Below are 288,358 nucleotides of genomic sequence, written 5' to 3'. Positions count from 1 at the left end.
GAAATTATCTACTACATTGAGATGCATAATATAAACTAATTACCATATTAACCTTCGCTGGTCCTATAACCCGTTCAGAGCATACAAACAAAATAGGCAATTAATGGTGTTGCATTTTAGTATATCTCTATGCTTATTTCCATAAATTGCCATAATTCGTAAATAACAATGACGTAGTGAATCATAATGACAAGAAAGAATGTATTAGATTAAAAAGACAATCGCACCTGTCTCATTTACTAACAGTGTTCGTAGCTTCCAGTAAACCGTAGCTTGAGTAACATATATTGAGGGTGGGTGGAAGTAACTGAAGCAAAGCTATCACTTTAAAACCAATACTTATGTTTTTTTAATTTAAATTCTTAAAATCAAACGTCTTACAACAATCAAAAATGTACAGTGTGGTTGGAAACAATACATCCCAGAGAATTTTAAAGCACGTCTTGGATAAATCAATCATATTTTATTGTTTATAAATTATTCATTGGTGTCATAGTGTTAGTATGTTAATTGCAGTATATATTTCCACTAAAAAGATAGAAACATACATTTCACTACTAAGAAAGACGATCTAGAGTAGGAAGTAAATCAACAGACATACAGATATATATTTCCTGTTCCAGATCTCCTTTTTTGCAGTACGCTTTCAGACAGATGAGTCTCACCACATTCTTACTCTCCACAGGATGTAACGTTAGATTTTATTCAATTTCAATACACGCAAAGTGTTAGATAGAATGTGAGGCCTTTTCTCTTATGCTACATTCTTATCTTCGGCCTCGTAAAAGACGATTACACAGTGTAGAATTGGATATATTATTATAATTATTTGTTCAAGTCAAAGGCTGACCAGCACTGCTGATTGTCTATTCTACCTGAAGTTCTATTTTACCGTTGCATTCTCACCCTAACGGGCACGCATATCATTTCCGATCCACCCGCACACCACTATAGAGGTTTGTGTATCAATGAGTTGACTACACTTTATTCATTGCTCAGAAAAGTGAAAGAATTGAGTTCTGGAATTGTAAATCACAGCAATTACCATCAATCATCACCCAAGAGATTAAAAACGTGCTTGAAGTTTAGGCATATTTGTTTCGTAAAAATTTGTCTTATTAGTTCATTAGGTTTTCCAACGCTTGGACAGTATTTTACACCGATCTTAAACATCGCGATTAAAAAATTATGAAGATGTCCTACTACTGTCAAAAAATAAATAGTAGACAAAACTTTCTCGTGCTCACAATGTCCTTCACTCTCACACAGAAAACCCGTTAAATATAATACTAACAATCAAGTAGGTATGTTTCACTACACTGAATACATTCATACGCTGAATGTCTTTTTTACCATCAATATTATTGTTTGTTTTACTGCTAAGGTAGCTTTTACAAGATTATATTTATTTCCGTACGGATAAATTATTCAATTGTAGCACGCAACTTATTTGTCCAAAATCTCAAAAATACTGATGTGGTTGAGTGATTTTCCAATCATATGGGTTACTAGCTGCTGCTGTGACATCAGAGTATAACATTATTATAACAAGACTGTACAGGCAACCTCTTTTTTAAATGGCTAAGAATTACTGTGATAAGTGAAGGTTATTAGAACATGCCACTATGTTCGTAATTAATTTGTGTACTTCATTGAATAATGTTATAAGTAAATACAGTATCTTGCATTACATTTTTCCCTGGCGTTATATTTTAATACCAAGTGTAAGCTCTTTTTCTTAAAATTGTAAACTGAAATGGTAATAATTTAGTGGAAAGTGTTATATACAACACTACAATAACATAAACAGTTCTCAAAATAGTATTTATAAGGAAAGTTTTTCATTATGATTGTAGAAGTCATGAATAACAAACGCGGCAAATAGTTATAATTCATCAAGATGTGCACTATCGGTAGTAATTTCATTTTGTGTATGTTCTTTTTCTTATTAAATAGAGGTCTGAAAATATTTTGCGTGGGTATAAAACCTTTAACGCCTCTGATAATACTTCAGTACCTAATCTTTAAATCAAAGCACCATGTGCCAGTATATTTTCATAAAACGATGAGTGTGTATCGATATTGAAGCAATATCTAGTCTCAAGTAATTTATATCAAGGGCTTGAACACCAAGTTATTGACGGAAACGAATTACTGGAAGCAATACTTAGTTAATATGTAGTTTACCACTCTAGATTATCATAATGTACATAATATGTATTAACACAACTGTGATATTATTTTTAAACATAAATAATTTAATATTATTGGTAAATTTGATTGAAAACAACGCAAATCCAACTATAATTGTTAACAGAAACACAAATTGATTAATTGATTATTGTAAAAAAATATTTTAGTGCTCAAATTATTATGAATTTTAAAGCACTAAAACGATTTAAATACTCGTATATTAGCCTCTATATATTTTTTGCCTTAAATTTGTATAAATTTTGCTTATAGTATAAATATATATTATATATATATATATATATATATATATATATATATATATTATTTATTATTTAACACAATCTTTGGGTATTCTGTGTATGTACTGTTTAGAATACACCAACATATGTACACAAATTACATATATTTTAATTTTACTGGATACAATAGCATATAGTATCGGTACAATATGGAATTAGTATTGAGCAATATTAAACTAGAGACCTTGAATTGAATTAATACGATTTCTTTTTATAATTAATGTTATAATAAACATTTAAAGAGAATACTCATAAATTCTTAAAACTTAAAGGAACTGTATAAAAAGAAAGGGTTGGCAGTTTATTTTCGTGTTACTGGCTGCACTGTTCTGAAAAAATGGAACAATTTATGTGGGACAAAATTTATGACGGCAGGGAAACTTGACGTTGGAAAAACGCGCCAAACATGTTTTTATATCACACTAATAAATTGCATTCCTTCTCGAACCAACTTAACCAAATATAAAGTTGAATTTCAAAAATAAATGTAATTAATTCAAAATGCCATTCGATGGTGTGATATCGGTGTAATTATTGATGGTGACTATATATATATATATATATATATATATATATATATATATATATATATACCACTATAAATTTTCTGCCAAAATTTAAACTGCCAACTGGCGGGGAGGGGGGGGATGACCGCGAGTTCCTGGGTAACAGAATTGTGACTTATATTTCGCCACATTGGAACGAAGTTTTGGAGCAAGCTAGCTTGGTCAAGATTCTTATAAGGTTAATGTTTTTAACCTTAACAAGTTTGACCTTGATTCTTTAGGGATTTGTATAAAATTTATATCTCGAAAACCAGTGTATATACGAAACAAACTGCTTATTACAAAAAGTTAGGACATTTTATATGGATTATTAAACACAATGCACTTTATCCAAGTCCATGAATAACGGAGTTGTGACCGTTCAATTTTAACGGTCACCGTATTGGAACTTTAACTTATCCTAAATATTTATTATATATATTTTTGTACCGATTTGTGGGACATTTATTGTTTTCACAAACCACGTTTTACGGGAAAATGTTGAGAAATTGTGACTACATTTAAAAGTACAAAATTTATATGTTTCACTTCTATTGAAAAGAAGGTGAAGTCCCCACTTAAACATTTTTTTTAAATACAATTGTGGCACAGTTAAAATGTACTCCTTGTATACCACTCCCATTTTTTAAATATAACATTTATGTTTTTAACTGAGAGTGGTTTTGGGCTCTGAGGCGTTCGGTGAAGTTAAGCAGAAATATTCCGAAAGTGCTACCAAGAGGAAAAATTGCAATAGGCCGAATTTTTTATACCAAGTCTATTTAATATTTAAATATGGTACTTGTGTATCAGAGTAAATTTGAATAGAGGTAGTCAACGTTTTCATATACACATTTATCATATATAAACCAAAATGAAAATAATATACACACGTAGGCGTTTAATAATAGTAAATTAATAACATTTATTTATTCATTTACAGCTTAGCCTCAAGGATCAAAATTTATCAACAATTGTACGGCTTACCTAAACATCCCAACATCTTAAATATAACCACTTTCTTGGTTAAAAATAAAAAACCCATGATTTTGTACGTCTTGTGGTTACAATAAACAAATCTATTTTCGTCCAGGTTTCATACTTATTAAATATATTCAAATGGTTTTAACATTTATGCTGTTTTTAAATCATGCAGGCATGAAAGTCATAACACCACGTTTATTAAACACTTATGTAATATTGCTCAGTGAACTCCAATAGTGTAACAACATACCGCGTCACGTGACTCACGTCGCGATCCTCGCAACGTGCGCACCGCCATCTTGAAACGTCGCGCACGTAGCCTCCAAAAGTCTATTCTACGCACGTACCGTGCTGCCGCAGATGTAATGTTATTTATACCTTCGGTTAACAACCATTTTGTGTGGTTTTACATTATCCTATTATGTTCTCAATATACTATAAGTATTAGAAAGCGTAAACTTTTTTAGAATAATGTTTTCCACTATACTTAATAGACAATACTAACATACGAAATAGTATAATAATATCTATCGATACACTATTGCATCTTTAGCCACCATTTATATATCTATTGCAATCCGATACTATTTTTACATTATTTTAAATTGTAAGCAATATTTATTCCTGAGTTGACAATCTTATTTGATATTGCAACATATCCCTCTTCTATTCATTTGTCCCTTTGCTCACCTACTGATTAGTTAAAAATTCTGTTAAATCAAGGAATACTAATTTAACTTTTTACCATTAACAAATTAAAATTTTACACAAATATATTGAAAACTGCGTATGCAAAATGTGGTATATAATATTTGAAAATAATGAATAAATGCCATACAATAATATAATACATAATATAATAATATAATACTTCTATGAACTTTGTTGTGTTTGTTAAACACCATATTAATTTGTAGCCCACTTGTGCATAATTTAATATTCATCCTGAGTTGATTATTTAAATTAAATTAAAACTGTTTTTGGTTGGATGCAGTTTGGCGGGTAAAACAGTTTTATTGCATTTGGTACGGAGCTGATTGAGTTATCAAAGTTCAGAGCAATATGACCAAAAATCAAATACTACATGGTATACCAAAAAATAGAGAGAATTTCGTTTATTAAATGTGAGGTATAAAAAATTGAGTTCAGGCATTAATATGAAAAATAATAAACAATTAACTGTACAATATATAAAAGCATTTTCTGCAAGTGGTAACTAATTTGAACATTTTCAGATATCACGTTGGTGGTTGTTATCATCATATTATAAACTTTTTTTAAATCAAAGTAAACGTTGAAGTAGTCTGAGGTAAAATACAAAGCTAAAATCATATACTAAAATATCATATCATATACGTACTCTCTGTAATCACGCAATAGGATATAAAATAACACAAAACCACAAAATTATATTTTAAATTTATTTTGATCAAATTTACCAATAATAATAACTATATGAAACATCTCATCTTTGCAACAATTTAGTGTTAGTAGATCCATAGAGCTTGTTACAGCATTATATGATTGGGGTTATAAACGCCGATCACGAATCGTAACAATAACATATAGATAATAAAGTGCTGAGGGCATCATAATTTTAAAATATCACCTCCAAGTACGTAAACAGTTAAAGAAAATAAGTTCTAAACGGACAAATTTCCTTTCTCCATTTAAAAGGTAAGAACATATTGTTCGGGTAGTTTATACAGAGACAATTCAGAAGATAAAAAACTCGAATATTCTTGGTGTAAGATGGTCATTTACGCCAGTATTAATTAGCTTAGCATTATATGCACTGGGTATGTCTTTCTGAAGAGTTATAATTCTGGTCTCAGAGATGATTATGCATTAAGGTTATCATTATAATTATAGCTTTTAGAGAAATTACAAAAATAAATCATTTTCAATTATTTATTTACAGTTGGCGTCAGTACATCAATATAACTATGTAGTTGCGCCTTTTTTCCTATTTCATTGGTCCAATTTAATTTATGTTTTATTTTTAAGTTTTGTTCTGTTTTGACCCGGCTGTCACGTTATATTCACTTTTTTTTGTTTTTTTTTTATTGTGTTCGATAGGATGTGATCCCTACGTGAATTTGATAAAAATAAAATTCATATCCAAGGAACCAAAAATCTTTCTCAGTTTTAAAAAGAATCAGGGACCGAGAACGCATGCCGCTCAAAAGAAAGAGCGAAAACGGCATTATTTCTTTTTTAAATGTGCTGAAAAACATATATAAATATTCAACTTTACGTATATTGTTAAACGTATTATAATTATGGTTTGGTTATCCAACATGCAACAAACCAGAAGGCAAGGTTTTGACATGTAATTCAATAAATTTAGTAAATTCAAAAATAACTAAACAGAAAGATCCCTTACTTAGGTTTAATACTAAGTTTGGTAAAAAATTTTGTTTGGTACTGAATTGCAAAGTTAAATTAATTACATTTTTTATGGTGTAGCTAATGCACAGTTAATTGACACAGTTAATTGTCTAAACTGTATTTCCTATTTTCAGTACAATGAGAATTTTCTTACATATCCTTGAATGTCCGTATACTTTCTTAGCACATTTTAGTAAGGATGCAACGTAAACTTGATAAAGCTTACTATCACTGTTTTATTACTAGCTCACAAATGTAACTAATGGTGCGACCTAAACAACACATGACTGAGATATAGTGGTCTATACTACAATGGCTGTCTTCTTTACTTGGTTGTTAAACATTAATGGTTTACGACAAGTCAGCCTCGCAATACAGTAACAGTATATTTAGTTTTAATCACAATAGTACAGAGTAAACTTTAAGCTAAACACTATAACCTAGTAAGGAATAAGAATTGTGTGTAATTAATTTTATTTAATAAATACATTTTATAGACATATTTTAAACTGAATCACCTGATAACTTTGGGATGATTGCAAACATAGAACGTGAGATTGGGGATTATTGTTTATTTTACAGACAATGCTGTGTCATGCTGCTAAAACCCCCTCTCACTACCCCTTAAAGAGACATGTCTATTCAAAAATGTTTAAATGGTTAATCATATATAACATACAAGATGAAAATTGTATTCGGTGTAAACAAATAGTGTAACTGGAATTTAAATATTTAAATAAGTCACTAAAAACCACTAAATACAACTAACCACCACTAAAAACTTTTAACCAGCAAATAAAATAAAGAGTTAATATTTATTTATTTATTTGTGTTACATTTCCATTACACAACACTCCACTTTAATCCACTTTAATTCTAAATCTATAAGAAGTAAATAGAGATTATTGTCTCAAATTTCTGTCAAAGTTCATAGTTTTTTTTTTTCATTTTTCAATTATATATCACTAAAAGAGTTGGCATTCTAAACTTTGTTAGATGGAAATCTTCCTTCAAAGGCATCAGTATTATATTCTTTAGATTTAATCAATAACATAAGATAATATTGATTAATATAAATAATTATATCCTCAAAATTATATATATATATATACATATATAAAATATAATATTTATAATAAAATTTGCTCTGTTACTTTCTGTCTTGTTGAGTGTTGAAAATGTTGATGTTGATATCATGTAAAGTTGCAAAATACCCCAATCAAAAGTGTGTATTTGCAGTACGGATATCAATTTGTATAGTATGCTTTAGCATAATTATGCAAGGCTTTTAATATACATTAAAAAAGCTATAAAATACAATAAAACAGATAAAGAACCATGGACCCGTAGTAAAACGGCTCGCACTGCTACATTATTCATGCCTGGGCTCATGTGAGAGTTTAAAGCCTGGGACAGCGTATTTAATTTTAAATCCGTGTCTCTACACACGGTTCTGTTAATTTTACATCCGGTTTAGCTTCACACAAGCATATTTAAAAATGTATAGTCGTTGTGGACTTTCTAAAACACAAAGGCCTACCAAGAATATTTTGTTAATACTGTACTTTTAGATTCAAAAAGATGGAGCCAGAGTTACAACCTGTTTCTGAACAGCATTCCTAGACGTCCCACCGCTTCATTGATGTTAAAAAAGTCGTTAACCAAAATGGAGCTGAAATAGACGTAAAATTATAAATATTATTAGATGTTGGATGCCAGAAATATCATTACGTTGGAAAATTCCAAAGGCTACATCCTTTTAATTGTCCGCTAATTGTTAAAAAAAAAGAAAGATGCTAACAATCTGCCGTCAAGTGGATATTTTTCATGACACTGAAAAAATTAAAAAATAAAATGAATTGTTCATCGTATCCAGCCTAATGCTTCTATTGCTTAACTGTTTTTTCCTCATTTATGACCTGATCGTTGGCTTTTGATGGTGATAAAATATATTACTCTTTGTTACTAGTCAATTATTATTAACTCTTTTTACTGTTGTTAATACAAGTATTATTGTTATTGTACTTTATGGTTGGTATTTCTATAATATCCATCCTGTTTTATCTAATATGTTATCAATCTATCTTTTTTTTTTTTTTTTTTTACAATCTGTTCAGACATTCTTAGAACAATAAGTAAATTAGATAAAATTATAAATTAACACGAGTTAGGCTCTATCCAGCGATAGAGCTAACACAAATAAACAAGAAAGTTTTAAATTAGAACCTAAGAGGTAAGTCCAGGATTGAGTGCCTCTTCAGACGTGTAACTGACGCACTATTATCCAACAGGTTCATCGCAAGATAGTTCGGATGAGAATACAGCTTGTCTTGGTACTTCTTGCTGTAGCGAGTTATTTCCTCTTTTACTGTGGGAATTTTGGTGTCTTGATGTATTAATTGATTAGTTATATACCACGGAGCTTCCAGGATGTTCCGAAGGACTTTAGACTGAAAACGTTGGAGAATTTCGATGTTGGAGTTACTGGCTGTACCCCAAAGCTGTATACCATAAGTCCAAACAGGTTTCAAAATCACCTTGTATACTAACAACTTATTTCTTAATGATAATTTCGACCTCTTGTTTAAAAGCCAGGATATTTTTTTGAATTTTGAGTTTAAAAATAATCTTTTGTGCCAGATATGAGAACGCCAAGTTAGTCTTCGGTCTAGATGCATACCCAGATATTTCACTTCTTCAGATTGGGGGAGGAGGACATTATTAAGAGAGACAGGTGGGCAGTTAGCAGGCCTTGTTGTGAAAGTTACATGAGTGGACTTGGTTTCATTAACCTTCACCCTCCATCTCACAAGCCACTCCGACAAGTCATCCAGCTCAGATTGTAGTCGTTGGGATGCAATTCCTGGGACTTCATGAGAGGCTAGTATAGCGGTATCATCAGCAAACGTGGCCATGGTGACATCGGCTCGTACAGGTATGTCAGATGTGAAAAGGGTGTAGAAGATGGGACCCAATACACTGCCTTGTGGAACGCCCGCCTCAATTTTGTGGAGGTCGGAGTATTCGTCTTGAAATTTGACTCGAAAAAACCTGTTTGACAAATAGGAATTGATGACATTAAAGAAAGAATGAGGAACTAGTAGTTTTAATTTATAGAGGAGACCCTCATGCCAAACTTTATCAAAAGCCTGACTGATATCATGAAAAACAGCCGAGCAGTATCTTTTTGCTTCCAGATCTTCCTTCACTACATTGACCACACGATGAATCTGCTCAATGGTAGAGTGCTTCTGGCGGAAACCAAACTGATGGTTGGGGATAAGGTTGCCGCTATCAATAACTTGCTGAAATCGTTTTAGAAAAAGCTTCTCAAAAACTTTTGAAGTCACAGGCAATAGACTTATGGGCCTATAAGAACTAACCTGATGTGGAGGCTTCCCAGGTTTAGCTACCATGACAATTTCCGATAATTTCCACTGTGCTGGAAAATGCTCAATTCTCAATATTGCGTTGAAGACAAAAGTCAAAAACATAATAGCTTTCCTCGGCAGTTCTTTTAAAATCCTTCCTGTAATGAGGTCATACCCAGGAGCTTTGTACGGCTTCAATTGTTTCACAATTATTTCAGTTACTTCAGAGGGAATAAAGGGCTGAACAGGAAGTGATAGTTGGGTAGGTGATTCTAATAAGTATTCAATTTCTGGGTCAGGAGCTTGAGCTGAGTCACTGGGCTTGAACACATCGCGTAAGTGCGTAGCGAATACTTCAGCTTTCTCCTTGTTGTTCTTGGCCCAGCCACCACCTGGCAAGATAATCGGAGGAATCGGCACTCTTGGACTAGTCTGTGTTTAGTAGTTTTCCACATTGAATATTTCGTGTCTTCTGTAGGAGTTAGACTTGCAGTAACAACCTTTCATTATTGAAGTTAGATAACAAACGTTTCAAATCCCGCGCCGCTCTATTGAAGTTGTTTTTATCACGAGGATTCCTTGAATTTTGCCAAATCCTACGAAGTCTTCTTTTTTGAGCAATCTTTTTCTTGATGCTAAGAGGGTAGTTCAGGCCATTAGTGGTTCCATTTCGTTGATGCGGCGTTGATTGCCAAGCACACTTCTGGACTGTCCTGTTAAACAATTCAACAGCTTCATCTATTTCACCATTTGTCTTCAAGGAAACGTGTAAATGCAAGTTTTCATCAAGAAGAGATCGAAATTGGTCCCAGTCAGTATATTTAGAACTTAACCGCAGTGGACCCTCTGTAGTAATGACAGATGAACTTAAAGTGAAGATCAATGGAGAATGGTCTGAGGATAAATCAAGACAAGATTCTCCACGTGTGTACGTTTGGGAAATACCTTTAGTCACGAAGAAATCAAGCAAATTAAGGAATTTTCAAGGGATCAGTAGGCCAATAAGTCTGTTCTCCCGTAGAAAAATATTGATAGTTATTGTCGTTGATAGTCTTAAGGAGATTACGGCCTCTGGGATTGCACAGCCGAGAGCCCCACATGGTGTGTTTCGCATTAAAGTCACCCCCCGCAATAAATCTACAACCCAAGGTATTGAAGAAGTCGCTGTATTGCTGGTATGAAACGTTATGACGAGGAGGGGTATACACAGAAGATACCGTGAGTGGACCTGACCAGTCTTCAATCACAACACTGGAAGCTTGAATATAATTATACTTAAAAGGAGGTACGGCATTGTGTTTTATACTATTTTTAACTAATACCGCACTACCACCATGAGCAGTATTATCTGGATGATTACAGTGATACAGAGAGTAAAAAGGAATTTTGAAATGTGTCATATCCGTGAAGTGAGTTTCGGAGATAAGCATAATATCAACTTTATGAAGACCAAGAAATATTTTAACCTCTTGAGTATGGTTACTCAAGCCGTTGGCGTTCCAAAGTGCTATTCTATAAAAATTATTCATTTTAGCTTCGAAATGACGGAAGACAATAGGTTTATTAAAGTACCTATCTGTTCAGCCTGTTGTATCATTATTTTTTCAAATTTGCTGAAAAAGTCGTTAAGTGTTTTACTTAAAGCGTTTTGAGTACTGTTATCTTCAGACATCGAGTTGGATGCCACCTGTGCATATGATCGTCCCGGCAGGATTCGAACAGTGGATGGACTGGGAGGTCTTACCACTTCTTGGGCTCCCCGAGGTGATTGATCATGAGTTTTACTTTCAGGTACCTTGGGTCTGATCGGGGGGAAACGATTTTTGTTTAAGTTCGCGGTACACAGAACAACCTTTGTAGTTCGCCGGATGGTTCCCCTCACATAGAGCGCAGGTGGGTGGGGTATCACTGGATTTCAAACATGCCCGTGTGTCATGGTTCTGGCCACATTTAACGCACCTGTAAGGGTGCCAGCAATACGTTTTGGTGTGTGTCCATAACTTTGACATCGCTTACACTGAACGATCTCGGATTTCCTGAGCTGTGGTTCAAAGGTAATTTTTGCATTAAGGAGGTACTCGATATTAAATATATCTTTGTTACACGGATTTGGTTCCAGATCAACAAAGAACATTGTAAGAGGTGCTTTGGTTTTATGCTGTCTCATATTCATTACGTTGCGAACCTGGAACCCACAGGATTCAATAGCAATCTTAATGTCCGCAACATCAGTGGAAAAGTGCATATTTTTTAAAACCACGCGATATGCTTTCTCTTGTTTTATTTGATAGGTATGAAAGGTGACCCGCAGCTCTTTTAGTTTGTGCACCAGCTTCCGATAACCGTCAATAGTTGTTGTATTAACTTTGAATTTGTTTTGGCTGAGGCATTTAAATGTGTAGTTGTCATTTGGTATAAACAGTTTCAATAGCGGTTATCATGCTCTTAACGTTTACAACGTTGGGTACGAAGATCGGAGGTGGTTTATCCTCGCCAACATGAGACGGCGGCGTCGATTGTGGTGCTCTCATCCATCGTATTTGACCCTCCAATAGCATCGAAACGATTATTTGTAGATAATGAGAAGCTACTTGGGTTTGAACACAATTTTTTCGATATGTCGGGACCGTTCGAAACCAATTTCCTAGGTCTTTTCAATGAACCAGTCACTGTTTGCCAGTGGATGCCGTCATTACTTTCTTTCTCCTCAGAGTTTCGGGAGTTTGGAATACCTGTAGATATTACCTCTGTCTGATTATAACTGTGATCATGTAGAACATGAGCACTATCATCAGTGAAAGCATTTTCACAACTGGAACCTGTTTGCATCATGAGAGTCTACAAAAACGTAAACAATCAAAACATAACCACAAACAAGACAAGGTTATGTAACAGGAAGAACAAAAAACATTACATTACGAACAGTAAACTACATCAAAACTATTATCAAAATAAACGAAATCAATTAATAACAGTCCTTATTATCAGTTTGTGAACTATTTCATGAGAAAAAAGCAAGTTTATAACAAATTTCACAGAACCAAATACAATACATGTTCACCAAATAACAAAGTCAGCTGATCCCTATCTATTGTTGTTTCATTATTTGATCACTTATTATTTCTTGTTACTTTACTACAGCTGTTTATTTTTTAATAGTTCGTATCAGCCGTATATTTTTATTGCATATTTCTTTTTTTGTTTGTCCTCTGCTTTGTTTAATCCCTGTAAAATGAAGATGCTTGTCCACTGAAATATGGGGGGGGGGGTGGGGGGGGGGGGGGGTGGGGGGGGGGGGGGGTGGGGGGGGGGGGGGGTGGGGGGGGGGGGGGGTGGGGGGGGGGGGGGGTGGGGGGGATATGTTTTGTGGGACACCGAGCAGCAACGTGTGGATCTCTCCAAATGTAACTTTTTTTACCATAGCTAATTTGTAAATTGATTTGCCATTAAAAGCTTGTCTCCTTGTAGATTGCTCAGGTAAGCGTGATTCAATCATCCGATTACGTTCTATTAACAGCTCAACAGAGCGATCTGTTATAGCAATAATTTCCCGAACACTCTTAAACTCAAAATACACATTCGGTAAGGTGCCCATGATCCTTGGCAATTAACACAAGTTCAGGTAAAGCAGTTGACCCGTGCTTTGACAATTACTCATTTACTTGACGATATTTAAGTCGAAATCTTGGTATATATTCTCTATATCTTTACTCGCATCCATGCTTTACTCGAATCCTCCTTTTCATGAGCCTTTACAGCTTCATGAGCCATCTCATTGTATACACAGACAAATAATGAGATAGCCTGACTAACTGACTGATTAATCAACATCCAGCACAAATCATGACAGATAGATGAGACGCACTAACAAAGGGGTTTTCTTTCCGATCTCTGGACTCTGCCCCACTGGCCTCTAAAGATGTGGAAATCCCCACAAGAAATACATTGCTGCAAACACATGAATCGTAACAGTCTGTTATATGTTAAACAGCACAAACATAAGGTTAATTAATTTAACTTACATTTTTAATTTTTTTTTTAATTTATAGCCTTTTAAGCATAGAGTAAATTTTTTAACAGACGTAGACTTCTCACACCTGTATGTATATTTACATATATACTCCTGGCTTATACATTTGCCTATATAAAAAGAAGCTTCAGGCACAATTTCAAGTCAATAGGTTAGTTGATTCTGGAGAAGTACGCACAGATAAATATACAGGAATACCAATTTCCCCAGTCCTTCGTGTGATAAGCTTCGCTAACGTTCAGTACTAATTTCATGTATTTGAACTTGAGTGTTATGATTTGTTGATATAAGTACTATCTCAAATAATAATGGTTAATTTGTCCAAAAAGAACGCAGCTATGAAAAATATTCGTTGTGACGTTTGTATGATGACTTTGAAAATAAAATGTTTGAACAAGTTACCTTTGATGACCAAAAAGATCCTTCCTTAAATTTCTTTATATTTTAGAATGAACTCCCTTACCTGGACATATGCGAGTGACATTATTGCCTTAAAAAGGAAAGTATTACAATGTGTTTGTAGAGTAAATAAGAAACAAATTAGTAGTACTGTTATGAAAGAACTGTTTTTAGTGAATACTATGATAAAAGTTGACGCTGCAACAGTAAGGTGCACTTGAAATATAGATTTAGCCACGTGTAATTGGAAACAACAGTTTGATAGGCCCATAAAAAAATGGAGTTGTAAAAGGTCGGAATCGTTCATTTTACTTCCTGCCTGTCTGGTATTACTACAAACAAATTATCGGGTTGGAGTTTAGCCCGAATATCTGTCGAATGAAAAATGCCGGTTAATTATATATATATCATAATTATATATAATATGAGGTAATTATATGTATATATATATATATATATTATATATATTCAATATATCATGAATAAATTAGAATAGTATATTTTAATCTAGTCTCATCCATAATAAAGATCATTAGAATTAACAATTTTACATTGATTCTTACGCGCACAGTGTTTGAGAAAGGATAATGGTGGTGTAAAGTGGATCTAAACGATTTATCAATGTTCCAAAATGGCTCTTATGTTTTCGGTACAGTATATGAGCATCCTTTATGAGTATATGTGCATGCTCGTGATTTGTTGAGGATCAGGAATTCGATAAAGTCAAAACCTTGTGATTTGGAGTTAAATAAATATGATTTGGAAATTTAACCAAATTTTATTTTCCTTCAAAAAGTTATATAGTTAATATTCATTAGAAGTACAACACTAGTTTCCTTTATTACTAGGAATGTCTACATTCAATATTATTCAATTTACATGTAAATAATCCAGTATATTTATGGATTAAAACTAGTTAATACCATAGTACGAAGGAGTGTAGCTCAACTCATTGCTTGTCCTTCGTGTAACGGCCTGTTGCTAAAGCAGTGTGACGTACGTCATTTCTACCAATAAGCACCAGTACTAGTGATTATAAACCTCCTGATTATGCTGATCTTAAGTGGCGAGACAGGTTAGGTTTGCAAAAGGATAATTTTCCTTCCAGTATTTTTCATTTATGGGTGTTTTATTCTGTCCCATCCACGTGTGGATAATCATAATTGACGAGGAGCATTGCCCGCAATATCACAAAAACCATGGTCACGTGTCCATATTGACCTTGCGGGACCTTTCGATGAACACTATAGGTTAGTGGTAGTTGATTCGACGACCATGTGTTTGGAAATTTATCTTTTGAAAACACATACTGCTGAAACAACCATCGCGATATTGGATTACATATTTTATCAATTTCAATTACCAGAGGGTTTAGTGAGTGGCAATGCCTCGCAGTTTACTTCTTTCATTTTCAAGCAGTTCTGTAATTACAATATTCGTCATGTTAAAACAGCACCATATCACCAGAAATCAAATGGGCCTTGCTGAGAGATGTATGCAGACTTTCACAAAACAGTACGGTGGTTCAGTAGCTGATAGGCACTCTCTGCATAAGAGACTTTATACATTTTTGTTCAAATACCAGATTACTACTCATCAGACAACAGGCAGGATACCAGCTGAAATGCTCTGCGGTCGACATATAAGCTAAAACCCAGTCTTCCAAAAACTGACATAAAGGCATTAATGAGGTTAATAATGAGGCATTGTTTAAGCAGAAGAAAAATTTCCAAAAAAAGACAATTATGGCTAGAGTTTCATCCTTTAGAGACAGTGCAGGTGAGACCAATAGATGGATCCTACTGTGAGGGCACTGTTGTTAAGGGGGAACTGCATCATACTTGGATCAGAACGACGGGGCAGAGTTGAGACGGCTTGACTATCACATGAAACCACAGAAAAACAAACCCATCGTAAAAAAGATGGACTGGAATAAATCTCTCGGTATCAAGGAGGAGGAGCGTCATGTCATCTATGCAGGTTAAGCAAACCATTTGGTTTGTATTATTAAACACTCACTAATATATTGTTTTACGTCATTGTTTGATTAGCACATTGTTGGTTATGTTGATGTTGTTGTATTGTGTTCATGGCTTGTATTAAACATGTAAAAGTATATTTAGTAAAAATACAGTTCATACTAAAATCCTAAATTATGGGAGTATATTTTGTTTAGCACTTCCAAGGTTTCTTTTATGCTAACCTAAACTTATATACACTGTTCTCCAGGTTTTAAAACTTAAAGGAAATAGAATACTACATTCCCAAATAGGAATTCTCCCAAGGTTTTTATTAGATAAACTTGTAACGTTTATAGATTATTTACTTAATGTTTTAAAACAAATCTTGTTATCAAATATATAATGTCTTGAAGAAAAAGAATAATTTAAAGTCAAGCAGACGAACACATTGTCTAATGTAATATTTCAATTATGTTTGTTTAGCGTTATAATTATCCGCAGTGTGATTTTGTAAGCAGTCTAAGCGTGGTAGAAATGTCTAAGTATGATAGAGAATTATATTTTGTACAATAGGTACAATAGCTTTGAAAATGAGGAAACAAAAGCTAAGTTGTGTTTGCGCATGGAAAAGGATAACAAGAAGTGAAATCATCTTAAAACGAGCTAAGACAAAGACTGCCGCTAAGTTTTAGATGAATGATAACAATTGTGAAAATATAATGGACTCTTATCTTATGAAAGGACTTTGTTTATGAAGATTTGTGCCTCAAGAGATGATTGATTGGCAATTAACGGTATTCTTTTGTATTTCAGATATAATATAAAACAGCTGGAAATTTTATCCAAAGCAGGAATCTATTTAATTTAGTTCTAATACATATGTTTTATTGAACTAGCAAGATTTTATTTTATATTCCAATGTATTAAACAATTGTATTAGTATTTAACTATTATAAATACAATTACAATTTACATTGAACACAAATTTTGATACTGAATTTTTTCATATATTTTTATGAGCGCCATAAAAATTATGCGTTATGTACGCATTGTTATTGAACATTGCTAGTGTACAAATATTTTGAGTAGACACATTTTTGCGTTCATGTCTTCCTATTTATATTATTCATCATTTACTATCCTGTAGGTTTTGCACTTAGTTGTCTAAAAACTTGTGTTATTTAAACAGAATAGGAATTGTGTCAAAGAAATAGAAACATACATAAGAATATAAAGAAGAAAGTACTAAATTTCTAACAATACTGAATTTTTTTGGAATAATTTATGCAGCCAATTTTTTAGTTAATTAATAAAATTTTAAACGATTGGATTAGATGGGAGTAGGAAGGTGGTAACTGCAGTATTTGTTTGTTTGTGTACTTTCAAAGTCATTAGGCAATTCAGCAAAAGCACGCAATTGGGCATTGGAAAAAGTGAAATTATTGTAAGGCAATAACACCTCTTCTTTTCTACTAGTGGAGACCTTAATCGAGTTCGCTATACTTTTATGTTATCTCGCCATTCACATTGCAACGTTTATTACAAATAAAATAGTTATGAGCATATTTGCCCACCAACTGCCCTACCTATGTTTTTGAGACAAAGAAATTAGAGGAATACATATCATGACTAAATTCTAAGCTAAACGAAAAAATTTCTAAAATCCTTGGCCAAGAGTATTATGGACAATTGCAGGAAAAAGTAATCACTACTTAATAAGTTTTCATGATTCAGAATGGAAGTCTAATTTTCGACTACTTCTGCCCTCATTCATGAATATTTGGTATGTTTTATTTTCCAGTTTCTTTAAATCCAATAAATTAGGAATTTCTTCAGAAACAAATTTTCGGGCTATGAATTCACAGGTTTCACGGACGTGAAAAATAATACAGTCTTAAGTTAACAAATTAAGACATTCCTGCGATTCCAAGAGGGGTCACCTGGTACTTTAAGATACCGAGGTATGCTTAGAGACATCGTACTTCAACCACATAATCCAAGAAACACAGACAAGTCCTTTTAAAGGACAGAATGAACACGTGCTTTGAGTACTTTGTTGACTTCATATTAGTTTTTCAAGGATTATTGACAATACATTCAAGGTTTCAAAATAAAATAACAAGTATCTATATTTTGTTTGTTGATCTCTTTAACACATTTTTAAGACAAGTATATTAAAGAAAGTTATATTTAATGAAGATACAGAACAAAATTCTTATTCCCAACTTTAAATCTGTGTTACAGGTCAACTAATTTTAAAAACTTTCGCCAACTTATCTTACACTCGTTATCGTCTCTTTTCCTAGCCGTAGGTAACACTCATGTTTTACTTTATAGTTTGTTTAGGTTAGGTAACAGTATGTGTCATAGAAAACAATTTATCTACATACACGTCATTCCGAGTTTTTCTAAAAATAAGTTTACATGACAGGTATTTAACATCTTTCGCCAACTGTATTTAAACCTGGGATTGCTAAGTTCGTGACGCATTTGATTAATGCGCAGCTTGGATATTAAAATACGCAGCTTGGATATTAAGATCCGCAGCTTGGATATTAAGATCAGCAGCTTGGATCTTCCCCCAAGGGCGTGGTTTGTTCAAGATTCTGTATATAAACACATTAATAAAACTTTGGTAGTTAATGAAACTATTGAATTCTCCAAACAGCCATTCATATAATATCGGAATACAATATTTATTTTTGACATCTACTCGACGGGTAGCCTGCTGGTTTACTGTTGTGTATCTTGAACCTTAGAGTAAAAAGGTCATTAAAAAACCTTCAATTATGCAAAGGTTCAATTTTCCCTCAAACTCCAAAAAAACACGATTTGCCCATACTATCAAATGTTGAAGCAAATACTCCCGTCCCGACAAGCAGGATGGCTCTTTAACTTCGTCGTAGAATATCAATGTAGGAAACAGAGTTGAGTTTTGCTTTTGGAAGAAGCTCACCACAACGCAACAGCTGCTGAGGTCATAATAGATTGGACCGAGGGAAAGCACAAAGGAAGAAAAAAGGAAGTGGGGAAGGTTTGAAGGTACAGCAAATGGCAATACTAGTTGACTCCCGGTATCTATAACATTTTTGCTATTCATGCAAAGAAGATATTAAACTCGATCACTTACTTCAATTCACTACTTGTTGAAATAATGAAAGTATTTTTGAATCTCTAATGTAATGAAATTAATTTGGTCTTGCTCCAGCATCAGAATTTTAATATTCTTCCTTACTACGAAATTAAGTGTAAATGCGCAAAACAAGAAAGCAAAACAATTTCCCAAACTAAAACGTAAGTAGCTCACTAAATTCACAATGGCTTATTTAGTCTTAATATAAAAGATTCAGTATTAGATTTTTAATACCACTACGTGTATAGTATGTGTACTCCAAGTGAACCTTTTATAATACACTTTGATCTGAAAAGCATTCTTCAGTCAAAAAGTGTCTACTTCCAGTCATTGTAATCTACTCCCGGTGCGGCAAGCATCGTTTGCATTGTTGCTTCTATTAAGAAAATATATAATACGTTTGTCTGAAAAGTCTACTCTGGTTTAAAAGCGACTAATTCCGGTCAATGTAATTTATTTCAAATTTAATTTGAAGACGTATTAGCGTTTACATTGCGGTCCCGATCAAGAAAATTATACATAAAGGGATCTTAAAAATATTCTTCGATTAAAAAAACATATATTAATATTAAACATCTTCCGATCTAAGATATTTCCGGCGGCGTATAGTAGCTTTAACAGACAAGTTAGTTGGTCTGAAAAGTTTATTTTGGTTAAAAAGTTACTACTTTCGATACCTGGAATCTACGTCCGGTACGGGATGCAGGATGCATTGCTGGCCCGATTAAGAGAATATATATCAATTTTATCTGAAAATATACTTCTTTCATAAAGCAAACACTTTCGGCGGCCATTATATTCTGCTTCCGGTTTAATGCATTTTGAATACATTTAGTCTGTTAAGTGTATAACACAAATGTATGTCATTTATGGTCCTTTTTTTTAGGAAAGATGATGTAGAAAAACAAAAAGTAGTCTTTAGGAGTTTCAACCCCATTCAACCCCTATGAGTGATTTATCTTTACGAAAATAATTGTTATTTTTCATTTAGATGGTAAGTACGTCTGCCAAATTTGATCTTTATCTTTCCACTGGAAAGCTGGAAAAAGCAATAGTTCTTGTGTGGGTTGCACTCCATTTCAATGTCTATGGTTTGTTGATTTCCATAACAAATCTTTTATTTGTCTGTTGACAGCACAAGACACAATCGTTTACGTGATATTTCATTGTTGCAACAACATCAGGAAGTCGAAAAATGGAGTATTAAATATGCTTCTAGGGGTTACAACTCCATTTCAACCCCTGTTCATATTTGATCATAAGGAGATTCATTTAAATTTTTATGTTAGTCATGAGACACATGTATGTCTGAGTTTATCTCTCTATGACATTTGGAAGTTGGAAAAACAAAAAATATAGTTGTATTATTTATTTATATTTTTAAACGTCATATTTTACAGTAAAAAATATGAAACAGTGGGAAGTTTAAAATAATAATACATACTCAATACGTTTGTCTCATTATTGTTTTTGTGTGTTCGATTCGATCCTGTCTCGATGTTTTCCGATACTTTGACGGCATTACACTAAGTGTTGGGGACCATTCTACTCGATCAACAAGAACATTCAGGGGATAGGCTGTTAAAGCTGGATTATTGGCAAAGTGGCGCTGCCGCGTATATGGATCTTTCTCAAATGGATACTAAACCTTCCGCTGAAAACGAGCGAAAGCGAGAAACGTGTTCTAATAGTTTCTGCAGAGTTATAAAAAATATTTATTGTTTTACTGTTATAACATCTTTATATGTAACTTGATGATTAGTTATTACAACAGAATACTAAGGCATGGCTATATCACTAGCTAGTAATTTCCAAATTTAAGTACGATCAGCTGACCAATTAACCTGCTTTTTAAACTATATTATTATACAGGGTGATTCATGAAGTTTCCCCCCCACTTCTACAGCACATTGTACTAGTAAAAATAATGAAAAAATGTTATATATACATAGGTCCGAAAACGCTTTGTTAGCGAGTTACAGCTAGCGAAAGATTTCGCCTGAATTCCTGGGTAAAGAGTAAAATAAAGCCATACTGAACTTTTGGAAAGGTTAATTTAAATAAGAAATATCGTGGATTCTTATGTATTTTTACCTGATAAAGCTAATAAAATAGGTTTCAGAAACTGTACCTGTAGTAGTTTTTGAGGGATTCAGGGGTTAAATGCAAAAAATTGGGACACGAAACAATGTTTTGTTAAGTTTGATGTACAATAACTTTGTTAAATTGGTAATAAATACATAAAATAAACAAACATTAATTGTAGAGAATTTAATTCTGAGAAAATTGATATAATCAAAGTCTAAAATAAAACAGAAAATAAGTACTAAAAAATCGATTTATTCAGTATAATATATTACTAGTTTTAAGCAAAATTAATCAGGTTGGGCCAACCGTACGCACCTTTTTATAATAGATGTTCGAAAATAAGGCCATCATTATCAATACATTTTGCAGCACGTTTGTGTATTGCTTTTGTTGCGTTTCTTAATTTTTTCAGGAACTTCCCTGTATCTGCACAGCCGAATCCATAATACGGGCAATTAATTCATCACGAGAATTCACTTTTGTCTTGTATACAATGTCTTTCATCCATCCCCAGATGCAATAATCCAATGGAGATAGATCTGGTGATCTTGGTGGCCAAGGGTGAGGCCCTCCACGACTAATCCAGTGTCCAGGAAATTGATGATTTAAGTAAGCAGAAAACGGCACGTGAAAAGTGGGGAGGTGCTCCGTCATGCTGGACGTACAAATTTTGTCTGAGATGTAAAGGAAACATTCTCTAACAGCTGCGGCAACTCTTCTTGAAGAAAATGCAAATAGAACTCAGCATTTTAGGCGTCCAGGTAATATGAAAGGTCCAATCAGCCGATTGTGCAAAAGGCCACACCAGACATTGACGCTAAATCGGTGTTGAAAGTTTCTGTTCCACTACATCATGTGGATTTTCTTCTGCCCATGATGAGTGTTCATTGTGCAAGTTATTGACACCATCCCGAGTGAATTGTGCCTCATCCGTAAACAAAATACGCTTGTAGAGTTGATTATTAATATTCAAAAAAGTTGCAAAACTCCAAGCGAAGCGGACCATCCCCTAGCTGTAGATGTTGAACCTTTTGTTTATGAAACGGATAAAATTTGTTTCGATTAAGTGACCTCCACACCGTTGACTGCGAAACTCCTATCCGCCTAGAAATACGTCGTGTACTTACACCTGGACTGCGATGAACAGCATTAATAACAATATCATCATCAAGTTGGACAGCTCGTTCATAATTGGTTCTAGTACTTGGTAGTGATCCTGTTTCCCGAAGAGTACGAAAAGTTCCTGAAATTGTTTTGGTATCTGGAATCCTCCTATTAGGGTAACGTAGTTCATATCCTTCTACAGCAGCTCTAGCATTACCCATTACAGTAACCCAAAATAAAAACCATATCAGCGTATTCCTCTGATGTAAATAAGTAAGGCATTTTTTCGCTGAATAAACAATCGAATTATAACTCACAGAAAAATTGCATTTAATAACACGATTCACAGAACCCGATCTCCTGCTGTAGCTTGCAAAACCCCACTAATACACAGTTCTAACGTAACAGTACAGAATACCATTGTTGATCAGCTGTTATTCGTGCGTTACCAACTTAGAAATTAATAAAACAAAAAACTGCATTTCGATGATTAGTAAACAATAATGGGAAAATGTTTGCTTCATTTATTTTCGAACATTTGATGTAAATTTTTATTAAAAAAAAAAATACAACGTAATAAAACATGATATTTTTATTTACAAACAAATTTATTTAACAGTTAATCTTGTTTTCTCAATTTATCTCATCATTAAGGAACAAACATTTTTGTTTTTGTTTTATTTTAACTAAATACCGTACGGTATTTCTTTACAGCTAGTAATGTATTATACTGAATAAAATCGATTTTTTGGTACTTATTTCTGTTTTATTTTAGACTTTGATATATCAATTTTCTCAGAATTAAATTCTCTACAATTAATGTTTGTTGATTTTATGTATTTATTACCAATTTAACAAAGTTATTGTACAACAAACTTAAAAAAACATTGTTTCGTGCCCCAATGTTTTGCATTTAACCCTGAATCCCTCAAAAACTACTACAGGTACAGTTCTGAAACCTATTTTATTAGCTTTATCAGGTAAAAATACATAAGAATCCACGATATTTCTTACTTAATTAACCTTTCCAAAAGTTCAGTATGGCTTTATTTTACTCTTTACCCAGGAATTCAGGCGAAATCTTTCGCTAGCTGTAACTCGCTAACGAAGCGTTTTCGGACCTATGTTTATATAACATTTTTTCATTATTTTTTACTAGTACAATGTGCTGTAGAAGTGGGGGGGAGAACTTCATGAATCACCCTGTATAAAAATATCTGATATTGTATGCGTGTGTTGTGTGTGCGCGCGCTCGTGTATTTTACTTAATCACGTAAAAACACTACTGAACCTATATTGTAATCGAAATTTTACAACGGACATTCTTAGGGTCCCTGGTTAACATATCGGACTATTTCTATTTCGAAAATCTCTCGAATACGCTCTCCGGGATACGCTAAACTGGTCTTGAAAACACCTTAATACTCCATTATCCATTATATTTATGACAGTAAATGTGTTTTAATCACCTGTCAAAGTCAAAAATAATAATTATAATAATTATTTTATAATTTTTTAATTTTATAATTTATTTTTATTTTTTATAATTTATAATTTTTGTACATTTAAACAGTTGATAGTAAATGTTTGTTATTATACCTCTGTCAAAGTTAGGTATAATTTACAAATATCATATTATGTGAAGAAACTTATCTTTGTCTGGGTTTGTTTTTGTTGGGATTTTAATCAACTACAGAGTAAAATGCCATAATTTATTCATAAGTGTGTTAACTGAAAAGCTAAAGACATCTATCTTAGTCTCCTTTTAGGCTTAGGGGTTCTCTATAATTGTCTAAATGATTCAATATTGTTGCTGATACCATTGAAGTTATTTAATAAAGTATCATGGAATATTATAGAGAAAATTTTGGAATTATCAGAGGTACAAATAAAAAAACAGTTTCACACTCTGTCTTCATGGTCTTATTTAAACTTACATCTAAAATGGGTCGAGATATTGTAAAATCCTTCAGTGAGTATTGATTATCTCAGGAATATTTGGAATTTCATTTAAAAAGAATATGCTCGTGATTTCTCTGTTTTTTCAAAAAGAATTACGTGCGAAGCTGCGGGTAACTGGCAGTATTCAAATATAAGAGTAAATCAGTGGATATTCCCCCAGCAGTTGTTCACTTCTGGCTGGATTATGCCTTCCAGTTGAACCTATATTGGGTAAAGCAAAAACCAGTTTCATATATCCAGGAGCTGGAACTTGACCAACCCCAAATTTCGAGGCATAGGGGTAGCAGGTTGGATCAATAGGTCTAGTGTACTGTGAAGAACTTATGATTGTTGGAGTGGGGTCTCTTAATGTTAAAGTCTGTTGATCACCTAAATATGAAGCAGTACCTTCCCTTGCCTGCTCTAACTGGATAAGTCCGGAACAGGGCTAGCCTCCAAATCTTCCAAGCTATCACTCCTTATGGGATCTCGACAGGTGACGATCCCTACCATCAACCTTACCCATTCTGAAAATCCTATCACTCTGGAATCAAGCGCCCAAGTCCTAATGTATTATATATTATAACATAAACCCACCAAACAAATGTATTATATACTATTATACTAGTATTTATTAGTAGTATTATATCAAGCCAAAAGCACGTCACATCACATGTCGCGTAACAGGCTTTGCTGAGGTTGCATGCAAAATTTAAAATCTTTATAGCTGCCTTCCCATTTCAGATTATACTTCCGAATAAAGTGGACTTGATATAGAATAGCACATTCGTTCTTAGCAAACATTATAACATTAAATTCAAAATGTCGTGGTATTTAGTTTTGTATATTTTGGAATTTTAGTAGTTTGTATAGAAAATGTATAGGTCAGTGAAGTGGAGTTCTGAATTCAAATTTGAAATCAGCACGAGCACCTAAAGTATAAGATAAAAAGGTAAAGTAAGGTATACGAAAAGTTCATGTGGCGTCCTTAGGTAAATCTTGAAAACCTTCTCATCATATGATATTTTCCTCCTGTAGTGTAAGTGTAGTGTAGTGTCTGGTATTTCTCTCATGATAAATGTCATTGTCCAAACTTTATTTTTCCAATTTTCATATTTAATAAAATGTGTTTTATCTATTGTTTATGTGATGTACACAGATTATTGATCGTGGTATGAACTTTGTACCTTTTCGTGGCTCAGTTAACTATCACCTGTGATTTTAAAGTACCTTTACTTGACATATGCACGATTGTTCAGCTGTGTTGTCTAGTATTTATATAGATAAAAAAATTTGTTTAGTAACTTGAACTGAGAAATCCTTTTTATTTATTATATAATCAATATGTCCACTAAATATGTAAAATATGATAAATATTAATAGTAACATGAAATTACCGGCTAATGTTTAATATAAATCTATAAAATAAAAGTGATTTTTCTTATGCACAGATGCGAATTTGGCGACCATTTTGAATCCCACCATCTTGACCTTGACTTTATATTTTATTATTGTACAGGGTTACGTGATATGTAATATTTGTAACTGTTTTTATTCTACGTTAACAATGCTGACCATTATTTAACATTTTATTCCGTTAAAAGATTATTAAGAAAAATAGAATTGTCACTATAGTTTAGTTATTACTCACATGGCTCCTTGATACTGAAACAGTTATTAACCATGTTTTATGCACTACAGTACTTTAATGAAGTAGGAGAGCCCTCTACCTTGCAAAGAAACGATGTCACGATCTTTCTAGGAGATCCATCGAGGTTTTAGGTGGAGACCGTGTGATAGTTACAAACAGCTCATTGAGAACACTTTGAAAACTTTTAATATTATAAGATCTAAACTGTACAATGTGAGAGTAAAGTTAATTATTAGTTTTTTAATTAGAGTTATTAACTTAAGTAACTTGAATTTAGTAATTACAATAGACACTTAGCCTTTAGTTTTTAAGCAGTTAACAATTCAGTACGTGCTGAAGCAAGTAAATCAACTCAGAATAATGGAACTAAAGATAAAAAAATACATTTTATTTACAGATTTTTAACGGATGAGGTATAATTAAACACAAAAAGGTTAGCATCATTGAACTCATATTAAAACATCAACTAAAATTTATTTTATGTCAAATGTGTTATTGTATTTATAATGATCAATTTATATTCAATATGGCGTATTTAAGATGTTCGCTAAAATTCAAAACTATCTCAAGTTTAAGCGTTTAATACTTTATGAACACATAATAAAAATTAATTTATATCACATTACTATCATAAAACTTATTATATATTCCATACTTATGACACAATGTATACAGTTTTACAATGCATTTTTGTTTGGAATAGGTGCGTGCAAAAATATCAAATAGGAATTTATTGCGATTAATTTTTGACTGAGTGTTAGCGGCTAGTAAAATTTCTCTTCTGTCTGTATCCATACGATATCCCGAGATGAAATTGATCTGGATTGAAATTTTGCATGACGCTTTATACAGAAACCATCGGGGTTGATGATAGTGTCTGTATATTTATGGGGGGTGGCTCAGCTTTATAACTCAAAGAGATAACAGGAGAATACATTGAGTTATAGACTCGAAATCTTTATTTTGATATCACTCAGGAGGTTGGAATAATTCCTTTTATATTTATATTTATCTGCATATCTGTCTATGCTTGTGTATGTTTCAGCTGATATCTAGAGAATGAACTGAGGTATGGACTTGAAATTATGCACACATAACTTCATTTCTAGAAAGGAAACATCGTGTTTGATGGTGGTGCATGTTCCTCTATGTATTTTGCTGAGCGTCAGCGTTCCGATGGATATTTTGGAAACGATTTAATCTGTACAATTATATGTTTGCATACAACTTTATTTTCTAGATAGACCTGTCATACTCAAATTAAAACTTTTTATTCATTATAAACAGCTCACATTGGACATAAATTTAACAAATTATATGATCATTTTGCCAGCATAGATTTTAAAATCTGAAAGTGGGGAAATCAATCACTGGACTGACAAAGTTTCTCTTCTGTCTATCCAGGCGTTGTAAGAATTCTTTTCTCTGTCTTTTTTCCCAGAGTATATAGAGAATGAAATAACTTTAAATGTGACATACGATACGAGTAAAGCCTGTTACATGTCGCATGGTCTAGTGGACTCATAACTTGGTTATTTAATAAAGTATATTATGAAACAAGGCAGACGCACATCGAGAGGGTGTACATGGGAGACTTACCATATATCTAACGCTCATACTGATACCATTCTTTGTTCAAATTACCCATTCCCTGTCGTAGCTTATTAAGAAATCACAAAAGTAATACTTCGTTTTTAACAGTCCCATTGACCCGATGACATTGTGGATATACAAGTTTCTGGAGGTTCATCGTTAACGTACTTGATGACACACTTTTTCTACATGCAAGTGTTGTATGAAACTTGCAATTACACATATATCAATTTCTTTTTCGTGGCTCTAAGATTACCACACAGTTACTCAACCCTATCAAACCATTCATCGTTAATAACAAATTAATTATAAACAAGAATGTCATATATCGAAGATATATTATTTAAATAATTAATTTATATGTTGAAGATGGAGCTTATATTGGCTACTGTTAACTTAATTACATTTAAACACATAAACCAACACTTAACACTTTTATTCGTGTGAGGCCTTTCGATAGCAAGGCTATATTCTTCAGACATGACGAAGATAGTCTTGCTATCGAAAGGCCTCACAAAATAACAAGTTTTAAATATTGGTTTATGTGTTTAAATGCAATTAAATTAATTTATAGTATACAACAAAGTTTGAACATTATTCGGAAAGATACTTAATATTTATTATGATCATTTTTGTTTCCTTAATATGTAATATAAGTTTCAAATGATTTCTACTTAATGTAGTACACATCATAGTCTTCGAGTACTCACAGAAAATTTAAGTGAAAAAAATACAAAAAGGAAGCAATATAAAGGGACTGTTTGTCAATAACATATTGGAGCTGGTTCAGCTGAAGTATGCCCCGTACCTTACCATCAGAGTTAGCATTGGATGTGCGAGTATTATAGCAATATCGTCTCAGTATTTACTCGTACAAATTACTAGTATCAAAAAGGTGGCACCCAAACTTTTTTCTTTAGACACCAAATATTATATTTCGTAGTTTACAAACATTGGAACTCAAATTTTGGGTTGAATGTAGTTTTGGTTTTCTACGGTTTCTGTGGTATTTTTACTTGAAATAAAGATAACATCTTGTCAAAGACTATTATTACGCCAATACACTCTATGGTGTTTTATATTAGGATTTATTGGATTTAAAATTAAAAGTGAACAAAGCTTTTCTAGATTATGCAAGTTCACTGCGTGGTACTTTTGTTCTTGATGACACATTTAAAGGTGATCGTAACATTTTATGGAAATTCATTAAGAAAGAGAGAGTCTAGATTAGATTTATCACTAAAGAATCTAAATTTAAAATTTTAATAGTAATAAAGAAAAATTTTCAGTGGTTACTTAAGCATATAATGAGCTACAAATTATAAAAATGTTAATATAAAAACGGTTAAAGAAATTTGAGGAATTTTTATAAGAATCCTAAGGTTTTGGCAAATATGTAAAAGTATAACTTTAAAATGACGAATAAAATGTATCCAAATATGAATCAATAACAGTAAACTTTCAAATAAAACTCTCATTGTCAATTAAGGGAAATTAGATCAGACAAAACCTCAGCCCAATTGCTTCAATGTTTTTACGTAAATTCTTCATTGTTAATAATATGTAGATATCTTAACAACGCCAGCGTGTCCAAGTGTGTATGTTTATTCCCTGTAAACGCATCCTCCACGAAACCCGGTTATTTTCTAATGTACTATTACAAGTAAACTTGTTACAGGAAAACAAAAAATGGAGAATTATCCAAGGAATTTAGTTTCTTTGTCAGTTATAAAGCTAGTTCCATCTATTCTACTATACGTTCAATATCTCTAACTTTACTCGTCAAAGGACTTACCCATCAAACAGCAAGACACTCGATAATGTACGAGTATGGTGTTCCACCAAATAACCACATAGGTCTGTCAAAGACCATGCAATTCAACACTCATAGTTGTCCAGTAAACACTAACTACAACCGGGCTTTGCACAGTCACTTCATTCAGACAAGAAACAAAGCAAATGTTTAGATGAAAGCAAGCTTTTACGTGAAATGAGCTATTGAGTTTAGCAGACCCACCAATAATCTGCAAAAAATACAACAAAAATAAAGTACCAAAAAATTATAAAATACACTTTTTGTGTATTCAAATATGTATACATTATATGTTTTTATGATGTGATTTTTTTTTGTTTTCAGCGAATAAAAGTTGCTGAATTATGTAGTAATATTTTAGTATTATAAATTAGCCCTTTCATGTGAGACATCTATTTTAAATGTATTATAAAATAAACTTGTTTAAACAGAAAAGTAAATTGCCTGTGATATTGTTTGCTAGAGTGGAATGTATGTAAGTTGTGGTGATGTCCTTGACTGACCACGTTGGCGTTATTATAAGTTGTTACGATAAATGGCTAATCCCGTTGCGAATGTGTTTTAGGCGAGTTTAATTTCTTTCTACGATAGTTAGACTTCCTCCTTGATTCGAATAGATTGTATTCGTCTTCCATTCTACTTTTATTTCTTCTTCCGTTTTGCGACCACAATTGCAATGGTCGAACCAAGTGTGCTGACGCCGAAGTGTTAGAGTCGACGTAAACGTTTATGGGAAGTCCAATTTTAATTATTTATAAATAATTAAGTTTCGGAGCAATATTTCAAATAAACCACTAGGCAAGCCTCCAGATAAAATTTAAGTTCATTCATATTATATTTTGGCAGCAATGTGGTCATATGTTTGTTTAAGACCTATAAGTGGTGCTTATAAGTTTCCTTGCCACAATTAAACTTGCATGTAAACTTTTAATTTTGGGTATTTATTACAACGACCGCGGACATCTCCACCCCTTGTGTCTTATCCATTAAGTACACATATTTGGGGCTCGGCACCTCAGTACTTATCAAAAGTTGTCTTTATTATACAGAAGAGTAAAGTGTGTATTGTGGTTGGTGTATCTCAAAGAAGCTCTTGTAAACATGCCTTTATGGAGCTTAGCATTTTAGCGTAGCAGTGTGTTTTAACCTAAGCAATATTATGGTTTACCGATTTAACTTTCCCATTATTATAAATTGACAAGGGCATAATGTATGCTACATTCAATAGTAGGCGTGTTATGTATGGCGCTATTGTACACCACCACACATGCTTCTACTCAGTAGGGAAGTACTTGGCCTGATGTACCTTTTAATATGCTATGTTGAGATTATAGGAATGGTCTGAAGCAGATAAAACTCAATTGAAATAATTTGGAATTAAATCAAGTGTAGTTGTAATCTGTCTAACTATACGTAGTAGAGTACCCCAAAGATCACGACGATTAAGTTGTGATACATTTATGTAATTGTAATTTTATGGGTTATTCATACAATTAGGAATAACATTAGCACATAGTGAATGGAAAATCAAGTAGCGAGACTGTTGACCTAGTTCCCGACCCTTCTTATCTTTATTGTTTTCGTGACTGTGCATTCCTTACAAACTATTATTAACCTGTCTCTACATCGAGTAGGAACAGTGCATTTAGCTGTTGGTCTGCAATTGTTGTGAACATAGCGGCCCTGAAGCCTTAGGAATGCCTTATGTCCTACCATATTTTAATATTATAATTTTCTCTAAAATCTGATTCTATAATATTCGTCGATGGATGCCATCGTTTTTAAATTGACTTGAAGAAAATAGAATATCATATTTTAAAAACATTTTTCACATACACATTTTCATTTCAAACACACGCACATTGCAAATTTCATTTCATTAAAAAAAAAAAAGAATTGTGATATAATTTATATGTGAGACAGTATATAGCGGTAAAGCTATTTGTAATACTTGTATTTTAGAGAGAGAGGACAGTTTGGGACAATAAAGACTGCAGTTATCTCTGCAGTGCAATAGTTTGTTTCCTAATTCCTTAGAATGTCTCTACGAGCTCTAAGCATAGAATGATAATATTGCTTTTCCTACTGTGCTAAATGTATGGTTTTAGTTTGCTTATGTTTATATTTGTCTAATGCTTATTGTTTACTTATATATGATATGATGGCGAGAATAATGTAAGAACCTCTTATATTCTTAATATAGCATGAATGCAATACAAATTGTTGTAAATGTAAACTTGCATAAGGATGTACAAAAGTGATTTACACTAATATATTTTAACTTAACATCTATAGCTGTGAATAATCATTATTATCATATGCCTATTGTATACTATGGAGACGAAAATTGCAAAACACTATTCATCCGATAGCTGGTTTTGTAGTTTGTGTAAAATGATTATATATTATTACAGTTAACTCAGATGACTTAATTACTTTTGATTATTGACAAATTAATATATTTTGTGTTAAGAAATAGAAATTCATAAAAATATAACTTAGTATTTAGTAGTGAATTTATAATTTGTAGGATCAATTGATAAAATCTCAACAGTTTCTTTTAAAGAAAGAACTTTGTTTTCAACCGATTTATGGCATACACAATTTTAAGGTAATTTTAAATTCGCCATTCTTTATGGTTGGATAAAACATATCAGAGGAGTTGAACTCCATTTTTTTGAGTTTTTAATTTGATGAGTCACACAATTTCAGTTGCTATTTACGAAGTTTAAAAATTAGTGTCACTTTTACTGATAAAATCTACAATAAACATTGCTTTGATCTGTCCAGTTTAAAATGTCGTAGTTTCCTGAAATATTATATGGTATGAAATAATTGTACTTTTTAAGATTTTGTACATTTTTTATATTTTTTAAGAATAAGTTAGATTGTGGTAAGATATTGGAAACACAGAACTATAACATACCCCCAACATAGACATACCCCAAAATCAACTGCTAGATGGGCACCACATATAATATGGTGGCAACCTTGGACTACAATAAATCCATAATTATCTATAATTCTTCTTGACGTAGAGGGCTCAAGAAGTACCAAAAGTTGGCTATAGGACTATAGATAGGAGCGAATGTTGTGCTTTAATTACACATTGTTTTACACATTTATAACCAATTGATTGTCTAATATAAAGTTGAATACGGCTGAGTTTCAAGGTGCACGTTGTTAAGGGCCTACTGTAATTGGTACAACTTTACGCCTACATCGTAGAGAGGGGTTACAGAAAAAAGAAGCCTCGATGCTTTGAGAAATTAGCAAAAGTAGTGGTTTGGCAATACGCAATGAGAAAAACGCCACGAGTGTATTGCAGACCACGAATCGCGTAACTAGCTAATTTTGTTTCCCAAATAGCATGCAGAAAAATAATTTTGAAAAATACGGAAAATTTCAAGTCCGTTCTATACCCTTGCCCAATCAATACTCTTTTATGTTTGTTGGTTTCGCTAACGCTCAGCCAAATCCCATGGAGGGATATGCATTGTTATCGAACCAGATCTTGTCTACATAGAAATGACGCTTCATGCAAAATTTAAGCCATTAAATCAATTAGTTTCCAAGGTACTATGTGATAGACATACATCTTGCCAGCCTCTTGAATACTGGGCTTAGCTCAGCCAATACACGTTTGTCAGAAATGCACTACTTTAACCATTTCTATGAAACATATAAGAGACATTTTATATAAGAGCTCAAATACCGTAAATAAGTTTAACCGAAACCTTTTTTTAGAACATATTATATTTAAAATATTTCAATCTTACAATTAACTGAATATTTCCTATTTATATTTGTGTAAAAAGTTACGGTTCAGTTCTTTAATAAAGAAATAGTATTACAATTTCTTCTACTGTGTCACCGTGATGCCCCATGAGTGTCGTGCGAGATCATGTAAGAAACTCACATAGCAGTTAAAGTATAAATAAAACACTTCGTGGATAAACTCGTTCGTTTTTATCAGCTTATATTAACAACGCATAAGCTATAGTAGGCTGATATAAATAATTCAGGACACGAGAGCCAATTTGCACTTTATAAGCACTCATTTTCTTATAATTGTAGAAAAATGTAAAATTGATCGTCAGCCGCATTCTTGTTTAGATTAGCTTGACACACTTAAAACTAAAAACTAGTCAGACATGGAAATACATGTTGAACCAGTGTAAGCTAACCATATTGTACAAATCCTTGGTGACGCTGTCTCTGTCTATTTCTCTGACAATTGTATAACTATTATCCAAGTGTCTGACGATCGGTGTTACGTGTACCAATTGAGGGAAAATATAATCTGAGGAAGGATTTTCGATTCATATTTTAATTCTTTTGACAATGTCCTATTTCGTCCCTCCCCCTCAAAATTATCGTGGATGATACATTTCTCTATTAGGAAACATTTCTCTATCGATTTCAAAAAAAGCCCAGTTGTGTGCTAAAAAAGTGCAAATTACCTCTTGCTTGCTAAATTAAAAGGGAGATGTAATATCTAGACGGACATAACTGACTTTGCCAATTGTTCATCAAAATCACTTCTCCAATCAGGTCACAATTATTCACATCTAATTCTCCCTCTCACCATTTCCTTGTCTTTGTCTTTTAGGGCACGGTATTGCCTTGGAACAAAATATGTCACTTAATAACTGAAAAAGAGTAATTGTGCCCAAAGACGAAGTAAGGTACAAGGTATTTGAACTAATCGAGAATACTCTACATAAAAGACTTTTATTCACCAAAACACAACCATGTAAAATATGGTTATATATACTCGTAAAATACACAATAAAATATGTTACCTAAAAAGTAGCTTTCTTACGAATTCACAGTAATAATTACATGCAGTTAGTTATATATGGTTTGTATAGCTTGGCTATGTTATAAAAATACATTAAGTCACAAGTTTGATTTTTATGTGGCTTTACAACCGCATGATGTAAACTAACTGCTATATGTACTTAAAAATGCATTCACTGTTTAAACTATTATGTTTTTACTAATTATAACCGGTTAACGAACAGTCTAAAAACGTGTCTTATAATTCAGAAATGCCTATGCACGCAAAACGGATGAAAGATTTTAAAATATTCGACAAGTCACATTTATAAGGAAAGAAATGGGAGGGTTCCATGTTACCCTTTTTGAAAATTTTTGGGGGTTATTTTACCTGTTTTCCCTATTGATGAATAAATAAACTTGTGACAAAATGAAATATAATTTGACTGTAAAACATCCAAATATTCTACAATTTAGTTCTTCTAGGGTATTTCTTGATGATACTGGACATATCCTATTGATTTATACTGTGCATGTTAAATTAAATAAAATAACATTATTTAAGAAAATGTTCTGTTAGTTTTCCAACTTGAATTTTATTGAAAAGACCATTTTATAAAAATTGCATATCAAATATGTTAATTCGTTTATAGATCGAACGAGCTTATATATGTAGTGTCAAAAAATCTGGTATTACGGATTCTGTCTTGGAATAGTTTAAAATAAGAACACAATAAAAGATTTTTAAGGCAAATGAGGTCCCAAAAACCGAGTGTATTCATTTGTGTTCTAAGCAGAACTTAACAAAATGGCTGAAAATTTAGAAAATATCTGGAGGGAATTATATCACAACTTTTCAATTTCATGTACAAACATTCAGTGGATGAGAAACACTGAAGCAATATGCCCCAGACCATAAAAAGGACTATAAAATGAAGGGATAATATTTGCTGGGGCTATAAACCACCGAGTCAAGCTGATATATAATGTTTGGACAACATTAATAAAACGTGAAGTTTGAAAATTCGTGAAAACTATATCAGCTTTTTTATTTATATTAAAAATCCCATTATTTAATTTGAGTTAAGCAAAGCACAACTTTTCTAGGAGAATCAGATTAGGTTGAACATTAAACCCTTATTCCCGTTTGGACACTAACTTCCTATTCCGGAGAACCCTAAATGTGTGGGTTTTATCAATTAATTAATATAATAATACATAAAACGAATGTATAAATGCCCTAATATATCTAAACCTACAACAAATATATCAATTTTATTTTAACTGGACAAGAACTTTATTGTATATAAATAAGATGACATTTTAAATAGTAACACTACAAAGAGTATCCACATTCCTTCATCATATGATCATAATAATCTCCTTTGAAGATATTCTAACTGTTGAATCTCCAATTGATTAAAATAATACTGTTCACATTAATAATAATTTGTATGCACGAGTAAGTTTAATGCCTTCAGTTGATTTTAAGAAGATACGGTTTTTCAGAGAAAGATTTAAGGAATTATAAATGTTACGTAGATACATTCGGCGGCAAACAAACGCTGAAACAATATCCTGCAAAACGGACAATAAACTATTGATGGTAGGTATAATATTGGAGCTATAAACCATCCAGTCAAGCTGCTACATAATATTAAAGTCCCTTCGGGAACTATGATAAACTTAGGGATATTATCTCGGTGAAAAATATATCAACTTTCATCTAGAAAGTATTGTCTTATTTGTTATTTTAAGTACAGCGCAACTTAATTAACAGAGTACATCATGTTACATGTACAAGATCTAGATGATTGTAACCTGAACACATTTTGTATAATTTTGGGCGTTTTTGAAAAAACACAGTATTACTCACCAAAATATCTCCAACATTTTACCGTGAAGGAAAGAATTTTGTAAAAAGCAAAGTAATTTAACTTAACACCTATTGTGTTTACATATTCTGTTGAATACGGCAAGTGAGAGATCCGGGTTCGAGTCCCGGCGGAGCAAGTACTTTTTGTGATTCAATGTTTATTGAAATTATAAAGTTTTTCACATTGGACACACATTTGAATAAAACCAATGTGTCTCTTTTGTTGTAAACATTTTGCCTTTTTGACATAACCTGCAACATAAATAGAAACAAACGGGAAAAAGAATAAAAATACAAGAAATTAAAAATTGCGCCGAGCCATTATGCACAACCCTGACTGCTGTTACTGATACATGGGATGAGGAGAGGAGCAATTAAACCCGTGCAGCCCCCGCATCTCTGGTGTTACTCTTGTTTTACCAATAAAATTCACATGTCTGCCTGCGAGAACTGTAATGGTAATTCTTCTGGACAGCCGACATATTACACAAAGCTTATTTGCTTAAAATAATAAATTAATAAGTGTATTAAGAAACTAAATTATAACCAATAATAATAATTTTATTACTGTTGGAAAACTTCAGGAATTTATAATAGGCACAACTGCCTTTCGTATACATTTATCTTGAAGGGTAACGTCTGAAAAGCAAACACGTCAGCATTGTAGTTAAATATTTGAATATTACTCATAATTTTTATTTTTTAAGTAGAATCTTGGTGAGAGATTTGATTTAAGGATATGAACACGTTTTAGATCACATCTCGCCAGAGAGGTAACAACAGTAAAGGTGTAATGTGAATGGAAATCACCACTTAAATTCATTAAACACTATTCAATTATTCAATGTTCAATTACTGGCGTTGTATATTTTAAAATATTAAATAGTGATAGTAAAATTAAATGTTGAAAAGTTTTGTAATACTATCTTTTACACTATCTATATAATTTCCACCTGATTTCGTCACAGATATAACCTATTCCTAACAATTTAATATTTATTGTAATATGTTTAGTATTTATAAACAGAGTTAGTCGTAAATATTTAAAATTTTGGTGAAACGAAAACTTATGATACTATTTCTATACTTTAAATACTTAACCACTTACACCTTTAAAATATTCCACGATAAAGTAGATATTTTGCCCGTATTTTAATTGAATATTGAGTGAGCAACAAATATGTTATGAACAATTATCATCTAAGAAAGCAATAAAGAGTATACATTAAATGTGTAATGTCAATCGGAATGCTTCTTCAGATATGGATATGTTTAACATATGAGAATACTAAGTGAACTACTATAAATCAAATAAAACAAAGTAACACAGAGTTTAAGGGATAATGTAAAGTCATTATGTTTAAGGTTTCACTACTTTAAAACACGAAGAAAATAACACTGACAGATTACAATTTACACTGACATTTACTTTACTCTAACTGTAAATCACGATTACTTTATAATTGAACAGGTTGTACCACAGTAGCAAACGTAGTAATTGCAGTTAACGCAAAATTCGCGAATTTGCTAGTTTTAACGAAGTTGTTAATGAGGGCACAGCATATTTCTATATCAAGATCAAATTAGCAACCCTTCAAGATTCCCTTGACCTACGTATAAAAGCAGATGCTAATAATCTAGAACTATTTATGTAGAGAACAAATAATCCCAATAAACATTAACAATTTATCTATATTATTTGATTAAATTTGTGATAGTTTAGTAAATTAAATCCTATAATGTAGTATGCGTCGTATCTTTAGATTCCACGCATCGTAACCGTGCATAACCACAAACTTACTTTTAGCAGAAAGCCTCAATCGCACTTCATAGAAAGAGCCAATCTCACTTATTGGTTAATTCTATATGTGGTCAATTACACTGGGTCACCGCTTCTGTTGCAGACAGTATCAGGCATTGGCGGTCCAGTATCAATAAACTAATCTGTGCCATACTCGACCAGGACAGAGTGAAGTTGTAGTCAATACGACGCCTAGTAGTCCAGGAGCCGAGAGCCAATCTCAATTATTGGTTAATTCTATACGATTGTCAATTACACTGGGTCACCGCTTCTGTTGTAGACAGTATCAGGCATTGGCGGTCCAGTATCAATAAACTAATCTGTACCATACTCGACCAGGGCAGAGTGAAGTTGCAGTCAATGTGACTCCACTGCAAACAGGGCTCTCGGCCCTATACTATAATGTCACCAGCTCGACCTAGTGTGAGGGGAATAGTAACAACACAGAGTTATTTGGCAACTTTGTACTATTGTACACGTTCAGCGTTTTCAAAATATGGCAAAATCCTCGAGAATTACTATAATTAATAATTGTCATACTTCTTTCTTCGTTTGAATCTTGTTGGCAGTCGGTTGATTATCCGACTAACAAATAATCTCTAATCTTAATATAAGCAGAGTGTGTACATGCCGTTTTAATTGTGACGCTTGGATCTTCTTCGAACTCTAAGTAGTCCACAGAGTTGACGACACTCTTCTCTCGCAGATATGTGTTTCTCTATGTCCTGATTTCATTAAATTATTCCCACAAAGAAACCGCATTCAGCCTATATTACTTATAAACTTTGTAATCGCGCAAGCATAAAAACATCGGTGATACAGAGTTATATGATATCTTACCATATTAGATGATATAGGTTCTTAGCTCATCGTTAAACCTAAACGCAATAAAATTAATCTCGGTTAAAAGTTAGTAAATAAGAGTAGATTATACCATTTACACAATTTGTTTTTAAAGCATTGCAATACAAACTATATATGATATTGTAACATACACATAGATCCACAAAATACAATATTACAAATCCTTCCAATTTAACTTTGCATTAAAATCAAAACACACAGAAATGCACAAATGGGGAAAACTGTGGTTGTGTAACAGTGACAAATGGTCCCACTATTCTTGCTTTTGGTAAGCATTACAAGTAGTAAATATCAGACCTCATTTCCTCTTGCTTGCTTTCCTAGTGATGCTGTTTGTTATTACTCTAAAATTATTACATATTGTAACATAAGCTTTGGCAACTCATCATTAGTTACTATAGACATAGATTGTTTATAAATTAATTCTAGTTCGTATCTTCTATTTACACTAAGAAAATCTATCTAAATTTTAAATATATAACTTTTTTCTCAATTTTGTCTTAATTACATTATTAACTACATTGTGCTGTTTGCTTTTTAAAAAGTAGTGTCACGAACCAAACTGGGTTGATATACAACATTTTTTCGAATGCGTCTCAAAATAAATGTTTTTGTGTACGTACTCTCGTCCTGATATACGAATGCAAAAATTACGAGACGTAATCTGATATTTTCCTAAATATTTCATAGCGTAGGCACCTTACACTACAAAATTTTTAGTTTTTTAGCTGGCGAATTAACAATTATCTAAAATATATGAGTTTTGAGCCTTACTAGCTATAATGTACGAATACTACTATATTCTTTACATTTTAACGTTAAAAAGTACTACTAATGAAGGTGGTATAAATAATATTTTGTGTAGTAAAGATGGAGCTTTTAAAAATGTACTAACCGAGTGACATGACATTACTGTTTTGATTATTTAAATAAAGACAAGATTATGTTATGCATTTGGAGTCACTTTGGAGGTGGTATGCATTGTTTCCAGCATGTGTACATTGTTTGATCTGTGAATTGACAACTCATAGCTCGTACTGGTAGGCACGTCTCTAAGTTCTTTTGTGATTTTTAATGCTAAATAGTTAATCACATAAATTTACATAATTTTAAATATGTATAAATGTGCATGTACATGTTTTGGATCTTAGTTACTTTGTGAGTAATTTATTTTTTAATACCCATAAAAAGTGTTTTGGTCTCCAAAGACTTCAACATCGAAAATCATAATGACGTTGTGAGTGATGTTTGAATTAAAATCAATACATGAAAAACTATTTAAATTATTCATTTATATTAATATGCAATGTTAACGTGCTTGATCAGAACTTTGTAATAAATCGTTGCTTATATATACTCGTAGTCTGTATTGTCCCTGGGATAGTGAACATTTTTAAAAATTACATAGACATTTATGTTGAGATATCATTTGCTTTTATCTCTCGTTAAATAAAAAGGACAATATAGGGACTTAGCTCACTTAAACCGTAAACAAATCTATAATCTAAACATTTCTCATTCAAAAACGGTTATTAAAAAGTTCGCAAATGAAAAAGTGATATCAACATTACTTATTAGTAAAATAGCACATTACATGAACACAATATAAACATCACATCACATACAAACAATGAAAGCTTTGAACTCGTACTTGTAATTTGTTAAGAATATATAGGATAATGTAACAGTCCGTCAGTAAATCAAATGGCTTTCAACCGAGGTTGTAAATAATACTACACTTGCAGCTGCAGGGGTCTTGAGTATAGACGTTTAGAGGATACTTGCGTGACGTTTCAAGATGGCGCTGCGCACGTTGCGGTGGTCGCACCGTGGGTCACTTGACGCAATTTGTTGTTACATTATTGAGATACTGTGAGCAAAATTAGATGGGGCTTTAGTAATTTTATTTAAATAAAACACACAGGCCTGCATGTCTTGTAGGAATACAACAAAACGACACTCTAGAATATACATGAAACATCAGTGAAACCAATTTCATGGTATTTAAAAATATGAAACTCACCTTATCAATAACTCAATGTTACACATAATATTGAGATGTTGTATACATATTCACAAAAACATTAACTGACTTCACATTCTAGTTTGGATCCAAGTTGTAAATATAGGTACGTGCACGTGTTTGTGTTCAAATTGAACAATTTTATACAATGCGTGTACTATTTATTAAAACGCAGACTGATACTATTCAGATTTACACTAAACTCGTGTTTTTTACGTTCCTTATGTTCTACCCGTATTTAAATTTACTAAACTAAGTGATATAAACAGGTATTTTCTTTCTAGATTCATATTCTATTGCACAACATTAATTACGTTATGAGTATTAACTTAAAAATGTTGAAACTAACTTTTAATTCAACACATTTATTAATATGAATTAAGGAATTCGCGTCAGTTAGTTCAGGAAGAAACACATTTTCCTGGTCTTGTAAAACGTGTACGGGATAGTGCCTAAATGTCAAGCTCCTGCACTCTCATACATTGTCCCGTTTTCCAGAACAGTGGAGCCAGTAAACGAAAATAAACTGTCAACCCTTGCTTTTACACAGTCTTCCTACGTGCAATGAATTCACGAATGTTCTCGATAACTGTTTACAGAATGTTAATTACTAAAATTGTTATTTTATTTTACACTATCTCTACAAGGTCTATTGACTACAAACAAATTCCAATTGTTTATGCAGGAATTTCTATGAGTATATTTCTGTAAATATAATTTATATATATATAGTCGAACCCGGATCTCTCACTTGCCGGTCTGACTCCCGGCGGAGCAAGTACTTTTTGTGATTCAATGTTTATTGAAATTAAATAAGGCTATTGCCATTTATACAATTTAATGTAAATAAAATTCGTTTGACAGGTATTTGGTCTTCCGATCATATGTTAGTTTGCTTATTTAAATGCATATGTGACAGATACGGCTAAATACAAAATAATTTAATCGTAAAAAGTGAGGGCTCTGTGGTGTAATAGTAGCACATTCACCCGGCAAGTGAAAGATCCGGGTTCAACTCCCAGCGGAGCAAGTACTTTTTGTGATTCAATGTTTATTGAAATTAAATAAGGCTATTGCCATTTAAAAAAATTTAACGTAAATATATATATATATATACACCATATTTTCTTTCAAGAATAATGTTACTTAAACGAAGATATACGTTTAATCAGAAGGTACAAAGATAGATGTACTAGTTCTGTAGTGGTAATATTTAAATATACAATTAAAGTCACGGTAACATCCTTACGTCTTTTATATACTGTAACGTTGATTCTATGATGACTCTTTCATGTATGAGAGTTTTTTATTTAAAAAAATCAGAACCTCACTTTATGAAAATCCTGTGAAATTTATTCATTACTTGCAGTTTTTAAAGACTGTTTATTATGTATAAATTAATAGCTAGTTATCAAAAACTCATGGATATCTATGTAATATATCGCTGTTCAGCGTCTAGCTCTATCATGAACGTCATAATATATTAGGATAATCTTAAGTGGTATCAAACTATATATTAGATTAGTATTGCATCACTAATCTCCGAGCAATAATTTAGCTATGTATGTAACAACGTAGCTCCACCTCTTGCTATAATTACATAATAATATATATTAAAACACTTATCGTCTTCAGAAAATATACTGATCGTGTCTACTATCTTTCTTTCTGTAAAAGTGGGACGCTAAAACTGAACTTTTAAGTACCCTTATAATAAATAACTTGTTGAGGTACTGTCTGTCCTGACCAGGATGGTTAATAAAACGTATTTCAATAGTTATAGAAAGTTACAAAATGGAGGAATGCTAAGGATGATTTATTTTGATCGACTCTTTTATGAAGTTGTGAGCTTGTAACGACTCAAACATATTCAGTATTTGTCACTGGACCGGATTGGAGTCATCTACATAAAACGTTAACTTTTTGGGAAGAGCTGTCGGGTGTTTTGTAAATATAAAAGTGTTGAGGGCATTCACCATCGATACGCGTTACAAGGAACTCAGGCACTACATTTCAATTATTAAATCCTAAAACTGTTATTTAAAAAGGATATAATTTATAGAGGAAAATATTGTGTCGAACCGAACAAAAATTACACAAAGAGAACATAGAGCGCTATACGCTCACCATCCCGGAGTAGAAATGACAACGAATCAATGTTAAAGCCAATGCTTACTATTGTTATATTGTTAAAATTGGCTTTGTCACGCTCATCGTCATTTTTGCACATTATCTTTTATAGATGCTTACTCTTATTCTTTAGTATTTGACTCCTATCAGTCTACCTAAATCTACATTTATAACAAAACACATACCTTCCCCAAAAATGTCATATCTTAGTTATCATCTACCTATTAAAAGAAAAGATTAGAAGACACAATGGGTCATTATTTTAAAACCATCGATCGTTAATAATGAATATATATAATTTATATTAATAAAACGGAAGGAAATCAGTAATTGTTTGTTGCATCCAAGTTAATAGCTTCGTTAATGTTTAGCAAATAACTTTTTAGATATCGAGGGTAAAAATATTGCATTTCCGCAGAAAACAAATATTTGTGCTGTTAGTCAAACAAAATATTTCGATTCAATGACAGTTTGAAATTAATTTCAATGCAGATTATTGAAACTGTGGGCAAAGCTTTTGAAGTGTTCTTTGTGTACATCATTCTCCAGGTTAATATTAATTTAGTTGCTATAATGAATGGTTTGGTTACTTCTATCAAAAATTACAGTTTATATTTATATGTCTGCATATAATTAAATGCAACGTCATGATGTTAGAGCGATGTATAATTATTCCGGATTAAGTGGTTAAAAGAAACGGATGCTCTAAAATGTTTAATAGTAAAATTATTTCTTATCCAACTTGTAAGATTTGGTTTAGGCTTGTAAGGTTACCCCCATGTAAGGGCTGACTGTTAGATTATGTAAATTAGTGGTTAAATTTTACTATGCGAAGTCTAATTTGGGGAATCATCAAATAAGGCTTGGATGTGAATTTGTAGGTTTGGCTATCATGAGAGAATGTATTAGTAGTTCGATTGACAATACAACACACTCACATGAACTACTGTAACACACATTTTATTTATTTCAAAATTAAATTACTTTTTTCCATATTAAATAACACCAGAGATCCGAAATATACATTTAGCACCAACAATTTAAATACTAAGCATGAGTAATAGTTTATACGAGTTTACTATATTACAAGTTATATTTCACCGATTCTAATAACAAATTGTATTTTTAAACGTGATATTCCAAATTATTTTATTTAAGATATATTCCATCAACTAAGGAAGGGAAAATCTTTCTCTTAAAATGTTTAAACATTTACATAACTTTATGTAATAAAAATTAATGTATTACTTTTACAAATCAAGAAAATTGACACGTATTATTTGAAATTTATAAACAAATTTTTCAAAAACAAACTACTAATTTTATCTCTACACATGATAATGTAATTAATTACTTTTAAGTACAGGTACCTTGAAAATTGAAAATTAACATGCTAAAATAATTTATAAAAATCCTGATATTACCTAATGATGCGTTCCTATAAATACATAAACAAATTCTTAACTTACATATTTTTACTGGATGCTGACACAAACCACTATAACGTGTAAAGTATTTTATGTGCACATCCGATTTTTCGTTATCGTCTTGAATTTCCTGAGGACCGCCCCGATGTCGCCGTGAAGCCCGTTTTTAGTTCTCCCGCCATGTCCATTGGACCACGCCTCTCACGAATCCCCACGTAGTGATGAGTGAGTACCAATATTTTTTGTATCAGTATGTTTGGTGTGAAACTGTTGAAAACGATGTGCTATCATTTCCTGTTGTTTAGCAGCGATGTCTGAGCGGAAGGATGATATCAGCTTACATCCGGGGGATGTTTGTTTCGATTTGTATTACGATACTTCCTTACCTACAGTGGTATATTCTTTAGTCATGTAATTTTATTTACTAATAATTACATATCCCTTACAAACTTCATGGATACACTAGCTTATCATCAGTATTATCTCTCAATTATCAAAATATTTAATAATATTGCTCCTAATAATCAACAATTATTATTATGGTGTACCTTCCAAGCTTTTTACTAGTTTGATAATATTATTATGATTGTAACAATTTTATACTTACAATCTGTTATATATTTCAAGCCCAATTTTTAATCATGAATTGAAATTAGTTGTAATATTATGAGTAGTTTCGTTACATTATAATGTTTAGTGTTACAAAACTTAAAAACAACTGTAATTAACGACTTGTTGATGAAATGTGAAAGCTTATTTACGAAATATTTGTTTGTTATTTACTTTACCTTGAAATAAGCATTACGTTATTAAAACGTGCTACAATAATTTCAAATATATACAATTAACTAATAACGATTAAGCTCAAAATCACAGCATATAAAATACTACCAAGTAAATTAAAGCGAAAATTCAGCATTAGTGCCTTTTATTCTTTGAGTTACCGACGTGTTGCTCGAATGGATGGTTTTAAATATATTTTGAAAGTATCCACCAGTTGTTCGATATTATAATTATGTGCTATCTCACAAATTTTCCTCAATGGAATTTTGAACTACTTGATTATAATCATATCTTCATAGAAACTACTGAAGTTTTGAGATTACTCTACGAAATGTCGACGAATTCCACATGATCGTTCGTGTTACATTATAGGTGCTGACTAAAAAGCGCTTCGCTCTCCAACTTAGGGACCATTTGGTATATGTTATATATTAATGGGGGTTACAAAACCAGATAAAAAAATTCGAATCGCCATCACTTATCTCAGTAATGCTTGACTACCGTTTAAAAAGTGGTTTTATACACGTCCTTGCTATACTGCGAGGAAATATTTACGAGAGTAACGGCTAGGATTTTCCATATAGTTGGAAAATTACTCCAATCACAACAGCTCTTAACCAAATCATTTGTCAAATATTAAAATGATTAGTTCACAAAATGTAACAGTAACGATAAAACGATACTATTAGTGATTAACAGGAAGGACAAAGAGATAAAATTACTTTCTGAAACATATGATGTATTGCAAAGTATCAACTGGTTTGTTAATATTGATGTTAAATGAGAGGGTTGGAACATTAGTATGAGGGAGGAGATTGAGAGAACTCTGAACGTTCTGTATGATGTTATTATCAGCGAGCACCAAAGCTATCGTAATAGCTATCGCGTAATAACTAATAAACAAGTGATTAAGAACGCGAAGATACACACTCTTCAATCAGTTCCTAACCACTTAGGTATTGGGACTGGTTGAGACTGACAGTGTTGTCACTTAACTATCTAGCTTTCTGAGTACTGAATGAAGTCCTGTATGTCGTCCTCACACATACTTCTAGTTGTATACATGTAGGGTAGAAATAGTATGTGGACACCCAGCCAAGGTGATAACTTAATATTTGGATCTTTTGCTCAACTCCCTCAAACTCCTTCAAGTTGTAATGTAAGTGCGGTATTGTCAGACAGAATTGATGTGAACGTGTGGTGATAGTATATCCCGTGTCACTTTATTAACTTTATAAGGCCCAAGTTGTCAATGTAATCAAGAAGAGAAGCCCTCAAATTCTATCTTAATGAATACTGTACTTGTATGGAATCTATAGTGTTATCCTACCGTAAATAAGAATTTTGTGAGACTTATCGATCTAAATTCAGTTTAAAAAGAAAAGATATCTAGAATAGGAAATATAATATCTGCACAGCTGCTGATATATTTTCTACTCTAGATTGTCTTTCTTCTCCGTTGTGAAATTTATGTTCTCTCTTTTAGTGAAATTTTATACAGCTAAAACTGTTACATCTATGATGTATTCAGGAAATTAACAATATAATTGTTTCAGCCAGCGGCGTGTTCTGAGGGTATACCCCACCCCTAAACCTTCTAAGAGAAATAATGTAATTAACACTGATTTGCAGTTGCTTAGTTACTTCCCCTAGCCCTAAATAAAGATCAAGATCAAGATGAACCCATTCTCTTCGGCGGATGAGGCACGGCAAACAGGCTTGGATGGATTGAACACTAAAGCTTTGATAGTTCGGTTCTTACATGAGTGGTATTAATTTATTGGAATGGCAACTCTGTATTATATCCATGGCGAAATCCGTCCCTTATTGTCATTAATATTTTCATATAATTACAATATATTATAATGGGGGTAGGAAAAAATGAAAAATAATACCAACTTCGCGAATACAATCAATAATTTTTTATTTATTAATGAACGTTTAGATGAATAATGATGAATTGATGAATAACCATAAGAAAAAGGTTAAATTACCTACCAATCAGTAAAAACTGTAGATATAGGTACGACCGCAGGTTCTTCGTTATAGTATCGTTGTCAAACACATACATCGTCATAAGAAGTGATGTTAAGATAATTAAAATAACAGATTACAAAAAAATATTAAAAGGGGGTGAAATAAGATATTGAGAACTAAACAGTCACAAGAAAAACATACAAGCTGGCAGATGTAATGACACAACACATGTGTCTTCTTCAATTTATTTCTTTACGCCACTCACCACAAAGATCTGATCAATCAATCAATCAGAGTCGTGTCATCAAACACACAGAAAACAAATAATTCGTTTTCAACTCACAAAAAGGCTTTGCTAATCTATATATGTGGGATTGGGGATTTTCAGCATAATCTGACGAGATTCATGTTTCTGAAAGTATATAAGTATGGAAACATTAATAAATCACTAAAGTTAGATTATCTGGAGGTCCTACATTTTCTACATAATGAGCAAATATGGGCACAAAGCAGGGCTTTTCGTCTGCAACAACACTATAGATATTTTTACATCTATATGTAAACATCGTGTGAATATCTTTTGGGGGATTCCAGCAAAAACTGGTTCTTGGAAACAAAAAAATCTTCCGCATTTCATTAACGGTTCATGTTTTAATTTCAATTTATTGTGTAAGTTCCACAAAATAGTTTTCTAGCTTCATATGAAAGAAATATTCAGTAGGCCCTGGCAATGGATATGAAAGATCTCTAAACAGTGAGGTAGCACTTAATATTTAAAAACTGAATATAAGGATACGAGATTTCTACAGTGTGTGTATAAGCATCACTGAAGAGAATGACATATTTTTTAATTATAAATAACTTTATTTTAAGAAGAATATTTAGTTACAAAATAAAAAGTATGGCAGTTGCGGGACTGACCGACAGAAGCGACTACTTCTTATAACGGGCTGTGAATAATTATTTTGAAAAAGTAAATTTGCTAATTATTAAGTTGCCATTTTTATATAATATGAGATACTAAATTTATTTACGTAAAAAGTTTTCTATCATTTTATACATATAATTTTAATACTTTTTACATTTCATACACAGGATGTAACAATAATGTTGGCTGGCTGGCTATGCATTTTAAAATTTTATGTGTAATTCCAATCCAATTTCCACTTACTTTAGCCGCTAGCCGCCATTTTGTATTTTTTAACAAATTATGTCTATAACTAGTAAACCTAAATAATCCAAATTTGGCACATAGGTTTGAATAGGCAAAAGAACAAAATTGTGTTATTTTATTTAATATTAAATAATGGAGTCCGTTGACAATCTTTAATGTCAAATAAAAAAACCAGTATAGTTATAAAAACTGTAATACACACCACCTATTTGGAGAATTTTATTGCAATTCCAATGGTACTATTTTTAACAAAATATGTTAAGGCATAAGTGAGCACGACCACTTTAAAGATACTCTTGTAGAAGCCAGGAGCAACAAGCAACTGATAACTTAACTGTGACATGTTTGGCGGCTATTAAATGTTTATTCCTATAACAATTATAATGTTATTTTACAAAATTGTATTAATAAATTTACACATCTGAGAACTTTACCATTGATTTAATCGCTAAAATTAATTATTGTGTTTGTTTTGTCTCAATAACAATACAGTGTTGACTTGAGAACGTCTTCAGTTCTCCACGATTATATGCTAAATTTGTATTATACATCTTGTCCTATTTTACATCTAGAACAGACATATAATATTGGTAGGCTACATGAAAAAGGGATACCAGGACTAAAGAGGCTGTGGGAAGTCTATCTACCTCTATAGTGAGAGTTAGATGAACAAAAATTCCAATTGTGTTTCTTAAAATGAACAAAAACAATGAATTTTATTTTTGATACCTATTGCTAAGTCACTTGTATTTATTAAAGTTATTTTACACCGTTTGTACCTCTATATTAATATGTTCTCCTCCTATTACAACCTAGCACTGGGTTAGATGATTTAATGTCTGTGGTTTTGGTTACCCGGTGTCGTTAACGTGAGTAATATATAGAACATTATATGTTGATAAACATCCTCTTTTATTAAGAAATATACGTTCGTATCTATTTCATTAAATTATTTGTAAATATATTAATGTTTACTTTAAAATGTATATATTTTATGGACGTGTATAAATGTTTCTTTAACAGTTTCAAGAGAATCAAATTACAAAATCAGTTCCAATATATTAGCTTTCTCTCATCGCAATTCACGTGTTCATTCAAAGAAATCTATTTACATCTTTGAAGGTAAATCTTGCAGAGTTGTAAAAGCAAAGCGAAAAGGACAGCTGAAGTTGTTGTGACAGTAAATAAATGAAGAAAGACTGCAGGGAAAGACGTGCGCTCGTCTTAACAAATAGGCTTGAGTGCTGTTCACAGGAATCTCCTATTCGTAAGCTCTCAATACAATCTCGTATGGTTCTCAATATTACACAACATTGTTCATGATTTCTTCTATCTGCCTACCAATACTTCAAGTTATGTATGAATTGGAAAATTATCACTTTTCTTTAATGTTTTTTTTTTGGGGGGGGGGGATTTGATTTTGCGATCAAATATGCAGATTTAATTATTACACAAAAATAAAAAGTACGGTACTCAATAGTTATATTTTTTCCGTTTTGGATAGTTTTCCATACACATTCTTCCATAAGTAGTGTACTTTATTCCTTTACATAGAGTAGTACTTTGGTAGTGGTTTACTTATTTTGAATTTCTGTCTCTATATTAAAACTGTCTTTCCTACGAAAAGTTTATACAAGAAGAGTACATTTTACAAATTAATATTTATAAACAACTAAATATAATTTATTTTGGCTCTGCATGAATTTATTCAGATGCATACAGACAGTAAAGCTACATCACGATTGGCTTGTTAAATGCTAAAGAATTGAAATGGACAGTTATACCATTTTAGTCGCATGAAAGGTGAGGTTTATTGTTTGGTTTAAGAATATTTTTAGCTGTAATTTGGATTTGTGAAAGTAACTTTTATGATTGTGGAACGGAACTCTAAGGTCAAATTACAAAACCGCTTCCTGGAGTTTATAACTAATGTTACATTTAAGTGCACTAAATATTTATAGGCTGAGGGTTAGAGCTGGGCTGACAAAAGTTTCCAGCACTTTTGGGACAGTTTCCTTACCTGTTTATTCACTTATGTATTTCTTGTAAAATATATATTTGCCTGTCTAATTTTCTGTCTGTCTTTCTATCTATCTGTCTGTCCTATATCTAGAATACGAACTGACATATAGACATATTTAGCCCTAATTTCGCATATAAAATAAGACATCTTTACTTTACTTTACATACAAGCATAGTTTTATGGTGACTTTGGGATAGACTTTTATTATTATAAACACTGATATGAAAACCAATTTAATTGAAAAGAGATTAATGTATCGTGTGGCAAGATATCTCGAGAAATATTTCATCTAAATACCTGAAATTTTGCATGAAAGTTCATTTATAGAATTGGTTATGAAACCATGCAAAAATATCTCATCTAGAACGTATTGTCCCGAGTTAGCGAAAATATACAGGAGGTCTCGGAAGCGCGCCCCTCCAAAACTCGGAGCAAAGCAAAAAAAAAAAAAAAAAAAAAAAACAAACACATGCCACTAGTGGGGAAGAGAGACAAAGAGAGACAAGATTTCGAGTACAAAATATAATTAGTAGGTGGCAAACATTTCCATGCAAAGTACAATTACTGCAGCACCACGGTGCACCGCGTAACTTAAAACTAAATAACAACAATAAAATTCCAATATAGACAATAACATAATAAATAGAAATAATAACATAATAAATAAATAATATATATAATATAGAAATTTGATATATAAATAACCAATTTCAGGTACGGCTGTAGTAAATATAAAAATTTTAACAGGTAATTTTTTTTATGAACTGAGGGGAGGGAAAAGGTTGTAGAATTTCTAGGCCCACTAATTTTAAAAAGTAATTTGGTTTCAAGTTTGTAGCCGAAAATTAAAAAAAATATTTAAAGCCAATTTTCGAAGGAGGCGGGGGCATAGTTGCCTCCACGAATCCGAATTAAAGATGAAATCCTCCCCTTCAGTTCACGTAACTAAACTAAATAAATACTGGCTAATATACTGGCCTCCTCCAGATTCTAACATCTGGCAGCGCTCCATACAAGCCAATTCGTCTCAAGTGGTATAAAGAAGAAGAAAAAAAAAACATTTTGGATCCAACCTTGTCAAGATGGAATACGGACGCTCCGGTTGGATGCCGGTACGGTAGCGCTGGCAGGGCGAGGGCATTCAATTTTGTTTCAGTTGTTCGGGCAGACTCGCCGTACCAGTCCCGCTGACGGTACTCACGGGGACCCTATAGAATCCCAACATAACCAGTAGATATTTAGAAAAATGTTATTGCAACCTGAGAAATAATAAAACTTAATTATGTTTGCCACAAAGTATATATAAAAATATTTAAATTTAACAACTAAAAATAAACAATCTGTAACTAACAGTACCTTTTAAGTATCAAAGACTATTTCCTAAAAATAACTCAAGACACCAAGTATTATAAAATACACTACTTGGTGACAATATTAAATATTATGTACAAAACAAATTTTCAAATATATAAACATTTACTTATAGGCTAGAACAGCCATACTAAATGATTAAGCGTGATAACATTTACTTGTAACTATAGTTCGCTGGATTTTTAATCATTCTATTATAATATTATAATAATTTACATTCTATTATTAAATATTAATTGTAAGGTAGGCCTAATAATAATTATATAATTTACAAATAATAAACAGAACATTATTTCCCAAATAACAATAATTAAATTATAATCCGTTCACTATTAAACTATAAGGCAAATAATTAATTAAGCAAGAAAATGAAAATCATTAATGTTGCCACCCAATTTTGCACGCAACACCAAAACACGAGGTCACAAAATTTGTAAAGTCTGTACCGTCTCGCTTACACTAAATAAATACAAGGTGATTACTAAATAAATAATTTCCGTTCGCCCGAACGGATCAATTAGAAAGCACGGCGCAAAAATATAATAAAACTTAACCGGCATAGTTAATAAATTAAACAATTTAGAAACGTACGAAAGACAGGAAAGAACACTTAGCGACACGAACAACGTACACGAGGAACACAAGTTACAAAATAACAAATAAACTACTATTAACTAAGCTACGAAAATATATGTCTGGGGTGGGAGAGAAAAGCCCGCCAACAAAATAAAGTTAAGAGGGTTGTGAGAGAGACAATTACCTGCCGAAAGTAGTGGAGTTAGCCAGCCATGGGGAATCAGGACGAGCAGAGAACAGCCAGAAACGCAGTAGCTTCTCCGAACGTTGTCTGACCGCTCCGAACAGTAGCCGGTGCCGGTGAACAGCTGGTCGGTAAACTAGTCAAGGTCAACCAGCTGACCTCAACCAGTCAGTCCAACCAGCAGAAAATCAATACTCTGACGGAGTGGACTCCCCCACCGACTGACAAGAGTGGCCGAGGTGGGAAAAATAAAAGACACAAAAACGTTCAAACTGAGCCCCGGCTCAGTATTCACACGACTCATGTGGGACTTTGATAGCAAATTAAATGATTTAACAATTGTGAATATGATACAAATTTTCCATACAAGTATCGCGATTTTTCGGGTATTTCCAAGTCGAAATATCCATTCAAAATAAATAATAATAATAAAATAAAAAAGTTTCTTAGCGATCACCTAATAGGTAATTCACACATGTATACACATTTCCATATAATCAATGCTGTAGTTTCTGGTTTCATGATGTCAAAAAATTCTATTAACAGTGTCGCGGTTTCTCGCGGATTTCTTCGCTAAAGGAAGAAGAATCTTCAGGAGGGTTTATTTCTGACTAGTTAATACCTCCCAGACAAACCTACATTGGATATATTAAAATCCGACGTTTAACCCCGTTGGGGAAACCCAATGAGCGGCACACACTGACCACAACTACTGTTCAGATATTGGAGACGTGCTATCTTGATCGATAGGTTAGTATCCTACGGGGGACTATTTAAGGAGTGGATGATGCTACTTTAGTGTTAACAGTTTTTGTAAGCCTAAAAGTGAGGGAGAGCACATCCCTGCCCGCTTTAATAGTAAGAGGCTGAAACAGCAAAATCCTTCCCTACTTCCAGAGTGGAAAGACTAAGATAGTGTCACCCTCATCTTATGTTGGCATGGAATCCCAGTACAGGGCGGCCCTTATCTCTTTCTCTTATAAATCCTGAATATCCTGTCATTATGGAAGCTGCGTAGAGCACCTATAAGTTTTAAGTACAGTGAGAGGCTTCCTCAACTTTTTGTCCATGGGAGTTGGATGAGCGTTATTGATGTCTGTACAGTTTCTCTTTTGTCTGCTGTGGGGATGTAAATATTTCTTTTCTGTATTTTCTTTCTCTCCAAAGGATATTCCAAGAATGAAATCAGTTATATACTTGAAATTTTGAATCCAATGAAGACTGATACGTTTATTTAGTTAAACTGATCATGATTATAAACATCATAAATGTTTCAACGATGACTGTTATGTAAGTTAACTCTGATGGCAAATATAGTACATTGTTTATTCTCGTGCATAATCCCTTGGAGGTGGATTTGACCGTCTCAAAGCGAACAGTTCTTTGATAAGTTAAAATTGCATGCCCCCCTGTTTAGTGGAGTTACCACAGGATTTCTCCTCGGGACCAGAATGTGGAACATATGATCAATTGATCTGCGAGACTTTGTGATATTCGAGCCATGTCTGCGAGTTGAAAATAGTCAATGTTATGGTTACTATCGCTCTTCCTTTCTACTTTCCCTACAGTACTATTGTTCTTTGTCGTTTTTTCTGGTTGTAGGAACAGCTTATAAAAACAATAGTAATAATAAAAAACTACTAAAATTCAGAAGTAGCTAAATAAAAAGGTTTTATACACTTATTCTAGTCCACGTCTACGTGTGCCGGTAACAATGTCACGCTGTATGTGACGTACCAAAGTAATCAGATCTTCTGCAACTCTATTGCCTCTCAAAGGTTTTTGGCTGCATTTAAATTGACCCCATAGTCCGTTTTGTGGTTCACAATACTACAGATTAAACGATGTTACACTGTACCAACAAACCTTTGTCGACGAAATTCTGTAAATTTCATAATAACGAAAAAATAAAAAAATATTAATGATTCCTATAAAAAATATTAGCAATTATTTTAGTAACCTTCACAGTCAAATCCAATCCTTAAAGTCTGAATTATTATGGTACCACCCTTTTTTACTGTGTTTTTTATCCTTTACAGGCCGTATATTTCAACAATGTTCATAACATTTTGCAATAGTCTTCGCTTTAAGTTTTTCTTTAATGTGTTCATTAACTGTTAAAATTTGAATGATGAATATTGATTGGATTTTTATCCTCAAAAATTGTGGTTTATGAGGATTTGTCTCTGATCAAATATTTTGTATTGAATTTAAAAGAATGAAAAAATAAAGATACAATTTTAGAGTCTTTATATAGTTCTGTAGTCGAATTGTGATTAAATACTTGCTGGAAACAATGTATTACATTTTGTTTAGTGCTTTGGCTCTAAACCATAACAATACCACTGCTATTGACATAAGTTAGAATTTAAGCTAAATAAATAATTACAACTTATCGTCTGTAACCCTTGTACCCTTGTTGAAAATCAAGTCCACAAAACATGCGAAAAATTCCACTATCCTTTTAAACTACTTCCTGAGATTGATATGGAGAGTATAAAAACGTACATCTCCACCCAATATAATAATGGAATTATAATGAGAATAACTACAAGAAACATTTACATATTTTGCGTATTGGTAGGGCTCACACTGACTTTTAACTCCATGTTACGATGGCTAAGAGTAAATGAGTTTTTTAAGAAAATGAAATATAACGGATACTATATTCCTAATTTAATTGTTTAATAGAGGATGTACTGTCTGTTTTCTTTATAACATGTAGGCCTATATCTACTTTAAATGTCTTAATCTGTTTTATCTTTCTTAACTCTAAAACTAGTTGTAACGTTCTCTTTAAAAGCTTTACCCATTCTACTGAATACAAAGAATAATATTCTTTCCAGCAAGTATTGACCACACCCGGGCTTTGTACAGTCACTCTTCTCAAACGATAGACAGAACAATACCCCAACATTTACGAGAATGCAAGGTCTTTCGTCAAATGTACATTTAACTGTTGGATCTTACTGTTTCATTGTCTGACTTTTCCAATTCCTATTTTGAGAGTACGCGAATTTGTTTTCAACTTTTCTTTCAACATCCTAATACATTTGTTTATAACTCGTATTTCTGTTGGTTGAACATACTATTGTTTATAATAGTGTTTATATATATACATATAATTTATATATATAAATTAAATGTGTATATTTATGTATAAATGAAGCTTCATGCATAATTTTAAGACATACAGATAGACAGAAATGTAATTTTTTCAGACTTACGAGTGATAGGCTTCGCTAAAGCTCAGCAAATAACTTATGACTAATTATTTAAAAAATAGAACTGCAATCGAGTTTATGTATTAGGTAACAATGGTCTCTGGTGTGTATGTAACTGATAACTCTCATAACTAATGATTTCAATATTATAAGTAATAATAATAGTTAATAGTAGGTATTCATTTAATAATTTAAGACTTCTTAATTCTGATCAGGTCATACACACTTGAGTGTAATGAAAGAAGTTTATCATGGATGTTTGAGATTTAGCTTACTTCAGCAAAATTTAACACCTGAGGGTCTCGTAAATTCAAATTTAGTTCCACTTTGCGACGAAACCCCGTTATATTATATCATCCCAGGTGTTTTGCAAAGTAGCTTTATTTTACTTACGGATTAAGTAGCTTGACTCCATTACAAATTGTGCTGATGTTTTGGTGGTCCACTAATACGTTTAATTGTTGTTCATTTGGCGCGAGAATATTTCCTTAAGCTCTCAAATTATCTATTGTCAAACATGTTTATGAAAAAATGGCAGAAAACTTGACTTAATTAATTTTCGTCCCATATAAATGTTATATACTTTTTGAAAAATATTTTAAAAGCTTTTTCATGGATATCTTCCTTCCCCCCTTTGAATCATATAATAATATACATATATAAACAATTCCGATTTATAGAGGGATATGTGCAACGAATGCTCAATGTTCTTCTTTAAACGACACAAAGGCTGTGGACGACAAGGAACATATTTATGAGTTCTTTGTATATCTGTTTAGGGCCTTTGACGAAGTTGAACATATTGTTAGACTCGTTGTTATTGGAGAGACTGGAACATTATCTATTTGAAGAAGTACCGATTTGGGATCATGAAAATATCAAGATTTGATGCATTTTACATTAGAGAAAATAACAGTTCCAATTGTTTTTCATCAGGCCAAGTAAACAATCATAAACCTCAAGTAAGTGGTGTGTGTAGATGCTGACTATATAACCGTGACTTGGCGTGTAGAAGTTTATTATTTAAACACTGATATGAAACCCCAACTTAATGAAAAAAATCCTAAATGTCTCATGTGACAAGATAAGTCGAGAAAGATTTCTTACGTAGACTCTAAATTTTGGATACAACTTTATTTTTACAAGAGTGTGCTCTATGATGCGTCACTTCTGTGTCAACTTCTTTTTTGTATGATTGTATTTCTATCACTCCGCAAGACATCTCGAGGATGAAATGAGCTATAAATTGAAACTTTGCATGCAGCCTCAATGAAAGCCGTCACGACACTTGATGTGGCGTGCTCACCTTGTAAACTAATACTCATATAATATGTCCTTAAATAAAAAAAGTTTCCATCTTAAAACAGATGGCACAGAAATGCATCACTAATACGATTGTCCAAGAAGTTGATGAGGATGTAATTTCAGGACCAATAATCTAACAACGACTACTCCATCGTGCAATATCTTACCTTTTCTCCTCATTACCCATGGTCATCGCAGCCGGTAGCGTTCCTTCCTCAGTTATATAATTTTGTATTTCAATGAGCTGAAAGTTAGATACTTAGGAGATTTAAGATGGAGATAGTTCGACTATGGTACTCTCTCTACAGTACCACCTTATATCCAAAATATTGTTTTTGTGTAAATATATACCACGGTCACAAGCACGACGCGCGCGCGCGCACACACACACACACACACACACACACACACACACACACACACACACACACACACACACACACACACACACACACCACGCACAACCCCAATCTGCTACGATCATCAACACTATGTTCAAATATTTTGAGAGGAAAAAATTACACATTGTTATAGTTGATAAAATTATATTATTTTTTACACATATTGAAAATAATATTTTTAGTTCACCAAACAATTAGTTATAAACAATATCTTAATTGAACACAGTTATTAGTATACATCAACTTGGTTTTACATAAAAGTATTAGTTCTAGAAATTCTTTTAGAGTCGACAAATTGTGAAGCAGACAGAGGTACCAGTTCCAGCTGCTGTTTGCGAGTGCAGGCGATACGGTTCGAGGCCATCGACTCCATGGAGGTGATCGTCGTCAGAACGGATCCACGGTGGTTGGGGTGGACAGACCCCGAGGAGAAGGGGACCGAAGGGCCTCGGAACCCCATCCTAGCCGCCTCTTGGGTGCCCTTGTATCTAGCGGCCATGTCAGAGCAGAACCCGCACCGACTGAGGAGAACGAACAGGTCACGCCTGTACTGCTGGGTGAGCAGAGCGTACAGGTAGGGGTTAGCACAAGAGTTGAGCGGGTAGAAGAACACCAGCAAGATCTTGGTTTTGGAGACATCTATGAGGGGGTAGCCGGCAAGCGCGGTGATCCCGAAGAACGCGATGGGCGCCCAGCACGCGAAGTCGGTGAAGACCAGTAGCGCCATCCGCTTAGCCACTGTCATGTCAGAGCGGGTGAGAGCGGCCACAGCGTCCTGTCCGCCCCGGATAGAACAGTACATCCGCCCGTAGCAAGCACACACTATCCAGAAGGCAGCGCCGTTGAAGGTCAGGAGCACTATGAGATAAGCCAGGTCCGACGGCTTCAAATTCTCCAAGGGCAAACAAATGCTGTTAACAAAAAATCAGTTACTTTCGACCATTTCTTCCTCTATACCTCATTACATTTAATATCGTACAAATTGGCAAGTGAGATAATGATACTCGTATATAACTTCCTTGCGGTCTACACCAAACATGCTTAACACTTAAATTACACAATTAAAGATGCGCATACTTTTACTTTTTATATTTTAATTATTGCTTACTCTTTCAAAAAAACGCTATACCTACATATAACATTTAAAATTTATCGTGTAGCCATATGTAATATACACGGATAAAATAGTAAAATATGTACAATTTACATTTGATCAACAAAGCCATAAATCTGTGACTATTAGCTAATTTGCTGGGAGTCAATGACCTGGTTTTAGAGTAGCCACTGATGCCCAGTAAAGGGCAGGCAGCCATACACAGTGAGTACAGCCAGCCACACACCATGATCCTGCCGGCAGACGTCAGGGTAAGTCGCTTGTCCAGGTGCATGGCGTAGGTGATGGTGTACCAGCGCTCTATCGTGATCACGGTCAGGGTGAAGATGGACAGCTCTCGAGCAAACACTGTCAGCGAACCAGCCACCTTGCATCCAATACCTGTATCAACCATCACAGTTGTGGTTTTGGTGATATAGGGTTTGCAACAATGAAAAATATAACCTTTCAGGACATAAAAACAACGTAACGTTACAATAGTTTGGACGAAAGCAAAAACTACTAGGAAATAATGGAAAACAGTGTGATTTTAGACAAAAATATAAGATTGTAAGGGTTTGTGGCATCAACATTCTTTGATTCTAAGCATATACTCGTATGTTACAAGGGAATGTGGATTCTAATAATTTTAAATAATATATACTCTAAAGATTACTGCTATAAGAATTGCAAATGCTCGGGATTCTCTCTTAGCATTTAATATGATCATTTTGGATTTAAATATTGAGTAATACTAGTAAAGGACTACCATGTTCTATTCAGTTTAGAATAGTAAGTTACGAGATGACAAATTACGAATATTCTTAACTCAAATCAAACCTCAACTGATCATTATTCCTCGTAAACATAAGAAAACTTCAGCCTTCCAGCGATATCGGATTAGCTCAAACTCTCCAGCCTTGAAATAATTGAATCATTAGTCGAGAATTAACTGTACAGAGAATTATTAATTAACAAATTCTTTGAAGCATCTAAAAGACAGAACTTCTAAACTTTCAATCTTAAATCTAAGCCAAATCTTAATCATAATGCCAAAACCACCTATGTTTGCATTTTTAAATATCGATATATTATATTCTTGGAAGTTTCAGTGAATTTAGGTGTAGAGAATACCTTGTGAAGTGACAGAGTCTAAGTTTAAATGGTGTGAATTCTAATACTTTTAGATTCTGGAACAAACACGTACCATTCTGCCAGTCGATGGCGTGATTAAAATAGTCACCGATAGAGCGAGAATCGACAGCGGCGATGATAAGGAGGTAGAGGCCCATACAGAGGTCGGCCACGGCCAGGTGACACATTAGAAACTTAGGAACGGTCATGCGGAAGCGACTACTCCCTAACACCAGGAGAACGGTGACGTTGCCCAGTAGAGCTGCTACAGCTACCAGCCAGACGGCCACGCGCAGCGCCCAGTTGCCCATCAGGTCTTCGCAGGGGTTGAAGGCGTCTGGGTTCGGCTGACAACGCACGTCCCGATAGTTCTTGGATAGGTTGCCACACAGAGCGTGCATCCGGCCTGGCTGCACCGTCACACCTGGAAGTCATAATATTGACGTGAAACAGTTCATTCAAAGATTCAAACGATGATAGATTACCCTTGAGCATTTATAAACATGTAATAAGGGTTGATGTAGCTGGTTAAAAGGAGCTTTTTAATAGGAAAAGTTGTAATGTTTTACAAATAACGTTAATCAATCATCTCTTAAAGATTACCTTCATCTCGTGAGAGATTGTATTATTGTTGTGATTGAATTTCCTAGAAGTCTTACTGCTTCTTTTCAATATTAATATAAAATACAGTAGAATTTCGGGAAACTGAATTAATTAGTATACATTTTTATAATTTCACCTGGAAGTCTTTTAGATCTCTGGCGCGAAATAGGGGTTTGTTCCCCTTTGTGCTTACCATCAAACAAAAGTTATACTAGACTTGTTATGTTAACATTAGCACATATTTTGCTTTAGCTTTGTTTGGTTTAGGTTTGCAAATTACTTTTTACATTCTAAAGTACACACAATTGTGATCGAAAAATTTATGCACATTTCAATGTAGAATGCTTGTAGAATTTTACTACGTGCTTTTTTAAAACTTTCATGTAACAATGAGATATGTATTACAAAATAATACAAGAATTAATAACGAAATGGATTATACTTCACCGTTATGGTAAAATAAAACAATTAAATATTTACGTATGGAAAACATTATAATCAAATGAGCATTTTTTATTTCGTATATGATAAATCAATACAAATCTGTTTAAATCAGTTCTTGTCAAAATTTGTACTCAAAATCAATTGTGAATAATTGTGATTTATAATTACAGCAAAACTATGAAGAATCTTACCACGAAGTAAATCTTACTTTTGTACTGGGAGTCGTTCAAAATAAGAGCTTTATAGAGTTGCGCATAGTCAAAACTTTTGTCACCAATGTAAGTACCAGTAAGGGAGCATGCCGAAGTATCGCGGAAAGGATGCACACAATCAGGAAGACGGTGGGAGAATAGATTAAAAACAAAATGGATGGCTGAGCTGTTTTGCATACATTTTTGCATTGTGCTAATGTCTTAAACCGAGATTCTGTTCCCATAGTCCAAATAGCAGTAACAGAATGGAAACAGGACAAGTGGCTACATGAGATGAAGCTTGACAGATACCGGCAGTAGTGCTCTAACCCTGTACATGCCACTCTGTCTGCCAAGTGTACGGTACGAGGAGTATTATTACAAAATATAAATAAGTGCACTATTACCATCATGGAACATGCCCATAGGATCAGCAGGAGCGTGCACCAAGAAACCTAGGGAACTGTGTCCGTCCGTTGCCGAAGTTCTACGATCTCGGTCCCTCTCAAGACTGCAGTTCTTAGTAAGCTCCTGAAGAAATCCCTGAAACCCAACAGTTAAAGAGTTTAAGCTAATAGTCACATTATTTAAATATTTATGAATAATAAATTAATTTGAAGACACCAAAGGTAGATATACAGTTGCTGGTATTCGAAATTGGTGTCAACCTGTAATGAAAATGCAACTTAGAACTCATTCGGTGCCATCTCCATTCATGTCAGACAGAAACAGATGTTACACTTTAAATTATATTAAATCAATGATATAATACGATAATGTATAAAAATTATATTTATACAGATTGTCCAGATTTCCGGGGGGGGGGGGGGGAATGAAAGATCGTTATAATAATAAATCGCTCTTATCTATCAAAAAAGGCCTGGGTGGTTCGGATCCTACGTAAAACATTAAGTACTGTTACATTATATGGTAAATAGCAAAATTCCCGCGGCCTAGTACGCAATTTTGTAGGCTTTAGCTTTATGAGCAATTCTGTTTCGAGTGAATGATATTTCCGACACCAATATTTAGTTTGTATTCTTGCCACGATCAAGAAAATACGTCGAAAAGTGTATATTTATAGCCACTGTAATTTATTTAGTTCTTAGCTCTTTTTTGTTCCATAGTTGATTTTGTCTTTTTTCCCAACCAAGAAAATCATAGATTAGAGAATCTTACATCTGTCAAAAGACAGGTAAGTTGGGTTTTACGAGTATAACGGTCTAGAAATGTATAGTAAAAGTTACATAAAACTTTGTCTTTTGTATACCGGGTGTTCCAAAAGTCATACCCTCCATTCTAACTTTTGAACGGGATTAAGATGAGATACGAAGACGAAACTCAAGATCAGCAGCAGATTATGTGTATCTTTACGTTGAAATGCATTTGATTGCCGATTTTCCCTCTCTTCTTCATGTTCAATTATACGTTGCAAAAACATTCATTTTTCATTTTTGTACTTCTACCCATACTCGTACTACGCCTTCTTTGAGACATAAGTAGTCCACTTTTTATACAGAAAGACAATAAAAATAAACAATTATTATCTAACTACACATGGTTCAATTAGATACCTGAAGGTGCAACACTTTTACCGTTGACTATAGATTTCTTCTGATATAGATATAGTTATGCTTCTATATAAATATCTATAGTCTGTGCTATTACGTACTCGACGGTTGACTCTGAAAAAACTTATGGTTATATTTACTCAATCAAAGCATCTGTAGAACAATAAGCATACATTCATTAAGTTTAAATCATTTTATTTCTTTTTGGGCTTGGTATGTATACCATGAAGCTACTCATATTTTGTCTCCCAAATTAATGAATTAATTCCAGTTAGATGCCATATTTTTTCCTTAATTTTTATTCCATAACTTTAAATAAATGGTTTGTCTTTTCAGTAGGTAGGTAGTTATTCTTTGAAAAACCTAACTGTTTTTATTTATTTGGCAGAAAAACACTTTCAATCAAACCAAAACACCTACTACATTCAAATTTTTCAAACGAGAACTTAATACCTACAATAAAATAATTAGGGTTATGTTACCTTTTTTCAAAATTATGTTATTTATAATTACCACAGAAATTACTATAACTACTAAAAAAAAAACTCTAGTCGATAATTAAATTGTTGAAAAATAAAATGTTTCTTTTACTATGTATTCTATTGTTATTATAACAATAACTGCTAAATTTGAGAATATAAAAGTTACTATGGTTAAAGAATACTAAAAGTATAAGGTAGTAACTTACTACTAATCGCTTTTACTTAACTTCAGTTAAAGAAGTTTGATATGATGCCCGCTCGATCACTCATAGCACAGGCGCCGTTCTTAGGTCATAAGTAGCGCAACCAAAACACACAAGCTTTAAAAAAATAACTATTTACCAAAATATTGATCGAAATTATTTGCAAGAAGAGTAATTTGACCTAATATTTACGTATTTTAAAGCATTGATATGGATACTTTATTGATAGACTATGAATAGCTTCGAAAATTCTAATAAAAATGTAAGCTTTGAAAGAAATGTTTATTTTGAGTTATTCTTTGGAGATGGATACTGGAGATGTTCTTTATGAAATATATAATTCCGTAGCATATAATTTTGTTATAAGTCGTAACGTTTAGTTATTAATAATGAAATCCCTAAAAATATAACTGTTCTCTACTGTATATGATTAAATTATTGATATATCATACCTAGGAACCTGCCCTAGCTCTTAATGAAGCCAACAGTGAAAACCGTGTCCCGTTGAACAGTTTAGAAATTATCGATGCAAAAAACAAACACAAAAAGTGACTTTAATTTATTATATATATTTATTGTACATGAGCAAAGGACATCTACATTAATCTTGCACACACGCGTTTCAAACACATGATTTTTAGACCATTCTATTTAGCTACTTAAAAAAAAATTAGTATACATTTGTTTGTAAACTACTTTTACCCCACAGCATATTTTGTATTAAACTTAAAAAACTTCCGCCATTAATTTTGGTAGTACAATCATGGAGTGCATCTAATTTGAAATATATGTTTAACGCGAATTCAATTAAAAAAAATATTTATCCGTTAAAGGAAAAAAGTGTAAATGTTTTAACCAATTACAAAATATATAAGATTACAAAGTGTTTTGATGTGAATGTTTGGAGACATTAATATTATGGTGTAAAAATAAAGGTCGATTCAGTACTGCCAGCTTTTAAATAACTTTTATACATAAAACATTTAACTAACCAAAATTTGGTTCTCAAAACTCCTGACAATCGGTACGTGTTTTCACCTGGAATGTTGTAACTACAAGACGGATACAATTTTGTTTGGCTGGATAAACTTCATTTTCTGCTTTTTATTCTTGGTGGAAGTGAGTAGGTTTTAAAGGAAAAGACGTTTTTTATACTTCCACATTAAATTTATTTAAAAAGCGCTTTCACCGGTTAAGGCATCATCAGTTTGATATTGTTGTAAAACATACGTGTAAAATAGAATAAACATATGATAAAATAGAATAACATTTAAAATTTTAAAAACTAACTGTAAAGACCAAAAACTAATAAATAATAAAAGAATTATGTAGAAAAATGTGGTTTGTAATTCGTAATTTTGGAATGGATTTCTTTTTTCACTAATGGTATAAAAATATCACTGAAATTTACGGAAGGTTGGAAAATACAATTATCTTTTAAAACTGTCATACACGCACTTTCAATTTTATTTCTTTTAGTCCAGGAAGATTCTTTAAACACTACAATAGACGATTCAAAATTTATATGATGATTTTCCTTTACTGCATATTCAACCAATTTTTATATTTTCAATGTTTTCTTTTTTATAATTATAAATATGTTCTTTTACCCTAATTTCCACAGGTCTTGATGTTTGGCCGATATACGTCTTGTTGCAACCACAGTCAATTTTATATGACACATTCTTGGTTTCCTGTTGTTTGTTTTTCGGTTTTAATTTTGTTAAGTAGCTTCTTATATTATTTTGGGACTTAAAAACAGTGCGGATGTTAAATTTATAATTTATCCTACGAATTTTTCTGATGTTCCTTTTACATAAGGAATAGTTACGGAAGTGAGATAATTAGGATTGTCTTTTGGTAATTTGCTTGCAACTTTTGTTTTCAGCCTTAGTTCGTTCAATAATTGACGGAGGGTAGTTGTTTTTAATCAAAAGTTCTGTAGTATAATTTTCCTTTAAAATTTTATCTTTGTTATCAGTTACCAAATTATTAATCTTCTGGAACAAACTTTGTAATAATCCAATTTTTACATGTTGAGGATGATTTGAATTATAATTAAGGTACTGTCCACTGAAAGTCTTCATTTGCCTAAATAGTGTTCTTCATTTGCCTAATTAGTGTTCTGGATTTAATATATGATACAAAGAGTTGATGGATTGCATAATAGGGTTATGCATATGAGGGCGCTCATTAATTGGTCACTAATTCGAAATGTAGGGTCATAATTAAGTATTCACATTTCATATCATACGGTCACATGATCGGCATTATATTTAATCTTTGTCAACAATTCTTTTTTGTTAGAAAATTATTAACTAAATTTAGGGGAGATATTAAAATAGCTCATATTATATTAAAGGTAAAGGAAACATAAACAAACTAAGCGTAGACCATATTATGACATTTACTCTGAAATTCTTAGTACAATCAATAACATGAAAGCAAACACGAATAATGTTCAGAAAAACTCATGTACGAGTACGTATAATGTATTTCCAAAGATTTGATATATCTTTAACATTCAACTCATATATTAATAATGCATTTCTCGGCAATTTTACATCACGAGGATGGAAGTTTGTCTATGAATGAACAACTTCAAACAACTTCCCGATAAATGTTTATTTTACAGATAACACCAATTATTTTAGGGAAACCAAAATGAAATTAGTAGCTTCATGATTTTATTCTGTAACTTATTGAAGTTACAGAAAAAAAACGTAACTTGATACGTTAGGCGTATTGCAAGTAATTAGTTGTATACAATATTAAAAATCTTATAATGGCAAATAGCGATAAAGTACTTCAATTCCAAATATTCTCATCTCAATCAGACGGGAACGGAAAACTATCATAACAAACAGAGAAGAAGACGCAATCACCAAACACCACATCAGTGATGACGTAAGCCTAAGAGAAGGCCGCGACAACTAGTGCACCGTCACGCACTGAAGCGTGGCTAAACCCAACAGCCACCCCACCCACATATATGTGGAGCTACAGCCATCACCGGATCGCGGTGCGAATGGAGCAATCAAACGATCTCAACCCTCACAAATGTAGAGAGCTAACTTTAAAAGCGCTACAAGAGTATTAAAATAACCCTAGTAGGTTGTCATCAGCGATAAAACTCCATTCCCCAGAAGCAAAGTAACGCATCTTATGGTAGAACGAATGTAGAAATTACAATAATAATTTTAATTATTGCACAAAAAATATAAAATACAATCATAGATTTAAATATTTTCGTTACACTATGATTCTACTAGGTATATTACACATTAAAAACAAAAACTCATGATAGGGGTACTTTGAGAAAAACGTAAAATAAGAAATAAATCGCATTACATATGTTCTTTCTTTATTCTGTATAACGGTTTAACACGCATTATCTAACGGGTACCTATATAGGACACCCTGGTATCGTGAATCAATTGTCTTCAGTCATCAAATTGCACAGCATAGTGGTGTGTTCAGTTCTTATTGACCAGCCGATGCATTCATATCGTTTATCAAGTCTCCGATCTAAGGCTAAGTAATTTGTTTTAGCCTGCAGCCTGCCTGTCCTTGTCGGTTTGCAAGTTACTCTTTTGAGTTTATGTGGTGATATTTAAATCAGTTATAGCTGTGTATATTTAACTTGTTTTATTCGTCACTATATTTAGACCTGCGTTTACTCCTGCTTCCTTATTTCTGCGTGAACATGGCCGAAAAGTGCATGAAGTGCAGTGCAGATGTCAGTGCAACTTTTAAGGACGATATAAGGTATTTAGACTGTACTACTGTATGTTATCTCAAGTGGGTAGAAGTAGTGATACGCAACAAGAAATGAAAGTGTGAAATCTGTGCGGTTGAGTGTGCATCTAAAAGCAGCGAGATAATTGAGTCCGGGACTGCCAGTTCAACTATACTGGACGCTATAGTGGCTTTCGGGAAGGAAAATAACGACAGGTGGAACAGTAACAATATTAAGTTAGACGAAGTGCAAGCATAGGTTAAAAGTGTTAAACCAGACATTAGCTCTTTAAAGGTTGCATGTTTAGAAATCCAGTGAAGGGAAGCTGGTGATAATGTTGACGCTCTAAGAAGTGAGAACAATAAACTAACGGAAGAGCTCGCTACCGTGAAGCAACACATGCTTGATAAAGCAACATACAAGGAAGAATAATCTTTTGATCTCTGGTGTGCCAGTGACACCTAGGAAATACTTTGTACGCCGTGCTAGGAAGTATCGCACACTTACTTAACGTGAACTGAAGGGACATTGACATCTCCACTGCACACCGACTCCAGGGCAGAAAAGTGGACCCAAGACCACCGTCCATTGTAGTGTACTTTGTCTCACGAGTTGTGAAAACGTCCTGGCTAGCGGCGAGGAGGAAGAAGGGTTCTATGACGGTACAAGAGCTAGGAAGTTCCTTCCCCAACACCCCAATCTACATCAATGAACATCTGACGCCTCAGTCAAGAGCCATCTTCAATGGAGCCAGAGCTCTCGTCAAGCAAGGGAAACTGTCTACTGTCTGGAATTCCGACAGCACGGTGATGGCAAAGCTGAAACCTGATCAACCTTCCGTGTCAGAGACCTCCAGCATATCTTCCAGCAAGAGGAGATAACAGCAGCCCAACATCTAGTACCAAATGTCTCACCACCTTTCACTACCACTTTGACACAGCCTCTTGCCTAGATCTTCTTCATGAGCCTTTTACATCAATGAAATAAATAGTTAATCTTTTATCGTTATATTTCTTTTTCTTCATATTATTTATTGTTCAAACCATTTGAACATTTTGTAGGTATTTTGGTTAGTTAGGTCTACGTAAGTTTTTAGTCAATACGATAGTTAGTTGTAGGCCAATTACTAACTGTATATTCCACTTAAAGTTGCATAAAACATATACTAAAATTTTAATCTAAGCCTACATTAAATATTATTGTAAGTAACCACTAAGTGTTAAAAAAACCTTATTAAACTATTGGTTTTTTTAGTTATTTCAAATTAATTTATAATTATTAGTTAATAGCTTAATTTTTACATACAACTTGGAAGCTATCAAGTTAAAAATGTAGTAAAGGTAATTGATTTCTAAACATGGGCCTGCTTTTGTTTGTCAGACAAGTTTCTTTTGTATTAGTTGTAATCCGTACTTTTCAATGTTCCTAGTATTTAAAGTTAAACATTTAAAGAAGTATTATTTTTACTATGGCATATATTAATGTAGCTTTTATGTAACGGTATGTAAATCTAAGTAAGACCTCTTCCCAGCACTCTTACTTATAGTCTTGCTGGGAATTTTCCATACAAATAAACTTTGATGTTTACTTGTATATACTGATTATCTATTATGTGGAACAAAGGGATTTGATTTCGTGGACCAATTTACTTTAATCACCATGGTCGCATTGATCTCAGGGAAATGAGAGATATAATAGTGTATGACAACAGTTTAATCCACATTATTCTATTGGTACCTATATAGGACATACTGGTGTATCGTTCATCAAATCTCTTTAGTTATCACAATAGTATCAATCTCTGGCATATGAGAGTTATAATAGTGTATGACAACAGTTTAATCCACATTATTCTATTGGTACCTATATAGGACAACCTTGCATCTTGCAAAATCCTCACCATACTTATTAAAATAATGTTGGACATTTTGGAGAGTAAAAATAATCCCCCCGTTTCTCAAAAGTGGTAGAGGGTGGGGGTCACTTTAAATTTTCAAATTGTAACCCCTATCTTGTGACATGTTATTTGAAAGGTTTTCAACAGAAACACAATGACACAAACAAAACATCTCCTAGCAAAATTTATGGGCAAACAACCCCTTAAATCTAAGGGTATAAATAAGTCCTGATATGCTGGGATGTACTCCAAACGGATTGAGATATCAATTTAAAATCTTCACCATACTTATTAAATTACATTTTTGGATTTTTTTAGGGTAAAATAATTCACCCTCTTTTCAAAGGGGGTAGAAGGGGTTAATTTTAAATTTTAAAACTGCAATCCCTACCTTGTGACATTTTGCTATGACTATCTTGACAGGGTTGCAATTTAAAATTTAAAGTTACCCCCTTCAACCTCCTTTGAAACGGGGGGTAACATTTTGTTACCCTGAACAAAATCCAAAAAGGTAATTTAATAAGTCTGGTGAAGGATGCACATTAATATATTAATGCGTTTGGAATATATTCAGGCGCATCAGGACTTAATTTACACCCCTAGATTTAAGGGGTTGTTTGCCCGTAACTTTTACTAGAATCTTCGTAGAGATGTTTTGTTCATGTCTCTTCTGTTACATTTTTCACCTTTCAAATGACATTTCACAAGATAGGGGTTGCAATTTGAAATATTAAAGTGGCCCCCTCTACCCCCTTTGAAAAGAAGGAATATTTTTACTCCAAAATATTATTTTAATAAGTATGGGTGGATATTGCACATCTCAATCTGTTTGGAAAATATCCAGGCGTATCAGGACTTAATTTACACCCTGTATATGACAACCTGGCATCGTGCATCAACTGTATTTAGTCATTATGGTCGTCGCATTATTACCAGGCAGGTGAGTGAGTTTTGTAAATTACCCCGTCTCCTTTCATGATGCTATGTTATGTCTATCACCTCTCTTATATCGAGCACTATCTCAGCCAAATCACCCAGGAAGATAGGTTGGCTAGCTCTGTTCTAGCCTCTTCCAGTCAAAACGGGCAGTACTCTCCCATGTTGTACTTGGAAAACCCTAAGGGGATCTGCTACACTCTGTTACACAATGATGAGACGTTTTGGAAATTTATCACATGAAATAAATGTCTTTTAAACGAAATATTTGTTGAATATGGTTCAACGTTTCAGAAATCTGTAGCATTATTAACGCTACACTCCAAAAGAGATCAAAGAAACTGCATATTGTAATTTTGCTCATTGTACAAACAATTGTATTTTATTTGCAAGGAATTTACAACTGTTTTATAAAAATTTCAAGTACAAATTGTTGCACAAATGTATGTGGGTGTGTATGTGGGCGCGCCTACAAAGTCCCTACAAAGCTGTAGATAAAAATAATACTACAAATATAATCACTATCCAATCCTATAAAACACTTCTAAATTGACCAATATCACACAAAAGCAATACATTGATGCCTCAATTAATGTTGTTTACAGCTACTCGTTTGAAAGTTATAGAGACAAATGCAGGAGATTATTTATCTCACAACTTAGAAACACTGACTTCGTTGGACCAAATCTCAAAAATATAGCTCAATAAATTACACTACTTCTGCTGATTCATTTTAAAACTGCAACAACCAGAAATCTTACCAATCTAAAGAAGTTATTTTCGTTTCAATGATAAGATAGTGATAATAACAAAGAACCCACCAAACAGTTTACCACCATGGAACCATAACCTGTAACGTTTAGCCAATATGAAATTTAATTAAAAATTCCTAAGTAGTCCAAGTTATAAATCCACCCATGTAATTTCAAATTATGAATTAATTTACCTCTAAGGAAAACATAACATTTACTCAAACCAATAGAATTTATGAAAAACTCCCAATAATTTTACAGCCCTCTATACATTTTTATCCAATACAGTTGGTCAGAAGTCAAACTTGTCCACGGTAATTTTGTGCCAAAGTTTCAACTGTTTTAAAAGTCTGAGAAAAAAGGATATCTCTGGTTTGATGTTATTATGAATTCCTGTTAGGCAATTTATCATACTGTTTTAAGTGCACCTTTTACAGAGTTGAAAGATCCAGCAGCATTTGTAAAGTTTTCAGAGGAATAAGCACGCCTAAATATCACAATAAATGCTATTAAAATAAGAATGACAGTGTCTCGATACAGGCATATTTATATTGTTTTAATTTTAAAAATTGAAAGGCAGTCGCGGGATTGACCGACAGAAGAGGCTTCTTCTTATAATTCGATTGGCTGTGAATTATAACTTTAAAATTTACGTTTCCTAGTTTTTAAATTGCTATTTTTTATATTTTAAAATATGGGGACTTAATTCTTAAAAAAAAAGTTTTCTATTTTCTATTAATTTTATACATATTTTTGTAATATTCTTTACATTTCATATACTGAAATGATCACCGACTTCTAAATATTACAATAATAAATATTTACACATTTTCATTATTATCGTTTTTATTAATTTCTACAAATTTGTCAGCATCATTTCCACTACAATTTTGTATTTCTGAAATAATTACTTCAATTTTCATTATTGTTATATTCTAAAAATTAAATTATGGATTTATAATAACTTAAACAAGAAATAACACTCTCTTCAACCTTTTAAACACGGCAACTATTGTTGTTCCATATCTCGATGTATTTATGTTCTTATTGTTTGACATTCTTAAATTGAATTTATATTTAAAAAAATCAACTAATATTTTTAACGATTCTGTAGCAAAAGTTGTGGCAAAAATAGTTCTTACATAATTTAAGTTTTAAGTAAATGTAAGGTAAAGCCAAGTTTAAATGAGTAAAGGTTATAATTATAATCAACAGAAAGATTAATTTCTATTCCAGGTTTAAAAGACACTATGGCTTCGTTAGCTATATAAGATATAATTCATTTATTTTTAATCTTTTTTTTAATCTCATCAGGATGAAACTAGTAGTGAATTGAAATAGGAATTAATATTAACCGTTCTTTAATTCCGTTTTGAATGCTATGAGCTTTCAATACTACTATTAAATACTGCTGTAAGTTAATCAATTTTTCGTTAGATTCATTATTAAATAAATTAGTAGTTCTTAAAAAATGTATTCTAACCAGCATTTTACCACATACTTTTTCTCCATGCAACAGTTGTTTGGCTCCAACGCTTTAGTTTGTTAAAGTCAATATTACAATAGTCAATAATTACAATATTATGTTTTTATCGCTTGAAATTGTGTAATTTAATTTATCTTTTACAAATTCAGTTAATGGTTTTGACATTTAATCAGCAAAATTTGTGTTAAAATCTGTTTTTACGTAATTAATCTTTTATTTTAATGTAAGGTAAGTCTTAATTTAGTTGAGTCAATGTTACAATTATAATAAACAGAAAAACTAATTGTCAGGATTAAATTACACTACGGCTTTGTAAGCTACACAATATCTAATGAATTTATTTTTAATTCTTTGTAGTATTTTACCATATATTTGTGTCTTTTTGCAACAATGTTTTAGCGTTGGAATTGTGTTAAAGTCAACATAGCAACTAACATATATTTTGTTAACATCAAAATTTGTTATTTCTGATGTAAAGGTTTGTTCACGTTTCGGTAAAGCTGTCATTCTACTTTGAAAATATAAACATGCGTAAGGAGAAACGAAAGTTTTTCTCCCTTACAAAACATAAATCAACAGCCCACCAAAAGAAGTAGTCACTTCAACAAATCAGTGCTTGCTTGGCCAATATTGTAGGTAGCCTACTGTTATTTAAATGAGTGAACGTTTGTTGTTACATTTTTAATTATACTTCTGACTTAGCGGGCCATTCCCATAAAGAGAAGATTGCCATGTTTTCTCGGCTACGACATTGGGTTAAATGGTATTTAAGGACGGATTCTTTTTATTTTCAATCTGTCATAAGTATTTAAATTAATTACGTTAAGTATAAACTACTAATCGTATTTTTATATTTGGAGATTGTTTTCTTTAATTAATAAAAATAGTAACAATCAGGTAAATTCTGTGACACCTTCAATGATAAAATAAATTTAGCGATGCTCCTTAAGGTTCATGTAGACTTGATTTTACACTGTACTAACTGATGATTTAAGTGATTAAGAAAATAATCCAATGTCATAAGAGGCGTTCACAAGTTGGTTACTGAGATATGCACTGAATCCTTTTATTAAAATGGCAGACATAACATGAAACACCAACAGACCTTTGATTTAAAAAAACCTCTTATCACGATTTTTATTTCTTGAAAAAATGAATAGCGACTCATCATCAGATCTTTGACCAGAGAATCAACTTGCGTATGTGTGTAATAAAGGCCTGTTTCCAACGCCAGTAAAATTATATTCAGTGCTTGTGCCACAGCTACCTGGAGGTACAAATTCACCACTTATATAAAGCCCCTTTCTTTCTTTTGGCGTATTGCATATTTTTAGGTCTTAAATTATGTTGTTTTAAGTTTTATCACTTGATGCAAAGTCTCTAGTGCTTTTGTACATTTGAGAATTTTTTTATTAAGTTCTTAACGGTTTTGTTCAGGCTAAGTGTATTATAGAATTTTTATTTTAGCCAGTTTTTATGCTTTGATAGTACTATCTTATTTGATTGAAGAATTTGTAGGAATTTCTTATTCAATCATTCATAATATAACGATAATCCCAGGATTAATTTTTTAATAATAGCTCCAAGATAGATCTGTATTTCTCATAGGAAATTCTATTTATTATAAAAGCAGGCATAGCTAATGATAATAAAAAAAACACATGACAGATTGAGCGTGGCGGCTTGATAGGCTTGAAACTATCTTTGTCTGTATATTATAGTTTTCTAAAAATATATGGTCTATAAGAATTTGTAATAGGTTGCACTCTCTTGTATATACTATTATCAAATCACGTACACCAAAGTTATAATCATATAATATTGGAGGCATTGAATAGCTGTGTGGCACGTCTAAATCACTATTAAAGTCTCCCATCACAACTGTTACAGATTTAGCTGTTATAGTCTTACTCAGACAATTTGATAACATCTAAAAGACAGGTCATAACGGTTTATTGGAGGTGTATGACCACCAATTACTACGAACAGACTTACCATTTCTCCCTATTTTGCAGTTTTAGTTGTCAGTATCTTTCGACACAGGAATCATCAAGGTCACTATCCACCTTACTGTATCTCAAACGTTTTGTTAACTTCAAACACTTGTATATAAAATGAAGGGTTGTAGTACTTATTACAATATTGCCTAAATGTCCTACTTAAAATGCATGTAACTTCACGTGGAGTTACCAAAACATTGCTTTCTACAAACAACACCCTTTTGTATTCAGGGTAGTTATCTTAAAGAGCTATTTGTTTAACATAAAAATATTTAAAAATAAAAAATCAATTGCAAGAAATAGGCAGTAACTTGAATATGATGACATGGATATAGAGATAAAAAAATTCAATTTTGTAACAGGCTAACAATGTACGCTATCTCTTAAAAACATAAAGCTCGACTCTTCAAAACAATTTGGCAACCGGCTCTCCTCTGCATAAAACTGAAAGTGACGTATTAGAATTCTATCGGTGTGAGTAATTCTGTAAAACTGTTAAAAACCATATCAATTATAATAGTCTTCCTATGTTGAGTATTATCGATATACCAGTACAAGGACATGACAGAACTACCATTATCACATCAGCAAGCAACCTTAATATCGGCAACACTCCAGCTGCCTCGCCTGGTATCAATCATGGTGTGACGTCACCAGGTAGCTATTTATATACATTTTACTAGTCTTCCAATGTTGAGTATTATCAATATACGAGTACAGTGACATGCCAGAACCGCCAGAGTCACATCAGCAAGCAACCTTAATATCGGCAACACTCCAGCTGCCTCGCCTGGTATCAATCATGGTGTGACGTCACCAGGTAGCTATTTATATACATTTTACTAGTCTTCCAATGTTGAGTATTATCAATATACGAGTACAGTGACATGCCAGAACCGCCAGAGTCACATCAGCAAGCAACCTTAATATCGGCAACACTCCAGTTGCCTCGCCTGGTATCAATCATGGTGTGACGTCACCAGGTAGCTATTTATATACATTTTACTAGTCTTCCAATGTTGAGTATTATCAATATACGAGTACAGTGACATGCCAGAACCGCCAGAGTCACATCAGCAAGCAACCTTAATATCGGCAACACTCCAGCGGCCTCGCCTGGTATCAATCACGCTGTGACATCAACAGACAGGTATATGGAAGTTTGATGCTCGCTATATTGATTCTCAATACTCCATTGCTTCTTGGGCTGTGAGGCACCTACATAGGCTTACTCTCTTTGATGCCATTTAATCTACCGTTTCATATTAATAACAAAGATCTTTGGAAAGACAGACCATGTCTTAAACGTTTATATTGTATAATAGTTATTTAATAATAATGAGATCATCTAATAAGATATACAATATTGATTTCAAAATTTTAAAAGGAAATGCACCCCACATGGTTCATTAAGAGTGTATATTTTATTATTTCTGCCTAATAAAAATTAAAATTCAGTGAAGTGTCATATTTTTATAACAACTCCATCGTAATTTAATCGTAAGAAACATTACAAATATAGGTTAACGAGATCGAAGTCATTATAGAATAAAAGAAAGAATACTGAACTTGTATATATTTTGTTGTTGGTAAAATAAACAATGAAATCTGAATTTCTCTGTAAAATCATGTTCACTAATATCTGAGTGAAACGTTTTCAGTTCAAACTTAGTTCGTATCAAACTAAAATTGCTTACAACTGTGTTTGTCATGTTCACTTGGTACCTACTTTAATACAAATTTAATAATTATTATGATAATATAATAATATATGTATAAATACAATTCAAAATCAAATGTCTTTTAAGAAATTATACATTGATGTAACCTAATAAAAAATGAATTATTAGAAGTACCTGGTGTTTGGCATACTCCTGGGGGTGGTGGGTGGCCGGGAAGTGGAAAGCGCAGCAGTGATAAGGGTAAGTGAGATGTACTTCACGAATATGCTGAAAACATTTACCTATAATAGGCTTGAGTTTTAAGAAACCCAAATAAAGATAAATTCTACATTTAAATCAAATGCAGGTATATCTGGATTAACGTTGTGTACTAAGACTAGAGTAGTATTGGGATTGGTCGATAATACTCCACGGAAGGTTTCAAAGGTTTACTAGGATTGTTATGGCAATTGTTTGACATTGCTTCCATAACTGTCAACAGCCCTTGTTAACGATGACAAGTTCACATAACAATTTTGAATAATCAAATGCTAGTGTGATGTTTGTGTTTATGCTTATTTATTGCTAAATTTTTTTTTAAAGTTGCATTTCTATTATAAATATCGGAACTGATAAAATGTTGACTTACCTTAAAATTGTACACTGAAGGGAATGTCTTAAGGGTACGGGTGTTCTCCAGCCGTAATAGCTCCAGCTCCTGGAGACCTCTTGTGGGCAAATCGGTTATAGACGTCTCTGATAGATCCCTGTAACAGTCATTGTAACTTTTATTCTTAATCCTTTCCCATTATATATAGATTTCTAGTTGAAATATTTGCTTAATACTTTCGTGTAATCCTTAGAACAAATATTCATTTGCTCTCAATTTATCATCGTAGGTTTATAAATTTAAAATGTCCATCACACATTTATATTTAAAAAAGGTGTATTCAAACAGTAAAATAAGTATGTTACGGATAAAGAGATTATAGGGCAGCAGACAACCGTATAATTTATAAGGCAGTTAACTCGATTATATATCACAGTCTTTTTTATCTACAGTAATAACTGTTTTATTCCATACGTTATACAATATCATTACAAAACTGAAAGTGTCCACAGAACAACAGTGTGCTAATAACTATGTTCATAATTTGTAAGTTAAAATATTATGAATAAAATAGTATTTACTATTAATGGGCACGCAAACATATGTAATGTAACTAGAGCATCTCGTAGCTGTAGAATATACTTGAAAACTAAGACGTTTGGAATGTCTAATATCAATATATATATAGTATATCCCATTCCATAAATTGAGACAAATCGTTTATTTATAACTTTCCTTATCTTTCCTTATTGGCAAACTATGATATTATGTATTATTATTTAGTTGAAAATTTAACAATGCTAATCCATGTGTGACATTTTGGTTTAACTTATGAATTTATATGCATAAAAAGCTTTCAAGTGTAACTGAAAACATTTTACATAGCTAACTACAAGTCAATAATTAGAAAAATTTATATAACTCTGTTATATATAATATATGCATTTCAAAACAATCAAAATAAATTATATTACATACATTTTTAGTTCTATGTAAGAAACTTACAAATATTCTACAAACAGCTGATTAGAATCTTGTTGTTTATGGTTTTTATTTGTGAAAATTATTTTAGGTAATCTTTTTAATTCTTGGTTTTGTTTGTTTCATAACCAGTGTCTTTTTGATGAACCCGAATATTAAAACATGAATACGGTGTTTTTAATTAAATTCGACCTACTTGTAAGAGAGTGTAATTATATATATATATATATATATATATATATATATATATATATATACACACACACACATATATGTATATATAAACACACACAATGTATAATATATCGTTATGATATATTATACAAGTATGATATCACTATTTCGATAAGATTTTTAAAGGTTGTAGTGGAGTGAAACCATTAAATGAGAAATGCAGAATTGTACAGGTAGCAGTTTGAGCTGCTAACAGAGACTGAAAACGGCATTGGTAGATTTTTATGATGGGTTAACGGAGGTGAGAAAGAGTGTCAAAGGGCACAGTGCAAGGTCGCAACAGAGAGAAGAAACATACTAACCCCCACCCTTATGAAACTGAAGCGGAAGACTATTGGGAGCAGTATGAGACTGCTAAACAAGGAAAGTCAAACTGTGTGTGAGCGTCAAAGACAGAAAGTTGTGTGAGACCACTAGACAGATAAGTAAAGCGCTAGTATTTTAAGGTTGCTAGAGAAGGAGTGTTAAAGAGTATTGGAAGCTGAGTGAGATCGTAAGACATGAAAATAAAAAACTAATGTCAACCGGTTGAAGTCGGTAAAGTGAAGAAGAGAAGAAAGAATATCGGTACAACTATGGGACTGATTGTAGCGGTATCACTTGGCTGTCAGTAAACTTTTACTTCCTCTCTAGCACTTTGCACGTCTGCCAATACATTCATTCTAGTAGGCTATTACTATTTTCAAGAGAGTATAGGAGAGTATTAACTGCCACATGAAGACACAAGGCAAGTCAGTGCAAGACTATTGGTAGTCGTGTGAGGCAGATAACGGGTTGATGAAAGGGTAAAATGATGGCAGTGTTCAAGTGGGGTGCCATTTGTGACGTCACGTCGTTCTCTGTTGACTAACGACCTTAACAAGTCTCGTAATTAACAGCTTTTCGTTAGTTATGTTCTTTAAGTTCCTTCTTGTGAATTTTACACTTACAAATTTGCTCTTCATGTAATAAATAACTATAATGATATGAAATTAATTTGAAACCACTTATAAACAACATATTTAGTTTTATAAGGTCAATTGTATTTCCTACAAGTTTTCAAAATACTAAATAACCATATAATATCAAAAGTCTTACTAGCTGAATTTACTTTGATCTTATAATGTTTACAATATTTCACTTAACCACAAATCACGATTCAGGTCATTTAAAATAATACGATTGGTTTGTATTACTTAATCTATTTATAATTATTTATAGTTTTACTTCACACTTGATTTGTAAAATTCGTTATTTGTTCAGTTGATTTTAATTCGATTATGATTCGACATTGTTTGAAGCTATTCTCAACACATAATTCCATTATGGCGAAAATAGCTTTTGATCTCTTACTTATAATTGTCATTTTAAATTATATTATAATACAAATAGGCGAAACAATATCAAACTTTCTAGTACAGGTATTACCATAATACATAATGGTCATTCTAATTGAAAGATATAACATGTTAGTCATAAACAGAATTATATTAGACTTAATTTATATGTAGGTAATGATTACAAATATTAATTCTGCAGTATCATTCTTAAATAGTTCTGCAATTACATTTTTTCTGTCAAGATAAGAGGTAGTGGGAGATGACATTCTCTCACAATAAAGCAAATTTGTTAGGGAAATCGTGCGCCTTTCATGTCGTCTTTCTTTGTTTGTTTGCTGTCACTACAGCTTAAGGTATTCGTTTACTTTTCTTCTACACGCAATACATTCTCAATGCCTTGATATTAAGGCAATAGAGTTATAGTATACAGAACTTCACATATTTCTGCTCCCATCCATGATATTGAATGACCTTTAAAATTAACTTTTATAACAAACATTACTAAGGTTCCAGTTCTTGATCGATGAATGAGACTCGGGTTCAATTCCCAAAAAGGCAAAAGAAGAAACCTTTGCGTTCCTAAGTTACAAAAACTTCTCGGAGGCCGGGAACATAATTTGAATAAGTTTACAGCATCCCAGTAAATACAACAATTTAGACAGTATAATGGGTTATTGTTTTAAAAATGTAAGGAATTTAAGACTCAAACGTTCTACTTAATTATTATGCATGAACAGAAAGTGGTTGAACTGAATTGAAGCTATTATGGTATAAGTTTCATTTGCTGAAATATGTCTACATACATAATCCACAAATATGCTCTCATGCAATTTAAGGTAGAATTTCAATCCTTTTGATTCCAATGGAACTAGGTTGGGTTTATGTTCGTTTCATCCACGTTTGAATCATCTGTGCAAAAAGAAAATACAAAACGTGAAAGACACCATTTACATGTCCAGTCCCATGCAGGTTGCCTTGTATAAGAGGCCAGTTGTATTAGCTGCGCAAATAACACGAATCTGCCGTCATAATACGAAATGTTAGTGGCATTAAATATTGGTTCAACTGTGAACAAGAGAGGTTGTTCGTAAGTTTGGAGGATGCCGTAAACCTGATACAGTTAGCTTAGTAGGCGTTGAGTGGTTTACACGAAGCTGCCGTCACAATACGAGACGTTAGTGGCATTAAATATTGGTTCAACTGTGAACAAGAGAGGTTGTTCGTAAGTTTGGAGGAAGCCGTAAACCTGATACAGTTAGCTTAGTAGGCGTTGAGTGGTTTACACGAAGCTGCCGTCACAATACGAGACGTTAGTGGCATTAAATATTGGTTCAACTGTGAACAAAAGAGGTTGTTCGTAAGTTTGGAGGATGCCGTAAACCTGATACAGTTAGCTTAGTAGGCGTTGAGTGGTTTACACGAAGCTGCCGTCACAATACGAGACGTTAGTGGCATTAAATATTGGTTCAACTGTGAACAAGAGAGGTTGTTCGTAAGTTTGGAGGATGCCGTAAACCTGATACAGTTAGCTTAGTAGGCGTTGAGTGGTTTACACGAATCTGCCGTCATAATACGAAATGTTAGTGGCATTAAATATTGGTTCAACTGTGAACAAGAGAGGTTGTTCGTAAGTTTGGAGGATGCCGTAAACCTGATACAGTTAGCTTAGTAGGCGTTGAGTGGTTTACACGAATCTGCCGTCATAATACGAAATGTTAGTGGCATTAAATATTGGTTCAACTGTGAACAAGAGAGGTTGTTCGTAAGTTTGGAGGATGCCGTAAACCTGATACAGTTAGCTTAGTAGGCGTTGAGTGGTTTACACGAATCTGCCGTCATAATACGAAATGTTAGTGGCATTAAATATTGGTTCAACTGTGAACAAGAGAGGTTGTTCGTAAGTTTGGAGGATGCCGTAAACCTGATACAGTTAGCTTAGTAGGCGTTGAGTGGTTTACACGAAGCTGCCGTCACAATACGAGACGTTAGTGGCATTAAATATTGGTTCAACTGTGAACAAGAGAGGTTGTTCGTAAGTTTGGAGGATGCCGTAAACCTGATACAGTTAGCTTAGTAGGCGTTGAGTGGTTTACACGAAGCTGCCGTCACAATACGAGACGTTAGTGGCATTAAATATTGGTTCAACTGTGAACAAGAGAGGTTGTTCGTAAGTTTGGAGGATGCCGTAAACCTGATACAGTTAGCTTAGTAGGCGTTGAGTGGTTTACACGAAGCTGCCGTCACAATACGAGACGTTAGTGGCATTAAATATTGGTTCAACTGTGAACAAGAGAGGTTGTTCGTAAGTTTGGAGGATGCCGTAAACCTGATACAGTTAGCTTAGTAGGCGTTGAGTGGTTTACACGAAGGAGATCACGTACCAGAAGAATCAAAATTTAGGCTGGATTTCTTAAAAGTAAAATATTTACCCTTAAAGCGCTGACTTTTCGCTGTGCTTCAATAATGAGTCGGAATATGTAGTTTGAAAGGTCAGAGTTCTTACAAATATTTAATTTAATGTACCACGTGCTTAGATAAATCATCACTCGCATTATGCGAGGTGGCTCTACAGAGTTTGAACATAAACGTGACAATCTTCGGAGTTCTGGAAGCTGAACAGCGACAACAAGGCAGACCACCCATCTCCCTTTGGGACTATCTTATTGGCGGTTTCAGAGCCTTTCCTATCACATTACAAATTGTCGCGTAACACGCTTCACCGAGACTGAATGCCAAATTGCATGCCTTTAGCTACATGTATTACTATGCAATATTTTAAAATGTTATATAATTGTATTCAGCTCATTTACAATTTTATTTATTCTACTATTTTCGCCTTGCCACCGTGGTTATTCATAGAGCAATGTAATAATTTCACTAACGCTCTTCAAGATTGTAAAAATTCGCAATTCACCGTTTTCTTGCTAATTGTATTCTTTTAAGATTACGTTGAAACATTAATTAAAATCTTATCTCATTGATTTTAAAACAAAATATGAACAAACTTCTATTTTATAAAAAATGTATAACACTAAAAAAATGCTCCTCGTTTATTTAGCACACAAAAATTTAAAAGTAAATAGATTAACTCATCTATTTACTTTTAGATTTTAATCCAGTTGTTGCGAAAAAGTATTTTTTGAATTTTTTACCGGAAAGTAACAATTTGTTACACTTCACCCCAGTCATAGACTTCTCTCCACGGCAAATGCTTTCTTGTCAATTAGATTCCCTTTCGCTGCCTTCCGACCTCTAAGAACGGTTTCGTTCGTGTTCAAGGAATTGTCCTTTACTAGCATTATTTAAAAAAAGCGACTGTAGTTAAACTCAGAATCATCACAACATTCAACTAAATAGTGCTGAATCCACAGTGGTTTAAATTTTTAGATGTGCAACATTGTTAGCTTTTAAATTAATAGGCGAATAAAATTGTTTACTATGAAAAATTATTTTTAGTAAAATGGTGTATAATTTTAATAATAATAAATCTAATTTGTAAGAGATTCTTTCCGTTGCACTCTTTTTCTAAACGACTTATGTCACATTAAACAAGTATACCATAGATCTATAACAAAACTAAAATAAATACCTGAACAATAACGCATGTCAAATAGAAAGAGAAATTTAGATTATAACTATTAATATTACATCTCAATAAAATAGTCCAACCTTAGTTTGAATGTTTATGGAAGCTAAACTTAACCACCATATAAAACTTATTGAAGACTTTCATAAAGTCTGTTATATAATGATGAAATAAAATATAAAATTCGTTCCCCTCTAACGTAATATAGTGTAATTTCCAATCATGACAGGTGCTCCACTATACACACTCTTCCCAGTGTGTGAGATTGACCTTCCTTGAGTATTTCGATAGGCAGTATGATCGAAAAGCTCAGGAAAACGAAACGTTAGAGTTACAGAGTTTTTGTATTCAATCAATACCTCTGCTTTCGAAACACTGATACCATATGCAGATTAACAATAATAATAATAAACATTTCGGAACCAGTCACCGAATGATCTATTGTCTGTTTCTCTCTGGGAGTAAATTCTTGCACGCATACCCTATCAGCCTTGTCACAGATCACCCTACCAAATAAAAGACTTAATTTTCCCTATTTTGTTTGCAATGTTTTTCTACGAAAGCTAAAGCTTCAAAATAAGTAAATCCTACGATGGTCTAAAATAAAAATATACACTTAGACAAGTAATTTCAAACCGAATTTCACTTAAAGGTTGAATACGTTTATTAGAAAGTACTTACAAGTGCCTGAGACTTTGAAGACCTTGAAAGCAATCTTCGTGTAGCCTTGTGAGTTTCTGGTTTCCTTTCATCATCCTTAAGAACACCAATATTACATTTAATTATGGATAAAACATTAATAATTTCATTTTTTTCACTAAATACAATAGTAGCCTACCTCCTAACAACCGTTTGCTAATGACACAAATATTATAAACCAAATACAAGACTCCAGTCAGTAGTATATTATAAATACCTGGAAGAAACGAATAGTATTTTATTTAAAGTAATGGCGCATCTCAATATTGTTATTGTCGCTTTTGGTAGCATCAAAGAATTAAAAGGTAGATTCCAATTTTAATTCCTTCCCAGAACATTCATAATTTTTTTATAGTTTTAGAATATAGAATTTTTAAGTATAACATTTTTAAAAAGGTTGCAAAGGTTATGCGTCTCCTGCGTGTCATTCTTTTAGGACCTAACATAAGGATCTTTATAACTTTTGTCGACGAATTAGTAGCCCACCTTTGGCTTTCTATAATTATAAGTGTATTTAATTATAAGAATAATTATATGGGGAAAGAATTACAATACCTGCTGTTATGTATTAAATACCAATAAATTACATTACTGCATTTATTTCCCTCACATGTAAGAACGCAAACAGGATTATCTTATACATTATTTTGCCTTCGCGAGGATTTGAGTCAGCGAGTAGAAAGATAAGAGTTTCTGGAGGAAATATTAAGCTGAGTTGGGTTGTTGTTTCTCACATGTCGCTATGAAAATACAAAGGTAAGTTGTGCTACTGGATATTGTTTTCTTAGCTTTAGCTTGGTAAAGCTACCAACGTCTAAAGTTCGCACTAAATTGATATAATAAAGTTTGCAAACAAATTTTAGTTTTAAAGAATACAGAAATTATTTAACATTTAACTTGCGAGGTATGTGAGGAAATTCAAAACGTTTGCAACGTGAACGTTGGATAGTACCCCAGAGTGCATTGGGGGAGCGAGAAAAATTGCCATACCATGGGACCATGGGAAAACAGACCATGGGACGTAGTCACGAACATACTCTAGGAATTGAATGAACATTGCTTGGTTACAGTCAAGTGTGTTGGTTTCGTGTGAACTTAGACCGCGCCATTGTAGGGTATGTAAAAATCTCTTATTTTACCAGGCGAAATTAGGAATGAGAAGCCCTCTCTAACACTTAATACCGTTATATTCAATGTCATTATGTATATGGTGAGTAAGCAATTATGGGTAAGCGTTTAGGACAGATAATTAAGCGTTAGAGCGATAACTTGGTGGTTCTGATGTTTGAGTTGAAAGGAAGAATGAAGTATCCAAACTTTATGAACAAAATTATATCATAAAATACGTAAAAAACGTATTTTGAACATGTGGGAAAAATTTCCTTTTTTAAGAAGTCTGAACATAGTTGATTTAGGCTAATGATAAATCTTCTATACTCACAGTTTTGCTATCTGGGACTTGTCAAAGGCGTGGCTCTCTAGTTCCTCTAGGTCGTTGTAGTTTAGTAGCCTGAGAAAAAAAAAATTAAATGTGTATTCAAGAACTAAAGGAACATATAAAATGTAATCTATTACTCATTGTAATGAAAGCTATGATACCTGTGCGATGCAATAAGACAAATTTTAACTATTAATCTTTTATTGATTTCAAGCCTCTGAGCACAAAACCTAAGAGAAAAAGATTTGGAAAACGTATGAAGTTTTAGTTTCCATATCTTAGTATGTCTACTTTTTGCTGACTGCTTCGAATAAGTTTTAACACAAATTTATTAGTTATACTTACAGTTGTTCTGCTTTTAGCAAGACTTCTTTACTGCGAATCCTCTTGATATGATTATTGTCGAAGTCTCTAAAAAAATAAAATAAGTTAAAGGTCCTTTTCAAACAATATCTGTATTATATTTATATTAACCATCTACAAAATGAGTTCATAAATACAATAGAGATTTAAAACATAAGATTCACTACGTGGCTATATAATTTAAATTTTTCAAAGAAGAAAATGATTATATGTTTAGGTTTTATAACAAAATCTTTCCTAAAGGGTCTAATTGTTGTCGAAGAAACTTATGGAAGTACACATATATAATGGCGAATTTAAACCAGAATCTCTAATTCAATGAAGTGTGATTTCTACCACATTATATGAAATAGTGCATATTATAAGATTATTTTAAAATCAAATCTATATTATGCAACTTCTGATACAATGTTAGTGATGCAATTTTGGAAATAAGATAGATTTTGAAACTACACGCTTTACATGTGATTCTTTACTGTATGAAAGAAATATAGTGTTTCATGATCGGGTTTAAAGTATAATATGTTGTACAATATATGACCGTTACTAAAGCCTTTATCAGTAAATAATAAAAGTGGGTTTAAAATATGCCCTTTCAAATACGTATGTGATTTATAAAATCTCTTAAAACTCCATATTATATATTACATAGAAGAGTAAAAACCCACTTTTAGTGATTGTTGGTTTTTTACAATATCAAAAATATATACAAGTACAAACATTTCTAAAATAAATACATACATATATAAATATATGTTTTTTTAGAAATATTAGCATTGGTTTATTTTTTTATACATTTAAAGTCATTGATAGTTAAAGTGAGGTACTGATAATTATACAAAAATGGTGTGTCATATACAATTAGCGTTGAATATTGGATATAAAAGATTTTACACTATAACCCAAAAGAATACAAAGGTATAAAAATGAAAGATGGACTCACATCATATGTAAAGGTGCCAGTGTTTTTAGCTGACCGAGAGAAGGCACCACAGTTATACCAGTGTGAACGATACGTCTGAAAAAGAAAGTATGTAGTAAATATTTTTGAAAATAATATAAATCATTTAAATTTATGATTTCAACACCACAGCTTATTTCGTGGTTATAAGCAAAAGAATTCTGGCGTGACATTAATAAAAATACAAATATAATCATTCAAGCATATACATACATTAACCATACCTACAATGCTAAACGTCATCATTCAAATATTGTTTGATTCCGAAGTTACACTAGTATATCTTACAAAAACATTTTTCCCCATGCTAAACAAGACATATATTTTAAATTCGAAACATATTTAATTAAAAAATGGAAGAATAAATCCAAATATAGATAATTTCAATTTCAAGTTCAATTTTAAAAGTTTTAAAATACATAACAATATTTACATACAACATTGTGTATTGGGTATTTATGAATATATACATAATGAACCGATGAGTCACAAATCATATTCAAAAATATCTCATACGTTTGTTAACTGAACCTACGTTTCAATGTTGAGGGCTTTTTCAATAAAAGGTTTTACACATAATTTTTCTTGGCTGGATAAATAAATTTATTTTGTAATACTATGCTAATTGTACAAAATGGATTTTTTAAGCTATGCACAATTTTGAATATTTTGTACCTATAACAGTCATGTAATACACGTTAAAATGTTTTTAAGAAATTTGTATTGTGATAAATATTTTAAATTTCCTCTTGGAAATAACCATCATTCAGTTGTTATAAAGATTTGAATAAATTGCCATATTTCCGTGGAATTATATAGGTGTACGTGACCGGATTGGAAGTTAAGGGGGCAGCTGTGCTGAGTTTGCAGTTACGTATGCACGTCGTGTTGTTGCAGCGTTACACACTCCCTATAATTGGGCGTCACATTGTCGAACAGGGTATCTGTATTAACTAACAATGATCAATCAATATTTGAAGGGATGTGACTCCGGTCAAACCTAATTTTAAGAACTAACGATTAATTTGGACATCCAGATTGTATTCCTGTAAGTTCAGACGCATCATATATATTTTAGCGGCATGTTTAATTATAGTGTCGAATACATTTTTCTATTATGGGTAGACCTCTGTAGCTTATAATCTGGTATCGAGTTAAAGTTTCGCAATCGACACGTCCAGACAACCATTAGAATCAGTACTGGAGAGCTACTTTACAGGTTGACTTATGTCACCAGGTCAGGAGCTCGGCACGTGACAGGCTTACTTGTGTAATTGTACGAGAAAACGGCATTCCAGACACCTTCTGAGTGTAACAGGATTCGTAATGGCAGAAGTTATTTGCATTGAACACGTCCGTAGCGCACATGGATTGCCGAATGTAATTTTTAATTAAATTGAAGAAAAGACGTGGAGTCTAGAAGGAAAAATCAGTGTATTTATGTCCATATCAATATAATATTGGTCCTATGTAATGACCAAAAGTTTGGGATCTTTGCTAGAATACACTAACCACAAATGTATAATTTTAATTGCCTTACTGTCTGGTATTTAACTAAACTTAACCAATGAAAAGGTAATAGAAATGACTGAAAATTAGTATACTCTTTAAGTTATCATTTATTATTACATTAACTGTGTGTAAATTTCAATAGCCTTAATCAATTTCAATCCAGATTGAGGAAAATGAAGAACTCACTCCGCCGGGACTTGAATATGGATCTCTCACTTTATTGCTGTTTAATTATTGTTGTGTCCTGCTTAACTTATTGATACATAAAAACCTATTTACAATAAATGCATATTTTATATGAGTTTTATCTGTTAGATATCTGGGCATTACAATATTTATCTGTCTCAATTGAAAAATTGCTATAATGGTTCTTCAAATTTTCCATTGGGGTAATAAGTAATTTCAAGAGAGATTGACTTACTAAAAATACTTGCTCCTACCAGATATACGTAGTATGAACACGTCACATAAAGTATTGCGTAACATGCTTTGCTGAGATATCATGTAACATTTCAGATATATCATTCATTTTGTTCTCGCCATTCGAGTTTCGTAGCAGAATTCAAATAATGAAAGTTAAGGTAACCTACGGAGGGTACTACAACGCATGAGTGATCTGAAATTATATTTTTCAATGACTCGTAATATTTATTTTTCCTCTATTATTTTTTTCCCCTTTACTCTATGAATAAAACCGTCACATATGCTCATATCTCATTCAGTTGTATTCAGCTTGTTTACCCGTAAGGCAAATATAAAAATATTCGATAATGCTTAGCGAAATCCTATGAAGTGACATGCACTATCATCGAAATCAGTGTTGCTTATATAGAAATGAAGCTTCAGGGAACATGTCGTTTATATACATAATTTCATTTTCGAGATATCCTGCGGTCAGTTCGACAAACAGAATTGGAATATTTACATCCTGTCGAGGGATAGGCTTCGTTATAACTCAGCCAATAGTATAATCAGCCTGTTACAGGTGGGACTGGAAAATTTCATTTATGTTTTTATATCTACCGCGCGATGTCTTGAAACAGAAATTAAACTATCCAACAAAAATAGTTTGTGAAGTTAGTAAGAGTCATTTTACATCAAAAATAAAATCTTATTTATTACAAATTAACTGTTATTCAATAGAAGAGTTTTTTAATTTAACAATCAGGATAGTTTAACCAAATAAATTATGTATTTATCGGCGGAACCATGTTGGATGTGTAAATTATATATGATTATGTAAATAATGTAAATGACTGTACCTTATAATTATTCAATAGTAGGTTCTGTACCTATGTTTATTTTAGATTTTCACATTTTTGAAACAAGTTTGTCATTTATGAAATAAAAATGAAATATGCCTTTATTTAAGAGGCGGAGTTAGGGCTATTTAGCCCTCTCTACCACTCAACCTCAATAATTTAATATAATTTAATTAAAATTATAGGATTCAAATTAGTTATACACATAGTTTTAAGCAACAAAGTGTGACGCAATTCTGTACGTATATATACTTGTAAGAATAAAGAATATTTGAATCTTGAATTTATATACCTAAAATGTTGCAAGGAGTTATTAAAATGAGTAATGAGGAAGACTGAGTTTAATGATGTTCCCTGAGATTTAGCTGAGCGTTAGCGAATAACTACATTGGTCTCTTAGATAATCATGATGGAAACTACATAATAGCTGAATAAATAATTTTGTTAACAAATTGTCTACAATCACATGAGCTTTTAATAAGTGACACTTGGTGGAGTAGAAATAAATTATGATAGACTGGAGTCAATGTTAAAAGTCAGAGACAATATTTAACTTCCCCTCACTCTTACGTTGTATATCCTCGCTTGCTTACCGGAACTTGTATTTGAACACTAAAATAAAACCTGACTTACTTGGATAAAATGTGAATGTATCGCGTGACAAGATATCTAGATAAAGATTGTATCTGTACATTTTGAATTTGCATGAATAGAAAATAATTCTATGATGATGCATGTCCATCCATGCAATTTGGCTTAGAGCGTCATTGATTCTTATCACTCAATACGCTAACACATTTCTCTTTTGCCTTTAGGGCAAACATTTCATGTAAACATTTTTTTCTGTGTAAATGCTTGTCTGACTATCGTACGCAGGGCATCTAGAGAATGAAATGAGCTCTATGGATTTGAAATTTTGCATGCAACAGTAGCGAAGCCTGTTACGCAACACTTAGTGTTGTATACTCTTAAATTTTAACTTTGAGTTTATAAAAAACTCAACTTTGTAAAAAAACTTAATTTTTTATATAAATATGTTTGACAGAAACGGCAAAATACTATTGCATATCATTAAATTACAAATAGTAAGGGCTTGGTAGTGTAGACTTCTTGCGTCAAGTGAAAATTCCTGGTTCAAGTCCTCGAGGAGCAAATACAGCTAAGCGCACGACTGCATACAGCCAAAGTTTTACAGTTGTCAGTACAAAACATCGATCTGTATATAATTCAGACGATGGTTCAGTGGCCTTCAGTAAGTCAACTGGTGTATATTTGCAGAAACGCTTACAGCACTCCTCCACGCCATTTCTTGCCACCACCCACACTGACCCATGTTGCGGGTATAGCTACACGCCTCCTACTGTACTTTTTGTTAATACATCTTTCTTGCAAGTAAATTTATATATTTATTTATCTAACAAGCAGCTATTACCACTTATATACATAAATGTAATGAATATCAAAATCTTTTGAACTGGTATTTGGACTTCCAATCTCGTGTTTTGTTTAAACAAGTTGATTAACTCGTGAGACGTGGATGACACTGTATAAACTAAAATAATAATCCAAGAAATTCAGAGTTGTGTGGTGTAGTGGGCATGCTCGCTCAGCAAGTATATATCTGAATTCGAGTCTGAACATAGCAAGAAAATCCAACATATTTCTGAATTAGTCTTTTTTGAAACTAAATAAATCTATTAGAATCCGAACAAAATTTAATGATTTTAGTATATACAACATTAATAAAAAGGAAACTACCTCAAAACACGATTCATTACTTTTTGTTCAAGAAACACTAATATTTTGGGGTCCTACAGTTTCCTCTATTGGCCAATACCAATATTATTAACGAATCCGTTATAGCTGTCTTTGATAACCCCTGCAAAGTAGTAAACTTAAAATGACGAACTGTAGTTTTTCGGTTAGCCAGACAATTGTCAATTATTTCAAGAATTCCTGAAAATCTGCTATATTTTAACATGTAACATTTCTTTGTTACTTCAATTCATATGATTAAATAAATAACAATAATAGCTTAATAACATAAGCCGACATATCTTAGAGTTTATTACTTTTTGTTAAGAGTAGGCTATTATGAATGTATATTTCATATTGATTAACGTTTATACGAATTCGGAGAGCAAATGTGAGGACATCTTAGAGTTGCTTATAAAGAAAAATGTTACCTTTTCTGAGTTTACGAACTGGTTAAGCCATTGATTTAATATAAGGCAAAGTGATAGGAACAGTTTAAGAAAAAAAGTTCTAAGTTTATCCATGTAGAACAGTTAACCCAGAGCACTCAAGAGGTGATCTCGTATAAAACATGCAAAAAAATAAAGGGGATTGATTACAAAAATTATAACATAGCTACCATGGAAAAACTTTTTGACAAGCTAAAAATAATTGTGACAAAAACACTAAAAATGGACTATCATAGATTCAGGCGTCTGACCCATTGTTTAACCAACGGGACAAGGATATCAATACCTAACAAATTGTTTATAATTTAAGAAAAAGAAATTTATTAGACAGTATTTAATAAATTATTAATTACTTTCTTCGCAAAATTTTAAAAGTATATGCTAAGCAAAAATATTTATTAAATAATATTTTACTTTTTTCCTGCGGTCAAAAAAGTTTTTAACAATATTTATATATACAACAAAATTAAAAAATAAAAATGTAAAACCAAAACAAAGTTAAATTTCACCATTAATTTTATACAATAATGCTGCTTAAAATATGTACACTAATTCCTTATGAATAGGTGTTAAACATTTATTCAATATGAAAAATTGGATTTCATTTCTGTCGATAGTAGAAAGCGTATATCAGGTAATAGAAACCAAATTAATGGCATTGTACTGTATTATTATCAAGAAATGTTTAATATATTTAATTAGTATTTACTTATGCTTCATGGAATTTAAACAAAAACACTAAAAAAGCCAAAACACTCGGATACACATTCTAACGAAATTAAAACCGCCACAACGAGTGTTTTTGCCAGGCTTACAACAATATGCCGCCTCTCTTGGCTGGATCCCAACAGTCTTCTTTGCACCTCTCGAGTGTAGATATATCATCCCGACTTGTCTGAAATTGAATACAGTAAAATAAAGTGTATCACCTACATATATGAGCATCCCCAGATGTCCAGGAGAGGTCATAACTAACTGCAAATGTTGAGATGTGAAGGGAAAAGAGTTTATTGATGGACTGATGGGTATATTTTACAGCGGAGGATGGTTGTTTGTGTGGGTGCTCCTTATTGTTACAAGATTTTGCAAACCTGTATAAGGTGTATTGTTCCCTACCAGGCTTAATTGAAGGAGGGAAAAATAGAACTAGCATATTTTTCTTCTAAGTGTAAATGGCTGAGATATATTGCCTATATCTTCTCATGGTATTTTTTTTCTCTTACTGCCGTATTTATCTATCCTACATATCCTTTCACTCTGAAAGCAAGCCCAAAGGTACTTTTACTTCGTGCAATGGTGTTTTAATCAGAATCGGTACCTGTTGGGGGTAAAGATGTTGTATAAAGAGTCATCAAACATTTGATCATATTAAGAATGTGTGCTTCTGATGGAGAGTTTAATTAATACTTTACGTGATTTGATGTCACAATAACTTACTAGCGATGGTATTCCACAATGAGGCTGTCAAGTTCGAAATACAAGTATAATATAAAGTCATACTATAACTTATTCCTGTTTATTACTTATAAATTTGGAATTCCCCACAATGTTTTTGTTCCCCACCTGCCTACCTACTGGATTAACTACATATATGAGATAGTGTCATAATATCCGAACGATGGATATGGAACAGGTATGCGTTAATCCAAGAATATATCCTTGGCTCTAAGATCGCCGAATGTATTGGATGGACATTGGTAAAACATAATATTCTTGACAATTTGGATTAAAATATAAATGCAAAAGAAATTAAGACTGATAGCGTTGGATCCGAAGTACCATTACCACTAACCTGTAACAAGCTATATATGTATATGTAAACAAAAAATCTATGGCAAAAACTTTAATTCAGTGGAGTCTATTTAGTTTTATTCTAAAGACTTTAATAACTATTCTAACTTATATTTAAATATATTTTTCACTGTATTTATATTTATAAGTCGAAGTTACCTCTTCATAATCACTTACATTTAAAATTCATATTAATTTGGGCATTTAGTAATAATTGTATGACATTTGTATTTATTATAATATTGTCATTAGGTCTGAAAGAGAAAAAAATGTATTTGTTGTAGTTAAAAAAATAAGGCATTCATAAAATATGACAGATTATAGTTCTTGAAATAAGCAAGTTTACACATACAATATGGATAAGTTAATAAAACTCTTAGAGATATCAGATTATTTTAAAAATACATGCTTAAATAACAACAAAGTCACTAACTGAGTTGGGTCATGAATATTTTATTTATAAAAACGTTTATGATTACTCTAATTAAGACGTAATGTCTAGTATCAGAATTTTTGTATTTGCTATTCATTCATTTAAGAATTAAAGACAATTTTTTTCGTAGACGATGATAGATTTCCATTATTGCTGCAGGCATCTAGCTAAATTTAATTCTGAAAATGTGAAGTTTGATAGCGAGATGATGATTTCTATGAAAATGTAAATACGATGAGGAACAGATAATGAAAAGTCAAGCTTTCAACTGAATTGTTTGAAGTTACGGAAACTTCGTCCAAAATTAACTTTGTTATATCGATATGAATTCTGACTTTAATAAATGCCAGTTACAAATCTAATACCTAGTATTCAGATTTACTTTGTTATTTATGCAATTAAACCTTAATTTTAATGTCCTATTACCTTGATAAAAATCAAGAGAAAATACTAAGAGAAATTCAACATAAAATCATTTTTGCGTATATTGTATAGTAGTTTTTGTGTATAAATTTTACTCATAACTACTGTTTCTATACTGTTTTTCACACGATGGTCTTTTTTTGTTTTTGAAGATCAGAAATAAGTCCATAATATTACACAATATAAAAATATTGAAAAATATCTTACACTGATTAAAAGTATCGACGTTTCCCAGACTGGCAATAAAGTAATATAGTTTGATCTTATCTTACTTACTTTGTAAGGGTTCCCGGAAATTTAAACCCAAGATCTTTGAGTTAAAACGTAATTTACCTGTGGACTACACCTTAGTTAAGTAGAATGTTTTGTAAAAGTGATCCTCTATTTTTCTTCTTATCATACGCTATTAATTCTGTGAAAATCAACTATTTCCACTACATATTTTGGCATGGCCACCGTGAAATATTATTTTATCTTTTTAGGTTTTCTTCAAATGGCCCTTTCACCTGTATACAGTGACCCAAAAATAAAAGGTTAATTAAAACTATGTATGATTGTATGTATTTTAAATAAAAGTATAACTTTTGTGTACACATAATAAAATAATCATGCCATGATGTACCTGAATAAATAGTAATTGCCGAAATTATAAACTTTTGTGCAAACCTAACTATTCTAATAATTATGTTAATAAATATGCTATATGAGTATAAATAACATTTACAAATAAAGGAAACAATTACAAACTACAAATAAGAATAATACTTACTCATATGTTATTAATTTTTATAAACTATACTAGAAACTATAATTTAAGGATCTTGTTAAAAAAGGTATATATTTTGCGTATATATATACACACACACACACACACATATATGTATATATATATATATATATATATATATATATATATATATATATATACAGGGTGTATATTATGTCTGGAAACACCCAAATATATCCTTTAATAATTTAAATATAAATTTGAAACCTCTTACAATCGTGATAGAGATTGGGCATCTACTTTTTGGAACAATGTTTTGTTATATCACACCAACGGGGGACGTCCTGCCGAGGGTATCGTGAATATTCTTAATGGAAGCCTATACCTTGTGATAAATACCACAAAATGTGTTACACTAATTTTTTAGCATTTTTTTAAATGTTCAATTAAATAAAACAAAAATTTCATTTTAAGCTGGTTCTATTAGCACAAATTTGCCAGTTTTTATTACAGTACAATTATGGAAATACTTATGTTATTGATTTCTTATTACAAATAAAAAATAATGTATGCTGTTAGAAAAGTCTTACAACAAACGTTTTACCTGCATTTGGTGTCAAAGCAATTGTTCGAACTGTGTTCCTTCTACGGTTTGACAATGAGCCAATCTTGTGTAAAATGATTCGACAGAGTTGCCTAACATTTCTTCAGTTATCAAAGCAATCTCCTCTATAATCCTGTTTCTTAGGTCTTCCAAATTATGAGGCTTTCTTCTATAAACATTGGATTTTAAATGACCCCATAGGAAATAATCGATTGGTGACAAATCCGGAGATCTTGGAGGCCATTCGATTTCTCCTCTTCGGCCAATCCATTTATGAGGAAACCTTAAATCCAAATACTCTCTTACCTGTCTCCCATAATGGGGTGGAGCACCATCCTGCTGAAACCATACATTATCAAAGTATTCTCCTGATGCAATTTGAATAGCTGGGATTATTTCATTTTTGAGCATATTGTAGTAAAGTTCGGCATTTAAATTTCCATTGATGAAAAAGGGTCCAACAATTTTGTTACCTAAAATTTCACACCATACGTTCAGTTTTTGTGGTTGCTGTGAATGGGACTCAGTAATCCAATGTGGGTTTTCACTAGCCCAGTAACGGCAATTGTGCCTGTTAACATTGCCATTTAGGAAAAAAGTTGCCTCATCAGAAAATAGTATGTTGGTCAGAAAATCTCTATTGTCATCACATTTGCGCATCACAAGTTCACAAAACTCAACTCTTCTGTCGTAATCATCCTCACTTAACTGTTGGACTAAATGAACTTTAAATGGTTTGTATTTATTAATTTTCAAAATCTTACTCACAGACATAGGGTGCATATCATGTTGCTGTGCAGCTTTTCTGAGCGATGTATGTGGGTCTTCAATAAATGTTTGCAAAACATCTAGTGCATGTTCTTCATCTGTTGCAGATTGTATCTGTAGTGTATTTAGTGTGAGAAGTACTAAGTTGGTAGGTATCCATAGTGATATTTAATGTCTGCACCAGTGATGTTGGCAGTATGTATTGTCAGGCGATGTAACATACGATGTGGTCTAAAAGAATAAAGAATGCTCATAGGCTGCTCTCTCCTGTGACGTCACATCACGCCACTACCCTACAACCAACGGTCCAAAGCTGGCCAGCCAGCAGTCCACCCGGAGTCCACCACCAGACACCGTCATGTAACCTCCGCGTCCCGTCCGTTCCTTTACGAGCGGTCCTAGAGCAATGTTACTCTAAATGTGTAGTTTAATTATTCTTCCCGACCCATAGAGAGTACAGTGTCGACCCGCATACATTACAGTGGCGACGAGGGAAAACAACTGCAAACAGTGAATTACAGTGATTTAGTGCGGAAGGGCAACAAGCGTAATGAACAACGTGCAAATAACCGCGAATGTGCAAGGACATTCCGGACATTCCAACGGTCGGGAGTAGTAAGGTACGCCGATCGATATAAAACTATTCTTGGTGTAAGCAGCGCACAAGCTGATTTTAATCGTTGCAATTAATGCCGTTAGACGATTATTTTTACCGGGGACATTTTAAACAGTTATTACGGAGTGTACAAGAAAACAAAATGGCAACTATCGGGTCTATGGGTTATTTTGATAGTGCGGAAGAATCGTGGCAGTCTTATATAGAGAGATTTGAGTTTTTTATTGATTGTAATGATATCGATAATTCAAAGAAACTAAGCACTTTGTTGACAGTTATGGGTGTAAGGACCTATACGTTACTGAAAGACTTAATTACACCAGACAAAACCGTCTCTGACAAGTCGTACAAGGAAATTGTGGACACTATAGCGAATCATCTGCATCCCAAGCCTTCTTTTATCACGGAAAGATTTAAATTTAGTAGGCGGAATCAATTGGATCATGAAACGGTTAGCGATTATATTGTGCATTTAAAACAGTTATCTAAGTATTGTGAATTTGGTGATAAATTGCCAGACTACTTAAGGGGACAGATTAGTCGCGGGTCTGCGAGACCAACAGATACAGAAAAGACTTCTCGGGGAGGAGAACCTCACTTATGAAAAAGCCGTGCAACTAGCTACTGCAATGGAATTTGCTGAGAAGGGGGCGGCCCAGATGACAACTGCAGGAGGACGTATTCACCGGATGCAGAGCAGCGGGTCGATACCGAAAAGGACACAGGCGGCGAGCATCGCAGCGAGGACGGTCATCGGACGGCGGGAAGGCGCTGGGAGACATCACCTGCTATTGTTGCGGCAAGCGAGGATCACACACAGCATCGCAATGTCGGTTTCGTGAGTACACGTGTAATCATTGTAAAAAGAAGGGACACCTTGAAAGAGTTTGTAGATCGAAAAAATGATGTTAACAAACCTAATGAGAACAAACCAAATGTTTTTACAAATAGGTCTAAGGAGCTTTCAGCTAAAGGGAAACAGTTTTACAGCAATAAAAAGCAATATGTTTATAAAGGTAGGCAGCACTATGTAGAGGAAAGTAAAGAATCAGCAGAGTCCGGTTCAGATAATCACTGGAAAAATAAGACAATGACGATGTGTATGACATTTCCAATCTATTTACGGTTAAAGAAATAGAAACTAAGATTAATAAAATTGAGCCAATAACGGTACAGTTATTAGTGGAAAGTAAGGAAATTGTATTTGAAGTCGATAGTGGAGCTTGTGTTTCAGTTATGTCAGAAAAAGATTGTAAGACTAAGTTAGGAAATATAAACATGTATCCAACTAGCTTAGTATTAAGTTCATATACACATGAAAAGATCAGGCCTTTAGGTAAGGTTATGGTCAATGTACAACATAAAGGTAAAGAGAAACAATTAGCTTTATACATCGTAGCTAAGGGGGCTAATCCTTGTTAGGGCGTGATTGGATGCAAGCATTAGATTTACAGTTAGAGTGCTAGTAATGTAAACAATGTACAGTCAGCCGATCGCACGAGCATGGTGGGGGGTTGTGCCAACTGCAGGCGGCAGCGCGGCAGACGCATGCACGCCTGTCAGGTGGAAGCCACAACACACCTGTAGAGGTAAACAAACACAACATCTGTCAATCCGTCTGTTGTCAACAACAACAAACAAGTAGAATTACTGTACAATGAGTTTCCAAATGTATTTACGGATAAGTTGGGATGTTTCAAGGGTTGCACCAGTTAAATTAAAGTTAAAAGAAAATGTAGTACCAAAATACTTTAAACTAGGACGTTACCTTTTACACTTAAAGAAAAAGTAGAAGCCGAGCTGACTAGACTAGAACAAGAGAACGTTATTTCACCAGTAGATACCAGTGAATGGGGGACTCCCATTGTACCAATTATTAAGGCTAATGGGAAATATAAGAATTTGTGGGGATTATAAAATAACTGTAAATCCTTTCTTGGAGGTTAGACCGACACCCGTTACCGAAAATTGAAGAAATATTTGCCAGCCTACAAAACGGAGAAAAATTCTCTAAAATAGATTTATCTTCAGCTTATCAGCAGCTTAAACTAGATGTAGATAGTCAAACGTATTGTACAATTAGCAACACACAAAGGATTGTATGCTTACAATCGCCTATGTTTTGGTATCAGTTCAGCACCGGGAATATTCCAGAGAATAATAGAAACGAACATTACAAGGTATCCCGGGGGGTAACTGTATTTTTAGATGACATTCTAGTAACAGGTAAAAACAATGAGGAACACATGCATAGACTTAGACTAGTGTGTCAAAGACTTGAAGACAATGGGTTCACAGTGAGCAAGAACAAATGTAAATTTTTCTGTGACAGTTTAGAATATTTAGGTTTTGTTTCAGTAAACAAGGGTTGCATACCGCACCTAGTAAGGTTGAAGCAATTGTCAAGGCACCTGAACCTCAAAATGTGACACAGCTTAAAGCTTTCCTTGGTCTTGTTAATTACTATTCACGTTTCATTCCTAGGATATCCACTATTTTAACCCCAATGTATCAGTTGTTAAGAAAGGATACCGATTTTGTATTTAATTTAGCATGTAAAGAAGGCACTACAAGAGATTAAGCAAAAGTTAATCTCTGCTGAAGTTTTAGCGCATTATGATCCTGCATTACCACTAGTGGTAGCCAGTGATGCTAGTCCATATGGCATTGCAGCAGTTTTGAGTCAGATTCAATACGACGGTACAGAAAGACCTATATCATTCGCAAGTAGAGTGTTAAATAGCGCTGAGAAAAAACTATTCACAAATAGATAAGGAAGCATTAAGCATTGTATTTGGTGTTAAGAAATTTAGTCAATATTTATATGGTACACAGTTTTTGTTAAAGACTGATCATAAGCCTTTAGTGGCTATTTTTGGACCAAAGAAAGGGTTACCTGCTTTCGCAGGCCAGTAGGTTACAACGATACGATTTGTTAATTGTGTTCATTCAATGTGTTATTAATTGCTATATTTGATTTATTGGTTTTGATTGAAGTGTTTGTGATTTGTGTTAAATGATTATATTGAGTTTGTATTTTGTTCTCTATAATCTATACTTACAAAAATAAAAGAGTATAATGTCAATTTTCTTATTCATTGTAATTGATTTAAAAATTGGAGAATTGTAAAACAAATTGTAATTGATAAATTTCTAAAATTGTAGGGGACTTATGTATTTAAGGGGGAGGATTGTAGTGTATTTAGTGTGAGAAGTACTAAGTTGGTAGGTATCCATAGTGATATTTAATGTCTGCACCAGTGATGTTGGCAGTATGTATTGTCAGGCGATGTAACATACGATGTGGTCTAAAAGAATAAAGAATGCTCATAGGCTGCTCTCCTGTGACGTCACATCACGCCACTACCCTACAACCAACGGTCCAAGCTGGCCAGCCAGCAGTCCACCCGGAGTCCACCACCAGACACCGTCATGTAACCTCCGCGTCCCGTCCGTTCCTTTACGAGCGGTCCTAGAGCAATGTTACTCTAAATGTGTAGTTTAATTATTCTTCCCGACCCATAGAGAGTACAGTGTCGACCCGCATACATTACAGTATCCTACCCGACTATGGCCGATTACGTACACTCCCTGTCATTTCAAAACGCTCAATAGTTTTTGATATTGTTGAAACACTTATGGGATTCCTTTCTGGGAAAGTGTCATTAAACAAATTACAAACTTCCCGATAAGATCTTTGACGATCGCCATATCCTCGCATCATCAACAGAGTAATTCGTTCTCTTTCAGACAATTCCATTAAAATGCCAAAGAAAAACTGAACTACTGTAATTAGATAACTTGTTGACAGCAATGCTTCAGAGACACTGATTAACTCGACAGGAATGATATGACCTTTGTCCATTTGTAATTCCCAAGCTTAGACCTGTCTAGTGAAAGCTCCATGCTCAACAAACTGAAACCTGTAGACCAGATGATTAATAACACAATAATTTTTCTCATAGGCTAGTGACCTTTGTCTCTTTAAACCTTCCTGCTGACTGGAAAACACCAAGTACAGATTCATAAGTAATCAGAGAAAGTGACTCATAAGTTTTATTCATTGTAATAAAAACTGGTAAATTTGTACTAATGAAACCAGCTTAAAAATAAATTGTTTATTTTATTTTAATTGAACATTTAAAAAGGAGGTCAAATGATGATTTGCCGCGTGTTTATGAAGAAATATTTATAGGCGAATGCAACTTTTTCTAAAGGATTTTTAGATGAGAAATTGAATAAATTTCATCTCATAGCTGTATCTCATTTAGTTTTTTTGTTATACTACAAAAAACAGAAATAAAATAATGTTGAAAACACTTTTTTAAGGTTTAACGGACAATTATTTTGTTAAATAGGCATTGAAGACCCACATTTTTACAAAGAAACTTGTAGAAAATTTAATTCTGAATAAAATTATGTGCCACACGGCTATTAACAGCGAAGTATTAGTTTCTGGAATTTAATTTCACAACAAACATTCTACCAAGCAAGAAATTCCAAAGCAAAGGAAAACCGCATTTTAATGACATAGAGTAGCCTACACATAAGATTTATTAGGATGCAATTTAAATTAAGTTTTAAATAAATTATTATTTTTCATCTAAAGCTTATAATACTACGTACCACTTTCATAACAGGTGTTCAAAAATCAGTCCTTGTACTTCAATACACTTAGCAGCTCGCTTTCTGATTGATCGAGTTACCTTCCGCAACGCTGCACGATTGTTTTTGATTTGTGCGGCGGCATCTTCAATTCGATTTATTAACTCTTCACGTGTATTTACTTTTTCCTGGTACACCAGGTTCTTCATCCAACCCCATATACAGAAATCTAATGGAGTTAGATCTGGTGATCTTGGTGGCCAAGTGTGTGGTCCACCGCGACCAATCCATCGCCCGGGAAACTGCTCGTTTAAGTGCATTGTTACATTATGGGAAAAGTGGGCAGGGGCACCATCATGTTGATAAATAATATTGCACCTTGCTGCTAATGGAACATCTTCTAATAATAGTGGTAGTTGTTCTGTAAGGAATTCTAGGTACATGCGGGAATTTAGATGTCCTCGGAGAATGAATGGTCCTATTAATCGATCATGAATGAGTCCACACCATACATTTACACTAAATCTGTGTTGAAAGTTGCGCACGATTGTACTATGTGGATTTCCCTCTGCCCAAGTGTGTTCATTGTGAAGGTTGTTGACGCCATCTCGGGTAAATTGAGCTTCATCAGTGAATAAAATGGTTCTATGATGTTGACGGTTTCTAATTAACCCGTTGCAAAATTCCAATCTAAGAGGAGGATCTGTTGGTTGAATACTTTGAACTTGTTGTTTATGGTAAGGGAACATGCTATTTTAGCGCAAAGTTCTCCATACTTCAGACTGAGACACTGCGAATCGCCTAGAAAGACGCCGTGTACTGACACCAGGACTGCGTTCAGTAGCCATGATTATAGCCTCTTCCATATCTACATTATTCTGGGCAGGGCGATCCCGATAATTATTAATACTAGGAAGTTTACCTGTTACTCTTAGGGTACGAAATGATCCACTGATCGTTTTTGGGTTTGGAACTCTGCGATTAGGAAATCGTCTTCGGTATTCTGCAGTAGCAGCGGTTGCACTTCCGTCACAAACGCCTAAGACAAATACCATGTCGGCATATTCTTCCGTTGTAAATAACAAAGGCATTGCAATTGTGATAGTAAGTTACTTTAAAATATACTTCACTAACAAACGAGTAGTAAATTAATTGTATTAAATTGCACTCATTAAACTAGTACAGAATTGGTAACAAATAATTTGGATTCCTCAATAAATTGCAGTGTATTGTTGAACAGCTGATTTGTGATACCAACTTATAAAAACATAATTTACCTTCTGTAAAGCTAACGTGACAAAGATATGTAGGTACATGATGTAACCATTTGGATAGTCCTAAAAAGTAATAGTATTATTGTTTTTTAGTTGAGCATTAATCCATTAAAATCGTATTTACAATTGTATGCTAATCAATTATTTGTGTACCTTATATCATTACATTACGGTGTTTATTTACTAAATACGTATTTCTTGCTTGGTAGAATGTTTGTTGTAAAATTAAATTCCAGAAACTAATACTTCGCTGTTAATAGCCGTGTGGCACATAATTTAATTCAGAATTAAACTTTCTGCAAGTTTCTTTGTAAAAATGTGGGTCTTCAATGCCTATTTAACAAAATAATTGTCCGTTAAACCTTAAAAAAGTGTTTTCAAAATTATTTTATTTCTGTTTTTTGTAGTATAACAAAAAAACTAAATGAGATACAGCTATGAGATGAAATTTATTCAATTTCTCATCTAAAAATCCGTTAGAAAAAGTTGCATTCGCCTATAAATATTTCTTCATAAACACGCGGCAAATCATCATTTGACCTCCTGCACACAATTTTTGGTGAAATCTTCAATTGGCCATAACCCAGTAAGGAAGCATTTCCGGACCCATGTTTATATGAACTTTTTTCTTTATTTTTTATAGTACAATCAGCTCAGAAAGTGCCGGTAACACTAACCGAATCACCCTGTATATGTATATATCATGTACAGTATCAATATATGTTATGTATATACTGATTAATTCAATGCAAATCTCACAAACACTTCAATACACCTATGCATCCACTTCTAAAGCATTCAACATATTCGTGTTGGGCACTAAACAAAAAGGAGCTGAAGCCTGACCGAGGCTTGACATATTTATTTTTAATAATTAACTATATAAATATTGTGAATATTTATTTTAATAGTTATTGTTTATATTGAGTATAGTAAACGTGTTTTGAGACGTTGTTAAGAGATTCTTACTTCAATTATCTTATATAACACAATCAATATTGATATAGAATTTTCTGAAGCGAGAAAGAAAACAATGTATCGATTGCAGAGAAGTGTTTTTTAGATCAACGTCGGCAAAGGCATTAGTTATTAATAGTATCAATAAAGTAGTCATTGACTTGAAATTGGTTCCTCGAGAATAATGCCGGAAGCTAGGAGCTCCTGTATCCCGTGAGCTAGGGATACGTTTGGCAATCAATTACGAGGGTCAACTTCTACCTTGGACTATCCTCTATATGCTTTGTTTCGTAGCCTTTTCACAAAATTGAAGTTGTCGAAAAAACTATCAAGTGCTTAAAATATAAGAATATTATCATAAAACTTAATACCGCTGATATTTTCTTAAAATAACTCACACGAAGTAAATAAAAAATAAAAGTTTCCTACATGCATGTGGACACCAAAATCACTAATATCGATTCGACTGTTTCACCCACCTTTAGTGTTACCTGATCGGTTGCTACTTAATTGATTATAATACAAATTAATGATACCTTACATTTTTATGACACCTTTTTGATAAAAATACACAACGTACAGGAGACATTGCTCTCTACCTATTTGAGCACGTTATTTGGAGTGATTATCACTCCACAAAAATGTAGGTTAATAATTTCTATTACTAAGTTTGTTTTGAGAATAAACAAGATACGAGTGTTATTAAACAAACGTAAAAAGGCATTGTTTGACAATATATATGACCATGTGTTCATGGAAGGTGATATTCTACAATAAGGGCGAAATTTCTCATTTCTATAATTACGGTAGCATTGATTTGATCGTCTAGAAACAGAAAACTTATTTAATAATCATAATACTGGACAATTAAACTTGTTCAACTGAAATTGTGCTAATGTACCAAAATAGAGTTTTATGGATGTAAAGTTTAAACGTTACTTCATTAGTTTAATATAACCAAGAAAACATAATACTCATAAACATCTAATGTACTAGTTTTGCCACCAAAATTACCAACAGTTTCGTCCGTAATCGTTAAGTGAAAAATTTACTTTAACGAATTATTGACTTAAAGAAGTTTTGTTTAACATATTTTAATATTATTATAATATTAATTAATTATTATATTTTATTATAAGTTCCCATGCCTGTCTGAAGAAAGTGTTGCAAGAGTTATTTGCCAAACCTAGAACGTCAAAGAAAATGGGTGGCTATAAAGTCCCGGGAGCCTTGAGTTCGTGACAAATACAGTCATCATTACTTCCATTCCGCGACTTCAGTGGCTTAGGAAGTCTAAGTAATGGCCTAAGACTGTTCAGTAGTTCAAAGTTCACTAGTGGCAATTTATTCTGGTGTTTCAATACACCATCTTTTCAATTACGTCGCGCTTATATTTTATTGGATAAGGCAACACTATATTAAAAGTTATTAAAATGATTATCTGGAAGGCCGTAACAGTTTTTAAGATAGATATATTTTAATTTTATATTTTCACAATTATGTTTCATTACTATTATAGGAAATATTATAGCTTACATTCATACCTGGGAGAAACGCTGAAACATATAAAACAACTGATAAATACGGTTAAACTCGAACATTTACTGTATTTACAGAACGTAAACAGACTGGTTTTACTCCCCTCACGGTTGTCAGCCAGTAATCGGTAAAAAATCTCAACATTAAACACAGATTATAATTCAGGAGCCAAGAGCCTTGTATAAGCACACAACCTTGGCTTTATTTCCTCTAAGAAAGGAATCGATCATCAGCCGCGCTAGTTTTAATGAGGTTGAACGTTACGGGAGTTAAGATATGAAATAATAAATGGATCATATTTTTTAGCTAACCATGTACGGATACAGTGACGATTTCCAGTCACTTTATCTATTTGTCTGATGTATTGTCTGATGTATCTGACTTTCAGTTGTATATGTATTTAGATAGAACAAAAGTTGAGAAAAACGTTAGAGTTTCAGATTTTTAACCCTTTCAACACCCTGCTATTTTGACCTCCTCAAAAAGTACCATGGCTAACAATTTCTTTCTTAGAAAAATTTCTGTATTCATTTTAAGAAAACCCAGGTTGTATACCTATACAGTGAAAATTGCTCTGGGTCTCTGTCCTATTAATTTATAGTATTATGTTTATGATATACCAAGACTATTGAAATGAGAAATGAAATTTTGGCAACTCTTGTATTATTTCAAGTTATTGTTTTTGAATTTTGCAAGTTGGGTAGTGGCGTTTGTGATAGTAACTTACGAGAACTAACACTGATAAAAGAAATAATAAGGTACCAAAAATAAGATGTTACATGAAACATATTTCGTAAACATTTGTCTTTAAAGGAGATAACGGCCATTTATGACCCATATGGGTTTAGTTCTCACCTTACAGCTTTATTCATAGTTTTATTTTGTGTGCAATTTTATGCGAAATGTTCGATATTAATGACGTTTGATCTCGGCGTCACTTCCGCAAAAATGGAAATCGCTATTGGTATTTTTCTATACCTCTTTTTTGTTGGTTTTACAATTCCATTCAGTTTTACGTGATGTTACGTAGAACCAGTGCAGTGGGTTTTAGTTGGATTGAAAATTGTGAGTTTCGGTGTTATAGTTGTCTAAGATTATTTAACTTATCTGAAAATAAGAAAAATGCAAAGTACTAGCAAGGACCCCTGGTTTTCCACACAATTTCGTAGGATTTTCACGTGTATGAGCGCTTCTGGTTCGAGTGAATTATATTTCTAACGTCGAAATTGAGTGTGTCTTTAGCTACGATAAAAATTTGACAGAAAGTGTATATTATTGGCCATTTTAATTTACTTAGTGTTTTTGTATGTCATAGTTTATTTTGCCTTGCTACCACAATCAAGAAAATTACTTACACAGGTCTAAGAAGTCTGCCAAATAACAACTAAAATAGGTTTTGTAGCAATCTTTAAATTTATATTAAAATATAGATTAGTACATTTTCTTTAGGTATCTGTACTACAGTACTAATCAAGTATGGCATACTTAATATTTGGTAAAAAGTGCAGTTAAAAGTATATTTTATCAAAACCTTTAATGTTATTAACTGGATATTTTCATTTATGTATTTTTATATTATACAATATAAAACAATCATATTCTCACTTTTTAAGCTTAAATACGTATACAAATCGCCTAAAGTTTCTTCTGAAACGTAAAATAGTGTACTTTTCACTTTCTTAGAAAAGTTTCTTATAGAGATATAAAACAATTAAAAACCAAACAGGTTGTGCCAGTGTGCAGGCATTTCACTGAGAATACCCATGAATCAAGTACCCCAGGGTACTTAAATGTTGGGCCAAAAAGTATTTTTTATGTACTGAGGTGATGATACAAGTTTCATTGTCCCACTTTAAAATACATTAACGTTGATCTGTGCATTTAACGTTTATTAAATGCTATATACATTATTTTTTTTACTTTAACAAACTTGTATTGGAGATTGTCATTAGACATCGTGAAAATATGTGGCAACAGCAAAGATATTAAACAATAATTACGATAGATTTCCCCTCCATAGTTCAAATGCTGGACAAGAATGTAATAGGAGTTAACTGGCGTGGAGAAGATTTAAACGGAATGATAATAATTCTAAGCACTGATATCAACTACATTTTGTTACAGTAGACACTTCGACTTCCTATTATCCTTTGCAATGAATAAATGTGAATCTTACTATTATGTTTGCGATGAAACACAAAATTATTTTTCTGCGCGACAAATACATTTGCTAATGATTAACGTATTACTCTAATCACAACACCCAACGTAGTATTTATTGTTATTTATTTAACAATTTTATTAATGCTTTTTAAGTTTAAGCGCAATTACTGGTTTTATTCTTTATATGTTAATCCTAAAAATGTATATTTAAATAGCAATTTTATGAAAAAGGCTGATTTATATATCAATTAATATGAAAACAACATTTTAGAAGAGTATAAATTAGTATAAAAGTATAAAAAAGAGTATTAACAGTCTTGTATGTGATTAGACTGTCACATTAAACCGAAATACTGTTATATAGGTTTTAGTAATAACTAAATTAACATTAAAATTTAAATATAATTTGTCACAATCAGGCAAAAGTTTTTAATTAAATTTTCTTAAAAGAAATGACAAAAATTATGATTATTCTTTTATTACAATAAATAAACTTTAAATTAATATGCATTTAATAGGTGGAGATATTTAGGACATAATTTTAAATGAAAATTTTGGTAGTTATTTACCTGCGAATCATACAAGAGAAAAGTAAAACCTCTCAACGTGTTCCTGACGGACGTGCAATCTGCCTAAACCAAATATTGCAGCATTTCCAAGTCAAATCACGATATCCTAAAATTCAAATGAAATGGTTATGGGGAAAAATATGAACTACATTCATTTATTCAAAAATCTTTTAATTATAAGACGCAACACAACATTATTGTTTTTAACTTTCAGTAGCATTTGTTTTTGCAGTGTAGTATGTTGTTATATATATCACGGAACTATTAGTTTTTAGCTTTATGAAAATGTCTGACGAACATCAATATAAAGTGGAATATGATAACCAGATTTTCCATAGATACAATTATGGTATTAAAATGGTTAGAACAGTCACCAATGTAACAAACAAGGTTGCTGAAATGCATTACAACATTCGACTGCTGTAGTTCCAAACACAATTTTGTAATGGTACATGTAAAATCTGTGGAAGAAAAAATGGTGGCCAATGATAGAAAACAATAAATATCAATATATTAAATATATTGTTTAACAGTTTGTCAATTACAAATAATTTGGTATAATTTTCTTTCTATCTTCAGCGCGTTTTCCCCAATAACAAACAGTACCATTTTGATTTTTAATGTTTTTCATTCCAGTCTTGAAGATGGTTTACACATACCTAGTAATACCTTATCTGGTTTGTTTGCAGCCAGTGATCTAAGTAACGGTAAACTAACTGTTACCTTTAACAGTTAACTCATATTGTTAGTGAATACATTTACTATAATTTCAATGGAGTATGTTTTCCCTACACTGAATATGCTGATCGTTGTTTACTCAGCATATCGAACGTAGACAATATATAGTACAGACTAGTTAATAGTCAATAATTATAAAACAGTTCATGGTGTACACAATCATAAGTTATCTGGAATAACATGTAAAAGTTATAATTTATCACTCAATTCCCCAATAAAGCAATTTTCTGTTTCCTGGGAGTCTGCATGCGCAGGATTCCCCTCTGTTCCATTTTACGTTATTCCTTAACTAAGTTTTTGATTTGGAATTTTCAAGTAAGCTTTCAAGAGTTCATATCTTATTGGAACCTACTTAGACGCAATGTGATAGTTACATTTCCCTCACCAAGCCCTTATAAGCCACTCTGTTTGGATAAATGTTGCCTTTGGATCTGATCAGCCTTGGGTTCCCTTAAAAGGTTTTCCATCCTTACCTCTCTTAGAGTAACATCATTTTTTTATTCCTTTTATCCCAGTTTCCCAATTATCAACATTATTTTTTTCATTTAACCCCCTTATACATTATTCCAGCCACTGGTTTTGCTGGCATATTGCATTTTACTTGTTCCAAAATTTTAATCAACTCTCTTGCAACTATTATTTATTTCTATCGTTTTTAGAGATACTTCTAACCCATTCGACCTCTTGTGTTAATTTCTTAGGCCTTCTCCAATATGGACTTTCCATTTTCCCAGGCACTAAATTCCTACACCTTATTAGTACCTTCTTTATCTTACTGCATCTGTTATACATTTAGTCTTTTAGTAAACTTACATCGTTCCTCACAATTCTTAAATTTCATTTTTTTCGGAAAAGGAAATTATAATTTCTTTTTTATTATTCAATATTACTTCCAATAACGAATATAATTTATAAGAAAATAAGTGATACCAAGAATTGATTTACACAATTCTAAAATAACGAGTATTTAATGTAAAGCTATCACATAGGAGAATTTAAAAATCATAGATAGGTACCAAATTTGTAGCTTCTGACTAAAGGGACTTTCGTGGAGGTAACTAGCCACTAGGAGCCCCTAGCTTATCTATTTTGTCTGCCCCGAGACTGTCTGGCGTATGTAAACAGTCAAAATCTGTAGGAATAATAATATTTAGGAATCTTTCACTTATAAAATCTGTCATATCAAAAAATGTTGTCTCATGGACATTTTCTGTGAACAAACTATACCAAGTGTAATTGAAAAATTTGATTTTCGGGAGCCACCGTCTTGTTTGACCAGTGATTATATAGCTTTCTACACATAAATAAACCGATTATTTTCTGAGTTTGTTTCTTTTTACAAAAATAGGTTTGGGTATTCTTAACCGTCCCATAGAATAACATCGCTTATTATAATTTAATATTTGTGATATTCACCCTTGACAAGATACAGTTGCTGTATAGTACTCAAATTGACATGATAGCTATATAAAACAAGTTTAACTCATTAACACACGTTTGATGATGTTTTGTGGGTGGGATTTTGAACCTAGTCCAATTATTCTTTCTTAAAAATACATAAACAATATCTAAACAAAACATTTAAATAAAGAGAAAGAGAACTAAAACAGAAGTAAAGTGAAGAGACTGGAGGTATTTGCGGAGATACTTACAGGATCTTCAAGCTTCTCAGTTCTACAGCGAACAGGGTCGGGGCGATGTGTCGGAGCTGTGGGGCTCTGTGGATATATCTGTGAAAACAGAAGCTTTTGTTACAGTTTCGCCGTAAAATCTTTAGGATAACTATTTTGTTTTTATCGTGCAAGAAACTGATGAGAATATTAGTTATTACTTTTTTAACTCTTCTGAACGTTAGTTGATCATTTAAATGTTAACTTTCCACAGCTGAGATATTTTGTTTATATAATTGTGTGTGTGTGTGTGTGTGTGTGTGTGTGTGTGTGTGTGTGTGTGTGTGTGTGTGTGTGTGTGTGTGCGTATGTGTGTGTGTGTGTGTGTGTGTGTGTGTGTGTGTGTGTGTGTGTGTGTGTGTGTGTGTGTGTGTGTGTGTGTGTGTGTGTGTGTGTGTGTGTGTGTGTGTGTGTGTGTGTGTGTGTGTGTGTGTGTGTGTGTGTGTGTGTGTAAAGGATAATAAACGTTTTTTGCCCAAGTATATATTTTAAGAATTTGAAGCTGTAACACCAATAAACGATCAATCTATTTATCTAAAGATTTATTACTCTACGACCAGAATAACTTATTTATATTTTGTTCTTAATAAATAAAGCCGATTAAGGACTTATTATAAACTTTTTGTGTAGTTAAACACTTACAAATCTCATCCACTTAGCCGATAAGCTCTTGGTATACTTATACCCGTTTAATGTATTTACTGGTTCATTCCAAAATTACATAATGTTATGATAAATTTCAACTCTTCAATACAATTACAAAAAGATATTTACTGGTTACCATAATTTAGTTCTGTTAGCTTAACGAATTAAGCCCATCAAATTATTTGAGTCCCTTTGAATTCGAAGTCTCGATCACGAATATATATACGAAAGTTGACCACAAACTAAGTGATAGAGCCACAATAAAATAGTTATATTAAAATTTATCTTGTTTATTTATGCGTGTTTACATATAAAACTGGTAAATTAACAATAAATTTCAGTTTCTATATTGATGACAACGATAAACATATCGGTTTTGGCGCTTTCCAACCAAACTGTAACTTTGAAAATTCATAACCGGAAAACTCGTTAAATACTAATGCTTATACAAGATATATAAAAATGTACTGTAACTGAGTATGTAATTTTTTAGAATAGTAAAGAAATAAAGTTTGTTAAAATACCATCTTAATTTTTATTCTTGACAGTGGGTTTCAAAATTCGGCATAGGTCACATCATGGAGCTTTTAGTCATTATCCTAACAGTGTAATTTTGTAAACCACTATTAAAAGTGTTTAAATTTTTTACACAGAATAAACTAAACAGGTATTGTAAATTTACCGTAACCTGCAGTGCTCATTTTAACGCGCAAAAAACTGCGTATGTGGTGTTCCTCGTAGTGACGACGAATTACTGTAGACTAACACACTTCAGAACTGCTCAGAGCTTGGCAACATACGCACTATTGTAACTGATCATATCGGGACTATTAAAAAAAATACTTTGTACCGGGTACTTGTCATCCTGAGAGTAAAAGTTACCGCAAACCGAAAGTACTGTTACTCTTACGATACAGATATTTTACACGTTTACCGCCGCGCCAATCCTTGTACAAAGTACTTAGACTCGTTCAGAAGTAACAGTAACTGTAAAATTTTAGAGGTACTCTGTAACATATGATTATAAATCAGTACGAGTACATTTTGCACTCGGTTACTGAAAGTAGCGGGTACTGGTAGAAGCCATAAGATATACGAGTAAGAACTAACCTCACTTTCGTTGCTGAGCCACAGTGAAATATTTAGAGTTTGAAACTATATTGAATTACATACAAATACAATACAATACAAATGTGCAGTTTGTGTATCTCATAAATTGAAATATTTATAAAGTTTGAATTTATGTATTTGATTATAATTTATTTCAAAGTTCCAACATAAATGTTATTTTTAGTCGAAAATAGACTATTAGACGACCGATTATTTTGAAATAAAATGCTCTTTGGGAGGGACAGGTCCCGTTCGTCTCCCCCCCCCCCTTATGTGCGCCCCTGTTCACCGATCCTGATAATCCGTCAGAATATACACCTTGTCTACCAGAAGTTAGTCCCAAAGCGGCCAATATTGTCTGTTGGTCTTATAAGTTCAGGTATTTAATTTCGCAAAGGGCAAGCAGTAATAGTGAAAGATTTGTTACAAATAGTAATAAATTCCTTGGTTCTGTTCCGAGGGATATGGTCGTATTATGCCGAGTATTGTGGTCTTATTGATTAATGGCAAATTAGAAACGACCTGTTATACTTTTTTGGTTTCATTTTCAGCACAATATTCAAAATTTTTTGTTAAAATAAAACAACAGTGCATGAAAAATATATTTATATCTGTATTTTTTAATATCTTATACCTGTCTTTTTAATATGAGTTATGTCAATAACGAAAACTGCGAAGTAGTTAAGTAAGTGCTTGGCTAGTAACAACTTAACATTTGGAAGTAAATACGGTTTACATTTTTTAGGGGTTAACCTTCCACTCAAAATTTTATAATTATAGAAATTTTGGTGCTAATTTAAAAACAGTACTCTTCGTGAATGTAGATCTTTCAATAATAACAAGATGAGATTTTCATTTTATAACCCAGGAATATATGTGCAGGTATAGTGCACAAAATGTGTGAATCTCAGAAACCAATTAATGCATGCAGCTTGCCTCTCGCTCTGATTTACCCATATCCCACCACAAATTCTGAGTTAATGAGAGAATACCAAATTAACGTTTGATATCAAACTCGTTATTGGTTGGAATTTAATTATTATTCCCGATGTTTTCAAACTCCGATCTTGTTGTGGTTTTGATAAGGTTTGTGTTCTGAGAAACTTCTCCCGAAATCAACAACTATTGACTTGGTTAAGCCCCACTCTTCGATAACAAGCTGAGGTCTTCCAGTTCATTTAGAAGACAACCTTAACAAGCCAATGTAGTAGCTCATGGGTGAAGATCATACAAATATTTGTATCTACAAATGGGTATGTGTAGGAATAGGAAACAAAAGTATATAATTGATTAATTATTACAGACAATTAGTGGCTTAATCAAACAGTATCAGTGTAATTATCAGTCTAAAATATTAAATGGTTTGTAATTAATTTTGATTCATGATTACAAAAATAATATGTCATATGATAAAAATAAATAAAAGTAATAAATTATTGCTTACGCTACTTTTTTATTAGCAGTACACTTTTAACTATCGTAATTACTACTATTAATTCATTGCCAGAGAGCAGCGTGATAAAATGCTTAGATCAAATACTTGCAGAATTTTATGTTTAAAAATCTGAAAACGAATACAAAATTGTATGGAATCGTTTAAGAATAATTATAAAACATTAATAAATTTGAAATACTGCGCGTGATGTCACACATTAATTTAATAATAGGCCATAAACAAAATTGCCACTTTTAGCTTACGCTCTTTCTCACCCGAGAATCTAAAGCATAGGCTTCAGAGAAACGTACGACGAAAGTCGAAAAATTCTATGACGCGGCAGTAGAAAAGAGAGATATAAACAAATTATATTTTATTCGACTAACTACAGCTATGTTGAAAAAATAATACGAAAACCTTCTCTGAAAACCCATTAAGAGTTGTGAGATTATTAATTATGAAGACAATTGGTTAGTTGACTTTATTACAAATGTAAAATAGTTTAGATTTGCTAAGAGAACCAAATAATATTAAATAAATGTCTCTAAATGTGTTTGCAATTAAAAAGAATATTTTAATGCAATTATAATAAGACAACAAATAAATCAAGTTAAGTTTTTTTTTTTCATTTTCCTAACATAAAAAACTATTACAGACATTAGTGAAATTATTTCGAATATTACAATTGTAGAAAATTAAATTAAAAGATGTATCAGAAAAAATACTCATGAAATTCAAAATAGAACAAAATAAATTTAAGCGGTGAACATTGGCCTCGCTGCTACGCCAAATATCCTTTTTCGTAGCAGACAACAATGGAAATGCTTCAGATTTGCAATTAAGAATGACTTTACACTTTAAATATTAAACAAAATAAGACGAAATTAAAATTGTGGTAGTTCATGAATTCCAAAATCCGGTAACAAAGCCTTTATTGTAAATAAACCGATATCATTGAGAATCGAGGGACCCGCCAGAGCGTAACGAATAAGTTATCGCACAGACGGACTGACAGAGGGACGGACTGCCGTTTGAAATTGTCATACCAAAATCAATAGGGTTCTTCCTTGTATCGAGAGGAACACTTGTACAAAGATGCATGCCTCTATGACTTTTCAGTCTTGAGTTATCACACAGGCGGACTGAGGACGGACTACCATTTGAAATTGTCATACCAAAATCAATAGGGTTCTTCCTTGTATCGAGAAGAACCCTTCTACAAAGATTCATGCCTCTATGACTTTTCAGTCTTGAGTTATCGCACAGACGGACTGAGGATGGACTACCGTTTGAAATTGTCATACCAAAATCAATAGAGTTCTTCTTTGTACCGAGAAGAACCGTTGCACAAAGATTCATGCCTCTATGACGTTTCAGTCTTGAGTTATCGCACAGACGGACTGAGGACGGACTACCGTTTGAAATTGTCATACCAAAATCAATAGGGTTCTTCCTTGTACCGAGAGAAACCCTTGTACAAAGATGCATGCCTCTATGACTTTTCAGTCTTGAGTTATCGCACAGACGGACTGCTGAACGTCTTTTCATAATTGCTTTTATAGAAATGAAGAATGCTATACATTATCTAAAATCGACGGGTAAAATATTAAAAGAAATTGATGTTATATTTTGCCCAGGCATGCTATACGTATGTTCTCTCAGAAATTATTGCTAAATTATTTTGATACAATATAATACTTGTAGTGTTAAACTACTTGCTGTGGCCGTTGTACAGCGTAGCCGTTGAACCAGCGGTTATGAAAATACTCAACCATCACAAACATTCACCGAGATCTCACAATGTAGTAAATACACCTCCAAATATATCTTCAAATATATCACTGAAATCTGCGACCAGAGAAAAGTCATCATTGACACTGGTCAGCTACAACTAGCACAAATTCAGCATATTATTATCGCGAATCAATAGGACCAGTTTGAAACCAGCAGATTCGTTTTACCATTTGACACTTATCCTTCTAGTCGTTACAGAGCAATAATCTTAGTACGGACCAAAGGGTTGTTTTACATACTAACTCCAAATCGGACACCATGGGATAAAATGAAAGTTACTCACATGGTTCGTAGTTCAGTAAGGTTGAAGAACACACCTGGCTCGATCTCCGTCAGTTGACGAACATTCGTCATAGCACTACAACAAATAAAACGGTTTATGAATTTTACAATAAATGGGTTTTTTGTATTTGTTTTTGTACTCTTTTCTTAAATAAACTATATGAGTGACAAACTATTGATACACGGAGAAAAGTTTTGACGTGACAACGTCTTAAATTAGGTTGCGGCTCGGAGTCACACATGAAAAAGTGTAACGCCCGGTAACGTTACGATGCCCGTCCAGTGGGTCCGCCGCACGGGATCCGCACGGGATAAAGCAGATAACTGTGGGTACGCCGCACGGGATAAAGCAGATAACTATGTTTATTCGTGAAAATGTGGAGTGCTTAGATTCGTCATTTACAACAACTACAACAATAAAGGTAAATAATTGTACACTGATATTTCATTATCGTAAACTATGATTGATTGATTAATTGTTAGATTGACACAAAAGTTGAGAAACTGAGTTTATAGGTTATGTCATACTATTGACAAATGTTGATAGTATTAAGTAAATTATTAGTTTAAATCACTCTGCAATCAATCGTAATTCAGTCGATTGAGAAGAAACAGCGCGTATTGCTAGTCAAACATTTAAAATAACAAATTATAACCTCTAACCTGTCATAACAGTGCGACCAAACAAACGAACTAAACCGACCAATCACCACGCGCGGAGTTAGAATTTAACTGTGATTAGCAAGAATTTCAAATTCCAATTTTAGTAAATGTTTTATTCAACTTTACCATTTACAATAACAAATTTTAATTAATTTCAAATTATGTACAATGTTTTAGTAAACAAAATATATTTCTATAGTTAAAATTTGTGCAATTCTTATTTTCATTCAATTCCTTGTTCCTATTGTGCAATTTAATAATATTCATATCAATAAATATTCTACCGAGAAAAAGACATTGTCACGTAAAATCTTCGCCCGTAAAACCGACTTTACAGGCAACCATAATTTTTTTTGCGAGTTGTCTTAAAATTTAAAAAATCAGATCTAGAAGCTTGGCCTCTATGTTGTTTACGTTAAAACTCTGTATTATTTGTAATATTATCAGACCATTAATCTTTGTCTTATACTTTTAAATTATATCATATATTTGATAAAAGTAGTCTATCCTGAAGAAATTTCCATGTTCTATATATATATATATATATTATATATATATATATATTATATATATATATATATATGTTGTAAATTACAAACATTTATCAGGTACACATTGACCCTAACATGTTCGGCTATCTGGATCGGGCTGCGTACATATAATTCTATGTGGGCCGGATAGCATAACATATTAGGTTTAATGTGCCTCAGTGCGTAACATGTTGACCAGATAGCGTTTGGTTGTAGTTTTAGGGTTGCGTAATAAGTTCGGCAATGTGACCGCATTGCATAAGATGTTCGCCTATGTGTACCTCATTGTGTAACATTTTCGGCTATTGTGTTTACCAAATAGCGAAATAAGTTCAGTCGTGTGAACCTGACTGCACAAATTTCAGGCTGTGCGTATTGCATTGGGTGAATGTTCTTTGAAACTTTAGATACATTTCTCCGTTACACCACAATACGACTCTGAACCGATTGTGGACTGCATATAAAGGAACTGTTTCTAGCTATGTCGTGGATACAATTTCAAGTGACAATGAAAATATTGAACCCTCTAAAAATCACTAAGAACACAATACAGTAATTATACCTCTAAATTTAGCTTTAAATGTACCACTAAAATCTGGGACAATAGAAAAAATCATCATTAATATTGTTCAACTAAACAAATCTGATATAATTGGTGCGTATAAAAGATACACAAGACTTTTTGAATATCACGAGGATAAATAAAGATATTTTGCAAAAACTGCAAGGACTGACCTAACACTCTAAACATTCTGCGGTACTTACAAATCCGTGAGCGAGGAGGAGAAGGGTTGTAGAGAGTCGGCTGGTAGTGACGTTACTGCGGCTTCAGCTATTGTTCTGGAACAATTAGAAACATAATTTTAAATTTAATTAAAACCATTAAATTTTAATTAATTTCAGGTTTACTAAGCAATTGTAAATACTTACTCGGAAAAAGTTCTAATAATATTCGCATGAAATTTATTCGTCACGTTTTCACCCATCCAAAACGTGTAACAAGTTTTTCCAGGTAGGGTTGCAATTAGGAAGAATACAGATACTCTCTACTGTTGCTGTAAAAATCTGCATCGTGACTGAGACCTATTAATTTTTTTAAGCAGAGTTTTGTCTTCTTTTTCATATACGAGTTGTGTCTTGCTCTCTCTTCCATAACCTGTTTTTCGTAATAATACACTTACGAGTGTAGCTTTCACTTATATAATTCATCCGACTGACATCTAAGTTATTAACATTGGATACTATAACAGTCGAGGGTTCATGCACTTTGGCTAAAATTAGTTATCTACTTCAGTTACTATAATGTACAATATTTAGATAACTTTAATATTTAAATTAAATAATTATTTTAAAATTAAAACGATTGTGCAAAAACCGCTCTGCTTTTATGAGTAATAAAATTAGTTATGGAGTTAGATGTTTTTTGTTCACTTAGGACAAGATGTGGACTCGCTACATTTCACTTAATCTTAAGAGGACCTTTGCGCTGCTTCCAGAGTGATAGGATAATCAGGATGGATAAGGTTGTGGGTAGGGCCACCTCATGTTGTAATCTCATGTGTAACAATCACAATGAGCACTATTTCTGTCATGTCACATCGTAAGAAAGGGAGGCTAGCTCTGTCCCAGCCTCTTCAAGTCAAACGGTTAGGGGAGACAATGTTCCCTCATATTTAGGCTCGAGAAAAAACATTTAATACTAAACCTAGTACGTTAGTAAACCTAACCATCGCACCCACTCCAACATCCTCCGCAGTCAATTAGGCCTATCGACAAGCCCCCATCACTCCATTACCTCGTCATTGAATTATCGGTTAGTGATGAGTCGCTACTGGACATCCATCGAGTTGCCCAGATTTAATTGATGCATCGGTGTCTGCTATACACAGTATAACCTATATTGGTAGTTACTATATGCATCGGTGTCTGCTATACACAGTATAACCTATATTGGTAGTTACTATATGCATCGGTGTCTGCTATACACAGTATAACCTATATTGGTAGTTACTATATGCATCGGTGTCTGCTATGCACAGTATAACCTATATTGGTAGTTACTATATGCATCGGTGTCTGCTATACACAGTGTAACCTATATTGGTAGTTACTCATATAAACCAGACAGAAGTGATCTCTCCTACAAATGTTTTAATCTGATGTGTAACGGTGTTAAGAAGGATTCATTATTGGGAAAACTCTTTGGTATTTATTGCAAACTGTACTCCAAATTACAGACGCATGTGCTACATAGGGTCTCTAAGCAATACATTTTCCTCATACCTTAAGTGTTGTTTAATATTATTAAACTTATTTACCACTAGCAGTCACCAACGGATTTGCACGCAATTTTGCCAACATCTGTGACGTCATAGGCATATCCTTTTTAAGTAACATGCAAAGTATCCTGTGATTAGTTATAAATTAGATATTCATATTTACTGATTCATTTTCGAATAATTGAGTAATAAACTTATAGAGCAGTATTTATATGCCATACAGTCGAAGATTTGTTTAAAAAGTACCAATGAAATAAATAGATTTTTTATCCAACACTATGACATTAACATACTGATAGACGGGCTCCAATGGTTTTATTATTATTTCCTATACATTTGAGACCATTTTACAGGATTAATAAAATTGAAGTCTGTAGTCTTGTTAGTGACAGCATATATAATGAAATATGATGGAGCCCTGACATTTCAAAATGGAATAGGCATGTAAATATTATTCCATTGTTCACGGTAAGCAACTGGCTCTTGTTATTCAGGTTTTGAGCGTGTAAAGCATTTCTGGTTTGAATAAAATACATTTCCATCTCATAGTTTAATTTGCCTTTTTGCTCCAATCAATAAAGTTAGTTCAGTAATAAGCCTACTTCGGTAACAAAATCATCTACTTTCGGTGCTTGTAATCTAATTCGATATAATGGGTAGACAAAATAAAAACCATAACTTCTGTATGTGCTTTAATCTTCAATAGCTAAACATTGGTGTAAAATTTCTCAACTGGACGTTAAATGGTTTCCATGATTATGTGCGGAAACACACATCTACATACTAATATCCAACATTTCCGAATCATCTCAATTTGCTAGTAAAATTTATGATTATTTTAATTCCCTACAATGAATTAAATAAATGCCTAATTTGTGAGACATCCAGCTTGTTGTACTCGTACTGTCGGTCTTAGTTCTTCAAATGTATGAATATCTTTAAATCTGATACAGTACCCTATATACTCATGCTTTCCAATCTCTGTTCGCTATATCATTCTATTTTCTGGTTCAGTCTAGGAATTATATATTTGTATATATTTAAACGGTATTATAACTTTCCTCAATGCAAAATAAACCTACTGACGCCTGTGGTTTTCTGCCATAAAAACTGTATGGTGCACTACTTTATGATTATATTAGTAACAGTCATGGACTGGTATGTTTCTGAAATTGTAGTCATAGAGCAAATGGTTCGCTGAGTCATATTAGTGACAGGGCTCTCCGTTTTTGTTCCCTTAGCTACTGAAATATTTTGAGTTTAGCTCTAGTTCACCTTCCTTTTATTGCAGCGTCTTGTATCTAGCGCTGTCTCAGACTTGACTACTGGAATCTGGAAACATGTTCTTCTGAAGAGATCCAAATAAAGTCGACGACGTAGAAGCTCAAAACGAAACATTTACATCGTTTCGACATCAGAGACTCCTACAAATAGGTGAAGCGGTAGACTCATTGTTTCATCAGGTACACAATTGAGAGCAGTACGATGTGATAGACACGATCTCTAAGCACGGTGGAGCAACCGAGTTTTCAAACCTTTGAATCAACCCTTCCTACTATAGCTACGTTATCTGAACTGAAATATGCCGTCTCCACAGTCTTCCAACCGTGAAAATACAAAGTTCTAGAATAAAAATTGCATAATGAGCAGTATTTTGTAATTCAAATATATCTATGTATTATTTTGTTATTTACTAAGTCAGACGGGCAATGAAGGATCGTCAGTCGCCAAGCAGATGTATTAATTAGTAGTCCTTTGATTATTTATACAAAGGGTTTGGTTGCTCAAACCCAACTATCACCTACCACTAGAGCCACCAACCACTAGAAGCATGACCGCAAAACCCTCAGTCCTAACCTGTATCACGGCTCTATAGAATCGAACAAGGATGGTGATGTTTTCAGATGTAACGTTTCAGGCTTTTTAAAGGCCAATACAATTCAAGTGGTAGCCGATTTCCTTTCATCTGCCACAGATATTTTAAATAATCGATTTTTGTAATTACAATAAGGCATTAGGATATGTTGACACTATTCAGCACTATTAATAAAAAATTGAACAAACGATATTTTCTACTAACTTTATTACTAAGTAACTTTTCTACACGGTATCTATTTCGGGGCGATATTTATAATAGTCACTCGATAAAAATTCTATAACTAAGAAAAATTTAAGTTCCTCATTTTGAAACTGATCAAACTCGTAAAGGAAATTCAAAAATAACTTAGGAAATAATTTGCTTGGAGTGATTATAAACCTCATTAAACCCTTGATCTTTCCTAAACTACTGCAGCAATTGTAAACATTTTAATTGCTTTTTAGTAAGAATATATTAGGCATATCAGTGTCGAAAAACATAATACAATTATATTTTGAAGTTGTTGGTTAACAATGTGTTTCTAACAAGCCATTGGGAAATTGGTTTCATGTCGTAATTTATTTTCATTTTTAGAGAATAGCGATTTTATGTTGAACATACCAAAGTAGTATCATCTACGTAAGCAGTTATTTCTGAATTCACTTTCATTTCCAATAAGTAATTTGTGTACAGGTTAAACAATAGTTGTCCCAAAAACCCCTCTGTGCCACCCCCAAATTAAGCTCCATTAGTTCACTATATTTCTGATAAATCTTTACACATTTTTTCCTCCCTATACAAAGCGATCTTAATAAAGTTAAAGCTAACCCCCCTTTTCCATGTTGTTTTAATTTATTTAACAATATTTATTGTGGTATAAAAATGGTTTCTTATACTACATTCGTTTAAGTGTAATATTTGTAACTTTCCTTGTATATTTGACTGTACAAATACAATAAAATAATTATAATAACATAAACAAAACCGTAATATTCAGTCTGACGAATTTACCGTCATTGCCGATCAGAAGAGTTAAAGGTCTGTCAACGTTATCGAGAGTTGTAATGATATGAGTTTTATTGTATTGTTTTGTATAGTTTAGCTATTTTGTGACGCACTTCTTCTGACAAAGATCTTATCATCCTTTGGCCACACAAATTGAAACCTTTTTCTTTCAATTGCTTTGCAGTAAATAAAGGTTTTTTTATGATAAGTGTCATTTTTCACCTTATCCTCATATATATATATATATATATATATATATATATATATATATATATATATATATATATATATATCCTTAACATCTTGAAGTGTGTTGCCTATTGGCTTAAATAGTCTCTTAAGCAGTTCAAAAGAAAACTACAATTATCTTGTACAATATTTCGTTGTATTAACAACTTTTTCAAGTACACAATAATAACACAGAATAAAATAAACAAACAAAGGAAGAAACACCTGATAATAAACATTCTAAATGTAAATACAATTTTGACATGTACACAAGGTTTGATTAGTTGTTTTTAATTTAACAATAATAACATAATATAATATAATATAATTTTGAATTTAGGTAAATTTGTATCACAATAATTATTCAAGTGGAAAACAATAATTTAGCGGATGTTAAGTCCATATGGTTGTTTTGATTTTAATATAAGTTGGTGTGCCAATTCAGTATTCCTTAAATTTAAATCATTTCGAGAGCTGTTTTCACAAGGAGTAATTTTGCTTATAGCTTTGAGTTTGTAACAATCCTCAAAGCTTTTGTTATGGTGAATAGCGTGTAAGGCTACTGGTTTTTTGTCGTCTTTGTGATTGATAGAAAAACGGTGACCGGTCATTCTTACCCGCAAAGAATTAGAGGTTTGCCCAATGTAGTCCTTGGGACAAAACCTACAGGTTAGCTGGTAAATTGAATTGTTGGAGGTACAGTCCAATTTACCAGCTATTGGATAAGTTTTTTTAGTTACACTACTTTGGAATTGATCGGTCTTATCCATAATTTTGCAAATACCACAACGTGGTTTATTACAAGGTTCACAGCCAAAAGATAAATTTTCATAATTTTTTCCAACATGAATTTTGGGCCTTACAAGCATATTCTTCAAATTTTTAGGTCTCTTAAATACTATTCTAGGTGGCCTGGACAATAATTTCTCAGTTAGTTAAGGGCGAGTTTTTTAAAATTTCATAGCCAATTTTCATAACTCTATTGAATTTGTGCAAACCAGGATAAAATTTTGTTATAAATTTAGGATCATTTTGGAAGTGATTTGGAATAGTTGTAGCCTTTTTTGGTTGTCTGAGCTGCCGGTTCAAAAGTTTTGTAGGGTATCCCCTGTTGGAAAGAGCTTTAGTAAGTTTGCTTTTGTAAATTTTGAAATCTGAAGCGTTTGTACATAAGGATTTGGCTCTAAGGGAAAGACTTTTTGGAATGGACTTTTTTACATGATTTGGATGGCAGCTACTGTAATGCAAGTAATTCATTTTGTTAGTACCCTTAACATGTATTTTGGTTTTTAAAATATGATTTTCTAGAAAAACTTCAACATCCAAAAAAGTGACGATTTTGTGATTAATATTCCAATTAAAGTTAAGACATGAAAATTTATTTAAACTATCAAGGAAATGATGAAGTTTCTCTAACCCATGATTCCAGACTACAAAAATGTCATCTATAAATCTTAGCCACAATAAAGGAAGGAAATTTTGAGTTTTAAGAAAATTTTCTTAGAACAAAATTTTCTTAAAACTCAATGGAAAAAGCGAAAAGGATTTGGTCGCATGCGTGGCGTTTTGAAGAAAATCAAGGTGCAAAGTCATGAGCCGGGAGCAGATTGTAAGTGAAGGATGAAATGCTTTGAAAAAATATCTCTGAGGTCAGAGATAATGTACTTCAAAAATTTAACTTGTTGGAAAATACCAATGAACAAAACTCATATCTGTGCGGTTTGATCTCAGTTGTGCCCGTCCAACGGCGTAGGCCTAGGTTAAATCCTGTTGATGCAAAACTCAAAGACATAACTTGTAAATATAAAGTTAGGGATGTTGTCAATGGGGTAGTTAGAGAGTATGATGTTTTTCGGAAGGCATGGCATTTCCAAAAATAAGGTCTAGTATTTAATAAACTCTCTGAAAATGACAGGATCTTGTCCAAAGGACCGAAGAGGAAAGCATTTAAACAGAAAGCATGCTTTATCTGAAGAGACTAAACAGATGGTTAAGGACCATATCAACTCATTTAAGGGCCGTGGGGCACATTATTGTCTTAAATATTCCAAGAAAAAGTATTTACCGGAGGATCTTAATGTGTCAAAAATGCATTCACTTTTTACAGAGCTTCATCCAAATGTAACTATCTCTTATGATTCATACAGGCATATTTTTAATACCGATTTTAACATTGCATTTCGGTACCCGAGAACCGACACCTGCAGTTATTGTGATGAGGTGCATGTCAAATTAGAATCTCTAAGAAATGATTATAAAAATTTTGAAAATCAAGAAGAAAAAATTAAAACTGAAGAATTAATTAAAAAAACAGAAACGGAGCTTAAACTGCATAAATTAAAGGCAGAAAAATTTTATGAACTAAAAAGAAAAGCTCGTAAAGCAGCAACAAAAACAGAGACCTACGAGGCCACTGTATGCATTGACTGTGGCAAAAACTTATGTGTTCCAAATATTAGTACCAATGACGTTTATTACAAACGACAACTTTCAGTGTTTTGTTTCATTGTTCATATACTTAGTACCAATAAATGTGTTTTTTATGTATACCCAGAATCCGGAGGGGATAAGGGCAGCGACGATGTTTGCCAAATGCTTTACCACTTTTTTTTTAAATCACTTAGATAAAGATGTGGAAAATCTCCAAATTTTCTCTGATTCTTGGGGAGGACAAAACAAGAATATCACCATGATGAGATTCCTCCATTACATGTTACATACACCCAAACGTTTTAAAAATGTGCAACTTTCATTTCCCATCCGTGGCCATTCTTACATGGAAACGGATAAAGATATGGCCCTTGTGAAGAAAAATTTCAGAGCTGAATTGCCAAGTGACTGGGCTCCTCACATCAGGGATTGTAAACTGAAACCTAGCCCATACGTTGTCGAAGAAGTGGATAACTCATTTTGGCGGTCGTGGACTGGTTTCCTAAACTTAACTTATAAGAAACAACTGCCTTATAAGACAAGGCCGCTAAGAGATTTAAAGTTGACCTGTAAATCAGAAATGTTTGATGCACTTCAGAAATAACTTTTCTGTGCCCTGGGAAAATACAGTCATTAATCTACCTGTCAGAAAGAGATTCAACGTAGAACCATCATCTCTTCCAGATCAGACTTATACAGGTAACAATTAATGAACAAAATATTACGTTAAGTATAACTAACAACAAATTTTAATTTTCCAAAAAAGCTTAAAACTTTTAATTTTGTTAAGAAATTATGAAATTTGTACATTTTAGTTGTGTGATACTGTATAGCATTTTGAGGAGTATTCTTATTGGTTGTTTCATTTTAGGTCCTGTGACAATATCAAATGAGAAATACAGTGATGTGGTAGATGTTTCAAGGTTCTGCATAAATATACTGGCAAAGGATTATTTCTTAAACCTACCACACAACGATGAAGCCGAAAATAGGAAGAAACGTTCAGAATAAAATCCACTAACATCTTTAAAGGATAACCAATATTTTTGTAGCTACACCACTAATCCTTTTTAGAGATTTAAATAAAAAGTTTTGCTTTATTGTAATGTGCATTTTTATGTAGGCCTATTCCTTGGCGTTACTCATAGCATTAGAGGGAAGAAGGGGCTAAGTCCGTGTATTATACCCCTTTTTCCCTCTTTTATATTGTTAGAATGTACTCTAAAGAGATAATATGATTAAAATATATTACAAAATATGCTTTCTAGATAATTAGGGTAACTTATTCCATACTTGAATTTTAAAATAAGTGTATTACGAACATCTTATATGAAAATCTAACCTTGAAACTTCTCTCCTGTAAAATTTGATTAAAGTCACTTAACCCCTTCTTCCCCCTGGTCCTTCTTTGCTTAAGGTCTTCAAGCTGCACCTTTAAAAATTCCTTTAAAAATATATATATTCCCATTGTTGAGACAAACATTAAAATCAGCTAGATCGGTACCCGAAAATGTGCTTCTCTCAGCCATCCATCTTAGCAGAGAAAAGCTCTATAGAATTTGTAAGCTCCTTTACTTAAGGGTCACACATTTTAGCATATACAGAAAATTGTTCTTTAATTGTTTGCTCCATTTTAATATGAAAATCTTCATGCAACTTTACTACTATTAGTTGTTGAAGTTTATTCAAGTTTACATCAGTTAGTTGAACCAAATTATATACAGTTTCATAATACGCGTTCACGTTTTAAATAGTTGGTTTAAACTAACTGTATTAAATATAGAGAGTCATGTAAATGCATCAACTACTATAACTCACAGTGGTGGCTTGTTATGTAGTTTTATAAAAAGGCCAAACACATCCATATGCGTTTGTTCCGGGAAAGTTACATGTCATGTTGAAACCATTGTGTTATAGCATCAAGTGTGGTTGAAACCTGTATCGATATAAACTTGTTTATAGCATATAAACATGTTTATAATGTACGTTTAGTTGATTAGTTTCAATTTAAGTTAGTAGTAAACTAAAATATCGCTTAATTAGTTAATTAACCATAATGCAAGCTTCATACTGTTTAGTGAACTATTAAGTAAAACAAATATCTTTGGGAGTTTATGACAAGATTTAATATAACTGGTTAAGTGTTTGAAACAGTAAACCATAGCTAATTACTCCTGACCACAATTTCAACACATGTCAAGTTTCTAAATCTACCAGAATGATAGCTTATGATGTATACCATGAAATCATAATATTCATTTGCAGTCCTACACGTAAATTCATCTCTTTTCCATTATTTGCTCTTCATTCTATGTTCTAACAATATTTAGAAGGACTTATTACAGAAAAAATGAGTTATTATATACGAAAAATGTCGTGAATATTTCCAAATAACTAATAACTTTTCTGATATTTAAGTTTTTTCTATTGCGCTTTTAAATATGTACTCATAAAAGTTAAATGTCTAGTATAAGCTTATATTAAAGTAATAACTTGCTTTTTTTATCAAAATTCTCTGAAGAAAAATAAATTTGATTTATACAACCATCTTATAAGCCATGTTTATAGTTTTAGTGATAAAAATAAATTTGTGTAATAGTCTTTAGACTCATTCATGTGTAAGAGGTTCAAACACATCACTTTTAGCTGTCTTCGACATGATTTAAATCCGTCATATTTTGGCATGAGAGTACCAGGGTTATAATAACTTACCCCATTGCATATAAAAACTCGAAAATCCAATTTTTATTTTTAATGTTTCTTGTACAACGACTTAATACTCTGAACCTTTATCAGTCTTTGTGAGCGGAGAAATTGAATTCTGGAGTTCTCTCTCGGAAATGACAAAATATATAAGAAAACCAGAAAATGTGTGGAGTCTCGGAACATTGTTATTTATACTTTATCACTTTTCAGATGTTTTATTTAACTATAATGACTGCTTGATGTCAATATAGTTGAATTAATTAATGAAATTAATTCATACTGAGATAAGATTGATTTGATGACGGAGGAATGGGTTGTTAATCCGCCATATACAGAAGTGCACAGAAAATAAATTGTCAGTAGGCGGTGGGAGCCACTTAATACATTGTTAATTGATTTAACTTTGTTAGAAAACTTTGTCTTAAATAGCTTTTTAGGGCTATTTGCTAATGGTGTGAGCAAAGATAGATGGTAAAGTCCAGGCCATCAAACTTACTCTGTTAATTAATTGTTTTTATCTGGAAATCGCGTGGCTGTTTGTGCACGTGGCTCGTATATCCTATCATATGTTTACATTGTGTTAAATGTGAAAATCAATTACGTTGTGTATGTTTACATTGATCAAATATGTGTAGTTTATATTCCTCCAATTAATCACTTCACTTGTGCTTATACCTATCTGATAATTGAAATATGTGGCTTTATATATAATAGTAGTATTTACCCGCGATTTAGCACGCAATTTCGTACTGAAAAACGGGGAAGTTATGAGCACATTACTTTTAAATGACACTCTAAACTGTCCTGAGTTAAATGATAATCACTGACAAATACTCCAAACTGCTGAATACGTTTTAGATTTAAATTTAAAGAGCAATGCTTTGGAGGCTGAAGTCGAAGAGTGGAATATCTTTTACAAGTACCCTTGAAACAACTAAAATGTATCTCCAGTATTTCATAATGAACTGTATCAATAACAATTATAATATTTTAGGCCAGAGTGGAGAATCCTAGTCGATTGTCCTTAGCTTTTCAGTTAACACACTCATGATGTAATATGATGCTAAATTATGGTGCTCCATGTACTTTTGCAACTTTTGCATTGATAACCTGATCAAAACATATACACGTAGGCAGATCAGGGAAGCCCATTTCGGTCAAAAAGCATATACCTATGGTGATTGTAATTTACTCCGGTCTAAGGTATTTTGATGCTGTAGTTGGGTTTGTCATGTTTCCCCGATATATATAATACACGGGTCTATTAGCTTAAACGTGTTTATTTTTGAACATTGTTACTTATAATCTAAAATATTTCTGGTGCTATAATTGAGTTTACTTTATAGCCTCAATCAAGAAAATATACAAATACGCGAGACAAAGAAGCCTAATTCAGACAATTGTTTTTGATATCTGTGTTATTAAGCCGCGCATACTTAATATTTGCTAAAATGTATAGTTAAAAGCATATATTTACTCTTATCCCTATTTTATCATCTGACGCTCAGCCAAATTACATCGTAGAACATGCACCATCATAGAACTCATTCTTGTCTATATAGAAGTAAAGTTTCATGCTAAATTCAAAGTTTAAGATTTAATATTTCTAGAGATATCATGCCACATGATTCACGTTTTCGTTCAGTAATTCACAGTTTATAGCATTTTTCAAACGAAAGTTATAGTAAGCGAAGGAACTACAACGTAATGCTGCGCTAAAATAAAATATTGTCACCGACTTTAATATTGACACCAGTATATTATACATTTTTTTACTGTATGAAAAAGACTCACTTGTTAAAATGATTGCAAACATTTCTATACAAATGTATTTATTCAGTTATTTCCTCGGTTCTATCATGGTTAGTCATAAAACCAATAATAAAACTCGCTAACATTCAGTCAAATAACATAAAACTACATATAGAACTGATAAACATAGAACTGCCATCATCGAACACAGTGTCCTCATATATACAGGAAGCTTAATTTCTTTACTAAGCGTAATTAAAAAAAACCGCATTGTATTATTTTAGTTAAGCCTTAGTTAGGCACAAGACAAAGCATAGCAGTTGAGATGGCATCACAGTAACAGGTTCCCTACCCTTGGTTCTCTACCCATACTCTTTTTAGATTTTTAATGTAGCGAAATGTTATGAAATAGTAATTTCAAGATTACACCAGATCCAGACTTTATACTGGTAAAAAGTTTTTAATCTACAACTGATTTGTCATGAGCTTATAACAGGCACTGTGCGTTTAAGTTATGGGTTTAACATCAGATAGTATCAACTGCCTTCGATAGTAGCTCAAATGCAAATACAATAGTAAAATCAATAAATTTGCTTAAAAAAATTAAAATTAAAATTTGTTTTTTTGTTGCGTTTGGAGCATTCTGTATAGAATAGTAATTATTATGTATTGTGTACGATACAGTATAGAACTATTCTGGTCTACACCACAACGTGTCATGCCGAAACTAGAAGAATTCCTCAAGGCACGTATCAATATTTAATTCAACCTGATACGTTACGGATATTAAAACATCTCTAATTACGTACGCAAAGTACTATGACACAACTAACGTATTTTTGAATCTATATTTAAAACTAAATTAATTAAACAGGTTCATTTCCTCCCTAGCCTAGTAATTAGATTCATATATTTCAGCACATTTTACTAAATTGAAAATCATAGTTACAAAACACATACTACCTCTGACGTAGAGGAAATGTTTTGTACCATGGCAACTGACGTCATCTGTACCACTAGAGTTGTGACATTGTTGTTTGTATTATAACATTAGAGTTATAATAATCTACCTATAGATACATGACTACTTCATTCTTACACTGATCTCTTTAAAAGGATCTAGAAATATCGAAAAGTTTATTTAAAAATAAGGAAATCTATAGCATATTGACGATACTATATCAAATTTTTGCAATGTTTCAATTAATTAGTTGAAAGTTCGTCAACGCCCTAGATTCTATATTGAAATTAATTAACGAATTTAACTGAGTTAGCATCTTAAGTCTCACACAAATGTGATCAAAGTAGCGTGTACTTTTAGTTTCGTTCCTGATTTTTCTAGGCTTTCAAATTAAAATTGGAGCAAAACATACACTTAATAAATAAAAAATAAGTACACTGTACAATAATATTTGTGGTGCAATGCGAAGACTATATTTAATTTCCTCATGACAATTCTTTTCTTTGTCGTTTTATTTGTAAATATTGATGTAATGGGTGTAGTCAACCATTAGGAGATGTTTTCATTTGCTTTAACACAAAAAGTCTTAACGTCTAAAACGTGGCAATCTTTCCCTTTGACAAATTTTCGACTCTAAATTATCCACCATTAGGGAAATTCCGGATGGCTAATTTCATACAGTTTTCCTCGTTTTTCCATACATATTATTGCTTTATTACATCTCACGTCCACTGCCAGATAAAAGAAAAGCCTCCCTCGTTAACTCGCCTTACTCCCGGATTATATCAGGTTCAAACAACGCTTCATATTGTTCAATTGTTTATTATGGAATATTGTTTTCTAGACGAATTTAGCTACCTGTAGTCTTTGTTCTTCTATTGATAACTTTATTCTTTCTGTTCGTTAATACTTTAGGATATGTATACTTTCTGAGAAATTATGTTATAACTACAGTTACTTTATGAAGGCTTATGTAGTTAACACATTAACATAAATTTGGCGTACCACTCTGTATTTTATACACTTATACTCGATTTGTTTTCATATTATTTATTTTTAAAGTGTATTAAATATTTTTTTTTAATACAGATGGATTTGCAACATTGAAATTTTATTACATAAACATTTGAACTGGTAAACCAAAACGAGTTAAAACAGCTTGAGTCAATTGTATTCAAGCAGTAACTTTTAATATATGCATCAGATGCAAACTTGTGACAACTGCGAAGTAGTTACAATTTGCACATGGTAAATAATATATGTTTACATTAGCACATTCTGGATATAAAACTTCCTTATTGCAAATAATGTATTATTTTTTATACGAAAATAATTTTGTATTGAATGGGGATAAGATGGCGATAAGTAATATAATACAGAAAGGAATACTTGCATGGCACATTCTTTATCATAAAAAGGATTTAGAGTAGTCCAGTAGTCGGTCTTGACAGATATAAAGATATAAGTATACAGATATATATATATATATATATATATATATATATATATATATATATATATATATATATACATTATTACCCATATTGTCCAACAATTGTCCTCTCACAGACCCGACCTCAGTACGAGTCGCAAGCATGTTACCATACCCACCTAATAAAGAAGCTGGACAAGAAGACTTCGTACTTACAATCGCCTAACATTGCCAGATATGTTCTTGGGGATCTCCAGTAGCTGATCCCCAGAACAGCGGCAATCCGCCTCCAGATCCGACTCCAGCGAGCCGTTCCAGCAGAGGCAGTGGCTGCCGTGTCCTCGGTACTGGAAGTTCTCCAGTGGTGGAAGGAAAGTGTCCGAGAAGTTTCCAGAAGAAGCAATCACAATTCTGAAATAAAATATAAAATATCTATTGAACAAGTATAAAGCGTTTTCGAGAGGTCAATGATAATGTAATCCTTAAAATTTTATGTTCATATTTTATAATAGTCTATACTAAAAGTAATATTTTTTAGCTTTTAGAGAATCAAAACAAAATACAGTATGTTGCATTGTGTTATCTTTATGATGAACTCTAAATAATTATTAATAATAGTAATAACTGTTTACGAAAAGTCATCTTTGACAACGTTTTTACTCTTCACAAAACGTAGTGAAAAAATACAAATCCTTCAATGATTTCACTAACAAATTGTAATTTTCAAAAGTGTAATTAATTTGTCAAAATAAGTTACTCTGTATTTGGGGCTGACCCTTACATACACGCGCACGCGCATACACGCAATAAGGGAAACTTTACAAATCTTTACTATACTTTTTGCCAGAGAATTTTCCAAACACACGTGTGTTTCATAACTTTCTATTAACATTTTAAAACAAATATTAATATGATTTGAAATTGTCCGAACACAGTCAGTTAGCCATACAAGCATCATTTTCCATCTTCACTTACAATTTAAAAATGATATTATGAAATGAAATTATTATTCTTTTTCTAAATCCGAAACCAAAATGGCATTCATTTTAAATATTTGAACAGAGAAGTAACGTAAAAGTTTTTACAAAACTAACGATACTGTATTTTCAAAATCGGTCATTGGAAGTAGGTAGCAGTAACAACACAGAGTGGCAGATCTCGTTTAATCTTTAGACAGTCTTCATAAATGTGGCATAACTTTATTATTTAACACTCTTATGAAACCCAAACATGTGAATCTAAAATGTTGCAAGATATCTCAAGAATTATTCCATCTGAAAATGTTCAATGAAGCTTCAATGCCACATAGGCAAAAACAGGCTGTCCCGCCATGACATTTGGCTGAGCGTCATTGAAGCGACACGTGGAGAAGCGTACTTCTACTTTATTATAAACTTATGTAACAATGATTGTAAAACTTTGATATTGGTAGCCCTGTTTAAATTATTTAGAAAATACGAGTAATGATGATATTGATTTAGGTTTACGTAATTAGTTTAAAGTAGTATACAAAATTCAAAATGTACTACGTTTAATTGTTTTTGTGTGTCAAAGACAAATAGTCACTGTAATAATATAGATAATTAAACCAGTGGTTCTCGGACAATACCAGTTTTATGTTTGGATTTGGTTTTAGCTCAGAAACATTGCTCCAAATTATTGATTCTGAAACACTCTGTTGATGTGAATGAAAGTAAATTACTTTATTTTTTAAATTGTATTAACTTTTATTCTTACACTGATTACAACATTGCACAGAAATATTCAATATTATTTTAAACCTGTATAACGTTAGAAAGTAATTAAATTAAATTCATGCTATTTAAAATATTTATGTTCACTTGTCACGGATTTAAAAATGTTTACCTCTGGCTTTCTGAGGTGAAAGTACTCACAGGTGTGAACTGCATGGTTTGTTTATCAAACCGAACAAACAAATGCTTCAGATAAATGTCTAAAATAAGTCCTTATTTTTTAGTTATTAGTTTATATAAATGTTATGTTACATGAAAACTGAAATAATATATTAATGTGGTTAATGTAGTAAATCGTCAGCTTTTGATAAAATGATAGTACTGAGAAAACCAACTGGGTGAAAATAAACGGAAAGGTCAAATAAAAGTAATAAAAGGCAGACTGCCATGACAAAAGATGCTTGCACAAAAGTGGCTATAACTCTGCTGTTAGTGGAATAACAGAGCTGGTTGTTATCAGCAAAGTGATAAGGCGAGTCTTTTACTAACAGTAGAGCCTCCATTAGTTCCTTCTTCTATTTTACGTCACACTCAACTATATGACCGTCGTAATGAATTTCAAATTTTTAACTGCAAGCATTAAAAATCACTTTTGTGACCGATTATAACTATCGACCCATTGCATTCAATCTTCTCAAGATAGGAGTTTGAAAGCTTGGTGTTAGACAAGATATACTTTAAAAATCAATTTAATTAAAGGATCATATATTACTCTCTGCGACTAATCACTAATACTAATACTAATCTGACAATATACAAATTAAATCTGCTGTTCTTTTACCAACATTCTTGAACTAGATAGTATCTACGTTGATTTAGTGAAAGCGTTTGACTGATACAGATACAAATTCTTTACAATAAAATTGTAATATTCTGGAGGTCTTCTCTAGCTGAACTCCTACTTAACTAGCCACACAATTAAAGTCAATTGTTATTGTGCCTTTTCCTCCACACTTAAGTTTATGTGTAAAATTTCCTATTGTTTTCCGTTCTTATTCAGCTATTTCTTGATTGACATGATATATATTATTGGAGTGCAATTTTTCATTGTTAATTGATAAAAAATTTCACATCAGAAACCAAAGAGTAATTTACTGCCTTGACCTCAAAAAATGTAATATTGGTGTAACTCTGACTATATTCTTGTATTCTCTTGTATTGTTTTTATTATTTTGGCAATGAGATAGGAATTTATCAGGGATCTTGGAATCCTACAAATTCTCAACCCTAATACTCATGTTGCCTTATATTCCACTAAACCATTGTAACTATTAACTTCTACATTTTGATTATGTCGAAGTGATATTAGTATTGAACCCATGTTAGTTAGGGTTGTATATAATTTTTGGAAGTGCCATATAGTCCCCGCACGATGTCGGCCATCTGATCATCTGGAGAGATCGTAAAGGCGTTTTGTATGTATTACTGAATGAAGCTGTAATATAAGTAATCCACTATGTCCTGCCTGTTGATTCGGATGCATCGAGAAAAAGATGGACTGTCCAGATCTCTTACACTTACACACCATGTAAGTTTTCCTAACTACGCGGTCTTGAGCTTTAATCGGAATCAGCGCTCCATTAAACAATCAATGTGTTCCTTTTCGTCCTTTCAGTATGCATTCATTATCTGTATTGTACTAGGAAAATTTTTGACCTCCCAGTATGATTTCTTCCACGACATTTTAGCTGCACTGAAGATACTATTTAGTTCCCAATTGTATTTATCATTTATAATATAATTCGTATCTCTAGAACTTATTGTTTGGCATTAAACAACCAAAGGTATTGACAAATTTGATTGATTCATTATCTTATTAATTTAAATTATCTTTTTTTATTGTTTATAATTTATTACCAAGTCACACTATTTATTGTTGGTATTTCTCCGTTGTGATTGTTGTCATCTATGAAATCGTTATATCTGTATAACTGTTGGTATTAGTATATAGTTTATTACATTAAATGTTCATTAGTGAATTATAAATTTTGTTTCTCACAACATAGTTAATCTTTAGTAAAACGTTTATTTATCACGAATGTATAAATCAGTTTTGAGTATGAGTTAAATGTAACGAAAAACATGAAAATTATCTTAAAGACTGCATTTATATCAAAAAAATCTATTTAAGTAAACCGAATTTCTGAATATATTCATTCTTGGATATTTGTATTGTTTTGTATTTTTTAAACTCAGTATATCATAATTTGATTTTAGAGCCAAAAGCCATAATTTAAATTAAAAGAATATATTTTTAGATTAAGGCACTTAGCTACTTCTCGAATAACTACATTTCTGCTATTTTGGTCTGTTTGACAGTTAATTTAAATTAATTGATTATATTTGATCAAAATGGTCATTAAAAAATATTTGATTTTAATTTGTATAGTAATACAATTAAAGCAATAACATCAAACAGTATATGCGTCCGGTGTACTGATAAGGTAACAGAACAGCTGAATATATATATACATTGTGTACATATACAGTATATTGGTTCCATATATACCAGTATATGCTACTTGTACTATATATCGCTACTAAACACCGCATAAGCCTAGCTAATGCATTATATATGCTAATGCACTAACCTTGACCTTTACAGTATAAGCCCACGGGGTCGATTCTCTAATAGTAGAACATTATGTTAACTAACTGATTGTTGTTGTTCTGGGTAAGAACGAACAATTATCAACTCAAATTATATTCAGTTATAGTCCGTCGTAGAATATGTACTTTTAAAGGGTAAAATCTGCAAACGTGTTCATGCATATTCAAAATAAAACCTAAAAATAAAATTAGCACATTATCTAAATTGGTTACAATGTTTGTTTTGTTTGTATTTATATTGACAATATTTTATTGCCTCCCCTAAAACAATAACCCTCAATCGAAAAAGTCAAAAACGAAATTGAAGAAGAGTAACACGTTCTCTAAAGTCTAGCTATAAAATAAAAAATATTATGAAATAAAAATTTACATGAGTTCATTTTTAACGCATTTAAAGTTATAATGATTCTTATTTTATTAACTCCGATTTACTTATTAATTATACCTGCTGAATATTTTATAAATTTTGTAAAATAATAATATATTTGTATAATAATAACATAATATTTATTGTATCACATTAATCATATGGTGTACTAAACGAGGTCCAATTTGCTTGATATCAAGTTAGTTTAATTAAAACTTTCGTTCATTTTAAGTAAGCAAATAGCATGAAGAAATATTTATCTGAATGAAATTCTTCTCTATTAGACTCATAACTAAATTAGTTAAATTTGACATCATAACTCAAACCCAACTTCCCGGAATTCGTCTACGGTACTGACCAAATCACGATACATCAAATTAGACGATATTTTAATGAAAATTGTATTAAACGTGTCATACCTGAAAAGTAATATGCTTGCAAAAATTTCAGGGGCAGAGGAATGTTTTATATTATCTCCTTCCGAAATCAATCCAGGTTCAGAAACATTGCAATAATAATTACTCTTATTAACGGCGCAATTCTCTCAAATACGAGTCGATTCTCTGGTAAAAGACGCTTGAGTTCATTACAAAAAAAATTAATACTCTGAATGAAATTTAATTTCAAGAAATACATTTATTAAAACTAAAAGGAAACGAATATTTTGAAAGTTTCGCCGTTATTAATTTATCGCTATTGATCGTTTTTATGTCAACAAAAAGTTAAATGACGCTTACAAAGAGCAAACATTAAAAACTAAAAAATATATATAAATGTGTTAATTCACGTCTTGTCAACACTGGCGTAACAGTAAATAATGCTATATTTGCTGGTGTAAAAAACGTAGTAGTGGCACCGTGTTGTAAGGTTACACTCACAGATAAAAGTAGCAATAAACGACTGTAATAGGTCTTATTGCTACCTACATCAAAGGACTGCAGTAAACCAGCTGATGACACATATTAAATCGCAAAGTAACTCAGTTTATCGTATAATTTACTTTATTAAGCGTTATATCAAAGCGTTCAGTGGTATAAGTAGTTTATACGCTTTGAGATTAGTAAAAACGTTATATTTCTTCTGAACTTATTCTAGTGGAACTTAAATCTAAAATGACAAAGTGTTTGGATCTTAAAAAGGTTTGATTTAAAATGGCGTAAGTAGTTATTCTTATTAGTGAATATAAACACATAATATTCGAATAATGGCTTTTATTTTAGAGTTCGTTAAAACAAATGTTTTTATACTCTAAGAATAATAACATAACAGCTACGCAACTGCATTCAGGATAGTGAAATATAAACACCATTTATATGAATAATTATGATATTTTTAATTTACATATTAAACAGTCTAATCCCTAATGCTACGTATGATACGTTGAGTTCTGATCCTTAAGTACCCCTAATTAAGATGATTAAGGGGAGGATATCTCAATTAGAAATGTCTGTACAGCTCAATGAAAGAAAACAGTCTTTGATGTTTTCTAGTAACATGTAATGACAATAGCACATTACACACAATTCGACCATTGAATCTAATTCAATACATTTTGATTTTGATTTATAAATTTGGAGAATATCCAAACTTTTTTTGTTCTCAATGTCATCGGTGTCTTGTAATGACAAACTGCAGGGAATAAGCAAAATACTAGTCACTTTTAAACAGTGTATCTGTATTCCACTTTCATAACCAATTTGACTTTGATCTAGAAGCGGTTTCATCTATAGAATTCATGATTGAGGAATTAATATAATTTTATTTTCAGTAAATAATTGAATATATAGATTATATTTGTCCGCTAAATGATGCGTCTGTCGGTTATTACATAAAAAGTAGTTAATATAACCCTATAACACTGTGTAATACAATTTATATATTATATCTGCAATGGTTGGAAAAATAAAAAGGCGTAAATAAACTGTTAAAATACTATATATTAATATATACCAATGTGTGTACCTTCGATTCGTAGGGAGTGTATAAGTGTATTGACACCGAGTTGACGTCTACATCTCCACTCCCTGTCTTGACGATGGAGGGAGTGGAGATGTAGACAAACTAAACTAAACGTTTGTTAGTTTCTCGACAGCCATTGTACATCATTCGATTTCTGCTTTGATATTATATTTACGCTGAAATAAGTAACTATTCCTTAACAAATTTGACCATACCAGAAAGGCACACATGTAAAATGTAAATTAAGTACCCTACAACAATAATTAAATAGTAATCTTTGCACCACAACGCAGACACATTAATCAAATAGCGGTAGCAACAACGTCTAAAGCGGGCATGATAATATTTAACAAGCTCTGGTGAAGCACATCTCTGGAGCATAATTTGTGTAGTAGTAATATATGCCTCAAACTTTGCTGATAGTACTTCTGATGCACGTGTGTTCCTGTAACAACTCTATGCAATATATCTCTTTACATTTGTTTATTGATGCTTTCCAACTGTTAACTGAATTTACAAACGTAGTGATTTATATTTTATTGAATATAAATAACAGTTTAAACGTTCATTGGACATTATGTTAAAAGCATTATTTTATTTAGTTGTAAGTTTAATGTAAGTACAAAAAATAGGTTAAGTAAATCGATTTCTCGTAATCCTTGGATTACTGCAAAACTGTTAAACAAATTTAAAAGGAGAAAAAAGCTTTATAAAATTTTCCAAACAGAGACCTTATGACAACAAGTACTTAGACTACTATAAAAAATACTCGGAAAATGTATCAAATGAAATTGACTCAGCAAAAAATCAATATTTTTCTAAATTAATTGAAAATTGTCAAGGAGATATTTCTCTTCAATGGAGAGTAATAAATAGGATAAGTGGTGGAGAAGTGAAGAGCTGTTTTTTGATAAGCTGGAATTAGATAATGGGGAAATTATAACGGAACCATTAAGTGTAGCAGAAACAATAAACAATTACCTAATCGCGGCACAATCGGGTTCTTGCGATAAAGGCCCGGTCTCTAACCGTATCATTACCGCAAAGGCCAGTTTCGTTTTTCATTCATCCAACAACTGAAGATGAAGTTATTTCCATTATTAATGGTTTGAAAAATAAAAAATCTTCTGGTTTTGATGGCTTCAATGTTGTTTTAATAAAAACTATAGCAAATGAAATTTCTCTTCCGTTTTTGACTTACATAATTAATTTAAGTTTTACAAACGGAATTTTTCCTGAAAAAATTGAAGTCAAATATAAATCGTGCCAATTTTTTAAAAAAGGGTTATTCAGTTAAATTTGATAATCTAAGACCAATAAGCCTTCTATCAATATTCTCAAAAATTATTGAAAAACTCATGAAATTACGCATAATACAGTTTTTAGATAGATTGAATTTTTTTAGTGATAACCAATATGGATTTAGGAAAGGAAGATCTACCGAAGACGCTTTGTTAAATAGCTCAAATCTGATTTATAAAAGTTTCAACAGTAAAAATAAAACATCTGGTCTTTTTATTGATTTTAAAAGGGCATTTGACCTAGTCAATCATGAAATACTTTTAGATAAAATTACATGCCAGTTGGTATAAGAGGAGTAGCACAAGACTGGTTTCGAAGTTTTCTCACAAATCGTAAGCAAAGAGTAAAAGTATGTGGTGCTCTGAGTTTTCCCCTGACTGTTTCAGCAGGGGTCCCCAGGGTTCCGTTTTGTCCTGGCTACCCTTTTCATAATTTTTATTAACGATTTGTTAGAGGAGGAGTTTCACGGAAAGCCAAGCGTTTTTGCTGACGATTTTGCCATGTTTTATTCTGAAAAGAACCCTCAACAAATTTGGAACAACATGATGGACGATATACGAGTTTTGAGAAAGTGGTGTGATGAAAAACAAAATGGAAATTAATGTAAATAAAACAAAATTTATGAATTTTGATTTTGTTGGTTTTAGTTTTAACGAATTGGTAAAATATCACGAGCAAAACTGTACTGGAAATTTTTGTAATTGTTTGACTATTGGAAAGGTGGATCAATTTAAGTATCTGGGTGTTTTTTTTTCGATGAAAAGTTATCTTGGGATAAGCATATATTGTTTTTACAAAATAAATTAAAAATCTTGTATCAGAAAATTTTATTTTTTAAAAAATTGTTTGTGACGAAAAGTTATTAAGAATCTTATATTACGCCTTAATACAATCCAGGTTGCAATACGCAATTCAATGTTGGGGCGGGACTTTTAAATACCACGTAGAACAATTGCGAGTTGTACAAAATCATTTTATTCGAATCATATTAGGAAAATCTATTAGAGAAAGTTCCTATCCTATTTATTGTCATTTGAAAATTCTCCCTATACAGCACCTTTTTATATATAAGGTACTAAGAGTAATTTTAATATCAGAAGTGGTAATACTGGAACTTTTGAATTAGTTTTATAGTGCTAGACGTTAAATTTTCAGAACATCTTTCGAGTACCTAAAGTCAACAGATCTTCATTTAGGCAATCCTTTAATTATCTTGGTCCAAAGTACTTTAACAAATTACCGCTTGAAATAAAATTATGTAACTCATTTAATAGTTTTGATAAATCTGTTAAATGGGTGGTTGTTCTCGTTGGAGGATACTAATTTCTTAAACAGTATATTAATTTAGTATCTTTTTGTTTGTAATTTTTCTTTTGTATATAGCCTAAACCTATAATAATGTAAAACACCATTAATAAAAAAAAAAAAACAAATTATTTTTGGTTTGTAAATAGCAAAATTATTACGTTTTTATTTATAGATTTGTATATATTTATGTACAGGGATATGTTTTATGTATGTATGTAGAAAAGATTTTTCCAATATTTAAAAGGAAACTTTTTTGTTCTTTGTTTTGGTGACTTATATCTTTAAAGGTGTATTTTATTTAGTTAAAGCTACACAGAAGATGGCAGTTAAAGTGATGGACTGGACTCTGTTTGTTTATTTATAAATTATATTTTTTAGTTGCGCTGCCACATAACTGGAAATCGTGGCAGTGTAATTCCGAGGTTTTGTAATGTTATTTAATTGTTTAGTTTATTATGGAATAAATCATTATTCTCATTATTCTCATTATTTCGTATTTATATTATTTAGTTCTTTATCCCGTAATTGTATTATTTCTGCTATTTATTAAATACTTTAGAAATTTATTAAAACTTGTACGGGTAAACACTAGCTATTTCACGAAAGATTAGGTTTAGAACCTATCGTCAAAGAATCCAATCATAATGTATTTTATGATAATATAAAAGGCTTTATCGTCGGATTTTTGTAGTGGTGGTAAATGGCTTCGTTATAAAGTTAAAATACACAACTACATTGGCACAAGCTAATAAATAAAAAATTTTACCTCACAGATCCTATTAATATTAGGAACAGTAGATTTGTTAAGATTGATATTTAGATATTAGTATGATTGGGAGTTTTAATTTTTAATCATACAAAATATAATGAACATATTTAGACGAAATTTGGCATTGATATTGCTTGGTTAGCATAATAATACAAGGGCAAATTTTCATATCAAAATACTACTCATTAATTAAAACACTCACTCCTGAGTATTTTATTTGCAAGAACAAAATACAGAATATCATAGTATCCTCTAAATATGAATGACAGTAGTATTATGACTTTTCCTATGGGTGACAACAGTGATGAATCGAAACCATTTAGGCTAGCATTAATTATTCGAAATCTATTTTTTCTTTTAAAATCTATGCTTGAAATCAGTTTCTTATGAAATTCTTGGACCGCATATTTACAGTAGCTGAAAAACAAAAAGGAGGGACCGGACACCAGTATGGCTCAGCAAACCATTCGCTCTGTGGCCATTATGATAGGACTATTATAATGGATTTATTAACAGTTTATTAATTAATTGTGTATATGATAGTATGTATAACCAGCGATAAAAAATTTAATTAGACCCACAATACGATAATACACTAAAATAAATTACACACCTTTTTTAACCTATCCAATTAAATAACTGCCCTCAAGAGTACTTAGGAAAGTACGTGGTCTATTTTGTGAACGTAACTGGTAGCATCATACCTGGTATAATGAGATATGAGGAATGCTGTGATAGACGGTATTTCTTGCCTCATGATTACCCGTTTAGGCCATTATCTTATGACATAAATGAAAAACATTAGGTAAAAACCTCCTAGCTGCACTAAAGTGCAGCAGACAAAATTAGGGCAGTATTTATCAATCCTAATAATTATAACTGACCACAGATAAGCTTGAATATATCATGACATTCAGATAAGGGTTTCAGACTAATTCTGTTGGACGTTTTGTTTTCAAAGACATGTCAATATAAAATTGTGTATCCAGTTAATTATCCCGGAGTTGCATTTATCGCCTTCTTTGTGCTTGAAGGTTGTTCGACATCTAATATCTAACGGGGAGTGATTGTAAAGATGTGGATTTCTTAAATTTCCGCCATTGACCCATAAGAGTTGATATCATAACAGATCGCTACGTATAGTGAGAGTTCCTTAAAACACTGACCATTGCATAATCAAACTATACAGCACAAAACATATTTAGGGGCAGAGTGAACAATGCTGCTGGGATCAGCTAGTGCGTGCGTAATAAATAATCACAGTCCGTTATACAAACTAAAGAACAGAAGAAATGACGATTTTGTAATATATATATATATATATATATATATATATATATATATATATATATATATATATATATATATATATATATATATATATAAGGAGGCCAGTCTAACCATAACTCAACTACAGTGATGTTAGAACACTGAAATATTAAACCTGCTAGGTATATTAATTGAGAAATGGGAGTTACCATTTTACACTTTCATAAAACGTTATTAACATTTTCCAAGAAAGCCAGACACACGTGTTCATAATGGTGGGCTTAATCATAATAGTGGCATTGTACAATATAATTCGTTTCAGAGTTTAGGGTGGTTTCTGTGGTTACAGAGGCTGACAACAATCAAGTATTCAGAACAGACAAAGATAATTCATTAGTCTGCCTCTACAGAGAATACTGCGTCTAAGCTGTTGTGAGAGAATTATAACGGTTTGAATTCAATTTGCTACACTAAACGTTGTATGTCCTGAAACCAAGCAATAAAATACTAATATTGGGTTATTCTTTAAACAATAAAACTAGTAATAACGTCTACCACATAAAGACCATAGTACACTATAACATGGTTTATGTAAGGGAAGGAGCGAAGGAAGTTCAAATGGTAAGAATCTTTAAATCCAAACTTTGAATCCAAACCTGCTCTTACTATGCATAATGCAGTGCATCTCTAGATTATTATATAAATATTTATTCAGTTAAGATATTGTAATGTTTTTACACAAAATTGTGTTGTTCATTAAACTGTTTATCTTTGAATAAATTCATTCCTTTGGTGGTTTATTTCTATCATTGTGAATATTTCACAGACCAAACAAAGAAATACAGTGGACATAGAGAGCAGCAACTGAAGCAAGGTCAGTGTGGTACCACCAATGAAGAGTGTGTAAGAAACGCATGAGTCGTCCAACAAACGAGTGTGGAACCTACTATTTAACTACTGTAAATTATTATGCAATTCAACTAGTTTATTAATTGTTAATCTAGTTTGATGTGTTTTGTATTTTTCTATGCGTTATGAATATTTTAAAAAATACATACACTTTCTGTTTTCATTATATACCAATACTCCTCATTTGTAAAGAAGTTGAGTATTGTTATTATTTACATCACCGTATTATTATTTTTCTTTAAACATATTTGTTACAGTATCGGAATGTTATGATCCATTATTACACATATAGTACTCAAATAGTGTTATAATATTTGGTCTTATATTTAATTTAAAATGTTAATGTTATTTATGGATTACGTTAAAAACAGTTTTAATATACGTTCAATACTGTAGGTCGTTACACAGTACTGCTCGTGCGGCCGACTCACTCATGACGACGCAACGGATCATTTTCGTCCTAATTTTATCAACTGCACATTTTATGAAAAATACGAATAAAAGTTTTTTTATTCAAGTATTTTTAACAAATTTTCCACCGATAAAAGTCTCCCGATAAATGCTTGACACCATTCTCACAGAAGGACTTTGAATATATTTTGTAGTAAGGAAAACATTGTTTATAGTTTATTCAAATACAAATTTAATTACATTATATAATAGTTGTCTATATCTAGTTGTATAGTATATAGTTGTATATATATATGTATATATATATATATCTTCATCAAACTTCTCACGTTCTGTTTTATGAAATATTTTAGCATTATCAAAACCAATACATTCTTCTGCCATTTAACATTATTTTGTGGCAGATACAAGAAAGCACCTTTTGACAAAATCAAAGAAAACTCAAATAACATTTTTTTCTATAAAATTTTTTTTCATTATAATTTTTTATTTTTATTTTCCATATTATTAAGTGGGTATTTTATTTAAATCTTTTGACTGTATCATTAGTCTTTTAAAATATAATCCACGTCGAGAATGCAAGAAATTCGGCGAGGTATGACTGGTGTAATGAGGAGATCCTATTTTCGAATCTACTTTATTACATGACTTATGACATTTGATTCAGTTGTTCCACAACCAGATGATTGATGACAGCCATTATTGTCAAAACCTCTTTTGTCACAATAATCTCCGTCTTTTATATTTTCTACGAGCCTTTGACGTTTATTTCCTTAAATCGTAAAGGACTCCGACAATTGGTTTTTTATTTAATTTTATTTTTTAAAGGCAGAAGTTTTCTTAAGGCGCAATAATGGATCACATAACTGTACAATAAGTACTGTTACATTACCCTTTTTACACTCCTTTCAGACTCGGTTGTGTAAAAATAGTAATGCTTGATTGAACGGTACGAGCATTGTTATATTTTACAATTTGAAAGTCTCATACATCTTTCATTTATGGCTATAGTAAATCAAAATAACTTTTACTGAGAGACCAGCGAGCAAATCAAAATAAAGTATTATATTTAAAATATCCGTAAGAACAATATTTTAATCAAGTTTATTTTAGATACATAATTGTCTCCAATCACGTTAGTTTTTTATTATATTGGTACTTTGAAATTCTATGGAGGGGAGACATATAATATTGAATGACATAAAACATTTACCTACTGAATTGTAAAGTAAAAAGAATTTTATTGCTATTATAGTGAGGAGAGGTTTGTTGTTTGAAGAGAAACTGATATATTTCATTTTTATTTCACCTAAGACAGATATGTTATTTCTTTACCAATGTTCAATTGATAAACGTACTGATGAACTTAAGTCATTTCCAGGCTTGGTGCGGAGAGAGGGAGCTCATCTTCCATAACCAAAATAAATTTGTACGTCTGTAAATTTGTTTATAAATTATCCTCTCCTTCGGTATCTTATTCTAACAACAAAAACAAATACAATATTTTGGAACGCTAATTTACTAACGTATAACATTTAGACTGCATTTTAATACATATATTCTAAAATTTCATTACAAAAAAGATATGTTTAAATATTCATTCAACGAATTTTCAGATCTAGTACAAAAAATAAAAATCAACAACGAATAGAAATTAAAATTGGAAATAAAATTATAAAAAGGAACAGAGTATTCGGCAACAAATCCTACTTATCGGATTCTGTTTCAATTCAACTGTCTCAGAAGTACTACGGGAAGAAGGATCAATGTTGATGTTGGAGTAGATGTTGAAATACGAGTATAAGTTGCCATACCTGAAAGTTTAATGACCAGAAGCTATCTACATAGAACTTTATGAGATAAAAAGTACTTGGCTACAACAGAATGTATCAAACAACAGCAAACGCGGAACTGAAATATCTGCTGTCCTGTGTTACACAATCTCGGCTTTGTGTGAAACCTCAACGAAGCCGCAGTAACAGGGTAGTTATCGCCTCATTATTCATATACGGACAGCTTTTATAAATCCACACATGAAATACACCATGATCGAACGTGAACAACAAAGTTCCAATAGTTCCGTGCTTTCTTATCATCATAATTGAAAAGATTTACAATTTCATTAATTATTCATTAATCACTAATAATAACAAAGAATCTGGTTTATGAATAGAATAATAATGTGATACACTGTTTTGCTAGACATATCTAAATTTTATGGTTCGAACATTACTGATTGAACGTGATCTAGTTGAGCTGGAAAAACGCCTTTTCTGTCAAGTCCATCTGTCCGCACTATATCACGAGAATGAACTGACCAATAAAGCTTGAGAATTTGAATGAAGCTCCATTCCTTTACATAAAAAATCAAGTTCGATGATGGTAAATGTCACTCTATGGATTTGGCTAAGCGTTAGTGAAAATTCTGACATTAGTCATGTGGGTAACCACGATAGCAACGAGAAGATTGCATGATAACAAACGTATCTTTTAATTTTTTATTGTTGTCATAACCTGATTTTTACTAAAGTTTTAGTTCAATAATTAATTAATTGAGAGTTAGAAAAAAACTTTTCGCGAATAATTTAAAGACATAAATTAGCATATTTTATTAAATAACTTTAGGACTTTTAAAATTTAAAATTCAAAGCGTTATAATTTAATGACAAGTAATTTTCGTTGTTGCATTTACAACGCATGCAACGTTAGATAATATAATTACATATATTATAAAATTATTATAAAAGATTAACCAAAATCATTTCGAAAATTTCTTGAACTTAAAACGAATTTATCATTTAGAACTAATTCCTGAAACTATTTTAAATCTAATAAATATAAACAATGTTGAAATTGTGATCAGCTAATATTAAAATTTAGCCTAAGAGATGGTCTTCATATAAGACGAATGTCTATTGCTCTCTATTTAAAACTTTCATATCGTTGATGAACTTACGTTCTACGTTTTTAAAACTGATGATAAATTATTCAGTTATGGTATTATTTTGTTTACGTTTATTACTATCGGTTGAGTTTCAGTTATGATCAATTTTATTCCACGATGTTCTGGAAATTCACAAAATTAAAGAAGAGTAATTTATTCCTTGGTATGTAATCAACGAAAATTTGTCATAATGTAAGTATTGAAATGTGTTTGCATGTTGATGTTGATTCTCATCTAAGTCAGGTACCATACCATTCCATTTTTACTTTAAATATTTATTTTTATTAACAATATATGGTATACATGTTTCAAAATTACGTTAAACAACTTAAGAAAATGGTTAATTGCGCTAAAGCAAAAAAAAAAGATCCTATAAGACATTCTTAGACGTGTTTATAGAATCTGTTATTATTTCTGAATTCTTTAACGTATTTTGAAACATTAAAAGCAAACCTATTATGTATATAAAAAACCTCCTATATTTTTTTGAATTCAACTTCATAAAAACGTATATACAGGGTGTACATAAAGTCCTGCACATGTATAATATGTTCTGAACGATAACAGATAAATCAACAAGATTTGGTACATCAACACTACTCCTAAAAATCTACTTTTTGAAGGAACTATCAATTTTCTGTAATATCATAGGGACGTCCCGCAAGGAGTCAGAAGGAAATCTTAAATAGTAGCATAGGTCAATATCACATCATTTTAAAGGGCTTATCTAGCAGAGTTTAATGCCGCAAACCGCACTCAAAAAGGTTGATCCAGTAAAAAATGGCGGCTGTTCAAAAGTTGTACCAAAAAAGATTTTTACTTACCAAATGTTTTCAGAGTAAATGTTCGAATTATTGTTCACCTCCGGTTATTTGACAGTTGGAAAGACGCACATAAAAACTATTAACAGAATTTTGCAGGGCAACTTGAGGAATCGTCTGACATTCTTGAAGTATTCTTTGTCTCAGTTCATTTAAATTTTGAGGCTTTGTTTTGTAGACGTTGTCCTTAAGGTAACCCCAAACAAAATAGTCTAATGGAGACAGATCTGGTGAACGCGCTGGCCATTCTACAGTCCCCCGCCTTCCGATCTACCGTTGAAAAAAACAGTGTTAAATAGGCTCTTACGTCGATGCCGTAGTGTGGGTTTGCTCCGTTCTGTTGAAACCAGATATTCTGGAAATGTTCTCCAAACATGTTTCGAAGTGCTGGTGTAAGTTCATTTTCCAGCAAACGTTGGTATGATATTGCATTTACATTTCCTTCAATAAAGAAAGGACCTACCAACTGGGCACCTATCACACCAAGCCAGACATTCACCTTTAGTGGATACTGCGTATGTGCCTCCCGCATCCAGTGAGGATTTTCGCTACTCCAGTAACGGCAAATGTACCTGTTTACGCTTCCCATTCAACATAAATGAACACTCGTCTGAAAACACAATATTGTTTACATCAATTTCGTTGCGATCTATTTTGGCCATCATAGTTTCACAAAATTATATACGCCGATCGAAATCATCTTCGTTGAGTTCGTGCACCAAATGAATGTTATAAGGCTTAAAATTAGACCCGTTCAGAATTGTTTTAACAGACGTAACAGAGATGTCATAAGTTTGTGCTGCTGAGTGTAGGGACTCTTGCGGGTTCTCAATAAATGACTGCAATACATCTAAAGAGTTGTCTTCGGTTGTCGCAGTAGCGGGCCTTCCTGACCTATGACGATCGGAAACACTTCCTGTTTCCATAAATCGTTGAACAGTTCTCCCTACAGTTGTTCTAGAAATTGGCTGCCCCTCGTGAAAGTAGTCATTAAATAAATGGCATGCTTCCTCGTGTGCTCGTCTGTTTGTTCCCCAACCAACCATCATAAGAAGTGTTATACGTTCACGTTCGTCAAGCGACATAGTGTAGTTGAATAACTACAAGCAATACGACAAACTCTTTTGTACTAAAGCGCACTGATAGAAAGGTTGGACAGCACTACTAAAACAAGAAAACTAGAATAGCCTACTATGAATAGACTGGCTATAATAGGAAAGTCCAAACTGCGACCCAAAGATAAGAGCTTTCTAATTGTTACTGTTATCATGTTTTCCCCATTATCAATATATTAGGAGCAAATTTGTAACCCTTGAGGATAACTAACGTCATAATTCACTTCTGTACAACTGACAAGCTTAATGTAGTATTTAGCTGCAGTATTCGTTTGGTTGCAGTTTTGCTTTACTGGGGTTATGGTTACTAATAAAATGTAACCAAGTAAAACATTTGAACAGCCGCCATTTTGTACTAGATCAATCTTTTTGAGTGCGGTTTGCGGCATTAAACTCTGCTAGATAAGCCCTTTAAAATGATGTGGTATTGACCTATACTCCTATTTAAGATTTCCTTCTGACTCCTTGCGGGACGTCCCTACGATATTACAGAAAATTGATAGTTCCTTCAAAAAGTAGATTTTTAGGTATAGTGTTGATGTACCAAATCTTGTTGATTTATCAGTTATCGTTCAGAAAATATTACACCTGTGCAGGACTTTATGTACACCCTATATAGGCCTATATATTTTGTTTATTGGGGCAAAAAGCATACTAAAATTTGTCGCGGAAATGTAATTAATACTTAACATGCACAAACCTGTTACTCGCAATTTCGCTATAATCTCTTCTTAACCATGATGACTGAAAATTTATACAACATGATATATGGCTTCTTCACTTTCATTGTTAATATCATAGTGCTCCATTGTATTACATTACAAGTTCTTTCACTACGAAGGCTACAGACTTTAACTTTAGGGTACCTCCACAATGGTCTAAACTAATTCAAGTGTTACAGAAATCTTTGGATATATTAAATCAAACACCTGGAATTTTTCAATACAATAAACATTTGATTTAGTATTCATTAAATTTGTTTCAGTCCCTGACTTTAGGGCCTCAAAACACTGCTCTCCAAAGTTATTTAAATGGATATGATTATGACGTTCCTATTATTACTGGATGTTGTGTGTGAGGTCGCGGGTGAATGTATTATTATAAATGAGTCCTTAAACGACATTAATAGGTCTTCTTGCTACCTATATCAAAGTATAACAGTAAACAAGCTGATGACACATCAGAAAGTAACTCAATTCATTGTATATTTTAGCGGTTAATCAAAGCATTCATCGGAATAAGTTATTTATCTGCTTTGGGATTTTATGAAAATACGTACTTTGTGGCCCTGCCTATATTATTCTAATCTATTCTTGAGATTTTCTTCTAAAATTTCATACAATGTCTTTACAAAAACTAATTTTTTTACGAGTAATGCAGTAAAAACCAATAGTAATTTATATTTCATAAGTAGTTATAATATTAACCGTGATATTCCAGGAATAATTTTCTTTTACTCTATAACTTTGTACAGAAATTAAAGTGTATAAATAATGTAATAACATTTTTTTAATACTAATTTAATCCTGTTAAGTTTACAAAATTATCAGCCATATAAATAACTAAGGAAAAGTAGGAGCGTTATGTTCCGAACCTAAGCCATCCCCACATCGGAATAGGAAAGGGTATTTCATCTCTATTAGAACTTTCTGTTCTCGGGTTTCTCCAAAAATACATGGCTCGGTGAGTAGGTTAACCTGAGTAACCTATTTAGCAACAGTAAAGATCAAAGTAAACTATAAATTCCTCACTGGCTTAATTATTAAGTATACTTCAGTTCTCTCTGAATAACATATATTGCTTTTTCTATTTCATAGACAAAGACTTTCATAATAAGAATGATTTATAGAGTATACTCTGACTTTTTTTAATTTCAAACAAATTCTTATTGCCAAAGCACTGTCAACCCAATCTTGCATCCGAAACTTATTCTATGTTTATTTATAAATGAACCATAGGCATTTGATATTACGCTTTTTAGACGTTATTATATCATAGATATTAATGTACTAGTAAATTTCTGTGTTGAAATCTTTGCCCAAAAGTCAAGCCTAACCAATTTTTTCGAAAGTAGGTCTAGGAAAAGCACAACATGTGGATTTATCCATTAAACCATCAGTAGGATATAATTTGTGTTATTTTAAAAGATTTAATTATTGACATAAAGTTACCTTTCGAGTAATAAAATAGCTCTTCTGGGTATAATCGGCAAATAAATGACTGAAATTATTTATATTATCTAATATACCCAACTACTAAATAATAATTTTATTAGCTAATACTGCGTATGAATAAAACATTTTACACCTACAAAGCCATAGAGTTTGAAGAACCATAATCAAAATCAAATATATTCTTCAAAAGAAAAGATTCCTCCGGGACAATTTTTATGAAATGTTCAACAGACATTTGGACAGATGGACTGTCATATTCTGAATACATCTCTCTTGTTAATAGTAAATTAAATGTTTGCTCGAATGTTTCTTTAGTTATAAACGGTTCATTTTTAAAAATCCAGGGATCAAATTAGCAATTGCAGTAGGCAGATTTCTTTGTATTCATGCAATACATAAGGCTATTTTCTAAATGTATTGTAAGTAATAAAATTATTTATTTGTTAAATGTTACAACTTCACTGTGATCCTGTTTCTTTGAGAAAATTTCCGATAAGAAGAACAAGTCCCGTCAAACAGCTTTGATCGATTTACAAGAAGAGATAATGCAATAATACAGACCCCTCCGCTGCTTTACCTCAAATCTGGTTGCCAGCTTCACTTTTCGTACCTTATTTCGTATCTTGCAGTTCCTATTCTAAAAAAGCTCAATGTCTCCCCTATTAGGGAACAGTTAAAATTGATAAAACTGATACAGAGTCATGCCACAATATGAAACTAAGGAAATATTATAGACAGATATGTTTAGTTTTTACCTTTTAAATAAACTATTAGCAGAGCTAAACTATTTTACTATTTATATTAAATATTATCAATGCAGTGTATAATTCGTATTTTAATTTGTTTCTGTAATAATAGTTATTATTACAGAGTGTAATAGGTGTACTCGTAGTACGCTACGAATCAAGCAATATATACTTCTCTGTTCCTAAAATCATCTTTCATTGATTCATCAAAGCTCTACAGACCTACGAAATGAACATTTTATGCAAGCAATTCTTATAGTTTTGTGCAATAGCAAAGTAATACTTTAGTGCATGTTTTTATTACTGTATTTACAGAAGAGTTGATAACACATGTACCTACAAATAAAATTCTACATTATTCAAACTAGAGAAAGAGAGTGGTAATCTCTAGAACACACGCTCTAGTTAAAAGCATTAGACGACTATTACGTGTACATTAACGTGTTCAAGAATCACAAAATAACAACAGTATTTTAAAGCTAAAATTAAATATGTTGTACGTACACGTTATAAGTAAAATTTGATTATAAACACGTGATCCACTTCAAAGTGTAGACTGGTTTGTATTGTTATGAAGGCAGAGAACTCACTACTCGTTGTACTCGTTGTGTCTTACCTATGAGATACAACAAATGTTACACCTATGATTAAACTACATACATTGTTGTATGACACCAAAGTTTAATGTATGAACGTGGTTTAAGTGTTGGGCGTTGTAACAACAGAACAATGAAGAAAATTGAAACTGTGGCGCTCTTTTGAACAATAGCACAATATTTGATTTCTAGGTGGATGGGATATCTTTAATTTTCTTCCAGTACAGTAAATAAAAGAGAATGTTCTGGATCTGAGTTATCGCCTGTCTCTTTGAAGACGCCATCAATTTAATGAAGATCTATGGAGGTTTCATTTAAAACCACAAGCCCTAGAGACCTGTTTTAATCAGAATGGATTTTTACACTACACAGCCTATTAATATATAATACTACTATTTTTGCATTAAAAAGTGGAATATGTTTTCTTCATTAAATCAAAACTTATCTAACGCGTAATAAAAATTTTCATAGGCAAATTTAAACTATCGCTTTCAAAATCTCTAGGAAAATGCTTTACGATTTCTCGATTGATGGCATTTTTACGAAATTATAAATGTCGTTGAGCATAGCAGTTATTATGTCTTCTTACCTATTTTTATTTAAAATATACTCCATACTAGTTTAAAAGACGTTACATTCTAGTAAATACCTGTAAATACACTTTGATGAAACTGTTCTTGTATCTTTTTTTAGAAAGTTTATTTATGCAATGTCCGTATTCAAATTAACATAACATCCTGCAAATGCTGCAAACTTTCTGCACAATATTTCTAACCATTACAGTAATTATTGGATGAATCCATCATCTTTAGGTTATCTGACAGCAAATTGGAAAATCAGACTCCCTTCAAATTGTCTCACAGGAAGAGTACTGTGCTTAGTAGGATCAATGTTGCTGTTGCAGTGGAGGTGGGAGTACAGTCTATACCAGAAATTAAAATAACTAGAAGCTGTGTATAAAAAAAACATGGTCGTATAAAAATATAATAAGCCTCGGCAGTGTATATCAAACAACAACAGTAGCAGAACTCAAATATATTCTATCCTGTGTTACACAATCCCGGCTCTAGGTGAAACACCAATGCGACGATGTAACAAGGGAGTTATCGCTTTGTTATTTATAACTGGATTGTTTTTTAATTCATACATGAAACACATGTGAATGGACATGAACAAAGAGATCCTAATCCTAAGACCCAATTACCACGAATGAAAATATGTACAGAGTCATTGAATATTCAATAATCAACAACGTTTACTTTAAATACAATACCGTTATGATAATTCTTTTATGTATTTTTTTATGTATTTTAAAATATATATTTATGACAATAAAACTAGTAAAATACATTGACATTGAACATAATATGCTGTAAATAATTGGAATGCGTGAACCTGGTAGAATGTTTCTGCTCTGACAAGGAAGGGGGACCTTTTTATTTCCTCTAAATCCATCTCATCATATCTAATACTGTATTACAGCACAAGAGCAATTAACCGATGTATTTATAGCTCAAATATTGTGTTACTGTTATCCGATGTACAGATGTATGTAATGCTGTAAAACGAAATAGTTTTCGTCTGTCAGAGGTTTAAATATAATATTTTATTTTAAATACAAACGGACCTTTTAAATTATTAAAAGTTTCTCTAATGAAAATGTCTTCATTTTTTTAACAAACAAGGTTAAAGTGTATTTATTCTCATTCCTACTTCCACTGAATAAAATCTGAAACTTTATAGGGGTTTTATTGCGTTGAAGATCTAATCGTATAACATGTAGTATGGATTCATAGTTTAAGTAATTTCTATAATTGTTACCATTTTTTCCCCCAGACTGTCGCACCACTATCAAAATCACTTGACTTATTTTTCAAAAAGCAGGAGATGTAAGAAGTCACATTAATGTCAAAAAAGATTTAGAGTATGACAAAAATGTAACATTATGTGTAAGGTGTGTAATGGCGTAATTACCAAGATGTGAAAAACTGCCCATATCACACATTTCATTTTGCACATTCAATTATAATAGATCCAGGATCTTCTAAATTTACCGTAAAACCATTAAAATGAATTACAAAATTTGTATTCTTACATTAGAAGATGTAACTTTTCCAGAGATATATTTTTGTCCAGTTTGACATTTTTAGTATGCAGCGTTATAAGCATTTATTTAAATTAATTTAGTGATAGTCTGAAAGTTGATAAACTTCGGAAGCCTGCACGTATAATTTGTTTGCTAAACTAAAACCTGGTCTAATGACGAGCAGTGTCATTGTTTTATTTTATCATGCTGAGAAAATAAATTTGCCACTACTAAATGCAAATTACTTTTTTGTTTGGGAGAAGTTAGTTGAGAGACGTGGCACTAAAAGCTTTAACCATCACGATATGTAGATAAAATATTCAATGTGCAACATGTTACGGTTGATTCTGCAAAACTCCTCGGCAATTTATTTGATTTACTGACATGTGGATTTCAAGCCCTTGATTCAATGTCATCTGGATGCATTTTTAACGTAGAAATGCAAAAAATATTCCAAAAACATTTCAACATAACTTGACTACTTCAAACTTTTTTAAATTATTCCATCCAAAATAATTACTGGGATTTTGTTGCAACATTGGTATGGTTATTAAAACTGACATAGGAAATTTTACTCGTATATATACACGTGTGTGTGTGTGTGTGTGTGTGTGTGTGTGTGTGTGTGTGTGTGTTTATTCATTTATTCAGTAAAAGTTTCACATCGTGTTTGCATTCTTTAGCAGAGCTAAAATACACTTGTGAATTGTCACAGTCAATGCAACAAATGAAAAGAATGAGAAATTTGACAATATAATATACTCGGTGTATGAGGAAACAATTTAAGGAATTTTTTTAATGTTTGAATTGAATATTCATTTTTTTAAAGATTATGGCAATTTATAGTAAAGTTTTAATGCCGAATAACACACCCCCTGCCCATAGAGTTTTAACCGATGAACAGGATAGTGTAGTATCTGATTCCTTGTGCTGTAAGAGTGAAATACTTGATTTTATTAAACTGATCACTATTAGATTTGTAAAAACTTAAAACTTCAAAAATGGTTTACATGACTGTCGGTTTCGGAGCTTAAACATAATTCTTATAATTTGTTTGTGCAATTTGAACACATTTTTTTAGTTTAATGAATTTCCCAAAAATGCCGCCCCATATCTCAGGTGTTTTTAATATACATTATCTGAGGACATGTTTTATAGAATCTGTCCCTTGGTCAATGTCACGGAATATATTGTAACTTGTGAATGGTTCAGGATACAATACTATCACGCTGTTTACATCTTTGTTACGTTAACAAGTTAGTATTAAAAATATTTATGGTAGTTTTATTGTATACTAATATCCTGCTAATATTACAGAACACTTAAAACTAACTAAGCAGTAAAATTGGCAGCTATTTCTATTATAATGCAATAAATGAAGTACCTACAATGCCTTTATTTAGGCTAACTATTTGTATAACTTCATTAGCTTTTTTATGTTTTTGGTTTTGGAGGTATTGGTTGTTTTTGGTTTATGGAAAGCAACCACAATTATCATACTAATGGCACCATATATGTTATTTTTTAGTATGGTGTTAAGTCATAATGGGACCAAATATACATAAAAAATGAAAAGCTAGTAAATCATCTTATCCATTCATGGGTGTAATATTTTATCCCAAAACACAAACAGATGAAATAATGGAGATTGGTTTTAATTTTATGAAAAAATAAATAAGAGTAGTGACAGGTCGATATCTTATATTCTACTCTCACCGGGTGAAACATTAATGAGGAAAAGCACAAATATTATCACAAAAGGAAAGACAAAAATATTTTATTTTGGACATTAGGCTAGGCTTAAAAGTTAAAATATATACCTATATATAATAACATACAACCAAAATGTTATATAAATTGCAAAAATTTCCTGCGCGTAAGTGGACGGTGGCTTGATTAATCGTGTAAGTTGAACGGTTCACACGGTATGGTTCGAAGCACCATTAACACAATTTGTATTCTTGGTTTAGGTATGTGCTCACGTTCACCATATTGTAAAATAAAGTGATATCGACCAAAGTAGATGTCGTACCTGGTATCTAATTTTTTTAATATGAACCCTGTTATGCCCGTTTATAAGTACGTTATGTGCTTAAGTTCTTTTAATAGAAACCATAACCGCGTTGAGAACAATTTGTCAAGTTACGGCTAAGAAGCCATAAATCATCCCCTGACAGTTACAGCGTCTGGCGAAGAGACCGGTGATTGAAAAATCTTATATCGACCAGGGCTTTACAACATAATATATTACACTTGGGTGACCGGACACTGTTCAAGGTTTTACTTGACATATTCATAGAAAACATTTCAAAACCGTGCACCGTATATTCCTAATTCATATTACTTACCTTATTTGCTTCTATCTTATATGCCCTTGTAGCATTTAGTTATTTATATATAGTAAAGCTTAAAGTGCTCTTGGATAGATTTTTAAATCAAACAGAATTAATGCATAAAGCTTTGGTGGCAATCTACAAAAAAACTATTTATATACTGTATCTCTATAGTGGTTTTAACTATGTTGTGTGGATACCTAGTTGATTTGAGGCCCATGTTACGCAGTTGGTCGTTTAGTTTCATTGGCGTAATAAAGTGTAATATTGATTAGTCAATCAGTTGTAGCAACAATATCACCCTAAAATCCTCCTTAATGCAAAATATTCTTTAAATAAGCCTAATTAAAAATAAAATTTAATTTTTCTATTCTACAAATATACATTCCACTAGACCAAAGCAAGTCACAAATATACATTCCACTAGACCAAAGCAAGTCACAAATATACATTCCACTAGACCAAAGCAAGTCACAAATATACATTCCACTACACCAAAGCAAGTCACAAATATACATTCCACTAGACCAAAGCAAGTCACAAATATACATTCCACTAGACCAAAGCAAGTCACAAATATACATTCCACTAGCCCAAGCAAGTCACAAATATACATTCCACTAGACCAAAGCAAGTCACAAATATACATTCCACTAGACCAAAGCAAGTCACAAATATACATTCCACTAGACCAAAGCAAGTCACAAATATACATTCCACTAGACCAAAGCAAGTCACAAATATACATTCCACTAGACCAAAGCAAGTCACAAATATACATTCCACTAGACCAAAGCAAGTCACAAATATACATTCCATGTTATCAATGTGCTTTTTGTATGTGGTGTAGCAAAACTAAAATCTCTCTAACAAGTATCATTGTTTAAGACCTCGATATCCTATAGCAACGAACGAAGTCCTAACACATCACTTCAACCATAATTTTGAGCCCAAGTCTTATCAAAAGCCAACTTGTTACCGAGTATTCTAAATTATTTGTGTTTTCACAAATCGAAGTCGATGGCTTAGTCGGACCGAATTCTCAAATATATAACAAGTTCTTCTCCGCAGTTCTACGTGCATTTTTTTATAGAAAAAGCAGTGTGACAAGACAACAAACATGTGCTCTTAATTAGAAACATATGACATTAAAGATATTTATTGCAAAATATTGCTTTTACAGGGTATATAAAATCCATAAAATCCGGATTCATTAAATGCCTATGTTTATAATCTTAGATTTGAGCTCTTATGACGGAATCACCTATTAGTCTGACATTGGATTATATTTACATAAAAATTGTGATATTTGTAAGTTTCATTAGTAGCTTATAAACCTTTGAGGTCAGTAAACCCGGATACCATAACTGTCTCTTAGTGCAAAGTCTCTAAGGTAGAAAATATTTTTTTAAATATCATTATAATTTCAATGATTATTTTGTAAGATATTAGCTACAGGAATTAATTTCAAATATCTTATAATATTTCAGTGACACAAGTAAAATACGTAGTACTACGTTACTGATCTTGTACTCAAGTGTATAAGTAACCTAAGACGTAACTACAGTGCAGGGTAAAATATGCAATTCACAACAAGGCATTGTAATACGCGTATTGTTAGGTTTACAACAAGCGTGAGTCAATCAATGCACACAAATTATTATAAACTGAACTAAATTACATAGCTCGCAATACAGTTATACACACAGCTCGATTATACATACTCGCAGTAAACAACAACCGTCTATCAAGGAAAGCAGCTGAAATAGGTACATTATGGGTATATAGAAATAAAGTTTGAAAAACACTTCTATAGCCTATGATCAGTCCACCTTTGATACTCACAGACATGGGGCTTGATATGAAAACGGCCTCAATGACTTATTTTTTCTTATCTGAATTCGGTAGTAACGGAGACATTTTGTTACTAGAACATATTTATTTAGAACTATGATTCAAATCATCATAAACTAGCTAATTTGTATAAACGTATTTTTAAATTAATCTGATTAAATTTGATAGTAATTACCTCTACTCAAAAAATATTTTTTTCTCTGATTAACATCAACAAATGTATTTTTAATATCCTCACGTATTATTATTTTACTTTTCAGTATTAAAAAAATATATATTTATTTACATTTAAGTATACATTAAAATGAGGTTTTTAAACTATGATACTAAATAATTAGCTGCCAAATTGAAATCGGCCATAAAAACGTGTAGGGTATAACAACACAATCGCAGCAAACAAATGAACCCATGGAATTGTGTTTGTCTAACAAACAACTGAGGTGAGACACTTCTCTACTCTGTCAAAGTAATAGTATTTGTCTGCTATGAATATTTTATTGTTGGCAGACTGAAAATTACATTTCATTTTGAAATATTACCATGTACTTATATTACACTGCTAATAATGCTTAATGTCACAGTGTACTTGAAACTAACATATCATGAGAATAAATTTATCATACTGTACTTAGAAAATCACACTTGATCACTTAAATTTGAAATATCGGGACTTATTTTGTTTATTAAACACTCTGCTCTGTAATAAAATTTAGTTTATTGCAGCTATTTGTTTTAAATATTTGTTGTTTAACAATATGTTACAAAATAGCACATTATAAAATAAGACAAATAGTTTCGTTGCTTTCTGTTCTCATATGGCCCATGAAACGCATGAGACTAGAAAATTGTATTTGGTAAAGTGAATCATTTTGATTCCATGAAATAACTACTCAAACAAATGGGGTTTACAAAATAAAGAATACCGTTTAATTTGTAAATTATAAAACGTTTTATTGGCTACCCCTTCTACTTATTAAATTGGATCACATTTAGATCACGAAAGCATATTCACCAGACACCACATTTAAAATGTTTTAATATTTCAGATCTAACCATTTGTGGGCGTGTTTAACGTGTTTAAAAACTAAAAATTATTCAGACAGCGTACCGTTTCCAAATATGACTTCTTTCGGACTATTAGATCTATAGCAATGTTTGGTACTTTCTGATTAAACAGATACCACCAATTCAGAGCATTCTACGACTGTTGAAAGTTTCAGAAGCCACAAGAAATCAAATAAAACCTTTGCAAAAGGAACTAATAGTTTAACAGTCTGATAGTAAAGCCTCCCTCCGCCTATCAGCACCTGCTACGCAGTGGCTTTGTTGTAGGACGACAACCGTTCCTCGAGATAGTAATGATTAATAAATTATAAAACATTAGAGGGTCTGATTACGATGCCTGGGAGATATAAAAATATGGCAAGATAACAGTGTTTAGGCGTATAGTAAATTCTCCTTGCAGTAGTTCCCACAGTGCACTCTGAATGGGTGGCGTACGTTTTAACAGAAAAAAACTAATTGTGTATTGGGCGATTTAGATAGACTACTGGTCTTTGGTTAGTTAAGCTTTAGCCATTACCATACTGCTCCACCCCCCCCCCCCCACAACTCACCTTTAGAAGTAGATTTGTATTATTGGTAGTTTCTGTTGACTGAGTATGGGTCTCCACAGTGAGGTTGGGTATTTTAGGAGTTTAATTACGTTAGCAAAGGTGTGAACCATAAAACCTAGATATTAACGTAACATTTATCTTTTTCAGTATTGGAAACTCTTTAAAATATGAAACTTTAGTGATAGACTTTTTATAAGAGTGATGATTTAACTATTGCGTAGTAATTCATGTTATTATTTTAACGTAATCAGAACTAAATATGTGTAAATAGCTGTCTTATTTAGTTATTTCTATCAACGGTTTCCGAATTTTACAATAAATCACTGAACATTTACACAATTCAGTTCAGATAACAAAGCAACACATTCTTATATTAAATTCACCTTAAATTAGATTTTCCCTTTTATACAGTAAATTTTGGATTTTAAGGTTTTAAATCTAGAATATGGGTTTATTTAGATGTTATTTTCTTGTAGATTGTTTTTATTTTTATCAATATAGTTAACTATATTACTTCTGTAAACAACCAGACTTTCAAGAAGTTGAGTAATATCATAAAAGTATTTCTATTTAGTCATCATTGGCACAGATCAATAAAGATTAATGTATTGTCTACGTATGATTTATAGCCACGAACTATCCTGTTCTCCAATGGGAGCCTTATCACTTAGCTGATAACATCTGGCCTTTTCCACTAGCAGCAGATTTATAGCTATTATTGTGCGAACCTCTTTTGTCGTAGCAGTCGTTGTGTGCCATGAATTGTTTATGCATGAACGTTTATTTCCTTCCTTTTATGGTATTCCGTCAATTATTATTTTAAAACCTCGCAGTCACCTTCAGTCATATTCATAAATATTTATGTGTGCATTACGTCAAAGAATAATTCTGAAGTGAATAGTATTTTATTAATTATTTTAAAGGAATCTATTATTCCTATAGCCTTCATCTCTTTCTTGCTAGTTGTGATCTACGAGCGTATTATGGTACAAATTATATTCGATTCGTAATCATATTCTTTTTCGTTAGGCAACTTCACTTGGGATTAATGATTTATCCAAATGTTTAATAAAATATCTTTTTGATATTGGATATCCAAGATTATATCAGTAAACTGCCTTAATATATTCATAAAGTATAATTATATTTATTTGGATAGAAATACGTTAACTAGATTTGGACCTTACATATTATTGAAAATTAGAAGATCGAGAACGATGGTAATTTATTGATTATGTTTCAACCGTGAATCTTGGGTCACCATTCATATGCCCCAGAATAAGACATGAAATGCCCGAAATGTTTTGAAATCTAGTCGCACAGTTTTAAGGAGATTAACAAGTGCGATTCACTTATATAATACACCGATATAACGGAGTATCAAAAGTTCCAACACATCGTAACAAAACACGGACTGCCCTTTGACTTTTTGAACTAAAACAAATCTTGATGAGAAACCTACATACCAAAGGTCAAATCTCTAGTGCCTTTTTATATCAATAGTTACTGCGCATTCGAACACACACCTAACACAACTTAAAGAACGCCTATTCGGTTCCTTAATCATCCCTGTATTAACATAGCAGGCATCAGGTAATATGTGTGGAATATATGAGGACTAATAGGCTATTGGATGGATTTATGGAGCAATGCTACCTTAGGAAAATTTCTTTCTTTCTACTTACCTCGTCACGTACTCATTTCCTGCCGCTATTGTTTATACCATTGGTAACGTTAAAAAATAATAAAACTGATACATTATTGCTTCTAAGTAAGAACACATACTAATGAAATAAACTGTAGAATAAATTACTAAAGCAAATCATATTATAAAATATGACATGATACCGTCAGGTGAGAATAAATTCCAAGTTGCATCTTTACATCATATTTACTTTAATTTCGTTCCCAGAAATAGAATCATATTTCTAGAATATGAGAAATCCTTAAAGGATTAGCCTTAAAGGAATAATTACAAGTTTTATTTTAAATAAAAAATATATAAAAAACTACATGCATTAGTTTTTAAAGGTTTTTGTTGTCAGCGTAAATACTATTTTCTATTTGTATTGGACATAGCCTCCCAAGAACTTTTTATCATAAGACATAGGCATACAGTAAAAGGGCTTTTTTTAAACAACTTCTGTAGTACAAAAGTTTTCTAAATATATGTAAGGCAAAATGCATAAAGAATTATGACAGGAGACAATGGGAATTTGAGTTTCTCAGGAAAGTGTCAATATATATCCTATATAAAAATTGTGCAATCAGATTTTTATAAAACACTCATTAAAAGGAAATTTGTAGATTTTTATCCCTTCCATGTCAAAACGATGAGCTATGGTACCGTGCAAACAGGACTGTGAAAATAAAGAATCAGCACTCTGGCAGGTGTTTTGGTAAAGGTACGAACAGTACAGTGGATCATAACACAATGAATGTGATGAGTCGTAAAAGCATGAAGCCTTCCGCGTTAACCTGAATGGTGAGAACATATCAATATTGTTTATATAGTCAGTCGTAAGCAACAAAAGTATCACTTTTAAACTACCAACAAAATATCGCTGGAGAACAGTATTTTTTATCATTGGTTACCGGGTTAATTCTTCGTCAACAGCTTGATTAGAAACCACGCTAATTTTTCTAAATTTGTTATCATTACAAAGAGAAGATTCTGTATATAGTGACAGAAATTGAAGTAGTATATTTATGCTTGTATACCATATTAATAATCGCTGACTTAATTACTTTTTTACTTAGTAATTTTATCACTTTGCAGTTCAATAAACTCACATTGTTAGATCCTGCCTTGATGTTTCAATGACTTTAATTAATGGTTTCTCTATGATTCTACAATTTTTCTTATAAACTAATGTACATCGACACAAAAAACAATGTACATGTGTAATGTGGGGAGCCGTTGGTCCCCAGGTTGTGTTAGAGAGGGCTTCTTAGCCCTACCTTCGCCTGGTAAAATAAGACATTCTTACTTTACTTTTACATCCGACCAAATCAATTAGCAACAACCTTCAAGGTTACAGTTCATAAATATTAAAATTCTATGAATGATTAATAATTTATAATTAATGATCTAAGTTCGTTCTCGTAAAGTTTGCGCTCTTCAAATTAAGTAAAATGTTACCCATAAAAAGTATTTTATTTTTATGAAAGTATAATAAACCAGCTTCTGACATCAGAACTATTTGACGTAATAGACATCCGCTCCATACCTGTGTTAGTTACGGACCAGTACCAGATGTTACACATCATATACCGAGACTCTCGGGTGGTTATTGGGTTATCGGAATCCAATTTCATAAACGAGAAGAACGAACGTAGTTATGCCCGAATAAATTAAATATAAGGAGCACAGACTGGCGGGAACGGTAGTGCACCATCTCTTTTGACTGCTTACACTAAACCTTCGAAACCCTTTCTTTTTTCTTTAATGTTACAAGCGCAGATATTTGTAAAATTGCTACTGTTACACTGTTCCTCCATCGGACGTATTGTGCAAAGTGTTTTTTTTTTTTTTTTTTTTTTTTTTTTTTTTTTCTTTTTTTTTTTTTTTTTTTTTTTTTTTTTTTTTTTTTCTTTTTGTGACAACTCCTTAAACCCCTACTCACATATAGGGTCTCTCAAATAAATCCCTTTACCAATTTCCTTTTGTTAATTTTTGAACGATTGCAGATGTAAAAACGATACATAGAAATGTATCTATGTCAAGTAGTACTTTTTTATGATGAAAATAGTGTATATTGCTGAATACCGTAAAGTCCATTTAAAAGGCATACTTTCACAGAATTTTCGTGAAAACTTTGATTTTTGTCTTCATTTTATATTAAGATATTTAATGTCAAATGTAAGTTGGAAATATTCTAAGAAAAAACTAAAGACTAAGAATCTGTTGTGCTCAGCGTTGGTCTCAATAAATTTCAACACTTACGTTGAAATTTATTGAGACTTGTATCGGTAATTTATATCGGTTCCATTGTAGCCAATTGGCCAACTCAAATAAATGAAAAGATAAAGCTTTATCAGTTATAAAATTACATTTAAAATATAATCAATATTTAAAGTTAAATAGAAATAAGTATACAACATGTATTTCTAGCGTTTTACGATAAACGACTTTGTAGTACGTAACCTTAGAACAAATAACTATTTAATTTTAAACTATTGATCAAAGCCAATCAAACCTAGACGTCTAACTAAGATTAGTGAGCAAGGCACTGACCACAAATCCTTTGATTTATGACTTTAAGCAAAATCGAGAAAAACTTCTAACAATCCATTAAAATCAACTCTCTTTTATCTCTGACTTATCTAGGGATATTTGACATGTCAAAGATTATAGTGTTGTCGTTGATACTCTTTCTTGAATAGAATTCACTGCTATGCATCTTGATTACGCAAAACTAGTAGAATTTCAAGAAAAAGATGATGAACTCAAGAAAATCATTCAAGATGAGTTTTTGCTCAAAAAAGAACGTTTTTAGATTCCAGATACTTTATTATCTGTATTTTGTGATACATCAACTGGGAATCCTTAATCTTTCATTACACACCATTTTCGTTGTTCTTTTTTCGAAACTCGTCATAATCATAGTCATCCAGGTGCTAATACTTTTGTTAAGCTAGTCAGTGACCGTTTTGTTTGGCTTTATATTAAAAATAATTGTCAGAATTAGGCTCGTACTTGTAACGAATGTCAACGATTGCAAATATTGCGTCACACCCATGATCCTTTTGATTCGTTCGAAACTCCGACTCAGAGATTTTCCCAGATTCATATTGATTTTTGATTGGTGCTCTTCCACCTGCACATTCTTTCCTATATTACTTAACTGTCATATACAGTTTCACTGGGTGGTCCGAAGTTTATCCAATATAATTCATCACTGCGGAATCTGTGATTCACGGACTTTTGGATTTTTGGGTTTCTCGTTTCGGCGTTCCTCAAACTCTCATATCTGATCGAGCTGCTCAATTAACCTTTCACCTATTCAAGTACTTTATGAAGAATTTCGAAATTCACCACAACTTTAACAAGTTGGCAATGGTTTGATTGAGCGTTACATTGCCAATTAAAAGTTGTAATTATGGCTCGCTCTGAGACTGATTGGGTCCATTCTTTGCCTCTTGTTCTTCTCGGCATTCGAACTTCTTTCAAAGATGATATCAAGGCTACTGCAGCTGAACTTGTTTATGGAGAAACCTTTACGTCCACTTAGTGAACTCTTCTCCTTCAGTCTCAATAATCACAATATTGACCTTCAAGTAGCTTTATTTCAAGTTTACGAGAGTTCATGTTTCGTTTACGACCTTCTCCAACGTCAAGACATTGCCAACCTGCGGTTTTTATCTTCAAAGAACTGGCAAATTGCAGTCATGCTTTACTGAGAGCAGGCTTTTGTACCATTGACAATCATTACAACCACTATATACTGTATCTCACGAATTTCTTGACCAAAACGACAAAACTGTAACTCTAAAAATGTGTAACAAGCCTACCAAAGTTTCTATCGATCGCGTGAAACCTGCTTTCATTCTACAGAAAGTACCTGCATCTGTTCCTGCTGTCCTGCCTATTCCTACTACTACACCTTTACTTAAATATACTTCGCCTTTTGTTCAAGAACGTACAACCCGTTCCGGAAGAAGAGTTCGTTTCAGGGACGTTTTGGAGCTATAAACGATCATATGTTATTTACTACTATTATTAAGACAGTTTGTTTGTTGACTATGAATATTTTGGAACAGTATACAATTTACCAGTTTTATTGTTTAATAGGAATCAGTACAACCACAACACAATACAACACGTATAGGAAGAAAGTGTCGTAAATATTTTAGTCATTTTCCTGATGTCTTAAATATTATGGGAAACTTTTCTAACTTTATTTTCATATAAAACTTACTCGAATTTCAAATAATATCAACAAAACATAATTAGCCAAATTGTTTCAGCCGTTCCCAACATTAGCGCTCAGCAACACATTTAGCGATTCATTTTTATGTAGTACATAACTAGTAAACACTATATTATTTCATTTTTGTTTATATTACATAATAATATTGTATACACAGGGTGTTTACAAAAGGGGTACACTTGTACAACCAGGGAGTAACAAACATGTCACAGTTGAGAGACATTAGCTGTTTCTTACTCCCTACTTGTGCAAGCGTACCTTTAAAGTGGTCTTGTTTTCTCTTATTCGTTTATTACAATGAAATAGATACCGGTGGAATTTTATAAAAATATTTGTTATTGTGTAATTTTTTTATTCTTTATGGAAAACAGCTGATGCCTTTCAACTTTGTTGTTCTCAGCTAGTGCAAGGATACCTCTAAAATTGTCGTTCTTTACGGTTCACTGTTTTCACTATTATAGTCAAAAGAAATAACAATATACAGGGTGTAAAAAACTTCCCGCATGGGCTTGATAATTCCTGAACGATTGCAGGCAAAGTAATAAAACTTCGTACATCATTACTGCATCTATAAATATGCAAGGAGTCAGAAGGAAATCTTAAATGAGAGCATAGGTTGAGTAGTACATCAAATTAAAGGCCTTTACTCGGATTTGCGGCATTGTACTCTACTAATAAAGACATTTAGTTTGATATACTAGTCGACAGATTCCCTCATTTAAGATTTCCTTCTTACTCCTTGCGGGCTATTCCCCTGACATGAGAAAGAAATGGTAGTTACCAAAAAGTATATTTATAGGTGCAGTAATGATGTACCTAGTTTTATATCGTTCGGGAATTATCACGAATTCCACATAGCACTATATTACTATCTGATAGATTCGGCATTATCCTAATGAATCATAAACATCTACAGTAAGTTTGTATTAATTATTCCTTCTCTTGATCCATCGTCAGTATAATACTGTACATGCGAGTAGACATGTAACTCATATTACACGTTAATGGAAATGGATGATTTATTGTTTTATTAACATGCATAATAATTGAAACAACAATATACTTCATATCTAATATATCACGTTTATAGTTGTATAAAATTATGTTACATAGATACCTATACGAAGAAAACATATGTTATCTAAAATATATACCTTAAATAGTAGTTCTTGGCATATAAACCAAAAGATAAACGAAACTTATATGCCTACAGAGACATACTAACTTATATAATAATGACCATATGCCGCGAACGATAGGTTGTAAATATCACTCAAACAGAAATTCGATGAAGACCGGATAAAGAATTTGTCTAGTTTCTTTCAAACTTCCAATTGCTATTCATTGCTGTATCCCGCTGCGATAAAGTGTAAAATTAATTCAAATAGTGATCCAGGAACGACAGGAGTTAATTTTGTTTAGTTACTAGCAGTTACTAGTGACTTCGAACGCAACAAATTCTTAAATATATTCTTAGTTTTTTTCCCTTTAAAATAAACCGTTTAACATTAAAATTTGGAGTTTTGTTAATAAAAAAGGGATAAATGCTGTAAGGGTTTTAAAATGTACACGATTCATGTTAAAACTAGTAGCTCCCCGCGGGGTCGCACGCAATGTCGTAGGCTTGCATGAAATTTGTATTAAAGTGTATACTTATGGCAATTGTAATTTATTCCAGGCTTAATATATTTACGACTCAGTTTGATGTTATTTTTTTCCTCGATCAAGGCAATGTATGTAAATATATATATATATTTATATATATATTTACAATATATATATATATATATATATATATATATATATATATTATATATATATATACACATACATACAAATGTCTGATAAGCCTACTTCTGTCAAAAGTCAACTAAAGTATGCGGTTTATAACAGTCTTTAAATTTATAGTATAAGTTATATAGTATATTTTTAGTTGATATCGGCATTACAGTACTCACCAACTATTGCACACTTAATATTGCATACATATGCTCAAATGTACAGTTCAAAGAAGATTTTTGTTAAAACTTTTAATTTCATTATCTGAATATTTTTCTTACTCTGTGCTCAACAATGGTTGCAGAAAAGGTTGAAATAAGAAGTGTTTTTACTATCAAGCATACTCTATGCTTTCAAGACCAAATATAAACAAACTTTAAATAGTGGTTAAATTAATTATACATACGACTGTGCTACCATAAAATAATGTTTACACAGAACGGTTGACTAAAGTTAACAGGCTCTTATACTGTTATACGAGTATAAAAGTCTTGTTCTCTTTACCTGAAATGTTCTGTGCACTTTTACGATACTTTAATTGTTGTTCTGGTAGTCGTGGCGAAAACGTACATAATAAAACAAAGACCATTATAATCGTTACAGCCCTTCTTAAGTTAGAAATTGTGTACCTAACCCGATTTTGTTTTATGTATATAGATTTTGTTTAATTCTTTCTGTAGTTATCTTATTCTGTAGTCTACTGAAAAATATTTAGTAGATATAGAATATAGATCTCGTAACATTCCTTCAACTGCTGCAGAGTGAGTACGACGATCCCTTGTCAACCCCTCGGTACCGTGGACCCATTGTCCACCCCTTAAAAAGTATGTAAGATACAGCCCCGACAGTTTTACGACGTGGACCTATAGTCCGTTTACCTTAATAGCCACTAAAAAGCACCCAAAATGAAAGTATCTTACTTTTACGTAAATATTAGTGTGTATAGCATAACCAGAAAGAAAACAGTGTAGTTTTTAATTTTCTTAGAATAGTTCTTAGTTTTATCGTCTTCTTAGAGCTTCTTAACGTAATTTTTTAAGACTCTATACGTGTGCGTGTTTGTGATTAAATGGGTCATTTAACATGGTTTTGTCTTAAGAATGAAGTTCATGTAAACATGGTATGAGCTTTATTTAGTAATGAAGTTCTGTAAAACAAATAAAATGTAGGTTTGTATTTATTTGGCCACTCTATATTGATTTTATATTATTTTAATGATAACATCTAACAGAACTCTTCTGACAGAACGGATCTGTTCCTTCTGTATTAGGATCCAGATTTCAAAGCTTGTTTTCTTGCAAGATTAGCTACAATTACGTTTTAGACTTTCTGGGAATTGTTCCTTGTTTAATTTATTACACAAGGTGTTCTATATTTTAAATAATACTGCGTTTCCGTTCAATTTAAACGTAATTTTGTCTAACTAGTTTGATTCACAAAATTGTTTTGCTATTGTCATATTGGTGTAGCTAAGACGGGCGATATGCTATGAAAATTTAATTATAAACCCTAATATGTAAAGAGACAGTGAACTGGAAATCATGATAGTTCGTGATTCTCTACACCCCACAATTCTACTTATTTTTTACATGAATATTTCTTTCAATCTTATCTATTCACTTGTAGCTTGTATAAAAGCACAGTGTCCTATTTTTAATCTAGCACAACTATTTAGTTAATATTTTTCACCCCCCTATACACATTTAATATTCTTACTTTACTTCATTGGCGTGCCACACAAAATATAAATTATTTTTCAGTAATTAGCAATATTATCTTGAGACAGTTCTACTTGTTGTAGCTTATCAGATCCGTATTCAAAATGAGACTAAAAATATTAAATGGTAGCATGAGTAGCCACCAAAACTATTTCCAATAAACTCAAATATTGCAAAAAGTAATATATCTGGGAAATACAAGATTAAACGAACGCCAGACTCGGAAGCTTCGTATTCGCCCCATAGCGGTGACAATCTTGGTTAGGATAACGACTACCAATAGTATTATAGGTATGTAGATGTTTATGATTTTCAATTTAAATGCAGAGGTAATAGAGGTGGATTTTCACACCAAATTTCAAACATCCAAGTTAACTCGTTCGAAGGTTACCGTGCATACAGTCGGACACTCGTAAATGCAATTAGAAATGTCATTAACTGTGCGAGCCAAAATGAGTACCCTACTGGGTGAGACCGACCCCTTTAAACGCTGAGACAATTTAACTTCGTATCGGTTAATTGTAAATACATGTACGCGTATTTTAATACCAGTATAACCATATAATCATAGACTTTACAATAAATTGTAAGACTCGTTGCATGCCTTTCGTATACAATTTCATCCAAACCGACGTAAACTTCCAAAGCATTAAAATAAATAAAGACTGTATTGTCCAGTGACATAAAACTAATGATTTTCAGGTTGTTACTTCCTATTTTTAATGCACTTTTTAACTTTATCTCCGTGTTAAAAGTTGAACCTCAAATACCTGGCCGATAGCTAACTAGTATACCCTTATTATCATAGGCATATGATAACACTGATTTTAATATATAAAGTAGGTGTACGTACAATTTTATATATATATATATATATATATATATAAATTTAATAATATATACCTGTTCCATATTATATAGGTATTAGATATATTTGTGAGCTGTATCGCAAAGACTCTCAATAGTGTATTTAAGACTCTTGGTTTTCGCAAAATTTCCAATAAATTAAATAAAACATTTGTAATTAATACACAGATAATAAAATAAGCTAACAGAATTTTATCTACCATACATAAGATCCATGCTCCGTTCATTTCATTCTTCATCAGTAATTTTAGTCAACAAATTCAGCACAAACTTGCTTTGATGATGCTATTGCAGCATATACCAACGAAACCAATAAAGTTACTTTATCATATGTGTTGATAATTTACTAGAAAATCATATACGAGTAATCATTTGCAATATACTCGGTCTATTCTTTGTTCTACTCAATGCCAACATTACACCTATTTAACGAGAGTCAATTTTTTCCAGGCAGAAATTAAGGCTTTCAGTGTACCGATGTATAAGTAGTACAGTAAAGGTAGAAAGCCACGTAAAGTTTTAACCCCCTAGGTCTGTTCGTTCGGCAGTTATTGTGCGTAGAGGCAGACAGAAATTAAGGCTATCAGTGTACCGATGTATAAGCAGTACAGTAAAGGTAGAAAGCCACGTTAAGTTTTAACCCTCTAGGTCTGTTCGTTCGGCAGTTATTGTGCGTAGAGGCAGACAGAAATTAAGGCTATCAGTGTACCGATGTATAAGTAGTACAGTAAAGGTAGAAAGCCACGTTAAGTTTTAACCCCCTAGGTCTGTTCGTTCGGCAGTTATTGTGCGTAGAGGCAGACAGAAATTAAGGCTAACAGTGTACCGATGTATAAGTAGTACAGTAAAGGTAGAAAGCCACGTTAAGTTTTAACCCTCTAGGTCTGTTCGTTCGGCAGTTATTGTGCGTAGAGGCAGACAGAAATTAAGGCTATCAGTGTACCGATGTATAAGTAGTACAGTAAAGGTAGAAAGCCACGTAAAGTTTTAACCCTCTAGGTCTGTTCGTTCGGCAGTTATTGTGCCTAGAGGCAGACAGAAATTAAGGCTATCAGTGTACCGATGTATAAGTAGTACAGTAAAGGTAGAAAGCCACGTAAAGTTTTAACCCCCTAGGTCTGTTCGTTCGGCAGTTATTGTGCGTAGAGGCAGACAGAAATTAAGGCTATCAGTGTACCAATGTATAAGTAGTACAGTAAAGGTAGAAAGCCACGTAAAGTTTTAACCCTCTAGGTCTGTTCGTTCGGCAGTTATTGTGCGTAGAGGCAGACAGAAATTAAGGCTATCAGTGTACCGATGTATAAGTAGTACAGTAAAGGTAGAAAGCCACGTTAAGTTTTAACCCTCTAGGTCTGTTCGTTCGGCAGTTATTGTGCGTAGAGGCAGACAGAGATTAAGGCTATCAGTGTACCGATGTATAAGTAGTACAGTAAAGGTAGAAAGCCACGTTAAGTTTTAACCCTCTAGGTCTGTTCGTTCGGCAGTTATTGTGCGTAGAGGCAGACAGAAATTAAGGCTATCAGTGTACCGATGTATAAGTAGTACAGTAAAGGTAGAAAGCCACGTAAAGTTTTTAACCCTCTAGGTCTGTTCGTTCGGCAGTTATTGTGCCTAGAGGCAGACAGAAATTAAGGCTATCAGTGTACCGATGTATAAGTAGTACAGTAAAGGTAGAAAGCCACGTTAAGTTTTAACCCTCTAGGTCTGTTCGTTCGGCAGTTATTGTGCGTAGAGGCAGACAGAAATTAAGGCTATCAGTGTACCGATGTATAAGTAGTACAGTAAAGGTAGAAAGCCACGTTAAGTTTTAACCCTCTAGGTCTGTTCGTTCGGCAGTTATTGTGCGTAGAGGCAGACAGAAATTAAGGCTATCAGTGTACCGATGTATAAGTAGTACAGTAAAGGTAGAAAGCCACGTAAAGTTTTAACCCTCTAGGTCTGTTCGTTCGGCAGTTATTGTGCCTAGAGGCAGACAGAAATTAAGGCTATCAGTGTACCGATGTATAAGTAGTACAGTAAAGGTAGAAAGCCACGTAAAGTTTTAACCCTCTAGGTCTGTCCGTTCGGCAGTTATTGTGCGTAGAGGCAGACAGAAATTAAGGCTATCAGTGTACCGATGTATAAGTAGTACAGTAAAGGTAGAAAGCCACGTAAAGTTTTAACCCTCTAGGTCTGTCCGTTCGGCAGTTATTGTGCGTAGAGGCAGACAGAAATCGCATTTCCTCAGCAGAAGAGTCTTCGCTGAACTCTCAGTAGACTGATAAAGATAGACCGTTAAATATTCTTAAAACTGAGTTATTTAAACGAATTTTTAAACTATGGTTACCTAGGATAAAACATGTTTTATTATTAAAACATAAGTTGTAAATAATGAAATGTTATAAAATCTCGTTTAATCATTCTTTTATGAACGCTTCTCTTTACGCCACTTTTTTATAACAAAATACTAATTAGTCTGTTATTATTTATTAATTATTGATTACTGCTTTTGAAATTGTTGTTGTTTTAGTTAATTTCCACTTTGCGAGCAAATGGAACTAAATTTTATAAATTTAGTTCAATACATTGATAAAAAAAGAGATTAGATGAAAAATATAGATGAATTTTACTGAACATCTTCATAATTTATTTCAAAGTATGTAAAAGGAAACTGTTATACTGTATCCATGCAGCAACATTGGGTTTTTATAGTTTAAGAATTTTTCCTGCTCAATAGCTTTTTATTTTCTTGCGATATGATGTGCCGGTATGATGTCTGCACACTCATAATGTCGGCAACTGAACGTTATTTGTACAATATTATGTACACTCTTTTGAGTTTCTTTCATATTCTACTCTATTCTTAGTCTATTTCTTTCATATTTATATTTTATATTCCAACTAATAAATAGTTTTGAAATTAGCGAAATAATATAAATATAAAAATGTAATACTAACACATCTGTACGTAAAACTAAATTTAAATAAGTTTAATAAAATCCACTAATACAAAAACATGTAAAAGATAATATTTATAAACTAATAAATAAATATACAGTCAATTTTTGAAAACAAGCGTTATTAGACTTTAAACTGAAAATACGAATATTTTTATGAATATTATATTGCTATAAAACAATATAGTAAAGTACTCGCTCTGTATTTCTCTTTAAAAACTATTAAAACTGTTCTCCTAATAATCACTTCATCGGGTTACAACAACTTAGCAACGGTGTTTGAAGATTTACGATTAAAACCTAATGCCAATGTTTAAGAATGGGCTTAAAATATAATAATGTATTGTGTAAACAGCGAGTGCTGAAATGTATACGTTTTCTTATTTCTAAAAGACTTTTATGAAAAACGAACTTTTATCTAATTTAAATTTTAATATTGACTAGTGTTGGAATACTCGAGAAACTCTTTAAATGCCACTCTTCAACTTTCCTTTTAAACAAGGCATAATCGTAATTTTATAAAGTTTTATTGAATTCACAATACGTTATAATTTATTTAAATTTGAAATGGTTGTCCAATGAGAATGCCTGAGAGTAACAATATTATTAATAAAAATCCCTTTTCTAGACAAGCACCTTTAATTATGTGATAATACTGTTGGAATTAAGGATTATAGTATAGACAGTTGCCAATCTTACCGGAAGAACACAGCCAGGTAAAGTACGAAGTCCATTGCAGCAGAGCGTCGGGCCGCACTAAGAACTCCGGCAACAGACACCGTGAGCGTCGTCCTCCACCCCCTAGTCACCCGCTCACCCACCACCACAAGCCCAACGCGCAGGCAACCCAACACAGCTGCTTGTTCTTCAACACCTGGTCGTCACAGAGAACTTGGTATTCCTACCTTTCACTTTACCTTTTTTAATCCTGTTACTTTCTTTCTCATCATATATATAAGAAACAATCCACGTAAGAAACACCCACTTTTACCATCTAATCATCCTGTTGAGGAATTCAATTTATCAAATTCTTCGTTTCGTAATAACATAAATAGTACCAAATATTTATCTGAAAATTAATTTAGAGCAATTAAATCATTACGTGAAAACAAAGACATAATTATTTTACCAAGCGACAAAGGTAACTCTATCTTTATGATGAATTCTTTAGATTATATTAGTGAATCAAAAAGACACATCGTTACATGAAAAATTAGATGAAGATCCTTCTCCTCAACACAACGAACAAATCCAAAATTACCTAATGGACAAAGGTCCTCAAGAGGGGTCCTGAGGGGGACTGCCTCAGAAAGCTACTAAACTACTAACACCTAGATTTCCTAGAACTTCGGTGTTTTGCTCCTTACCAAAAAAACACAAACCTACCAGACCGCCTCCTGGCAAAGCTATAATCTTCAGCTATGTCTACGGAAAGGATATCTGCTTATGTTGACGAAATCTTGCAGCCGTTTGTAAGAACTCTTCCTCCTTACATCAAGGACACTAATGACTTTTTAACTAAATTAGCTCAAATTAATCAACCCTTGCCTGAAAACGTCTTACATGTACTGCCTATGTAGTCTTCGTATACTAATATTCCTACCGATGATGGTATCAGCGCAGGCCAAAATTACCTTGAATCGCGGCCAAACTGTACCAAACCTATATATATATATATATATATATATATATATATATATATATATATATGATTAATGATTAATCAACATTTCAATAGACATTAGTATAACTCAGATCCAATAATGATGTTGGCTTTGAAAGAAAATATTCATTTTGTGGCTATTTGTGTCAAGCATTTTGTTTCTCATAAAACTTTGCAATGGGATTATATAAACATCAGTTTGACAAACGGAAAAGTTGATTTGATAAAATTTGACATCCTGCTGTAGTTGGCAAATATCTCAATATTTTTTATAATTTTATTTTTATTTTGTTTTTGTTTCCTATGAATGAGTTCCTTTGATTTAACTAAAAAACACTTGTTTGATATTTATAAATTTTCTCCTTTCACGTGTATAGATTAGATTTTACCTTGGTAAAACTAAGGCCTTACAAATATAATAGAAAGTAAATGGGATATCTGATTTTAGTTCATTTAGCCTGTGGCTGCAATATTTTACCATTGTCCAGAAAACATTAAAAAATATATATAAAATACCATCATTCAAAACTTTCGAAAATGTCAATTACTTTAAAAACAGTTTTGAGTTAAAATAAATCATTTAAACCCATTACTACGACTATGTTGATGTTTTACCAAATATAAACCAAATAATGTTTCTCAAAGTATTGTATAAAATTAGCATAATTATTCTTAGTTGGCAAAAACCTGTGTTTAAAGTGTAAATACTGTATAGCTGTAACAGAACCCTATCGGTAACTCGACTCAGTACTGGATTTTAGTTGATTATAAGGATTAATATATAACATTTCGTTTTTTAAAAAAGACATCTTTGCCATATTTTGAAAGAATTCATTTCCAATGATAAGACGATATAAAAGCGATCGTTTCTGAAATTAAATACATCAACTGAAACGCTACGTCTGATTTATTACGTGACATTCTTCAACCGAAACGGCTCTCTTATTTTACTAACCAATACTCACTCTATTCCCTTTCCTAGGGATTTGTTTTAAAAATAATGTTTCTCCATCGAATAAAAAGCGACAAATTGTACTTGATGAAGTAAACAGAGTAAATAAAATTGAAAATTCAAATTCAAAAAATGTGCATAGTACATTAATGCAATTTATAAAATATATTTTAAAAATTAAATCAGTTATATTCTCAAAATGTAAAACTTTAATACAAGTCAAATTAAAATTATATGACAATGACAACAAGGACACAGAAAGCGGATTTGACGTGGGTGATTGCCACAGTATCGAGTCCTAATGCCGAGTTCTGCCAGTTACAATTACTTTGCTCAAGAGTTGTTGCTAATGGTCTGGGTTGTATAAGGAGTTTGTCACGTGCAATCGTTCTTATAGCCAAATCTCACTCTGAAAGTTGATTCTGATTTCTTCTTCCAGCTTTCAACTGAATAAACTTACATGGTCCCATGCTTTTTGTAGAAGTATTTTAAATATTGTTAAGAAAATAGTGTAGTATACTCGAATAATACATACACTAATACATATACATACACAATAAAACTTACACAATTGACCTTTTTGTTATTAAAAAAATTAAATTAATGTATACCACTGTATTCGCCTGCTTATGGTGTACAAGTTTTATAAGTCATTTGCAGTAATTTTGACTACTACATTTCCAGAATGAACGATCTTAGTGAAAGCGCGTGCTGGAAGTGCCTTAGACTGTAATCGTATTAAGGAGTTAGCGACTCAGTTGTTTGGTACAGAGATCGATGTTGAAGTCCGCTTTTAAGTATTGTGAGATATTACAAATTTTGAGTGTTTTTAGTTTATTTGTGGTTTGGCAAAACTACAAGTCCATTGGTTAATGACGTTAAGTGCATTGTCTTTTTTCTTCATTTTTTAATATTTCTCTATATTCAACCTGATATTATCAATTTATTACCTAAATAAAAAAGCTGAAACAATTCTCGAAACGTATAGTGTCAATTATTTTTCTTGCATTCATCAATGCCAAATGACAAGTTCTCTTACTCTTTCACACATACATGGTGGTTCTTGAACAAAAATGTGATTATATATTCTCGTATACACCATTTAGGCCTCTTTCATTTTATAAATTTTAAGTACAGGAAGGTCAGTTACGAATCACCGCTTAAGTACTCGCAATTCGGCTTTTAAAGCGAATAGTTATATAAAACAGAGTCTGATTGGCCACCGAATTTCTCCATTCGGAGGTGACTTGTTTAATCAGTATAATTTGAATTCCGTAATTCTGTCTCTTAAACAGCGTTATTCTGGATATCTTCACGATTGTTTTATAATATTCCAGAGTGCATAATTAAGACGTCTATTGGGAAATAAATTATTCGATTCACGAAAAATAAATTATCTTAGTCTTAATACTTGGAATTCTCAATAATGATCTGTAGAATACATTTTTTAGACAACACAATATTTTGATTAAATAAATATAGTCATATAGCCAGAGTGTTTAGTAAACCTTTACTACAAAAACCACATGTATTCTGAAACAAGATTACAACAGTAAAATTTAGTATTTTAATGAGTCAATATGTCGTATTTTATTAATAATACGGTTTTAATATTTCAACATGGATAATTGTTATAGTTATAATACTTAATAGAGTATAAGTATATTTGTAATAATCATAAAATTATAACACAATTATAATTATAACTATTATAACATTACTTTAACTTTAACTTTAGTACTTTTTTACTAACTTTTTAACTTACTCTACATTTTAAGTTTTACGATTTTTAAACTAACAAAATAATATTTCGTACCGATCCATGGTCTGTACACAGCTGAACCATTGCATTGGCAGCTGAACTGTGCATGTAAGCCTGAAGCCTGGGTGGCATATTACGTATAAAATCCAAAATCACAATTCTGGATGTGTAAGAAATAATAGTGCAGGCTGTTCAATTTAAAATCACTATATACAATTTTTTTTATTCAAAATCATGTTATGAGACCATGACTAGTCACTGTCCCATTAGATTCTTTACAACTTATTAACCATCCACACTGTTACTAAAAATTTTTTGCACAATTAATTATATATTTTAGGACTTTATCTTTAAAAGAAGATAGAACATTTTTATTTTCCCGATGTTGTGTTTTAACTTCGTTCGTAACAACTTAAGGCAAGGATGTATATAATTTTATCATATTTTTTCATACTATAAGTACAAATCAACTAGTAATTATTATTTAAATGATTTTAATATTTCTATTAAATAGAAGTAGTTCAAATACGTCTGGAAAAATAACAGTGATAAACTATTAATATTTAAAAGATAAATGAAGCTATAACTTATAAACTATGTTACACTAAAATATAACACGCATTGAAAAATTAATCACTTAAAAAACGACTGATAAAAAAAACTTTAAAAAAAGTAGTTGGTTAATTGCCGTAGATACGCGCAGAGCAAGATGCCAGCAGTGCTGACGAGCGGGAGGGAGATGCCGGTGTACTTCCAGAAATTATGCTAAATGCCATAGGGTAAAAATGGCTCCCAAAATAAAAAACAGCATAAAGGGAAGTCTACAAGGTGACGAAAGGACAGAAGTGCATATATAACATTGTTGTGCCCTGGTAATCTATCCCATTGCAGTCTTCATTTATTGCTTTGGAATAAACGCTAAAAAATAATTGTTAGTATGTGTACAGAGTGCAAACGAAGTACTGATACGTCTGGATATATTCCAAACGGATTGCGATATTGATGTAAAAACTTCACCATACCTATTACAATACTTTTATGAACTTTTTTAAGGTAACAAAAATTCTCTCTCCCCCTTTTTCAAAGGGGGGTTGAGGGGGTCACTTGAAGTTTTCAAATTGCAACCCCTATCTTGTGACATACCATTTTGAAGGTAAATTCAAAAGACACAATGACATGGACAAAAAATCTCTACAACGGTCCTAGCAAAAGTTATGGACAAGCAACCCCTTACATCTAAGAGTGTAAATGAAATCCTGATATGTCAGGATATATTCCAAACGGATTAAGATATCAATGTAAAACCTTCACCAGACTATATAAACTTTTTTGCGGGTAACAAAAATTTTACCCCCCTTTTCAAATGGGGTTGAAGGGTGTAACTTTAAAATTTCAAATTCCAACACCTATCTTGTTGTCACACCTGTCATATTTAAGGAATATTTAATAGAAAATTTTAATAAATAATAAAATAAAAAATAAATTACTCATTTTCATATAATTCTATCGAATTTTATTTACAATAGTTCTGGATAACACCGCTGTTTCCCACGGGTTTCCAGTAATGAGTCCTTCTGTAGGCGATTTGCTTGGGAGTAATCTTCATGAGTAAATAATAAAATACAGAGTGATATAAAACTAGCTATTTACAATACCAAAACTATTGACACCCTGTGAATTGAAATAATAAGAATAAAATATATTTAAACAAATTATTTAATTTATTACTTATTATTTAAATTATTTATTATATATAAATTACTAAATACTACTTTCAGTTGTATCTACAACTCCTCATATCCTGATAAAAGAATTATATTTTTTATATAAGCAGTTATTGGAAGTCAACTATTCGTTGTATTAAAACTTAAATACAATGTTACTGAATTAATTTAAAAGTAAGTAGATTTTTATGCACTTTAACACTAAGTTTCGAGATCTGAAATCTGATCTTTTCTATAGGTAAATGTCTAAACTAATGTATGACTACAATCTAGGTTAATGTAAACAAAACATTAATCAGAAAACACAACAGCCATGTTGTGTGTCTACTCCATGCACACTAACTAAAACATGCACTTAATAAAAATACTAATTATTAAAATAAAACTACAGATTACATGTCACAATAGGTTTGCACTAACCTGCCAACCAAATATAACTGCTAACTCAGTTACAAACTTATTTCAGACACTGCATAACTTACTCGTAGAGCTTATTTAACAAAAATATCAAGAAAATCCGCGAAGGTCTGACATATTTTAGGGTGTTTAGGGTGCAAGATGATTAGGGACTGTGGGAAGTTCATGATCAGAAGATTTGGATGCTTCAGAAAATTGTAGGAAATTCAAGATGAGAAAGGGAATGTTTGTTTATAGCCACTGAAAACAGAAAGTTAGTTCGGGAAAAGATGGTGATATCATTTAAGGGAATACATTACATGTCAAATCACCTGTTGACATTCCAGTTCCTTCAAATCATCAATGATATTATGAGCGCCATTGATAGACAACATTCCATTAGTAGCGCCCACGGACGTGAATCCTCTGTCATAGAAGGGTACAAATAAGAAATTGTTATTTCACCTCAAAGCCCTGCTCAAGTGGCTTTGAATTTATAAAAATCAATTAATGATATCGTTATCAAGTACCACGGAATACCCCGTTGGACTATACACTTATGTTACATCATAAGTATTTATTAATATTTGACTTGAGATTTCCACAACAGTGACCTTTAAACTTTACATATAAACTACTGGACCTGCAGAAACTACAATTTATTGAATTAGTTGAAACTACAAATATAATTGAATTTTTCAACAGTTTCTTTTACCTCGTAATGGTTGGTACACATAAACATAAGTGCTCTCAAAGTTCACCTAGTGGCCCTTAAAATGGTGAAATAAGTTGTTAGATGAATTAGTATTTCATAATAAACATGTTATTCATAGTTGCTATTATTCTTCACGTGTTTAAATATTATATATATATATATATATATATATATATATATATATATATATATAATATTAAGTTATAAATCCCACCCAGTTATGAGCTTAGATTTCTGTACATTCTAATTCAGTCTTGGTTGGTGAAATCATGCTGTGACAGTGATTATCCTCATGTTTACTAATTTCCTTTAGAAGTTTTAAAAGGACAAGCGCGTCTACAAGCTGTGATCTCTCAATACCGGATCGGAAAATACTGATAAGGCTATTTTCAACATTCTGTATCTAAAATTACATCTAAACCTTTTGTAACAAACAACTCAAATATACTGTTTGTACCATTGCAAAACTATTAGAACAGAGCTGGACACGTTTCTCGCTTTCGCTCGTTTCAGCGGAAAGCTTAGTATCCATTTGAGAAAGATCCATACACGCGGCAGCGCCACTTTGCCAATAATCCAGCTTTAATAGCCTATCCCCTGAATGTTTTTGTTGATCGAGTCGGATGGTCCCCAACACTTAGTGTAATGCCGTCAAAGTATCGGAAAACATCGTGACAGGATCAAATCGAGCGAAAAAAACAATGATATAAAAGCTTTGAAACTACATACGAGTATTTGTTTTGGTTTTTGTAACTTTGTTCTGTTTTGTTCATTGTGGTAATTGTTTTTAAAACATCATTTAATTTAATTAAAGCAATGGAGGACTCTTATTTAAATGTTTTCAAACAACTTGTAGAATTATACAGCGGGTACAACAAACTGATAAAAACGCAAAACATACTTCCAACTTTAATTAATACCTAGATTAAAACTAACTTCTTAAAAGTTCTATTCCTACTCTATTCCTGCTTCCTCTCCTGCGTTAGAAAATGTACTCGTATGTATAGTTAGTGGGTTATGGTTAGTATAGTAGGTATAGTATGGTTATATAAGAGTAAACGTATATACTGTACCTGACTGTTTTTGAATATTTATATTCTGTATCATAATTCTGTATATTTTGTATTCTGTGGTATTCTCTATTAAAGCCGTAGTCAAATCTAAAGTTTATTAGAAAATAATAATTCAACAGTATATTTTTAAGATTAGAAAAAGATACGATAACTAATATGTGATAAGTCGATGGCGAAAGTTTAAGTTGGTTAACGTGGGTTTAAAGTTAACTTGTGAACAAGCACCTTACTCTCCATCTTCATTATATTTCCCCTAAAGTTTTGTTTCATACTTTCCGCAAGTGATTAACAACAAACATTTTCTGAATACTTATAAAATGTGTTTTTTTATTAAAAATACACCAAGAAAGTCACATTTCACTTTTAACATTTTTGAAAATAATAAACAAAAGTTCAACCGTATATCTTTAAGTTAGCTTTCATAGAGATTCATCTGTACATTCCCCTCATGAGAAAATAATTAAAAACATATTTTGCATTTTTAATGTGAGTTTGAAAACAAAATCCATTTTTTTAATTCACCCCATAACATATTATTACCTTCAAGTTGAGGCCATAAAAACCAATTAGTGTCTTCTTATCGTGGACAACATTCGTGAATAATTTCAAAGAGGCAATTACTAGAATGTACAAATATATTATAACTTCAAACAAAAGGTAGTACCAATAATATAGTAGCGTTACCTCTATACATCACGGAACCGAGTTGGGTTTCCTGACTAAAATGTCTGACACTCATTTCCCTTATGGATAATAATAATAACTAGCAGTTACCCACGGCTTCACACGCGATTCCCTATAGAAAAATTGGGACATAGGAGGCATATTTCTTTTGAACGTCGTTATTACCCTTCTGAGATAAATGGTAGTCACTGAAAGATACTCCAAGCTCATGATCTGTTAAAGATTTAAATTTTGAAAACAGTCTCAATATGCACCTGTGAAATAACTGGAATTTTTCTCCAATATTCTACGTTTTTTGTATATAATTGAACTATATTAGCCCAGCGTGGACAGTCGAATTCATTAGTGCACATACGATGTAATAAATGATGGCGCTAAATGTAATTTTGAAACGAAAATAGGCATATTGTAGGTACTTATTATTACAGTCTAATGATTATGAGCTGCAGTTGTTAAGCGAAATTGCGTATGGTTTTTATTTTAGGCTTTGCGCGTTTATCACTTCTGGATCGAATTAGTGATATCTCTGATGTCATGATTGAGGTTGCTTTGTTGTCTCGATCGAGAGAATATGTACGCACGGAGTTCTGAGAACCAACTTTAAATGATGTAAACACTAGTATCCGTGGATGTAAACATATATTTCTTTTGTCGCATTATATATGTTTACAAAGAACAGCTGATTAAATTTGAACAGGCTCTTTCACTTAATAACATATGTTTGCTGCAGTGCATTTCTTACAGGTATTTCCTTAACTTTTAGAGTGGGGCGGAACCCTGACCACGGGAACGGTATAAAAAGTATCCTATGTCCTTCTCCCAGTTCTTAGCTACCTCCCTACCAATTTTCAGCCAAATCGGTTCAGCCGTTCTTGAGTTATAAATAGTGTAACTAACACGACTTTCTTTTATATAAATAGATAATAGCTAGATATATTTTCTTTTAAAGGCATTGAATCAATCCTTACCTCTATAGCTCCATTATGTGTGTAAAATTAGGTTGTTCTACCATGCTTAGAAGTCGTGTCAGGAAACATCGTAGTACACTCATTGTGTGTATCTTATGAGATAATGAGAATACCTCTTTCACCTATATTACACTATATTTGTATATTTTGTAGTCTAGGTGTCTCTTTAACATCGAAACGATGTAAAGAGTTTCTTTTGAGCTTCTTTGTTACCTACTTTTTTGGATCCCTTATGAAGAATATAACTCCGGATTCCAGGAGTGAAGTCTAACACTGTCAGATTCCAGATGCTGCACTAAGAGGATGATGCATTGGGAGCTTAACTCGAAATTCACATTCAATTATATAATGTATACCCTATTTATATACATGTAGTCAAACTAATATGATACAGCCCTACCTAATCCACTAACTTGGCGGGAAAGACTGAGTGTGACCAAAGCCTTCAATATTCTTTATTATAAAATCTTTACTAATTTGTGTTATACATTTTACACGTATAAAACATCTTCTTTAAATACAACATAACTTTAATATTTTATTTCAAAACAAATTGTTGAGGCAAAAAAACAAGACAAAAAAAATTTACGAATTGAACTTATTTCGCACACAAATAATACAGCCATTAATCTTACTGTTCAATGATTTCGGTTCAATGCTTTTCAAACATTGAGTTAAACTTTCGAACGGAAAGAAACACACATTTACAGGAATCTAACTTATTTTATCCTCGGTGGTCTAACTTCAGCCGCAAATATTTACATTTGGGAGTTGCTGAAGTTTTACTCGAAGTTTAATTAAATCTCAGGCAACCCTTCAGATTTCCTACGAGAGAATACGAGGCGCAGGAATGTTGAATATTTTGAATATTCAGTAAAGAGTGCCTTCAGTGGTTTATTATTGTAAGTAAAATTGTTTGGATAGTATTAATTTGACTTCAAAGCATATTTATTTTATATTATTTGTTGTTGATATTTTAAAACTGAAAATATATGTGATATTCCACTTCCTAAACTAAATATGGTATAATGAAGAGCCCGACAGAACATTACGAGAGTTTTAGCTAAAATTTACCAATACCATTTTGAGGTATATATACCATCTTTGTCGTATTTGTGGAGAATTTCAGATTGTAAAAATGAAAAGGGGACTATGAATGGCTGACTGGCAGTGGTGGATGCATGTCGTGACTAATCCAAATTCTAATAAAACTGACTAACTCTGCTGGCTTTTGACATCAGGCTGAAAAAAGAGAGTTCTTTCTTGGCCCAAGAGGAATCTATGCGTTAATTATTAAGGCTCTAGGACCTTCCTATCAAGAGGTATCCTCCAGATGGACAGCGGAAAGTGGCATAATTTTAAGAAAGATCTGTCTCGTCCTTCAATATGTAGAATGTCTTTGACTTTTTTAGTTTTCCAGTACAACTTGTAATAAGTTGAATAAAGAAACTATAATTGTAAGTAGGAAAAGAGGTAATAGGAAATTATAACAGAGTTCCCAATTCTAGGATCAGACACACTGGTCATTTAAAAGCTCATTAAGAATGTAAATAAATTCTTTCAATTGGAATACTTCATAATTATTTTATTTCTCTTAACATACTGTGATAGTTTCTACAAAGATAGTTACCTGAAGATGAATTCCCAGAATTCTAAATGTACATTGTACAAAAATAAAAGGTTTTAAAAAGTGTTAAATAATTAAGGTTTATAATTGTTTCTACAAAGGACCTATGGTACTATAACTCGATGGAGCCAAAGAAAAATATTTTAAAAAAAGCTTAAATAACATCTGAAAACAGTAACGTCAGGTTAGAGTGAGCAAACGTTTGTTCTCACCATGTACGTGTATTATATTTCCATAATTGTAGGCATGTCTATACCATGTTTTTGTGCACTGCCTGCAAATACAACTAATTGATTGGGAGACAAATTCGTACCACTTATCGAGAATAAAATTTCTTAACTTAAACCTTTACTATTGATCGAATGCATTAAAACTCATCAACTACTGATGATCACTTTATATAAATGGAAAAGCACTCACTCACTCAAAACTAATTCTTCAACTTCTACATGCTACCTCCGAAAGTTAAAGTTTTACATGACTTGAACACCAAAAAGCTTTTTATAAAGATATTACATCCAAAGGGGTTGAAATGGGGTTTTAACCTGAAGAAGAACGCGTTTTTTTATATTTAGTAACACAGTAAAGAAAAACCTTTACTGTTTAGCTTGTTAACAAAATGATATTGCAAGGGTTGGTATAAATGCTCAACATTTGTTTAAAACCATGGAATCCAAAGATGTAACTTCACCACATGTATTGATGAGTTACTGAAAATTGTCAAACAGTTAATCATCATCACAATATACCCTGTCTATTAATTTGATTATTTTAAGGTTTCCTCCATAAGATAAACGTAACAAAAAAGTCATGTTTTTACTTACTGAAATCAGGACTCCCAAAATAACGATGTTTGTCACTTTCAAAAAGCGATAAAGAGTTAGAAGAGTTAAGAGGTTTCACATCGAACTTCAGCCATTTAGGTTCATCAGCAACTGACGGGAGAAAGAGAGTTTTTAAACGCTCAGCTTATACAATCTATTTCACTCTTGACTTCAGTCTCCAAAAACACTGCTCTTTAACCTTAAAGTCATATTATTTTGAGATGGTTCAGAAGATTTGAATACATTCCAATGTATACTTATTATATCAGAAGGGTTTATTATGCCATTTTAAAAATTTATGCTTTTGACGTTCCGGCTGTTCAATAAAATTGCACGCAAATCCACGAGTAACTGGTATAATTGTCTAATAAAAAACCTGAAACTAACTTATTTAAACTTGAAATTATAATCCAGAGTATTTTTATTCACTGGAAGAGATCACTTGTCTATGATACGAGAAACTCATCATACTCTCTCCAACCCCACTTGGAAAAATGAATTATATCGCGGTAGTTGCTGTTTTGGAGATCTAATCTATATTTATCACATCCTTGCAAGGAATCTGAGACTATAATCAAATCAAATCAATTTCATAGCCAACATCAATTTATGTAATCTTACAATTTTTAACATGCATACCGTTTCTCATTCAAACATACAGGTCAATCAACAATTACGTCCCTTTCACTCTTCGCTAATGTAACTCATTCTAGCCTTCCAGTCAAGTGCCAAATCCTCACCTGTGTTATAAAATGCTTTTGGCACCAAATAGGCGTCTACCAAGTTTTTAACGCTTAGGACATTAGGGCATTTTTATTGATCTCTGTAGATGAAATAAGAACCTACCTGCGATGGCAAGTGTTCATAAACTACCGTTCTATGGCTACCAGTCGATAACTCTTTTCCCCGTGTCTCATGCTTGTGTACGTCTCGATCTAAGGTTAAGGAGTATCTATACATAAAAAACACAGTTTATTCAAAATTTAGAGAACGGCAGACTCAAAAGATTCAATGACTTAAATGCTGGCCTGTACGACTCTCTAAAATTTATTTTTGCGATGGTTTGAATCGAATTTTTGAAGTTGAAATATTCTATGAAATAATTGTTTGCGCAAACTTCCCAAAATACCACTCCGCAGGAAAGATGGGGGTAAATTAAACCATAATACGCTGTTATCAGTACCTGACTCGCGCAAATATTTTGCTAAAGAACACAAATGCCTAAGGGAGTTTTTTAGCGAACATGATCAATGTGCTCGTTTCAAGTCAACCCTCGATCAAGGCTTATGTTTTATATTTTAGGATATGATCCCAGTTTGTGTTTCAATAACCATATATAATACTATAGAAATTTCAAATCGATTGTGATAACAAATTTTAAAATATGATTCTATTTGCAATAATTGGACTTTATAAATAACATTATTTGAAATTGCTTACAAAATTGTCAGAGATCAGATATTTTTAAAATAGTAGATCTCATTACGTACATTTAAACATTTTCCATAACCAACCATCGTGCCCCCTAAAAGTTTATTAATTCCTGTCAACAATACAGGTATTGGCCTATTTGGTCTAATACACTCTATATAAATAAATCAATTGTATTTTAATACCCTTTGCCAAAAAACACTTCAATCTGAGGGATTGCTTATTTATAATCATCTCAGGCGTTTATCTATTGTCTAAAAACGATTAATTTTCGTTCTAAACTGAGTTACTTCTAAAATAATTGCGTTAACACTCTTTCACTTCAAAAGTTTACTACGACCTCGGCTTTACCACGACAGGGATTTCATTTAGAACATTTATTGGGAGTTACTGTATTTATAATTACGACACCAATAACCATTTCACCTTTCTTGGGATCCTTCTATAAGGATCCCAACAATCAATATCTCAATTTTCACATAACGCTTAAACAATCATCAACTGTTCACAAAATGCTATTCTGGTAACAAACCTTTTGGGACAGACTGTCCATCGTGGTATATGTTTATCTTTACAGGATCGTAGAAAGTATTAGTTCTATACAAACGGACTTTAAGTCGAACAGTAGCATCGCCAACGATTTCCAGGGGATTGTATCTGACACGTTGAATTAGTTCAGAACGTGAAAAACTGATAATATTGCGTCCCAACGGAGGAAATAAGTAGTACCAACATATGATAGAAACTTTCTTTCTCTAGTAATAAATACAATACTTAGCGCTTTTTATATACTATTTTAAAGTATTATAGTATTAAGTATTATAAAAAAACAAAATGTTATCGTTAGAGCCTATAAGGTAGGAATTATATTGTATTTTATAAATAAGTTAAGTTGTATATAATATACCTTTTAAGAATTACATACTTATTTAATAGTTCTTAATAAAAGGCGGATTGTAATGTCATTTTAAAACTACTTTACGAGATTTGCAGTTTTATCACAATACTATGTTTCATAAAACATTAGTTTTATGTAAAAAACGTAATTTTGATGACATTAAGGTTTATTAAGATAACCCATTAAGACTTAACTAATAAACATTAATGTTAAATGTGTCTGGAGGTAAGACTGAACTGTTGCAATTCACCGTAGTTAACTGTTTGATATCTATTATATTTTCATTTGCAAAGATTTTGTAAACATGGATTTGTGGAATTTTAACAAACCTAGGTTTTAGATATTTACCATTCAATCAAACATCCATAAATAAACTTTGTTTTATAACCAATAAATTCCTATTTGAGATAAAAATTATGATTTCGTGCAGTTAAATTTATAGCAAGAATGTATCAAAGTTAACTTGAGAAAGCCATAAACTAAAATCTCCCAAATGTATAACCTTATGATATCTTCAACAATTTAAATTTAATTTGTTTCCCTAATAATACAGAACAATCATTTAAATAAATGTTTGAACTCTCTATTTCACGAAAAATAATATACATCCTTTAGTGATGCAGTTTATGCCATATAAAAACTGTATTGGAGTATCATTAAAATACACATGTACTTGACATATTCAGAAATATTGTATCTTAAATCCATTTAAACATTCACAGCTGATCTAGAAATAGCATTTTAGAGTAAACAATAATCAATCTTAATCCTAAAGGATTTGGTGAGGCTTGTGATAAAATAGACTGTGATGTCTTTCCTCTCTTCTATGATGCTTAATTGTTATCTGAGAGATATTATGGCGCATTGAAGTTCTTATCTCTAAAGTAAATATAATGATATTCAAGTATATTTTTTTCTCTTTTCACCGCGTTATTGTCTCGTATTAAACAACTTACTCTGCTTTACACATATTTGAAATCTGTAAAGTCATTTTTGGTGGTCAAAAAAAAACAGTTAAAAAATGTTATTGCTTAACATTTTCCTTTAAACTTTTCAAGGTTTATTTGATTTTGTTTATGGAGCCAACCAACAACATTGAAAGCACATCAAATTAGAATTTATACATTATTCCTATATACAAAATGCCAAGTGATATATATTTATAGTGATTCAGTCTTATTGTATTTTCTCTAATAATATCTTTAATAACATTGCATAACTAATCCTGCTCTTTATGAACACCATTTACTTATGGTTTTCATTCATTAACACCATTAAAGAGTTTTCTAATTTATTCTAATTATTCTCATTGTAAATTATGTTTCACTGCTCTTTTTAATAGACTGTGAGATTGATTGAACGCAAACATGAATAAATCAAACAAAGTTTTTTTACTCGATATTTCACTCAAAAACTACGTTCCTTAGAATTAAACGTAATATAAGCCAACTTTAGGCAAAACTTCCAGCTCCTTGTTCTCATATTTTTAAGTACAAAAGAATATCAATCACTGCCGATCGCCTCTTGAGGCATAAATTTTGATAAACTAATCCATATAATAGGATTACAGTCCATTTTAATTTCAGACCTGTTACCATTCATGTAAAACGTACTGGTAAATCTTCACTGACATATTTTATATAATTAGTCCACTTCTTATTTTTCTGTTGTATACACAACAGGAAATTAGCGAATGCTTCATTGTTTCAAAGCTTTTAAAATAATTAATCATTGTTTCTTTTAAATTCGAAAGTCAAATAAAACTTAAATGCCACATTAAATACCACAAATGATACTTGTAACTAGTGTGTCATCACAAATGTGAACATAACAAGTTTCTTGAAAAGGAAACATTGGAAATATCGAAACGGTACTAGTTTCTTAAATGTAGGATTTTTCAAAGACCTACAATAATCTGTATTATTTAAGTCATATACAATTACTAAATACATAGTTTGCCGGCTATACGCTATACGCTAACTCTTGATAGAGAAGCTCTGATGACTTGAGAATTGGTGCATTGGTATATTTCTCGATCCAAGTAGAAACTCCAAGGAGATTTTGAGACCAATGGCCAAAACGGGCAATCTGTCCGTCTGTGTTATAAATCTTCATTTCATTCTGACGGGTTCTTGGATGCTCCATTTATCCGATTATTTAATTTGCAGGGATAATAGGGAATAAAGAAGACACGGCACCTTGACATAAGTATTATCTATATTTTTTTTAAGTACTCCTATACAGGGTGATTCATGAAGTTCTCCCCCCACTTCTACAGAACATTGTACTAGTAAAAATCATGAAAAAATGTTATATAAACATAGGTCCGAAAAACACTTCGTTAGCGAGTTACAGCTAGCGAAAGATTTCGCCTCAATTCCTGGGTTAAAGAGTAAAATAAAGCCATACTGAACTTTTGGAAAGGTTAATTAAGTAAGAAATATCGTGGATTCTTATGTATTTTTACCTGATAAAGCTAATAAAATAGGTTTTCAGAACTGTTCCTGTAGTAGTTTTGGAGGGATTCAGGGTTAAATGCAAAAGATTGGGGCACGAAACAATGTTTTTTTTAAGTTTGATGTACAATAAACTTTGTTTAAATTGGTAATAAATACATAAAATCAAACAAAACATTAATTGTAGAGAATTTAATTCTGAGAAAATTGATATAATCAAAGTCTAAAATAAAACAGAAATAAGTACCAAAAAATCGATTTTATTCAGTATAATACATTACTAGTTGTAAAGAAATACCGTACGGTATTTAGTTAAAATAAAACAAAAAACAAAATGTTTGTTCCTTAATGATGAGATAAATTGAGAAAACAAGATTAACTGTTAAATAAATTTGTTTGTAAATAAAAATATCATTGTTTTATTACGTTGTATTTTTTTTTAAATAAAAATTTACATCAAATGTTCGAAAATAAATGAAGCAAACATTTTCCCATTATTGTTTACTAATCATCGAAATGCAGTTTTTTTTAATTTATTATTTTCTAAGTTGGTAACGCACGAATAACAGCTGTTGAACAATGGTATTCTGTACTGTTACGTTAGAACTGTGTATTAGTGGTGTTTTGCAAGCTACAGCAGGAGATCGGGTTCTGTGAATCGTGTTATTATATGCAATTTTTCTGTGAGTTATAATTCGATTGTTCATTCAGCGAAAAAATGCCTTACTTATTTACATCAGAGGAATTACGCTGACATGGTTTTTTATTTTGGGTTACTGTACATGGTAATGCTAGAGCTGCTGTAGAAGAATATGAAACTACGTTACCCTAATAGGAGGATTCCAGATACCAAAACAATTTCAGGAACTTTTCGTACTCTTCGGGAAACAGGATCACTACCAAGTACTAGAACCAATTATGAACGAGCTGTCCAACTTGATGATGAAATTGTTATTAATGCTGTTCATCGCAGTCCAGGTGTAAGTACACGACGTATTTCTAGGTGGATAGGAGTTTCGCAGTCAACGGTGTGGAGGTCACTTAATCGAAACAAATTTTATCCGTTTCATAAACAAAAGGTTCAACATCTACAGCTAGGGGATGGTCCGCTTCGCTTGGAGTTTTTGCAACTTTGAATATTAATAATAAACTCTACAAGCGTATTTTGTTTACGGATGAGGCACAATTCACTCGGGATGGTGTCAATAACTTGCACAATGAACACTCATGGGCAGAAGAAAATCCACATGAGGTAGTGGATCAGAACTTTCAACACCGATTTAGCGTCAATGTCTGGTGTGGGCCTTTTGCACAATCGGCTGATTGGACCTTTCATATTACCTGGACGCCTAAATGCTGAGTTCTATTTGCATTTCCTTCAAGAAGAGTTGCCGCAGCTGTTAGAGAATGTTCCTTTACATCTCAGACAAAAAATTTGTACTTCCAGCATGACGGAGCACCTCCCCACTTTTCACGTGCCGTTTCTGCTTACTTAATATCATCAATTTCCTGGACACTGGATTGGTCGTGGAGGGCCTCACCCTTGGCCACCAAGATCACCAGATCTATCTCCATTGGATTTATTGCATCTGGGGATGGATGAAAGACATTGTATACAAGACAAAGTGAATTCTCGTGATGAATTAATTGCCCGTATTATGGATTCGGCCTGTGCAGATACAGGGGAAGTCCTGAAAAATTAAGAAACGCAACAAAAGCAATACACAAACGTGCTGCAAAATGTATTGATAATGAGGGCCTCATTTTCGAACATCTATTATAAAAAGGTGCGTACGGTTGGGCCCAACCTGATTAATTTTGCTTAAAACTAGTAATGTATTATACTGAATAAAATCGATTTTTTGGTACTTATTTCTGTTTTATTTTAGACTTTGATTATATCAATTTTCTCAGAATTAAATTTCTCTACAATTAATGTTTGTTGATTTTATGTATTTATTACCAATTTAACAAAGTTATTGTACATCACACTTAAAAAAACATTGTTTCGTGCCCCAATTTTTTTTGCATTTAACCCTGGAATCCCTCCAAAACTACTACAGGTACAGTTCTGAAACCTATTTTATTAGCTTTATCAGGTAAAAATACATAAGAATCCACGATATTTCTTACTTAATTGACCTTTCCAAAAGTTCAGTATGGCTTTATTTTTACTTCTTTACCCAGGAATTGAGGCGAAATCTTTCGCTAGCTGTAACTCGCTAACGAAGCGTTTTCGGACCTATGTTTATATAACATTTTTTCATTATTTTTACTAGTACAATGTGCTGTAGAAGTGGGGGGAGAACTTCATGAATCGCCCTGTATAAGGAGCACAACCAATAACAATTATTGCGTTGCAAAATAGTTTCAGAATATCTAAAGGCTGAATATTTAAGTTAAATGCTCTATCGTTTTGACTCTTTTTGAAGAAGGTTCAAAAGTCAATTCAACAAAGTTACTAATTAAAATGTATTTGAATGTATCTTCGGACCCCTTTCCATCTCATTAAACCAAAGTCTACTTTGGCATTTTTCAATAACTGAGTACAGTGATAACTCTTCAAATAAGTCATCGGGGAAAATACTCTTACTTCCACACCCACTGAGTTGGTGGTAGCAAGCATAGAAGTTTTCGGCTTCCATCAGGGATAGTATAAATATCTCTAACATGGATGTTTTAGTTTAGTTGTAGATAATGATTGATATAGACTTCCGTCAATATATACCATTCCTTACATGAACCAAGCATTCTCATGGCGTACAAAGCGAACATTAACACCATCGATGATTAGTTTTAATACGATGGTTTTAATAAGGATTCAAGTAACATATCTTGAATTTCGCATGCAGTTTCGATCCCCAGGACATCTAAGAGTTATTCTGCATCAGGCACGTACTGAAGAGAGAATACGCTTCTTTTCTAGATCCGTAAAAGAACCTCTTTCTAAAACTCTACTATTTTCTCTACATTTCTGTCCAATAATTACTTCCTGGCCAAGGACCGAAGTGGTTGGCACCAGGATACTTATTACCGTTTGCTTAGTAAGAGCAAGCACACATCAGCTCTCTTCTGCCACAACTTCTGAGTGCTGTAGTTCAAGCCCCCCCCCCCCCTCCCCGCAAACAATAGCACGTTCTAGTCGGGATAAGAAGGAATTAGGAATGGGCAGGATTTGTGGTTGAGACGGGGGGAAATGCCAGGATTGGAGAAGTACCTGGCACTAGCTCTGGGTGCGAAAGGTCGCCAAACTTAATCGTAAGGATAAGACATTCCCTTACCGGTTAGTGGTGGTTTTATTCGACCTATATACGAATAGTGCACTAGCAATACTCTGAGCATCAACGTGCTAATTCAGAAAACTTTTTCCATGCCGCATTCTTTTAACTCACAAGAAACTAAAACTGTTATTTCATTTAAACTGCGAATATTTATGGACACAAACGAACGGGGTTTACTTGTAGTGAGGTTAATCACATATTTTTTTACAGTGAGAGTAAAGTTTTGTTGTAGATAGAGACCTTAATAATGAATTATCTGTAGATATTGTATGGGGTAATGTCCGAAACGTAAAATGTGATGTTACTGGCCTCCAACTATTAACAGGTAATAGAAATCATATGCAGTCTACGTAAGAACCATTGCTGAAATATGACACCACTTTTAGATATTACTTTTATACAATTTAATTCATATTCCTCTCTCGTAAACCTCAAAATGGAATACATATATAACAAGATTTAAATAAAAAATTCGTTATTTAAATATGATAATTTTGAATAATAAACCTCTTTATTTATTTGTTTGAGATTTCATCTAGATACGATCTACAAACTAAACGTCCAAACCAATAATTTGTTTGCATTCGTGACAAGAAAGTAGCTTGCCGGCAGTAGGTAAGAGGACCGATCTTTAATAGCTCCAACTTTGATGAGTCTATAAAACTGTTGTGTCCAATTACACGTGGTCCAATCATTATTTCAAGAGCATCTTACGGTTTTAGAATGTACATTCATCATCATGTTGATCAAAAGACTTCTTCGATTCAGTTGTAGTACTCTCTTTATATTCGTCTATGCATATTCTCCCTTATATTTGAAATTTCATACGTATACTCCATTTCTGGTACATCCATTCCACGGTCCCAGTGTATAAAAGACCTAGGCGTTATATTTGCCAGCGACATGGGATTTTTCTGGACATATAGACCACATCAGTAGCAAAGCAAACAAGATGCTTGGTTTCATAGCAAGATTCTCCAGAGGCATCGACAACCCTTCTGCTCTTCGCTCTCTGTATTGTTCCCTTGTGAGACAGCTTGTGGAATATGCAAGTCCCGTTTGGTCGCCTTACACTGTTGGCAATAGGACGAGACTGGAAGCTCTACAAAGGCGTTTTCTTCGCTTGATTGGTGTCCGGCTGGGTTTTGCCTATCTTGATGTGCCTGTGGAGGAACTGTCCAGCAATCTGAACTTGTCACCTCTTGCCCTGCGACGTGACGTGGCTGATGTTGTCTTTCTCTGGAAGATAGTGAATGGTCGCATGAACTGTCCAGATCTCCTAGCTGAAATCGACCTCAGAGTTCCGGCTAACACAAGATCTCGAGATCTGCTGGGTCGAAGATACCACTCAACCAACTTCGACTTCAACAGTCCTTTCGCAAGGTTTATTCGCCTGGGAAATCAGGTTGCGTCTGGGTGTGTGACCTGTTCTTCGATGGACTTCACCAGGTTCGCCGGCAGGCCTTCTCTCTTCTCTCTGCGAGGGACTAGTGACTAAGACCTACAGTAGTTAGCTTTAATTTGTGTTAAGTGCATGGTCATTGTATTATATGTTGTATTTATTTAATTTCACTGTTATTTGTTAAAATGTTATATATTATATTTTAATTTATTAGCACAATTTATTTATGTTCGCTCCATACTTGAATAATTATTGTTGTTTGTTAATTTTTATTTTTTGTTATGTTTTGGATATTTATTACTTGTTACATCTTTGAATACTAATTATTTATTATCAAAACTTTGTATGATACCTATTTTATTACTTATGTAGATTTTTCATTTGTTTGTATTAACTTTATTTTCCGCTGTATCTACTATCCATGCTTGTATTTGTAAATTGGCTGCTGCCGTTGGGAAATAAAATAAATAAATAAATAAATAAATAAAAACACAATAATAATAACATCAATATTAATAATAATGTATATAAGCTGTTTAAGAAACAGAGTTTTTAACGTGATGATAATAAAAATTAGTCAATATAATATGATCAATTTGTATTTCAGATCCTGCATGAATTTGTTAATTTTCTGTTAATACGTCTTAAGATAACTCTTAGTAACATTACTATCTATTAAAATAAATCCTTGACTAAATTATAATATAATATATATTATAAAAAACCTAATACAAATATGTGAAATTACATGTGTTGTTATTTCTTCTCTACCTACATAAAAATTGTGACAACAGCCTTATTTAGTATCAATACTGATTTATGAAGGCGGAATATGAACGATTTCTTTTATTAGTATATGACTTCGGCTCTCTGATCTAGACTTCACGACATCGTCAAAAACATTTGTATGGGCTTGGACAATTTTACTTTATAAACCATTATTATAACAAATTAATAACCCATTAGCATTAAAGGCCCACATCCTAATAATATTATAAATGCAAAAGTGCCTTTCTTTGTTTGTTTTTCTTTCACACGTAAACTACTCAACTGAAACTTTACATGGACATTTTTATGGTCCCTGGGATGAATATAGGCATATTCTTGTTTCGAAAATTTCTCCGGGCTACGCCCCACTGGTCTTGGTTTTTAAAGTTGTGTAATATTAAGCACATTAATCATTAATTTGGAATGAGCCTGACAAATTTAATCAACTTTTACCGAATGGAAAATACACATGGGGTTAGATACCGCTTAGGTCGTAGTAATGAATACTCGAAATTCGAAGTTTACGTATATGTTTAATATTGGCAAATAAAAATAAAAGCACCACTTCTAGTTGGTAAAATGAAATAAAGTATTGCCACGTAGCTGCCAAATAGAGTATGAATGAAATAAAATGTGATACCATGGGATGGGCCTAAATATTCCAATGTTCTATGAATTGTACCTTCAAAATTAATAATTATTAAAACTTCCCTTTACGATGACTCACAAACGGGCGTCAGCATTCTTGGCTCGACAATGTGCAGCTGTAGTCGGAAAATGAGAAGATTAGTGGACTGGAAGTGTAAAACATGAAGTAATTGGACTTGAACTCAAGAAGTGAGCTTGAAGAGCGAAATACAACCGCCTTAAACAAACGGTATTAGCCATTTATCGAGGAAACTTATAATCACGACATCGTGGTCTCGTCAGAAGAATATCGCCACAAATATTATCCAAGTTGATCTGGCAAATAAAACACATTCAAGGTAAGTTACTTTACAAGTTATAATTTTACTTTACATTACATTCATATTAGATTTATCGCATGAAAGGGCTAACTTATGATACGAAAATACAAATTTTTACTTACGGACAAGGCGCGCGAGGTGTTCCTTCGGTAGCGAGGTTCGGCAGCTACAAAGTTCCCGAGTGAAAAAATTAATACGCGTGCCAATTAGGTTATCAATCCGCGAAGAATTTAGTGCCAAGAACATCGGATGCAACTTGTACTAACCATTAACAAGTAACTGGGTTGTGAAAATATGTATTATATAAAGTAAAACTATATAACGGTACAAACTATGTAAAAATTGTTTATTTTCAAGTTATTTACATTTATATTGAGTGAACTGAGCTGACCGTTGAAGACGGGATGATTAACCTCAGAGCTGCTTCTGAAACAAATGTCCCAGTGACTACTGGAGAGTAGCAGCATTATATTTTAACATAGCAGTTTGAGGATGGATGGCGAGTCTAGATGAGTGAAGCGCCTAGGGAAAGTCGTCCAGCAATGCCCTGAGGCGTCTCAGGTTACATTTGTAGTAAGTAAAATGTCTAAAGAAAAATCATAATCTTTTAGTTTTAGATTTTAGCGATTAGGTAATTACGAATCTACAATCTAACTTATAAAATGTCCTAAAACATAAGAAGGCCAGAATTTGACTCTAAAGACTCCCATTGAAGCTGTCGATAAGAACTACGGTAGATGAAAATTCGCTGGACTGTTCTTTTGAAATAATATACCAGTTCCAGCTCTGAATGTTTTTATTATAAATCCTTCTCTGATCTGTGATATATATTTTCGGTAAACAGAACAACATCAACAATTAAATAAAACACATGAAGAACGAAGTCAATTATAATGACCATACTTATTAACTTTTTGACGTATTTTCTTCATCGTGGCAACAAGGCAAACTCAATATTGGCATCGGAAATATAATTCACTCGAACCAGCAGTAAACATAAACTTGCACTAAACTGCTTGCAAAGCAGCGGGTAACTGCTAGACGTGCAGATACAATAGACTATGTAGTCTAACTTTACTATAAATTTAAAGACTGTTATGAAACCTATCTAAGTTATCGTTTGACAAAAGTAGGCTTCTCAGAGGTATATATTTTCTTGATCGGGAGAGAGACAAAATTAGCTTTGGAATAAAAATACTAAGACCGGAGTAAATTAATATCACTAAAAGTATACACTTTTTACATATTTTATTGGTCGTGGGAAGAAGTCGAAATTAACATTGGCTTCGCAAATATAATAAATTCGAACCAGAAGCTCATGCAGGTGCAAAGCGTACGAAACTGCTAGTAAAATTATTATATATTCTATGTTTAAATAACTACGTATATCTCGTATCTAGATAATAATTTATGCAACTTGGTATGTCAAAGAAGCACGAGAAAATATAACCACAATTTCATTTGCTAAAATTAAGTTCATAACACGATTGACATGTTAAGTTTATAATATCTTAGATCAGGTAATATATTTTTTACATAAATATGTAAACCCTCTATATATATAATTAATTACAAGTTTATTATAATATATATATATATAAAAATAAACAAGAATTGCGTCTTAGTAAAGGCAATTGCGTAATTTAATGTGGAAGATGCAAAATTATCCAGTCAAAAACCTTCTCGGGGATCGAAGAGGACCAACTTTCAACAAAGAAAATCCATACTAATGCACGACTGCACAAAGTTAACCCACATAACTATTTTTAAAGAAATTCTATTATACTGCAAAGAAAGTCAATATACTATTATATAATGAAAACAATCAAGATAGTGAACTTAATAAGAAAGAACTTGGATGTGTTCCAAAGTGCTTGAATCTTTTTACTTAAGATATTCAGGACTTAACTTTGTCTAATAACTTCTTTTATCTTAATGAAATATACGTTTTTTTAACATATTTCCAAACAATAAATATTTCAAACTAAACCTTATGAAAGACACGAATGGTACTTCTTTTGGTAGAAGTTATAAAAATACCAGTTAGTTGGTGCAGTATAGTATATGTATAAATATACAAAGAAAAAAACAAGATACAAACAAAATGAAACACAAATATTTTGATGACAAATAACCATAGCAAGGTTTACACAATCTGTTCATACTGGATGTGTTATACCAGAATAACACAAGCCGGATCTGAAGTACTAGTGCAAGAAACTTCTTGTGTAAACTCGAGGCAGAATTGGGAAAATATCGCTTTTAATATTCACAGCTGTTACGAAAGTAAGTTCTTCAGGAACAGTAGTGTAATGCAAAATTATTTATTACAAAATTGTTTGTCACACTGGCCAATTTCTCTTACACATTCCATTTCCAGCATAAATAGATTTCCTTCAAATGTTTCCCTAGATGCATCGATATATTTATGTTTTTCCTGTTTTCGCTGTTTTTGCTATACACCGGTATTAGACTCGAAGGTAGCTAGAGAAGTAGTATAGGATATCCGAGTTTATCAATAACTATGGTTGTCCTCTTGTTCCTCTAAGACAGTGAACTTTGTTTTGGACTTTTATTCGAACATCTGTATACCTGAATTTCATTTCTTTGGATTTCTCAAGGCTGTTAAAAGTAGAGTGTTAAATAATTGTCTTAAAACCAAAAAGAAAATAATGTATGAGGGTACTTGGTAAATGTATTTTAAATATCAATATTGAATAAATAAGGAATTAACATCTGTTACACTAAAATATAATATGGAATTGAAATCAATTTAAACTCTAGGTGCTGAACAATAACGATTCATTACGTCACATACTAATCTGGACCTGCTGCAGAACACTGGCTGGTTGGGACATGTATTGGGCTGACAAGCGGGTTTATTCCACAGATGAATAGGAATATCTTAGTTTGATTACTGGATAATGGCTCTGTGTGTGACAGGAGGAATAATGGAAAAAGCTGGGAGTTATATTTAATGGACAATTTCGGCTAACACATAATTGATAACCTCTTTCAGTGCTGATAAGTAATCAAGGTTATGTTTCTTAAGAGAGTTCTGCATCTGAAAGGGTAATTTTTTATTTGCATATTTTTCGCTTTGTGTTGTTTTTTAGAATTTTTACGTAAAGAGTCATGAACTAAATACCTTTTAAATACTACTATTTCGTTTAGGCTTATCTGCAATAAAAAAAGCATAAAATTGTTGGGAAAATATACTTTAAGTAAAGTTTTCTACTTTATATTCCATGGAATCGAAGCGAAGCTCATGATTGTTTTTAAATTTTGTATCCAGTGACAACCATTAAAATTCTATGCATTTTCAATGACCAACTTTGTTCTAAACATTTTTATATATAGAGGTAAAACATTTTCAGAAAACCATAGTTTAAAAGTCATTACTTTACTATATGGATACATTTTTATCACAGTTATAACTAAACGGTCTGATTGGTTCAAATTCAGAACATGCCTTTATAAAAACCATATATTATGTGTAAAGAAATTTTTCAGAGTAAACTATTGTTCTTTTCTCTTGAGACTTTAACGAAAACCATACTTTACAATACAAATGTTGGCCATTAGTAGCTATTTTTCAAAATACCCTTAAAAACGGTTAGGTTAAATAGAAACAGAGTTGGAGTTATGGGTTTCACACATTACCAACGTGTATCTTGAAAACGCAGTTACATGATTTTTATATGAACCACAAATTTATTGAATATCTTAAGACTAATTATGTATATTTGGCCAGACCTGTATATTTCATCAAGAACAATAAATATATAGGAGAGCGATTAAACATTTCCCTTTCAGTTTATTGTATCACATTTCATAGATGAATGATCAAAAGTAACTTTTGATTCTATAGCGTACATATATACACATATTTCAACAGTAAATATAAACACAATGTAATAATTATTAAAACAGAACTAAACGGTACAGGTCACAATTTTGCACTGAACAACCAGCGACTGAGAACTGCGACTTACCAGACGCAAGTAGTAAATGGCGATCGTTGCAGCAAATAAGTTCGCAGCTAATCAAAAAACGGGAGTACTGCTCCCAAAGCACTCCCGTGGGACAAAAAGAGGCATTATATACAGTACTAATGCAAGATTTGTGATGTATGTAAGTTATATTATCTCTCTGAGTTAAACTTAATTTTTATAAGTTAATTTGTGGCGAACTATTGACATAGAATGTCTGTTCAATATCCCAATAAGAACCCAATATTATAACTTTAATTAGATATTGTATGAATATTTAATGACAAAAACTTGCAATAACCATGTTTTCAATGTTCTTGCATAATGATGCGAATAATATAGGTTCGTGTCAGACTTCGGTCCAACCAGTCAAGAACAACGCACAGATATTCGTATTTGTGACAGTGATTGGTACAATGTTATCTGGGCTATTATCCTGTTTACCTACTACGCCACAACAAACACATTTACCCAGCCATCTGTGTAAATCCATCAAAGGAGCAATTGAACTGTGGATCGAAGTTAAATTCTTTTCACATTATAACAGTGACTTATCTAATGCAGCAAAATCAGGATTAAAACTAACTTGAATAGGTTTTAAGTCAATGTTTCGACGTATACATTCAGTAAATAACTTCCTGGTAATTGTTTCTTTTATTCATCCAACATGAAGTCATACAGAAATGTAAATAAATGTTTACCCATCAATCCATAGATGAATACCAGAGACCCATTTGTATTATTCTAAAAGGGAATAATTGAAAGAAGGAATATATGAAATCATACAGAATTTATATAAAAGGAAGAATACCAAAATGCACGTGAATTATTTTAATCAAATAGAACTGTGGATAACTCCAAACAACCTGGAATCGGCTATGGAACGGAATATTATAATAAATTTGCTGTTTTTATTATTAATCATTATTTTATCAGAATATCATACGATCTGTAATTGATTATGGTGAGGGGCGGTTATTAAAAGACCTCGTAGCTAATTAATTATGAAATTGAGACGGGCGACAAACAACGCAGTGAAGATTATGGAATGGGTGAGATTACAAACTATCCGTATGTGATTAAGAACATGATGTTACTAAAGGGACTCAGATTTGATAATGAAACTGCGGAAATATGTAGATTTGATTATGGGACGGAAGGTTACATATCAAATGACTCTGTAATTATGGAATTGAGGTATACCAAACTATACAATATTAATTAAAGTTGAATGACATCAATAAACCTCGAGTATAGAACTGTGGATGATTGTTTTTTCCATTTCTAAAACTGTGTATACAACTTACAGTTACACAACTATGTGCACGTTACGTTTTTAAAAGTGTAATTAAATTTTAATTATTATACTGTATCTATATTCTACCCTTATGGGAGTCTAAAATAATGAATATGACCTGTATTTGTAATTAAAACCATTTACTTACTCCTTACGATCTTGATTATTGGCTAAAACCGAAGAGTTGGAAAAAAACATTTTTTCGTTAGATACCATCAATTAATTTAGGTTGATCAGTGTTACAATTAAAAACCACTAGCTAATGCTGGACATTTTGGGAAATTACTCACACTTGATAGGTAAGTAAATTATTAATCGTTGAAGGAGTAATATATTTGAAATGAGAAGTTTCCTTAAAAGCTTCTATTTGAAATGAGAAGATTCCTTAAAAGCTTCTGAGATAATGGCCCATAAATGTCAAGAAGTGACTATTCCTTTACCAAATTAATGACCATACATTGAGTTGACATTACTCCACATTTTTTTGTTAATTTATGGATAATTAATGAATTAAATCCATTTCGTCAGTAAATGTATAGATTTTGCACACATTCTAAATTATGTAGGCGATCTCTATATATCCGGATAAAACATTATATATATATATATATATATATATATATATATATATATATATATATATGTATATGTATGTATGTATGTACAAAAACAGTTATATTTTTAATTAAGTGGAGAACTGATATTCAATTCGCCTATTTTCTTAAGATAGATTATTACAAACTCATAAGACTAGAATACACTGATGAACATATAGTTGTATTAGTTCTTGTCCGGTTGCTACAATCAAAGCAGTAATTACTATTGCTTGGTCCAATTAGTCCCAAATAGTGTATTACCTGTGGTGTATTATCATTATGAAACATTACTAAATGGCTTTATAAGATCTCTTTAACAACATGATTAATCAGAGTAATCAGTCTCAATTTAGCGTCTATGTTGAAGTAAAATACTACCCAGATATTGATATTTGTGTCGGAATAACTGGATCAACGTTCATTATATAAAGTTCATTATTATGAATAGATTATTTGGAGATACAAGGACGAGGACATTAATTGTTACAATAATAGTAACATGGCGTTTCGAGGATTGCATTCTCGCCTCCTTTTTTCAAACAATGTAGGAGTACGCCTCACCACGTGTCACGTAACAGGCTTCGATGAGGTTTCATGAACACTTTTAAATGTATAGCTCATTTCATTCACGAGATTTCCTGTGGGCAGATTGTTTACATCCTCTCCGGCAGGAAGAAGAGAAACTGTGTCAGCCTTAATGAGTTATAGCGTTCACTGAAGTTCAAGGAAAATTCCATTGTTAGACATGCACCTTCATAAAACTCATTCTTGTCTACATAGACATGAAATTTCACTCACAATTTTAAGTCAACAGATGAAATCATTCTCGTGCTATCTTGACACATAATACGTTCCCATTAAAAAAAAAAAATTAAACTAGGTTCCATAGCAGTGTTGAAATAATAAAAGTTCCAGTGAGCTATGGAGTGTAGGCTACTACAAAATAAGAGTGAGCAGAAATTAAATTTTGTCACCGCGTTTTAATATTGAGTTACAACTCTTTTTCTTTTCACTCTACGAAAGAAAATCTCATTTGGTTTACAAATTTTTAATTCTATTTTCTCGTTGACATCATGGATGCCCACAAGTCCTCTGTGAAAATACTCACTAACGCTCAGCCAAATCCCATGAAGTGACATCAAACTCAGCGTTAAATATATATATATATATATATATATATATATATATATATATATATATACATACAGTTTAATTGAAATTTTCGAATCCATAGGTCAGTTCGTTTTCGAGATATCGTGTGGACAGACAGACAGAAATTAAATATTTCCATCCACACGAGGGCTAGGCTACACTAAAGTTCAGCCACTAATAAAACAATCCACTCCTATAAGTGCTGCGAATGGCGATTGCAATCCATCAGAGCACTGCTGGAGCGATATCGTAATCTGCACAGCCAACACGTCAGGATGGCTGTGTGGTCTAAGGGATCTTACAGACGGGGTGGTTAAATTAACTTTAATTTTTTGAACTATGGATAAACGAAAATTACGGTTTCTGTAATTTCTAAAGACAAGAAGAAAGCGGAGCAAAATAATCATAAATGAAAGCATGGGTCGAGTGATACCTCATTTGAAAGAGCTCACTTAGTAGAGTTGAATGCCGTAAACCGCATCTCAAAAGGTTTATCCAATCAGAAATGGCGGGTTGTTTTAGGTACACATTGGGAAGTACATTATGCGCTGCCATTTCTGACTGGATCATCGTATTCTGATGCGGTAGGCGGCGTTTCATTCTACAAATTGATGTGTTTTCACTGACTTTTTTTAATTAGCAAATTATGTCATAAATTTATAACACAATAAATAAATCACAATAAATACCGATGTTTTTTAGTCACATGCTTTCATTTAAGATTTCCATGTTTTCCTCTGTGGGCCGTCCCCCCATGGTTGGCATGTCATGGTAATAGCAAGGAAAAATAGTTTACATAGCCACATGACACTGTGCAAAGTTTATATATGTTATCTGCTATGGTTTGTAAAATATTAAGCCGTACCCAGACTTTTCAAACACCTTGTATATCCCAGGATTTTTTTTATCAAATATAAATATGTATGTATATATATATATATATAATATATATATATATATATATATATATGTACATACATATATACATATGTACATATATATATATATATGTATGTATAAATATATATATATTCTGATAAAAAAAGAAAGATTATATACTTTTTGCGATTCAGTGTTTATTGAAATTAATTAAGGCTATTGCCACGTATATAAATTTAATGTAAATAAAAGTCATTTGACAGGTATTTGGTCTTCCGATCATATGTTAGTTTGGTTATTTAAACGCATATGTGACAGATACGGCCAAATACAAAATAATTGAATCGTAAAAAGTGAGGGCTCTGTGGTGTAATGGCAGCACATTCACCCGGCAAGTGAGAGATCCGGGTTCGAGTTCCGGCGGAGCAAGTACTTTTTGCGATTCAATGATTATTGAAATTAAATAAGGCTATTGCCACGTATACAAATTTAATGTAATTATTATATATATATATATATATATATATATATATATATATATATATATATATATATATATATATATATATTTAATGTATATATATACATGAATGGAGGCAGCAAAATAATCTCTTCTAACGAGCCTTTTGAGGACCCCAATATGATTCCCAAGATGACATGACCAAGTGTGTTCTAAATCATGAATATTTATGCCTCGTCAATTGGAATATACCATACATACAACCGGTTCTCTGAATATTTATAATTTTTTTGGGTGGACACTATTTTTGAAACTTGAAAATTTACCATAGCGTGATTTATTGTTGGTTTATTGTATTTCTTTACATAAACGTTATATGAGCGGGCCCCAAAACGAACGATAACTTGCCCGGCCACTAATTTTCGTTTTCAGGTTTGATATATTGCAGGCAATATGATATATTCAACTTACCTTCACCGTGCTCTAAAACGGACATCCCACACGACATCCTAAGTCCTATCAACGCATTACATGTTGTTTAATAACGGAAGTAAATCTTGAATATTTTAGTAATGCATGATATACAAATATATTCAAAGGTTTAATGTCTTATATTGAAACAGTTTTATTTTCCCGTCCTGATTTTGAGTATAGGTACCTGTTTCTGATTCTTAGACATTTATTATAAATAGCTTGACATTGTCTGTTCAGTCTCTGACGCGAAGGTAGCCGTCACACTGTCAATCCACGTCACAGCCGCTGAAGGTTGGTGTCAATATTGTCAGGTAGAAAACATCATGATTTAACGTCATTTTGATCCATTAGTAGTAACAGCATTTCCGATTTGTGGTTCATAAAAATGATCCATCTGATGTGTTGGATTATTTCTTGAATACATGTCAAATACTGGTAGCAGTGCTGCAAAGCGTAGTTTAGCGCTTAGAAGTCGGTACAACAAAGGTTTTTCGGTATCGCTGTAAAGTAAAGTGTAAGTTTAAGTTTAGTTTTCTCATTTACTAAAGTTTGTTTTGTTTCCAAACACTTTTACTGCTAATTCGCAACGTGTTTGCTTTTCTCAGCGTACAAAAAGTTTGCATTTTAATTTGTAAAACGTATTCGTTTTGTAACTAAAATGAGATTGGTTTTATCAACTCGTGGTTAAACTTAGCAAACCATCTATCCATGCAATTTACAAAACTATTGCAACATTCACTAAGAAACTGTTTCACCCTTCAATTTAGTTATCCACTCTACTGATCTATGAATGAAGTGCTAATATAAATTACTAAAATATCAGATACTAGTAGTACATCCTAAATACCACTAAAGTTTTTTAAAAATATATGCTTTTCTCACAATGATCATTTTGAAATATTGAGTTGGCTCTTATTAAGATTTTACCACTTATATGTTTAAAAAACATCTGATATGTTATAAAATATTGAAGTAAGTTGAAAATATACATTGAACGTCAGTGAGACGCACTAAGAGACGATATGGGTACGTGTTCAAGACTCCAATCTAACCACCGATCTTGGAATAAACTTTAAGGTTTCTATACTAACTATTGAAATAATGAATTTCTCTTATGAAAGGTTGATATAATTTCAGGCATTAGCTATGTTTTATGTTACAAAAATATAAAGCTAGTTTTGTAATGTAGAGTTTTTAAAGCTACATTGGTTTATTTTTTTAATTAAAACTTAAATTAAATGAATTTTTGGGAACGAAATATTGGGATTTAATTTTAAATTAGATTGTGAGAAATTAGGGTAAAAACGAATATGTTCAAAAAATTAAATAATATATGCGTTGTTTATTTCCCATTCATTATTTTTATAAGTAATTGTTTAATACTTTTTGAACTAAAAGGCATAACTTAACGTGGGCTCTAGTTCAATATTGTGTATCTATTACACTTAAAACTATAAAGATATTACGTATTTCTGTGTAAAAACTAGAATATTTATCCAAAAGGTTAATTAATTATTTAACCTTAATTAATTAATGATATTGTTTACTTTAGATCTGGCTCTGGGATTGGTAATATAAATATTATATTATAATATACTCACATAACGCCAATTGGGCCATACAGTGATGTTTTCTCTACATGTTTTTTTTTACTGTTTTATCATTGGCCACCCACCTAGTATAACTTTCAATTAATTTACTTTTGTGTTATGTGTTCGTGTGTGTAGTGCTACTTTGTTTTTATATACTTGAGTGTGCGTTTGACAATGTCGTAATCGTGTCACGCTTAAGAATATAACGGATTGCTTCATGCTATAAGTACATAACATAAGACTTAATTATATTGTGTTCATAAGAAATGCACTTAAATCAAGTGTCCCAAGAGGTAGTTTTTAGTGAGTTATACGAGTATAACAGGATAATATACAATGCACGTTTCTGGAATGGTTTCGTTGGCATATTTCTTAGGAACCTTTGAGTAGTGTCCAGTCACCCAAGTGTAATACATTATTGTAAAGCCCTTGTCGATATAAGATTTTTCAATTACGGTCTCTTCGCCAGCCGCTGTAACTGGGGATGATTTATGGCTTCTTGGCTGTAGCTTGACAAACTGTTCTCAGCGCGGTTACTGTTTCTATTGGGAGAACTTAAGCACATAATGTACTTATCAAGATACAATTTTAATTATTTTATAAAACATACATTCCACAGAAATGCCAAGGAACCTTTTGCAGAATTATTCCTTGGGTTAGAAAAAACACATTTTAAATATGAATATGGATTCTTCGGTCCCTACTTCCATGAGTCAACCTGTATATGTTTAAAATAACAGTTTTATCTGACTTACGGTTTAAGTGACTACGTGCCAAATAGATGGTTTTCCTATTACTGCCTAACTTATTGCTAAAATAAAAGAACGCATTTTTTACTTTTCTAACTGATTGCTAAAACTAAAAAATATTGATAAGTTCCAAATAATTTTGACGACTTTAAAATTATAATTCCAATTTTATGGAGCTTGAATATAAAAGGTGAAAACGAAAAACGTAAGTTTGTTTAATTTTAATTTACATTTTGGATTTTCACTATCAATGTGATGTGTATGGAAATGTTGAATATTTTTATTATAATGTTTCATTGTGGACCACAGGATTCTATTTTAGGATCTCCTTTTTTATTTATGTATGTAGACTAAATTCAGTTATCCGCCATAGAAAATTAATTCAATATGAGGATGTCACAACTGTTTTAAAAGCAAGTAAACGTAAAATCTTGAAATCTCATATTTCATGGGTTTGAGTTCATGCCTGAAATAAATCTGAAAACAAATAAGTTGTAATTGTATGCCATAAATGTCTGCCTTCAACCGCATATGCTATGTGGCTGTATTTGTGGATGATGTCCTACTAGAAGTAACAGACTCCATAATGTTTTCTTTGTATGTTCCTACGAAATGGGAAGGGCTGGAATGACTAACTTGAATTATCTTATTGATAACGTATGTGCAAGAATTTCCTCCGGAATGTACCTATGCCCTTTGTCACCAAGCAAAATGATGTTACTCAAAACTCTTAACATGACCTACTATAATATAATACATCCACAAATAGCGTATGGTGTGAGGCTTTGGTGAATTTGTGCCAATAGCAGAATAGAGTGTTTTTCAGGCTTGCATGTAATAAAAGGTATGTGAGAATCATTGGCATGTTGCAACAATACAGAGCCGTGCAGAGAAACGTTCAGGGATCTGGGGTTGCTGTCTCTGCACTACCTCTATATTTTTGGTGTTTACTTTTACTGTTGATATAGATGTAATTTGTTTCGCGGAAGGAATCATCAAGAAACAAGACGTAGGGACAACTTCCGAACTCAGTATCACAGACTTTCACAAAATCTGCCGCAAGACGATGGTATCGTACCAACCAACAGGCTCCCTGAAAGTTGAAGAGTTTTCGACAAACAATGTCAGCTTAAAATTCGTACTAAACGCCTTTAGTGTATATAGTGTTTTATTCACCTACTGAGTTCGTGAGGAGCCGCTAGGATTCACGAAAAATTCTGGATATGAGGTAGTATGACTATTGCATGAGTTTCAATCAGAAGTTTTTCATTATTATTATTATAAGACCTCGAAAGGAATTTCGGTCGAGAAATTGTGTCAATTTACATAAGATTACGCAATTATTTACACAATAAAAGTATGTTTTAATTAATAATTTTAACCTGATAAAAAAAATATATTAACTTTTTTGAATTTTAGGGAACCTATATTCTACATTCACCGCAGTCATCACTGTTAATTCTGTTTCAGACAATTTTACATCAAAACTACTTAAACGATGGGCATTATTTATTTATTTTTAGTTACAAATGTATAACCTATAAGATAATAACGTATCAGTATTTTTATTTCCCATGGGTATTTGTGTCATTGGTATATAAGGCTGTTATAAGCCAACATAATGCGACTGTAGTACAAGAGATTAATATTGCATTTTCGTAGATATCCGTCCAATTTAAAAATATAAATTGTGGTAAGGCGAGTTAATTCTATTTTAAGTTTTTGAAGTTCTAATTTTATTACGTATTTTTATGAAGTTTAAGAACAAAATTTAGAAATGTCTGTTTTAAGAAAGTAATAAAAAGATGTGTTATAAAGGTGTAATAGTTAATTAATAAATACTTTTTGTAAATTACGGAAAATTTTACAAACAGGGTTATGAAACTTACCGAATTCATTGAACATATACAAATCAGAAATGTTATAAATAAATGGAATTAATGAAATCAAATGATGAAGCCAATACTATTTCAAGAAATGAAAAACTTAACGAATAAAACCACTTGTTTTAGAGTGTTCGAGACATATGAATGACGTACAAAATCATCCTACTCCACACCAAGTTTATTGTTGGAAAAACTGGAAAAGATATTCTGGGTAATTGGCTTAAGTGACCAGGCCAAGGGCACAGTTTACGGCTGCCTCTTGAGTACTCCTGGCTTTGTCCGAAGTGAAACAGCACGATCTACACTATCAACTTGAAGATGTACATCACTTTCTTTAGCTAAGTAATGTTTGTGAGAACGACAATCGTTGTCTTGTATTAGGACAACGTCTTGCATTAGCTTTTCACTAAAAATATATATTTGCAATTTCGTTTTAAACAAAAATATTCAAGGTTTTAATATTTGTTTGGAAATTACTCACATGAAATGGAATGAATTGTTTTTCCAACGTTCTCCTCGGTTCATAATAGTACTAAAAAGAATGTGATGTTCCATCTTCACTAACTCTAAAAACGTAGAGTATATACTGTAATGAGATGTACATTATATTAAATCATTAAAAATAGCTAACCACACCTTAAATAACTAACCGATTAAAATCATATTAGTGAATACCAGCAGGTAATCTTAAAATTCCACATAACTCAATACTAAAATGCATCATGATGTAGAGACTTGCTACTGTCACGTGCTTGTATTGTGATGTATCTTAGTAACGTATATACAATTTTATTCATATTAAAGTGCAGCTTGGTTTTAAAGATTAAGAAAACAGAAAAGAAATATATGTTGTGTAATTCATATAAAGTGTTTGGTAAAGATTAACATCATAATTTAGTTGCAGGACTGTGGTTTGTTGAAACAGAACACTGAAATGAATTGAAATTGTGTCATTCTTTGCAACAAACAGGACAATATTTGTTTACTTGATGGATGAGTTATGTTTAATGTCTCTTCCAGTTTAGTGAATAAAAGAGAAGGATTCTTTAGGTCTGCATCGCTGGCTGCTTATATCAAGCCGCATGAATATTATTTTAAGAAATATCAACCAAAATTTATCTTTTCATTAAAAATATGTTTTTTTCTTTGAAAATTATTTTCTAACATATGAATTTACTTAATCAAAAACCACTATAATTTTATAAGGCTATTTGTGCACTAATAACTAATATCATAAGTGTCATTCAGTTCAATGGAATGTTCCGCAATAACGATTCTGTTAAGCATTTTAAGGAATTATTAGATGCTTTTTCCAATTTCTGTTATCAGGTAGAAAATGTTACTATCGGACCCCGTTGCAAATCAACCGTCTCTCAAAGAAGGAAGTACAATGGTGTGAATGATCTATGTTGCTATTGGAACGGATGTAAAATTAAAGTTACCTTGCCATGTTTGCTAATTAAAAGACTATACTTGTGTACATAGAACATATTAGATTTTGTTTTAATTGCATCATCAGATTAAAATGAACGTGAAATTTAAATATCTGCTTCTGTGACACCTCGACGCACCGCCATAACAAGGCATCGTTTCGATATTTATACCTGACGCCACAGCTTTTTAACACACATGAAACACTTAATTGTGTGCACACAAACAATAAAAAGGTTCTAAATCTACGCCCCTATTAATTATGATGGAATGAATAATCAACATGTAAAGTGTTGACGATTAAAATCAATAACGAATATTGTCTGAAATAATAATTCCCTTGTGAGAAAGTACCGATTTGTCGGATATTTATCGGATATTTGTCGGATATTATCTGATATTTTCCATTTTACGACATGTATATTACATAAACATCACTATCAGAGTACTGCATGAATATTTTTAGAATCACATTCAAATATATATTAAATGTGCCAACTGCGTGTTATTTTCTTAGTATTGCCAATAGGAAAGACTGTTTATTTCCTCTAAAGTTTCTTGTTATGTATGCATTTAAAAATAGCATTGAATCCTTGTACCTCCAGATACTACGATACTGTGATACGCTATGGTACTTCCTTTGCAATTCAGTATCGTAGTCAGCCGTCAAAGAATGAAACAAAAGGTTTGATCTCTTGTATAAAGTTTTAAATGTTCGTGATTGTCTGGATTGAAAACTACTTGATTTTTAAATAGATTTTGTATATAAAATGAGCCTATTGCAATCCCCCTCAGGATAGGATTGAAGGAAAATTTCTGCATAACTTTACCGAATATGACCCCCCAGAGCCCCAAACCACCCCGTTATAATATTCCCTTACACAAACCATCTATATTCTAATTAAATTGGACTATTACCGTTTATAAAGATTTACTGAATGTTAAAAGTCATTTGACCAGTATTTTGTCTTACGTTCATAATATGTTAGTTTTGTTATTAAACATATGTGACAGTAACGCAAATACAAATAAGTGATAGGTACGTAAAATGTAAAGCCTCAGTGTTGTAGTGGTAGATCGCTCGGTTGGTAAAGTGGTAAATCCGGGTTTGAGTCCCGGCAGAGCATAAGTTCTTTGTTATTCAACATTTATTGGACTTAATTTAGGTTATTTTTGGTTGTACAAAGTCATAGCGTAGTATAGAGGTTTTCCCTCAATTAATGACCTAAACTTTACCAATGTATAATTCAGGGGAAAAAATAAATTTCGTCATATTGTTATAGTCATATCTTGCATAGATAATTGTCTGTGTCTGACTTGATGTGATTTTAGAAAATAACTTTGTAATTTTAATCACCTTATTAGTGTAGATCTAAGAAAAAGTTAGGTCCAGATTATTTTGTTAAAACACATACAGCCAGACAGACAAAAACTAAGCAAATAGGATGAAATGTGTTTGTTTTCACTTTTTTTTAATCTTGGTAAAGTTTTGGTAATTATTACGTGACTGTGTGTGTGTGTGTGTGTGTGTGTGTGTGTGTGTGTGTGTGTGTGTGTGTGTGTGTGTGTGTGTGTGTGTGTGTGTGTGTGTGTGTGTGTGTGTGTGTGTGTGTGTGTGTGTGTGTGTGTGTGTGTGTGTGTGTGTGTGTGTGTGTGTGTGTGTGTGTGTGTGTGTGTGTGTGTGTGTGTGTGTGTGTGTGTGTGTGTGTGTGTGTGTGTGTGTGTGTGTGTGTGTGTGAGAGAGAGAGAGCGCGGGCGTGTGTGCGTGCGTGTCTTATAAAGCAGCTTGTAAAAAGATAACAGTCCAAAAAAGCCCAAACAAGTTAAACTTGATACAAACATGTTTTGGTATCTCAAATGTTTTACAGATATTAATTCCATGTAAATCTTATAAAAACTTTTCTATCACCTTTACTGGCTAGAGGAATGCTGAAACAAATTCAAACTTGGTACAAAGATTGATCTCTTATATACCTCGACTAAATTTACTGTCCAGCTTGTTACGCCATTTTTCCGTTATAGCGGTAAACTTTAAAAACTCCATAACTACATTATGTATGGGCAAAAAAAAACTAAAACTGTCTTGTAATACTTACAACATTTTTCCCGAACGGATTTCGAGATATAGAGTACATTTAAATCCTATGAGAATAAATTAATCACATTTCACTTAACACAAAATCTGGATACTTTTTTCCGACTGAGTCGGAATGACTATTTACATTAACATTCTACGTGATTTAGCTTTAAATTAGTGGGTTAAAGGATGAAACGTAAGATATAGAAATAATAAGTTCAGTAGTTTGCTCCATATTTTCTGTTTGTTAGGGAACTGTTCACCCTAATCTACATGTAGCGCAGATTATGCAATTATGTTAATTTCTTATATATTCTGCAAAACTTTCCTTGACCATATTTTTCAAACTAGTTTATTATTTATTATTCTTTTATTTACTTTTATAATATCACTGTATTGGTTTTATTTTAAACTTGATACATATCTATACTCTGCCCTTTGATTTATATCGTTTTTAATTTCCTTGTGTTTGTCAAAAGGTTAAATAGTAATATTAATTCATTTAAAACAATTATCACACGTAAATAAAAACTGAGCACACAATCTGATAATGGAGTCTAATACTGGATTAATATAAAACAATAATACTATTGTATTATAATATTGTAATATTAGTACTTTTATTATTTTATCACTAATTGCTCTACTTTCAGCAAATTGGTTTTTACAACCGATTATGGCTGAAGTATATCATAGTATAATATAATGATATTATCGTTATTCTATCATCAACTCCTGTACTTTCAGTAGATTGATTTTGACAACCGATTATAAATAGTTTGTATTACTGGATATTACTACAGACATTTATAGCTTTACTTGTATTGTTCTTTAGCCTATTGTGCCTGAAGATATCAAGGTTATATAAAATAGCTATCAGCATAGTAAAAGGAGGGCAATAAACATTAATGGTTCGAGAGAAATGTAAAAGAGCGAGATTATTATGATGATAGATGTTTCACAATGGTGTCCGTATCAGCCTAGGCTGAGATGACGTCATTTATCTGATAAGTAAATTTTCAACTTAGGTCTCGTCAATATTTAGGTTGGCAGTTTGAATGAATACAGTTCTAAACAGTCAAAATTAATCGAACAAGATCTTTCTAATAATTTTTAAATTAACTGTTAATTTTTTCTGGCATATATTTAGTTTCAGCTTTATCTTATATACCAAATACATATGATTGTACTCGTAATAAAATCATTTTAAAACTAAAACATGCGTAACAGTTAATTAAAGAGTTACATTTTATACTATAATATGTTAACAAAATAAAATTAGTTTAAATCTTCAAAATTCAAATATATAATACAGATATATGTGGCAAAATATATAATACTCTAAACTTATAGATAGACCTACAGTAGGCTATATTTACAATAAACCATCACATACCTTAGTAGCACCCTAATTAATATTATAATTGACCAAATTCATACCATACGTTATGTACAAGTATACGTTATACAAGTTTGTAATACGTGTAAAAGTATATTTTTTAAATCATACTCGTATTGCAATTAACTAATGAAACTTCTTTTCACGTATATTTTTTGTCTCCCATTTCTTTCACACTGTAGATGCTTTAAACCATGTATATTAGTTATTGAGATCTAATTGGTAATCTGCTCATTGTTCGGTGAAAACCGCTGACCTGTTACTTTTTTGTATAGACTACAACATTTCTTGATAACTCAGTGCACAACATAATTTATATCATGACAGACAAAGTTAGACTTAGTTCTTCGTTTTAGAGTGAGATGGTGATATGTGTCAGTTCTGAATACTTGGTTGTTGTTAGGCCACGTAACCGTAGAAACCGTCCTCCACTCGGAGAGGGATTAAACCGTGTCCACGCCAGGATGCCGCAGTTGCGAGCGGCCCGCCATTTATAACACGTGTCTCATTGTCTTGGCAAATTGTAATAGCGTTACATAAATGTAATAATTGCACGTTATGTAACTGTACCAGAAATACTCCAATCTATTTTGTGGAATGGATATTTTAGTTTCATATACTTTGTTGTCAAGTTCAAGTGTTTTTGTTAGCTAGTTGTGCACCTATACCAAATATTTTATTAAATGTAAACATTATGACCTTCAATGGAATGAAATTTTTTAGTTGACTGAGTGTTATCACTGACTGCACAATATCCCAAGAACATAAACTGTTTTGATGAAGGTTTATTTCGATATAGGTATCGAGTTTGATAATATGTGCATTTCATTCCATAAATTTGGTTGAGTGTTAGTGATAATTTTTTCATTTGTCTTATTATAGGATGCTTCCTATATTTATTTAATTATTTATAGGAATCTTTATATTTTTGTTAAGAGAATTGTAAATTAATATAATAAGTGAATTGTAAGATTGTGAGCCTTCCAGCAGTGCTGAATTTCTTGTCAATTCGGGTTCGAGGAATGCTAGAAGCTTCCTTTTGTATCTAGGTATTGAGCATAGGTTACAGGTCTGGGTTGGATAGGTACCATCCAAATCAGACATTGTGTTTGCTCAAATTTGATTGGCCAATTTTAGGTTTGATTAGATGGTGGGAGGGATTTCTAGATCCTTCCGGTGGATTCAACCACGTTTTCAGGAGATTCTTTGCTGTGTGCTCAGAGAGAGAAGTACGTGGAGAAGTGATAGCCTACTCTTGCCGTATTGATTTTTCGGGAAGAAGGTTGAGTTTAAGATTAAAATTTCTTTTCAAAATTTAAAGTCTCAAGTTTAAATTAATTAATCTATAATAGTCATTTTTGTTACTTGGTGAAGTCTTCAGCAGATGTGTGAGGTACTGTGAAAGTTAGAATTTAATATTGAAATAGAAAATTACTTGATGATATTTTCCTGTTCAATTTGGTTTAATCAGGAATAGCCTACTAAAAAAAGAAAATTCATTTAATGTTCTGAGATTCTATATGTATTTTAACAAGTTCCTAAACTTAACCTTCAAAGCCAAGCGGATAATTCTGGATAATTCAATAATTTGCAAATTGGAAATTTAGAGAAAATAAGTAGTTTGAAATTGATACAATTTTGAGTTTAACTGGTTGGACATTGTCTTTGTTCATATATTAAATATTAATATTATCTTAATTTGTTTGATTTTTATTTTGAGAAGAAGTATTATTTTATTATTTGTTTCATTTTATATTTGAATAAGATTATTTTATTTTGAAGTTTAATGAAGATTTTTATTTTGAGTTTGTGTTGAAAAAATTAGCACTGAGAACTTGAAGGACACAATTATTGAATGATTGATTGATTGTTAATTTTAAGACTGGACTTGTGAACTTTTGATGGGTTATAAATAAGATTTAATTGAGAATAAATTCAAAGTAAAAGAAAGATAGCTTGGCGTTGCTGTATTATTGATTTCATATTTTTATTAAAATTACAGTTAATTTTATACCGAGTTTAATTATTGAATTCCATTGGAACTTGTGCATTCTTAGAATAAAGGGTTATTAGTTCAGAACACAAATTGATCGCTCTTATACTAAAACAAAAATAGTTGAAATTGGTTTATAGAAGATAACCCTACTATAGACACGTTACACTTATGGGTAGCCATTATGGTAACGAGCGTAAACATATTAAATTTTAATACGTGACATTATAACACATGATAACTATTCGCAAAGTATCTTATGAGATTTCATCCGCAAACTTTAATTTTTAACGAATCTCGTATAAAGAAAATTATTATTTTTTTATATTGCATGTCCGTCTATGGTATTCAGCTGAGCGTCATTGAAGTCACTCAGTGGCATAATTTCTCTTTTGTCTGTCGGAGATATGTAAAAATATCTTTTCTTCATGATTATCTGTCTGTTACTCTGCCCGCAGGACATCTCAAGAATGAAATGAGCTATAAACTTTACATTTTACATTCAACCACAGCAAAGCCTGTTCCGCGGCTCGTGATGTAGCGTACCGTAGTAGAACGGGCGCCACTTTGGCCGTAACATGGGCTCTTATGGAGTTATTCTGGACCAATGAGAAAGCAGCAATGGCGGCTAGGCCACGCCCCCTGCCCCCCTCCCCTCCCCCCTCCCACACCCCCCGCCCCCTCCTAGACCCCCTGCGACGACCCCCCAGCCAATGGGAGAGCAGCAAGCCCCCCACCTTACGAGAGCGATGGCGGACGAGCGATGGCGGACGGTGTCATGGCGGATGAACAAAAATTTGTGTCTCCGGCGGCCGGTATCCGAACCCGGGCCCCTACGAATGCGAGACTGTCGCGCTGACCACTGGACCACGGAGACGAGTTGTGCGTGGCGGCGCGATATGGCTGTACGTGCGGCGCGGGGCGCCCGGCGATCAACGGGTTTTTTCCATATCAGCTGTAGTTTCTTAGCTTTGCGACTGCGGTGCTGCTATCTGGTAGAGACGGCTTACAACATGCTGGTAGCGGCAAGTGAGGACGCAAAAAGTATGCCTACTGTAACACTATTTTTCTTAGCGTACGTGTGCGACTGCGGTGCTGCTATCTGGTAAGCTGGCAACATTTAGAAGAAGTGGGCGAGTCATTAGCCACTGTAAACGTTGTCCTAGCTGCCTACACTACAAGTCAAGCCCGTTTAAAGCTTTATGATCATCTGGAGGCACTGGGTAAACAAGTATTGTACTACGATACAGACAGTGTTGTGTACGTATACAAAAATGGCTTGTACAGAGTAAATACCGGCGACTACCTAGGGCAGATGACAGACGAGCTGGCTAAAGACTACGGTCCCGGATCTCATATTGTAGAATTTGTTTCCGGTGGTCCAAAGACGTATGCTTATCGCGTTTTTTCCACAAACAAAAACGATTTTGTATCTGTCTGCAAAATCAAGGGTCTCACTCTTAACCTAAAAACTTCAAAAAATCTAAATTTTGAAAAACTTAAAGAAATGGTTCTTAGTGAAACCTGGGTAACACTCGATATTGAAGAAAACAGAATTAGGAGAACAAAGTCCAGGCAAATAGTTACTGTCAAAGAGACAAAGGTTTTCAAAATTACAGGTCCAAAACGCAGACGCGAAGGTGAGTATGGAACCCTGCCTTATGGTTATTGTAAAATGTCAAAAACCAGTTAGATGGTACCTTATGCTGACAATACAGAATTATGTTAACAAGTAATGAGTCTATTGTCACAGTCGAATTGAGTTTGGAGCGAAAATGAGAAAATAATGAATAAATTTACCTCTGTACTGTATTCCCTTTAGTCGTACTCCATCCACCATCACCACGACACCGGAAATATTCTGGTTCTTCATCTTCCTCACCCGAATATCCTGATTGCGAATTCCGCAAAAAACTACTAATCACTAGCACTGGAGACCACGGATGACGCAGAGGATGATCGTGATAGTGGTATTATTAAAAACGTATCAACGAGAAACGAGTATAGGTGATACGCACCAAGAATAATTGGTAGCACTCTGCACGGAGCCGAACTCAGTACTGAGAGCGGGATACGTGGTAGAACGGCGCCTCTACTAGCACATGTGGTCAACACATGTTGTGACGCACTTCCTGCGCTGTTGTATTCGCGGTTCCAGAGCCGGGGTGACGAGGAGGTTGGTCTAAACACCGTAGAAACAAACTTTTCCTTCGGTCGTTACGAGGTGTGACCATGTAAGGTGCGAGGACTCACGCATGTAGATGGGTGAAACCTTCACTGGACGGGCACCTCTAGCGTCCACCACCCTGTTAAAGCGCTCGGAAACCCGTGTTTACGTCAGCAGGTGTATAATGATATGAAGTATGCAATAAGGCTAATTTCAGCCACTAATCCGATTTATGCCTCTGCAGACTCTAGATTATATAAACTCTTTCCACAATCCTACTACCACTACTAAAGGGAATATAGTATCATACTCTCGGTCTTTATCGCTGCTCGAGAGAATACCCTTGTTCAACGGACAAGGAAGGGAGGTGGGAACTCGTTGTCCCATCACAGCATACAGCGTTGGTTGGGGCTGTATGGGTATTCCCGGTCGGCGTGTTGACAGTCGATCAGAGTGTTGACAACCATCGGTAATGCCAGGGGGATAACGGAGGCATGAACTAGCGTCTTTTGGAGCATGCCACGGTCTACAGCGGTGGAGGGGCTGTAGAATTTAGGGGGTTAAATATAAAAGATTACTTAGATATTCATCATTTGCGTAATGGACAAGCGTCAAGCAATAGCTAACGAGCTACACAGACCGGCTCGTCGCAATTTCAAGAGGCGTGGCGTCACCTTGAAAGGTAAAGACGATTTGTACCAAGCGGATCTTGTAGAGATGCTACCGTACGCTGGTGAAAACAAAGGTATGAAATACATACTTACGATGATAAATTGCTTAACAAAGTTTGCTTTTGCTGTACCGCTAAAGAGTAAAACCGGATTAGAGGTAGCGAGAGCGTTAGAACCAATTTTGAAGAAGCATAAGATGAAGAACTTTCAGACCGATCAGGGTAAAGAATGGTTCAACATTCATGTTAACAAACTGATGACGGCGTACGAAATAAATCACTATAACACTTACTCAGAGCTTAAAGCAAGTATAGTAGAACGGCTCAATCGGACGCTAAAAGAAAAAATGTGGAAACTGTTTACTGCTAGAGGTAATTACGAGTGGCTCTCCATGTTACCGAGAATAGTTAAGGAGTACAACGCGTCCGTTCACAGGAGCATCGGTATGAAACCGAAGGATGTGAGGGAAAAACACGTAAAGCTTATTCTGACGCGTATCGAAAAATCGAGAAGAAATAAAGGGAAAAAACAGATCGAGTCAAAGTTCAACGTGAACGATAAAGTAAGAATTAGCAAGTACAAGCGTGTTTTTAAAAAAGGTTACATGCCGAACTGGACGAATGAAATATTCACAGTGTTCGCCGTGAAACCGAGCAATCCAAAGACATACATTCTGATGGACTCTAGCGGGACTGTGTTAAAAGGTGGTTTTTACAAAGAGGAACTAGCCAAAGCAAAAACTGGTGACGTTTATCTAATTGAAAAAGTATTAAAAAGAAAAAAAGATAAAGTACTTGTTAGATGGACAGGTTTCGATAAAACAAGTGATACGTGGATAGACAAGAAGCATATTATCTGAGGACTTAATGTTCCGTCCAAGAGAGAGAGAGAGCGACTGCTGGTGCAAGCTATATTTAAACATAGATATTTACGATGCGCAGTCAGTAACAGCTGGAATGCGTGTCGTGAAGCAGTCTCTGGAGCTACCCGTGTCTAATTTTGACCGGTATGTGGGTGGAGGGGGAGATTTGGAAAAAAGCAAGCACGGTCTTCTCCTACCAAACTCTATACGCTGTATTATTGCAGGGCCTTCTAATTGCGGTAAAACCAACGTGCTGTTCAACCTCTTGTTTGATCCAAACGGCCTTGTTTACGAGAACGTGTACGTTTTTTCTAAATCACTTTATCAACCCAAATACCAATTTCTTGCAAAGGTATTGCCTAAAGAGATTGGTTACTTTCCTTCAGATGACAATAACACCGTTATAAGTCCTAGCGAAGCCAAACCGCATTCCATTATGGTTTTCGACGACATAGCGTGTGAAAAGCATGACAACATCCGCGCTTATTTCACTATGGGCCGTCACAACAATATCGATGTTTTCTATCTTGGCCAAACGTACAGCAGGATCCCCAAACAACTGATACGAGACAATGCAAATTTTTTAATACTCTTTAAACAGGATGACATGAATCTTAAACACGTGTACGCTGATCACATCAATACAGACATGCCGTATGACTCTTTGAAAAAACTATGCACTCTAGCGTGGAATGACAAGCATGGATTTCTTGTCATAGACAAGGATCGCGACCTTTATAAGGGCAGATACCGCGTTGGGGTTGACACTTTCCTTGAGTCACTATGAGTACGCGGATCTATTACTACAACGACGTTAGAAGGTATGCAGATGCCGGTTGCGGTGGTATCAAGAGACTTACAAAGGTAAGCTCTAATCTTTGCACGTGGTATTACGCAGATAAGAAAAGGTTTTGCGGTAACTATTGCAGTAGACGTGGTGCACACGGTCATGCGTATAATAGACTTTGTTGGCGTCATAGAAGACCAGGTTGCTACAGCAGGAGCTTACCGCCAATAGTGCTGTTGATGATTTCATCTAGCCAGCGTATATACAACAGAGATAGGTGGATAGCGTTTATAGCCGAGTGTCAGGAGAAGAATGTACCTATTGAATTGGTAATTTACCATGAGGACATGCTAAACGGTACTGTGCGTGAACCCATGAACCTACTGTCTCGGTTTAGACCGTTCCCCGACCTCTTTGGCAAGCCGATATTGAAACTCAGTAACAGTCACGGTAGTTTGAACTTTACTCAGATATACTTAAGGATGTTGAAGTATGCTTGTGATATACCTTATGCCACTAAGTGTATAGTGTTGACTGAGCGCAGTATACCAGTTAGATCCCCCGTTACACTCTATAGACGTGCACTGCGGTCGCGGTGTTACTTAAACATAAGTTACAATGTAAGTTACGGCCCAATGCCTAGTAGTGTAATGGGAAGGCGGGGTAAACCGTTTGCTGCAGTGAACAACATATGTCAAGGACTGTACACAGCAGATTTCTTGAAACTTGCATTACCCACAGTACCACTGCAGTGCGAAAAATTCGGCATCTCTTTGGTAACGAAAACCGGTGAGTATAAAATAACACAACCAAACCTGTTTAGAAGCTGGCATGAATTTACCGGCGCAAACTCGGATGAGTTTCTTCTTCTAAACTCATATCTGTTGCACAACACTAACGTTGATCGACCTATTCAACGTTTGAAGGAATATATGGACAGAACAGTGTCAAACGATCAGTATACGGTCGCTGAGATCCCTCAGTGGCGGCACGGTATTAAAAGAACATTTATTTTTAGAGATATGACGCTACGAGAACGCATACCCAGATTCAATCCTGAGACAGACAGATATTACTACGGCCTACCATTGACCTCTGGTGTTTCACTTAAAGAAGTGATTCGTTACATTAGAAAACACAAGAAGCGGGCATTGTTTTTTAGACAAGTAGAACTGCCATGAAGAGGGTAAGGTTTGACGATAGAGTGGAGGTAAGGCTAGTTTCGCGGTATGACGAGTGCAGATTATTCGATACTTCATCATTTTTCGAACAGATGAGGAAATCCTATATAAATAAACAGATAGCAGGCTGTGGGTTCAGTGTCAATCATGGCGCGAAACAAGAAGCAGCTTATGACGGAGATATCAAAATTAAAGAAAGCTATAAAACAAAAGTATAATCGGTTTAAGCGGGGTGAATTGGAGTCCGAGGAGATGTTTGAAAAGCAATACCAGCCGTTGATCAAGGAATTGCGTGACACCAAGGAGACCCGCACTTTACACACCGATGTCAAGAAGGAAATCAAGAAAGAGGAAGATGATGCAGATGATGACGATGATGAAAACTCAGAGTTTCTACCAAATGTATTTTCTTCGCCGAATCTTCCCCATTTAAAACCATCGGTCTCCACTAGACTTGATTCTGGAGCAGAAGAAGTGTTTGAGACAGACGACCAAGGTGATGGTGGAAACAGCGAAATTACAAAAATGCTCTCAACACCTACGGGTCTACAGACGGCGTCCCAATATATCGCCGACAGCTTTGCTCATCCGTTGACCAGAAAGTACATGCAAGAGCTTATGAAGGATTTGGGTGGGCGTTCATCTAAAATTGACCATCTTTACGGTCCTCGTTACGAAAAAAATACTTTAATGGTTGGCAATAAGGAATTGCAGTTTGATGAGGACGGTAGTATTCGAATAGATGATGTGGCGTATAAGCCACAAGAGGGTCTGTACGAGTTGATTTTCAAGCGAATACCGGATGATGAAATCTACAATGACGAAGACAAAATCGCTTACAAAGATATACTGAAGAAAACTAGCGCTCATAAAAGAAACTATAACCCAAATGGAGTTATCAATCGCAACACGTCGCTCAAGTATAAGTATGTAATTTCAGACTTATTTCCAAAAGTAGTTAAGGGTTCTGGAGCTGACAGGAAAGCTCATAGTGTGACTAAATCACTATCAGATCCCGATACGGTTTACTGGAACGATCCAAATGAGTTGTGCGACCGTCTTAGGCTGTTGGTGGCATCCGCTGAAGCTGGAAACACGAACCACAAGAACGAGATTATAAATATCATTGAAGAATTGAAAGAATCAAAGACTATATCAGGTGATGGTAACGCGAGATTCAGATCATTGATGAGATGACCGTCAATAAGTTTGGTCAGAGGCCACAATCTCTGAAGAAGCAAGACATCCAGAGAGTTATGAATACTGTAAACAAAAAGCTAAAGAAAGATGTAAGAAGATTGTACTCTCAAATTGCAATCCTTCAGAATCAAGCGCTTATTCAGCAGGATCAAATAAACAGCTTACAAAATACAAATGAAGAAGCTATAAGACGTCTAGCAGTTCAACTATTTCACTGGATCAACAAGATACACACTACCGTACCTCCAGCTCGCTTCCACGCCGTCTTAGATGCTGATGAAAACTCATATATTGACTGGGATAAGATATTTATAAAGAGCAATGTACAGGAGGAGTCTTCATCACTTGTAAAATGAGTGTGGACAAGTTTGGACGACGCTTCAAGCGTACAAAGGCTAAACAAGGTCCGAAAGGCGAGGGATTCAATGTGACTGCCGAAGGTGACTATGACGTGCAGAGAAAACGTCTGAGAAATCTAGGGAACCCTGAAGATGAACTAGACGCTGTTAATCTACAGACGTTGATCAGTAAGTTAGGAGATCTGCAGACCGAAATGATTACTTTAACCGACAAGTTAAACAGCTTGAAAGATTCACAAGAAAATTCTATGAAGCTTTTAGCGGTTCAATTGTTCCATTGGATCAATAGAGTACACAGTACCGTAGCTGTTGGTAGGTTTCAAGCACACTTTAACGTTGATGCACATACATATATCGACTGGGATAAGATATTTATAAAGAGTAAAGTTCGTGACTCGCCATCACTTGCACAATGAGTGTTGACAAGTTTGGACGGCGATCCAGGCAGTTTGGAAAAGGCGGGTTAAGGGGACCGAAAGGAGATGGATTCAAGCTGACGGCCGAAGGTGACTACGACATTAACGGGAAGCGTCTAAGACATGTAAAAAGTCCAGAAGATGATCTCGACGCCGTAAATCTACAAACGCTGACCAGTAAATCGGTGATAATCGGGAAAGATGGAATTGACTGTCGGAAACAGAGATTGAGCAATATAAGTAAAGCTACAAGACCATACGATGCTCTACCACTCGCTCAACTGGCCGAACACATACCGTCAAAAGATTTAAAGGATAAATCTTACAAGTTCCAGCGCTTTAGATTACATCAAATTGGGGAGCCTAAACAAAACGATGACGCGTTAACACTCGGTTACTTCAAAAATAACACTATCAAAAAAAGGCAGGATGGTTGGGAGCTTGGAAACAAAAGGCTAAAGCTAGTGGCCGATCCTGTCGAGCTTCGTGACGCTGTGACGCTCAACTATTTCAACGCAAACACAGTTACAAAGAAGCAAGACGGTTGGGAGTTTGCAAACAAAAAGTTAGGGTTAGTTGCAGACCCTACCGAAATGCAGGATGCTGTGACAATGAACTATCTCGTTCGTGTCTTAAGTGAAGTGTTTTACAGTTTCTATATACGTCTCGCTCCTCCTGGTGATAGTGTTAGATCGGTCGCTAAAGACCAGTGGATTCGTTCAAACGTTGTTGATCCGTTTTTCTTAAACGCCAAAACGAAAATAATGAGATCGGAAGACTAATTATATAAACTGTGATTGCAAGCCATACACTGCAGTCTGGTTTTGGCCACGGCGCGGATAAAATGGCAAAGCGCAAAGGGTCGTCCGTCAGACGAAAGCGAACCATCGGAGGAGCAGGAGGTATTATCTCTAGTGTTATTAACAAGGCGATTGACCTTCTACCTTTTGAAGCACACATCCCCGGCTATTCTTTCTGCGGACCTGGCACATTTTTGAAAAAAAGAATCGCTAGGGGTGAGAAGGGGGTGAATTTATTGGATGAAGCCTGCCGTATTCACGATATAGCTTACGATAAATACAGTGACTCGGAGCATCGCAATCAAGCAGACAAAGAGTTGGCAAAGCGGGCTTGGGATAGAGTAAAAGCGTCAGACGCGACTTTAGGTGAAAGAGCAGCTGCTTTAGCGGTAACTGGTGCGATGAAAGCTAAAACGGCTTTCGGTGGTGGTGGTGGTGGGAAGAGACGAAGGAAAGTTGTTAAGAAGAAGAGCGGAAAGACGAAAGGTAGGGGCCTTTACCTAAAACCTTATCCAAAGAGGGGAGCTGGTGTTAGAAAGAAGAAGAGGAGTTGTTGTAAAAAAAAATCTCGATCCCGATAAGACCGTTGACAAATTTCGAGTTGATCCACTACGCTAAACAACTAAGCATTCCCAATTTTAGAGGGGTGTTTATGCGTGACACGTTACCTCAAACAGGGCCCAGAAAATACGAGTCAGCTATAGTTAATCTGGACTCAAGTTACGGTGACGGTACTCATTGGGTTTGCTACAGAAAACGCCGGCATAATGTAAGCTATTTTGACAGTTTCGGAAATCTTCGCCCTCCTTGGGAACTCATATACTATTTCGGACCCACCGCTGACATACAGTATAATTATCAAAGTCGTCAGGGGTTTGATTCAGTTGTATGTGGACATCTGTGCTTAGAGTTTCTCAGCGGAAAGAATGTTTTGCCTGAGCGGGAAAGGTTCAAGAATAACTTGTGACGTATTTCCTCCATACGACACCAGTGATGGCGATTACGTAATTGGATTGATAGATCTGAGCACGTTCAATTCTATTCCCAATATTGAAAAGAATGTAAACGATAAATTTTATTACGGAAACCATGATGAAGTGATAACGTTTGAGGAAGGTTCTTACGAAGTAGAAGATATTGCGAATTATATACAGGGGAGACTACCGGAGGGGATCACAGTCCGCTTGAATGCAAATAACAATACTCTTAAGACCGAGATTAAAAGCAACGTGCAGATTGATTTCAGCAAGAAAGGCACAATTGCATCGATATTGGGCTTCAGCAAAAAGGTGCTGCAAGCTAATAAAGTACACACTTCAGACCTGCCTGTGAATATTCTCAAGGTGAACAGCATAAGAGTTGAGTGCAACGTTGTTCGCGGCTCGTTTGATAACGGTGTAGAGAGTCACGTTATTCACGAGTTCTTTCCACAAGTAGAGCCGGGGTATAAAATAGTCGAGACACCTGGTACAGTGATTTATTTACCGCTCAACGTTCAGAAGGTGCACACCATAACTGTCGAGCTTAAAGATCAAGACAACAATCCTGTGAATCTCAGAGGTGAAACGTTATCTTTGAGGTTGCATATAAAGAAAGTGGGTGCTCATGGGTCTAGTATTTAAGGAGGGTGTGAACATAATTCAGGTCATTAGACCGTCGCGCCTGATAGTGGTAACTTCTGCTAACGCAAATTTCTTGCGCTCTCTTGGCTTTAAAGTTAACACCGGCGCAATTCGTGAAAATGCTCGATATAGAGAGTCCCGCTGAGTACAATGAAATCATTACCGGACTGGAATATCACACACATAATCCGTATGCTTCAACCACGTTTAATAATAACGATGAAATAAGGATACCAATCGGTTATCAGGATTTAATAACAGCTCCTTTTGAAAGCACACTACACGTTGTGGGTACAGTAAGCGGTAAGAAAGCTGACGGTACAACAGATGCTAAAGTGTCTCTGGTTAACAACGCGATCGCTTTTCTCTTTGATGATATCCGATACGAGATTGGCGGTGTGGAAATTGATCGCACAAAGAATGTAGGTATAGCCAGTTCGTTAAAAAATATATTATCAGCTCGTGCGGAAGACGAAAATAATCTGGAAAATGCATGCTGGTTCGGCCCCGGTGGAAAGAAAGAAATGAACAAATTCTCATTTTCTGTGCCTTTAAGGTTGTTGTTGGGATTCGCAGAGGATTACAAGCGAATAATTGTGAATGTAAAACAAGAGTTGATACTGCTGCGGTCGGCGACAGATGCCAACGCTATTATTAGCGATGACGCAGCGACCCACACGTTGAAGATCACCAATCTGTACTGGCGGGTGCCTCACATCTCTGTATCCGACTTGTTTCGTGCTAAAATCCTACGTCTAGTTGAAAAAGATACTCCAATACATATACCGTTTAGATCGTGGGAGTTGCACGAATACCCTGTACTGCCGCAAACTGAACGTCAATCATGGACTATAAAAACTTCTTCTCAATTGGAGAAACCATGATACGTGATTGTAGCTTTCCAGACAGAAAGGAAAAACAACTTAAAGAAAGACATGTCATGTTTTGACAGTTGTAAGTTATCGAACATCCGCCTGTATTTAAATACACAATATTTCCCTTATGACAACATTCACGGAGACACCGCTATATTCTACGAAATGTTTGTAAGATTTCAAAACTCCTATTATGGCGATTTAGGTGGTCGTCGGTGGCCTGACGTCAGTCTGGACACGTTTAAAAATAAAACACCTCTGTATGTGATTGATTGTTCACGCCAAAATGATTCGGTCAAGTCTGGACCTGTCGATGTGCGGCTAGAATTTGAGGCTACGGAAGCGTTCAAGACCAACACCACAGCCTACTGTCTACTGCTTCATGACTCGTATTTCGTTTACACAATGCTCAAGGGCACGGTAAAGAAGATGATGTAACGTGAATAAAACACGATGCAAATGACAGAATCTTTCAGTTTCAAATTGGACGCCACGATGGAAGGTTCACGGAAGATAAATATTGTCCTTGATTTGGTCGGTGAAATCCGTAGACTAATCCGCAATCACCAGTTAACAACAATGAAACGGACGAGTGATGGCTACATGCATTATTGCGAATGTGCGTATACCGCACCGGATTGTCAAGATGTACCAGACACTTGTGTATGTGTAATGATTGACAGGCGGAAAGATGAAATATTCAGACTGTTAAATGAAATTTACGATAACACTGTGCAAAACGACGACGACGATGTCATAGAAGATGATAGTGACTATACGCTATCCTCTATGGAAGAAGGGGAGGAGGAGGAGGAGGAGGAGGAGGTATGTAATTGTATAAGCCAGTGACTAATACGTCAGGTACTTAATGGTTTGCTCAAGGTGTACAGAGTCATTCGTGATCATGGAGCGAAAGAGTGAAGACATACTGGCTACTGTCGCTGATGCTGTGTTCAAGGAGGAGGAGGAGGAGGACCAGCTGGTGAGTCAACCAATGGAAATAGACAAGGTTAAATCAGTCCGTAAAAGCTCAAAACGAAATCTCCCGAATCTAGTTACCGGTGTGTTTCTAAAGTCTCTTTACTTTTTGAATCCTGATTGTTCCAAATACTTGATTGTAGGATTGTTTGTTGATCACGACAACGGTGTCGGTATCTTGATGAAAGGTAAAAGGGGAACGTTTGCGTTTTGGAAACCTGAAATGTTCAACATTCTATTAGGGTGCGCGAACCAAATCACCGGACTCTTGGAATCGACAGGCGTGCATAGATTCAGTAGTTCTAAAAGCGAAAGTGGAGAGAATATGGTGGTACGTAGAGTATTTGGTCAGCAGTACGTTGTACTGTACGACGGAAAGAATACATTAACTCTGTCCGTAGACGAGTGGACTCAGTTCACCAACTGTCTGCCCTGCGTAACACGTCAAATCAACGAGTTGTTTTTAACGGAGGATCTATTGAGATCTTACGTCGGTGATGTGTTAGCATTGCCTAACAACGGAAGTCCGGACGAGGGTTACGTTGATCCGCCTGAGGCTTTACCACGTCACCTTTGCGACAGACTTTTTGATGACGTCCAGTGCTACAAACGTTGGCCACATTCCAGCGGCGATGAATGTGGCAGTAGTTGAATTTCAAGCTTTTCAAGGTAACAAAAAACCGTTTATAATCAAAGAGTTTGCCATTGTGGCTAATTCATTTCAATGTCAAATTGTTTTCAAACCTCCGTTTCCTAGGGAGAGATTAAACAAGAAAATGCGTACAACAGCTCTGTGGTTAGAGAAGAACTATCACAAGATCTTGTGGGAAGAAGGCGATTTCCCTTACAGTGGAAGTGTCATTCGCAACCTGTGCAAGCCGTTTACCATAATTTATACACGTGGTCATGAGAAAGCGAAATTTTTAAGACGGTTTCACTCTAACGTTTGTGAGCTAGACAACCTGGCATGTTATGACAGTAGTACATTATGCAGTTGTAAAGGATCGCATCGGTTTTCCTGCTCCCTACCGCAACACAGCGGCCGTGATGAAGATGTACGGTGTGCAATGCACGCTGCTAGATGTCGTTTTGAAATCCTGAATAAACAGACTCACCAGTCCGCTTAGTAGTCATTCTGTTCACGGTCACTGTTGAGATTACATCGTGTCAGCATGGCGAGTACAGCTGCTGCTGCTACCGCTGCTGTATGGGACCTCATTTCTCGAGAGCCCAAAGTGCCTGTCGGTGTGCTCACTGATGCGTTCATTTTGAAATTTAGTCGCTTTCTGAATTGGAAGCTTTTATCGGCAAATTATACTTTTTCGTTTGACATGTTGAGAATATTTCAGCATAAAGTAATTTGGACCACGATTTTGGAAAATGCTCGCCTTCCTGAATTCATTTTACGTGAAATGATGCCGAACTTTGACACTTACTGTTGGATAGTAATAAGTCGTCACCAGGTTCTATCGGAGCAGTTTATACACGATTTTGCTGAACAGCTGGACTGGGATTACATACTATTGTACCAAAACCTTAGTGGAAAGTTTCTTCAGGACCATTGTAATTATTATAGTGATGAAGCGTAATGTGTCCCGTAGAAAAACTCCAGTTTTACGATAGACCACATTGAAAGGCTTCACCGAGTAAAGTGGTCAACAACCGATTCTCTGCTTGTGTTTCACGAGTCACATTGAAAGGCCTCTCTGAGTAAAGTGACTTGTAGGAATCTTGCTGAGAATCGGATCTCGCTCATCCTCTGTAAGTTACAACGAGTCACATTGAAAGGCTTCTCCAAGTAAAGTGGCTTGTATGAAACCGACTGAGAGATGCTTCAGCTTCACCTGGATGAGACAAGTCATATTGAAAGGCTTCACCAAGTAAAGTGACTTGTCGCGTCCGCCTAGTAGTATAATGTAGATTAGTACAAAAATGTCCTTCTCGGAAGGAGGAGGAGGAGTTCGGCATTGAGTTGAGAACTACTCCTGGAAAAAATGTCTTTGCGAGAGCTAAGGAGTTTGGCATTAAGTTGAAAACTTCAAAGCTCACGTGGGGCAGAAAAAACACTTGCAAAATATAAAAGTTTTTGCGAGTACTTGACAGTGAGACGGAAAGGTTCGGCATTTAGTTGAGAACTTTAACGGACTCGCTAAACGGTCTCGCAAGGACACCAAAAAAAAAAAGTTTACTTTTTCGGAGGTGGCAAATTTGTTATGGAGTGGCCATCACGACAGAGTGGGCGATGGTTGGGGCCCACTCGCAAAGAGAGGTGACACGGAGAGGTTCGGCATTGAGTTGAGAACTTGAACGTGTTCAGTGTTTCTTTGTTAAGTGAGATTAGGCCTCCTGGGGAAACTCACTATAATAAAAAACGCGCCGAGACCCCTACGGCCTGGCTCAAAGCCTACCGTGGTGATGGAAACGTGGGTCAACTACGCTGCATTCCTGTCTATATTCAGCTTGGCAGTTTGCCACGACCACAGCCGCGACTACCTCCACTTTCATTCCAAGGTGTATATACTACCTGTGGCAAGGTGATCGTCACAGTCACTCTTCGTCTACGTGTCGACGCTCTCGTTACAGGTAAGTGACTACACTACACATTTAACTGTTTTCTTTAAGATATTCGACTGCGCTCTCTATTTGCGGTGTGTTGCTCACGCATAGTTATTCTCAATCCGCTAGCCAAGTTAACAGTTTTACGATGAACTCGTTGTTAAGATTATTCGCTATACAGATTGTCGGTTTTCCTTTACAGATTGAAAAATGGAACTTTCTACAAAGCTTTCGTCCCTGGAGAAGCATGGTGAACCCACACCAAAGATGGCGATAAAAGAGTTGACACGGAAAGCTGGCTACAGGATCCTGGAGGCAAAGAAGGTGGACACTAAATTTGACCGGAAGGCAGTGATGTTACTCGTAGAAGTGGACAGCACCAAAACAGCCGTCACATTTCTACCAGTGAGATTTGAAAAGACTTTAGATGACAGTGATCTACAAGAAATGACGTCGTCTAAAAGGTATAAAGTTAGATGTACGGGTGTTAACGGACTTTTGGTAGATGTTAAGATTTGGAAATGTATGTAATCAGAACGCTTTTAATAAATGTAGTACGGTCGTCAACACGTGTGTTATTTCTGCAACGCCCCCGCCTCCCGGCTATTTTTACATCGCGGTCGGCAATGTGTTTTTGTTCTTTCTGTCTACAGTGGCTCGCCATATACAAGCAGACGATGGACGTTAATACAGGTAAGTGAATCCCACCTAAAAAGGGAGGGAGGCATTATGTGGTACGCAGTGTAACAACCAGTATCTCTGGACCGACTTTGTGCACCATATGATGCCTTAACCTGGGGGTGTACGCACCCGGACAGTCCCAAACCCTGTCCGGGGTGGGATTTACGTAAGTGTCTACATGTGTGTTGTGTAGCTTCATTCGCTTTGTCACAATGTTACAGAGTAAGATGGTCTGGTACACACATGCGTAGTTGTAGTCATTGGAATGCACAGCTGTATCCGCTCTGTCACCATGTGCTGTAACGAGGTTATGCTCGCCTACACGAGAGAGCTCTTAAGGTATGCCAACCGAGTGGTCTAAGCGCTCGTCTTACGTTCCGCGGGACCAGGGTTCAAATCCTGGATGGCTTGGCATACTTTTTTTTTGCGGCCTCACTTGCCGTTACCATTATGTTGTAAGCCGTCTCTACCAGATAGCAGCACCGCAGTCGCACACGTACGCTAAGAACAATAGTGTTACAGTAGGCATACTTTTTTTTTACGTCCTCACTTGCCGCTACCAGTATGTTGTGAGCCGTCTCTACCAGATAGCAGCACCGCAGTCGCAAAGCTAAGAAACTACAGCTGATCGCCGATAACGCCGGGCGCCCCGCGCCGCACGTACAGCCATATCGCGCCGCCACGCACAACTCGTCTCCGTGGTCCAGTGGTCAGCGCGACAGTCTCGCATTCGTAGGGGTCCGGGTTCGGATACCGGCCGCCGGAGACACAAATTTTTGTTCATCCGCCATGACACCGTCCGCCATCGCTCGTCCGCCATCGCTCTCGTAAGGTGGGGGGCTTGCTGCTCTCCCATTGGCTGGGGGGTCGTCGCAGGGGGTCTAGGAGGGGGCGGGGGGTGTGGGAGGGGGGAGGGGAGGGGGGCAGGGGGCGTGGCCTAGCCGCCATTGCTGCTTTCTCATTGGTCCAGAATAACTCCATAAGAGCCCATGTTACGGCCAAAGTGGCGCCCGTTCTACTTACCGTGTTTACACAGAATGAATAGTTTTTTTTATTGTTCAATAAGTAAGCATGGTATGGAATAATAATATATATCACAACATTTTGTTACGATTATAACAAGTACTATAATCGTATTAAAGTCCATATTCAGAAGTTGGATGTTATCGGTTCTGAGTAACTTTAAAGAATTTTATCAACTCCATCTTTTTTATATATTACAAGTGAGTGAACCATTTATTTTGGTTATTTATTTTATTACCGTCATAACCTCGCAGTAAGGTTCATGGATTAAATATTGCCTCCATTGGTAAAATATATATATTAGACTTTGTGACTTCCGAAGCAGGGTATTATCAAGAACCCTAACTTAGACTTAGAGATCTCCTAAGACGTTCCTAAAGTTACGAAGAATATATCAATAAACCCACACTACTGTAATACTTTCCGTTTATAAGATCGACAAGCTTGTATCCACCAGCGGCATCATCGTTAAAAAATGAAACTGGCTTGCCAGCTGTTATGTAAAGGATTTTTAATGTATATGCGGAATTATTAGGACAAATTACACCTCTGCATCCCGTTGTTTCCTATTCCTTTAACAAACTGCAGCTTCTATCAGGGAATAGTTGGAAACTATCCCATGTGGTTCTATCTTATGTTGCAATATATCCGCAAACATCTCCGAGGGTACCTGGTGAATTTAATTAAAGAAAATCCTTTAATCAAAACGCAATGCTGATAAGCTGTAAAAGAAAATGCTTGGGAGTGTTTAACCTCTAAAAGAGACCTCTAATGATAAAATCTATCTCAGACTGCAATATGTGTCTTAGTATCCTTTGATTAATTAAAGTATGAATTATTGGGACTAATCGCTATCTACCCAAAATCCGTCTAGTAGGTATTTTTTGCTTCAGGGTTGGAATCTCCGTCGATGGGATTAGCTTTTGGCAACACTGTTATTTTAATTTAAATCCCAATAGCATTTTGGACTTTATTTATTCTTATTACATAACTTTACCACCGCAAATCCTTACCAAGAAGTTTGTGACTATAACAGAGACCTAACTAAGCACGCCGGGAAATAATTACAGGCGATGTCGATGGGATGTCTGTTCAGTAGAAAAAGGCACTGGTACCTGATTAGGACGAATTCCTTATCTGTAGAAAATTCATAAAACTTCTAGATCTTCATCACATTTTATTAGAAATACTTACCTTAATACCGTGATGACTTCGACATTACCTGTAATCAGCCAAAGTTATTGGAAGAAATCATTACGTTTGGATTTTTACATGCTCCATTGTAACTGGGAGACTCAGTGCTCTCCATTTGAGCTATATTTTTTTACTTGTTCTACTTAACCACGTTCTGTTTTCAAACTGCATCCATAGCAACTTTTAGGTAATTTATAGTGATTAGGAAACTTCAAATAAACGTAACACCGTTGCTCCATTCTGAATAAAAATTCGGAAAGTGGCAATTCTGAGGTAACTGGTGGTAATTCTAAAAAAAGGCAAATTACTTTATCTGGTTTTTCTATATGGTTTTATATTTAAACTTTTTAATTAATTTCCTGGTCATATTATCGTCCAATTCTAAAAAAATTAGAGTGGGACCAATCTGGGGCAGTCCTCTTTCGTTAAAAGATTTATCAATATCGCTTTAGTAACTTTGTAAAAGTTACTGTTTCTATAGCTAGACTTACGATAGATAAGTGTAGTTATAGAAACAGGTTGAATTAAGCAAACTCATCATTTTTAGTCATTTAAAAAATACGTTTGATGGTTATTTGGTGAATCGAAAAGAAATGTCATTACCGTTATAAAAAAAAACAGGAAGAAAAACTCTTACTAGTCACAAGCTATCTGTAATAGTGCAATAATTACAAGGATAAAACCCTGAAAACTGTTAGAATTTCCAACTTTTAAAACTAAAGTTTGATAGATTGAAATGGCAATTAAAATAAGTATATTATACTGTAATGCCTCACTTGATAGAACTTTGTCCAAAAATGTATTTCAGCCTAAACATGCGCGTGGTGATAACTTTTCTTATACGTAAAAGTAATAGAGTTACAAATGAATTAGTCGTCACATTTTTTACAGTAAAATAAAAGAGGAAAACATTGACTTTATCTTTTGTACAAGCCTTATCATTGGCTCCACCTGTGCGGTAATCAATTAACGAACGCTTGAAATTGATTTTTGCCGTACACTCCGGTTAGGTGCTCTCCATACAACATAGCATATCCCTTCAACATTGCTTTAAGAATAATATGTTTCTATAATATTTTTTTCATAAAATTAAAAATATTATTGAAACATATTTGGAGTTTGTAGAATGCTAATTTTATAATACGAATAACTGGTCTGGTGTCATTGTTTTTTAAATGCAATTGTAGAGTATTGATAATCTGAGAGTAATTATAGAGTAATGAAAATCTCAATATTTTGTAGTATTACCTTCATCATTTTAAACAAAGCTCAATAAATTAACTTGGTTTCTTTAGCAGTTACTTGTCGCTACAGTCTTCCTTGTTAGCTGAGAAATCAGCGTCACTGTAGTCACGGTTTGAACAATTGCTTATTTTCCCATCCTAAAACATAATCACCGAGCTGCAGCTTATAAAGTTTGAATACACTAAAATCATGTAGGCACTGAAACAAACAAACAAAAGAATAAACAGGAGTCATCCTTTACGACAACCTGTATGAGGAAGTTTGTTTATGCTCAGTAAATATTTTCACGAATACGATGTGTACCGATACGTTTTTCATGTGACTTATGTCGTACGAACATGTATTCCGGGTATGAATAATGAAGCAATAACAACCTCGTTATTCAGGATAGAGCCGCGGAGCTGCACACAAAGCCGGGATTGTTTAACACGGGCAGCAGATCTTTTGAGCTCCACATGCGTTGTTTAACACACACTTGCTGTAGCCATAACTTTCATTTTTCCTCGTCAGTTTATTGGCAATTGAGCGCAGCAACAAACTGACGAGGTTTTATTTTTTATTCCTAGAATACAGACAGATATTCTTGTGATTCATTTTGATTGTGCACAAAGCAATATACCCCATCTGAATATAAATACAGAACAACAAACCATAAACTTAATTGTAACCAGAACTTACTAATTGTGTTTTGATGGATATTAATTTATTTTAGTACTTCATGTATTTTATTGAGCTTATAACCACAATAATTATTCATAATTCACGATTTAAATACAATTAATAACTTTTCATAAGTAAGTGCATAAGTGCTTTGTTGTAGTATTTTAATGAGAACTTAAGTATTAAAAATAAAATAAAGAATAAATGTGTAAAAGCAATAGTTGTTCAAAAAATGTGGTTAATTAGGTTTTTTATGTAATTTTTCAAATAATTAGGGCATAATTTATTTGTATATGAAAAATGTTATCAGATGAAATATTGCAGTTCTCAGTCATGAAATTCTTCAGAATCAACGTTTTTATTTCAAAAAAGCTCATAAATAGACTTCGATGTTATAAAAATGTCATTGATCCTGCGATCTTCTCCTCAAATTATTCGGACTGTGATATTTAGATCCTCATTTACATTACCCATTACCATTTAGCTCATTTCCAGCAAATTATATTTCCATTTATATAATACGGTAGACATAAATGCAAATTTCAACCAGAATCTGAGTACTCTTCTGGCTTTAAATATTATACTTTAATCCATTTTGTTATGTATTGTAAATAAATGTTGTCATGATTCGGCAAACCTGATAAGCAATCCATTTTAAGATAAAAAAATATAATAAATGTGGAGAGAATTTTCTTTTTTCCATTCAAATACTCATTATAGCACTTTCATTTTGCCTTGTGATACTAATGTTCTTTATTTTTTTGTCGTTTTATCTGTCTGTTTCTCTTCTTCCTTTTTCCACTTTCTTCTTCTTTTTGAAATTTATACAGTAATTCTTTTACTGAATATGATGTGGGGTTGTTGGTCAAACGATTTTGTCAGTAATAAAACCCGTTATGATAGTTAAAGAATACACACTCACACACGCTTATACATTTATTTGTAAGTAACACGTGTTACTGGAATTGTTGTACGGTTTTGGTAATTTGGTTCTGATACGAATATTCACTTCTGTAATAACTGACCAATTAGTTATTAAGTAAATTACTAATTCTACATTGTTTTACTTTCCGTAGTTATAGAAGCCACCTTCAGATCAGGTGTAACTTTTTTAACACGATGTTAAAAAAGTGTTAATTGCAATATTGTCTTGAGTGTTTAAGTATTGCAGAAGTCATTTAACACATTTAACCATCACAAATAGTACAAGTACATTATAAAGTATTACTACATATTTAATTTGCATTTATAAGACTTTTTTGCGTTTATCTTGGTAATGGTTTTAGAGCAAGCAAGCAAATGTTAGATTTGTGGTTGTGAATTAACATCAGAACTACTGTTAGCAAAGTTTGTGACAGATATTACTGCATGAATATGCTCCAACGATGTGTTTCTGTGCTCCGCCAGAGCGTGATAAATATTATTCTCCTTGCTTTGAACTTTGTTGCTGCCGCTAGTTGACTTACCAGTTTGTCCTGTGCCTCACAGATTGCGGTTTGATTACTTTCATAGAAGAGGTGGTATTTACACTTTAAGGTGGTTTATGTTGACAGCGGAAAGTGTTAACTCGTTGGTATATGTATCTATATGTATAGATGTTATTTACATTAAATAGTCTACACCCTTTATTTACATTTGTACTTACCATAGTCAGGTGATTGACGGAGTTTTACGATTTTATAACAAATTTTCTTTTCATTTTGAGAAATCACTCCTTTTATACATTACTGTACCTTGGAATGCGGAAAGCTCTTTGAAAGTTTCAATCTATAGGGCCCCCTCTATAGTGCAATAAAATTAATGGCCAATAAATACTAAAATATTTAATTATATATATATACAAAAGTAGATAGTAATATGGGGTTCCTGGCGCACTTTCGGAGCCGACCGAAAAGCAATGTAAAATACTGTTCAATGTACCATAAAGGAAGCTGAGAAATAACACAGCAAATCTCAATGAAAAATTAACCGAATCTACAGTCGTTCGTCTCCAAAAGCGATCGGTACATTACTATCTACTCTGTGGAATGAAAAATTAACCAAATCTACAGCTGTTTGCTTCTACTTTCTTAAGCTGTGCTTTGTAAAATGTTGTCAAATCTGCTACGAATAAAGGAAAAATCTTCGAAATCTTAATAAAATTTAATCAATTTAAAACATTTTTACTAAAAACATACTGTACTTTAATAAAAAACTTTTCTACTAAATAAACAACATGAACTCACCAAGCTCTCTTCAGTTTCTAGCATTTCAAAAACTTACAAAGAAAGACAATTTTAACGAGTTCAACGAATTACCAAAACATTTTAAAGAACAGTTGATACTTTCCTTAAATGATACAGAATTCAAAGAACTTGTAAAGTCTTTTGCAGAAAAAACGTCTAATGGAGTGTTTTACTATCGGCAAAAAACTAAAAAAGTAAGGGATTACATATTTAATATAATTACGAAAGATATTGAAAAGAAAGTAAAAAATAAACAAACAGAGAGTTTTCATCGTTTTTTTATGACATTTTTCCCATATTATACGTTCTTTCAAGATAATCAAGACTTAATTGATGAATTTCTTAGGAATTTTTGTGAGTATCAAGATTTATCAACACAATTCATTAAAGAGCATTATAGAATTTTTCTTATAGAATATAGCCACATTTTGTGTGAAACAAAAGGTATTACTGTAGATAATATTCCATGTGATTCCTATGAAGAAAGACACCAACTATGGTTATCAAAACAGTACTATGACGTGGGGAGGGACTGCAAGTTTTAGAGTTAAGACTATTCTACAAAGTTAATTGTTATAATTTCTTTATCTTTTATAGTCTTCTTTCCAGTAACAATCAAGTGTAATTTTTCATTTTTGTTTAATTCTTTAATCTTTTTTTCATCCAAAACAGTCAAAAATCTGTTCGGTAAGTGTACTTTATAATCTTCCAACTCGGCAATTATTGTAAACCCGAATTTATCTTTCATTTTCTCCAAATTCAAAATTTTGTATTTCTTATTTTCTTCCAATTCATTTAACTTCTTATACTCTTTAAACTTACATTCTCCAATATCATTTAACTCTTTCAAGAACTCCATTTAAATAGAAAAAATTCAAAGACGGAAAAAATGAAATTTGCTAACAATCACTCGAGAAGTCGAGGGAATTGCCAATATCTTCATTGTTTGACGAGGTTCTTCATTTACTTTCTCCAAATGTACTATAAAATCATCGAGGATTTCTGGCTTAAAATCGTAGACAAATTCAACATCCAGATAATGAAAAAATACAGGTAATATCTTTTCATAATAAACGTGTGTATCGATACCTACAAACCTAATGTATTCTTTGAAAAGGAAAATAATTTTGTCAATGGTTCCAAGAGATAAGTAAAAATTTTTATTCTGTTTTCTAAATTCTGTAACAAATTTTGTTTGTTTCTCACCTCCGTATTGTAATTTCATAAGCAGATTATTCAAATGTGTTAGTTTATTTCGAAATTTCTTAGGTTTAGGTCTTTCATACAAAATTAAATTACAATCTCTACAAACTAAATATTTTTTATCAATAATTTCTCCTCTATTATAACACTTGTAACAGTTGGCATTATACTCTTCCATTTAAACAAAAAAAGATTTTTTTATAAATGGAGATTATGGAACTAAGTCTACCGAGATATAAATTTTTCAGCACAAATGTTTATGTTTACATTTCTACAACAGAGATAAATAGAAATAATTTCATTCTATTGTACAACTATTTAGGATATTTTGTCTATGATTACAAAGATTATTACGGAAGAAATCGAGATTTTTCAGTGGCGAAAGAGTATATTTTTGAAGTATTAGAGGGAATGAAAGAGAATAATATGAACATCATTAACTACTGAATTTCTCTAATATCGTTCTTAATCACATCATAGGCTAAAAATTTCTCAGAAACCACAACCACATAACAAATCGCGTTTGTAACAGCTTTTTGAAAATCCATGTTGATAATTATATCGTTCTTTGAACCAGAAATATTTGTCATACTCTTTGTTGTATCAATGACATAAATAGGTCTATTCGCTAAAAATTCTTTAGGATTGTAATACATTTCCTTATTATTACAGTAAACTTTCTTAAAATCTTGATACATCTGATACATGATTCTGAAAAGACCTCCGGAAATGTTTAAATTTTGTAATTCATCTGGATAATAAGAACCGTTCAATTTTACTCTGATATTTTTTACATCCAAACTATCAAACTTTGAAGGATTTTTTTCTTGATTATTCTGTCTATCTGTTTGAAAACCTATGATAACGAACTTGGGATTGAAGATATTTCTATAAATATTTGTAATATCGAACGAATAAGTTGTTCCGGAAATACCTTTTTGTTCAATACATTGCCAATCTAGAAAATTAAACATAATGTTTTGACTTTTTGTAATTTCATCAATCAACCTTATTTTACTCGTGATTTTATAATCAATCATTGGAACTCTAATAAAAAAAATCTGTAATTGTTATTTTTCCATCAACAGTCATAACATTTCCAGTTGCAGTCTTCAGAATCACATCATCGTCTTCTGCTCTTGTAAAACTTAGATAAAATCCTCCTTTATAGATCGGAATAGTAACATTTTCAAAAAATCCTAATCCAAAATGAGATAAATTTCCAGCTGCTTCAAAAACACCAAATTTAAAATCTGATTCAAAGCCATTAGAAGTTTGAGAAATAACATCACTTTTCGAATACGAAATAGTTCCTTTAATTGTGCTTAATTGGCCACAGTTTTCGACTTCTTCTATCAATTTATTGTGTTTTCTTACTTCAATCTTAGAAAATAAAAACGGTATAAAATTATCGATTAATCTAACATTATCAGTTCCAAGATATGCTTGACCATCTTGTTTTGTTAAAGTTCCAGAAATATAAAACTGGAAGTTAGACGAGCAAAAGTTATCTCCAAAATCAATATTAAACTCAGTTCTTTTATTCGGTTCATTCAAATGTTGTTTACTAATTGGATAGAAATTTTTAAACTCCGCCCTTTCAATATCACTAGCATATTTTCTGTAGTCCGCCATTTAATAAGAGAAAATTTAGAAATTTTAAACATCGTGTATCATTTTTTCATCGATCTAATGTACGTTTTTATAAGAAAAGATATAAATTTTAGTAAAATAATTAAAAAGATTAGAGTCATTTTTAATGATCTACTTCGTCATATTCAGGATTCTCTTCCTTAAATTTTGCGATCTCGGTCACATATTTCAATAAAATCTGCACAGGATAGTAACCGCTATCTATAATATTGTTCCAATCAACTGTATCTTTATTTTCATCCAAAAACTTTATACTCAAGTGTTGATAGAGACAAAGAACAGGACATATGATCTTTTAATTGATAATGTATATTTTCTTGAATGAAACTCTGATGATAAAGTTTGATATTTAGCAATGTTATACCAATTCAATTTGTTTACGTATAATCTCATCATATCTTCGGATAATTCATATTTTTGAGAAATATCATCCCAATGTTCTTTTTTCAAATCTCTTTCGTGTTGCATTATAAAAAGATCGAAAGCACTGTAATGTCCCGCCATCTCTATTTATTAAGAAAAAATTTCAAAATCAAGTTTTTATAAATTTGCTCTTTTTAGCGTTACATTCAGCACATTTTCCAGAAACTCTTTTAAGTCCATTGATGTTTGCATAATATTTTATATCATTTGTTGCAGTTTTCTCTTTACATCTCACACAATATATGAGCGCCATTTATATAAGGAAAATTAGTCATCATAGCCGCCTACTCCATTAAATCTGTTGTCGATGTTTTCAAAAGTTTTATTAACATCTTCTTTAAATTTATTAAAGTTTTCTTCTAGTTTATTTACTTTATCGAGATATAAAGAGTATCGATCATCTATTCTTTTAAGTAATTCATTATTATGTGTTACTTTCTCATTGAAACGTGTACCAAAATTTTCAAAAAAGTTTACTTTCTCATTGAAATGTGTATCAAAATCTTCCAGAATTTTGTTAATTACTTCACCAACTAATACATCAACATCATTTTTATATGTATTAAAGTTTTCTTCTAGTTTATTTACTTTATCAAGTAATTCACCAACTTCGTCTACTGATCTTTTACTTCTTTCATCAAGTTTTCATAGACTTCTGTTGTAAAATCTTTAACATGCTGTTTATGATTCTCATAATTTTGTTTTAGTTCATTAAACATTTTAATAGGATCTTCTAATTGAATCATTACAACAACATCAAATGGATTAATTCCTTTACTAACACCGCTAATTCTTTTTCCTTTAAAATCTAAGGCATTTTTAACATTCGGATCATGTAAATCAACAATATCGATGTTTTTCTGATAATTTTAGAGGTTTTAAAATTTGTTCTTTAACAACAACATCATGTTTGTCAATACCAGGTCGAACACCGACAATTCTTTTTTTATTAGCCAAACTAACATAATTCTTTTCAACTTTGATCGCTTCAGTAATTTTATCAGCTTTTTCGATATGAGACTTTAAATTGGTAAATAATTTTTTTACACCATCATCAACTTCTTTTTCCCAATGTTTTTATTTTATCAGCAACTTCATTTGAACTCATGAAATTTGCAAGTTTGTTATCATATTCTGCTTTAAAATCTTCAATCTCGACAGCAAACATATCTGAATCTGGAAGGTTTTGTAATAAATTTTCTAACTTGTTATCAAACTCATTTCTCAAACTATCAAAATTCAAACTATTATCTACATTTTGAATAATTTGTGTTCCAAATACGTCAAAAATATTTTGTGAATCCATATTTATTAAGCAATAATTTGTTAACAACTTCTTTAAAATCTTTACCATTACTCAGTTCATTCAACACAAAAACACATAAATGACCACAAATTGGGGGATCTTTATAGTCTTGAATCTGAGAATCATTGTAGTAGACGCTTGATTTTTTCAAATATTTAATCAATTCTATAGGTGGTTTGTCCTCAATTCTTCCATACGAATCAAAATAACATGCATTCTTATCATTTTTATAATAACAAATCCAATGCGTTCCACTTCCCATAATCGAGTCTAAATTCACAATTCCACATTCAAATTTCTTAACTTTTTCAGGTAATGTATCTCTCATGAAGATTCCTCTAAAATGTTTAATATTTTTGCAGATTTCTTCCAATTCCCCGAATGTTAAAGGTTTAAATTTTTTTTTTCAATGTTTGATTTCACGTAATTCAAAGTTTTTTCATCTAATCCAGATCCTGTAACATCTTCCAACTCTTTATCTAACCAATTTAAAATGTTTCGAACAATAGGAATCACATCCTTTTTAACGATTGGAGCAGCTTTACGAACATAAGGAACAACATTTTTAACAACTGGAATATTTTCTCCAAAATCTAATAAATCTTTCAAAAGTCCACCATTTTTAAGTTCTTTCAAACTGATTATAAGAAAATTCTATTCTGGTTCCTTTATTGTTTTTCTTATGTTTTTTCGAGTTTATTGTATTGTCTATTTGTTAAAAATATCTTATCTTCGCCATTTTTTAGTTGATCTATTTTAAATTGAATACTAACGGGTATTTTCTTCTTAAAAGCGGATTTTATTTTTTCTTTCTGATTTTTGCTGAAATTTACGTTCACCTCCATTTATATAGTTAAAATTTCAAGTTCTCTTCAATTCCCATTCCTAGTTTTCTCTTCAAAAACATTGCTCCAACTGTTGGAAGTGCAACAAATCTTTCACCTAAACTAGCATCTTTTGATAAAAATCTATCCATTGCTTTATCTTGCAAAACTTTATCTGCGATATGTCTGGAATTTGTGTCTCTATGTTTTGCATAAAAAATATCGTGTTCCATAGCAGCTTGATCTAATTTATTTATATCAGGATCTCCTCTTTTTAGTCTTTTTTCGAGTTTTGTGCCAGGCCCCAGATACTGATAAGTTGGTACGTGTAATTCAAAAGGTAAATTGTTGATAAAATCATTCAAAAGTCCACTACCCTCAATCATAGATGAACTTATTGCCGGCAAAACTCGTTTTAAATATTTAATTCCATCAGGTTTTTCAATCATTTCATCAAGTTTGTTCGAAATAAAATCTTTAATCGCTTTCTTTTCGTTCAAAAAATTGTTGTTTCCAGCCTTTTCTTGAGCATAAATATAATTAATAATTCCATCGAGTTTTGTCAAATCGTCGATATATCTGTATTCAATCTTATTATCACTGTATTTTCTCACACCTGATCCTTCGATTCTTTTTTCCCAAATTGGTTTAATCAAATTGAGATATTTTTTACCTTTACTTGACTTTGGTTTTCTTAGTTGATGGATCATTATTTTTGTAAATTGAATCAGATTTCCATAAAATTTTCAGTATACTTTTTCAAGTCTTCTTCAGAATATAAACCATCTTTTGGAACATCAGTGCCTGTTAATAATCTCCATAAACCTTGAGTTCCTTCATATGTTTTTTCATTAATAATGATATCATTATGCTCAAAATTCACGGGCAAATTTCCAATCATAAAACTTTTCTTTTTTCTGTCCCAATACAAACCAAATTTATCATCCTTTGCTCTAGGAAGAAATTTTTTACCAATTTCACCAATTATTATATCCGTTGTTCCAGGACTTATTGGTTCAACTATGGTAGAGTCTTCAATGATTCGAGGTCTAAATGGTGTTGAAGATGGTAATTTTGGCAATTCAAACTCAGATTCTGGAATCGAAATATCAGCAAATTGTCGTACAACTGGAACCAAATTCATTAAATTTTGATTATCGCTTAAAACATTTTCAATTTTGCCCTCAACATTTTTTATTGCAGATGTTACAGGTTGATTAATTTTTTGAATAAATTCTTGTTCTTTTTCATCAATTCGAATCTGTTCTTTAAATTCTTTGATTAATTTCTTTTCTATTTGATCAAGTTTTTTTCGCTTCTTCTGAAGTTACGTTCGCCATTTATTTAGGAAAATTTTGAAACGTGGAACGTAAAAACGTGAACGTGGAACGTAAAAACGTGAACGTGGAACGTAAAAACGTGAACGTGGAACGTAAAACGTGAACACGGAACGTAAAACGTGAACGTGGAAACGTGAAACACGAACGTGAAACATGAACGTGAAACGTAAACACGAACGTGAAACATGAACGTGAACGTGGAACGTAAACGTGAACGTGGAACGTAAACGTGAACGTGGAACGTGAACGTGGAACGTGAACGTGGAACGTGAACAGATTTTACCGTTTTTCTGTTATTTTCATAATGTAAATAAAAATTAAAGATAATATAAAAATAATTGTAACAAATATTTTATCAAGTAGATTTGTCAGACCACTGAGCAGCATTTATATTAGAAAATTTATTCAGATATTTACCATTTTTAGGCTTCAAAGTTAGATTAATAGTTAAAAATCCATAGTCTTCTTTCCAAATTTTATCACATAATTAATTAAAGTGGTTAAAACTCATATCAGATCCCACATAATTGTTGTAAATTTTTCTCGAATAGTGATCATCTTGCTTAAAAACACACAACATATTCAAATTATTTCTAATAACTTGTTTATCAACCTTTGAAAAGCATTGGGAAAGATAGATACAAGATATGTTTTTGTGACGAGACATTACGAAATATTCCTTAATAACGTCTTGATTTTCCAAAATACAATCATCAAAAACGATTAACGAATTGGGTTTACATTCGCTTAACGGAACTATGTCCTCAGAAGCATTATAAAAATGTGATATTTTTTTGCTTAAGTTTTTCTCAATATTTTCAAATCTTTCTTGTAATTTTTTATAGGCGTCTTGTTCTAAAGATTTACTAAAAACATACAAATTGGAATAAGGAATCAACCTATTGTAGATAAAATTCAATAATAAAGTTGTTTTTCCACATCCACTTGAACCAACAATTAACAATCTGATTGGTTGATCTTTCTTATTTTCTTCAAACGTTTGAAGTTTTATCTGATCTTTTTGCTTTAAAAATTTCTCCATTTAAATAGAAGATTTTCATCTTGAAGCAACGCTTGCGAAAATGAAGCTGTTCAAGTTGACTTCAGAAAGCTCTCAATTATTTTTAAACTTGGAACATCCTATACACTTAGAGGAAGAATCAAATTATTTTATCGGTTTTAAGCGGTTTTTTATTCTGACAATTTTGTAATAAATATTAGTGAAAGTTCTCCTTATTGTATAGGATTTAGTGAGAAGAACATAACAAAATATTATGGTTTAAACAAAGGATATTATACTTTCGATCAAATAAAAAATTCCCTTAAAAATTATCTGAAAACATTCAAACAATCAGATAAATCTTTAAACTTTGACGAAAACAAGTTTGAAATGCAAAAAAATTATCTCTCTAATAAAATTCAAATAAAATCACCAGTAAGAATAATGTTTTCAGCAATTATTGTAGATTTATTAGGGTTTGTTCAAGAAACTATTGAGCCAAATCAGGTATATTTAGGAAATAAAACGCCAAAATTTAGACCGTTCGATGTAATTGAAGTGCACTGCAATCTCGTTGAACCTAGTTTTGAAAATCATACCGAACATTTACACAAAGAATCTGAAATTTTGTACACATTTTTCCCAAATGTTGCTTATAGATCAAAAATCAGTGAAAAACCGAATGAAATCGATTATATTCCAATTAGAAAAAATATTAAAAGAATTCAAAAAATCGTTCTAACTATACAAGACTCTGAGGGAAATTTATTAAATAATGAGAGTAAAACAACAATATATTTAAGATTGAAAAAGGATTAAAATGGACCCCCAAAATATAAAAAAAGCTTCGAAAACATACATTCTGAAGGTAGGGGTGATTCGCCCCCGCCTTCAAACTTTCAAAAAAACACTGTTTTCATTAATGAATCTGGGCTTTATTCTCAAAATAAAAATTACTAGTTAAATTTCTTTTCTATCTAAATGGAGTCAGTTGTAGATCCAATAAATAATCAACTTAAATTCAATAATAAAGACATTGTAACGATTGTAGACGAAATCAATGTAATCTGGTTTAAGGCTAAAGATGTTTGTGAAATATTAGGTTATGAAAAAACAAAACACGCAATCATAAATTAAATGTTGATGATGATGACAAAATTCAATATTTTTACTTAAAAATTACAAGGGGCTATTCGAATGGCCCCTTAACAATCTTCATCCTGACACTGTTTTTATCAATGAATCTGGACTTTATTCTTTAAATTTTGAGATCACATAAAAAAGAGGCAAAAATCTTCAAAAATTGGGTTACAAAAGAAGTTTTGCCAAGTATTCGTAAATTTGGTGAGTACAAACTTGAAAACAAGATTAAATATTTAGAGGACGAAGTTAAACACTTGCAAATTAAAGATGAAATAAAAACGGAAATAATCGCAAAACAAAGTGTAAAAAATTGACTTAATGAAACCAGACCTTGTTTGTAAAGATTTTGCTAAGAAAAAACACCATGTTTTTGTATTAATTAAGAAGAATCACATGTGGGAATATCCTTATTACGTTATCAGAGCTCAAAAGAGAGAAATACCGAAAAGATTGAAAGAACTTGAAATTGATTACCCAGAATTAGAAATTTTATTAAGACAAGGAGATCCAAATAGTATAAATCTCTACAACCAAATGAAAGAATCTTTGAATATTTTATACAACGGAAATCATTTTACTACAAATATGGCAGAATCTCGACTGATTTATAGAATATCTAAATTACACGATGAAAATGTTTCTAAATTTTACTAAAAACTCTCGATTTATTATATTTTGTTTGTAAATGTTTAGCATAACTAGGTAACCATTGTAGAATTCTTTTTTCATATTCACAAGGCATTTCGTTTTTATAACTTTCGCTGAAAATTTTTTTAGCACAATCTTTGCAAAAAGCATCTTTTCTATCTTTACTATACTGCCAGTTATTAAATTCAGAAATATTTTTAATTTCTTTACAAAAGTAACACTTTTTCTCTTCTAAAGTTAATTTGTTCATTTTATCGTATAATTCCTTACAATAACAGTCTTTTCTATTCTCTTCTTGACACTTTGTACATTTCTTTTGAGACTCCATTTATATAGAAAAAATTATTACACGATGAAAATGTTAAACTCTTGAATTATGATATTTTGTTTGTAAATGTTTTTGATAATTATTTAACCATTTTATAGTTCTTCCACATTCACATTGAGTATCTTCATAATATAATCTATGGTGATTCTTCTTTACACAATCTTTACAATATGAGTCTTTCTTATCTCTACTATAGTGATCACTATTAAACTCTGAAATTTTTTTAGTTTCTTTACATTTAAGACATTCTTTATCTTCCAAAGTTAATTTTTCTATTTTATCATATAATTCTTTATGATATTCCCTTTCACAATCTTTGCAATTATAATGCATTCCATCTTTCCTATTTTTATCTTTATAAAAATTCATTTAAATCTTTAAATTCTTTGCACTTTGTACATTTCTTTTGATGCGCCATTTATATATAGAAAATTTATATTACAGTTTTGACTTCTTCAATTCATATTCATAAAACTTTCCGGTTATTTTATTCATTATTTAAATCTTTTATACTATAAGTTACAGGATCTGTGTTATTAATTTGATAAATCACAAAGATTTCTCTTGACCAATTGTTCTTATATTTGTTCGAAAATGTTTGTTTTTTACTAACAATTCTTACATGATCATTGACTTTAAATTTAGTTTTCGTGTGAATTTCAGGTGGAACATACTTGAAAACGGTCTCTAATAACTCTTTTTCTGCATCTTTATCTACGTCTTTAGGCTTCATTTTGATTGTGCTGTGAACTGTATCGTTATATTTCTTTACGATTTCTTGAAGAATATCGATCCATTTAAAGTTTTTATTAATCTCAAAAAGAACTTTCATTCTTTCATTTTGAGTTCTGTTATATCTCTCTACAATACTTGATTTCTCTTCGTTTTCAGTATGATAAATCTTAATGTTGTATTTCCTCAAAACATCGTTAAATTCTTTATTTTTAAACTCTAAACCCTTATCTGTATGAAGTAGATTTAGGAGGTTTGTGATTGATCCTTTATGGCATCTTTTACTATATCTTCGAAAGCTTTTGAAATATCCTTGCCGTTTTTTCTTTTGATAGCTCTTGACCAAGCATATTTTGAGAAAGTATCAATAACATTTAACATATACTTAAATCCATCATTTTGATCTGAATAGTTAGACATTATAACTAAATCTGCAGCCCATAAATCGTCAATTCCTAATGTTATAATTTTTCTCTTTTTAAACTTTTTTCGTACTGGTGCATGAATTTCTCTAGCTTCAATCTCTATTTCATCTTTAGTCTTCAATTCTTGCTTTACAGGTTTTGGATTTGGATTCTTTATAAACTTACTCTTGTTTGTCTTACATTTTGAACATTTTGCAGCAATTCTATACAATCCATTTTGAGTTTGAACGATTTTTGAATCTATATTTTTCGTTTTTTTCTTACATTTGTGGCAGTGAATTAAATCATCTTCCATTTACATATCAAAGTTTCCAAGTTTATTTAATTCGTCTAATATATCAGATTTTGCTTTATTTTTATAGCCATACGGTACTGTATCGATCTTATTTTCTAGGACAATTCTCTTATCATCTTTAGCGTTCAGTGCCAGCTTGTTTATGGTAACAGTGTACAACTCATGTTTATAACTTTTGATGACTGTCATCTCCCTAAATTCTTCTTTATCTTCGAACAAACATTTCTTCAAGTTTTCGATATTTATTGTTTTATTTACAACGCTTCTCTTAATTCCTTTACACCTAACTGGGTTTTTATCTAGATATTTGTACGAGTACATCTTAGACCTTAAACCACAAAATTCTTCTAAAACTTCGCTATTTAACTCATCTTTGAATTTCCCTATTACCTTCTTATTTTTAGTAGTGAAACATTCATGATCTTTTGGATAATCACTTGTATCAAAGTCATCTATATTTTCTTTAATAATTTTAAAAGGATCTCGTTTCAATTCTAGAAAATAACTGTCTGTATCCATGTAACACAGATTCAAATCTGGATCAAACTTCTTTAATTTATCGTAATAAAACTCGTACATTAGCAATTTTGAGAGGTCGAGAACTGAAAATCCTATGTAAATCGGTTTGTTAAATTTAACCTTTTGTTTGTACATGTGACTCGCTATACAGTTGTCGTCAAAGATGTTAAAGCATTTGAAATTTGTTTTCTTAGCTTGTTTCATTGAAAATTCTTCATTTCCTAGTCTAATATCACATCTGTTTCTCACATTTTCCATAGATTTTCCAAAAACTGAGTTGTTCATCAGCTTATAAAAGTCCTTTTCAAAGTCACTTGTAGCTTTGGTTCTCATGTTTGTGTTAAAATCAATGTACTTTTTCATAAAAGGCTTCTGATCAAATGCAATAACTCTATTCACATGTTTTAAAATCATACCTTGTTCCAAATAGAACTTCAAATTTCTCGAATGAACAACGTATTCAGTTTTATCCAGTAGAGTTGTGCAAAGTTTGTTTTTAAAATGTTCTGGAGCAAGAGGTAAATCCTTGTGATGTTCGTGTAAATTTGTTGGATATTCTAGATCGACTTCAAGAATATAGCCATAATCTTCGTCGCCAGTGAGTTCCAAAATTGTTTCTTGCCATTCTGCTGTTGTGTAAGTTTTAGGATCCATCCACTTGATTTCGTTATATGGTAAATTTTGCATGAGGCCATACCCATAAAGGTTGTTTGCATCGACGTACAACAAATAGTTTTCGGGCTTTGTCTTATCAAAATCTTTTAAATATTTGTTATTTGCTTTCACATATCGTTTAATACACTGAGAAATGCCTCCGCGAATACCTTTTTCGATCATCAAATACATATTATAATCACTAATTAATTGTAATTCTATCTTCGTTAATTTTAACATAGCATCCCATGCAAGACTGGGAGCTGTTAGATAGTGTGCTGGATCAAGCTTATAGCAATTCAAACAAATATTCCTAAAATTTTCAAAGATATCAGCGAGCAATAGAACATCTTGAATGTTATAGAGATCAGAGTAATTTCCTAGATTTTTCTCTTTTAATTTGTTCCAAACATTTAAGTAGTGTTGAAAATCTTTCTCAGATATGCTCTCATCTGTCAAAAGTGAATAGAAATCTTGAATTCTCAATTCTTCTGTGTAATCAAGTTTTTCAATACTGTCGATAAATTCATAGGGAAATATTCCTTTTCCAGATAGAATTTTAAAAATCTCGTCGTCGTCATTTGGCTGTCTTTCTATTATCTCATTCAATATTCTTCCATCTTGTATAAAATGATTTGTATGTTTGAAGTCTTCTCTCTTTAGATTTTTAGCTAACTTTTCAATAGACGAGGCCATGAATCTGAACGTGTCTACGAACGAAAACTTGATGAATTTTTCTTGGCTTATCACCTTCGAATTCATATCCATATCCTGAATTTACTGAATAATTTATATATTTTTCATCTGTGTTTTGCGATCAAATCAACATTTCCATATTGTTTAGCCATCTCTTTTATGTACAAATGAGTATCGTAATTTGACATATTATGACAGAAAACTGGGATGTTCTGGGGAAATTTCAAATTCAGATTACAACATGAATGAGCTGCGCCTCGAAACTTGCCGGTTAAATGACAATGATCTCTCACTTTATTATAACTCTTATCTTTCCAAATATCAGGAGTAAAACCATACTGAATTGACCCAACATCATAAGCAGACCATTCGCAAATATGACAAACGTTTGCATTTTGGTATGAAATTTTCTTCTTCTTCAGTCAATTTCATAGGTTTTTTGTTCTTAGAATTATATTTTGTAGCTATGTATTTTGATATTTTATTGAGTTCTTCAAACAATTTTGCAGGAACATTTGGCAAATCTTCTTCATTTTTTGCTCGATAACATATCGGCTTGTACATACGATTGGTCACATTTGACACTAAATATAGAGTAAAACCATAAGGAATGTGCTTCTGAATCTTGGTTGTAGTCGATCTTTGTGGATTGTTCTTGCATGTCGGAATTTTTTCTAATATGCTCTCAAAATCCATATAAATAAGGTACGGATGGCTAAACTTCTTTTGATAATTAGTAAATTTAGTTGTTTTGACCTGGAAATGGCATAATAGGTTTGCATACTTCATGTTGCTTGCAAATTTCTTTCTAAATGATCTGCTAAATCTCCAGATTTGTAGAAATGGCTTAAACATCTTCTACATAGAAAATTTTTATGTCCATGTTTGGATGTTTGAGAACTCACTAACCTACTTAAATCCGTGATCAAAACATAATGAGATTTGTCTTCTTGTTTAACATACAATAAATCGATTTCTAACTCGGCATCATATTTTTCAGAAATTTGTAACGGAACAACCTTAATTATTTTCATCAAAACTGTAGACATTGATAGACATTTTAGGATACTTATACTTGGAATTGTAACTTCGTTTTTCAAATGATTGTATATCTTTTAAGGACATTGGATACTCGAAACCTGAAAATATCTCGTCATTTACAAATTTTTCATATTGTTTTGCTCTGTCTACATGAGTTTTTCTGGTTTTTTCAATAGCACATCGGATAGAATAAATAAAACAGAAATCATCTTTATTTTTGATATTTATACAAGCTTTTTTATCTTTGATTTTCTTTGGTAAATCGATATATGATCCTGCGTTCATCATTTCGTGTTTATTAATGCTCAAAACTAGTTGTTTGCAGCTTTTAAATGTCCATCCAGAACCCTTATTTGGATGATTTGTTTGTTCACGATGTGTTAATTTATTAAATTGTTTGGTGATAAAATCATTTACATCGAAGATTTCATCTGCTTTTATAGTAAAGTACATTGGACACGTTTGTGTTTCACACCGTTTCACTAAAGTTCTTTCATATTCACATTCCAACGAGAGATAACCCTTCATATTTTTAACATTCTCTTGAAATTTTTCTATTAAACTTTTAATTTCTGGCCTCATAATTGATAGATATTTGTAAATTGACATGGAATTGTCGTTCAAGTTTGTTAAAATGTATTGCTTGAAAAGACCGTGTATTGAGGATAAAACTTCTACATCTATGATATTCTCAGGTTTTTCGTTAAGAGTTTTATCAATTTCTTCGATCATTTCAGACTTAGTTTTATCGTTTGTTTCTATGGACAATTTTTCAGCGATTGATTGAATTTTTTCATCATTAAATAGATTGAGATCTTTTTTATCTTCCTTAAAGCTTTCTTTAATTCACGCAATTTTTTCTATATTGTACATCTTTTCGTGACCATCGATTTGATTCTCTTTAGCCCAATTCCTCAAATAATTTAATTCTTTTTCATAAATATCTTTATTTTTCAGATGATTCTTTGAATTATAATGCCGAGTATAGTGATGTTCAAAAACATCTTTTTTGCAGTATGGGCACTCTATCTTTTTCCGCTCCATATTTAAAGAGCAAAAAATTTGTAAACTAAAATTTTGAGAAGTGGTGATTTTTGTGACAACTTGACACAAATCAGCACAATTTCTGGTCAAATGTTTTCAGATTGTTCTATTTATTATAGAAAAATCTTTTAACTAAGTTCTCCTGTGTGCCGCGCAGTGCTACCAACATTTCTCGCTCAACGGTAATGCCAACATATTCTAAATTCAACATTCGAGTATTATAAATTACACAATTTATGTTGTCATACTGTCATGAAAAAAATTGCTTGAATACAGTTTACCATAGTTTATTTAAGTAAATTGTATTGTGAATTGTTTTTACATATTTATGGTGTATTGAACAGTATTTGTATTGATTTTTGGGCTGTCCCAAAAGTGGTCCAGAACCGCCATATTATTATCTTGTTTTTAACATATTTATGGTGTATTGAACAGTATTTGTATTGATTTTTGGGCTGTCCCAAGGGTGGTCCAGAACCGCCATACTGTTTGATTTTACAGATTCGTTTATTGTCCTTTAAACAGTATTTTTCCCCTTGATTTTCTGTCTGTCCCAAAAAGTGGTCTAGAATCGGCATATTCATATCTACTTATATATCATAACTATATATATAGTTCGGGTAATTGCTAATCCCCCAGAAAATATATTCATTGCAAACCTATTTTTTTTTAATTTAACATTCCTCCACTTCCATGCATCTATATACACTCTAATTTGTAAAACAGAACCCTCCGCAGATTTTTCCCCTAAATTTTCACACTCACTCACCCTAACTTACAAAGACATCTAAGGTAATGACCCTTTCTTCCGACACATCTTCTACGAAATAAACACCCACCTGGGATGTTAATCAACAAAACCAACCTTCAGGAAGAGGCTCCACGAGATTCTCACTGGGTTCAGTAGACGAATTTCTTTACTGCATCTAAGGGCGCTCTTGATTTTCCGATGCATCAAATGACATGCCTGAATTTTATAGTAATAATAGATCATTTTAAACTAGCATTTCAATTATATTATATCTACGAATACTACTTGCATAATTAGTAATATTTACAATAGTAGACAATATCACCTGTTTTATAGCACCGCTATAATATGTAACGTTTTGTGGCTCAATTAAAAGTTTGCATTTGAATCTGTGGTGTGTATGGTGTAAACAAAATGACTATGAAGAAATAAGAGAACCTTCAGATTTTGCAGAACTCATTAACAACAATTTATTGTTTTTATGTATTCTGGCATGCCAGTTTTTCTTTCTACAACCAAAATTTAATCCACTACAGATATTTTGTTTCTAATTGCAGATACTCGTATTTCACGACAAGCTTAAAAGAACAACCACAAAAACTATTTAGAAACAAAGTAATTAACACAATCACTTTACTCACACGCATAATGAATAAGAATTGGCCAAGTATATTGCCACAGGTTGTGAGTGGAAGTGTGAGTGGGTAGTGGCTCATGCGGGGTGGCTGCAGCAGAAGCACTGATATACCGCAACACACATGATTAACACTTCATTCAGTTAATGACGTTCACACATACTAACGCGTAATTGCAATTGCATATGTAATCGTCCTTCACACATTACAATACACAAATGTGTTGCACAAACCTTCCATTCCTTATTTTATTAAATGCATATAATCATATTCAAAAAAATAGTGATAGTCACGCAGTTATTTTCTTAGAGTTTTACAATTAACACATACAAATACCCTAATAACTATTATTTACAAATTTTAAGAATTATTATGAAAACGTACTTTTTATGGACCACTATTCACTTTCTATAACTTTTTCAAACATTTGCAACATTGATGGTTCTTATTGACTTTCACACCTAACTATATTATTAGGATTTGCATGTGTTAAAGAGAGAGAAACAGAGTGTCTACCCAGGGCATATAATCTTCGTGACCACACAACCATTAGATTAATGAATTAGTAGTTTATTTTTATTAAAAATTTATAAATTTAACATTTTGTAATTTTATTGTTTTTTTTTTTAAGCAGATTCAATTCCAAACGTTAGAGAACGTCATTCAGCCGATCACGTTTACAATGTTAATGCTGCATTTATACTTTGAATCTTAAATATGAATGATCTCCAAATAACTGTATAGGATATGTACAATACTAATCTAGTGAATATTTGTAAGAAACAATATTAATTCATGAGTATTAAATAAAAAAGATTTTATTTTGTTGAAGTAATATAAATTTCTATATACATTTCTAACCGTGAGGACGAGTATCAGCTAGACGTAAAACATGCGAATGTGGAGAATTCTTCAAAAAGAGATATTTTAATGAGATTTGGGTGCCTGGAGTGTGGATTCTAGTGATATCAATTTAATACTTATAATGCAACATATCCTTATTTACACTCATAGCATCGTTGGCTCTAACTGATACAACTAATTTAGAAAATTTGGTAGATGAACGATCGCCTAAGGCCTTATTCAAACATTACATGATTTAAAAATCATTAATTACGTACATTTTCCTTAAAATGTTTTATATCGTGCTGACATACGTAACCTATTAAGTAACATACGTCACCTTACATACATAATCCCTTTGTGGACTAATTTCATATTATAGGTGATATAAACCTGCAAAAATAGAATAGAAGAAATAAAAATTGTTTAAAAAGTGTTTACGAAACTTTGTAAATGTCACTAAATTAAAAATGTTATTTCAAAACGAAAAACCCAATCAAACGCTTCACTGAAGTGGTTAGCCAAATACACATCAAGGTACAAAGCCCCACTATAAGTGGCCTACATGTTAAACAGTTGTTTTATCGGTGACTAAATGTTGCTCACTATGTGGCACCTTGCCAACAGACCGGCTGCCGCTTGTCAGTCTCTCTGCCTCTGTGTAAACAAACACACATGCACGTACAAAGCTCCACTATAAGTGGTCTACATGTTGAACAGTTGTTTTATCGGTGACTAAATGTTGCTCACTATGTGGCACCTTCCCAATAGTCCGGCTGGCCGCTGTCAGTCTCTCTGCCTCTGTGTAAACAAACACACATGCACGTACAAAGCTCCACTATAAGTGGTCTACATGTTGAACAGTTGTTTTATCGGTGACTAAATGTTGCTCACTATGTGGGCACCTTGCCAACAGACCGGCTGCCGCTGTCAGTCTCTCTGCTTCTGTGTAAACAAAACACACATGCACGTACCAAAGCCTCACTATAAGTGGCCTACATGTTAAAACAGTTGTTTTATCGGTGACTAAATGTTGCTCACTATGTGGCACCTTGCCAACAGACCGGCTGCCGCTGTCAGTCTCTCTGCCTCTGTGTAAGCAAAACACACATGCACGTACAAAGCTCCACTATAAGTGGTCTACATGTTGAACAGTTGTTTTATCGGTGACTAAATGTTGCTCACTATGTGGCACCTTCCCAATAGTCCGGGCTGCCGCTGTCAGTCTCTCTGGCCTCTGTGTAAACAAACACACATGCACGTACAAAGCTCCACTATAAGTGGTCTACAAGTTGAACAGTTGTTTTATCGGTGACTAAATGTTGCTTACTATGTGGCACCTTGCCAACAGACCGGCTGCCGCTGTCAGTCACTCTGCCCCAGTGTAAGGCAAACACACATGATCGTACAAAGCCCCACTATAAAGTGGTCCTACATGTTGAACAGTTGTTTTATCGGTGACTAAATGTTGCTCACTATGTGGCACCTTCCCAATAGTCCGGCTGCCGCTGTCAGTCTCTCTTGCCTCTGTGTAAACAAACACACATGCAACGTTCAAAGCCCCACTATAAGTGGTCTACAAGTTGAAACAGTTGTTTTTATCGATGACTAAATTGTTGCTCACTATGTGGCAACCTTGCCAACAGACCGGCTGCCGCTGTCAGTCTCTCTGCCTCTGTGTAAACAAACACACATGCACGTTCAAAGCCCCACTATAAGTGGTCTACAAGTTGAACAGTTGTTTTATCGGTGACTAAATGTTGCTCACTATGTGGCACCTTGCCAACAGACCGGCTGCCGCTGTCAGTCGCTCTGCCTCTGTGTAAACAAACACACATGCACGTTCAAAGCCCCACTATAAGTGGTCTTACAAGTTGAACAGTTGTTTTATCGGTGAATAAATGTTGCTCAGTATGTGGCACCTTCCCAATAGTCCGGCTGTCGCTGTCAGTCTCTCTGCCTCTGTGTAAACAAACACACATGCACGTTCAAAGCCCCACTATAAGTGGTCTACAAGTTGAACAGTTGTTTTATCGGTGAATAATTGTTGCTCAGTATGTGGCACCTTCCCAATAGTCCGGCTGTCGCTCGTTTGTATTCACCGGGATATTCTCACGCACATTGGAGAGCGAAATTAAATCTGTAGACCTACAGGAATAAACATAATTAATTAACTAAAGCTTTTAGAATTTAGCTTTAACAGAATATATTTACGCTATACGCACAAGCTTTCACTACAGAATCCTGTTTCTGCTGGACTCAGCGTTTATTCATCCATACATCATACATGCTCGACAGTACACAGGGCTATATCCTTGGGAATTTTGGATGTCAATAATATAATGAAAATAATTTATCAATTCAGTTCCTTCAAGTTTACCGTTCCCCATAAGTATGATAGTTTGTTAACTGGCCAGTTCTTACTAGACCAACTTATTTTGGAGTTTTTTTCAGCAGGATTATTTTTTTATATGTCCTTTGGTGTCTTGGCTGGTAAATCACCTTGATTTTATATTCAGGTTATTGATATAGTATCGCTTTGTTTTCCCTTTATGCCCAAGCATCGATCCTTAGCTCGTTAAGTTTAACCTATGCGAGGACTTTATGTTCACTCCTTAGTGGTGTTTATGTTCACTTGTCATTAAGTCCATCAAACTTCACTTATGAGCCAAGCTTACTCCTCGGTTAAATAGCTGCTAGTTCTAACCTTGCTCTATGTCCCTTTGGAATCAATCTAGGAACATAATTAAAAACTGCCAATCATTGAATGTAAGTTGCCACATAACTCTTTGTGGTCCACGAAATAGATCCGTAAGAAAATAGTAAATATCCTAGATAAGCGCGAGTTAAAATGGTTTAGCTCCATATTTTAAACACATTTATACTCTGACAGTTTGGTTTGAACTCATTACTATTTACCAGAGAGAAAGCTAATATTACAGGTGAAGTCTGAAGGACTTAGTGGGGCAAGTGTTATATTGCGAGACTGCTAAATAAACACAATGATCGTAAGGATCAACATCCTGAGCATGAAGGAACAACCGAAATATAGTATAATGATAACAACAAATAAGTTAAACGTAAAATCAAAGTTGCCTAATAGCTAAGAGCACCTAAGAACATCTATCCTCCAGAAAACATTTATTTAAAAGGACTATTGCATTGGCATGTCTGGCCAATAAAAAATAAACGTACTTCTCTTCATAGTAAGCCTTTGGGAGCCAAACTGATTGGTTCAGGCTCAATGAGTCTTTAGTCTTTCAAACTTTTGGAGCTTCAGGTGGTTTGCGCTTACCTGGATTACATGTGTATAGGTATACTTTACAAGCAAAATCCCAACCGCCACACATTATATTGCTGCTAGCTCGTGGTTTCTGGTAGCCATCAGGATGCAGGAATATTTATACAAGTCAGTATCATGCCTTCCTACATTAAAATAAGTTAATATCTGGAAGCTTTATCTCTCAGTTACCACGGTAACACGTAATTGATCGCTTCTATGGTATACCTCTTTTTCTTAAATCCTTATACTTCTGATGTTTGAACATTCGTCCTGGAACCTTTACAAGCCTCTCAAAAATACATGGCAGTTTGAAAATCTCAACCTCTGAGAGCCTTCGGATCTATCTGAGTTCTCAAATCGTAAAAATATCGATGCTATCTACAAAATATCTATTTTATAATAACTCTCAGTCAATGGTATGAGTTAGTCTGTACCTGTTACTGGTAATTAGGTCCTTAAATAACCTTAAAGAACACATGACCTCTGGGACGCCCATTGTTTTCTGGAAGCCTCCAGCAAATCTAGGAAATCAGGTCTACAGAACCATAAACCTGGTCCCCGATGTCCAATTTAGTAGGAGCAAATCTGACTTGCTCTTGTAATCCTTGCCTGTGTATATCACCAGATCCTTAATTTCCTCCTGCTGTTAGTACCCGCAAGGAGCTTATAGGGAAAAGCAACTTCTTCACACTTTCAGCCTTGATCCCTGAAACACCTCTTTGATCTTACAATATTTATTGGAAATACAAAGTTCATTGAGATGTAAATCGGATTATCGAAGTTTCTAAGTTAAAACATGAACTGCTTTTGATTAAGCGTCTGCTTAAAAATACTTGTAAATTTTTAGTGACTCTCAACAACAAACTTGAGTTAGGTACACTGTGAAGATGAATTTAATGTTTACGTTTCAACTCACAACATTAACCTTTATATTTATTATATTCTTTCACATAAAATATTGTTTGGTAACTTTTTCATTGTTAATCTTTTGAAGAATTTATAAAATGTTGAAAAAAACTAAAAAACTTTCAATAATATTTTTATTAATTTTTAATATCCTATATGTTAAAATTATGATGGAATTTATTACAAAATTATCATCTTTGATACTACCTAATTTGATAGTCATTTACAGTTGTATAAGAGAGCAAGGGTTTAAAATGGGTCGTTGAAACATGCACTATTTCCGTTGGTTTTATATTGTTGATTTTAATCTCTTGACAAGGATCTGAAAATTTATTTTACAAATAGAAAACAATATATTCAGAGGATAATGTTTTGTAGATTGATACACTTTTAAATATAGCATGATGGTTGTTGTAAAACGAGATAGTGTAAGCCTCTACTCAACACAAACAGTAAAACATTGCTATACAGTGATATGCGGTACACAAACAGATGACGTGATTGTCCATTAGCTATATTAGTTCAGAGTCCCTCTAGCCTAACTTACTCACAAGTTAACGCTTTAGACCTCAATAATATTAAGTGGTCATGACAAACCACTTAGTTTTACTTCCACAGTGCTCTCACGGTTCTGTCTCTTTTTCAGTGGGGAATAAAAAGTTACCGAGTTCTAGTCTCAAACAATAAATCCTACAAAGTTATTAATAATAACGAACCTTCTTCACCAAATAAGTTGAATTTAGCAAACATAACAGACACGAAATTAATATTAAAAGCAAAGATGTTTGTCGTGTGTCAGGGCGTAGTTTGTTTTTATGATATGGTGGGGGGGGGGGGGGGTGGGGGGGGGGGGGGGTGGGGGGGGGGGGGGGTGGGGGGGGGGGGGGGTGGGGGGGGGGGGGGGTGGGGGGGGGGGGGGGTACCCAAACTTTCCAAATTTTAATTAAAAACCCCCCAAACAACTAAAAACCAAAAAATAAAAAAATATTTAAAAATCACCACACTGCAATATTTAAAGCACCGATGGAGGAATGGAATCATCAGGAACCTGCCCCCTTTGTTTGGATCTAGCTGGCTAAAGGGGCTTTAACTCTCTCTAATGGCCTCAACTGAAAGGCACCAGGTTGTTAGGACTTTGAACTCTCGAGGATGGTAGACAGGAGGATCTTCGTGAGTTTTACTAAAAATAGTAGCGAAGTAGCTGGCAAAAAACACGGCAAATTTCTTCAGGATCTTCCGCTACCGATTCCTCATGACGAATCGTCCTGGGTATGTTCGATGTTTTTCCTCTGTTGACTGACATAGCTCCAAAAAACTTTTAGGGTTGTTCGACCACTGAATCATTGATACGATCCAGGAGCTTACGACGACACTGAGAAACAAGAACAGTACATTGGGCTCTAAGGCGCTGAAATATCGCGTAGTGAGTAGGATCAGAGGTTTCCTTGAAACGTTTGTGAGATAGCTTCTTCTGAATAATCAGTTTTTTCAAATCAGTGGAAAACCAATGAGGAAATGAGGTTGTGCCTATTTTCTTGTATGGACAATTCATTAGAATAGGCATTCCTGAGTTCATCACAGAAGTGACTGAAAAGCGTTTCCGCATTAGTAGTATCAACCAATGGGTAAGACAAACTGGCTATATAGTTGAATACAGCTGGGAGATCGCAGCGTCTGAGATCAGGAACAAGAATGTTGAATATCATGGCGTTGAATGCGCGCTTGGCGCGGTCATTAATTTCTGCAATTATATTCTCAGTGGTTGAAGGTGCCGGTTCAGATGCCAAAGAATCAACTCTTTTTCAAGGCTATCAATGCGACTTTTCACTACTTTCAATCCTAGCCTCCAAACCATCCAGCTTTACCTTGACACTATCAATTTTCTCTCTCAATATCATCTATCTTGACCGGGAGATCAAGAAGGGACTCTACCTGTGTTATTGAGAGCATCAATTTTTCCTATCATGGTGTTTCATTTATCCCATACATCACTAGGAGAGTTGTTTAGCTAGGGCGGAGCAATCCAACCTGGAGCACGGCCACTTCATATTATTGTTGCTACTGTATTTGCTGTATTCAGCTTTAGGCATTCCGATACATTTAATATGGAACCAACGTTGACAGGTAAAGTCGCATTGAATTGCGTCATCTTCATCCATAACAGCCTTGATACAGACTGGACATCCCACAACTTCAGGACTCTTCTTTGGTGGCATTGTAATAAGCTGAGTCTTTTGTATTCAAAAGCTTTTCACTATGAAACGGCTTCTCCTAATGAAGAACTAGATGATCCGAGCCTATTTCGACTTGCTAGCAGTTACAGATAGTATTGAAACTCCGTTACAATATGATTGATTCAATCCTGAAGTGGCCGCTTATTATACTGCAGCTGATATTAGTCAGGTTAATCAGATTGTTTACTATACGTACTAGAATAGGATATTTACTATTTTAGAGCTGCAGCCAAACATAATACGAGCAATTCAACATTACATTTTCAAAACATACTTATAAGACCACTATTATCAGTACTGCTATCGTATGGAGTAAGTCAAACAATCATGGTTATCAGATTTTTGACTAAATCATAAATGCAAAAATAAGTTGATGTTTGTCACGTTGACTGACAACTCACGGACTATGTACTAAAGTAGCGAGGAGCAACAAGAAACGAGATTAATACACTCGTCAACACAACCATACCAATCCAAGCGAAGCGAATTAAAATATACAGGCTACATGCATAAATAACATGCCAAGCTATTTGGGGTTCAGTTGATTGAATTTAAGTGTCTGTGACTTGCTGAGTGATGATGACAGCTGGAGATCGTTAGTACTATCAACGGTGAGTGAATTAGGGTTGAAAAATTAATTGAATTATGCAAAGATTAAAACGACAGAATTTAAGAAACTAATAGGTAGATGCACTCACTCTGGTTCAATTGATGATACAAATATAGTCTAAATACACCTGAGCACCAATAACAAAGTATATACAGTCAAATAAATTGCACCAGTAAAATACGTTAGATTCAAACTGCTATCCAAAGACCAAAAAAAAAAAGCCTAATGATCCAGGCTCCTTTTAAAAAAGGTAATGATCCAGCCACAACCAGCACACTACAGAATAAGAAAATAAATCTGTTTTTTTATAATAACTTGTAAATGCTTCATTTACAAAGACATTGCAGAACATTAAATGTGTATAGAAAGAATTTGTATTTGATTTGAGGATATAAATGATGCAGTAGGTCTATAACTCCAGAACCTGACTGTATTAAAAATGAGAATACTTAACAGCACCACTACAGCTAATATGTACTTTATAATAGCGTACTAATCTAATCTAATTTAAATGGACAATGGTTAAGGAAATATAAAAACAATCGAATAAATGCACTATGAGCTTAGTTTAGTTATGAAGTATATTTATTACAAATCTATACCTTTTAACTAAAGTGTTTCATTTAAATTAATATAGATGTTTAACCATTCTTTATACTTTAGTTTTTCCCTAGTTTGAAATATTATAAGTTAAATTTAATCTACTTGTAATCAATCCACTTTAAAATACAATATGTAGACATAAAATTAGGTGACGATATTGTTTCATAAGCTTATTTGAAATTATAATTTTGTGGTTGTAACACGTATTAAGATTTTTATAATTTAATACTAGAGCTTTTCTTCCATATTACCAAATGTATACGACCTTATTATTGTAAGAAAAATAAGAGAATGACAGTTGGAAGGCGAATTCTCTTATTTGTAAAACAATTGTTGAATAATTTTAATACAGTTTTAACAGTTTTTTTACTGGTTTTTCAGGCGGAATAAGTTAATAGCTTAACTATTTTATTGTAAAACAACAAAATTGCTTTGAATAGTTCAAATAGATATAAATAGTTTGATGGTGGCTTCAAACATGATATTTCTCCAGTTGTAAATTCGTAATATAAATCAACGTATTTAGCAAAAACATGGTACTGTTTGTTTGTAAATATAATTAATTAATAATTATGCAAATATTTTATTTTGGTCGGTAAGTAAGATTAATGTGCAATACTCTCCTCGTAATTAAAGGCAGATAGAAAAGATTAATTAATTGTTTGTATGCCAATCATTCAAATTTTTTGTTTCTCCGTGGTTTATAAAGTATGGAATATGATGTTCCCTCTGTACACTCATTGAATTTTCAATTAACAGCCATTCAAGCAAAAGTTTGCTCAGTATTCATTTGGGTGATGAAGCTGTTTTCTCAGAATGCTCCGTAAAATTTCTTGGCCTTATTATTGACTGCAATTTGTCTTTCCATCTCCACATAGAGCATGTATGTAGGAAGCTGAGTCAGGGTATTTTTGTGCTCAGAAATCTGGCTCGTTTCGCATCAACTGAAATTCTTACTGCTACTTATTATGGCATCATCTATCCATTCATATCTTACGGGGTTTCCATTTGGGGTTCTGAAAGCACCAAAACTAAGTCTGTGTTTAGGCTTCAAAAGAAAGCTTTAAGAATAATTTATCATGTCCCATCCAGAACCTCATGTGCTAACCTTTTTTCCTCCAACAAACTTTTAACTTTTCCTTCCATTTATATTCTGGAAACCTTATCATTTCTTCATAAAAACTTTCACCTTTTTAATAGATTTTTTTCCGACTCACATGTATGGAACAAGAAGTAAACCCAGATGCATTATGAATATCCCGCCACACTCCACCTCATTTTTTGAAAATCATTTAAAATATTCAGCAGTAATTCTTTTTAACAGTCTTCCATTAAGCTTAAGATTAGTCCAAGATTACACAGTTTTTTAGAAAAAAATTGAAATGGTTGTTGATCGAGAAGGCTTACTATTCTGTTAAGGACTTTTTAGCTGATAAGATAGTGTAAACTTGAAAAAGTAAAATTATTTTATTGAGAGACATTATTATATTTTGTTATGATTTGTTGACTTAGCATATACATTGTTAACTCTGTCAACATGCTGAATAAAGAATTTGAATTTGAATTTGAATTTGAATTTAAGACTAATTAAACGAGAAACACTAAAGTGAGATGTCTCTGCGTAATGTATGCCCTGGTCTTGTGACGATAACCACGAATCCTTCCTTTTATGAGTCGAAATATTGTTGTTTGTTTTCTATTTAATTTAACAATACTATTTTTTAATAATATTTTACCATTTTGAATGGCTTAATAAGTTAAATAAATATTCAGAATTAAAGTAATAGTCTGAGGGCCGATGACAAATTTGCATTGTAAAGAACACAACCTAGTTTTCGTGAAATGTATAGAGGCATTTTCACTAAAAAAGAAATCTATCGTCAATCACGTTACTTCTGATGAGTGACGAAATAAAAACATATCAAAAGATTTTAAAGTATTAAAAATACTGGGATAAGTTATCTTACAGATCATAGTTTCAGTTTAGTACACTACAAACCAACAAGTTTGATTACACACATTTGGGTAGATTTGGTTATTTTCAGTCTCTTTATCTCGTTGACTGAAGCTGATGTTAGACGACTACCTGATGATTGGGTGTCACTAAGAAGCAAATTGTCTAGGAAAACATTCATCAATTAATATGTTCACCCGTTTCTGTACTAGGCCATGTAAACCCCCTCAAACACTAACACGGCTGACAGTCAATTTTTATTGTCAAGAGAAGTTTCTCTATCGATTGCAGTAAAACCTAGGTTAAATGGTCATGTAAAATGCAAATTGGCTCTCAGCTCCCAGACTATAAGAGCGTTTAAAAGCGTTTGCTCAAGCTTTGTGGAAACGATCTCTTAGTGCCAATTTTAACGAGACGATACCATTTAAAACTGCATTTCATTATTGGAAAAAAATAAATTGTTCTTTCAGATTTATTTGATGGAATTTATGAAGTGTTAAGATTTACTTCCTTTGCCCCGGTGTTTTAAGACGATAAATAAAACATGCGATGCAGTGCAGTTATACTATTGTCAAGAGACAACGATTCGTTCTGATGAAACAGCTCTCGGTGTATTGATAACTTCCTGGTACACCTAGTTTGAAACTTTGCGTTATATTTCATAATGTTTGTCTAAAAATTTGTAGATCTGTAAGATGTCTCCATCTGTGTTTGGTTTAGACCTTTTATTCATTTTTAAGCTTATAGTCAGTGCCCTTACGATGTATTTTTTGAGACAGAGAAATATAAAACTTTTTAAATTATTTTTGAGCAGTTTTAGATATTAGAGTATAATTTATGGGTATCTTATAATCAGGGCTAAACGACAATTATTGAAGATAAGTATGTAAATCTTATACAGTAAAAAATATGACTGGATGGAATGTTATGTCTTGCATTAAAAAATCTATTCCTATAATATTTTATTTCAAGATGTTATATATGTTATTAACTGAGTTTTAACGAAAAGAGCAGAATAATAAATTTGTAAACGAATTGAATATAAGCATATGAGATTTTTTCATGTAATTTATTATGAAGGAAACAGGATTTTTTCCTTGACATTTGCCATCGTTCAGTGAAACAAGAAATCAGTAACACTTACGTTTCGAGATCTGCAATCTGATCTCTTCTTCAGGTAAAGAACTAACCTAATACATATTTATAAACTAGGTTAAAATAAACAAATCTTACCAAAGCGTTGTGGCACGCCTAAGTCAGGAATCACAACCTACATGTTGTTTGTAAAATTCACTAACTCTATAAACATGCACTTAATAAACAACTATAAAAAACCCTAATCATTAAAACAGAACTACGGAATACAGGTCACAATACGTCTTCACTCGTCTACTAACCACCTACGACTGACCAGAGGGACTAGCCAATGGTAATCGTCACGGCTGGCTAAAACAAGATGGCGGAAATAAAAGGGAAGCAGGACAGGAATGGGCCCTTTCGTTATTATTGGTTCATGCGAGATGAACTTCTTAAAACCATATTGTGACTCCGCATTGGTTTATTACAAATATCTGATCCGTTTGATTCTTTTGGTTTTCTCTTTAGTTCCTTTTTTTAGAATTGGCAACCAAAGCGGCCTAATCTCGACTGATGGTTGACTGATTGGTTAGTCTGCCAATTTAATGTATGTTGCCTCAATTGATTTCCTTTTGAAGAAATGTGGTTCCCGACGTATTATGTTGGCTTCATCCCAATTCATATGATGGTCTTCGGATGAATTTATTAATTTGTTAATTTATTAATTTAAATTTATTAATTTATTAGGCTGTGGTTTCCTAGATGCGTAATAGATGCACTACGTATGCGTATCTAAGATGCAGCACACTTGTCTTATGGGGTTTCGTATACTCGGTTTCCCAGGCAACGTATCCAGTGCGCGCGCATCATTTGGCTTACTGCTTTCAGAGCAGTCAACTCCGAGATACGCTGCGTAACAGACATGTCTTGTGCAATATCAAAATTAGAATAGGAGGGAAATGTCGCCGAGAAATGTTTTTTGTAATACATACTGTTGAAATACTCCATGAACATATTCCTCACTTAAAAATCTTCAGATTTGGCAAATCCGCTGGTTCCAGCCAATTGTATCATGTTCTTGGTTGGGACCTTATCCACAACGACATGTGTCGGAGTTTGGGGATTGTTAGCAATGAACTCGTTCATTTACATGTTGTAGAGGCAACAACACACAAATATCACCAAATCTACTGTCTCAGGTTTCAAATTAATTGGGGCAAAGAAGATTCTAAACACAACACACATGATTCCAAATGCACTTGCCGTTACTTTCGGGCTCTGCACAGGGCGTAATTGTAGTTCCTCTTAGAGGAGTCTGCCACAGCTTGTTTCTGGGTGAAAGGTTTCATCACATGTTTATCCAGTCTGAATGCTTCATCACCGACAATAACATAAGGATGTTTGATGTCTGATGCTGGCAAATTTTTAGGTGGAGGGAAATATTCCCCGTTTGACACTTTGTCAGATTCCTGCATCTCCTTCCTTTTCATAGGATCCAACATCAATTAGGAGAAATTTGCAGTTAGCATCAGCCATAGTAAATAGAACGATTGAGAAAAATCCTTTAAAATTATGAAAAAGACTTCCAGTCTTGTCAGGAGATAAAATTCGGACATGTTTCCCAACGATACCTGCTACACAGTTTGGAAACTGCCAACGATCCCAGAACTCTTGGGCCTTTTTCTTCCAATTGATTTAAATAAACTCAATTTCATTGTCTATTAAATTTTTAGTCACTAATAAGCTGTAAGCACCATCACTGTCTCTTCTTTAGAACATCTCACTGCACTGTTTACGTTTTTTGGAGCTTATAATGCCACAATATCCATGTCATGATCTAAATTACTGTATAGCATTAGTGCAGCCGCCAGCAATTTCTTTTTACGTGAAGTCATGTTACGCACAACCGTATGTATTCTACGCAGTCTACGAAACCACTGGACGGCGCGGCGGCTGCGTTTTTGACCGAGGTACAAGCCGCAACGCATCTATTACGCGTCTAGGAAACCACAGCCTTACCATATGTAACCTACTAACTGTAGCGTTTTAAAAGCTACATTGGTTGGTTTTTTTATTAAAACAAATTAAATGAAAATTTTGGGAAAGAAATATTGGGACTTAATTTTAATTAGATTGTGAGAAGTTAGGATAAAAACGAATATGTAATCCTTTTGCAAGTTAGTTCTGGTAACTTTAAATTATTAGGAAGGCGGTTCACTGCCTTCAATTGATCAGAACTTGTCTTGTACTGCAATTACGTCAGATCTGACATGGCTATTGTTCTCAAGTTGGATACGGCTGGGCCAATGAGAGAACACCGCGGATGTCCGTCAAAAGGGGGAGAAGGGGGACTATAAAAACCGCCAGCTCATAATTTTCGCCCTACTTTTGGTTATTATCGTGAATTAAGTTGATTACAGTGCGCCGTGTTTCTAAATTTTTTTCCGCGACGGATTTTGAGGTAAGCACCAAATTTATTGTACGTTATATTGAAATAGTCTTCCAGATCTGATATTAAATTAATTTGGTTGTATTTTTTATAAGAAAAATTAAATTTATAGAAACTACAGAGCAATCTGCATAACTGATTCTTGATGAACAATTAAGCACAGTAGAATCAAACAAGTTACATTTGGTTCAAACTTGCAAGAACAAACAATTAAAATTGAACTTTGTTAATAACTTTGATTAAATTATGGAAATTTAGTAATTTATTAATATTTAATTTGAACTTTTTTTATTGTGAATTGTTAATTGGAAATTAATTGAACTTTAATAATTGTTTGAGAGAGCCGTATCTGAATTGCAAAGACTTGAAAGTTAAGGTACAACTAGTGGAAATAGAAGTTTGATTTTTATTTTTGAATGTTGAGTGAACTTAGAATTTCCAAGTGGTATTTGATTTTTATTTGAAAACCTTATTATTTTATTTCAGAAGAGAGTTCTGATGTTTAGTTTAATATATGTGACTGAAATTTTTATTTTTTGCCAAAGGACCTTTCTAATATTAATAACCGGTTTGTCAATTATTTGTGGATAATAGAGTGATGAAAATTCTGAAACATTGAACTTTTTAATTTAGCAGTTTAAAATAAATCAATTATTTTTATTTAGAACTGTGATTTTTATTTAAGACAAACCAGATAACATTTAATTATTAAAAATCTAGTAATAAATGTTACTGAATATCCACTCGGAGCTTACTAATCAAAAAATATTTTATATCGTCTTGGATGTCTGAATATTAATATATACAATCCAAGTCGTTATACTAACCTAACACATACAACATATTTTGGTGACCTGGTGTGTAGCATACAGTAAAGACAGCGTGCAGACTTTTATTGTTTAAACACTGGTATGAACTCCAATATTATGAACAAAAATTTGAATGTGGCAAGATATCTTGAGAAAAATTGAAATATACTAAATTTGAACTATTTTTAAAATTGGAAACGTACTGAAAAGTGACAAGTGACATATTTTTAGAAAGAGTACTTCTTTGGTTGCTCAAATCTTTAACGAGGTAACAGTAAAAAAAACTTAAACCTTACAACTTTGACATTATGAACCAACTTCCAATAGGTGACTTGTTTCAAGAAGGAAAATAAATAAAAAATTGTTCTAAAATGACCAATAAATAGAGCCTTTAAATTGGTGTATGGCTCGACCTACATTTATATTTGAAACCTTTCAAAATTAACCCTTGCTCTCACCCAAAAGTGCTATTTTGAGATATTATGGGGCCTTAAAAATTATTTTCCCTGATCTTTGGGGTCAAAATATAGGGATTTTCGTTAAAGAAAAAGTAAGTAGGCTCACCCTGTATATAAATTTTGCTGTAGTATTGTTTATAAATAAATGTATTTATAATTATAATGCTTATTTAGACATTCGATCTAAATCCATACGCCTCAAAATCTACCAAATTACAGGATACATCGGTAACACCCTGGGGATAATATGGCACCCAATAAATAGAGCCGTGAGCGCATATGAGTTAAACCGAGTGCAATATATTAGTACCCATATACGGCCAATACCTACCAGACATATCAGTAACACTGGGAATATTATCTGGTATCCCATAAATAGAGCCGTGAGCGCATATGGGTTAAACCGAGTGCAATATATTAGTACCCATATACGGCCAATACCTACCAGACATATCAGTAACACTGGGAATATTATCTGGTATCCCATAAATAGAGCCGTGAGCGCATATGGGTTAAACCGAGTGCAATATATTAGTACCCATATACGGCCAATACCTACCAGACATATCAGTAACACTGGGAATATTATCTGGTATCCCATAAATAGAGCCGTGAGCGCATATGAGTTAAACCGAGTGCAATATATTAGTACCCATATACGGCCAATACCTACCAGACATATCAGTAACACTGGGAATATTATCTGGTATCCCATAAATAGAGCCGTGAGCGCATATGAGTTAAAACCGAGTGCAATATATTAGTACCCATATACGGCCAATACCTACCAGACATATCAGTAACACTGGGAATATTATCTGGTATCCCATAAATAGAGCCGTGAGCGCATATGAGTTAAACCGAGTGCAATATATTAGTACCCATATACGGCCAATACCTACCAGACATATCAGTAACACTGGGAATATTATCTGGTATCCCATAAATAGAGCCGTGAGCGCATATGAGTTAAACCGAGTGCAATATATTAGTACCCATATACGGCCAATACCTACCAGACATATCAGTAACACTGGGAATATTATCTGGTATCCCATAAATAGAGCCGTGAGCGCATATGAGTTAAACCGAGTGCAATATATTAGTACCCATATACGGCCAATACCTACCAGACATATCAGTAACACTGGGAATATTATCTGGTATCCCATAAATAGAGTGGAGAACAGGTACAAGTTAAACTGATTGTATAGTGTACATGTACATATACGGCCAATACCTACCAGACATATCAGTAACACTGGGAATATTATCTGGTATCCCATAACAGGTAAGTGGAGAACAGGTACAAGTTAAACTGATTGTATAGTGTACATGTACATATACGGCCAATACCTACCAGACATATCAGTAACACTGGGAATATTATCTGGTATCCCATAAATAGAGTGGAGAACAGGTACAAGTTAAACTGATTGTATAGTGTACATGTACATATACGGCCAATACCTACCAGACATATCAGTAACACTGGGAATATTATCTGGTATCCCATAAATAGAGTGGAGAACAGGTACAAGTTAAACTGATTGTATAGTGTACATGTACATATACGGCCAATACCTACCAGACATATCAGTAACACTGGGAATATTATCTGGTATCCCATAAATAGAGTGGAGAACAGGTACAAGTTAAACTGATTGTATAGTGTACATGTACATATACGGCCAATACCTACCAGACATATCAGTAACACTGGGAATATTATCTGGTATCCCATAAATAGAGTGGAGAACAGGTACAAGTTAAACTGATTGTATAGTGTACATGTACATATACGGCCAATACCTACCAGACATATCAGTAACACTGGGAATATTATCTGGTATCCCATAACAGGTAAGTGGAGAACAGGTACAAGTTAAACTGATTGTATAGTGTACATGTACATATACGGCCAATACCTACCAGACATATCAGTAACACTGGGAATATTATCTGGTATCCCATAAATAGAGTGGAGAACAGGTACAAGTTAAACTGATTGTATAGTGTACATGTACATATAGGCTACATAAATTCAGTATCTATCAGACGATCTGACATATCAATAACATTCTGGAAATTAGAAAGCGCCTAACAAATAGAGAGTGGTAAGCGCATATGAATTAAGTTGTAAGCCACAGTTTAGTTACAAATGTATTAAAGTATTTTAATTGAAACTAAAACTTTAAAACTCAAACATTAAGCAAAATTAATTGTTAATGTACGAATTGAAATTTGGTTAATTTTTAAGCATGGAATATCAATATCATACTTAATAATGATCGAATGTGCGTGCATTCAATGTTTCAATTTATCTATAATTAGATATTAGTATTCTGAAAAACAAGTTATAACTTAAAGAAATTTTGAAATATTCGAGTGGCAATTTTGCTGTTTTATACTATGCACTCAAAAAATGTTTGTTATTCTTAGTTATGATTATAAATTTAAAAACTGACTATAAAGTGATACTGCTAGAACCAAAACTATAAAAAATAAAATACGTACATACTGATTCAAATTTTTGGAATTGTTATTCAAACCTTATTTCTTAACGTTACGGTAAGATTATGCAATTTTTGGTTGTGTAATTTTTGTATTTCTGAACCCGAGGAACTTTCTTTGAAGCAGAAAATAATTTTATTTAGTTTATACCACTAGTGGAATTGTAGGCATTTAAAGTAATAATATCAATTGGCCCTTCTTGTAATCAGATTTGTGAAACAGCTGAAGGGTATAGTTTTTTATATTAAGTACAGTACATAATATATGTCAAGAGAAAGTGACATACAAATCATGTAATTTTTGTAAGATGTATTATATTGAAAATATGGCATTCTCTTAATACTGTTCCTAATTCATACACAGCCTTTAAAAACTTATATCCTTCGCCGTTTTCCCTCTGGCATAGTTGAATAATTGTTAAAATTTTTATTTTGATTGCATATAATTTTCAAAGATGTTTTAATATGTTTCGTGTTTTAAGTGAAGATGCCTTAAAGGCTATCACTTTGAAATTAAAAATAAACTCATCAAATACCGATTCCACTACCTTAAAATATATTCTATATCACTTATTCGAAGTATGCACGTAATGAGATAATATTTTACTAAGTCCTTATGATATCCCTCGCTGACGAATCAAATCTACTTCTCGACCAAATCTAGTTTTGAATTTTACAATGACATAAAATAATATAAAATATGTTGTAAGAATCTTAACTTAGTAGGTTAACTTATTTTTACAAGTTATATACAGCTTGCTGACTATGTATGAGAAGAGGAATAATCATTTCAGTACAAAATGCCCGTCAAACCTTTTGTGATTTTTTAAATTTATTGTCCTATATTATAATTAATTTTTAAACACTCTTTGTAGAAAACTTGTTGCTCCTTTTACTCATGACTCTTAAAGGACAACCCAACCAAAATTAGGGCATAAAATTAAAACAAATCAGATTACTATAAAATTTACGTGTGAATACGTATCTTAAACAGATTTTAAATCTTTCAAAAGTAGATTATTTAGTTTTACTTTTATTTTATACAAACATTTAAACGCCATTTAGTTTTGCAACATAGTGTTTGACACTCCACTGAACTGGAGGGAGCTAGAAAGGATTCCAAACGCTTTTAAAAGATTTTCTGCGTCTGCTCTGGAAAATATTTGCGAAACGATCAGGGAGTCATAGCCCTAGCATAAATATCTTCGCTACTGATAACAGACTAGAGTATATTCAGTGCTGTTAATCTCTTCGTACGACTCCATAAAGTGTAACTCATTTTATAGTTACGAAAAAGTTTTTTTTAATACTTCCTTGGGAAACTTATTACATATAACAGTTATAATAAATATTTGTTTTGAAACTATGTAATAATTAGTTTCCCACGGTAAATTATACAACGAGGCGGATTGTAAATGCCTTAAAATCAACCGTGTCTGGTAGTAATTTGTATTGTTTATTAGATACTTCATATTTGACCTAACACTGAAGAGTTCTAACTTTCATTTTTTTCTTAAATAATAGTTTACGTTGTGTTGACAAAATAAATAAGTTTAGCGTACTCGTTGTACGTTGTAGATTATCCTCGTCAGACATAAGGTTATGGTTGGTTAAATTCATACTATACATTTTTTGTTCAATGTTTTATTATATTTATTTATTTACAGACCATGGATCATTAAACAAAAACTAACGAAATCCGCTGTTGGAGATACCCAGAACGTATATATCAATAGAACAAAATGTTTGAAAATTAAAGTAATTAATTGTAAAGTTACTGATTCGTAAATTTTATTTAAGGTATTCTATTCAGTTCTGAATTATATACTAACTGCTTTCATACACAAAAAACATACATTTAATACAGTTTTAATAGCAGTTCTAACTGCGTTTTAAGGTATCAACAGTCATGGCCGTTTTCATCAATGTTCAGAGTGGACATATACCCACAGCGAACAAGGGTTTCGAGTAGTTTAGAGGCGGATGAGTTAGCAGAGACAATGAAACTACATTTCACACAAAATTAAGAGAATATATATTTATTTAGGTTTTTATGATTTCTTAATCAAATACAGAAGTAATAATGGTTTTAAAATATTTTTAATTTACTGCAGACGTAGCCAAGCATTTAATCATGTTGTTAACCGTTTTGGGAAGGATTTTCTTTTGAAGGAAGCTCTTTACAACATAAATGAATATTTGAATAGATAAAAAATAAAATAAACAAATAGTACATGATATAGTATAGTACATGAGTAGGTAAGAATATGCCGATTCTAGACCACTTTTGGAGCCAACAGAAAATCAATGGAAAATACTGTTTAAAGGACAATAAACGAATCTGTAAACCACGAATGAAAAATTACCGAATCTATAGCTGTTTGCTTCTACTTTCTTAAGCTGTTTTAATGTGAAATATATTGGAAATGTTGTCAAATATGCTACGAATAAACGAAAAATCTTCGAAATCTTAATACAATTTAATCAATTTAAAAGTTTTTTACTAAAAACATACTTTAATAAAAAAACTTTTCTACTAAATAGCAAACATGAACTCACCAAGCTCTCTAAAATTTCTAGCGTTTAAACAGTGCAACAAAGATGAATTCAACGAATTACCAAAACATTTTATAGAACAGTTGATACCGTCTTCGACACTTTCCGATACAGAATTCATTGAACTTGTAAATTCTTTTGCAGAAAGAACGAATAATGGAGGGCTGTTTTTTTTCATCATAAAGCACGAAATGTATTGGATTGTTTATTTAACTTAATTACGAAAGATATTGAAAAGAAATTAAAAAAGAAACAAACAGAGAGTTTTCATCGATATTTTATGGAATTTTTTAAATATTATACGTTTTTTCGAATATAATCAAGACTTACTTGTTGAATTCCTTAGGATTTTTTGTGAGAATCAAGATTTATCAACAAACTTCATTAGAGAGCACTATCAGATTTTTCTTATAAAATATCACTATATTTTGCGTGAAACAAAAGGTATTACTATAGATAATATTCCATGTGATTCTGATGAAGAGAGACACCAACTATGGTTATCAAAAGAGTACTATGAATTGGGGAACTAATGATAATCTTCGCAGATAGAAAAAATTCAAAGTCAAAAAGTGCAAAACCATTTCTCGGTCGACCTTTTCTCCTCCCTCTTTCTCTTTCTCTCTCCCTCTCTTTTTATGCCTATGACTCGATCACTTCTGCCGTTTATAGGCTAGGATCTTTATTCAGGCTAGAGAGAGAGAGAAGAGCGAGATACGGATAGAGAAATGGTTCCGGAATACGTACTGAATACTTCTGAACTTGGTGTTTCTCCGCTATGGCCACTCGCATTGAAACAGTTCAGAAGTAAACTTCCTAATCGGCCAAACCGAATTCGCGGTCATATATACTGAGCAAGAAACTACAACATCCAATCGAGAAGTAAAATTTAAGAAAATAATTTAAAAATATAATTTGAAAATTACAAGTAACAAAATTTACGCATATTTAAAATAGGTAAAATTATCTGACATTTAAAAAAAGAAAATGTTATAATAGTTAACGGAAACACAATTTTTATTCTTTAAAGCAATCTGCATTACCGACATTTTAGTTCCGAAAGAATGCGCAGTATCAATGACAGTCACTACAGACCGACCATCACGATAATCGCTTCGCCCGCGTCATATCCGTTAGTGATATCACGCCGTGAGAGGCACAATCGTTGGTTTACAATCACCATTTAGATAAATAAATTTTTTCTATATAAATGGAGCGCGATAAAATATTATGTCCGTTCTGCAAAAAAGAAATTTTAAGAAAAAACTATGATCGCCATTATAATTCTAAATGTCACGAAAGAAACAAGCAAATTTACGATAATGAACTAAATTATTTAAGACAATGGGCTAGAGAAAATCAAATTGCCGATCACGTAAACATGTATAATATTGAGAAATTACGAGAGTTGAAGAGACATTTTAAAAAGGAAAAGAAAGATCTCAATCTATTTAATGATGAAAAAATTCATTCAATAGCTGAAAAGTTGGCTATCGGTACTAACGATAAAACCAAGTCTGAAATCATTGAAAACATTGATAAAACTCTTAACGAAAAACCTGAAAATATCATAGATGTTCAAGTTTTATCCTCTATGCAAGGTCTTTTCAAGCAATATATTTTAACGAATTTGAGCGAAAATTTTATGTCAATTTACAAATATCTTTCAATTATGCGGTCAGAAATTAAAAGTTTAATCGAGAAATTTCAAGAAAATGTTAAAAATATGAAAGGATATCTCTCTTTGGAATGTGAATACGAAAGAAATTTAGTGAACGGTGAAACACAAACGTGTCCAATGTACTTTACTATAAAAGCAGATGAAATCTTTGACGTAAATGACTTTATTACTAAGCAATTTAATAAATTATCACATCGAGAACAGATAAATCATCCAAATAGGGGTTCAGGATGGACATTTAAACGCTGCATACAACTAGTTTTGAGCCTTAACAAACACGAAATGATGAATGCTGGATCATATATCGATTTACCAAAGAAAATCAAAGATAAAAAAGCTTGTATAAATATCAAAAATAAAGATGATTATTGCTTTATTTATTCTATCCGATGTGCTATTGAAAAACCCGAGACTCATGTTAACAGAGCAAAACAATATGAAAAATTTGTAAATGACGAGATATTTTCGGGCTTTGAGTATCCAATGTCTTTGAAAGATATACAATTATTTGAGAAACGAAGTTACAATTCCAAGTACAAATATCCAAAAATGTCTATCAATGTCTACAGTTTTGATGAAAGTATTAAGGTTGTTCCGTTACAAATTTCTGAAAAATATGATGCAGAATTAAATATTGATCTATTGTATGTAAAACAAGAAGACAAATCTCATTTTGTTTTGATAACCGATTTAAGTAGGTTAGTGAGTTCTCAAACATCCAAACATGGACATAAAAGTTTTCTATGTAGAAGGTGTTTAAGCCATTTCTACAAATCTGGAGATTTAACAGATCATTTAGAAATTTGCAAGCAACATGAAGTTTGTAAGCCAATTATGCCGTTTTCAGGTCAAACAACTAAATTTACTAATTTTCAAAAGAAGTTTAGCCATCCGTACGTTATTTATATGGATTTTGAGAGTATATTAGAAAAAATTCCAACATGCAAGAACAATCCACAAAGATCGACTACAACCAAGATTCAGAAGCACATTCCTTATGGATTTACTCTATATTTAGTGTCGAATGTGACCAATCGCATGTATAAACCGATATGTTATCGAGCCAAAAATGAAGACGATTTGCCTAATGTTCCTGCAAAATTGTTTGAAGAGCTTAATAAATTATCGAAATACATAGCTAAAAAATATAATTCAAGGAACATGAAGCCTATCAAATTAACTGAAGAAGAAGAAATTTCCTATCAAAACTCAAAAGTTTGTCATATCTGTGAAACAGAAGGTTTTGATGATGAAAAAAGATTAAAAGTAAGAGATCATTGTCATTTAACAGGTAAATTTAGAGGTTCAGCTCATTTATCTTGTAACTTGAATCTAAAATTTCCTCAAAATATTCCAGTTTTCTGTCACAATATGTCAAATTACGATACTCATTTGTACATAAAAGAATTGGCTAAACAATATGGAAATGTTGATTTGATCGCAAACACAAATGAAAAATAGGCTATATAAATTATTCAGTAAATTCAGGATATGGGTATGAGTTTGATAATGATAAACCTAGAAAATTTATCAAGTTTTCTTTCGTAGACACATTTAGATTCATGGCATCGTCTATTGAAAAGTTAGCTAAAAACCTCAAGAAAGAAGACTTCAAACATACAAATCATTTCATACAAGATGGTCTGAACGCAATTCTAGAAAGACAACCAAATGACGAAGTCGAGATTTTTAAAATATTGTCTGGAACAGGCATATTTCCTTACGAATTTATCGATAGTATTGAAAAACTTGATTACACAGAACAGCTGAAAATTGAATATTTCTATTCACTTTTGACAGATGAGAGCATATCTGAGAAAGATTATCAATACTACTTGAGCGTTTGGAACAAATTAAAAGATCTTGGAAATTACTCTGATTTGTACAATATCCAAGATGTACTATTGCTCGCTGATATATTTGAAAATTTCAGAAACATTTGTCTAAATTGTTACAAACTTGATCCAGCTCATTATCTAACTGCTCCAAGTCTCGCATGGGACGCTATGTTAAAATTAACGAAAATAGAATTACAATTGATTAGTGATTATAATATGTATTTAATGATTGAAAAAGGTATTCGTGGAGGTATTTCTCAATGTATTAAGCGATATGTGAAAGCAAATAACAAATATTTGAAAGATTTCGATAACACAAAGCCCGAAAACTATTTTCTTTATGTCGATGCAAACAACCTTTATGGTTATGGTCTTATGCAAAAACTGCCGTTTAGTGATATCAAGTGGATGAATCCTAAAACATATACAAAAGAAGAGTGGCAAGAAACAATTTTGGAGCTCACTGGCGACGAAGATTATGGCTATATTCTCGAAGTTGATCTAGGATATCCAACAAATTTACATGAACATCACAAGGATTTGCCTCTTGCTCCCGAACATTATAAAAACAAACTTTGCACAACTTTACTGGATAAAACTGAATACGTTGTTCATTCAAGAAATTTGAAATTTTACCTCGAACAAGGGATGGTGTTTGAAACATGTGAATAGGGTTATTGCATTCGATCAGAAGCCTTTTATGAAAAAGTACATTGATTTTAACACAAACATGAGAACCAAAGCTACAAGTGACTTTGAGAAAGATTTTTACAAGCTCATGAACAACTCTGTTTTTGGAAAATCTATGGAAAATGTGCGAAATAGATGTGATATCAAACTAGGAAATGAAGAGTTTTCAATGAAACAAGCTAAGAAAACAAACTTCAAATGCTTTAATATCTTTGACGACAACTGTATAGCGAGTCACATGTACAAACAAAAGGTTAAATTTAACAAGCCAATCTACATAGGATTTTCAATTCTTGACCTATCAAAATTGCTAATGTACGAGTTTTATTACGATAAATTAAAGAAGTTTGACCCAGATTTGAATCTGTGTTACATGGATACAGACAGTTATTTCCTAGAATTGAAACGAGATCCTTTTAAAATTATTAAAGAAAATATAGATGACTTTGATACCAGTGATTATCCAAAAGATCACGAATGTTTCACTACTAAAAATAAGAAGGTAATAGGGAAATTCAAAGATGAGTTAAATAGCGAAGTTTTAGAAGAATTTTGTGGTTTGAGATCGAAAATGTACTCGTACAAATATCTAGACAAAAATCCAGTAAGATGCAAAGGAATTAAGAGAAGCGTTGTAAATAAAACAATAAATATCGAAAACTTGAAGAGATGTTTGTTCGAAGGTAAAGAAGAATTTAGAGAGATGACTTGCATTAGAAGTTATAAACATGAGTTGTACACAGTTACCATAAACAAGTTAGCACTGAGCGCTAAAGATGATAAGAGAATTATCCTAGAAAATAAGATCGATACAGTACCGTATGGCTATGAAGCGAAATCTAATATTTTAGAAGAGTTAAACAAAGTTGGAAACTTTGATATATAAATGGAAGATGATTTAATTCACTGCCACAAATGTAAGAAAAAAACGAAAAATATAGATTCTAAGATTGTTCAAACTCAAACGGATTGTATAGAATTGCAGCAAAATGTTCAAAATGTAAGACAAATAAGAGTAAATTTATAAAGAATCCTTATGAAAAACAAGTAAAGAAAGAATCTAAGAATAAAGAAGAAATAGAGATTGAAGCTAGAGAAATTCATGCACCAGTACGAAAAAAGTTTAAAAAGAGAAAAATTATAACTTTAGGAATTGACGATTTATAGGCAGCAGATTTAGTAATAATGTCTAACTATTCGGATCAAAATGATGGCTTCAAATATATGTTAAATGTTATTGATACTTTCTCAAAATATGCTTGGTCAAGAGCTATCAAAAGAAAAAACGGCAAGGATGTTTCAAAAGCTTTCGAAGATATAGTAAAAGATGCCATAAGGATCAATCACAAACCTCCAAACCTACTTCATACAGATAAGGGTTTAGAGTTTAAAAATAAAGAATTTAACGAAGTTTTGAGAAAATACAACATTAAGATTTATCATACTGAAAACGAAGAGAAATCAAGTATTGTAGAGAGATATAACAGAACTCAAAATGAGAGAATGAAAGTAATTTTTGAGATTAATAAAAACTTTAAATGGATCGATATTCTTCAAAAAATCGTAAACAATTATAACGATACAGTTCACAGCACGATCAAAATGAAGCCCAAAGACGTGGATAAGGATGCTGAAAAGGAGTTATTAGAGACGGTTTTTAAGTATGTTCCACCAGAAATTCACACGAAAACTAAATTTAAAGTCAATGATCATGTAAGAATTGTTAGTAAAAAACAAACATTTTCAAACAAATATAAGAACAATTGGTCAAGAGAAATCTTTGTGATTTATCAAATTAATAACACAGATCCTGTAACTTATAGTATAAAAGATTTAAATAATGAAGAAATAACTGGAAAGTTTTATGAATATGAATTGAGAAAGTCAAAGCTGTAATTTTTTCTATATAAATGGAGTCTCAAAAGAAATGTACACAGTGTCAAGAATTTAAAGATTTTGAAGCTTTTTATAAAAATAAGAATAAAAAAGAAGGATTAGGGTCTATGTGTAAGGATTGTCGTAGTAAATATGAGAGAGAATTATACGAAAAAATAGAAAAATTAACGTTAGAAGAGAAAAAATGTTGCGTTTGTAAAGAAATTAAGAATATTTCAGAATTTCACAACTGGCATTATAGTAAAGATAAAAAACAAGCTTTTTTAAGGATTGTGCTATAAGAATTTTCCGAGAAAGTCAAAATAAACCGACTCATTGCGAATGTGGAAGAGTTCTTCAATGGTTACCTAGTTATGCTAAACATTTACAAACCAAATATCATAAGTCAAGAGTTTTTAATAAAATTTAGTAACATTTTCATCGTGTAATAATTTTTTCTATATAAATGGAGTCTCAAAAGAAATGTACAAAGTGTCAAGAATTTTATAAGGAAAAGAATAGAAAAGACTGTTATTGTAACGATCGTGATAAAATATATGATAAAATGGACAAATTAACTTTAGAAGAGAAAAAGTGTTACTTTTGTAAAGAAATTAAAAATATTTCTGAATTTAATAACTGGCAGTATAGAAAAGATAGAAAAGATGCTTTTTGCAAAGATTGTGCTAAAAAAATTTTCAGCGAAAGTTATAAAAAACGAAACGCCTTGTGAATATGAAAAAAAATTCTACAATGGTTACCTAGTTATGCTAAACATTTACAAACAAAATATAATAAATCGAGAGTTTTTAGTAAAATTTAGAAACATTTTCATCGTGTAATTTAGATATTCTATAAATCAGTCGAGTCCTTTGTTTAAAGGTTATTTTTGACGATGGAAGGATTGTGAAGGAAACAGGATTTTTCCGGACATTTGCCATCGTTCAGTGAAACAAGAAAACAGTAACACTACGTTTCGAGATCTGCAATCTGATCTCTTCTTCAGGTAAAGAACTAACCTAATACATAATTACAAACTAGGTTAAAATAAACAAATCTTACTAAAGCGTTGTGGCACGCCTAAGTCAGGAATCACAACCTACATGTTGTTGTCAACTTCGCTAACACTAAAGACATGCACTTAATACAAAACTATACAAAACACTAATCATTAAAACTAAACTACGGAATATAGGTCACAATACGTCTTCACTCGTCTACTAACCACCTACGACTGACCAGAGGGACTAGCCAATGGCAATCGTGACGGCTGGCTAAAACAAGATGGCGGAAATACAAGGGAAGGGGAACAGGAATGGGCCCTTTCGTTATTATTGGTTCATGCGAGATGAACTTCTTAAAACCATATTGTGACTCCGCATTGGTTTATTACTAATATCCGATCCGTTTGATACTTTTGGTTTTCTCTTTAGTTCATTTTTTAGAATTGGCAACCAAAGCGGCCTAATCTCGACTGATGGTTGACTGATTGGTTGGTCTGCCAATTTAATGTATGTTGCCTCAATTAATTTCCTTTTGAAGAAATGTGGTTCCCGATGTATTATGTGGGCTTCATCCCAATTCATATGATGGTCTTCGGACCAACAATGGTGTGCAATTTTTGACTTTTCTGTGAAACCCTTTCTCGTGTTTTCTTTGTGTTCTTTTATCCTTACGTTTAGTGGTCTTTTTGTCTCGCCTATGTATTCCCTATTGCAGCTACATTTTATACTGTAAACACAGTTTTTGGAATCCTGTGTGCCATTTTTTGGTTTTGTTTTTACGAGACTTTGTCTAAGAGTGTTGTGTGTTTTTAAACGCGGTTCTAATGTTGTACTTTTCTACCTACTCTTCTAATTTTCTCCGATAATCCGGCACATAAGGGATTGACATAAACGCAAATTTATCACAATTCTGTTTTTCTGACTCAGGAATGATTCTTCTGGTTCGTTTGCACTTATAATTACTAATTGAGGGTATCCATTGCTTCTGAGATCCGATTCAATTTTCTTAAATTCTTCTTTTAGTCCATCTTTATCCTGAGCACAAGCTCTTTGCTCTATCAAACAACGAGTAGGCTACTCCTTCTTTGACAGATTTTTTGATGGTTGGATTGATAATTTAAAATATTTTCCTGTGTGTGTTATCTTTCGAAAAACAGTTGTCTTAAGGACATCCCTATCTCTTAATACACACACATCCAAAAAGGGAAGCTTGTTTTGGACTTCCACTTCCATTGTGAGGCGGGATGGAAGGAGAAAATACTATTAATGTGATTCAAAAAATTATTTAATTCAATGTCTCCATGAGAAAAATAACAAAGGTATTATCCACATACCTCCACCAAATCTTCGGTTTGAACTGAGCTGAAGCCAAAGCTTTTCGCTCGAATTCCTCCATAAAGATATTGGCGAAAATAGGAGACAGTGGAGAACCCATTGCCATCCCCTCATCTTGACGGTAAATTTTACCCTCTAACTCAAAATAATTGCATTGAGTGCATAGTTCTAACAGTTCCATAATTACTGGCACGGGAAGTTTAAGTTCTATCCTTTAATGTTTGGTCTTCTTTGAGACGTGATTTAATAATTCCGAGAGTTTCTGGAACTGGTACATTTGTAAATAGACTTTCGACATCAAAACTTACCAGTTTGTCAGGTTTCAGTCAACTTTAGGGATTTTGACTTCTCTACGAAATCCCTGGAAATTTTTGATGAAAGAGTCAGTTTTTCCTACCAATGGCGTTAAGATGTCCAAGAGGACTTTAGACAATTCCCTGCAAGGTGAATCACGAGAACTAATGATGGGCCGAAGAAGAGGGATGGTAGGTTTGTGGATTTTGGGAAGGCCATACATATGGGGGATTTTTGAGTGGTGAGGAGTTAATTTAGATCTAAATTTATCTGAAAAAAATTCTTTATGTTTTTCTTAAGGTGTTTGCTACTTTGCGTTCAAATGAATCAGTCGGGGTCTTTATTCAAAAACTGTATATTTGCCAGTATTTAAAGTTTCCGCAATCTTTTCTTTATACGCTACTTATTTATTTATTTATTTATTTCAACGGGAGAAACCCAATACATCAAAAAATATACAATGAAAAATTTACAAGTGGTGGCTAACATGCATAAAACTAATGAATGACTAGGAGCTACGTATTACTTACAAACAAAGCACATAATTAATTGATATTAAAACAAACATCCGTAAGTTACCAGTCAACAACAAATGAAAAATAAAATATTTAGAAGAAAAAAAAAGATAACAGAATTAATATCTATGAAAGGATAAACAATTTATATAAAAATCTGAAGTTATAGAAAACGAATTAATAAATACATTTCCAAAGAATCAAAGCAGCGCATCTACATATATACATAGCTTACACACACACACACACACACACACACACACACACACCACACACACACACACACACACACACACACACACACACACACACACACACACACACACATATTGATAATAAATAATAATAACAATAATAATATCTATAACAAATGTCGCTAATAATATATAATTCCAACAAAAATCAATAACCATAAATGACGCTTGCAATTTCTATAATACCAAGACATTTACAGTTTTCTTCTTGACCACAATGACACTATCAGCGAAGAAGTCCACGTGAGGAGATACTATGTTTCCAAGACGTTGGATACGTATGAGGGTACTATTGGCTTCATAGTTCGAACCAACGTGACGTCTGCCGAATAGTTCTGAAGATCTCGTACCCATTGGACAGCGAAAGAAAACTCCTCTCAAGATCTCTGGACAAACAATGCCGCCAGTGATAAGTTTGTGCAGAAAAAACATAACCCCTTGGATACTCCTTCTGGTTTCCAGGGAACAAAGTCCCAATTTTTCCTCGATAAGCCGCAGCGGTACGTCTCTGTAGGCGAATCCCAGCCTACAACCAAATAACGGTTATGAATTTGTCTTGTATAGATTGAATCTGGCGCACCAAAGTTACTTGATGAGGAGACCACATGACACAACTATACTCAAGTAGAGGTCGAACTAGTGTGCAGTATAGCGTCCCGAGTACAGTAGGATCATGAAAGTCTCTGGAAGAGCGAGTTATGAAACCAAGTGCCTTAGCAGCTCTGGCACAAATGTTGTTAATATGTTCGTGGGGGGGTTAAGTCTTCACTCAGAACTATGCCAAGATCTCGGACAATGTTGCTTCTTGATAATAGGGGCACCGTCAAGCGTATAATTGAAATATATGGGAGAACTTGGTTCGATGAAATGTGATACAAGAGCTTTTATTTATATTAAGCGTCATATCATTTTGACGACACCAAACTCTTGACTGCATCCAGGCCACACTGAAGATTCAAGCAATCGACTTCACTTTCTACAGAACTGTATAGTTTAATGTCGTCGGCGAAAAGAAGAGAGTCCACCTCAATGATGTCAACAATGTCATTGATGAAGATGTTAAATAAAAGGGGTCCCAAATGCGAGCCTTGAGGTACTCCAGATGTAACAACGAACTCAGAAGAAAGGGATCCTAAAGATTTTACCACAAGTCTTCGATTAGACAGATAACTGCCAATCCATTCAAGAAGGTAACCGACAACACCGTAAGCTTCCAATTTGGCCAAAAGATGGGAATGATTAACTCTGTCGAAGGCCTTCGAAAAGTCAAGATAGATGGCATCGAGTTGTTTGCGGTTGCTAAAGGCCTCAACAATTTTCGTTTCCAATACAATCAGATTAGTAGTTGTAGATTTTCCTCTGCAGAAACCATGTTGTTTTGGTGAGATGACATTAAGAAAGAGAGGGTTGAGTTTCTTCACAACGAGCTTTTCGAAAATCTTGACAACAGCTGACTGGATTACTATCGGACGATAGTTTGTAGCATCTTCCTTAGATCCACCTTTATGTATTGGTACGACATAGCTCAGCTTGAGGACGTCTGGAAAGATTCCATCATGGAGTGACTTATTGAAGAGAGCTTGCAGAGGGTTACAAAGCAGTACCCTACAGTATCGAAGGACACTCGATGGAATAAGATCAGGGCCGCATCCCTTGGTAACATCAAGTTCACCCAGGGCATCAAAAACCTCCGAGGTAGTGAAGGACAACTCACTAAGGCAGAAGGGAGTGTTGAATCTGTAACTGTTGCTAACGAGTGAAGGTGGCGAGGGGAAAACAGAAGAAAAGTAGCTTGCGAATAAATCACACATCTGCTTGGCCTCAGTTTCCGATTGATCTCCATACTTAAGAGTAGAGGGGCACATATCAAGACGTTTGTTGTTCCTAGCAAAGTTCCAAAAAGCCTTCGGATCAGAGGTAATGCAACCTTGAACATACGTAATGTAGTCGTAGTAGCACACTCTTGACAAGTTACGACATTGAGTTCGGATTCTTGAAAACTCAGCGTATGATTGTTCATCGAGAGAATCCTTGTATTTCCGATGTAGTCTCTTCTTTCAATTGTAAGGTTTGTAAGTTCGGTGGAGAACCAACATGGAAACCTGGAAGCACCAATTTTCTTGAGTGGAGTGTGTTTTGCAACGATTTCCCTCAGTACATCACAAAAATGTTCAAAAAGTATATTAACATCAAGAGTTTCATCTGGTAGAATAAGTTCCTCAGCTATCAGACTATTATATACTTTCATGAAGACGACATTTGCCAAAGCTGGGGGCACATAGGTACACCTAGGTTTAGGATTAATATTATCAGTCTGAAGGACAATATTCAGGGCGGGATGCTGCACATCAACTGGAGCAATGGAGATGCGACTCTTTTCTTACATGTAATTCGGTGGAGGCAAATACAAGATCAAGGAGAACTCCCCTAGAGTTCAATACATGGTTATTTTGCAATAGCCCAAACATGCCTGCCAAATCCTTGATAGCCCTGGCAGAGGCAGTAAGACCAGCAGATCATCAAGATGCCAATCAATGCGAGGCATATTGAAGTCCCCAATGAGGAATGACTCCATGAAATTCACAGACTCAGTAGACATGACATCCTCAACTGCAAGACAATAATCATTATACACACCGAGGGGTTTACTTGGCGGTATATATACACAGTTCAACAGAAGCTTCATGTTACCATTCAACGTAATAGACAAAAATAGTGTTTCAAAAGGGCCATATGTTGGAGTAACAATTTGACGAGAGGAGAGGTCCTTGTCCACTGCCACTAGGACACCTCCAAGTAGTCAAGTTACCACAGGTAGCGTTGCCTTTGTCGGCAGGTAAGATTTTGACCGTGTCGTCTTTTCCCAAGGATCGACCTGGCCTTTTTCTCCTCTATTGTCAAATTGGGTTTTGTGGGAGGAATTTTTCTGAGTAAAAGACTGGCCTCACAACGAAACCGGTCACCCTGTTCCTCAGGTAACTGTGAAACAGCCGACTCGATTCCAGTTACAAAAATCCAGTGCCTTTACCGATTTTTGTGCCACAGAAAAGTTTAAACCCTTGGATAAGACTGATATTTCCGCTTCATTCAGGATTTTTGAAGAGAGGTTGATTACATTTTTATTATTTGCATCCGTATTCACGTTGCCATCCTTAGGCAAATCACATTTTTTAGGCCTAATTTTTTCCAGTTTGGAGATTTTCTTTTTCTTATCTGTTTCAGAAACTTTTATACATCTATTTTGGATGCTTTCGAGAATGTTGTTTGAATTCTGTACCGATCAGTGTTTTTTAATTTCAGTTTTTTTACACTCAATACTATTTTGGAGGAGGTATCTTTCACGATGATGATATGCAATTCTTTCTTTAAGTAAAGATTTAGAAGCAGAAGACAAAATTTTACTGGCTTTCCTACTATGAAAAGGAGTTTTTAGAGTTAACCCTATAGGCATAAGGTCTTCAACCTTACATTTATGCAAGAAAGTTAAATGATTAATGTGTTTAGTTAATTTAAGATGCAAGCTCTCAAGGTCTTTGATTTGTTTACTGGTTCCGGGTCCGTACCGAGAATCAATTTATTTATTTATTTATCAACGGGCAGTGCCATTTACACAAATGTACAAACAAGCAACTAGTACATACAAAAGTACAAATTTACAACATAAGTTAACAACAATATTTACTAGATAGCTTCAAGATGTATATAAATAATTTCCAACAAATAATTATTTTAAATACACAAATAGTAACAACAAAGAGTATAAACTAAGCAACAATCAATAAATACTCTCTAACAACAATTGACTTCAACCAAACCCAAGAACAATACTGATATGTAGGTATATAAATGCTATTAACTACAATGGGACCAACTAGCATTTGATCTAAATACATTTTAAATGCTAT

At 32.9% G+C, this 288,358-nt stretch overlaps 1 protein-coding gene across 1 annotated transcript; it reads right to left on the bottom strand.

The window, feature by feature from the left end:
* Window positions 1-57,550: 57,550 nt before the first annotated feature.
* Window positions 57,551-267,684, bottom strand: LOC124353401 (lutropin-choriogonadotropic hormone receptor-like). Its single transcript, XM_046803245.1, has 22 exons — window positions 267,452-267,684; window positions 257,581-257,663; window positions 257,140-257,190; window positions 256,951-257,042; window positions 256,701-256,752; window positions 256,266-256,316; window positions 256,122-256,172; window positions 173,641-173,815; window positions 130,982-131,176; window positions 116,880-116,954; window positions 114,923-114,997; window positions 109,638-109,715; window positions 85,783-85,857; window positions 84,822-84,887; window positions 84,480-84,548; window positions 83,021-83,095; window positions 76,259-76,376; window positions 75,805-75,897; window positions 61,290-61,425; window positions 59,718-60,068; window positions 58,684-58,912; window positions 57,551-58,328 (listed from the first exon to the last, which is right to left on the bottom strand). The coding sequence occupies exons 1-22, from the start codon at window positions 267,682-267,684 to the stop codon at window positions 57,668-57,670; spliced, it is 3,084 nt and encodes a 1,027-aa protein (XP_046659201.1). The 3' UTR covers window positions 57,551-57,667.
* Between the last annotated feature and the right edge of the window lie 20,674 nt (window positions 267,685-288,358).

Source organism: Homalodisca vitripennis, chromosome 1 (genome assembly GCF_021130785.1).
Source record: "Homalodisca vitripennis isolate AUS2020 chromosome 1, UT_GWSS_2.1, whole genome shotgun sequence".
NCBI lineage: Eukaryota > Metazoa > Arthropoda > Insecta > Hemiptera > Cicadellidae > Homalodisca > Homalodisca vitripennis.
Note: the sequence above shows the minus strand (reverse complement) of the source record. Positions and strands in the feature narration are given on the sequence as shown.

What these genes read in the sequence shown, in the direction of transcription:
- LOC124353401 (XM_046803245.1), bottom strand. Translation starts at nt 267,684, where the DNA reads ATGTTGGATCCTATGAAAAGGAAGGAGATGCAGGAATCTGACAAAGTG. An exon ending in ACAGCCGGACTATTGGGAAG is followed by an intron (nt 257,191 to 257,580) that starts GTGCCACATACT and finishes TTGTTTACACAG; the next exon opens with AGGCAGAGAGACTGACAGCG. An exon ending in CTTCAGTGTACAATTTTAAG is followed by an intron (nt 75,898 to 76,258) that starts GTAAGTCAACAT and finishes AAATGTTTTCAG; the next exon opens with CATATTCGTGAAGTACATCT.